Source organism: Lynx rufus, unplaced genomic scaffold (assembly GCF_022079265.1).
Source record: "Lynx rufus isolate CCGP_SWC_20201006 ecotype Redwood Valley unplaced genomic scaffold, mLynRuf1.p SCAF_16, whole genome shotgun sequence".
Classification (NCBI taxonomy): Eukaryota; Metazoa; Chordata; class Mammalia; order Carnivora; family Felidae; genus Lynx; species Lynx rufus.
Genome location: NW_025814830.1, coordinates 40,316,937 through 40,527,209, shown reverse-complemented (window position 1 = coordinate 40,527,209; position 210,273 = coordinate 40,316,937). Strand labels below are relative to the sequence as shown.

Below are 210,273 nucleotides of genomic sequence, written 5' to 3'. Positions count from 1 at the left end.
CTGCTCCCAGGAAGGCAGTCGAGGGTGGCTTCTACCTTAGCCACCCCCAGAAGGAAGAATAAGGCTTTAAATAAGCAATTTGTGAAAGCTGTCGAAGTATAGGAGCAGGAGGGCTGGGGAGTTTTATCAAACCTCATCTCTAGCTGCTGGGCAAACAATAAGTTCAGGTGTCTGAGGCTGGAGTTGCTGTACGAGGACACTACTTGGAGGGAATCAGGGCTGACATAGGTGGTCCATTTAAACAATCAGGTTGGGGCGCCTGGGTGGCTCGGTCGGTTAAGCATCCGACTTCAGCTCAGGTCATGATCTCACGGTCCGTGGGTTCGAGCCCCGCGTCGGGCTCTGTGCTGACAGCTCAGAGCCTGGAGCCTGTTTCAGATTCTGTGTCTCCCTCTCTCTGTGACCCTCCCCCGTTCATGTTCTGTCTCTCTCTGTCTCAAAAATAAATAAACGTTAAAAAAAATTTTTTTTAAACAAGCAGGGAATCACTTTCTTTATCCTCACTTACATTAAGAACACTTTAAAAAAAAAAAACATTTGAAAACATAGTACCTATTGGGTAACAGCAAAGCACAATGGTTACAAGTCCAGCTTTGGAGCCAGACTTCCCGGGGTCCAAATACTGGTTTAGCTACTTACCACTGGTATGTAATCTGGGGCAAGTAATTAGCCTCCTGTGTGCCTCACTTTTCCCATCCGTAGAAGAGGGATAATAATAATACCTACCTCACAGGCAAAGTGGGAGGATTTAGTGAATTAATATACCTCAAATGCACAGAAGAATGTAATAAGCTCTTTATAGTGTTAACTGATTATTATGTACAGTGCTGGAGAGCAGTCATTTATCTTGGATTTTACAAGATGAACTTGATACTTTGAGGGGCCATCAGACCCTACGTCCTGAGTCTGGTTTGGGAACCATGGTCATTATCCTGGGGACACTCCAAACCCCCTGAGAGGGCAAACCCTACATCTCAGGACAGAATCTCAGAACTGAGAGTCTGGTAAAAATTATATTTTATTTTTTTAGCAGGCTGTACACCCAACGTGGGGTTTGAACTCACAACCCCTAGTTCAAGAGTCACATGCTCACTGACTGAGCCAGTCAGATGTCCCCGGTTAAGAATCCTTTTTGGAAGCCCTGTAGGGCCTCAGGATTTCCCTCCAGGATGAGGACTTGTAAGCTGCTGAGTGTACCTGCCAAGTGTGTTATTGTGCTCCCATTGGTGGTTTGGTGTACAGAAAAATCTAGCCCCTGAAGATTTCCCAGTCCTTGAATTATTTAGAGAATGGTGTCAACACTTTGCCGTGGAGACTGAACCTGTATTTCACGGTGTTAAAATGTCAACTGAGCATAGGGGAATGCATCCAAAAAGCACATACTTTTTGGTGGACATTTTGGTACTAATATTTAAAAATGTTCAAAGCATTTTGGTCCAACATTCTGACCTCTTAGGACCCAGCTTATAGAAACACTTAAGTATGTAAACAATTATGTTGAGAATCACTGGAAATTAGCAACAACTCAATAGACCATCAAGAAACAAATGCATAGGGCTCCTGGGTGGCTCAGTTGGTTAAGTGTCCGGCTCTTGATCTCAGCTCAGGTCTTGATCTCAGGGTCACGGTCTAAGGGCCTTGAGTTCAAGCCCCATGTTGGGGTCTGTGCTGGATGTGAAGCCTTCTTAAAAAAAATGCTTAGGGGCGCCTGGGTGGCTCAGTAGGTTAAGCATCCAACTCTTGATTTTGGCTCAGGTCATGATCTCACAGTTCATGGTGAGTTCGAGACCTGTGTGGGGCTTTGCACTGATGGCATGGAGCCTGCTTAAGATTCTCATTCTCTCTCTCTGTCTCTCTCTCTTCCCCCACTTTGTGCCCCCCCTCACTCTCTCTCTCTCTCTCTCTCTCAAAAAAAAAAAAAAAAAAAAAAGCTTAAACCAGCTGTAGCTCACCTATACTACAGAACACATGCCCCATCTCAAAGGAGAGAGATCTATAAGCTCTGGCAGGAGAGTGTCTCCAAGATATATAACTAAGAAAAAAATACGTGGGACCCTATTTATGGTTCAATCCTCCTTTTGTTTTTGAAAGCAGTAATGCATGTCTGTATTCGTTTGGAAAAAGTATGAAAGGAAAGAAATATCTGAAGGGATATACATCAAGTTGTCGGTGGTAATCTTGGGGTAGGAGTGGAAGTGAAATTGTGGGAATTTTTCTTATTTTTGTTACATATATATATTAAATTTGTCAGTTTATGTAACATGTGTAATTAGAACACACACACACACACACACACACACACACAAGCAGCCAGGGTATCCATACCTGAGGGCTCTATCACTCCCTGTCGTCCTCAGAGGTGGCACGGGGCAGGCACGGGGGTCTTGGTAGGCACAAGGCAGCTTGTGTCAGCACAAATCAAACTATATCTTCGTGGGACACCTATGCTGAAACCCCTGAGCTTTCTTCCCAAACTGTGCTCTAGTTGAAAAGATTTTGCTCCTATACTTATTTTTGGGGGATGGGGGCAGATGGGGAGAGCCTCTATAGTATTTAACAGGTGTTCAAGAGTCTCACTGAGACCCAGAAACACGGGGCCAAATCCCGCCAAAGGTGGGTAACAACAGCTTGCCTCCCTGTTCCACGAGGTTGTTGTGAGAATCAGACACGGTTTTGGATGCACAACGACTTTCCAAACGAAAGGGAACACAGAGGAACTGATCCTCCTGTTCTAAGCCCCACGGGGACTGCAGAGGGCGGGGAGGGAGACAGTCCCTGAGCCCTCCGGGAAGCACACAGCTTGGGAGTCAGCGTAAAGAATGGTCGAGAGGGACACCAGGAAATGATCCTTCAAATAAGTGGGCACAGCCCCTTCCAGGGCGGATTGTGGGGGTCTGCATTTCCTCTTCACCTGCCGGCAGGCAGCCCCAAGCCCCGCAGGCAGGGCAGAGAAGAGAGCCACGGTGGCGGCGGGCTCCCTGGAAGACAACTTCCCAGCCCCCAGCAGCACCGGTCTCAGCCAAGCTGAGCGGTGCAAGCGAGTCAGAGGTACGCGCACTGCAGTGAGGCTGCTGCATGTGACTGCAGAATGTCTGTGGCTGCAGAACTTGCCAAAGGACACGACCAGGCTCTCACGGGTCAAGCCGGCTGCCGCCCAGGGGCTGGGGGATGGAGATGCCTCGTGGTCGGCGGGGGGTGGGGGGGAACAGTGGCGGCCTCTCACAGCCCACCCTGGAACTCAGCTCCCCTTTCTCATTCTCTCCCTTGCGGCTGACATTCCAGCTGAGTGAGATTCTGGATCTCTGTGCAAAAACACTCCAGAAGCCAGTCTGGTTTTGCACAGGTCAGAATCATCCAACTTCTTCCTCCCAAATGATCCACTTTCACATGTCTTAGCCATCTCTCCATCTCAGCAAAGCGCTGCTGAGGCGGGCAAGGCTCCATTCGGCAATCCTCCCACCCCCCAACAAGGGGTGGGGGCGGTGGGTGGGCGAGGGCAGCCTGACACATTTGCTTTCCAGGGAAGGAGATGGTGAAGCGATGGGGCTCACCACTTCATTCCAACTGAGAAAAAAAAGTGGCGGGGTATGAAACGCCTTTGGGCTACACGCATTTCCCGTTTTACGGCATTCACACACTCAGCCTCAAAGCACTGAAGCAGAAGTGGCTTCAGGGAGAGATAGGTCTGTGGCTGCCCCTGCCTGCTCAGAGTGCCCCATAAGGCTTGAGAGATCTGGCACGTCACACTGCCCCATCCTCTCCGCGTCCCTCTGGCTCACTCTGCCATAGCCGCACTGGCCTGCCGGCCCTCCCTCAAACCTGCCGGACACACTCTTGGCTCCAGCCCCTTGCCCTTGCCATTCCCTCTGTCTGTAATGCTCTTCTTCCAAATATCTTCACTGTCAGTTGTGATCCTTACTCAAATCTCAACTTCTCAGTGAGGCCTTCTCTAGACAACTGACCTCAACTTACAGCTCCCATCCCCGTACGCTCTACACACACCCTCCTGACTTAATTTTTCCCCATAGGATTTAACCTCACTTGACATTCTTCTATGTTATTATTTATTTATTGTCTGTCTCCTTCCGTTACAATGTAAGTTTCCCCTGAGGGTAAAGGTTCTGTCTGCTTTGTTCACTGCTGTGTCCTTAGTGCCTGGCACAGCATCTGGCACATAGTAGGTGCTCAATAAATGGCTGTCACTCTTGCTGTGATTTGCTCCCCTAATCTCCAGTCCCTGCCACCTCTGCCCTTATACGTAGATGGGTGAGCGGAGCCACAGGAAAGTAAAACAATGGAGAAGAGAGGTGAAGAAAGGAGAATATTAGGACATATGGACAAGTATGTGTGTGGAGGGATGGTAAGGAGCAAAGTGAAGGTTAGGAGACTTCCGATTAAAGAAGAGAGGACTTGTAGAAGGGCAAGTGCTGAGGAGGAAGAGACACATAACAGAGAGGGAAACTCTCCAGAGTTCTGGGAAGTCTAATCTGAGCAAGCAGTATATGCTAGAGCAGCAGGCCTGGGGTCTGGCTGCAGCCAGGGCTCTGGGCCCCTGCATGTCTCTTGTTACAGGGCCATCCTCTGTAAGCCGAGGTGCTGTGTGAACAGTAGGCCTGGAAAGAGTTGGAAGAAACCAGGAAGGAAAAGGAGGGGGAGAAGGCAGGACAGGGCCAAGTAAGAGACCCCATGAGTGATCCAGGCGATCACTGGGCAGACTGCTGGGTAGTGGAAGGGACCAAAGGTGAGAGGCTAAGAGAAGTTCAGTGGGATGGATAAGGAAGCTGACTGGAAGGGCAGCAGAGGGAAGACAGCCTGGGAGGAAGGGCAGAGGTGGGAGGCAAGCCTGAGGCAAGTTGCTATTACATATTCCATAGAACCAGACATACCTCCCAGGCCCTGTGCAGGGAGGCCCCAGGACTGCTGCTGCCATCTGCCCTGGAGTTCTGTTCTGTGCCTCTTTCTTTTCTCTTTCTTTCTTTCTTTCTTTCTTTCTTTCTTTCTTTCTTTCTTTCTTTCTTTCTTTCTCTCTTTCTTTTCTTTACTTTTCTTTCAGTTTTGTATTTTTATTATCCTAAAGCTCTTTTCTTTTTTTTTCTTTTAGTTTATTTATTTTTTCAGTAATCTATATACCCAATGTGGGGCTCAAACTTCTGGCCCTGAGATCAAGAATCTCATGCTTCTTTGACTGAGTCAGCCAGGTGTCTCTATGCTAAAGTTCTTAATTCTTGGGGCACACCGGGGTGGCTCGTTCAGTTAAGCATCTAATTTTGACTCAGGTCATGATGTCGCAGTTTGTGGGTTGAAGGCCTACGTTGGGCTCTGTGCTGACAGCTCAGAGCCTAAGCCTACTTCAGATTCTGTATCTCCCTCTCTCTCTGCCCCTCCCCTGCTCATGCTCAGTCTCCGTCTCTCTCTCTCAAAAAATAAATAAAACGCTTAAAAAAATTTAAAATAAATAAAGTTCTTAATTCTCATGTTCCTTCCCAAGGGCAGATGGAGATTATATATATAATATATTATGTAATATATAATTAATTATACATAATTGATCTATAATTATATTATATACTATATTGTTTATATATTTTAAATATTATATAATATATAATATAATATTATTTTATATAATATATGAAATAATATTATATAACATTATATAATATATATTATGGACATAAAATAATTATATATATACATTCGGAAATTTTTAATATTTGGTCATGTTTAGGAGGGTTATATTACAGTGTCTTTCCCTTGAATTTGGTAACAAGGTCAGAAAAAGTCACTCTCTGAAATGGAATCCATCAAAATCAATAAAGAACAGATGCTTTTAGCTACTTGCCAAATAATTCAAATTAAGAGGCAATTTATAAATGGAGATACAGGGACTGGAATGCTTGGTGAGACACTCCTTAGGAGTTCAGGTTTTGAGACTAGAGTTTCTCAGTCTAATCAAGGTGATCAGTTAGGATATATCTTCAGAACTGGAACGCATTTAATGCAAATGAAGTTGTAAGTGAATTCAATCATCTAACATATCCAATCTGATGATCTGAAGTAGGTTGTATGGAGTGTGGTTCAAGGAAGGCCAAGAAACAAGAATTTTTAGGATATATCCAGCTGGTTCAAAGGAGATTGTTCTCTGGTTTGAAACCCCAATCCTGATTCTCCAGACATCCTAATTTGGAGAATGGAGACAAATCCAGCTACACTAGCTGAATGGAAATATTGCCTAAAAGCATCTAATTGCCTTTGTTCTAATTCTTTGCTTACTAAGCTAACTCGTGATCCACATCTAACTATAAGACAGCCTCTGTAAAGGAATGTGTGCCACAAAGGTTCTAAGCTAAGAACCACATCTGTAATCCTGCTGGAGAGAAATGTCCTGTTAATTGGCAAATGGGCACGCTCATACACGGCGCCTTCAGTCACCTAAGAGTTTTGGGAAATTGTGTTTTGGTTGCCCTAGGCCTGATTACCCCAGAGAGTGGAGATAAAATCCTGTACCTAGCCCCGAAAGCTGAGGACTGGTCAAGGAGCTCTGGGTTAGCCTTGCTGAGGTGTTGACAACAGGGAGGGTTCATCCGAAGCACTCAGCCAATCTCTCCTTTTTCTCTTCTCTTTTAGCTGCAATCAAAATTCAGTGGCCGAAATACATAAATAAAGAGGAGCCCACAGTGCTACATCTGATAGGATTTCAATAAACCTTGCTTCAGGTCACCAATATGCTACACGCTTTCCAGCACACATTTAATTAACCCATTGTCTAAGCATTCCTTCCTGAAGGAGCAGAGCGACCAAATGCTATATATAAACTCTCTCATCTGAGATGTTTATGGCTCTCTTCTATAATCAGGGCCCTTTCGTGCAAATAGCAGCAGGGGGAGCTAAGAAAATGGCCCGGGAGGACAAACACAGGGCTACTCTTCATCTCTGGAAGATTCAACAAGCTTGACTCTCTTCTCTGGAGTGCAAATCCTCCTCAGTGCCACAGCTTTTCATCCCAATAGCCGAAGACCAGATTCAGACCTATTATTCTTTCCAGCCAAAATAATTTTATTCCATTTTGCATGTTTTGATAACAGTTTCCTTCCCCTCCCTACCTCCAACTGCATCTCTATACTCTGATAAGCCTCTTGAGTAGCCAAGGATGAGTAGCTGGCTGCTCCTCATTATCACAAGGAAGAACAATCTCTCTATGAAAGAATGTCAAGATATATGACACATGTGCCACTCAGGAGGGTGGTCAACCTCTTCTGTTCAAGTCACAATAAGAGAATGGTCAATTAATCAAATTCTACCAGTTGTGTTAAAAATGTACTTCCATCGAAATATATATATATATATATATTTCCATCAAGTAGACTTCCTTCTCTAAATGCTCCAGGCCAGTGAAAAATGTGCAGATAAATGAGATTTGTAATCTTTTGTCTTCTAATGACACATGCTTCAGGCTGGATGCAGGATGCTAAATAGATGCTTTAGGAAGGTCAGCCTGAAGGCACAAATGACCAGACACATAAAGCCATCCGGGGTCAGCCATATTGCCAGCACCAAAGAGGCAGTGGGGCCACCTGCTGGAAGGACTGGGCACTGCTCTTGGTCCTCTACCTCCTTGATGTCCTTAGAGCCAGGTCTAGGGCAGGACCACAATCTTTTTCTCCAGCTTCTGTGGTGGGAAGAGGAAGTTTCTCATGATCTCATCCAGCTCTTCAAGGGCCAGCTGGGCGTGGAGCTTGGCCACATCATCGGGCTCCAAATGCACCACGTGTTTCAGCAGGTGGTAGAGATCCTTAAGGACATCCCTCAGCACCTGTATGAGAGAGACAGTGTCATGACTATCTGTCTACTGTTCCAAAATTGCTCACAAAGAGCTATTTGCCTTCTCCTGTCTGAGAAGTTCTGTGAGAAAACTTGCAGGCTCCCTTAAGAAGATAATGCACGGCCTTCTCAGATGGAAGGAGGAGCAGCTGTACTGAGATAGGCTTCCTCTGGGGTTTCTCATGACCCCTGACACCTCACTACACTGGCCTTGGGGGCTGCTACTCCCCAATATCTCCAGGCCAAAGTATACATCCCAGACCCCTTCCTTCAGTCCCAAAGCATAGCAAAAACCTTAGAACCACAGACAGGGAATAGTGCCCAGACATGGTTACTCCTAGAGCACAATTACCAGCATCTTCCTCTCTAGCTCCCACAAAGCCCTCTGCTGACACCCATATGCAGACATCTATCATATGAAACCCAGAAGGCTCTCTCTTCAACAAGCATGCCTTTCCTTGCCACTACTTTAAAACTTTTCTACCACAGGGGCACCTGGGTGGCCCAGTTGGTTAGGCATCCGACTTCGGCTCAAGTCATGATCTCTCGTTTGTGGGTTTGAGCCCCGTGTCAGGCTCTGTGCTGACAGCTCAGGGCCTGGAGCCTGTTTTAGATTCTGTTGTCTCCCTCAATCCCTGCTCCTCCCCTGCTTGCATGCTCTCACCCACATTCTCTCTCTCTCTCTCTCTCACTCAAAAATAAATAAACATTAAAAAAATTTTTCCATCACACTTCCATCTCCATGCCCTTCCTAAGTCACTATAATTTGGTTTTCAATTGCAACCCTGTAACAGGAGACGAGAGGGCTGTGTAGACAGAGCCACACCCAGTCCTCACGTCCCATGTTCTCATCTTATGCTCTGACACGGAATTGGGAGGGTGCCAAAGCACCTACTCCCAGGAGCTCCTAATTTCCTTCAAAATCTTCCTGGCTTTGCAGTTAGAGCTTCTAGAAAGAAACAGGTTTCAGGGGTGCATGGGTGGCTCAATCAGTTCAGTGTCCCACTCTTGATTTCAGCTCAGTTCATGATCCTAGGGTTGTGGGATCAAGCCCATGTCCGGCCCATGCTGAGGGTGAAGCCTGCTTGAGATTCTCTCTCTCTTTCCCTCTGCCCCTAAGAGGCCTTAGGGATCAAGTGGTCAAACTAGGGGACTGAAGACACTAGGTCACAGGGGGTCACATGACTTGTCTGCGACTACTTGTGAAATTACTTCTGGTCTGGGCTCAGTGCCTCAAAAGCTACTATTTTTGGATCACGTACTGTACTAGGTATTTTTCATATGTTATCTAATTTTTATGCTGGTCATATAAAGGAAAGTTATTAGCCTCGTTTTACAGATGAGAACATAGAAGATTAGAGGGGTAAGTAACCTCCCAAGATTACTCAGCTAAAAAAAAATGGTGGAGCCAGATTCTAAACATCCAGAACCTGTGTTCTTATTTATTTTTACTGAAAAGGTAAGGGGCACCTGGGTGGCTCAATCAGTTAAGAGCCCGACTTCAGCTTAGGTCATGACCTCACAGTCCATGGGTTTGAGGCTGGCATCAGGCTCTGTGCTGATAGCTCAGAGCCTGGAGCCTGCTTTGGATTCAGTGTCCCCCTTTCTCTCTGCCCCTCCCCTATTCACACTCTGTTTCTCTCTCTCTCTCCCTCTCTCTCTCTCTCTCTCTCTCTCTCAAAAAAATAAATAAATAAACTTTAAGAAAAAAAAAGAAAAGGTAATACAATACAAAAAATTATGTATGAAAAATATTAGTCTCTCTTGTACTCCAGACTCTTAGTTTTCTTTCTCAGAGAATATCATACTTAATTCTGAGAAATGTGCTAGGTGTTTACAAGCATATATGTTCCCCCCCCTCCATTCATTCATTCATTCATTCATTTATTAATTATTTATTGAGAGACAGCAAGACAGAGCATGAGCGGGGGAGGAGCAGGGAGAAAGAGGAAGACAAAGAATCTGAAGCAGCCTCCAGGCTCTGAGCTGTCAGCACAGAGCCCAACTGGGGCTCAAACCCAGGGACCATGAGATCATGACCTGAGCTGAAGTTGGGCACTTAACTGACTGAGCCATCCAGGTCCTTCTCCCCATCCCTTTTTAAAAGCACAGAATTATATTCTACGCTGTTATGTGCCATGATACCTGGTGACTTAATATACTTTGAAGATCTTTTGTATAATTGGCTGTATAGGATGAATGTCACACAACTTATTTATACACACTCCCAATTAAACTCATTTAAAAAACTCTTTTGCTATTACAAATATTGATGCAATAAAGACTCTGCTACTTAAGTCTTTGCAGACATGAACAAGTATATTTATAGGACAAATATCTAGAAATGGAATCTCTGGGTCAAGAGTTCATGCACACATAAAATTTTGATAGATGTGGCCAGAGAGATTGCAACAACCTACATTTTTACCTAACACTGTGAAAATACCTGTTTCCCCATATTCTCCTCAGTGCTATGTACTGTAAACTCTTACCTTTGCTAATCCAGTAAGTGAAAAATAGTATCATGGTGTTTCAAAATTGCATCTTTTTTTTAAATTTTTAAAATGTTTATTCATTTTTGAGAAAGAGACAGAGTGTGAGCAGGGGAGCAGAGAGAGGGAGACACAGAATCTGAAGCAGGCTCCAGGCTCTGAGCTGTCAGCACAGAGCCCAATGCGGGGCTTGAACCCACAGACTGCGAGATCATCACCTGAGCCGAACTCGGGCGCTTAACTGACTGAGCCACCCAAGTATACTCATGCCTATTGTTCAGTTTGTAACTCGTATCACAACTATAGCTTAAATATTTATTGTGTAATTAAAAGTACGTTTTCCTCACTAGATCACATATACTACTGACACTGAGGCCATATCTTGCCTTGTTCATTCTGGTGAAGTCCCAATGCCTCATACAGTGACTGTCATGTGGCAGATACCTAAAAGATTTATGAATGAAAGAAGGCACGTATGCATGCTACTCCTGGCCAGTTTCTCACTTGGTAAAAACTAAAAATTTTAAGAATATCTATTGAGGGGCGCCTGGGTGGCGCAGTCGGTTAAGCGTCTGACTTCAGCCAGGTCACGATCTCGCGGTCCGTGAGTTCGAGCCCCGCGTCAGGCTCTGGGCTGATGGCTCGGAGCCTGGAGCCTGTTTCCGATTCTGTGTCTCCCTCTCTCTCTGCCCCTCCCCCGTTCATGCTCTGTCTCTCTCTGTCCCAAAAATAAATAAACGTTGAAAAAAAAAAAAAAAAAAAAAGAATATCTATTGAAATGATGCCAGACAACCAGGCTCGCTTCATGGCTGTGTGATCTGTGCAGTCACAGCAGGTCCCCCAATCAACAGGGCCACATGCTTGGTTCAATGATCTGCTTTTGTTGTCCTACAATTCTTTTTAATTTTAAGTTTATTTATTTATTTAGAGAGAGAAAGACGGAGAGCAAGTGGGCACTAGCAGGGGCAGGGGGTGGGAGAGAGGGAGAGAGGGAGAGAGGGAGAGAGGGAGAGAGGGAGAGAGGGAGAGAGGGAGAGAGAGAGAATCCCAAGCAGGCTCCATGCTGTCTGTGCAGCACCCAAAGCAGGGCTCAATTTCACGAACCGTGACATCCTGACCTGAGCTGAGATCAAGAGTCAGACACCTAACCAACTGAGCCACCCAGGTGCCCCTAAAATTCTTTCTTTCACCATTCTTTTACAATTTATTATTATTATTATTATTATTATTATTATTATTGAGAAAGAGAGAGCATGGGGGCGGGAGGATAGGGGCAGAGGGAAAGAGACAGAGTATCTTAAGCAGGCTCTGTGCTCAGTGTGGTGCCTGACGCAGGGCTCAATCCCACAACCACGGGATCATGACCTGAGCTGAAATCAAGAGTCGGACACTCAAACGAGTCACCCAGGTGCCCCTATTGTCTTAAAATTCTTAATTTTGTCTTTGACTTTGTGTTTTGAAAGCGAAGTACAATGGGACAAAGGAGCCTCAGTGTGAGCAGACGAGATATGTCCCACATGTGTGTCCACCATTCTTTGCCAGTGCGTTCTGTCCACAGCATCGGCCATGCCCCTTGAGCACAGAATTCCGATGGACCCACAATGTGTGGGGATTCAATAAGACTTGAAGCCAGTAAAAGGGCAGCATGCTTGTCATGATGGTGACTGAGCAAATGGAGGCACTAACAGCCCTGAGAGGCCACACTTCCCTGATGAATCAGAACTTGCTTCAAACACAGAAAGAAGGCAATGGCTTTCTAAGACACATGGATGAGTCAGATACCCTACTACATCCTTCGTGTTGCTTTTCTGTTTTAGCCAACCATTTGCTCTGAAAATGATGACAATACACAGTTCTTGTTCCTTTCAGTCCCCTCTTATTCATCAGTAGACTGAAGTTAAAGAGTGTTGGCAGCATGCGCATGAATCAAGAAGTGAGACAAAAGCAGTTGAGTTAGTTTTGTGCAAAGGTTCCACTGTTCTGCTAAGAAGGAAACACATATGCGTGCACAAGCCACAGAATACAATTCATGTAATTTTGGTGATTCTACATATGAGTTAAATAGTCTTATAGTTGCATTTAAAACTGGCATTGCACAATATAAGGAGCTACTGCAAACTTTGTGCTAGTAAGCTCACATTCAAAATTTCCTCTACTTCGAACAGCATTAGCAGCAAATCATACACACGTGACAAGTCGAAGGAGCAAAAGACTGTGAAAGAGAGGAAACAAACTTATATTTACATATCATTAATGGCATGTTTTCCTCATTTCTTTGAATCAGGGACACCACATTCTCATTTTCACTGGGCGCCACATATTACGCAGTGGGCCCTGCAGACAACTCTCGGAGCTCTTTGCCCTGGGTCACTACACCGAGCGCCCGAGTCCCGTGGGCCCACCTCACAGACACTCCGCCCCAGGCCTCGTGCAGCCGTTTCCTGGGTTTTCTCAAGGAGCTGCTGAGACATACAGGAGTGGGTCTTCCGCGCAGGCGTGTCTGGTGCTGACTGGGGTGCTCCCCCGCTGCCCTCTGGTAACCTCTCTTTCTTTCCTCGAGGCTGGCGGCACGAGAAGGAGGGATGATTCCCGAAAGAGGATGACTCCCCAGAGCTAGTGCCTCATGATTACTCACTCATTCAATAATCATTATTAAGGGCCTGCTTCGTGCCCAGGCAGCGTGCTGGTGACAGAAGGATGAATAATGCACGAACCCTACCCTCTGGCAGCCACAGCCCAGCGGGGAGGCAGACACACACACACCAGACGTACGACCTCCTCTCGCAGAGATAAGCTCCGCGCTTCTGTGGAAGCAAAGGAAGTGATTTCTGCCTGTGGAGGTGGGTGTAGGGAGAACATTTCCCCATCAGGCGACGGGGGCTTCACTCAGACTTTTATGTGTAGCCAAAGGGTGGCTCTGCCGAGTGGCTTGGGGAAGCCATTGATCAAGTCCCCTCAGCCTCAAGTACCCTCAGTTAAACGCAGATTCTAAGCGAGCCCAGCCTGCCTGTTATGTGAGGTTTATTTTATTTACTTTTGTAAAGGTTTATTTATTTATTTATCTTGAGAGAGAGAGAGAAAGAATGTGAGCACGATCAGGGAGGCGGAGAGAAAGAGAAAGAGAAAGAGAGAGAGGATTCCAAGTGACTCCAAGCTGTCAGTGTGGAGCCTGACTCGGGGCTTGAATTCATGAACCGTGAGATCATGACCTGAGCGGAAATCAAGAGTTGGATGCTTAACCGACCGAGCCACCCAGGTGGCCCGCAAATACAGTTTAAAGAAAGTCTCCTGACACCCTTTTACAATGGCATTAAGCCCAAAGTGTCTCTTACACAGAAATTCTAGAGTTCCCAGTGTTTATTACAAGGTCTTCTTTTCTCTTCTTCTTCTAGAGGAATCTTTCACCTACTCAGAAATATCTTCGAGAATTTTTGCTAGAGCCTCCTAACATTCAAAATAAGGTTAGCTTTTACTTGTTAAAAAGGGAGCTTCTAAGGCATTCTGTTCTGCTAAGGTACTCTGCTCTTTCCTGGTGTGGGTAGGAATTTTCCCCTTGGCACTGCTGTGTCCTTAAAATAACAATAATACTTGTGCCAACACCACTTCATACTTGAGGGGTGCTGAGTTCCTTGTTATCAATTACCGGATCTCCTTTTTTGGGTAACTGAGTGTTAGGCAAAGGCTCCTTCTTAATTAATGGGTCTATTTTAGCAATCCACCCTGGCAAGGCTTCTTCCCATTCCCTGTATCACTGGGGATCCCACACATCACAGGACTTCCTCTGGACTCCCCAAGGATCAAAGCTTCCTGCCAGCCAGGGATTGTCACCAAATCCCACGGATCAGGGGCTGAATACAAGGAGAGTTCAAAGGTAAAGTTACTCACAGGAGCCACTGTGGTGGGCAGGATATAGGCAATCCCATGGAGGAAGCCTTTCATTAAGAGTTCAACACACCTGCTCTTCCTCCCCCCTCAAGCATCAAGGCCCAAGGACTCCAGGGAAACGTAGAGGGGGTAAAGGTGTGAGTGGGGGTGGGTGCTCTCATACAGAGGAGATCTAGCTTAGCTTTTTGTAGCTGATGGTTGAAAGAAACATATTCACCATCTGAGAAGCTCCTGAGCCAGGGATATCTTAAACAAGTACCTAGGTTCTTAGTCTGAAAACTCTTTGGAAAGGGGTGGGGTTCATTCAGGTGTTTTATTAAAAGAATTTTGAGCTTGCATGCAACACACACACACACACACACACACGTGGGGGGGACGGACCTGATCAGAATGTGGGTGGTGGAAGAGTTCAACCAAGGGAGAACAAAGGAGAGAAAAGTTTATTGAACACACTGCAAAGGATCAGCGGGCAGGACAGCAAAGGAGACAGTCGGCCAGTTGGCAGTGATGGGGCTGTAGTTAAGGAGGGGAAAAGAGAAGATATGCGAGCATATGGAATTTTCCTCTTTTGGGTACCTGTGCCTGGTTGTAAGTAGTCCATTGGTCGACATATTTTGAGGTGGGTTGCCTAATGAACCTGTCTGCAATTCAGCCTGGGGTCACTGTGGGCCCTTTTACCTTTCTCAGGTTTCCATTGCTCAAGCCTGTTGCCTAAAAGCAGCGTCTACAACGCAAACACACACACACACACACACACACACACACACACACACACACACACACACACTTTCTCACCTCCCTTCCCCCTTCCTTTCAGCTCCTTGAAGCACACAAAGCTGATGCTTCAGGGACAAGGGCAGTCTTTAGGGTTAGACATGGCTTACAAAAGACCAGATGAGGGGCGCCTGGGTGGCGCAGTCGGTTAAGCGTCCGACTTCAGCCAGGTCACGATCTCGCGGTCCGTGAGTTCGAGCCCCGCATCGGGCTCTGGGCTGATGGCTCAGAGCCTGGAGCCTGTTTCCGGTTCTGTGTCTCCCTCTCTCTCTGCCCCTCCCCCGTTCATGCTCTGTCTCTCTCTGTCCCAGAAATAAATAAATGTTGAAAAAAAAAAATTAAAAAAAAAAAAAAAAAACAAAAGACCAGATGAGGCAGGGCATACTAATAAGGAAACGGTGTGAGCAAAAGACTGCCTTGGGCACACAGGTGCATTTTCAATGGCAAAGCAGGAAAGCAGTTTTGACTCTTTCAATGACCTTGACCCCAAACATCCTTGAAGTGGTTGCTATTTATATCTTTGAGTTAAGATCAAAAGAAGAAATAAATGGCAAGTATCTTTCTTCTTTTTAATTCCTAAATGTATTTATTTATTTGATTATGAAAGCAATATAACCACAACCTATAATATCTGGAACAGAGGAAGAAAACAAGCCTCTAGTCAAAAAACTACCTAATACAAGCTCCATTTGTAAAGACATTTTGTAATTAGATTCATTTACATTTTTCACAAATTATTTTAATATTAAATTTTTTTTAATGTTTATTTTTGGGAGAGAGAGAGGGAGACTGCAAGCTGGGGAGGGGCAGAGACAGAGAGGGAGACTGAGAATCCCAAGCAGGCTCCAAACCATCAGCGCGAGGCCCGATGTGGGGCTTGAACTCATGAACCGTGAGACCGTGACTTGAGCCGAAGTCAGGTGCTTAACCAACTGAGCCACCCAGGCACCCCAAATTATTTTAATATTTTAAGTCTTTTATACTTCAAGGTGATTTTACAAATGGAATTTAGGTGGATGAAATTGCTATTCTTCTGTTATTATGTGGGACAGGACACAACACAAATGGTCACAAGTAAGACATTTACAGAAATATAAACTCTAGAAAGATGTTATCTAACAGAGGATTTCCCATCTATAATTTCTTAATGTTTAAGGGAAAATGGGCCGCTAAATTTAAAAGGATAGGGGCGCCTGGGTGGCTCAGTCAGTTAAGCGTCCAACTTCAGCTCAGGTCATGATCTTGCGGTCCGTGAGTTCAAGCCTTGTGTTGGGCTCTGTGCTGACAGCTCAGAGCCCGGAGCCTGCTTCAGATTCTGTGTCTCCCTCTCTCTCTGCCCCTCCCTATGCTCTCTCTCTCTCTCTCAGAAATAAATAAATGTTAAAAAAAATTTAATTAATGTTTATTTATTTCTGAGAGAGAGAGAGAGAGAGTGTGAGTGGGAGAGGGGCAGACAGAGAGACACAGAATCTGAAGCAGGCTCCGGGCTCTGAGCTGTCAGCACAGAGCCCGACACGGGGCTTGAACTCACAAACTGCAAGATCATGAGCTAAGCTGAAGTTGGACGCTTAACTGACTGAGCCACCCAGGCGCGCGCCCCCAATTTTTAAATATAAAAGGATAAAAAAGTTAAATGCTAGCATACACTAATTGTACTTAGAAATCCAATCTTCCCATAGAACCAACAGATAAGGCAAAAAAAAGATGAGAAAGAAAGAAAACTAAATTCCATACAATCCTATCAACCTACCATTGTGGCTAAGAAAAAATATTGGGCACAAAGACAGAAACAGGGACATTTAGACATTGAAATAAAAGGTAGGGGCAGACAAGAGAATGGGGGGTTGGGGTGGTGAAAACCAGAGTTAGTGGGTAGAAACTGGCCTGGCAGGCAAAAAGATTCTCTACGTTGAGGCTCAGAAGAGGAGAAGACCCCAGAATCTGCCTAGTTCTGTTTACAAAATATCAGAATAAGCGTTTGGCATAGGATGAATCTGTCAGAAAGCCGCAGGCCAACTGCTAAGGGCCCTCATTTTGATGACTGTGTCTCCCTGTTAAGACCAGTGTATGACTTGGTGGCTGAGGGCAGTGAGAGTGGACAGATGGGGCTAAGTACAGAGAGTCAAGGATCATCAACAGAGCACAACTCAGCCACCTTTTCCCAAACCATGTGCAGGAGGCTCTGCTAAGCATTCTGGGTAAGAGGACCTGTGCCCGCCCTTCAGGAGCTCACCACTGGGTGGGGGAGACAGACATGCAGAGCTGAACCTAATGGCCCAGAGGCAGGTGGATCAGGTGGGGTGAATTTTGATGCTCCCAGTCACTAGCTAGGGAATCTTGAGCAAAAGACTTCAGTTCTAGGAACCCCAGTGATCTCATCTGCAAAATGGGGATAATACTGCCTCCTTGTAAGGTGGTAAGAATGAGAGTTAATGTCTGTAAAGATCCAAGCACAAAGACCTGTGTATGGTGAATGCTAAATAAGTGTGTGTGTGGGGGGGGTGCCAGTCTCCCCCACTAATACTGTAATCTGTGTCCTTCTTGTTACTCTTCTATTCTTGAGGCCTAGGACAGAGCCTGGCATGTAGCAGCTCTGGTGTTTGGTACATTTTTGTGTGTGTGTCTATTTACTTATTTTGAGAGGTTGGGGAGAGGGGCAGAGAGAGAGGGAGAGAAAGAATCCGAAGCAAGGCTCTGTGCTGTCAGCACAGAGACCTACTTGGGGCTCGAACTCTCGAACCATGAGATCATAACCTGAGCCAAACCCAAGAGTCAGATGCTTAACTGACTGAGCCACCCAGGCGCCCCTGGTGTGTAGAAAATTTTTGATGAATGAATGAATGAATGAATGATAACAACAGCCAATCCTTACATAATACCTGTTATGTGCCAGGTATGGTTCTAAGCATCTCATCTATAGTAACTCACTTAATCCTTACAACAACGCAATGAGAGAGGTACTATTATTATCTCCAATGTGCCCACGGCCACACAGCTAGTAACAAGCAAAGCCAGCATTCCGACCCTGGCAGCCTGACTTGAAGCCAGTGTTCTTTATTAATGACTACATTTTTCTGCCTCGTGAAGTGGCTATTATGTTCCCTCTGCCGAAGTGGGCAGCGTAAAAGCACACTGCCTACCTTACAGGTGGATTGTAGGATCAAAAGAGACGATGCATGTGAGAGTACTCTGCTATGATAAGCCAAGTGATACATAATTCAAAGTAGTGTTGCTATTATTACTCTGACATTGAAATAATTGGATTTGCCACCACGGGGCTAAGAAAATGAGGGGAAAGGCACAGCTCTGAAAATGAAAGAGAGAAGAGGCCAAAAAAAAAGAAAAAAAAATGTGTTAGGAAGACGAAGGGGAATTAGAAGAACAGGTGAAAGAAGGAGAAAAGGGATTTAATGCAGTCTGAGTGCAGGATCAGGGCCAGAACCGGTCCCTGACAATGGGTTCCTGACAACTGCCCGTGCTATTCCACAGGGCTGCAGACACCAGAAAGAACTCTGCTGGGCAATCAGGCAGGAGCCAGGCTCTGAGGTCTTGGAAGCATGTAGCCTCTCTAAGATAATGGGCAGGAAACAAATAAATTGGGGAAGGAGAAAGGGGATAGACAATTCGGACATCATTCAGGGAGCTCTGGCCTGACGAAAAATAAATGCTTTACTGACAAAACCCAAACCTTCACTTTGATGGGTGTATGAAAAAGAAATTAAGACTGATTCAAATAGAAAGACTGGGCTTTTGAGACACCTCACTGAAAAAACGATGGAAAGGTCGGCAAGGAAAGACAGGATTACTATTGTCTAAGAGATTTCTATCCATGCCTGACAGAGACCCTCAAACATGCTGAAGTTCACGGAAGCATTATTATTAACCGGAGGTTACTGAGCTTTTCAAAACCCTTTTATTTCCAAAGTATTTTTCTCTGCTAGACCTAGAGATAAATGGCATTTTTACCCTTTCTGGTTTGTGTCTGGCTGTTAAATGCGGAGGGTATCTCAAGTGCAAATTGGAGAAAAGGGTGGGGAGAGGATGAGGGGAGTATCATGTGTGATTTTCACTGAAGAATGAAGGGGGAGATTTTTAACTGGTCAAGTGCCGAAAATGCAGGGACGTAGACAGGTTGGCAGTTTAGGGACAAAGACCAAGACAGACACTATGGTTAACCCCTGGTAGGGGTGACAGTTCGGGAGTCCTAAACAAAAAGTGGGCGATCAGACTCACCGACACAACCCCTAACGGCGTGCCCTTAGGCTGGCTTAGGCGGAGGCACGCTATCCAGGGCTTCGAGGGGCCAGACCCGTGCCCACTGGGCTGTATCCCCCTCTCAGTGGCAGGGCCAGGAGCGGTCGCCGCAGCATCTTTCACAATGTCTTTAAATAGCAACCTGAGGAAGGCGGCAGCTTTCCTTCACCCCCACAGGCACGGAAATAGAACAAAGAAGGCAGGAAAAATGGCCGGAGTGTGTGCAAAGGCAGCAGGCTGCTGCTTGTGGGAGAGGAGATGGGGAGCTTTGTCCTTAAAAGGTGATTACAATCTCAGCTTTTAAACTGTGCTCCGTGACCTCGCGTGGGGAAAGGGCTCCACTTTGCTGGCCTGGGAGGCTCTCCCCAGCAAACACCCTGCTAAGGGACCCCAGTCCTGCTCCCCGCCTGAGCTTGATGCCTCCCACGGGATGAATGCCTGCAAAAGGCTCACTACTACCATTTACTTACTGAGTGTTTATATGACGTTTCAGTCACTGTGCTAAGCCCTTGGCACACAGTATCTCATTTAATCCTGTAAGACAGGTGCTGTTAGGTTCAGTTTAAAATTAGGGAAAAGAGGATTTAGAGCAGTTTCAGTGACTTGCTCCAGGACACGCCAGAGTTCAAACCTGCATCAGGGCTAACTCTATAAACCTTGCTTTTAAATATGTGCAGTTACTAGGAAATCCAATATGCAAAAGGAAGCGATGGAGAAAATCTGACCTTTTCCCTGCCCCATCAAAGTTCTTTATTTGGATGGAGCCAGGGCAGGGAGCAGGGGGAGCTGTAACTGGGCTACTGGCTGACCATAGGTTTGGGTTTCTTTTGGGGCATCCTGCATCACCCCAGGCAAACCCCGATCACACAGCTTCAGGTCTAGCTGGAATTGTCCACAGGGGAAGGACAGGACACTCTCTTGAGGGCATCTACTCAATGGAATTCTAGATTCTGTGCACGATGCCTCAGGAACCAAAGGCCAGAGAAAACCAGTCACTGACGCATCAGAGGTCCTGATGGAGTTTGCATTATGTACTAATACGTACATGGTGTGGACTAGACCAGAAAGAAGAACCCTGCTACCCACACCAAAGTATGGCTACAAAGCCCACATGTTGCCTCTGCACAACACCATCATTCTAGCGTAGTGATTTCCTACCCTTGCTACACATTACAATTCCCTGGAGAATGTTTAAAATGTCTGGGCCCCCACCTCACACCTAAGACTCTGATTCATAGGGGTTAGGACTAAGGGCTTTTTAAAAAATGTTTTAATTTATTTTTATGATTTTTATGCTCTCCAGGTGACTCTAATAAGGAGCCAGGATGCAGTAGTATGGGAGGTTAGGAAAAAACCCTGGGTGGGAGACTAGGAGTTACACCATGGTTTAGAAAGTAACAACACTGCCTGGGAAAAATCTAAGTGCCAGCTTAATAAGGGTGACGTGATTTGGACATAACCTATTACACTTCTTGGAATTTTCTTAACTATCAACAGTCAGTTTTTATTTTCCAAAGGGAATGGGGTCAAAATCATTTTAAGATCTTATTTTTAGGGGACCTGGGCGGCTCAGTCGATTAAGCATTCGACTCTTGATTTCAGCTCAGGTCATGATATCAGGGTCATGAGATTGAGCCCTGCATCAGGCTCTGTGCTGAGCATGGAGCCTGCTTAAGATTCTCTCTCCCTCTACCAGTTGTGCTCTCTCTCTAAAAAAAAAAAAAAAAAAAAAAAAAGATTTTATTTTTAAGTAATCTCTACACCCAACGTGAGGCTTGTACCCACAACCCTGAAAGCAAGGGTCACATGCTCCACCAATTGAGCCAGCCAGGTGCCCCTCAAAATCATTTCTGATCCACAAATTGGCACTGCATCGTTTTTCCAAAATATTTAAAAAATTTCTTCTTAAACAATGTGTACGTGAAGTGCGATTCTGAAGACATAGAAAGTTACAGGCTACCAACATGCGTTCTTTAAGAAGACGAAAGGACAAAACAAATGCAGCTGTCTCTGTTGCTACGTTAGCTGGAATTATGGCAGAAACCTTTGCCCAGATGGGAGGAATTAAGGGAAATACATGCGTTAGAACTTTGAACAGAAGTGTATATATATACATACCCATACACATATACTGCTATATATGTAGCACACACATAGTATATCTATGGTGTGTGTGTGTGTGTGTGTGTGTGTGTGTGTGTGTGTGTGTCAAGAAGCCAAGTTGTGAAATGCAGAAGGTTCTGACGGAACATCCATATGCATCCTGTCACTTTGCCTCAGTTCTTCTTCTCCCAGCTGATTTGGACAGCATGTCTACAACCCAACTGCAATGAAAACTTTAGGCGTTTCTAAGTAAAAGAGGGTAAAATTCCCTCCTAGTGAGAACTTGTTTCGACAACTTCTGCTCTTGGGAAACCTGAACACTGGAAGAGCTTGGAAATCCCAGAATTTCCAGTTGAAGATCTAGGAAATCTATTTATCATAAAGGCAGGTGCAAAGAAATTTAAGAGATGTGTTCCATGCTTCTTAGAGAAAAGATTTCGTGCACTCTCTCAACAAACATTCATTAAGTACTTACTTTGTGCAAAGCAGTGTGTGAGATGTGGGGAATATAAAACTGAATGGAAGGAGTAGTCAAATTCACACAGACAGAGGGAATGGGGATTGCCAGGCGCTGAGGGAGGGGAAAATGAGAGTTAGTATTTAATGGGTACAGAGACGAAAAGAGTTCCATGGAGGGGTGGCGGTACTGGTTGCCCAGTAGTATGAATATACTTAAAGCTACTGAACTGTACATTTAAAAATGGTTAAGATGAGGGGCACCTGATCGCAGAGTCGTGGGATCGAACCCCATGTTGGGCTCCACAAGAGGCGTGGAACCTGCTTAGGATTCTCTCTCTTTCCCCCTCTGCCCCTCTCCCCTGCTCATGCTCTCTTTCTAAAAATAAAAAAATAAAAGAAAAATATTTTAATGGTTAAGATGGTAAATTATGTGTTATGTTTCTATTACCACAATTAAAAAAAAAAGGTGGCTGGTGTGTTCAGGGGTTCGCAGTCACCTGTTGGCATCAGACATGAAGAAATCATCACACTATCTCCTCTAGTCCAGAGCTGATATGTAAAGTACTATGGAGCCTGGAGAAGCGAGGACTAATTTCACCTGAGAAACCAGGAAAGGCTTTTCACAAAGAGTATAAAATTTAAGTAGAGTCCTAAAGGATGAAAAAAAGCTAATCAGATGGACAGGTGAGGGGAAAAGAAGGCATTTGTGGCATAAGAAATAGTAGGGACTGGCACGCCTGGGTGGCTCAGTCGCTTAGGCATCTGACTCTTGATTTTGGCTCAGGTCAGGCTCCGTGCTGACAGCACAGAAGCCTGCTTGGGATTCTCTCTTTCCCTCTCTGCCCTTTCCCTGCTCATGCACTTTGTCTCTCAAAATAAATAAATGAACATTTAGTAGAGACCAAGATGTCGGCAAGAAACAGTCTGCAGATTATCTGGGGCTGGCATGAGGTTGTCAGGGCATTTGAGGAGAAGTACGGAGGAGACAGAGAAGTCGGGGGGAGATCCAGAATATAAAGGGCCTTGTGTGTCATGTGAAGAAGCCTGGTTTTTATCTCATGGATCAGGGTAAAAATGTTAGCTGGGGACTAGGCTTCAGCAGATTTGCATTTCAGAAAGATCTCTCTAGCTGCAGTTCCCCTACCATGCTGACTGAATGAATACCTGTCAACCCTGGAGAATTACAGAGTTGAAGCAAGTGGAGTGGTTAAGGAAATAGAAGTCGTAGGAATGCAAGTTTGTCCCAATATACCTGTAACAGTTTACCTCTTCCTCAAGTATCATCTCAGGCCAGTTCTAATTAGTTCCGTCACAACAGCCAAGCTGGCAATAAGGGAGCCTGAGTTTGTATTCAGTTCTACCTCTTACTGGCTGTGTGACCTGTGTATCTAAATGTAAGTATTCTGGACCTCAATTTTCTTATCTGTAAATAGAGTTAATAAGCATGTTTATCTCAGAGGGGTTGTTACGAGGATTCCACGAGATCATGAATGTGAAGAAGCTGGTGCTTTGCCTGCCATACATAAGCCCTTAATAAATGTTCTATTATTAAATACTAACCCTCAGAGAACATGCAATGTATTCAGAGCAGATTTGCTAAGAGCAAACAAACCATGGAGCAATGAGCAATGAGCTGGAACAGACTCCAGAGCATCAATCCTAACTGTCATTTCACTCCAAGGAGGGTAGGGTCAGAACTCCTTCCCTGCAGAGGATGAAGCAAAGAGACGTGGGTTTTCCAACCCAGAGGCCCATCTGATTATTACAGGAAGAAATGATTCCAATCAGGCTGCAGGGCAGAAGGAAAGTCCCAGGACTCTTACTCCCCAGCCTAGCAGCCTGAAGGTGTTTGGTCTGCTCCCTGCTTTTTTCGGTTCTGTATACACTGGGGGAAGTTGCTGGATGGCGTAGTCCATGGTTGGCCTGAACTTTTGGCAAGAGATAGTGGAACATGTGGTAGGGTAAAAGGAAGCCAGGGCTGTTTCCTGTCTCTACTCTGTGAAGAGTTCACTCTGGCAGGTCCTGGGAGGTCAGGGCACCTGGGTCCAAGGCCAGCCCCAAACACTGTCCTCTCACTGTTCCATCCTTCTCCAGGGCAGACAGTAAATAAGCTGTCAGGAGGCAGTCTGGCCTGTTTTCCTTTTGGGTATCAGGTTTCCAGGATCTGAAGCAGCCTTCTGTTGGCCGATTTGTGCAGAAAATGCCCAAGTGATTTGGTCGCTGAGTCCTTCAGATGACAGTCACTGAACATTCAGGCCTGTCTGTGCTGCCTGGGTTTATCTACTACTGCTCTGCCACTTACTAGTTGTTGGAGAAGTTACTTATCTTCTCTGTTAGTTTCCTCATGTATAAAATGGGGACATTAATCATACCTAAATGGACAATGAAGATTAAGTGAATTAATTAATATAAAGCACTTAGATATAAGTGCTATCATAGAGTAAATGCTCAAAGTATTTTTATGGAGTTTCAGAATTGCAACTACCATATAAACTAAGAGAAAATAATATTTTCATTTGTTTAGAATTTTATAGAGAGCAGTTTACTCTTTCGGAAAATCAAGCTCTACAATGTACCTCTGAGCTGCTCGTCTGATATCTGTATGATTTTGTATTTGTGGGTGTTACATTCATGACGACTCTACATACAAGAGCAACCAAATAATAGTTCATCATATCTTAGAGTTGCCTAGACATTTATATATTAAAATATATGTTATTTTGGGGGTACCTGGGTGGCTCAGTCAGTTAAGGGTCTGGCTTCAGCTCAGGTCATGATCTCACGGTCTGTGAGATTGAGCCTCGCGTTGGGCTCTGTGCTGACAGCTTTGAGCCTGGAGCCTGCTTCGGATTCTGTGTCTCCCTCTCTCTCTGCCCCTCCCTTGCTCATGCTCTGTCTCTCTCTCCCTCAAAAATAAATAAATATTAAGAAAATAAAAACAGAAACCATGTTATTTTATTATAAACTCTTAGCCTTTTATTCCTCCTTTATATATTATAGTTGGGGCATTATATTGATTTTTAAAATATACATGTAGGTTGGGGCACCTGCGTGGCTTAGTCGGTTAAGCAACCAACTTCAGCTCAGGTCATGATCTCACAGTCCATGGGTTAAAGACCCACATCGGGCTCTGTGCTAACAGCTCAGAGCCTGGAGCCTACTTCCAATTCTGTGTCTCCCTCTCTCCCTGTCCCTCCTCCGCTCACGCTCTGTCTCTCTTTCAAAATAATAAATAAACATTAAAAATAAAATAAAATATACATGTAGGTAAAGAAGTTACAAATTTCATTTCAGGAGAATAAAGGGGAAACACCAAAATATTTGGTATAATAATTTGTTATAATAAAAGTGTGTTGGGTCTGATCAAGAGAAAGGGAGCTGACAGCAGATACTCCCAGATCTGGTGCTTTAACTTGTGCTCCCTTTATGATGTCACCTAAGATACCCTGGAGAATAAGACGAACCTTGTTCCAAGAGAATGAGTGAATTAAGTAAAAGGAAGAGGGAGAGATGCTATCTTTTTATTAGCACTTGGCCAATGCAAGCGACCAGGAACAAATGGAAATGAGTGCTAGTTCTTCCTGGCATTAGCTTTGGAAATTTGTAACTACTGCCTCTTCATGAACTTTATTTCCTCATTCATAAAATAAGCAGTTGGATTATTTCCCAAAGTATGTTCCATGGAACATTATTACTTGGCATGCTTATAATGAAAAAAGGGTTCCTTGGTAAAGGAGTTGAGGAATTGTTAGTTTTCTTTGCTGCAGGCCTTCTCAGACTCTTTAATAGGCTAACATGTACCTAATCGACAAGAGAAAAACATATAGTCATATGCAGCATTTTCCAAACTTATTTGACCATGAAGACCTCATGTCAGGGGAACAACTCATAAGTTAATAAGCCAAGGAAAATTTTTGTGAAATAAAATTAAGGAGTCTCTAAGTCTTCTTCCACCTCTAACATTCTAAAGTTCTGAGTTTGGGGGTGCCTGGGTGGCTCAGGTGTTATGTATCTGACTCTTGGTTTCAGCTCAGGTCGTGATCTCGCAGGTTGTGAGTTCAAGCCCCATGTCAGGCTCTGTGCAGATGGTGTGGAACCTGCCTGGGATTCTCTCTCTGCCCCTCCCCTGCTCATGCTCTCTCTCTCTCTCAAAATAAACAAACTTTATATATATATATATATATATATATGTGTGTGTGTGTGTGTGTGTGTGTGTGTGTGTGTGTGTGTAAATTCTGAGTTTGACAATACTTTCTTCTTTCTTCTTGGCCTTTTTACATCAGGAAAGAAGGGTAAGGGGTGCCCGGCTGGCTCAGTCAGAGGAGCATGTGACTCTTGACTTTGGGGCTGTGAGTTTGAGCACCACACTGGATATAGAGATTATGTAAAAATAAAACTTAAAAAAAAGGATAAGAAGGGCAAAGAATAGGCTATCCTACAGGAAATAAAATAGTGTGTCTGATGCAGAAGAGGAAGACAAACCAAGTTCTAACATATGTAGATCTATGCAAATGCTGGTGCAGAAGAGGCAGAAAGGGTACAGTCTTAAATGTCAGGGCTTCCAAACTGTCATGTATGTTATCACTAGAAAAGGTTGAACGTTGATATTTTAACAGTCACAGTAAGGTACTGAGTTGTAATCTTTTTGGCTTTATTTCTCAAACCCATCACTACTGTCATAGGATTTGGCCAAGTTACTGTTGAGGCAATCTATGGGACTATCCCCTACTCCTAGGCACTGACCCCAGCTTTTCTCTCACAGATGGGTACAATGGAGGCTGAACGTGGTTTTACACAAACAGCATTTCCATATACCCTACCTGGCCCATCTATGTTGGTCGACAGGGGGATGGGCATCTGATCCTAGCTGGAATGTTAAGTTTCTTTCCTGGAATTTTTGCATTTGGGGCCAGGTAGGGAGGGAATCTCTGAGTGTTGGGTATAAGAGCAACCATGGGTCACTGTCAGTGGTCATATTGCTGCCACAGGAGGAAAGCTAGATGCCAGTGCAAAAGAACAAAGATGAAATACAGAAGAAGCAGAGACAAGATATGGGGCATTTTAATTCCTGATTCTAGGAGTCACTGATAGCCAGCTCCATCCATATTTTCCCACAACATGACTATTCAGCCCTTCTTTGGATCTCGCAGGCTAAAAAGTCCTCTGCTTAAGCTAGTTTCTGTTGCTTAAAGAAACAGACTAGGTTTCTGCTGCTTAAAACCAAAAGAGTTCTGACTATAGTCACATATGTCCTCCATACCTACTTTCTTCATCTATAAGAGGGAAGAACAGAAGCTGCCGTCTCAAAGCTGGTGGACTGAACACATGCACACACCAGTCCTCTTTCCTGGAACCCCACTAAAAGGACAGCAAAGGGAGAAAAAATGGCATTAAGCTATCAGAACAAAAAGCACTAACAAGGCAATAGCAATAAAAGTTTTGATGCTAGAAAGCAGATGGATGAATTCTAGGGTCATAATCCTGATTTGCCCAGGTTAATATGTTTTACATCTGTTGCACTTATATAATTAATAAGTGTCCTCTTTCTCTCTCAAAAGTGTCTTGGTTTGGATAAAAAATCGATTCACTAAACCCAGAAGCAAGCCTAATGTACCACAGAAACTCAAAAAAGTTCACCTCTTAAAATGGAGGTGAACAGAAGCCCTGGTTGGAAGTCTGTTTGAGTACTAAGTAGGTGGCCTGATGCCTTCCATTTTGGGTACCCAGGTAACTGCCCTTCCCCAACCACAGCAGGAGCTTGGAGTTTACCCTTTTAGAGGATCCAACCAAAGAGACTATGGATAGACATCAGGTACCGATAAGGATGAGCCTACCATGTTGAAAATAGAAGGATTAAGTGAAAACCTGCATACAAAATGACGAGACTGCCATCCTCCTTCTTCCACTCATCTTCCATAACCCTGGCAGCTGGGCTCACATCCTCTAGGTAGAAGAACAGACTATTCTCTGACCAGCCCCAAAGAAAACAACTTCAGAGAGTCTTGACGTCTACCAGTGAAAGTAAGTCTCCTAATGAAATGACTTGGCTATATCATCACCCTCCTATAAAGTTCACCAGTCCATAAGTATTGCCCATGCACACAAAGCATCGCTAACTTGTAAGTGCTGTGTTCTTAAATCTTGCAGTAGTCTTAGAAAGTAACTAGTCCACACAAGAGCAAGTGAATGAAAGATTATAGGAGATATGTCTCTCAGAAGGTGAAACTATTAGAGCACTTGATATGTTTGAATCTTTTAAGAGATTTATCAACATTTAGCATGGTGGACAAATTGGTAATAGGTTTACAGAAAAGTAACAAAAATAAACCTGAGTCATTTATTAACATCAGAAAAATCCAAAATTCATACAAGAAAGGAAATGTAACCATAGTAGATAATATGGCTCAGTTGTGGATAATATTTACAGTCATAGTAACATAAACACTAAATGTTGATATACCAAAAACTGTAATGTAATTGTATAGGGAAAATGGGGAAGGAGAGTGCATATATTTGGGGCATATTAATAATAACACTAATACATATTGAGCTTTTAGAACCTATACGTTCTAAATGCTTTATATACATAAGGTCACTTAATTAAAAAATCTTAAAAATTTTTTAAATGTTTATTTTTGAGAGACAGAGAGAGAAAGAGAACTCAAGCTGGGAAGGGGCAGAGAGAGAGAGAGAGAGGGAGACACAGAATCAGAAGCAGGCTTTAGGCTCTGAGCTGTCAGCACAGAGCCCGATGCAGGGCTTGAACTCATGAACAGTGAGATCATGACCTGAGCCAAAGTCAGATACTTAACCGACTGAGCTACCCAGGCACCCCCTGGTCATTTAATTTTAAAAAACAACCCTATGTACTATGATTATCCTCATTTTTACAGATGAGGAAATCGAGGCACAGAGAGGTTAACTAACTTGTGCAGGGTCTCACTGCCAGTAAGTTGTAAAGCTAGGATTCAATCCTAGACATTCTAGCTCTAGAATCTACATTCTAAGTCTAAGCCACTATGCTGCTTCATTGATTCTCACTGCAGGCCAGTCTTCTGGACCTTAGGAACATAATCACTGACGAAGTCCCACTTGTACATATTAGATCTAGCAGGAAGTCAAAAAGTGTGTTGAAAAATCAAGAAATAGCAATGTAAGCATGCTACTTAGAAATATGGAAGGAAGTAGGGGCACCTGGGTGGCTCAGTCAGTTGAGCATCTGACTTAAAAAAAAAATTTTTTTTAATGTTTACTTTTGTGAAAGAGTGAGAGAGACAGAGCGTGAGTGAGAGAGGGGCAGAGAAAGAGGCAGACACAGAATCCAAAGTAGGCTCCAGGCTCTGAGCTGTCAGCACAGAGCCCAACGTGGGGCTCGAACTCATGAGCAGTGAGATCATGACTTGAGTCAAAGTTGGATGCCTAACTGACTGAGCCACCCAGGTGCCCCTAGTTTTGAGTATCCGACTCTTGATTTCAGCTCAGGTCGTGGTATTGAGCCCCGCGTCAGGCTTTGCACTGCAAGTGGAGCCTGCTTAAACGTCTCTCTCTCTCTCTCTCTCTCTCTCTCTCTCTCTCTCGCTCTCGCTCTCTGTCCCTCTCCCCTGACTTGCAGACACTCTCTAGAAATAAAAAAATAAAAAAATAAAAATAAAGAAATATGGAAGTTAGGGTGCGTAGGTGGCTCAGTCAGTTAAGCATCCAACTTTGGCTCAGGTCATGATCTCATGGCTCATGAGTTCAAGCCCCACGTTGAGCTCTGTGCTGACAGCTTGGAGCCTGGAGCCTGCTTCAGATTCTGTGTCTCCATCTCTCTCTGTCCCTCCCCACTCATTCTCTCTCTCTCTCAAAAATAAATATTTAAAAAAAGAAATATGGAAGTAAACACTTAAACAGCTAATCAAGTTGAAAACAGTTGCTAATGGGAAGAGAGAATGGAGGGTAAAAGGGAGAATGGGACTATGGATCTTTGATTTAAGCTTTGTAAAAAACTATGAATGACATTTTTAGATATGAAAATCCCAATTAAAAAACAAACACACATATGGGGCGCCTGAGTGGCTCAGTCGGTTAAGCAGCTGACTTCGGCTCAGGTCATGATCTCACGGTCAGTGAGTTCAAGCCCTGCATTGGGCACTGTGCTGACAGCTCGGAGCCTGGAGCCTGTTTCAGATTCTGTGTCTCCCTCTCGCTGACCCTCCACTGTTCATGTTCTGTCTCTCTCTGTCTCAAAAATAAATAAAACGTTAAAAAAAGTAAAAAATAAAAAAAATAAAAACAAACACACTAACAATAAAAAGACAAGTAACCCAATTTTAAAAATGGGCAAAGATTCTGAATAGACATTTCTCCAAAGCAGATATCCAAATGGCTAATAAATTCATGAAACAATGCTCAACATCTTTAGCCACCAGGGAAATGCAAATTTAAACTATACCACCTCACACTCACTAGGGTGGCGATAATCCTAGCAAATGATAAGACAGTAACAAGTGTTAATCAGACTGTGGAGGATTTGGACCCTCAGACATTGCTGCTGAGAATGGGAGATGATGCAGCTGGAAAATAGTCTGGCAGCTCCTGAAAAAGCTAAATGCAGAGATACCATATGACCCAGCAATTCCACTCCTAGGCATATACTCATGAGAATGAAAGCATATGTTTGCATGAAAGTGTGCACACAAATGTTCACAGCAACATTATTTAAAATAGCCAAATAGTGGAAATAACCCAAATGTCCATCAACGGATGAATGGATAAACAAACATGGTATATTCATACAATGGGATATTATTCATCCATAAAAGGTTATGAAATCCCAATGTAGGCTACAATACAAGATGAACCTTGACTGCATTATGCTAAGTGAAAAGAGCCAGATACAAAAGGCCATATATTATGTGATTCCTTTGATATGAAATGTCTAGAAAAGGCAAATCCATAGACAATAGGTAGACTGGTGGTGGCCAGGAGCTGGGGACAAGCGGGGAAATGGCGGGTAATGACTGCTCTTGGCTACAAGGCTTCTTTTGGGGGGTAATGAAAATGCCCTGGAATTAGATGGTGGTGGTGTTGGAACAATTTTATAAAACACTAAAAACCTTGAAATGCACACTTTAAAAAGGTGAATTTTATAGATACGAGTTATACCTCCATTTAAGATTAAATGAGATTAAACAAAATACGAGGCAAGGGGGAATGGGGCTATTACGCTATCAATGAACACAGCACTCGTTTACCTCCCTTTAGATCAGCAGCCGTGGCCTGGTGGGAGTGTCTTCATCTGCCTGGACCTGGCCTTGCCTTTCTCCCATTCAACTTCCCTTAGGTTGGCTCTGACTCCAGCCTGGCACACTCCTCGCCTGGCACCTTCTAGCCCTCCTCTCTCAGACGCTGGCTCAGATCCTGGGACAAATACGCCCCTGAAAAATGCCCCGGATACTATCCAGGGTTTTCTAGCTATAAACCCTCTTTAACTCAGTGATGTAAGGGTATGATATCTGAATTACTATCCCATATACAAATCTTGTATTTGACAGATGGTAGAGATCCTTGGAAAAACAGGCATTCTTTAGTTAATGACTAAACATTTGATTGTTACTGTGTGGGAACGAACATTTGAGAAGTTGTGCTTCTGGTCTGACTGGGTCTTAGAAAGGAAAAGATAGAAAATTATATTGGGCTTTAACAGAATAAGACAAGCTTCTAAACATACATAACAGGTGTAAAAAATCACCATAGTTTTTCTGGCAACCCCTTGCCACACAGAAGTGATGAGAACTTTGCTATTTACAGAAAACGTAGATGGCTGAATAGGAAATGGAACTTGGTACAAGTCTTGATTAACTAAAATGTTACTTTAAATATTCTCACCATGGCAAAGAAACTGGTGATTGCTTAGTGGATACTTTCATCAACTACTGGTGTACTTATTTGCTTTAAAATAATCTTTATTTGCTTTTATTTTATTTTATTTTACTCTATTCTATTTATTTTTAAGTAAACTCTACACCCATTGTGGGGCTTGAACTCATGTCTGTGAGATCAAGAGTCGCATGCTCTCCTGACCAAGCCAGCCAGGCTCCCCTATTTACTCTTTCTTTAAAAAGTCAGTGGCCCAGAGGCACATGGGTGGCTCAGTTGGTTGAGAGTATGACTTCAGCTTAGATAATGATGTCACGGTTCGTGAGTTTGAGCCCCACGTTGGGCTCTTTGCTGTGAGCACAGAGCCAGCTTTGGATTCTCTGTCCCCCTCTCTCTCTGTACCTCTCCTGCTCATGCTGTCTCTCAAAAATAAAGTTAGGGAACAGAAAAGCCAGGTAGAGTACAGGTTAATCTCTGAGGGTCTTCCTTTAGTCATTTGTAAAATGGGGACACCTACCCCTCAGTGCTCCTGAGAGAATCAACTGAGATAGTCCAATAATGCACCTAGCTCAGTGTCTGCTTTATGAAAGCAGACAACATTATTATTATTTTGTGGTGCTATAACCACTGCCTCATAGTGATACAGAAGAAAGGGAGAGAATGACAGTGTTGGAGGTCAAATCATGTCTGGACATATATTAAGTCCTTTGTTCAGTAACTGCAGAGCATGTAGGCTCTCTCTCTCTCTCTCTTTGATGTTTATTTATTTTTGACGGAGAGACAAAGTGCAAGCAGGGAAGGAGCAGAGAGACACAGAATCCGAAGCAGGCTCCAGGCTCCAAGCTGTCAACACAGAGCCTGATGTAGGGCTCAAACTCATGAACCGTGAGATCATGACCTGAGCCCAGGTCAGACGCTCAACCGACTGAGCCACCCAGGCGCCCCCCCCCCCCCTTTTAAGTTTTATTTATTTATTTTGAGAGAGAGAGAGAGGATATGAGCAGGGGAGGGGCAGAGAAAGAGAATCACAAGCAGACTTCTCACTGTCAGCGCAGAGCCTGACGTGGGGCTTGGACTCACGAACTGTGAGATCGTGACCTGAGCTGAAATCCAGAATCAGATGCTTAACCAACTGAGCCACCCAAGTGCCCCCAAAGCATCTAGGTTCTTATACTTTTCCAGTCGAGTCGTTGTCTATGAGGAAGAACGAGGTGGCATATGCAATCATGAGATCCTTGCACAGAGTTAGAAGGCTGGATTCCACATAATAAAGTCTATCTTTCCCAAGTCTGAGATGACCGATGGTGTGAGCCTGGCGTGACAAAGTGTAAGGTTCTAAAAGTTCCAGCCAGGAAATAATTGCCTATTCATTCAGAACAAATATGAAATTACCTTTGGTAGATTTAAAAATATTGTTCAAAACCCCAGCAAATCTAAGGATGACATAGTAGTAGTGGCCGTGGTGGTGGCGGTGGGGGTAGTAATAGCAATGACAATACTGCCACCACCCGAGATGAGTCGTAGTCATCATCACTGTCATCTTTCATATTTGCAACGCTTCACAGTGTGAAGCATTTGCCAAGTTATCCCTTCTAATTCTTGCCACATCTGTGTCAGGGGGATGGGACGGATGTGCAAATGAGGCTCAGGGGGGTTAAAAGATTTGCACCAAGGCCAACAGTCCAAAAAATTATTCTATGCTCCTCCTTATTCTTTCTAGTCAAGTGTCAGAATTAAGTTCTTTCAAGGTAAGCATGTCACAAACACTGCTTCTCTGGTCTTCCTGAGGGTACAGTATGTGGTACAGGCCCTTAAAGCAGAAAAAAAAAAAAAAGTAAGAGTGTGACAAAGAAGAGATACCCTACACAGAACAGGCTTCTTTTAAAAAAAAAAAAAAATTATTTATTTATTTTGAGAGAGAGAGAGAGAGAACAAGTGGAGAAGGGGCAGAGAGAGGGAGAGAGAATCTCAAGCAGGGTCTGCACTGTCAGCTCAGAGCCCAACGTGGGGCTTGAACTTACAAACCATGAGATCATGACCCGAGCTGAGATCAAGAATCGGCTACTTAACGGACTGAGACACCCAGGCACCCCCCAGAACAGGCTTCTTAAGATGTGGCAGTAAGGAAGAGGTGGAGAAGCATAAGCACAAAAGAGAGAGCATTATGGAATTATGGGTTGAAACGTGTGTTCCCCCCAAAAAAGATACCATGAGGTCCTAACCCCCAGTACCTCAGAATGTGACCTTATTTGGAAATGGTTGTTCTGATGTGACTAGTTAAGGTCATAGTAGAGTAGGGGGGCCCTAATCCAGCACTGGTGTCCTGAGAAGAAGGAAGCCACGTGAAGACAGAGACACACAAGGAGAATACATGTGACAACAAAGGCAGAGACTGGAGCGATGTGTTTGCAAGCCAATAAATGCCAAAGCCTGCCTGCAAAGCACCGGAAGCGAGAAGGAAGGAAGAACTTTCCTACAGGTTTCAGAGGGCGCACGGCCCTGTCAACACTTTGATTTTGGACCTCTAGGTCTCCAAAACTACGAGACAGCAAAGTTCTGTTGTCAGTGGCACTTTGTTAGGCAGACCCAGGAAACCACTGTGGAGCCCGAGAGGATCCCGTCTTCTAAGAATGAAATGAGGGGCAGCAACTATATTGTCTGAGAGAAAAGAAGGAAGTGTTTGGGGGGAAGAGACCATTTATAAACCTATGACTTATTTGAAAGCCCCTCTAAGCCACCGTCTCTTTTGACATTGTAAACGTTGTCCAACAAATGCTGAATTCCTTAAATCTTCTTTAAGCTTATTTATTTATTTTGAGAGAGAGAGAGGGAGAGAGAGAATCCCAAGCAGGCTCCGCACTGTCAGCACCAAGCCCGATGTGGGACTCGAACTCATGAACCATGAGATCATGACCTGAGCCAAAACCAAGAGTTGGACGCTTAACCGACTGAGCCACCCAGGCGCCGCTAACAAATGCTGAGTTCTTATTAAATGTCTTTAATGAAGAATATCAATACTGTAAACACCAAGCCCTGGCCATTGGCAGATGATCAGCAGAACTGCTGCCTTGATCAACTGGCTATAGCCCTGTGCTCCCAGGAAGGGAAGAATCTCTTTAATTTCAGTCCTGGAAGGGCACTCTCTCCCAAGCACTTTTTCAAAGTTTACAGGGGAATAATTATTACCTGGATCACAGTCATGTTTACATAAATGTTCTTTTCATTTACTCTTCACACAGAGCCTTCGATCTGTTAAAAGGAGCAATGTGTGAAACTGGCTCTGGGAAGGAACTGGGCCCGTTTACTGTACACATAGCACCAAAACCACACCAAATGTTGCCAAAATAACTTTCAGGATAGAACAAAACCAATAAAAGGAAGGAAAGTTTCCATTCAGCTTGCCCATTTACTTATAACTTGCCATTTGTGCCGTGTCAGAGATTAAGTGTCCTACCCTCCTCGGGTCCCAGTTCTTGGTCTGGACAGACAGGAAACAAGGTGAACCCAGGATGCACGCACTCAGTCTTTTAGATGGACCATGGGTAACTGCTGTAACCAGAAAAGCATCACATCATACGTGAGCCATTTTTTTTTTTTTTTTAAGCCAGGGTTTGCTTTCTCTGGACAGTGAAGTAGGAGAGTAACCTCTGACTGCACAAATGTTCATGAAGCCACTGCTCATTATGTTATCAGGAAGAGGTTTCTGTCATCCGAGTCCAACTCTGGATTCAAAGAAGGAATTAAAAATCATTCCTGGGTGGAGACCTGGGTTTGGCTCAGAACCTGCCTCAGCCATCAGTTAATAATTAATCCCAAACTCTTCCTCCAGAAGATGTTTCCAGGGTTTGCTTATTTTTAAAGACAGGACCTGGTGTTAAGACTCGTTTATCATCTTGGGGCACCTGGGTGGTTCAGATGGAAGAGCATGTGACTCTTGATCTTGGGATTGTGAGTTTGAGCCCCATGTTGGATACAGAGATTACTTAAAAAGAAGAAGAAGAAGAAGAAATAGAAGAAGAAGAAGAAGAAGAAGAAGAAGAAGAAGAAGAAGAAGATTTGTTTATCATCTTGAAGGAATGAATTCTAAAAGCCTACTACTTATCTCCTACTAGACAGAATATAGATTAGGTTTTTGTCACCTAAAATTAGTGATTAGAAGGAAGAAAAGCTATGCTCCAGGAAATACCTTTTAATATTAAAAAGCAAGGGAGAATGGAGCACCTGTGTGGCTCAGTTAGTTGAGTGTCTGACTCTTGATTTCGGCTCAGGTCACGATCTTATGGATTGGGAGACAGAGCCCCGCGTCGGGCTCTGTGTTGATAATGCGGAGCCTGCCTGGGATTCTCTCTCTCTGCCTCTTTCCCTGCTCACACATGCTTTCTCTCTCTCTCTCAAAATAAATAAATAAATATTAAAAACAAAAAATGCAAGGGAGAAAGTTTCAATATAAAATGTTGCCAAATTTATAGTCACTGTAAACCCATATGCAAAATTCTCAAGTACCTGATAGTTCTTGGAAGTCTGCTTTCTGTGTAGAGGACTGTAGTAGTTCTCTCAATAAATCTAGAACTACAGTCAGTCCCAAAGTACTCATTCTTTTTTTCTAAGATCATCAATTTTTTTCCCTATTATATACAGCCAGTTCTCGTTATTCATGGTAGTTATGTTCTGCAAAGTTGCCATGAACAATGAATTAATGGAGACTGAAACATTGCTCCTAGAGGAAATATAAGTTTAGGTTTCTGAGAGCCTCTGGTCATTCCAGATCACTTATCTTTATTTTTATTTAATTGTTTTTAAATGTTTTGTTTATTTTTGAGGGAGACAGAGTGCAAGCAGAGGAGGGGCAGACAGAGAGAGGGAGACAGAACCCCAAGCAGGATCTGCACCATCAGCACAGAGCCCAACATGGGGCTCGATCTCACGAACCATGAGATCATGACCTGAGCCAAAATCAAGAGATGGATGTTTAACCGACTGAGCACCCAGGCACCTCCCCCTTATTTTTTAAAGCAAGCCTGTATCTTGCTTGGTCAAAGGTTCGGGAAGAGATTCAGGCAGACAGAATTTGGGAATCCTTTCTCAGGATCTATCCATCCCAGAATTTCCCCTCTCTGTCCTGAAACTGCGGTTCCCCAGATCAACGTCCTGGTTCTCCAGGCTAGAAAGACTGTGGTATCTCTACCAGTGCCCCTCCTGCATTGCATTTGCTCCCAGATAGACTTTTTCCTAAGTTAAAAGCCAAGAAAACGGAAACTTACTCCATACAATGCCTGTCCTGTGAGCATGGACTCCCCATAAGAATCTGCCTGCATGTGACTGCTCTCCAGTGTCTCAAGGTAGCTGCTTACTATATTAGTTGCTATCTGAAGGAGGGCCAGTCTTGTCGGCTATTACTCAGCCATTACTACCCCAATTATTCATTATTGTCTTTGGAATGAATTTATGAAAATGGATGTTCTAAACATTTACAATACTTAAACAAGTCACTGTGCAAAGATCTGGGAAGGCCTGGATAGTTAGGCACAATTTTTTCATTCTGTTCCTCAGCTTACCCTCCACACGTGGAGGAAGGCTGTTCTGAACCCTGAAGCCAACAGAAGGCACATATCTAAACTTACCTCCTCCTCTGAACATCCCTAGTGAATTTAACTTCTAGCAAGGGTAAGGTAGAATCGGTTAAATGGGAGTTCCTTCTGGCCTCTCCTAGGCTTCAGGCTACAATGGGAATAAATTAACAGTTAACACACATGGCCATAAGGCCAAAATAAGGCTAAGCAGAGAAAGTAAGTTTTTCAATAAGAAAATGTATGTAATATCTCCCTCCAATGTGGATATTATATTGACTGCACAAAATTCTGGCTACTTTTTTTTTTTTTTTAACGTTTATTCACTTTTGAGGAAGAGAGAGAGAGAGGAGAGAAACACAAGCGGGAAGGGGCAGAGAGAGAGGGAGACACAGGATCCAAAGCAGGCTCCAGGCTCTGAGCTGTCAGCACAGAGCCCGATGCCGGGCTCGAACTCATGAACTATGTAATCATGACCTGAGTCAAAGTCGGACGTTTAACCAACTGAGCCACCCAGGCCCCCATGTTCTGGCTACTTTTGAATGAGAAAGAGGTAAAAGCTACCTCTTGAGTGGGGGTAGTGAGGTCTTCCTCTCTGATCCCAATCTGTCTTCTGATCTTCTGAACATCCACCTCTTCCTGGATTTCCTGCCTCCTTTCTGAGCTGCCAGAACCACAGAGGTCCTTAGCAGGCACATCTAGCAGCAAGAGAAAATTCACTGAACCCTGGAATTATCTTTGGCATTCTATAACTTGAAAAATAGTGATTAGAAGGGAAACATGCGCGCGCGCGCGCGCGCGCACACACACACACACACACACACACACACACACACACACACAACACTTCATCAACAAAGTGGCACTTTCATTTCAGCTGTTCCTGGGGGCAAACAGCAGAAAAGATAAGTCCTAGATTGAAAGCTTTGTGGTTATCTCCGTTTCTCATTAAAGTGCCCCTGATTATAATCACACCCACGATTACAAGATTTAACACACCTGGTCTTAAGGATGCACCAGGAAGAGGAATCATACATTCATCTCATCCCATTTCCTTTCCTTTAGTCACTGGGTGAGCACAATTTATAAATTTCTGTGAGTGCAGAATAGAGAACAGGAGAGAGGTTTTCCATTCACATGGGTTTTTGAAGGTGACAATCATCTTCCACAGCCACAAATTATGTTAGCACCGGTGAGACCAGGAGTGTTGCTTTCATTGCCTACACACAGATCTGAGAAATCTGGGTAGGCTTTCTATTTCTTCTCTCACTTTACTAACCAGACACACACACACACACACACACACACACACACAGAGTCTCTCTCTCTCTCTCTCTCTCTCTCTCTTTCTCCCCTCACTCACTCAGGGTGTGTATGCACTTGTAGAGGTTTTCTTTTTTGCTACTTTTGTAAAAATCCGTTTTTATTAATAGAAAATAAACACTCAGTTTCAGTTGTTATACCTGTTGTTAATAAAAAAAAAGAATTTAAAATAATCACTTAATCCTGTTTTGACTAAAACAATTGAAACTGTGGCTTAAAAAAAAAAAATTCAGCACCATTTGCTCATAGGCCTTTCAGTATTTGTTCTTAATGTTTCTGGAACTTTCCTGTCTATAAAGTACAGGAATTACTAAGCTCCACGAGGAGGCCTCTCTGGGACAACCAATGAGAAGGCAAGCAATCGTCATAAAAGGAATCCATGTACATTCAGCAAGGTAACTCAGACAATACAACGATTCCCTCCCCTCCAGCTCAGGAGGGACATGCTTCTGAGCACTGAGGGATGAAGAATCAGGCTGTTATTTGCTGTTGGAATTGGCTAATAACAGTAAATCTCTGGCACAGATGCTACTGGTTCTTAATATCCTGTGATTTCAGGAAATTCTGCAAATAGTTTGGATTTAATTCAATTTATTCAGAAATTAAACCTATGTAATAAGGTTCACTACTCTGTCAGAGTATCTTCTGGTTTAGTATCTTATAAAATACATGTAATACATGCAGGCAAATCATAGTCTTAAAGTATACTTAGAATACTGCATTATTCAAACCAAAACCTATTTTAACAAAATGTCTATAATTAAAAGTAGCTGATGAAACGAAATCCAAAGTTATGACAAGGGAGACTCACTCTCACTAAGCTGTGTTGCTTAAAGAAGTTTAAAAAGCACGTGCCCTGGGGCGCCTGGGTGGCTCCTTTGCTTGAGCTGACTCTTGGTTTCGGCTCAGGTCATGATCCCAGGGTCTTGAGATCAAGACCTGCATCGAGCCCTGCACTGGGCTCCACACGGAGCATGGAGCCTGCTTAAGATTCTTTCTCTCTCCCTCTGCCCCTCTCCCCAACTTGCACTCTCTCAAATAAAAATAAAAATAAAAATATAAATATAAATAAAAAGCATGTGCCCCTACAGCCATTCAAGTACAGGTGAGGTGCACCCTCTCCTCATTTTTTACCAAAGGATTCCAATCAAGGATGGGCCAGAAATTAGCATTTCTAAATATTTCATAAAAGTCCATAGAAATATTAAAAAGACTTTTAAGAAATAACCCATACAGAGAAAGACAGATACCATATGTTTTCACTCTTATGTGGATCCTGAGAAACTTAACAGGTACCCATGGGGGAGGGGAAGGAAAAAAAAAAAAAAGAGAGGTTAGAGTGGGAGAGAGACAAAGCATAAGAGACTCTTAAAAACTGAGAACAAACTGAAGGCTGATGGGGGGTAGAAGGGAGAGGAGGGTGGGTGATGGGTATCGAAGAGGGCATCTTTTGGGATGAGCACTGGGTGTTGTATGGAAATCAATTTGACAATAAATTTCATATATTTAAAAATAAATAAATAAATAAATAAATTAATTAATTAATTAATTAAAACAAAGACTTTTAAGGGGCGCCTGGGTGGCTCAGTCAGTTAAGCGTCCGACTTCAGCTCAGGTTATGATCTCACACTCCGTGAGTTCGAGCCCCGCGTCGGGCTCTGTGCTGACAGCTCAGAGCCTGGGGCCCACTTCAGATTCTGTGTGTCTCCCCCTCTCTCTGCCCCTCCCCTGCTCATGCTCAGTCTCTCTCTGTCCCAAAAATAAATAAAAAAATTTTTAAAAAATTAAAAAAAAAGACTTTTAAGACTGTCTCTCTGTATCAGTGAGCAGTAGTGCCCACCAGAATTTCCTGAGAGCACAAAGACAATGGCAAGTCATATACTCGCTCAGATATTCGAAGGATGGGGGAGGGTGACTGTTGGGTCATCCTTAGCCGGAGCTTCTCTAGGCTTTTAACTACATGTTGATCACCAATGTGAGTCAGGTGGACTTCTGTGAGAGAATGGTGTTCGGTGGTCAGGATCTCTTTTGTACATTTTTTCCTAAATGGAATACACAACAGATAAGGGAGTAGAGGAGGTAACACAGGGAAGATACTCCTTCTAGCTCAGAAGGAGTGGAATTGATAAAGCCCATATATGCATTCAAGAAGTCCATGGAGTCCTCCAGCTGTGGAGAGTGGCTAGAATTGACACTGTGGACCATGGGAATGTTTTCCTGCACAGCTCCAAAAACTCTGCATAGAGGTTCGTGGGATCCTATGGCCCACCGATAAAATGAGTGGGAATAGTCACAGAAGCAAGAGCTCCCACCCAGCATGTTCTAAACTTCTTTCTCTGGATGATGTACCGCAAGAGACTATTGATAACTAAGTTCTCGTCATTGTTGCGTATCCCTGCCCACATGTCCCACAGCTCACTCCCAGAGCATTTGATGTACGGCCCATAGACTGGGGTGAGACCTCGAGAGAATACAAAGAAATCTGCGTCAATCGTGTGAGGATGGGTGACAGCATGCCTCCATTTAAAAACATTTTTTTAATGTTTATTTATTTTTGAGAGAGAGAGACAGAGACAGAGACAGAGATAGAGAGCGAGCATAGGAGAAGCAGAGAAAGGGAGACATAGAATCCGAGGCAGGCTCCAGGCTCTGAGCTGTCAGCACAGAGTCTGACGCAGAGCTCGAAGCCACAAACCACAAGATCGTGACCTGAGCCGAGGTCGGACGCTTAACCAACTGAGCCACCCAGGTGCCCCAGCATGCCTCCATTCTTGAGCTGCTTTTGGAAGAGAGGACGGTGAATCTCAGGAAATATACCTCCATTTGACAGATAGAGACTCCTCACGGTAAGCTGACGAGATCATTTCTGCTCGAACCTATAGAGCACCTTCTGAGCAACGATACCTCTGTAATCATGAGACAAAAGGTTGATCCTATGGTTCTGGAGCCCCAGATGCCACAAAAATGCCTCTATGATGCTGGCCTGCTCAAATATGGAACAGTGATGTGGTCTTGTTTGTCACTGCAACCAAAGACCAAGAAACCCAGCGCAATCACTCGTTAAAACCTCACGGTCAGGGGCGCCTGGGTGGCGCAGTCGGTTAAGCGTCCGACTTCAGCCAGGTCACGATCTCGCGGTCCGTGAGTTCGAGCCCCGCGTCAGGCTCTGGGCTGATGGCTCAGAGCCTGGAGCCTGTTTCCGATTCTGTGTCTCCCTCTCTCTCTGCCCCTCCCCCGTTCATGCTCTGTCTCTCTCTGTCCCAAAAATAAATAAACGTTGAAAAAAAAAAAATTAAAAAAAAAAAAAACAAAAAAAAAACCCTCACGGTCAGACCTTCCCAAATCTTGTACTAATCACAGCTGGAAGTTGGAAACCTAGGTAAAAGCACAACTATCTCAGGATTTCCAACCACACCCACAGAGTCCTGGTAGAAGATGTGCAGTCTCTCGTAGGTGAAAAATCTGCCTGACGACTTCCACGAGTGAAGAGCAGGAGACAGCTGGAGTGCCGGGAAACACAGATAGGCCACAAACAGGGGCACGGCTAGTCACCCCACCTGAACCCACCACTCCTTCATTGTGTGGAGGTGGTCTCGGTGCACCATGGCTGCGTCTTATCCCCTGCTGCCCGGCACAGCAGTTTGGAGCACCCGGTGCCACGGCGCCCGCGGCATGGCAGGGCCAGGCGGCAGCCAGGCACAGCACACAGCCTGCAAGGGCAGCGCCGGCCAAGACAAGCAGTGAGTAGTGGTAAGTACCCAGATGTGCTGGTTGCCACGGCCCACTCACACAGTTGTATGGACCTATTTCAATAGTGTTGTAATTCACATTTTATTTTTTTTTTATTTTTTAAAAAAAAAATTTTTTTTTTCAACGTTTATTTATTTTTGGGACAGAGAGACAGAGCACGAATGGGGGAGGGGCAGAGAGAGAGGGAGACACAGAACCGGAAACAGGCTCCAGGCTCTGAGCCATCAGCCCAGAGCCCGACGCGGGGCTCGAACTCACGGACCGCGAGATCGTGACCTGGCTGAAGTCGGACGCTTAACCGACTGCGCCACCCAGGCGCCCCATGTAATTCACATTTTAAACTACAATTTTATTTTGAAATAATTTTAGACTTACAGACAGCACAGAGAATTCCTGTATACTTCTCACCCAGTTTCCACTCTTGTTAACAACTTACATATCAATGGTGTATTTGTCAAGGGTTTTGTAGATCTTAAGGATGGGTGAAAAATACTTTCTTAACTCCTGCTTGTACAGCAGACTCTCATCAAGGGCAGTTTGTAGCCGATAGCAATTTATTTAATTAATCTGCATTATTGAGTTATGATCTTTGTGTTCCCCACCACCATCAAGACCCTAGATAATAACTAGGGGACAACTGATGAGTTCATGCTTGCATAAAAAAATGGTGTCAAGAACTTCATGTGGCAACATTCTATCATGAATAAAGCCTGTGGGTCTGACAAAACAACCACTCTTCTAATGGCTTCACTGACAGTTAAATACTGATGTGCCAGCCACCAGTGAGCATTGTGGACAGCAGGAAGTGAATTATTAATGTAAACTCTCTCCATAAACTCATCTGGGAATGGGTTTCCATTAAAATCAAGAGGCAAATTAATTTAGAGGTCACTCATTCTTAGCACACATATGGATATATATACTTTCTTCCCGTATTGGCCACACACTAGGGAGAAATCCAACCAAATCCACTTGGAGAAGGAAAAATGTTTAATTTATGTAGCAACTAAAATCTTGTGGATTGAATTCACAGCTAAAAAGGAAACATTTTTAAATGAGATCCTTTAGTAATTTGGTATGAACAGTGAAAGGAGTCAGGGAGACAAGTCACTAAAGATCAGGCTCCAGGGGCAGGCTTAGTGCGTTCCTGTTCGTTCACCTGGAGTCTGCCCCTCTGAGAAGAACACCAGGACTCAGAGTCTCGATCTACAGACTTATGCTCTGGTTCTCCTCCAGCAGTAGGGTGTGGTTTGCCTACTATTTCAGAAGAAATAGGGACTCCTATTAAAGATGCAAGCAATATAACTTTCCTACTACAGAATAAAATCTCGGCTGATTTTATTCTGGGGATAAGGTCTGAGGTCTCCCGTGGTGAGATTGATGAGCAGGAAAAAAACCAAAAAGGTACGGAAACTGCATATGGTGAGAAACTGACTTACCTCAGTAGCTTTCTGGCTGAGGCCCCGAAACAGCAGCACAATCACGTGGATGGCAGCTCTGCGCACTTGAACTTCATGGTCTGTTTTAGCCACAGCAATCAGGCAAGCTGTTACCTAGGAGGGCGAGGGGAAAAGTCAATAAAATTCAGGATTGCACAATTACCTAAAGCTTTTCAACTATGTTCCACTTTCTACACATCCACCACAAACAATCTGGCTTAGAGAGGGGTGGATAGTTACCTCATTCTCCATAAAGAGAGACAGATCTAGTGGTGGAGATCTTGATTTAGTCTGGCTTTTCCGGAAAAGGGCAAAATCCGGTTTGGAATTCAGGAAGAAGATTAGGGAGTCAGCAGGGATATGTGTATAAAACAAAGGTATGGTCAAATTCAAGTATTTCCTCAAAAGTAGGAAGAAATGTTACTTGTCCCCCTTTGGGAATGCTAAATCAAAGGAAGGAAAGATGGTCCAAACCATAGTGGCTTCTAGGGAGTGAGGACCATGGGGATTTAGCTAAGCAGGCTTTGGAGTTCAAGGCCCAGCATGAATATGAATGTGCCGTTGATGAAAGTTACAGCCCAGGGATAGAAAAATACATAAATATTCTAACTGATCTACTTCCACATGTCCAGGTGTCCTGGTCCTGCAATCTAGCATACCCCACCATGTGAGTCACCCGGGGCCAATTTCAGAGTCTCCCTGGGTTTCTTCATGTGTATAATAGGTCTTTCAGTGCTCATTTACTTTAAAAGACAGCTCTATAACAGAAAAGACTAGAAATTACTAGCACAGCATGTGCCAGATATATAGCTAATAATTATATGTCGTAAAATAAGAATGTTTCTAGACCCTGTTACCACCCTGCCCCCCATCCCACTCCTGGTTAAGAACAAAAATATTTAAAAAACCTCAGTAAAGAGATACTCCTAAAAACAATGGCAAAAAAATCTTCCTGAGGCATTCATGCAAGATTTAAAAATTGAAAACGAAAATTTTGAAAGTGTGACCAACGGAACAATAATCTGAAGGTAAGTCTCAATTATTCAATTGGCTTCTCACGTATTTTGTTATTTCATTTACTGTGTGAGTGTATTTCTTGGCCAACCATGGAAGGATTTCTAACCATGATAAAAAAAAATAGCCAGATTGTGTGTTTGGAAACATGTATAAATACATATTATGTTTAAAGAATGGTTTTTAAAAAGGTTTTAAAAAAAAGAATACAGGCACAAACGAGGAAATAGGCTTGTGCAGAAATTTTAACTATGCAGGTTGTATTTTTCACAGCTTTCAAACAGTTGGGCATAGTTCAAAGTGTCTAATTAATCAGCGATGGCAGAGAGATTAGAAGAAGTAGCTTGTTCTTAAATATAATTGCATCTGTGATGTACTGGCACTTAATCAAGTTGTACATCTATTAGACAAACTTGCATGTTGCGAGTGAAGGGAAATCCCAGGAAAGCTCAACAATTTGGGGGCTGTTTTTCAGTAAGATCCAGCAAGCTGTTTCTGCTTTTGACCTGGGACACCCTGACCCAAGGCCATCAGTGGCTTCCATGCCTGTGGCATTAACGGTAGAAGCAATTCAGTCTTAGGAGGAATTCCTTGGGTGACCTCCAAACAGGTAACAATATAATAGCTACCTCCACTTGCACCCTTAGTATTTACAAGGTAAGAGCTGAAATCAGAGAGACAAGTTAGAGCTAGGTCTGAGTCCTTCCTGACACAAGGAGGTTTAGCTTATTCAGTCTAGTAACTAAAGGACAAAAACCAGCCTGGGGCCGCATAATGTGCAGATGCTCCCGAGGCTTTTGCCTGCCTCTCTCTGGGTTTAGTTTGGGGCCCAGGTTTCCAGGTTTGGTGGATCAAGGCTTCTTGGCCTAGAGCCCTGCTGGTATCCAGCTTTGCCACCTCTGTCTCCCACACTATGCTGAGCATGCCGTGCCTCAGCTCTCAGTGAGTCCAGCTCTGGCTGTCGGGTGTTAATCCCACAATCAGGAGAGGCAGAAGATTCCTGCCTGGAAAAGGGCTTGCCCCGCAAGGCCAGTGCTGTAATCCTTGTGCCACTTTGAAGGCATGGCTGAGAGAATAGCTGGTTATTACAAGCTTTGGTGAGATCAGTTGGAATGGCCTCCTGCTTGCTACAGACTATTATTTATGCACCGAACAGGACCCAGTCCATCTGCAATCAGCCATCCAGGATGATCAGGAAGTGGCCCATGAAAGGAAGGATGTTCACAAACCTTCCTCAACACCTCTGTCACAAAGACTAAATCCTATGAAACATATGATGGTCAATTACGCAAAAAGGTTTTTTTTTTCAACGTTTATTTATTTTGGGGATAGAGAGAGACAGAGCATGAACGGGGGAGGGGCAGAGAGAGAGGGAGACACAGAATCGGAAACAGGCTCCAGGATCTGAGCTGTCAGCACAGAGCCTGATGCGAGGCTTGAACCCACAGACCACAAGGTCATGGCCTGAGCCGAAGTCGGATGCTTAACCAACTGAGCCACCCAGGTGCCCAATGCAAAATGTTTTTAAAGCATCAGAATTTTAATATGGTCTTGCAGATATCATCTGGAGACAAGAACAGCCTTCTGTTCAGGTCACGCTCCCATAACCAACTTGTAATGTTGCTCTCCTACAGGCCACTGACGCAGACCCCTAGTCAAACCCTAGAAGCAGGGAGGATGCATAGCCACTCTCTTCCATCTACCCATTCGGAACAAGTCACTCTCATACCTAGTCTCTCTCACCTTCAACCCCAAGGACACACTTACCATTGACTTTCACCTCTAAAAGGCTTGGCAAATAGATAGATGATGTAAGGTCTTTACTAATTTATGAATTGGTGTCATATTTCTATTCTGTTCTGTTCTGTTCCTAAGTCCTCCCAGAGGATGAAATCCATCCTATGTGATCTTCATGTTGCCTGCCTTCAGGGTCAGCATACCTAGTCTAGTAAACCACACTGTGGAAGGCTTTCTTGTCATCACTGCCTAAAATACGTACATCATTCTGCCATTCTGAGAACCACGCAAAGAGGAAGATGATGATTCCTCTGCATACACTATGTCAGTTTAAGCAATTTAACACTTGACGGGAACTAACAGGAATAAGGAAAAACATCACTTCCCAAATAGCTGGCACACACCAAGCATACTCAGAACTACATAAATAAAGACAATACAAATGGCAAGATTACCAAAAACCAACTTTGGAAAATTCCAGGAGAGAAGGTACCAGAGTTGAGGTATGTGTCAAGAAAGCAGGACTTCAATTTTCCAACTGCATTTTCATCCCTTTTCTTAACCATTTCTTTGTTAAAATTTCAGTTGGTCTGCTTACTTATGTGAAACTAGACCATCTGCCCTTCTATTTCATCAACTAAGAAACCTTAAGAACAAAGGCAGTACAGTCTCCAATTCATACGTGCTCAGCTTGCTCACATAACCTGCTCACGGAACCATGCTGGGTCTGTTAGCTTCTGGAGGGTCTCCCAGAACGTGCACTCCAGTCCTCATCTCAGGGGCCTATGCAGCTTCAACACGCACTTAGGGAACTGCGTCAGTCATGGTGAAACTGGTAATCAACCCGGATCATTCAGTGGGATCAGAGGTGATAGCTTTGCATCAGACCTCAAAGCTCAGGTTTATGGAATTCTGGGCACCACATTAAAAGTGGATTTCCCTATGGACTTCTCACCTAGGGCACATCTTACTTACTGTACTGAGGATAGGCCTCTCACTGTGGTTCCCTTCCATCATGTTTACTTTCCAGAGAGAGCGATGAAGATGAAAATGCCTATCAAGATTTGGTTTCAAGCACCACAGCTCTTGACAAGAACAAGGAGAATTAGGGAAAAATAACAATGCTTTCCAAACAAGTTAAATCTTGACATCAACAGAGAGGAAAAACCTGAATTTCCAGCACAGGAACTGCAGGCGTTGATCCTATCCTTTATATTCCTTTCCTACCAGCAAATGCCATCAAGAATAGACAGTGCCCAAATCTGGACCACCCAACAGGTAGGACAGCTTTCTGCAGATGCCCAACAGCTACAGCTACGACCCCCCAGGTCGGGTCATGTTAGAAGAGACCATGGTGGTTAGTTTGTTCAATTTCGTACCAAAACAGATTACACATACCCTCTTTCTCTGCCTGCCTGACCCTTGATCAATGCAATCTTCTTGCTGCCCTGATAAGTCTAACTGAGGGTCCCAGCTGTGGTTCCCTCAGCACCTTGTGCTTATTCTATCATATCACTCTAGTCCAGTGTCTATTTATTCTTCTGTGTTTCACATTCTACAGAGATTTCCTTGGGGGAAGAGACTGTGTGCTTCATCTGTGTGCTCCAGCATACCTGGAACATGGAAATGCTCACAGAGGAGAATTCCCTCAGTTTGCAGCAAAGGCCAGTTTCCCCAAAGTTCCTTCTCCACCAGAACATACTACAAAAGACTTAAGAGCTTTCATGGGACACTTAACAAACTGTCACAGAGAATGACACGGTAACTAAAAAAAATAATATCATTTCATTCTTGGGGCGCCTGGGTGGCTCAGTCGGTTAAGCGTCCGACTTCAGCTCAGGTCATGATCTCGCAGTCCGTGGGTTCGAGCCCTGCGTCAGGCTCTGTGCTGACCGCTCAGAGCCTGGAGCCTGTTTCGGATTCTGTGTCTCCCTCTCTCTCTGACCCTCCCCCATTCATGCTCTGTCTCTCTCTGTCTCAAAAATAAATAAATGTTAAAAAAAAATTTAAAAAAAAAAGATCATTTCATTCTTCTGCTTAGGTTTCCCAACTCACTCAAAGTAAAAGCCAAACTCCTTATGAGGCCCCATCAAGACTGCCATCACCTCTCTGACGCATTGGCCTTGCTGTTCAGTAGCGTGTCAAGCATGTACCTGCCTCAGGGCCTTTGTACTTGCTGCTCCCTGCACCTAGAATGCTTTCTCCCCAGGTATCTGTCTGGATCAGCCCCTTGCTTCCTTCAGGTCTTATCTCAAATGTTACTCATCAGTGAATCTTTTCCTGTTCATCCAAGTTCACACACAAGTTCCCTTTGTGCCCCTTCCCTTACTAGATTCATTTCCTTAGCACTTACTCCATCTGACACAGTATATATTTGTTTACTTCCTTACTTATTCATTACCCACCCCTCCTTTCTAGAACATCAGCCACATGAGGAAAGGAACTTTGTTGTGTTCACAGCTGAATCCCCACCATCTAGCACACAGCTTGGTTGCAATTCCTATAAATGGCACAGAGTAAGTGCTCAATGAACATCTGTGGAAGGTATCAACAAATAAATGAAGAACTACTTCAGACCCATGTCCACTATCCCACTTTTTCCATGAGAATGGACAAGAGCGGTCTAACTATAGGAGGGCTCAATGGCCAAAACACTAAGGCTGTCAGGTGTCCAGTCATGTTCAAACTTGTAGTCCACCCAAGGCAGCTGGTTTGGCACTGATGACATGGCAAGCGTGGGATGCTACATGAGAAGGATCATCTAAAAAGAAGAGACAAATTATGTGGGATGGAAACACCTGGTTTTTCAAATCAGAGGGAATATATTGCCTTCTGAAGTTTCATTGCCAAAAGCAAGTGCTATTAAGATGGAGCTACATGACCCTTCCTGTCAGTAGCTCTACTTGTATGGCAATTCTCTTCCTTTTTAAGCACAAATGCAATCTTTTTTTTTTTTTTTTGGCACAAAAGAAATCTTATAAGTGAACTGAAAACATTTATTGGGAGACAACATACAGTTTGGTTAAGAGCATGGATTCTGGAATTGCCCGCCTACATTCAAATCCCAGCCCTGCACTTCCTATCTGCATGACCTTGGCAACTTATTTCTCTGTGCCTCAGTTTCCTTTGTGAGTGCTGGATCAGTTGATACATGTAAGGTACTCAGAAAAGTATTAAGTGCTTGCTATTATTACTATTTTTAAGATTTAAAAAAAAATTATTTATTTTGGGGTACCTGGGTGGCTCAGTCAGTTGAGTGTCCAGCTCTTGATTTTGGCTCAGATCATGATACTCTCACGGTTTGTGGGATTGGGCCCTGCATCAGGCTTTGTGCTGACAGCGCAGAGCCTGCTTGGGATTCTCCCTCTCAGTTTCTCTCTGTCCCTCCTCCACTCTCATGCTCTTTCTCTCTCTCTCAAAATAAATAAATAAACATTAAAAAATTTTATTTACTTTGAGAGAGAAGGAGAGAGAAGGGGAGAGAGAGAGTCCCAAGTAGGCTCCAAGCCATCAGTGCAGAGCCCAATGCGGTTCAGATCCCATGAGCCATGAGATCATGACCTGAGCCGGAACTAAGTCGGATGCTTAACTGACTGAGCCACCTAGGCAACCTCTTTTTTTTTTTTAAGATTAAAAAACAAACAAAAACGATTCTTTATTTCAAGAGAAAGGAAGAGAGAGAAAATTATTACTATTCTTAAAGCATGTAGGAACCAGTCTTCCCAAATAAGCCTTACCTTCTTCTTCATTCAATATTTATCAAGAAACACTGCATGCCAAGCATTGTGATGGGTGCTAGGGGGTATGCAAAGGTAAATAAAGATGGGCTCCGCCCTTGTCACGCTCACAATTTGTTAGTGATCATAAACACACCTGGGATTGATGTTTCAGGAAGTCCAGATCTTGAGAAGTAGGGCAGGGTCACTGGACAAGGGGCTGGCCAGGCAGGTACCCCCACAGCAGCAGCTCCTCACATGGAATTTAAAAGCTCTCTTTTGTGTTAGCACTCATGGTAAGTGAACAGCCTACTACCTATTTACACTTCATTTCTGAAGGTTTAATAAGCAATCTGAGATTCTTGCTGTGAGCCAGGAAATTGTAAAGCTAAAAGACCCCTTATGATGTAGACCCTGCCTGCCTCTCTTGCCTCGGTTCTGCCACCAACTAACCTCCCACCCCCACTCCTTCACTCCAGCCTTTAGGATCTTCCTACAGTTTTCCAAATATTGCCAGACTGTCCCACACCACACTGCCTTTGCACAGCTATTCTTTCTGCCGAAGTGCCTTCTTGGGCTACCCAATTTCTACTTGTTCTAAAGATTCAGGTCCAAACATCTCTTCCTCTAGCACCTCTTTGTCAACACTCAAACCTGACTGAGGGGCTCCTAAAATATGCTCCTCCAGCACTTATCACGAAGGACTACAACTGTGGCCATTGATGTTTGTGTCTTCTACTAGGTTACCTATGCCTAGAAGCCAAGGTTGGTATCTTGTAGGGTTTTGCAACCTTGGCCCCTGACAAAGGGCCTGGCACACTGCAGGTGTTTGGTAAATGAACGAGTGGTAACATCGGAAGGAGGCTAGTTACCCCTGTTCTTCTCATTTCCTTGCTGCCATGATGATCACTGTCATCATCGGCCTCCTTCAAGTTACCAAAATCCTCCTTAAAGAAAAATCTCAGTACAAAAACAAAACAAAACAAAACAAAACAAAACAAAACAAAACAAAACACCAAATCGTTTCTCAAATGTCACCTTCTCAATGAGCTTCACCTTGAATACCCTATTTAACATTGCAACCTCCCCTCCACCCAACACTACAATGCTGGCCACCCTTATCCTCTGCTTTTTCTTATTTTCCACATATACATTATCTCTAGATCCTTGTAACAATCCTTCATTGCAGGCATTTTAATCCTGCCCCCTTTTTTTAGTAATCTCTATCCCCATCGTGGGGCTTGAACTCACGACCCCGAGATCAAGAGTTGCATGCTCGACTGACTGAGCCAGCCAGACGCCCCTTTGATCCCATTTTCTAAGTCAGACACTGAGTTCAGAGTCTAAGTCATGTGTGCTTGAATGAACGCAGGTAAGTAGGTGGAGGAGGTAGGCCCTCACTGATTCCCATCCCCAAGTGCACTTGGAAATTTCATTCTCTATCAACAGGCCAGGTGGGTCTCCAGAGAGATGATACTTCTTGAATGTTATAAAAACCTGCTTGAGCTCAATTTTTCTAATCAACCAAACCAAGAAATTTCTCTAACACTCTGATGGAAAATCATATGCTGCCAGCATGCTACAGTTTCCTTAAGAGAGAAAACGGGAAGAAGAGTCTAGGGACTCAAGAAGAAACATGGTCTCAGTTTTTTGGTTCAGAGAAGACCATGACGTTCAGGTGTTGTTTGGAGTCAATGGTTTCAGAAAGTATATGGGATCCTGTCAAACCTAAGCTGATCCACTTGGAGATCCAGGGTAAGTTTTCATTCCATTCACAGCTATGTTTTAAAAAATTTTGTGATGCTTGCACAATTCTGCAAATATATTAGAAGCAGTTGAATTGTACCCTTTAAATGGGTGATTTATATGGTATGTGACTTCCATCTCAATAAAGCTGTTATTAAAAATAATAATGTTTGGGTTTGGTTCATATCACAGCTTATGGCTTGGTTTGGGTTGAGTCATATGAAGGTACCAAATAAACAGGAAAAAAATGTGGGAACTGCTTCCATATTTGACCAAGAGAAGTTATAAAAGGCTGAAATCTTTAGACAATATAATTAAATAGACCCGCAAATGCCTTCTATTGTGTTACAAGTTCATATACTAAAGGACAAGAGATTCACTCCTTGGATGAGTGACATCCAAAACAACCAAAGATCAGATATCTAACGGTTCACATATGGTAGAGCACTCTAAGGTGTTAAGTTGGTAAGAAGCATTATTTCTAAGTTTTTTAAAAAAGACACATAAATGGGTAGTGGGGACTATTCAGGAGGGCACTTGTGATGAGCACCAGGTGTTGTATGTAAGTGTTGAATTGCTAAATTCTACACCTGAAACAAATATTACACTATATATTAACTAACTGGAATTCAAATAAAAACTTTTTAAAAAAAGAAAAAATATATAAAAAGATGGGCAGAGAGGTGTGTCTCTCATGGAAGAGTTAAAGGAGAGGAAGTGACTGATGCATAACTTTCTTAAAAATCCTAAGTTGGAAAAAAAAAATCCTAAGTTGGAATTTAAGGGCATGAGTAGCCTTTACTATCAATAAAACAAAGCCTATAAAGCTCAGGAATCAGGAAATGCCATAAATTCAAGGGTATGCGTACATCCATGAGTGTATTTTTATGCTTAGCGATAAGACACAATCACGACATCAAAGAAAATTCCTTCTCCCTAGGAACTTCTTAAGATTTGTTGTTCAACATGGTCTGAATAAAGAAGCCAGTATTACAGTTTTGTAAGTTTTTGGTCTAGTGAAGTTATGTGCTCTATGTGAGAGATATGGTCTCTCATAAATAAAAAGGTAATATAAACTTTTAAAAATTTATATATTTATAATTTACATGTCATTTTCTTCCAAATAAAGATTTAAGATAGTCAAGTGCATTGGTAATAAAACGACTCCTGGCTACTTATTAACTAATCTTTTTCCATCCAGCATCATCTTTAATAGCAGAGTGCCTAGCACACAGCAGGGAGTCAAGATATATATTAATATACCGATGACTAAATAAACGTGAGGGCAAAGATAAAATGTAAGGGGCTAGAGGAAGATGTTCGTAGAGAACAACAACAGGACGCACATTTCATTAACTCAGAAACTCTGAAACCAGGAAGAGCGTGCAGTGCCAACATCCTATATGGCTGCCCAGTCATCCTCGACCTACTATGTACCAGGTACTAGGTGTAACATGGTAAACAAAACATGGAACTTAATTAGTCTTTCTGGTAAATAACCTCGTCCCCCTGAATACAGGGCACCTCTGACCAAAGAGGACCAATTAGAATCTATGCCTGGGAATTTTCTGTGAACAGAGATGAGCTCACAGATGGCCCAGAGACCTAGGGTAGAGATGTTTATTTTTGAGAGAGACAGAGTGTTAGTGGGGGAGGGGCAGAGAGAGAAGAAGACACAGAATCCGAAGCAGGCTCCATCCAGGCTCTGAGCTGACAGCACAGAACCTGTGCTGGATTGAACCCACAAGCCATGAGACCATGACCTGAGCTGAAGTTGGACACTTAACCAACTGAGCCACCCAGATGCCTTTTTTCTTTTTTTAAGTAACATTTACTTCTTTTATTTTTAAGTTTATTTATTTTAAGAGAGAGAGAGAAAGTGTGCATGTGGGAGGGGCAGAGAGAGAGAGAGAGAGAGAGAGAGAGAGAGAGAGAGACTCCCAAGCAGTTAGTGAGGAGCCCGATGTGGGGTCCGAACCCACAAACTATGAGATCATGACCTGAGCAGAGACCAAGACTCGGATGCTTAACTGACTGACCCACCCAGGCGCCCCTCAATCCTCTTTTAATACATAAGGTAAGTTAAGGTGACTTGTTGCCACTTGCCATAAAAAATTCTTATGAATCTAACTTCCAATATACATATAAGACTAGTGAGGCTGAGGCAGGTTCAATGATTTATCTGATCTGGAAAAAAAACCCAGAGATCTGACTCTCAACCCCAAGCTATAACACAGGTCCAAGTAAAAACAAGCATTAGAAAAATAATCAACATGCAGTACCTCATGAACCACAGAGCCCAGCAGAAAGTCCAGCCTCTGGCACAGTTCTCCAAGGTTAGATAAGCTGCTGGCCCTGTGAGCACTATCTGGATCTCTTGCCCCCCTCAGGAATGTGTGGATCAAAGGTTCTCTGTACTTTGAGACCATGTCCCCTATAGGAAAAAAAAAAAAAAAAAAAAAAGAAATCAAAATCTTTAAAAACAAATTTTCAGGTTCTTAAAGAAGGAATAATGATACTATCATAGTATATTGTATGGTGTTTTATACTTTTCAAAGTACTTGCATAACCAACCATTAGAAATTATGCACTGGGAGCATATTTAATGTCACGTTGGAAGAAAACTAATAACTGACCATTAGATTGAGTAACAATGAGGACACTGTTGACTCTGACAAGAACGGTTTTGATGGACTGGTAGGGGTAAGAGCATGACAGAAGTGTTGTTGTTGTTTTTTAAGTTAATTTATTTAAATTCAAAGTCAGTTAACATACAGTGTAGTATTGGTTTCAGGAGAAGAAGCCAGCAATTCATCACTTACACACAACACCCAGTGCTCATCCCACAAAATGCTTTCCTTAACGCCCATCACCCATTTAGCCCATCCCCCCCACCCACCTTCCCTCCAGCAACCCGTATTTTGTTCTCTTTATTTAAGAGTCTCTTATGATTTGTCTCCTTCTCTGTTTTTATCTTATTTTTCCTTCCCTTCCCTTATGTTCAACTGTTGTTTGTTAAATTCCACATATGAGTGAAATCATGTATTTGTCTTTCTCTGATTCACATCACTTAGCATAATACACTCTACTTCTATCCACGTTATGGCAAATGGCAATATTTCATTCTTTTTTTAAAACCATTTATTCACTTTTGAGAGAGATACTATGAGCAGGGGAGGGGCAGAGAAAGATGCTCAACCAAACAAGCCATCCAGGAGCCCCAAGATTTCATTCTTTTGACTGCCAAGTAATATTCCATTGTACCACCTCTTTATCCATTCATCAGTCGATGGACATATGGCCATAATGTGGCTATTATTTATAGCACTGTTGTAAACATTGGGGTGCATGTGCCCCTTCAAATCAGCATTTTTGTATCCTTTGAATAAATACCTATAGGTCAATTGCTGGGTCATAGGGTAATTCTATTTTTAATTTTTTGAGGAACCTCCATACTGTTTTCCAGAGTGGCTACACCAGTTTGCATTCCCACCAACAGGGCAAATAGTATTCCCCTTTCTCTGCATCCTCGCCAACATCTGTTGTTTCCTGAGTTGTTAATGTTAGCCATTCTGACAGGTGTGAGGTGGTACCTCGTCATGGTTTTGATTTGTATTTCTCTGATGATGAGTGATGTTGAACATATTTTCATGTGTCTGTTAGCCATCTGGATGCTTTCTTTGGAAAAGTGTCTATTCATGTCTTCTGCCCATTTCTACACTGGATTATTTGTTTTTTGGGTGTTGAGTCTGAGAAGTTCTTTATCTGATATGTCATTTGCAAATATCTTCTCCCATTCTGTCAGTTGCCTTTTAGTTTTGTTGATTATTTCCTTTGCTGTACAGAAGTTTTTTTGTTTTTAAGTTTATCTATTTTGAGAGAGAGACAGAGACAGAGAGAGAGAGAGAGAGAGAGAAAGATTGGGAGAGAGAGAATCCAAGCAGGCTTCATACTGTCAACACAAGCCTGATGTGGGGCTCAAATTCACAAACCATGAGATCATGACCTGAGCCAAAACGAAGAGCCAGATACTTAATCAACTGGGCTACCCAGGCACCCCTGTGCAGAAGCTTTTTATCTTGATGAGGTCCCAATAGTTCATTTTTGCTTTTATTTCCCTTGCCTCTGGAGACATATCTAGCAAGAAGTTGCTATGGCTGAGGTCAAAGAAGTTGCTGCCTGTTTTCTTCTGTAGGATTTTGATGGTTTCCTGTCTCATATTTTAGGTCTTTCATCCATTTTGAATTTATTTTTGTGTATGGTGTAAGAAAGTGGCCCAATTTCATTCTTCTGCATGTTGCTATCCAGTTCTCCCAGGACCATTTACTGAACAGACTGTCTTTTTTTCCATTGGATATTCTTGCCTGCTTTGTTGAAGATATATGTTGGCCAAATATTTGTGGGTCCATTTCTGGGTTCTGTATGCTGTTCCTAGAAGTGGGTTTAAGACAGTATGGGAGAACTGGAGACAGAAAGATCACTTAAGAAGTTTTTCAGCAAAGCAGATCAAGGAAATGGGGTGGCTGCTGGTCAAGGTAGGGGGGTATGTCAAGAGAAGTTTTTATTTGAAAAGAAGAGAAATAGCATGCTAAGACATCAGAATTGACATTTTATATATGGAAACAACTTCTTCCTCCACAGGTATACCAAGAGCTAAAGCTTTTTTGGCTTGATCTAGGTTCTGAGGCTCTAGTTCTAGAACCCAAGTATAACACTCCACCTTTAGCCTTTTTGTAGTACTAAGGCTACATGACATCTATCTATGAGGTGACAAAATGGTTTCCAAAGCACTGCTTAAAGCCACCTATTCTTAATCACATAAATGATAAATTATAAAAAAATCACCAACTTGTCCTATCAGGCTCACCTCAAATGCTGTTTCCTTTGTGAAAACTTCTTCAGTCAGCCTTAATTAGTCCTCCTGGGAAGTTCCACAGTTCTTTGAACTTAAATCACCTGTGTCACTAATGCCTTGATTCCTAGAGGTTTTCAGCATCTATCTCTCCCATGAGTCTAAATTCCTTGAAGGTAGAACTTCGTTTCCATCAGTTCTCAGTAATCTTTGTATGTATGAAGTACTCAACAAATGCTAATGTTGAACTGAGTTCATTAATTTGTTCAACAAAACAAAATTATGTGCTAGGTATCATGATAATGTTCTAGGGATAAAAAAACATAAACATAATCTTTACCCTTTAGAAAGCCCAAAGTTTAGGAGGTGGGTACAAACAGATAAGTACCAACAATTACAGTACTGTGGTAACTGCCATCATAGAGCCAAGCAGAGGTTGCTTGGAGACCCTAAACTCACTAATTTCAAACACTTGAAAGGGGGGGAGGAGACTGTTTTGACTTCGTTTTCCCTCAAAACACAATGTATTTTCCACACAGTATGGGATAAAGATGAAGGAGAAATTTCTCTAAAAGGCTCCCAGTTCCTAATATACTACAGACAGTCAAAAGACTCATCCCCTGCCCAGTTAACATGACTATGAATTCCAGAAATTGAGTTAGCAGTAATTCAGCCATAGCTTGTTTTCAGAATAGAGGGGACTTTGTGCCTACTCTGAGACCCAGTATTTGCATTTCTGAATATCAATCCTGAAGAGGGAGTCACATATATGCACAAGGATATCTGCATAAAGACTTAACTACAAGAATTGTAACAGTGAAAAATGAGAATTAAATACTAATTAATATGGAAGTGGTTAAATAAACATATATATTATGGAGTACAATGCAGTTGTTAAAAAGAAAATGACAGAATTATATGCACTAATATAGAAAGGTCCCTGAAGACACTGTTAAAGCAAAAGGAATAGAACCAGTATCATTCCATTTGTGTATGTAAAAATGCACAGATGCAACTTCTCTCACTATTAACAAACCAAACTTACAGATTTAAATATGTATATGAAATACACAAATGTATAGAAAAATGATAGAAAGGATATACTAAAAGAGAAGATTTAAATAACTTGTCCGTAGAGCAAATACGCCCAAGATCAAAGTTACGTAGTTTGATACTTAACTCCTATAACACACTGATTGTATTTGAAATTTCCAACTAAGAGGAAAACATTTATTTCTACTTTTACTGTAGTACTTTTCCTTTCTGGTCTTAGGAAGGAACTTGCTCATTCTGTAGTGTGAGATATAGATCCAGAGTTAAGAGATGTGTGTTCTAGTTTTGGCCCTGCTACCAACTAGCATTTTGACTTTGGGCAATTTGCTTCACCTCTCTGGACCAACTAGAGATAAGTCAATTAGACAAGACGTCTCTCAGGTCCTTTCCAGTTATACGAATCTATGAGTTGATGAGTCACCTTTGGTTTAGTCATCAGGGGAATGAGGTTCAGGAGACTGGAAAAGGAAGAAGCATACATTCACCATCCCTAGAGGGAGGCTGTTGCCGTTAAAGGAATGAAGTTTCTTTGTTGGGAAGGAAGGCACAGGAAAATGAGAGAAGGAGGGGAAATTGCAGGCTGAAAAGGTAAGAGCAGATGACAAACAAGTGAATGTTTACTAATGTAGAGATTTAAAGTGAAAAATGCACAGTAAAGAAAAGGTAATATGTGCTAGGCACTATACTAGGCCTGGGGATCCAATCATAAACAAGAAAGACACAGTCCTTTCCCTCATGGCATTCAAAGCCTAAATGGGGAAGAGGGAAAAAAACGACCAAGCAACAATGGAGTGAGATGTGCCCAACATGGTGACAGAGAAAGATACTTTTATGAGTAATGTTTTGATCAGGTTACTATTTCTATTAATAACAGCCCCAGTATTCTTATTCATCCAGACTCAAAATCCTGATGTTCTTTTTGACTTCTCTCTTTTACCCTTCATTCAGTCTGTGCATTTATTATTATCCAACCTTTGTTTATTTCCATATAGAATTTGAAGAAACTTATAATAAATAACATTGAAATTATGTATCACTGAAATAAGTACTTTTAAAAGCTCTACAGTAAGTGAGGGAGTGCAGATATCCCAAGCTAAGGATCCCAGAACTTAGCTTATCAATTCCTGGTGGCTAAGACATAAAAGGAAACAGAAAAAACATAGTTCTTATTATCCAATAAAAAAAGGAACATCAATTTGGTAACAGAGAAAAATTTTAGGAAGAACATCAAGAGGTACCTTATTCATTCATCCAGCCAATCTTTTACTTTTAAAAAAAATTTTAGTAACGCTATCCCCGACGTGGGGCTTAAACTCACAGCCCCAACAACAGGAGTCACATGTTTTACCAACTGAGGCAGCCAGGCGCCCCTCGTCCAACAAATCTTAAATGACTACCTACAATACTCCAAGCACATTCTCAGTCTGGAGGTGACAAAACATGAAAAAAAAAAAAAGTAAAGGTCCCATCTTCATGAATCCTACTTCTAGTGAGGGAGCAAGACAATAAACAGTAAACACATCTTCCTGCAGCAGTAACGGCTGTGAGGACAAACTAAGGAAGGTGTGTATGTGTGTGGAGGACGCTGAGAGCCAGGGGTGAGGGCGCGGCCACCATAAAAGTCGTGACCATACCACTACATTAACAAAACCACAATTTAACGTTGCATTTACATAAATTCTGGCCCTGCTTGAGTTTCATTAGTACTTTCAAAATGAGCATCCATTTAACTGCATGCTCTACCAGTTCCATCCCCAAGCGCACCTAAGAACCAAGAGGAGCCTGTAGGAAGGTTAGCATCTCAAGAGCTCTGCGTTGTACCAGTCAGCAGGCCCTGGGCCCACATGCTACTTTCTTTTTCCACAGTTGAGGCTAGAAGAGCTGGAATACTGTATTCACCCTGCAGTTGTCAAAGTGCCCTGCCGTCATGTTCTCTGTAACCTGAACTCACATACACAGCCTAGATTTGTCACATCCTTGATCAATCCTGGTGTTCTTTGTGGATTTACATCTCTGCTACCATTTCCTGGGAAGCTACTGCTTGCCTCTGACTAATCTTCCCTTCTCTTAGTGCCTACCATGCCATGTGGCTAGTTTCTCAAGAATGGACCGGATCCTAGTATCTAGGCTGGGGGTCAGTCCTGACCAGGTTTCTGTGCAGAACAAAAAATGAATGCATGTAGTCAGAGAATATAGCTTCCAAGGCTACATTTTGACATGGGCAGACAATTTCAAGATCCTACATAAAAGGTACTTAATTTGAGCTTTAGGGATCCCAAAAGCCACATTTGTTATGCACATCGCATTGGCATTCTCCCATTCTTCCTTGCAAATAGCATTCTAATTTTGTTCAAGTACCCACCTTCCCCTGCCCTGTCCCAACCATCACCCATTTGATTCAGACTAAGGTCTTCATTGGTCTAAATGAATCATGGTGGACACATCCCTGTGCATTAATTGGTTTACATATGGGCATGTGACCTAGTCTGGACAATGAGGTGTAAAGGAAAATCTGCTGGAAGACATTTTGCCTCTGGCTATGATAACGATATGACACCTTAGAGTTACTGTAGCCAACTTGAAACCATGAGGGACTAGAGGACGAAGCCAAAAGCTGAAGTTGGCAGAGCAGAAAGATGAAAAGAATCTGGGTCTTGAATGATATCACGAAGCCAAAAAATCAACCACTCCTGGACTTTTTGTTATGTGCAAGCGATTCATTCCTTACTGTTTAAGCCAGTTGAGTTGGGAATTTCTGTCATCTGCAGCCAAAAGCATTCTAACATATAATATGAAAAATGGAATGTTCTTTAAAACTATAGAGCACTTTGGGGTGCCTGGCTTGCTCAGTTGGAAGAGCATGCAACTTGTGACATTGGGGTCGTGAGTTCAAGCCCCGTGCTGCATGCAGAGACTACTTAAACAAACAAACAAACAAAAAACCTTTAAAAACAAAACATAATAAATAAATAAAATTGTAGAGCAATTCTATGTCAGTTTGATGTCTATCAATATAAAGCCAGGAAAGTTAGATTTGCCAAAACAAAGGAACTTAACACAGTATATGTTTTTTAAAGAGCTCAAAATCATTTTATAACAAAAGAAAAAAATCAAACCCAATAATTTTCTTTCTTCCAACTGCAATTTTAATTGGGACAAAAGCCTAGTACACAGCATGACTCTTACAATATTAGCATATATATATGACTTTCCCAAAGAGCTAAGTCATCTTTATACATAAGCCAACCTATTAAAAAAAAAAACAAAACAGGTGAGTAACTATTTAAAGTAGTAGTTCATGTGAAAGGCTTAAATACTGAGTATATTTCCCAACCGCTGACTAACTCATTCCATTATAAACTAAAACCCTAGGCTCTGGGATACCTGCTACTATTCCTTAGTTTCTGATTAAGCAACAAAACCTCAATTATCCCATACGGGAGGGGTTAAATTTAGGGTGGGTTTTTTTGCTTTTGTTTTTGTTTTTTTGTATTTTTCTTTATTCAGATGAGATGTTCTTATTGCTTCAGTTGAAATTTATTTGAACCACAAAATTCCAAAATCCTAACGCACCTTTTGTCTTTAAGATAGTACATACTTGACCCCTGACAAGACCAAACATTCATTACCATCCTGTTGTTTCCTTAAAAACCGATGTATTATATGGCTTTTATAAAAAAAAAAAAAAAAAAAGGTACTGATTTCTGAATTTCCCACCTCCCCACCCATATTCAGAAAATACTTACCACGGACTACAATATTTAGACTAAGAGATACCCACGAGAACTGAAGTTAGAGAGACCATAATCTTTTCCTTGGGCATTTCTGAACAGCCTCAGGCAAATGAACATGGTAAATTCAAGCTCACTTTTACAAACTTACTCAAGTAGATGCTCGTCAGAGAGGTATATCTTAGTTCAGCTCTGATGACTTCTACTTTGTGCAATGATGATGACAACACCTGGCTATTTGCATCTCCATGTTCTTTTCAGGAAGTCAGCAATAATCAGTCTTACTGAGATGCACACAGCTGTGTGTTCAAGGAAACCAGAGAAGGATCTAGATTTGTTTGACCAAACTTAATGAAAGTGAGTTGCTTTGGAAGGTGAAAAATCAAATGCATAGTGAAAAGAGCTGAAAACCTTTTTAAACTGCCTATGACTTACTCGTACCAATTATCATCTATGTGAAAAGACTCTTAATAAATTAGGATTTGGAAGATTTTTTTCAAAAATTTTGTTTATTAATTTTGAGAGATGGGGGAGGGGCAGAGAGAGAGAGAGAGAGAGAGAGAGAGAGAGAGAGAGAATCCCAAGCAGGCACCTCTTGTCAGTGCAGAGCCTGACCTGGGGCTTGAACCCATGAACTGTGAGATCATGAGCTGAGCCGAAGTCAAGAGTCAGACACTTAACCAACTGAGCCACCCAGGATTTGCTAGATTTTTATCAAGTTTTTCTTTCTTTCTTTTCTTTTTTTGAATATAATTTACTGTCAAATTGGCTTACATACAACACCCAGTGCTCATCCCAACAAGTGCCCTCCTCCATGCCCATCACCCATTTTCCCCTCTCCCCCATCCCCCCCCCCATCCACCCTCAGTTTGTTCTCCGTATTTAAGAGTCTCTTATGGTTTGCCTCCCCTCCTCTCTGTTTTTAACTATTTTTTTCCTTCCCTTCCCCCATGATCTTGTTAAGTTTCTCAAGATCCACATATGAATGAAAACATGATATCTGTCCTTCTCTGACTGACTTATTTCACTCAGCATAATACCTTCCAGTTCCATCCATGTTGCTGCAAATGGCATGATTTCATTCCTTCTCATTGCCAAGTAGTATTCCAGTGTATATATAAACCACATCTTCTTTATCCAGTCATCAGTTGATGGACCTTTAAGCTCTTCCCATAATTTGGCTATTGTTTTATCAAGCTTTTCAATGGTACTTTAAGTCTAGACTGATAGATTCATTGATCAGATCCCATCTCCTTTCATGCAGAAGCTGAGATGACTGCAGCAAGAGACTCTTATATAGTGGAAAGGTGCTATCACATCCGAATTCACACAATCACTTTTGGAGCCAGGGGACCTGCTGATTTCAAGGGCTCAACCATTCCCCTAGTTAACTGAAACAGGTCCTAAAAGTGAGAGTGAGAAAAGGAAATGCCACCCTTGGCCAAATCCTTATGCCATCCTATCAAAACTCCATTTTTTATGTCTGGTTACTCCTTTATTCTTTTTCTTCTCTCCCTTCCCTCCTTTTCTTTTAATTAAAAAAAAATTTTTTTTGAAGACATAGAAATGAAGACAGATAAAACCACTAAGTACTCTATTCAATTTACCAACAAGAAGTAAGAAATATCCTAGCCTGCTGGCTAAGGTACTGCTGAGTAAAACCAGTTATATTTTTCAAAGATTGAATGAACACTTACAGCCAGCACTCCTCTGTCATCAGAAGTTTATATACATTCTGACGAATGCTTTAGTCCAATGTTTCCCAAACACAAACATGGGCACTGAAATTGTGCAGTGCGACTTGATTATAATGCAGATCCAGGTGATTCAGAATTATCATCAAAATGAAAATGCAACATTAAAAAAAATCTTTTAGATGGGGTACCTGGGTGGCTCAGTCGGTTAAGTGTCGGACTTCGGCTCAGGTCATGATCTTGCAGTCCATGAGTTCGAGCCCCGTGTAGGGTTCTGTGCTGGCAGCTCAGAGCCTGGAGCCTGCTTCAGATTCTGTGTCTGCCTCTCTCTCTGCCCCTCCCCTGCTCACGCTCTGTTTCTCTCTCTCTCTCTCCCTGTCTCTCAAAAATAAGTAAATATTAAAAAAAATTTTTTTTAATCTTTTAGAGAATTCACAGACCCCTGAAATACATCAGAATTTAATCTCCAGACTTCAGTTTGAAAAAGGTTCTTCCAACAGGCCAATTTAATGAAAACATTTAATAGGTACTGCTATGTGCTAGGGACTCCATGGGACACTAGAGACTGAGAAATGAAAGAGATTCTGTTCTTATTTCTAGGAAACTACAGTTACCAAGTGGCACAAAAGCAACAGGGTGGGTGAGATTTAGTCTCTTCAGGGAAGACTTCATAGAGGAGGTGGCGTCTAAATCGAATCTTGAAAGATGGTGAGGATTTCATAGATACAATAGGAAAAGCAGGTAGATGGAACTATGTCTGTAGCCATGGAGGCAAGGGGGTGGTGGGGGGAGAGCAAATAAAATGGATGGCATATTCATAAAATAGCAGCTACACTAGGTGACTGTAACAAAGGGTGCACTAAAAGGTGAATATGATCGGAAATACCCAATATCAAACCACAGAGGCATGAAGGTAAGGTATTCAACAATGGAAAACTGATAATGCTTTCTTCTTTTTAATAGATTTTATTTTTTAGAGCAGTTTTAGGTTCACAGCAAAATTAGGCAGAAAGTACAGAGTTCCCATATACCTCCTTCCCGTCTCTTTCCCTGACTCCCCTGCTAACAACATCCTGCACCGGGGCCATATGCTTGTTTCAACTGATGAACTTATATCAACAGATCATTATCAGCCAAAGCCCATAGTTTACATTAAGGGTCACTCTTGTGTTGTACATTGCATGGGTTGACAAATGTATAAGGGCATGTATCCAGCATTATAGTATCATACAGAACAGTTTCAGTGACCTAACAATCCTATGCTCTGCCTACTCATCTCTCCCTTTGGGCTAACCCCTGGTACCTACTGAACTTACTGTCTCCACAGTTTTCCTGAATGTCATACTGTTCCAAAAATATCATATGGTATGTAAGCTTTTCAGATTGGCTTCTTTCACTTAGTAATCGGCTTTAAAAAAAAAAAAAAACTATGTATTTATTTTGAGAAAGGACAAATGGGGGAGGGGCAGAGAGAGAATCCCGAGCAGGCTCCACGCCACCAGGGCAGAGCCCAGTGCAGGGCTTGAACCCACTAACCATGAGATTAAGACCTGAGCTGAAGTCAGGCGCTTAACCAACTGAGCCACCCAGACACCCCTTAGAAATAGGCTTCTAAGGTCTCTCCATGTCTTTTCATGGCTTGATAGTTCATTTCTTTTATGTGCTGAAAAATTTCCACTCTCTATACCACAATCTATTTATCCATTCACCTACTGAAGGACATCTTGGTTGCTTCCAAGTTTTGGCAATTATGAATTAAGCTGCTATAAACCTACATGTGCAAGGGAGCCTCAGTGGCTCAGTCTGGCATCTGACTCTTGATTTCCACTCAGGTCATGATCTCACGGTTTGTGAGTTTGAGCCCCACATTGGACTCCACGCTGACAGCGTGGAGCCTTCTTGGGATTCTCTCTCCCTCTCTCTCTCTCTGCCCCTCCCCCACTCTCTCTTTTTCTCTCTCTCAAAATAAATAAGTAAACTTAAAATTCTTTTAAAAAATTAAAAAAAATTTTAAATAAAAGAAACATATATATGCAGGTTTTTGTGCAGATGTAAGTTTTCAACTCATTTGGGTAAATACTAAGGAGCATGACTGCCGGGTTATATGGTAAAACTATGTTTAGTTTTATATGAAGCCACCAAACTGGCTTTCAAAGTGGCCAAAGCATTTTACATTATTCCTTCCCCATTGTTCAAGTCCTAACTTCATGCCCTCTATGATGTGACTCTGCCCATTCTTGGTCATATTCATCTTGCTGCATGCCCTTTGTTATAGTCCCCTGGTATAGCTGATTAAAAATATGGTATATTGATTCAGAGGAATATTACTTGTCAATAAAAAGAAATGAAATACTGACACATGCCGCACCATAAATGAACTTTGAAACCATCATGTTAAGTGAAAGAAGACATCACACACAAAAAACACATGTGTATGATTTAATTTATAGGAAATGTCAGCAATAAGTAAATCCTTAGAGACAGTACATTTGCGATTGCCTGACTGGTAATGGTATGTGAATGGTTTCTTTTGGAATAATAACATTCCGAAAATTTATTGTGGCAATGGTTGCACAACCTTGTGAACACACAAAATAATTTAAAATTGTACATTGCAAATGGATGAATTGTATGGTAAATGAATTATATCTCAAAGCTGCTTTTTTAAAAAAGCAAGTTTTGAAAGTAGGAGGGGTAGGAGAATTAGAGAATCTATTTTACAATAAAGCTGGAAAAAAATAAATAACTTCTATAAAAATCTTCACATACTAGAAGAGAAGAGGTATATATATATATAAGCAGAATCTGATGTGAAACACACTTCTGCCTTCTAAAAGCTCAGAGACCAAAGGCTTGGGGCGAATTCTACAGACAAATCACAATGGCTGTTCCCTTCAAACATGAGGCAGGAGATGCTTTGATGAGATGCCCACTACAGGAAACAGATCCTGCCCTTGACCACCAGTCAGGCAAAACCCAGAGCTTTCCCACTGCTCTATGAATGGCATTGCTTCTGCCAGCTCTTTGCTTCCTTATTTGTCAGTAAACGATGGTGCCAATACAATTTCAGTCTTTACTAACTTCAGAGCTGGCAGTTTAATGGGTGACATTTTTAAAAACCTTCTAAATTAACTTTCACTGCATCAGTTTTTTTTTTTTTTAATATTAGTGTAATTCAAACGTCTCTTAAAAGAGGCAAGAAAAATATTGAAGATTTAAACCTAGAGGTCCTTATATGTAGTTAGCCATTTGGTCCAATATCCTATCTTGAGGTATGGCTGTGCCAAACCGCATTTGACAAACATTAACCCAGAGATAGTTAAGACCTCCTGCAAATATTTAAAAACCTTTGTGCTCTAGGCTTTTTATTTTGTCCAAACCAAATCTCTTCTGCTCTTTATTTCCTTTCCCTATATGGACCAGACTCAAGTAGAGATAGGGAACTGGTCTTTCTCTGCATATCTTTGAATTTTAATCTTATCTTTGCGGGCTCCCAGATCTCAGTCTTTAAATGCCCCTCGGTAATCTGACCAGTTCAAGTCTGCTCTTCCTCTTTCCAAGATGGTACTCTCTGTACTTTAGGTTTTTATATTAGATGTTTTCGGGAGGAAAAAAAGTAAAGGTGCAAGACAGTTAAATGATACAATACACACTTAGTTTCACTAAATCAGTTACCAAAAAAGAGTCCAGAGGAACTACTCTTCCTCTCATCTTGAATTCCCAGTTATTCTAGAATGAAAATGAATAGATCTTTAGGGGTAACATCACGGACAGCCACATGCCCTCACAGATATACTGCTGCCCAATCAATAAGGAAACAGAAGACAAAATATAAATCTAATTCTGTCCATGTACCCTATTATGTCCTCCTTAACATCTATTCATTTTTCTTATATTTCAGAGCCTAGATCGCTACATAAGAATTACTGGTTTCTTGTAACACCTCATGAATACAAGTTATTGCCATGTGTGGACCAGAGTCAACAGAGATTATAATTTCTGTCAAGGTCAGAAGGAGATTTGATTGACAAGGCAGAGTCTGACAGGCAGGATTTCCTCTCCAAAAGCCATTTAGAGAATTAAATAATTTAAATGCAATTAATTTTTGATGAAATTCATCATTAAAAAATTCAGAGGTAAATTTTGATCTATTAACAACAATTACTTTTTAGCCTTGAATTTCCCCTGCAGCTCTGGCGAAATCATCTCTTTTCTGATTTCTGTTTCCCTTCCCCACATAGCCCTTTATGATCAGGAGAGAGATTTTAGTTAAGATAAATTATGCAGCTACAGATATAAAATGCTGTGGAATAAAATGCTGTGCACAGTATTGTGTGCATTTGTAAGCCTCTTTATCTACAAAGCCCTGTGTGCCTATTATCTTGTTTGAACCTCACAAGAATCTGAGGTAGGTGGAAAAAAAATACTATTAACCCTGTATTACAAACAAGGAAAGAAAAGTTTAAAACAGGCTGATCCGAGGTCACACAGCTACTGAAGGACAGACAAGTTTTCAAGATCAGGCTCTTGTCTCCAGGCAAAAGGTGTTTTCTACTGCCATCAGGACATTTACTTGGCTCTCCGTTAAGATCAGCAGGAACTTCCGTTCTGAAACAAAGGATATTAATGTGGCCAGCTGATTCTCCCACCACATCTCTGACATTTCAGTTCTTGCAATTTTCACCTTTCTTTGTTTAACCTCATAAAGAAAAGGCAAAAGAGAAGCCAGGGACTTAGTTCTTAAAACAGTGTATAAGCAATAGGGCATAATGGGAATAAGTTCCTCTGGTCCATGGGCAAACACCAGAACTGTCACTTAATTAATTGTCTTGTGTAAAGGCTGGAATCCTATTAATTCTAGCCTGAAGAGAAGAACAACAACAAAAAAAATTCCCCTCTTCTTTACCATTTTCAAAGTGGAAAAGAACTGAATACTTCAGATTTCCTAGCAGTAGGAGATGACTGACAAGTGGCTTTGTAAAAGTGGCTGAACCCCTAAACCTGATGCACATATTAGGGCACTGCAGAGTGCTAGAGCCAAAGCCACCGGTGTAATCTTGATAGGACTTGCAAGGGAGGCACGACACAGTAGTCACTAGGCAAGAATGCTGGGTAGTCCCTGGATAGATTTCCCCCTACTGGTGTCTACATGTTAGGACCCACATTTCTCCCTAAGGCTAATTGTTGATCTGCTGCTTTTGGTTTTTCATTCATACTGTTATCCTTTTTAAGGTAATGTAACCAAGACATGACCCTGAGCTATGAGTAGGTTAGCAAAGATTTCCGGGGTTCTTACTCTCCCTTTCATGGGCCTAGTTTCACTGTACCTCATCACAGAGAGGGGCACAGGGATGGTTTACATGCAAATTGTATGCAGACAGACTTTGATAGGCTTAGATGTAACCAGAGGAAGACTCCTGTGGAACAAGTTATTAAATAAAAACAAACCTGTTAGTGGGGCTATTATGGGTGCAAGTGACCTCCCAGGTATGTTTTAAAGAGACAGAGAGACCTTCTTGTCTCCTAATAGTTCTTTTCTTAGCAGATTATACTGCCTTGGAATCTATTTAATGATTACAAATTTATTTCTTTGGGCTACATAGCCTCATTACTTAAAATGCAAAATCATCCCAAGAAGAGCAGCACAATGGGAAGCTGCCATCCACCCCTTAGTAAATATTAATATACCTGCTACCTCCTTTTTACAAGCTGGGAAGGAACAAGAAAGATTTAATGGTGAGATAATTTCTGAAATTTGATTACTTTTAGTGATGGTCAAGCCTGTGTAGGTACCTATAGAGAGAAGTTTTAAATGGGAGAGGAGAGGGAAAAAAAGAGTTAAGTGAAGGTAATGGGAGAAGTAGAGACCCGACCTAACACTTCAACATGCACAAGGATGTTTTCTTTCCTTGTCTTCAAATGACAGAGTGATGTGCAAATAAGAACCACAGATAAATATCTTTTGGACAAAGTAAGACAATGTACAGGAAATGCTTTGTACCAATGGACTTTTGGCAACCCAATGAACTAAAGTAACACAGAAACAAAGAAAGGTTCAAACAGGGGATGCCAAGACTTCTATAGTTATGTATTAACTAGGTTACTCATTCCATTTCATCAGCTCATTGAACTTCAAGATTGGTTTAATCAGTGTATAAACTATCAGTTTACACAAAGTCACCCTACAAGGAAAATCTGCAATAATTGACTCCACCCTTATGTGTTACTGACAAGAAAAATAGAGTAGTTCTGGAAAATGTGCTTGAGACAGTAACAGATTTCAGAAACAGGGTGGAATTTTCTTTTTTCCTTTTTTCACTTTTTTTTTTTTTTTTTTAAGTAGACCTCAGGCCTAGCACAGAGCCCAATGTGGGGCTCAAACTCATGACTCTAAGGTTAAGACCTGACCTGAGACCAAGAGTCAGACTCTTTTTTTTAAATTTTTATTTTTTTATTTATTTATTTATTTTTCAACGTTTATTTATTTTTGGGACAGAGAGAGACAGAGCATGAACGGGGGAGGGGCAGAGAGAGAGGGAGACAGAATCGGAAACAGGCTCCAGGCTCTGAGCCATCAGCCCAGAGCCCGACGCGGGGCTCGAACTCACAGACCGCGAGATCGTGACCTGGCTGAAGTCGGAGGCTTAACCGACTGCGCCACCCAGGCGCCCCCCAAGAGTCAGACTCTTAACAGACTGAGCCACCCAGGTACTTCTGGACTTTTCTTGAAGGATGGAATTAACAAACTAAAGCCCAGAAATGTGATCACAAGGAAGGAAAAGTTCCAGGTTTGTGGCAAGTTATTTTAAAAGATGAAAGGTGAAAAAAAAAAAACTAGATATTTTAAATGAAGGAGATGCTCTTTACAATTCTGTAATTATTAAAGTATTAAAACCATGCCACTGACTTAATTAATTTAATTTGTTGCATAAATGTTCTAACTCGTTAAAGCATGCCCAAGTGTTAGTTAGCCTCATAATATTGACAAATACAAATCAGGAAGCCTGTGCCATGAAGAAAACTTCATGTTTGAATTATTAACAGAACATTCCTCAAGTGTTACAGAATCAATCTCTACTACATCAGGTCAAAAAAGAGGAAAATTAAGTTACAATTTCTTTCTGAAGGGAATATTATATTTTAATTAGATTGTTGGTGTACTCTCTTGTAAGTCCATAAGTCAAAGCGAATGAAAGAATCTATTTCAAGACTTGCAAAGACAGAATCAGGTGCTCCACTGTACTGTATCCTTTCACATACACAAGGAAGGATCCAAATTAATGCTTTGATTTGCTCTAAATTGGAATAGGGGAATGAGATGAGAAGACAAAAGTATGAAGACACTGAAAATAAAAATAGCAAAAGAAAACACTGAAGCATTCAAGTATAATTATATTATCATCTTTTAAGAAAGGGCCCTTGCCAATGGCATCCTATATGTATCCTGAGTTAATGATTCTTGCAGTTGGTGATTTTCAGAAAAGAAATGCATTATCTACTCAAATCTATTTAAAGAAAACTAATTATAAAAGGTAAGGTTTCTGCTGTTTAGAATACAAAGCTTGGTTTGGGGGAGGAAAAGGACTTAAGAATGATTTGGAGGGGTGCCTCGGTGGTTCAGTCAGTTGAGTGTCTGACTCTGGATTTTGGCTTAGGTCCTGATCCCAGGGTCGTGAGATCAAGCCCTGTGTGCGGGCTCTGTGCTGAGCGTGGAGCCTGCTTAAGATGCTCTCTCTCGTTCTCTCTCTCTCTCTCTCTCTCTCTCTCTCTCTCTCTGCCCCACTCCCCAGCTTGCATGCTCTGTCTCTCTCTCAAAAAAAGAAAAAAGAATGATTTGGAAAGATGAGTCACTTCCAAAGAGGTTCCATTGAAAAGCACACAGTGAAGGGCTGTCAAACAAACAGATTTATGTACCGGGATAATGGTTACCTTAGAATAGAGGTCAGGAGACTTTCTGTAAAGAGTCAAAGAGTAAATACTTTTGGCTCTGAGGGCCATACAATTTCTGTGTAACTACTCAACTTTGCTATTGTAGTGCAAAAGTAGCCACAGACAATATATAAGCAAATAAGCTTGACTACTTCAATAAAACCTTATTTAAGGACATGAAATTTACATTTCATATTCTTACCATCTCACAAAAGATTATTATTTTTTTGCTCCCCTCCTCAAGTATTTAGGCTTCATTATTATTTTTTAAAATAATCTCTACATTCAATGTGGGGCTCAAACTTACAACTCCAAGATCAAGTGTTGCATGCTCTACTGACTGAGCCAGCCAGGTGCCTCTCAACCATTTAAAAATGTGAAAACCAGGGGCGCCTGGGTGACTCAGTTGGTTAAGTGTCCAACTTCAGCTCAGGTCATGATCTCGCAGTTCATGAGTTCAGGCCCCGCATTGGGGTCTGTGCTGACAGCTCAGACCCTGGATCCTGCTTTGGATTCTCATCTCCCTCTCTCTTGAACCCTCCCCCACTGACTCTCTCTCTCTCTCTCTCTCTCTCTCTCTCTCTCTCCCTCTCAAAAACAAATCAAACATTAAAAAAAATTAAAATAAAGAAAAAAAATAAAAATTTGGAAACGATTCTTGCTTATAGGCTGTGCAAAAGTAGGCAACCAGCTGGATTTGACACTCAAATATTTGTAAAGGATACCACATATATTATTCCATTTGAGTCTTTCAACATTTCTATGAGAATAACAATTGCTGGATGGATTATAACTGCATCTCTACTAAATGTTAAAAAAAAAAAAAAAGGATGAGTCTCTCATTTCTTTCTCTGAATTGCCTATTAATCTACTTTTTCTCACCATTCTCACAGACATCCCTCTAATCAAACTGCTCATCTCTTTGTGCCAAGGAATACCACATCAGGCCTCCCAGAGATCTCTCTGGCTCTAGGCCCTCCTTTCTTCATCCATTTTCCATGTCCCTGCCAACCACACCTACACGCCTCTCATGTTGCTTCCTTTCTTAAGAATTTATCATGATTCCCAAATGCCCATCATATCAAATCCAAGCTCCCCTGTCCAGCCTTCAGGGCTCTGCCCCACCCTCTCCATCTAGACTTACTTCCACAAGGCACTTAACACAACTTGCTGTAGGAAGACATTTCTCAATTCGTACCACACGCCTTCCACTTTTGTTCTGTTCTCATGCGTTCTTTCCTATCTGGGGACATCTTTTCTCCTTCTTTCTCACATACCCTGGTTGGGTATCCACCATCATCTCTTGCCCAAATTGCCCAAACAACACTCAAAGCAGGTCTCCTTGCTTCTGGTCTTGTCCCACTCTCATCCTTCATAAGCATCCAAAGTGATTTTGCTAAACTGTAATTATGACCAATTCTTCCCTTCTTAAAACCTTTCAGTGGCCTCCATTTAAGGGGTCAACAGAAGTCCAAATCCCTTAACAAAGCACATGTGGTTGTTTATGATCTTGGCTTCTTGAACTAGGCCAGGCCATGGAACCTGGTCTGAGTTTGAAGATGAATGAGAATCATGATTTCTTCTCTTTTTTATTTAATTAAAAATGTTTTAAGTAAACTGTATGCTCAACATGGAGTAGAAACTTACAACCCCAAGATCAAGAGTCATATGCTCTACGAACTGAGCCAGCCAAGTACCCCTGATTTCTTCTCTCTTAGTTTTATTTACTCCTAAAGCAGCAAACATGCAGGACAAAGATATATGAGTTAGGTAAGGATTCAGGTGTGTGAATACAGTTTCCCACTGCCTCTCTTCAATCTCAGGGAAATGTGCTGAAATGTACAGATCAGACTCAAAGCAGCTTGCAGCTAAGGCTAAAAGTACTGAACTGAGATTTCAACTGCTGCACATCACAGGCATGACAAAGGCTGCAGTTTGAGTCTAAGTTAATTGCCTGTTAAAACAAAATTTAACAGTGTTTGGTGGACTACAAAAGTATCCACAGTGTCCCCAACATAATACCCATAATGTCCAGGGAATAATCCAAACTTAGTTGTTATACAAAAATATGACCTATTCTACAGGAGAAAGATGATCAACAGAAGCCAATACTGAAATGATAAAGATATTTTAACTACCAAAATGGATTTTAATTTTTTTTGACATCTATTTATTTTTGAGAGACAGAGTGAGACAGAGCACGAGTGGGGGAGGGGCAGAGAGAGAGAGGGAGACACAGACTCCGAAGCAGGCTCCAGGCTCTGAGCTGTTAGCACACAGCCCAACATGGAGCTTGAACCCACGAATCATGAGATCATGACCTGAGCCGAAGTCGGACACTTAACCAAATGAGCCACCCAGGTGCCCCTACCAAAATGGATTTTAAAGCAGCTACTATAACTATGTTCAAGGAAGTAAAGGAAAATACACTTCTAATAAATGAAAAGATAGGAAATCTAATAGAGATGCAGAAAAATATAAAAATAACCAAATGAGGAATAAAAGAACCCAAATATGAAATTCTAGAAATGAAAAATACCTAAAAAAATTCACTGGATGGGCTAAATTCACAGGATGTCAAAGAAAGGAATTTCTGAACCTGAAGATGGGTCAGTTGAAACTGTACAATCTGAAGGAAAGAGAAAAGTTTGGGCAGGAGGTGGGGTGGTGGAAAGAGCACAGTCTAAGAACAATAACAAAAAAATTCTAGCACATATATAACTGGAATCCTAGAATGAGGACTAAAATATTAAACAAAGAGATAGTACAGCTAATAAGCCAAGAGTGGAGATTAAGAGTGATAAAATATACTTGATCAATTCATAAGAAATAAGAAAAAGAGGGAAAAGGGAACAAAGAATAGATGACACAAAGAGTAGGATGGTAGATATAAATTCAAACATATCAAAAATTATTTTAAATATGAACAACCTAAACAATTTAAAAGACTGAAATTAAAAGAGATTATCAAACTGGGTAAAAAAAAAATCCAATAATATGTTGTCTACAAAAACCCGTCTCAAATACAAAGACAAATACAGATTAATAAAGAACAGAAGAAGTTATACCATAAAAACACTAATTTTAAAAAGTGGAAAGACCATATTAACATCACGAAAAGTCGAATTTGGAAGAAGGAATAAGAAACAAGGATAGAGGCATCAATTCAATAAGAAGATGTAACAATTCTAACTGTGCATACACACGGTAACAGACGTTCAAAATGCGTCAAGCAAAAACTGACAGAATTCAGAGTAGAAATAAGACACATCTGCAATTAGAGTTGGAGATTTCAACCTCCTTTTTCAGTAATTGATAGGATAAGTACACAGGAAATCAGTCAGGATACCAAAGATGTCCACAAATTATCAACTAACTTGATATAATTGATATTTATATATAGAACACACTTCCAAGTGCACACGGAACATTCACCCAAAGAGACCATATCCTGGGCCATAAAACAAGTCTCAACACACTCAAAATAACTGAAATAATATACAATATGTTCTCTGCCCACAAAGAACTCAGGAAGCAATAATGTAAAGTTACTTGGAAAATCAGTAAATATTTGAAGGTTAAACAACAAACACATTTTTTTTTAACGTTTATTTATTTTTGAGACAAAGAGAGACACAGCATGAACGGGGGAGGGGCAGAGAGAGAGGGAGACACAGAATCAGAAGCAGGCTCCAGGCTCTGAGCCATTAGCCCAGAGCCTGACGCGGGGCTCGAACTCGCGGACCGCGAGATCGTGACCTGAGCTGAAGTCGGACGCTTAACCGACTGAGCCACCCAGGCGCCCCAACAAACACATTTTTAAGTAAGCTGTGGTAGAAATAGAGATTGCAAGCAAGATTAGAAAATATTTTGAAATGAATAAAAATGAAAACACATCAAAATTTATGAAATGCAGCTAAGGTCGTTCTTAGGGGATAATTTGTAGTTTTAATGCTTACTTTAGAAAAAAAGAAAGGTCCAAAATCAGTGATCTAAGCTTTCACTTTAAGAAACTAGAAAAATAAGCAAATTAAACCAAAAGTTAATAGAAGGAAGTGTTGTAGGCAACCTCTGAAATGGCATCCTATGATTCCCATCTCCTAATATTCATGCCTTGTGTAACTCCCTCCTCTTGAATTGTGGCTAAAGCTAGTGACTCGCTTATAACAGACTGTGACAAAAGTGATGGGATGTCAATTCTGAGATTAGGTTACAAAATGACTACCACTTGATCTTGCTTGCGCTCTCTTGCTCTCCTGCTTGCTCAATCTGGTGAAAGCTAGCTGCCATGCCTATGGAGAAACCCATATGGCAAAGAACTGAGGGAGGCTGCAGGTCAACAATCAGCAAAGAACTGACACCTTCAGTCTAACAGCTCACAAACAGCTGAATCCTACCAACCATGTGAGTGAGTGTGAAAACGGTTCTGTTCTCAGTTTATTCTTCAGATGAGACCGCAGCCCAGGCAACACCTTAACTGCAGCTTTATGAGAGTCTTTGAGGCTGAGACACCCAGTTAAGCCATGCTCAGATTCCTGAATTATAGAAACTGAGATAAATGTTGTTTTCATCTGGTAAGTTTTGAGGTAATTTGTTTCATAGCAATAGATAACTAAGAGAGAAAATTAATTAAAGGCTGGTTCTTTGCAAAAATAATGTCAATATACTCAATAAACCTCTGCTAGACTGACCAGGTAATGAGTAGCACTGTGTGCATGAAAAGAGAAGAGGACTAAGGACACTGCCCTCGAGGATTCTGACCTTCGGAGATCTGGTAGTGGAGGAAGACTCAGCAAGGAAGACTAAGGAAGAATAGAGGGATAAGAGGAGAATCAGGCAACTCTACTGTCTGGGAGGCCTGAAGAGGAAAGTATTTCGAAAAGGAAGTGGTGGCCAAACACATCAAATGCTACAGGATGATTAGGTAAAGTGAGGATGAAGAAGGAATCAATGGCTTTTTCAATATTTTGGTGGATATGGGAATGTTGAGGATGAAAGTACCACTGGAGTGACTTGGGAAAAAAATGATAAGGGAGAAAGTACAGCAAACAAATCCAGACAACTTTTTCTAAGAGTTTTACTATGAAAGAGACCAGAGAAATAGGGCAATAACTAGAAGGGGAGATAGTTTTCTGAGAAGTCTTTTGTTTATTTGTTTAAAAATTTATTAAGTAATGTTTATATATAGATGGAAGTAATTTAGTAGAAAGAAGAAACTGATGATGCAGACGACCCAATTCAGAAGCAGTTTTACTTCAGGGGCCTTCATCCTTGGGAAATTACTAGAAATAAGCCCTAGTCACCAGTGAGCACGGTCTGGGGGTAGGTGTGTCTTTGCTGACCTTCCAAGAGAGAAGCTTGTTCCCAGTGGTAACTGTAGCTTTAGTTCTTATGCGTGAGTGGGGGTAGTACAAACCTGGTCCCTGGCTTTATGCTAGAAGCCTGGGTTGGGTTCAGTTCCTATTTTCCCGAGAAAGTTGAAATTCTACCCACTGCTGTCTGGTGTCCCAGTTGGCCTGAGGCTTTAGTCCCTGTAGAGTTAATACTTGGAGCTTCAGGTAATAATAAGCATCGAGTGCTTATTATATACCTGGCATTTTAATCTTATTAACTCCCTGTAAGCCTCACAACAGTTCTATGAAGTAGGTGTTATTATTATGATTATTTTACAGATGAGGAAACTGAGGCACAGAAGTGTTAAGTAGCTTGCTTATGGTCAGACATTCAAAATTCAGGGATTTGAGTGCAAGCAGCCCAACTTCAGAACCAAAGGTTTTGCAGTAATTTGCAGAGAAGGAATATATGGGAGTAAGGGTTTATCTTGCAGCACATAATAATTTGGGCATGCTGATCTAAAAGAATTCTCCACTGTAACATCAAAATATTCACACTGTGGACAGTGATTTAATTTTAGCAAAACATGATATATCACATTAAAATACTGTTATAAATTTGATATTTTTGCTGCTGTTGGCATTAAAATTTTAATTATGGGGGGGGCCTGGATGGCTCAGTTGGTTAAGCAATCAACTCTTGATTTTGGCCCAGGTCATGATCTCTCAGTATGTGGGATCAAGCCCCACATCAGGCTCCATACTGATAGTGTGGAGCCTGCTTGGGATTCTCTCTCTCCTCTCTCTCTGCCCTTTCCCCTGCTTGTGCACATGCACACACACTCTTTCTCTCTCAAAATAAATAAACTTAAAAAATAGTAAATGTGTTTGTTTTTAAAGCTGTAAATAAACTAAAAATTATAACCTAATTTTATGTTTTTGCATATTTACTTAATATTATAATAAATAAATATTATTTAACCAAAAAATTAATGTCTGCTTTTCAAAAGACACCATTAAGAAAAGACTGGGAGAAAATGTTCATGATACATATTCCCGACAAAGGACTTGTATCCTCTCCATGTAAAGCACCCTTACAACTCAATAAAAATAAATAATACAATTAAAAATGGAAAAAGATCTGAAAAGTTACTTCACAAAAGAGATACATGAATAGAAAGTAAGCACATAAAAAGACATGTGCTCAACATAATTAGTCATCAGGGAAATACAAATTAAAACCACAGTGAGATACCACTATAGGTCCACTAAAATGGCTAAAAACTAAAAAAAAAAAAAATATTGATAAAGGGATGGCAAGGATATGGAGCCACTGGAACTTTCATACATTGCTGGTCATAATGTACAATGGTACAACTACTTTGGAAAACAGTTTGGCAGTTTCTTATACATATACTGTATGACCCAGCAATTCCAGTGTCAGTACTTAACCAAGAGAAAAAATATACATACATTCACACAGAGACTTGTACTAGAATGTTCATAGCCGCCACACTCATAATAGCTCAAAACTGGAAATGATCTGAATGTCCATCAACAGGTAAATGTGTGAACAAACTGTAGTATATTCATATAAAGTAATATTACTTAGAAATAAAAGGTAGTGAACTAACGATAGACACAACAACATTGATGAATCTCAAAAACAGCATGCTAAGCAAAAGAAGTAAACCCAAAGGGGTACACATTGTATAACTCCATTTCCGTAAAACTCTAGAAAAGACAGATCTAACCCATGGTAACAGAATTCATCGGGGGTTCCCTGGGGTGGAGTGTGGAATGGGACATGGGAGATAATTTGAGCACAAAGGAACTTTTTGAGGTGATGAAAATGTTCTATACTTTGACTGTAGTGATGGTTACATGGATTTATATCCAACTTTGTTGAAATGTGCACTTAAAATAGGAGCATTTTATTGTATGTAAAGTATACCTTGGTAAAGTTGGCTCCAAAGAAAGGAAATTGCAGATTAATAGCATGTACTAATATTAAGAGTAATGGTAATAGTATTAAATTTGTTTTTGTAAAAGAGGGAAAAAGCCCATATATGTCTGCATGTATCTATGGGAGCACAGGGAAAGGTATGACAGAACGTATGCCAAACTATTATCATTGTTTTCCTTGGGAGGTAAGAACAGTAAATGTAATGAATACTTGGGAGAGACTGGACTTTCCTTTATCCGTACTGTTCGGCTTGTGGCAATAACCACCACTATTTTTGGTTAGTACACACAGGTGTGGCTGCCAACACACCATCCCTGAACACAGTGCTGTTTCTCTCAACAAAAATTAGAGGCTACTTCCCCTCCCCTTGAACCTGGGCTGGATGTGCAACCTACTTTGATAGTAGAATGTGGCAGAAGTCATACTAAGCCAGTTCTAGGTTGAGCTCTTAATAGGCATGGTAACTACCAAATGATGAGTGTCCACACACAGGGAAGAGAATAACCATGTGGAAGAGCACTAAGCTGCCCCAGTCAGCACCCCAGCCAAGTGCAGCCTCCTGGGTGAGCCCAGCCTACACTCCACGCAGCAGAAGAACCACCAGCTGAGCCCAGACACCTCCATGTGAAGCAGACACGGGCTGCGCTGCCAAGCTTGATACATATTACGGAATTCTGAACAAACGAATGGTTGTTGCTTTAAGCCATTAAATTCTGGGGTTGTTTACGACACAGAAGAGAGCCAAAACGTGTCATGAAAGAAAAGCCCACAAAGTAAAATTTTTTCATCACTAAAGTAAAAGTTAAAATATTTCTGGAAACTACCTAATTAGAATGCCCTTGAAGTGAATGATATGATACTGCACCTCTGAACAAATTTTGTTGAGTAAGATACTTCTAAAGCTGATTTGTCATTCCTTGACTAGTCTTGTAAATTGCTTAAGAGCAAGATGTATTAATAATGTATTTCTTAAAAACAAGACTTTTTCCCCCCATTGCAATCAAGACAAAGAAAATAACACAACAAAGAACTTGCTTAGTCTGTTCCGTTTGAAAAACACAATTTTCAAAAGATATTTTTCTCTGTCTGACAACACACATAGCAGGGGGTCCAAAGAGCTCTAGCTCACCCACAATTTTAGGAAGTAATCTGTTAGTATATAAACAATTTGAAATACAGACAGCTTTTGAGCCAGTGATTCCACTTTGGCAAATATCGATCTTACAGAAATAAAGGCCCAGTACTTAGCATGTACATATATACAGAAAATGCACATATACATATTAATATATATTTCTGTTTGCACACATATTTGAGAATTCATATTGCAGTCTGTATGCCATAGGAAACACAAAACAGAAAAAACTGAAGGTCCAAGCACAGAGGAATGGTTGAATAAATGGTAAAAACTGTGATACATCCATACTATAACAATATTATAGTCATTTAAAAGCTCCTCTCCTCTACGGGAAACAGGGGGAAAAAGAGGAGAGAGGGAAATAAACTACAAGAGTCTCTTAATGATCCAGAACAAACTGAGGGCTGCTGGAGGGAGGTGGGTGAGGGGTGGACTAGACGGGAGATGGGTATTAAGGAGAGCACTTGTGATAAGCACTGGGTGTTGAATGTAAGTGATGAATCACTGAATTCTACTCCTAAAACAAACTTTGCACTGTATGTTAACTAAAACTTAAATTAAAATTAAAAATAATAATAACAATAAAAGATCCTCCTCTCATCTTAACTCCCAGGCCAAACCAACTGGAAATCAGAGTAACCTACTAGATAAATCCAATTATCCCATTTTCCTTTATTTTCTACAACTGGCTAGAAGAAGGTGGTTGTCAGAGCAGAATCTGGGGCTGAATTCCCTCCTCTCTGGGAAGACGATAGGTTTTCTAAAGTCACATTATGGGCTTCACCTGAGCTAGATGGGATCCTAGGTTGCTCACGATTTGGATGAACTCTAAGGTAGCAGTGACTGCTGAACTAAAACTTAAAAAATGAAGCAGGTAATATGGAAAAGTTGACAGAGCACATTAAATAAGGGTGTTTTACAGGTTTTAAGAGTTAGAAATATACCCTCAAGCACAGGACCCACCCTTTTCTTGGAATATAGAGTAATTTGAGAAAAAGTGCCTTTTAACCTGGAAATATAAGCTGTTTTGCCCCACTATTCCCAGGTGACACTCTACTTCCCATAGCATACTCCAACAGAGACAAGAGATTTGGTTCTCTCCCCTCATTCCTCATTCCAAATATTCCTGATCTTTCCTACAGAGTTCACTGAAGGTAAATTCTTCAGATGGAGCAACATGACTATGGCTTTCTATTTTCACTCTCATTTTTAGAAGTTTCTGACCTACAGTAAACTGGAACTTGTCTGAGCTTGCTGATTAGAAGACTACGTTTTGCCTCTAAAAATAATTGCGTACTGTTCTTTGCATATCATGATGACACTACCAGATCTGAGGTGCGCTTCTGGAGCAGCAGTGGTTTCACACTGAGTCATGTATCCACCCTTCCATCCATCCATCAGTCCTTCCCTCCTTCTCCCCCTCCTTCCCTCCCTCCCTCGCTTCTTCCTCTTTTCATCTACCCACCCACGGACCAACATTCTCTGACAGGTTCCTCCATTCATTCTGCAAGCAAAGGTACACATTTTGGAGATGGCTGGTTAGGGTTAGAAGTTTGGTCTGAAGTCATGGAAAATTTTTTCTCTGTGAGAACTTAGCAGTCTCATTCACTGCTAAGAGTACACATCTCTGGAGGGCAACTTAGCTCTAAATATCAAGAGCCTTAAGCGCATGCATATACTTTTTGACCTAGTAATTTTCCTTGTAGGAACCAATCCTAAGGAAAGAATCAATGACTTACCAAAAGAATTTATGTACAAGAATAATCAATTGCACACCTCATAATCCTCATAAAGTTCCTCATAAAGTAAGGAACTGGAAATAACCTAATAAACAATAATCTCTTTCTAAAAGATAATTAAATAAAATTATGATAAATTCAAGCTATTGATTATAATACAACCAATAAATCTTATATTCTCAAAATTTTAATGACATGGAAAAGTGCTTATAAGTAATGTTAAATGAAAAAAAAGCAGTATACATACAGTATAATTACAATTATGAGAAAGAAAAGGAAACTAGAAGACATCAAAATGTAAACAAAGAGTGGTTACTTCTGAATGGTGGAACTATTAGTGATCACGTTTTTTAATACTTTTTCATATCTTCCAAATTGTCCAAGATGACCATGGATTACTGATACAATTATGAAAAAGGTCTATAAATAGATTTTAAAGTTACACCTCTCAAAAAAATTCGACATGAGTAAGAAAAAGAGAAGGAAGATGAGAAAAAAAAATAGTTATTCGGTCTGGGCCTCAGCCTTCAATTCCAGCCAGATTAGTATTTCCAGTTTATATTAATATAAATATTCGTTACATTGAACTATATTGATGCTAACCTAGGCAGACTTGGCAAGAAGCATTTCATTTGATCCTCTGAATTTTGCTGAAAAATTTCTCCTTTTGGAATATGAAAACTCTAATCCTTGACTGTTGTCTATTGCTGCTGAAATCTATAAATACTCAACTCCCAGACTATCCAATTATTCACATGTCCGACCTAACCTTTTATCTTAATTCAGACATATGCTGTGAGTTGAAAATCTCTGAAAACTATCAGACAAAAAGCTATTTTTCAAAAATTGGCCTGCGGTGTGGTGATAAGGACAAGGAATTGATGCAGCCCCATAGTACAGTGCCACATTCAACTGCAGGATCTCGAGAAAAAGGACAAAGACCACTTCCCCTGCGTTCCTACAGTGCCCTCCACAAGCAGACCACCTGACAGAGATGGTCTGTGTATGAGTCACTCTCTCCTATTAAACTGTAAGCTCCTTGCAGGAAGAGACTATGGCTTTTTCATGCTCTTACTTCCAGCCCCAGGTACAGAATCTGCCATTTAGTAGCTAATCAAAAAACATTTCTGAACTAAACTATATTGATACTCCTACCCCCAAGATTAAGAAAAAAATAAGTATACTCAAGACTAAAAACAAAAAACAAACCTTTGAGTATTAGGAACAGCTATCATATAACCCAAGAATTTATATTATTTAGAACTTGACAAAAGCAGGAAATTAAATTAGAATGCAGAAAATGTTTGGGTATTATTATGGGCAGAGGTGGAAACTGCTTTCCTGTCAAGGATTTCTGACCTAAGCTTTGGATTCACATGAGAGCCACGTACAAATAAAAAGCAATCTCATGTATTCTTCTCTCTCCTTTCTAAGAATATGAAATAGATACTGGAAAAGTATATAAATCTTCCCTAAATATAAGAGATAATTTAAAAATATAATTTAGTTCATCTTATGGTCCATTAAATGTAAAAGGAAGGCAAGCAAGGGTAGGAGGCATATATAATCACCTCAAAGGTAGACACAGGCTTTTTAATAAGGACAACTCCCGAATTCAGCAGGTATCAGAAAAGATACCACTGGAAATTACGGTCATAAGATTGGTATAAAATAGATAAACCAGGTGCACAAGCTCCCACATCCAAAAGGATGTGTAAATATATTACAGAAAGGAACAAATAATTTTTTCAAACTCTCTCCAGTGAGATGGCAATATAAAAAGTAACAGATGGGAGATAGGCTGGAAATTCGGTCAAGGCCACCAGGATGACTGAGTATTGTACAACTCCAGGGCATGCCATTCATACAATAACACCTCTTGGAACTTTTATGGCTGTGAACAACCTGCATAATTTTATGTTGTAGTCCTGCATTTATCACATGTGAGTAATGTTATAAAGCAGAAACAGAATGGTCCACATGAGCTCTACAACAGGGTATATCAACATGGGGCCCTACTGACATTCCGGGCCAGATCATTCTGCATTGTAGGGGGCTGTCCTGTACACTGTAGGCTGTTGAGGAGCATCCCTGACTTATACCCACTAAATGGCCAGTAATATTCTCCTGCCCCCAGTTGTAACAACTAAAAATGTCTCCAGATATCTCCTAGGGAGCAAAATTCTTTCCCCTGCCTCCCTATTTGAAAATCACTAATCTAGAGAACAAAGGACGGGGCAATGTTTGTTCAGCCCTGCTGAAGAGAAAGCAGATATCGCATCTGGCATATGTGAGAAAGCTGTGTAGTCTCCATCAGATCAGGAATAATGCTCCAGGCGGCCTCAGAAGGAAATACCGTCGCATATGTATTCAATCCTCTTCACTTTAATTCTACTTTTTAAGTAATGTCCCAATTGCCAATTCACTATCTTGGGCACAGTATTCTAATGATATATTTTTAAAAGAAGTTTTAAAAACTGCAATGACAGATAACAGTCCACAGGTTATTGTCAACATCGACACTGGGCCATATAAGAGGAAACATATGGAGAAACATTTGGAGTGATTGGTAATTTAGCAATGTGTTAAGATTAAATTTCTAAAAGTACAATAAAAAAACTAAACAGTTCCTTAAATAAAAGAAACGAAACCAAAATCTCTCCACAATATTTTCTACATTGAAGAGTAGAGATTAAAACATACAGATTAATATATAATCTTGGTTTGAGAAAGCCTTCCTATAGGAAGAAAAACCATAAAGGCATAGATAGATTTGCCTATATCAAAATAAAAAACTTCTGTGTTTCAAAATAAGGTGAAACAGAAAGTATGAACACAACTACAATGTAAACAACCCATAGAAAATAGTCACAACATAAATTTCAGTGGTTCACAATTTTTAAATAGGTAAAGGTTTTATAAATCAAATAACAAAATCAATACCCCCAACAGAAAGATGGAGAAAGAATAGGAAAAGCCAATTTACACACACACACACACACACACACACACACACACACACACACACCCTCCACATACACACAAAATTTAGTCAATAAATATATGAAAAATGTTTAACCTTATCAATGGAATTAATGGAAGTAAACACAAGGTAGCATTTCTTTATACATGTGCTTGATAAAAATGATAATACATGGCATATACAGTACTGACGAGGGTATAGACAAATATTCTCAAACACTGAAATATAAACTGGCACAATCCCAGGGGGACGAGCAAAATGGCTAAAGGAGAGTGGGAGGTACAGGCTTCCATGGAATGAGTAAGTCACAAGAACAAAAGGCACAGCATAAGGAATACAGTCAATGATACTGTAACAGCATTAGATGGTTGACAGATGGCGGATATACTTGTAGTGAGCACAGTATAACGTATAAACTTCTCAAATCGCTATGTTGTACACTTGAAACTACTTTAACATTGTGTGTCAACTATACTCAAATTAAAAATTTTAAATAAATAAACTGGCACAACCTCCCTGGAAGACAACTTAGCAATAAATATCTTTAAAAATATGCACATGCTTTTAACAAATTCTACTTTTAGAAAATTGTTTTCCTAGGAAATGATCATGAATCTGCACAAAGGATTTAGCTACAAGGATATTCATCTTAATGTAATTCATAACAGCAAAAAACTCGGACCAACCTGTAAGTTGGTCACTTGAAAAAATTATAGTATGTTCAAATGATATATTACCACGCAATCATTAAAAATTACAGAGGATGTGGAAAATGTCCATGTTAATGACAGGAAAAAGGTGCTTAATAACGTGGGAGAATGTTCAGGAAGCAACACTGTTTTGGGTAATAAGACTGGGTCTGGAGTCAAGCTGTCTGAGTTCAAATTCGGGATCTACCATTAATTAGCTGTGTGACATTAGGCAAGTTAGTAGCCCTCTCTGTAGCTGTTTCTTAATGTCTAAAAAAAAATATACAACCCTTATGAAATAATGGATCTAGGCTACAATTATCAATGGTTACTTAAAACCATGAGGAGGAAGGTTGATGGAGAAGTTTATAACAGATATACCTGACTAGAAACACCACTAATCGCCCTCAGCACCACTAAAATGAGACGACCAGACATTATGTGCCTCCTCTTGTGAGACAACAGGAAAGACCATACACAGCATGCCTATGAAGTATTTTTAGCCCCCAAATTTGACCCCAATTTACAAAAGTGTCTAGATCTGTCGGCATACTAGAAATATGGGGATTTGAGTCCATGAAAATGAAGTTTGAGAACAATCAAAATAAACGGACAGTGACAAAAAGTTTACAATAGTGCTTACCTCTGGGGCAGGTAGAGACTAGGAAGGGACAAAAGGAAACTTCATGGGCTACTACAAGCGTTCTACACTGACGTTAGTATACTTTCTATACTTCACTGTGTGTGTGTGATACCTCTGTTTTTAAAAATGGCAAGAAAAAACTCCTGATTTTCACCATCGTCTAGCAGCAGGAAGGAAAGCAGACGTGCTTGGGGAACTAGGCATGATGCCAAGAGGAAGCAGCAGTGTCCTGCACCCGGTTCCCACCTGTGGGCCTCGTTCTCCTGTGGAACTCCCCCTGCTGCAAAGAAGAGCTGGGGGTGGGGACAGAGCAAGTCCCAGGCCAATGAAAGCAGGGTACTTATTAAGGAAGCCTTACAGAGAGGCTGTCCACAGGGATTTCCATATCACTGGTAAACTAAGAATACTGGCTATGTTGTAAAAACGGGCTTTAACTCCAGTGAAAGGATTTCAGCAAGCCACCTCGTCTCCGCACTTGGACATGTTGGTAATGTGAATTAGAAACTGGCAGGTAAAGCTAAAGGCGGTATCTATGGCTGGATACCTAGAAGAGTAGGCTATGGAAACATTAGAACTTTGAGAATTGATGGAGTTTTCTTTGAAACAGCCCGCAAAAGACTGTTTTGGGAATTGGGCTAATTATAGGCACATGTAAGGTGGAGTAAGGCCTCTCTCCCAATCCACCCAGTTCTTCACCTCCACTCCCACCCCTGGTCACTAGAGACCGAGAAACATGCATTTCAGTGTTCATCATCCCGGCGGTAGAGGTCTACCAGAAGTTACAGAGAAAGTACATGTTACACTGATGTAGTCTATGTATGGCATACGTTCCCTCTTAGCTCCGATAATCCCAATGATAGACGCAAATAGAAGTCACAGGTTGCACTTGGACCTGAGATACTTGAAGCTTAACATTCACACCTCCTGTGAGAGAATGATTTCTTATAATGGTGCACTTGTCTGGTATGTTTCGGATCCATATTTAGGACTAAGGCAAATATAGAAAGTTGGTCTTTCTTTAAAGACTAGAAAACATTTTTTTTTCTAAATTTCACTTTCATGAGATTTTTCTTTCACTAATCAAAAGATTTAGGTAGAAAAAAATTATTTAAGTGGGTAGAGATCTAGGTCCTCTTTTTTAACCAGGAGGGATGCCCAGAAATTAGGAAAATTCAGGGCTATATCTGAAGAAATAATGCATGGTTATTCAGAAGCTTTGTAAATACTTTGAACGCTGGTAAAGAAGAAATCAGTGTGATTTCTCAAAGCAAGTGGCAAAAAGCTATTTTGTTTTCCAAAATCTTCACCTATTGGGTAGAGTAACATTTACGAGCTCACAGACAAATTAGTCAAACGAAGCTGAGATCACTTCTCTCTCTGCCTTAGGTCACAGGCTAGGGGATACATGATGGAATTACTAACGGGCCGAGAACAAATCTATCGGTGCTTGAGAAGATGCTGATCTAGATTAAAGAAGAAGTCTAGTTCGGTGTGGCATTGTTTTCAGGCCAAAATATTAACCACTGATGCTACTACATCTCTTAATGTAATGTGACACAGACATACAGAGTGAGAATATGGCCCCCAAACACACCTTAATTCTTCAAGTTCAACATGGCAGCTGGTTGGCTCAATGGATACTATATACCACTGGCCACACTTGAATGACTGGTTTGCCTTATTTTAAGGCTTCAAGCTATCTATATTCAGTGTAGCAGTCAATGGCTAAGTTTATGTAACGCAAGTTAAAGAACCCCCTCCCAATTCTATGTTATATAGCCCGATATAAAAATAACAACAGTATACTTTTTGACTTATGGAGAAATTTGTTAGTTTATCTTAATTTAACCCCCATCTTTAACGTGAACAATTGTTTTCTTTGTCCTGACTCCCCAGTGTCCCATCTCCCAGCCCCTTAAGGGTACTCAACAAGTAGTAAATAATAAAGTATTTCTTTTCTTTAAAAAAGCAATCTTTCTTGTTAGCAAAAATGAAAATTTATTGAGCCTGTACTGTGTGTCAAACACTATTCCAAGTATTACCTTATTTAATCCTTACAATAGCCCTATGAGTAAGTGCTATTAATATCCTCATATTATACACGATGACACTGAAGTACCAAGACGTTAAGAAATGTTTCCATGGTCACATAGCCAATAAGCAGCAGTTTGAGATTTGAACCCAGATATTGTGACCCAGGAGCTCATGCTCTTACTTACAACTCTCAGCTTATGTAGTCTGGAGCAACGTCCTTTGAGTTGGGGGGTTCAATTCTCAGCACCACTATTTATCAGCTGAAAGTGTCTTGGGACAAACTGCTGAAGGTCTCTGCACCATGATTTCCTCACCTATAAAACGGGTCTAACAACAGCCTCTCTGTAGCATTTGTTGGGAAAACTAGATGAGACTATATATGCAGACGACCTGGCACACAGTAGCCATTCAACAAGAGCTAGTGCTATTCCTTCCCTGTCTGACATTCCTCCTGCTGCTGCTCAGCCAGTGTGAAACTTCTCATTCCAGCTCCAACGAAAATCAGGCCCCAACATAGCTGAGGGGCGGAGAACAAGCAGTGGTAGGAAAACAGGCACTATTGCTGCCAATCCCTTAGTGGGCGTGTGGATTGTTGCTAAATCCTTGAGCAGGAAGTAGTTCATCTCAGCCCTGAAACTGTCCTCCCCTTGCTAGCATAAGAAACCTCCAAGGTACACAGACTTTGGTTCCGAAGCCATACTGCCCCCCACCATTTTCCAGGCCGTGGAAAACTCACCTAATGCCCTGACAACTCGCATCAGGACTTCCCCGACTTTCATTCTGGTCTCTGGCGTGTGCTTGTCTTTACCACCGTCATACTGAGCCAACAGGCCAAGCAAGATTTTCTCAGGGTACACATCTGAGAGCAAGGCAACCCCTGGGGTTAAAAATAAAAAGAAAGGATTCATTATGGTTTAAAATTGGAAAGCAAATAAACCCAGACAGCCTGTGACGGGATGAACACTGAGACACTTAAACCCACCTCTGTAATTCTACCAGGAAGGGCTGCCCTTTATTTGGAATGACAGCATAGTGAGTGCAGAGAACACGGGTCTGGGAGTTCAGACTCCTGGATTCTTCTAGTCTCAGTCCTATGTGTTCTCTAAGATCACTTCCAGCACTGGCATTCTATGATTTATGAATTCTAGACTCTTTTTTTTTTTTTTTTTTGAGAGAGAGAGACAGAGAGAGTGCAAGTGAGGGGGGGGGGGAGGAGGAGAGAGGAGGAGAGAGAGAAGGAGAGAAAGAGAGTCTTAAGTAGGCTCCATGCTCAGCACAGAGCCTGACTTGGGGCTCAATCCTACCACCCTGGGTTCATGACTGGAGCCAAAATCAAAAGTCAGACGCTCAACCTGATGCTCAAATGAGCCACCCAGGCGCCCTTGGATTCTAGTCTCTTAAAGCAGAGGGTAGATGATTATATATTGTGGCAGGGATTCACAAGCAGCAGAAGACTGGATTAAATACCCTCCAGAGAGCCCTCCAAGTCTGAGACTCTATGGTTCTATGACTAGTATTATTCCTGCCAAAGCACAGCAGTGCTTCCTGTCTTTGCTGCGGTTCTCTGTTCCAATATGAGTATTCTCTGTAAAACTGTCAACGATGAGAGTAATTTCCACAAGGAAATATCTTCAGAGCATTTTGGGCATGATCAGTAGGAGACCCATACTTATGGCTGAGTTCCCTGATCAGAAGTGGGGAAGGTCCTGCTCTTGAGTCTCTCTTCCAAGTATGGTAGTAGCCCCCCCTTATTCGCAGGGGATATGTTCCAAGACCCGCAGTGAATGTCTGAAACTGCAGGTAGTTCCAAACACTCTATATTCTATGTTTCTTCCTATACATACCTACCTATGAAAAAGTTTAATTAATTTATTTTTTGATTTAATGTTTATTTATCTTTGAGCAAGAGAGAGACAGAGTGCAAGCAGGGAAAGTGCAGAGAAAGAGGGAGACACAGAATCTGAAGTAGGCTCTAGGCTCTGAGCTGTCAGCACAGAGCCTGATGTGGGGCTTGAACCCACAAACCATGAGACCATGACCTGAGTGGAAGTCGGACATTCAACCTACTGAGCCACCCAGGTGCCCCTAATAAAGTTTAATTTATAAATCAGGCACAATAAGATATTAACAACAATAACTAATCAAATAGAACAATTGGAACAATTGCAATAACAATAACAACTGTCATAAGTGTTATGTGAATGTGGTCTTTCTCTCTCTCAAAATATCTTAATGTATTGTATTCGCCCACATTCTGCTTGTGATGACGTGAGATAATAAAATGGCTACATGAGCAGACGAAGTGAGGTCAGTGACGCAGGCATTGTGACAGTGTTTGGCTACTACTGACCTTCTGATGATTTAGTCAGAAGGAGGATTATCTGCTTCCAGACCACAGGTGACCGAGGCTAATTGAAACTGTGGAAAGGCAAACTGCAGATAAAGGGAGACTCCTTCACTTCCTGATTCCTTTTCCCATCATGCCAGTACCTCCTAGATGTGTAATCATTATCTGAGACCCGCCCCATATCGAGCAAACTTTACACGGACGGAGAGAGGAGGGGATATATGATCTATGACAGAGTTAGAAATAAAGCCCCTAGTCTCAAAATTATATAAATACAAATTGGGTTACTTGGGAAGAAAACGTTACACACTTTTAAAGAATAGTGGGGAAGAAGAAAAAAACAAAGGAAAGAAATACAGGTTTCAAAATATATCCAGGAAGAGACTGCTTCTTTTTACCACCTCTACTTCAACTACTCTGGTCCATCATTTCTGGCCTGTTGATTTCCTTTTTTTCCCTCCAATAATCTCCTAATTGGCCCATCTGCTTTTACCATTTACCTTCATCACAGCTGACCATCTGGCTAAACCAAATCAGGCCCCATCATTCTTCTGCCCAAAGCCCCCAATGGTTTCCCTCTCCCTTGTTTGTGAGCAAACCCCATCTCCACCTGCCTTTGCTCACTCACTGACCTCATCTTTTCCCACTACTCTCCCCTGCTCACTATCCTCCAGCACCTCTGGCCTCCTCACTGTTCTTAGAGTAGACCACGCTGCTTCAGGTCTACTGTCTTCCTCTGACATCCCGCTCTGCCCAGGCTTCTCCTCCTACAGGTAGCCTTAGGGCTTGCTCCCCAAGCCCCATCATGTCTCTGTTCAAATATCACACTTATCACATATAAAATGGCAGCCTCCTTCTCCTACCACTCCTTATGCTTGATTTTTCTTCTTAGCACTATACACGTTATATATGGCATTTGCTTATTTATCGACTACTCTCCTCCTTAGAAGGTAAAATTTACAAAGTGAAGGATTTTGTTTTGTTCCCTGCTGGTAGCCTCCATGCCTAGAAGAGTGCCAGCACACAGCAGGCGCTCAGTAACTATTTGTTGAATGAATGAATTAATAAAAGAGTTCAAAGATATAGTCTTGATATAAATTTCAGGAATTAAGAAAGATGGGGAAGGAGTAATAGAAATGCTTAAGAAATCTTTAATAATTTTTCATCTGAGTTTGCCAATCTCCCGTTTAAACTTGACATTCGTGCAGGCAAAGTCTACATACTATTTTCTATGTTGTAGGTTGTGATTCCATTCTCTTGTAAGTCAGATATACACAAAGGCAGTGCACTTGCTAAAGGCTGCCTGTACCTGCTTCTTTTCTGCCTTCCCCACCCCTACCTTTTCATTGCTTCCAAAAAGCCTGGGAAGTCCCTGCATGTGGTCCTAACCACCACTTCCTTTATGTGGCCTCCAATCTTATAAAAGCAAAAGCTCTGCTCTTAAGGAAGTTTCAGGCTGTGAAAGAACCTGAATCAGACAGTTCCCCTGTTGGCACAATGAGAAACTGCATTTGTAGTTAGCTCTATTATGCAAAACGATGGAAAAGTTCTTGGATGTCCAAGATGAAGTTAAAGCTGTCTTAGCAAAGGAAAAATGTCAGTGGCTAAGAAAAAGATAAATAGAGGCACCAGGGTGGCACCGTCAATTGAGCATCAGACTTGATTTCAGCTCAGAGCATATGATCCCAGTGTCGCGAGATCGAGCCCCATGTGAGTCTCCGCGCTGAGCGTGGAGGCTGCTTAGGATTCTCTTCCTCTCTCTCTCTCTCTCTCTCCCTCGGCCCCTTTCCTCTTCTCTTTCTCTCTCTCTCTCTCTTAAGAGAGAGAGAGAGAGAAAGGGAGGGAGATTGTTTACTAAGGGAGGGAAAGGAAACAGCTTCCAAATCTGAAGAAGCCCAAAGCAAAAGTGAATTGGTAGTTGGTAACCGCAGTTCTGGCAGAATTGTACCACTGCTACATCGCAAGCTCTGGTGGACACCACAGATCTACAGCGACCATAACTGCTTTTTCATCAGAAGTTCCCAAGTGAGAAATCTGGTGGATCTGTTCCCTTTTAGGAATACAGCTGTGACTTTATAATGGAAATCAGCGGGAAAATGGGGTCTGCTTAATAAAACTTTGATCTATTTCTAGCTTTTCTGAAAAACATTTATTACTGAAGTCCCTCCTACGTTGTTTATGCCTATTTCCTCTCATTAATCTTTAGCAGAGAACACGTATTTACCTCTAACAACATTATCTTGCTATCTACTTCAAAACCAGGTGAGCTCTTGATTTCCTCTCTGTAGCAGGCAGAGATCTGGCTGCACAGAGCATCTACTCTGTCTTCTGGTAGCAACACCTGGTGGGCCTTTGGGAACTATCCTTTTCCTACACTTAGTCTAAGTGGTTTAAGTGGAGCCAACTGCCCACTTTCTCCCCCCTTCGTGTGTGAACTCATCTGGCCAGTTAGGACATTCCACCCCAAGCCCACATAATGATGGGCTCAGTAATGGGCAATGGGACTCAATTCTGGATCCCACATTGCAACTACTGGGACAAATAGGGTTTTGGGGTGTGTGTGTGTGTGTGTGTGTGTGTGTGTTTTCCCTGTTGAGGTTATTAGCCTAGAGCTGCCTGTGGCCACTATGTGGAGAAAGCCCACTCAAAAATACAGCCAACACAGAAGAGGATCAAGCCAAGAGAGGGAAAGAGAAAAGGAAGAGACCTGATAATCACACTTTGAGCCTCTGGATTCAACTGTATTTCCACCCACTTAGACTCTACATAAATAAATCAATAAATATCCTTTTATGTGCATGCCGATATGATTTTTTTTCATCAAAGGAATCCTAACATATCCTTCTTCAGATTAAAAAAAAATGATTTATTTATGTATGTATTTATTTACTTACTTAAGTACTTTTCCTATAATGCCAAACTTTTAATTCCACTGGGGAGCTTTAAATCCTTCCACTCTTGCATTAAAAGGTTGCCAATAGCAAAGCCTGGTTTCCTTGTTTCCCACAGTCCCAGGTTAGCAACTGTTTATCTTCTTGCTGGCCTGCTCCCCAGACTGCTGCCAAATGGCCCTCTGACTGTTTGAGTTTTACCTTCTAGGATACAGCTGCCACCTAGGAGTTTATAAATCCTTAGAGGACAAGGGCACCTCCCTCCTCACTCTTACACCAAGCAGCAAAGAGAATTACATATGATGGTTAAGACTGCAGAACAATTAAAGAGATGAAATTTTGTGTGACCGTTTTTGTTTCTTATTTGAAAGCTCCCTGAATTTTGACAATGGAGGAAACACGGCCGTAACCTTCACATGACCCTTGGTCCCTTGCACTTGATAATTCCTTTGTAATTTGAAAGTGGGGTAACTTCTGGGTCAGCACGGGCTTCAAGGAAACATGACACATCAATCCTTTTGGCAAAATAAGAACCAAATGAGTCTGGGAGAGATACCTGCCACTGCTCTGACTGCAGGAAAATGCATACGCACTTCAAGGTATGGTATAACAGGTAAGTGATGTAGAAGGTAAAGGTGAATCTAAAACCGGCTAGGGCTCATGAAAGCGTTCTGATCTGTATTTTCTGGCAAAGCTCAGGATATAAGCAAATTAACTCAACTGAAAAAAAATATTATTTAAAGTACATCATGCAACAAAATAGAGACAGTCAACTTTGTAAAATAACTGTGTGTTTCCCCCAAAGACTTCCCTTGCAAAGCCAGAAATGTATTCTAATCCCAATAGCACTGACTTCAAGATGATTCCTCAGCAAGCTGTTCACTGATTCTGTAGATCTTCAGCAGTAAAAATAGTCTAGGTATAGTCTTATCTTACACAATGCTCTTGCATTGTAGGAAAGATAGTTTAGCTCTGAATGTCTTTGCTGACTGGCTCTTTCCCAAGAATCTTCTAAGACAATCTCCACTTTGAAACTAACCTGCCCCCTCCTCCTGGGCAGAGAACAACCTATCTCCCAAAATGCCCACATCAACCTGAAAAACCACCTACTCACTCAAACTTCTCAGGTACTTCTGAGACAAAACGGTAAGAAACATAAAACCCACATATTGTGTGATTCCATTTATATGAAATATCCAGAATAGGTGAATCTATAGGCAGAAAGTAGATTTAGTGGTTACCCAGGGCTGTAAGAGGTAGGGGGAAATAGGGAGTGAGTGCTAATGGATGTGGAGTTTCCTTCTGGAGCGATATAAACCTTCTAAAATGATTGTGATGATGGGTTCACACTCTGTGAATACACTAAAACCACTAAATTGTATATTTTAAATGAGTGAATCGTATGGTGTGTGAATTATCTCCCAAAAAGTTATTATTGAAAGTATGATAAAAGCTATTTCATATCTACCCTTTTAGGTTTTTAGAATAGAAGAAAAGGGGAGAAAATAATATATCACATCTTAAATATAAAAGGAAATCCACCTCCAAGAGCAAAGTATCCACTTACTTTTGTACTCAAACCTATTTTGGTTGCCCCTATATTGGGTGCGGGTGGACAGAAGGGGAAAAGGATTTGTCACTTGAATGGGAAAAAAAGTCAAATATTTCACATTTCACAGAATCTGTCTTACAAGTGTAAGAAAATATAATACATCTAAAATTCTAAGTCCTGTGTTAAGCCAGAAATTCTATTCTCGGAATTTGTCCTAGCAGATACACAAGCACAAGGAGAAAATTACTTATGTACAAAATCATCACTCTACCACTACTGGTAAAGAAAAGACTGGAAACAAATTAAGTATTCATCAATAGAGGACTGATTAAGTTGTGGTCACTCACACAGTGTGATACAGTGTATCCATAAAAAAATTAAAAAAAGCTTTTAGGGTACCTGGGTGGCTCAGTTGGTTAAGTGTCTGACTTCAGCTCAGGTCATGATCTCACGGTTTGTGAATTCAAGCCCCGTGTCAGGCTCTGTACTGACAGCTCAGAGCCTGGAGCCTGCTTCAGATTCTGTGTCTCCCTCTCTCTCTGCCCCTTCCCTTCTCATGCTCTCTCTCTCTCTTCTCTCTCTCTCTCTCAAAAATAAACATTAAAAACAATTTTTTAAATAAAAAATAAAAAAGCTTTTTAAGAACTGTTATAGAATAAATTCTAAAATCTACTGTTAGGTAAAAAGCAAAACAATGTGTATAGAATTCAACCATTTCTATACAAAAGGGAACTATACTATAAAATATTCCTGGAAGGATACACAATAAATTAATGATATTGGTTATTTCTGGGGAGGGAAATGGGGAAAGATAGGAGAGAAAGTTTTTATTCTGTATCTGTTTCTACCTTTTGAACTTTGAGCTATGTTATACACTATCTATCAAATATAAATTTTAAAAATATAAGTTAAAAAATCCTACTGAAGTGACAATTAAGGAATAAAAAGGTATAAACCCCAAAACAAGGACAAAGAGAATGGGATAGGTGTCAAAGGCTGAAGTCTGGGTAAAGAGAACAAAGATGGAATGACATAATGATACGTATTCGATACAGCTGTTAAATAATTAGGAAGAACTTAGCAACAATTACACAGAAAACTAAACAAATGTATAAGAAAGGAAGACTGAACTAGGCTCAGCAACGAATAATATCCAAGTAATCAACAGTAAATACAGCCCAATGATGTAGCCAAAAATCATGATGGGGAAAGGGCAGGAGGGAAGGGGTATGTACAGGTGTGCATGTGTGTGCAGGCATTAAATCCTCATCCAACATATGGAAAATGAGTAGATAATGTCCAAAGTTTGTTAAATCACAAGAAATATGTGTGAGCAATTTATTTATAAATAAGGAGGTAATCACTAGAAGAAACTACTTAAAAAGGGGTGGGAGGGGGGAATGGTTATCTTTGGGGACTGGAACTTCAAAGGGGAAAGAAGCAGGACAGGGGATAAGCTTTGTGACTCTTTACAAACTATGTTCAAATTAATAAAAGTAAGTTTATATTAGAAACTACAAAGAAGACACAATACTATTAACCTGTAGAGGAAGCTCACTGTAAGAATAATAATGGGTAAGCAAAGAGGCCAGGCACAGGAGAATTTTCCTTCTGATTCCCAAAGATCATCACTAATCTGTGACTATCCTCTCTTGCAGCTCTACAGCACAAAGATACAAAAGGCTAAAACCTGAAGGGAAGGAAAATACCCTTCCTTTTAGCAAGGTACTTCAGTTGTTACATTAGAGCCCTCTCATTATGATGAAAGCCAACAGTAATTTCAGCTCCAAGAATCCAGGAAGTTACACAAACTGGGGAAGTTGGTTATTAAATCAAGGAAGTGTGGAGAATTCCACTGGATGGCTGGTCTGTCTTTATAATTAGAGTAAAAGACAACGTCTAGCATGCCAATTCGATGTTAAGTTTCTCAACAGCTCCAAACCTCTGCTAAGTGTGGACAAGCCCCAACAAATTTATAAAGATACAATATGAGTTGGTGTTACCCAGGCCTGAAGAAAAAACAGGGTTAGACTAATAAACTGTCACAGTTAACAGCTAAAGGTTTGTTAAGAACTGTACCTAGAGTCTATCTCTTTAAATCAGGATCTAAATAATACATTCGAGGGGCGCCTGAGGGCTCAGTTGGCTCATTTAATGCTCCCAACAATCTTTTGAAGTAGGTATTATTATTACTCCTAATCCAACTCTTGATTTCAGCTCAGGTCATGATCCCAGGATTGTGGGATTGAGTCCCACATTGGGCTCCACGCCCAGCGCAAATTAAGATTCTCTCTCTTTCTCTCTCTCTCTCTCCCTCTATCCTTCTCCCTCGCTCATTCACTCTCTCTCAAAATAAAAATTAAGTAAAAAAAAAGAATTTAAATAATACATTCGAACACTAAAATAATGTCAACGTGTTTGCTTAAATTATTTTCTATTTCCCTGAGTGCCTGGGTGACTCAGTTGACTGGGTGGCTGACTTCAACTCAGGTCATGATCTCGTGGTTTGTGAGTTCAAGCCCCATGTCGGGCTCTGTGCTGACAGCTTGGAGCCTAGAGCCTACTTCAGATCTTGTGTCTCCCTTTCTCTTTCTCTGCGCCTCTCCCACTTGTGCTCTGTCTCTCTCTGTTTCTCAAAAATGAATAAATGTTAAAAAAATTTTTTTTTAATTCTTTTCTACTTCCCATTTTGGAGGGGGAATGTTAAAAGGAGTGAATAATCTATATTTACTGACAGTTAACTATACTTAATGAGAGCCATTTGGATCAAAAAGTATCACTGCAATAAATAAAAATCTAATAGCAAACAGAGTAACATTCCTAACATTTACTGAGTGTTTTCAACATGCCAGTCCATTCTAATGACTCCTATATGCACTCATCCATTTAATGCTCCCAACAATCTTTTGAAGTAGGTATTATTATTATTATTCCTAATTTTACAAAGGAAGAAACTGAGGAACAGATAGATGGGTGAAAAATATGACCCAAGATCTTTGGCACATGGCAGAACAGACGGGCAAACCTGCACTCTACTACGCCACAGCCCCCCCCAGAGGTCATGGAGAAAATAACTGCTGGAATAATGATAGCTTTGCAAATCCTAAGCCCAAAGACAGCAACCTTACATTATTGTTTTATTTTTTAAGTTTATTTATTTATTTTGAGAAAGAGAGAGTGGGGGAGGGTCAGAGAGAGAAGGAGAAAGAATCCCTACCAGGATCACTGCTGCCAGGACGAAGTCCAACACAGGGCTCGAATCCATGAACTGTAAGATGATGACCTTAGCTGAAGTTGAACACTTAACGGACTGAGCCATCCAGGTGCCCCAAACCTTACATTTTCAAGTATATGCTCTTAGCGTCACTCCATAAAATTTACTTTCTATTCAACTTCAAGGTCAGAGGAAGGAGAGGCACTCTGCACACTGCATCCCAGAAGAGACAGGCCAGATTTCTCTACTGAGTCTAGTTGGGTTTCCTAGGGACTGCTTCATTCCTAGCTGGTATCTTTATTTAGCATGTCAAAAAGGGAGGTAAGTGATGTTAATGAAATTCACAAATGATTCTGACTTGAGATGCTGCTGACATTAGTGGTAACAGAGGAGCCATACAAAAGGAAATTGAGAACTTGGATTTTCGTGGGTTCCAGTTTTTAACCAGTGATTCTCTTTTTTTTTTCTTCAATATATGAAGTTTACTGTCAAATTGGTTTCCATGCAACACCCACCCAATGCTCATCCCAAAAGGTGCCCTCCTCAATACCCATCACCCACCCTCCCCTCCCTCCCACCCCCCATTAACCCTCAGTTTGTTCTCAGTTTTTAGGAGTCTCTTATGCTTTGGCTCTCTTCCACTCTAACCTCCTTTTTTTTTTTCCCCTTCCCCTCCCCCATGGGTTTCTGTTAAGTGTCTCAGGATCCACATAAGAGTGAAAACATATGGTATCTGTCTTTCTCTGTATGGCTTATTTCACTTAGCGTAACACTCTCCAGCTCCATCCATGTTGCTACAAAGGGCCATATTTCGTTCTTTCTCATTGCCACGTAGTACTCCATTGTGTATATAAACCACAATTTCTTTATCCATTCATCAGTTGATGGACATTTAGGCTCTTTCCATAATTTGGCTATTGTTGAGAGTGATGCTACAAACATTGGAGTACAAGTGCCCCTATGCATCAGCACTCCTGTATCCCTTGGGTAAATTCCTAGCAGTGCTATTGCTGGGTCATAGGGTAGGTCTATTTTTAATTTTTTGAGGAACCTCCACACTGTTTTCCAGAGTGGCTGCACCAATTTGCATTCCCACCAACAGTGCAAGAGGGTTCCCGTTTCTCCACATCCTCGCCAGCATCTATAGTCTCCTGATTTGTTCATTTTGGCCACTCTGACTGGCATGAGGTGATATCTGAGTGTGGTTTTGATTTGTATTTCCCCAATGAGGAGGGACGTTGAGCATCTTTTCATGTGCCTGTTGGCCATCTGGATGTCTTCTTTAGGGAAGTGTCTATTCATGTTTTCTGCCCATTTCTTCACTTAACCAGTGATTCTCAAACACCTCCACTCTACCTGTTACTGCAAGTCCCCTAAATCTCTTATTCTACTATGCTCCCCAAATAAATAAAATCCAAAACAGCACCAAAAAGCTTAGAGTCCACCTTGTCAGACAGGGCTGCCTCTATCGAACACCTGTGGGTGACAGAGAGGAAGGGGTAAGGAAGAGAGCTGAGAAAAACTGAGCCTCAACACCACCACAATGATCAAGCATTCTGTTGTATGTGCAGAAATATGCACAAAGCTGCCCTAATACTGGCTGAAGGCGTAAGTGAGGAAGGAAGGAAAAGAAAATAGCAATTACCGCTGCTTTGAGGGTAATCACTGCCCTACACATCCGAAAAACTCACATTTCAGCTGTTCCAGGGTGAGAAATAAAAAAGCAGGATGCCATTTGTTTAATTCTCTTTATGTAGCTTTCCCAGAGTTAAAAAAAAATACATTAACATTCTCTTTATGATATCAAAACATTTCCTGATAAAAAGAAAAGAGGGGCTTCTAGTTTCCCATAAAACAGTGAATGGTTCTCTTTTAGCTGAATCTTGGCAAAAAAATAAAAGTCTCTACATCTCCTCCAGATCCCAAGATGGGTGGTCCTGCAGGAGGAGTATCTACCTAAACCGCGGACTCATTTTCTCCTGTTTTCTACTGGCATTTCACCTCAAGCGAACGTGAGGAGAAGCTGCAGAATCAGCAGAGCTGATGGATGCGTCAGGTTCTCATTCCTTCCGAGGGAACCAACGCCTCCCGGGGGAGTTGTTGCCTGGCCTGAAGCTCTAACAAGACAGGGCTGATCTTTCATGTTCTCCAGTGTCTCGGAGCTAGGGGACTTGCTCTGTGCTTTGGGCACCAAGCAGTGATACAGGCAAGATATAAACTCTAATGAAATGCTCCTTTTTTCCTTAGTTAAGCCTAGCAGAAGTCCTGATGAGATGATTAGGCAAGTCTGTGATAGGCACTCCAGGCTAGGACTTGCTTGGAAAGTGTTTGTTGTCAAATCAGTAACCATGACGTGTAGGACTTAAATTGTAGTTTCACATGGAAACCAGGCAGAGCTATTATAAACTTTACCCAAAGAGCCCCTTCTCCTCTGATAAAGGCACATACACACATAGACCCTGCCTGTAATTTCTGGGGGTGACCAGACCTAGTCACAGACCCTCTAGGAGTCCACACAGCCCTCAGGTTAAAATCTCTGTGCTAAGCAGGACACCCATAAATAGAGGGGAAAGGAGAAACCTTTAAAAATTTGCTTGCGCAATCAAAATAACTTGACTGTTTTGTTTTGTTTTTTAACCCTGGTGGCACAAATAATACATGGTCACAGTAAAAGATTCAAATACTAGAGAAAAGCAAAAGAAGAAAGTAAAATAAAAATCACCTTTGGGAGGTATGGGAGGGAGCATTGAGGAGTGAAAGTTAAGGGAAGTGAGTCTCTGTTAAGATAATGAAGATGGTGTAAAATTGACTGTGGTGATAGATGCACAACTGTGTGAATATACTAATAGCTATCCTAGTTGACATTTAGAAGGGCATATTGTATGGTATATAAATTATAATCTAGTATTTTTTTTAATTACCTGAAATCAACACAAACATTTTAGTGCCTGCTCATTCATACACCATTCCTTGAATCTCCCTCTCTCTCTCTCTCTCTCTCTCTCTCTCTCACACACACACACACACACACACTCACATACAGTTTTCATTATAGACAATTTCATTTTATTTTAACAGCTTTCTTTTTTAAGGGAGGATGGGGGGAGATGGCATCCTCTCCAGATGTCATGGCTTTCACACTAGATAATTTGAAGTGGTCCAATGATAACCCTGAACACTTTAATAGTAATATTATTACATAGGACGGTAGAAACAGAAAGGATTTCTTTAAAATTTGACTTCAGTTAAAAAAAGGGAGAAATGAGGCACTTGGATGGCTCAGTTGGTTAACTGGTCAACTTCAGCTCAGGTCATGATCTCGTGGGTGGTGAGTTCAAGCCCCTCATGGGGCTCTGTGCTGACAGCTCAGATTCTCTGTCTCCCTCTCTCTCTCTGCCCCTCCCCCATTCACGCTCTCCCGCCCCCCCCCAAAAAACAAACAAATAAACACTAAAAACAAAAAGAGGGAGAAGCGGAGCACTTGTCTGGCTCATTTGGTGGGACATGTGCCTCTTGATCTCAGAGTTGTGAGTTTGAGCCCCACAATGGGTATAGAGATTACTTAAACAAACAAACAAACAAATAAAATCTTAAAAAAAAAAGAGGGGGGACGCAGGAAAAAAAACAAATCAGTTATATAAGAGCATATAGAAGTACTCTGCAGCTATGGCATGAATCATAATGTTTGGAAAACATCTTTAAATAAAGGCAATGGAAAGAATTTCCATTTCATGCATTCACCTATTAATAGTGTATTATGTGCCAGATACTGTTATTAAGTGATACAAATGTAATATGACAGTGTCCCGCTAGAGAAGGACAAATCAGCCAATGACAACTAAGAGCCTGTGCTGACAGCTCAGAGCCTGGCCCCTGCTTCAGATTCTGTCTCCCTCTCTCTCTGTCCCTTCCTGCTCATGCTCTGTCTCTCTCTCTCACAGATAAATAAACATTAAAAACAACAACAACAACACAAGACAGTGTGGTTAATATGGCAGGTTTGGGGAAAATGACAGCACAGAGAAGGAGGAGTCAAAAAAGGGTGTGGGATGGGGGTGGGGCTTCCTGGAGAAGGGACAAGTGAGCTGTGCTGCAAAAGGTACTAGATTCTTCAAGTGAGAGCTATGACTGGGCCCAAGAGGTAACTGCACTCAGTGTGGGAAAAACTTAATAGATCTTTTAGACAGAACTACGATAGGCATCAACCTCCTATTTACACTCTTAGGGTAGATTCCCTAAAGAGAAATAACGGACTCCAAGGGCATAAACATTTTCAAAACTGAATTCCAAATATGTTCCCATTAGTTTCCCTACCAAGAGTGCTCAAGAGTGCATTGGGCAGTACTGGATATTCTCTTTAAAATATGTGTGTGTGTGTGTGTGTGTGTGTGTGTGTGTGTGTTTTGTAAATGGCATAAAAAGTTACATTTAATTATTATTTTAACCTACCTTCTTTATTAGAAAAGTCAAATATTTTACCAAAATCTTATTATTTTTTTCTCTACCATGAATTGCCTATTTATTTTTTTATCCATTTATCTACGAGATATTTTTATTATATTGATCTCTATGAGCTCTTTATGTAGTTAAGGCATTGACTGTTGGCTTGTCATTTTTGTAAAAAAAACCCACAGATTTACTGAAATATAATTCACATGCCATAAAATTCACAATTTAATGTGTATAATTCAGTAGTCTTTACTGTATTCACATGGCTGTGCAACCAATATCACTATTTAATTTCAGGACATTTTCATCACTCCAAAAAGAAATCTACCCTTTAGCAATCAGTTTCTTTTTCTCCCCAGACTCCCCAGCTCTAGGCAACCTCCAATCTACTTTCTGTCTCTATAGAATGATGCTTGTCCTTTTTGCCACCAATCTTTCCTTTTTGACTCCTCCATTGGAAACTATTGTCTCTCTGTGCTTCATTCTGCATAATTTTTTTCCTTTCTACTTTGTGGTTCATTAATTCTCTCTTCAGCTGCATCTGTTGTAAAACCCATCCATTATGTTTTTAATTTTACTTATTCTTTTTTTTTTAATTTTTTACTATGTTTATTTATTTTGAGAGAGAGAAACAGAGTGTGAGCAGGGGAGGGGCAGAGAGAGAGAGGGAGACACAGAATCTGAAGCAGGCTCCAGGCTCTGAGCGTCAGTACAGAGCCAGACGCGGGGCTTGAACCCACAAACTGAGATCATGACTTGAGCAAAGTCAGAAACCCAACCGACTGAGCAACCCAGGCACCCCTACTTATTCTTTTTATTTTTAGACATTCTATTTGTCTTTTTCAAAATCTATATCAGTTTGATTGTTTCCAGTCTGTGAAGTTATTTTCAAGCTTATCTTGCATTTATTTTAATATACTAAGCGTGGTCAATTCATAATTTACCTGTGACAATTCTAATATCTAAAATCTTCTTGGGACCTTGTTTCCTTGTGCTTGGGTATTTTGTGACTACATACTACTTATTATTCATAATGAAATGTAAAATAATTATTAATTAAATAATTATTATGGGTGAAGGGAATGGAGAGTTATTACTTAATGGCTACAGGATTTGGGGTGATGAAAATCTTTTAGAAACAGATAGCTATGACACAACATTGTGAATAAATATGGTTAAAATAGCAAATTTTATGTTATATATATTACCATAAAAACAATTTTATTAAAAAATTAAAAATAGGGGCGCCTGGGTGGCTCAGTCGGTTAAGTGTCAGACTTCGGCTCAGGTCATGATCTCGCGGTTCGTGAGTTCAAGCCCCGCGTTGGGCTCTGTGCTGACCGCTCAGAGCCTGGAGCCTGTTTCAGATTCTGTGTCTCCCTCTCTCTCTGACCCTCCCCCGTTCATGCTCTGTCTCTCTCTGTCTCAAAAATAAATAAACGTTAGGGGCGCCTGGGTGGCGCAGTCGGTTAAGCGTCCGACTTCAGCCAGGTCACGATCTCGCGGTCCACGAGTTCGAGCCCCGCGTCGGGCTCTGGGCTGATGGCTCAGAGCCTGGAGCCTGTTTCCGATTCTGTGTCTCCCTCTCTCTCTGCCCCTCCCCCGTTCATGCTCTGTCTCTCTCTGTCCCAAAAATAAATAAACGTTGAAAAAAAAAAATTAAAAAAAAAAATAAATAAACGTTAAAAAAAAATAAAAAATAAATTAAAAATAAAAAGTAAAAAGTAAAACTTATTGGGAGGGTTCTTTGGGGTCTAGGATAAAGGTGCCTTCCTCCACAGGAGATACAGTTTTGCTTCTGAAAGATATCCAAAGACATTACCAATGTAGACATTTTAAGCTCTGATTCCCTGCTTGAAATTTGTGGAATCCCATAATGCAAATCTGCAGAAGAGGTAGCCCATTCAGTGATTACAACCTCACAGGGACAGGTTTTCTTTCCTTACTGCTCTGCTTAGTGCCAAGACGATGCCTTCCCAGGCCCTTCTCATCCACCTGAAGGTGTATTTATTTGGAGTCTAAGCATAAAGTTGGAGGTCTTCTATTCGACTCCCCACTTCAGGTTGGATTTGGGCTTTCATGTCTGCAACTTGCCCTTCAAAGCTTTGAAACTCACAGCTTAATTTCATCAAATGCCCGCAGGTCAAATGCAGGTTCTTACAGTCGTCAGTTTACCTTTCAGGATTTTGACTTTAGATGTTGGTTTGGGAAGTCTCTGTTTTCTTGTTAGCCCTCTAATGCTTTTCAGCTTTTTAAGTGTTTTAAATATGTTATCCTGCATAATAGTTGTTTTCAGCTGAGCTGTCTCATCATCATCAGAAATGGAACACAGAAATGTATTTGCTCCTAGATTTTGCCTGGACTAAATTTAAGATTTAATGTTTTAATTCACCTGACAAATGGGGTACATGCTGAGGTTTCTTTGTTATTAGTAATGGTTAGCATATCAGATATTCCAGTTATAAATTCTGGTATCCTAAAAAAAAAAAAAAAAAAAAATCTTCACTACTGAGCCCCTCCTTTAAGGGGCTGTCTCAGAGCTTAATTTGGAGTTATCTTCACATTTTACAATCTTTGACCCACTGACCTAACTGATCCTCTCAGCAACCTAATAAGTGTTCCATGTCACAGCTCCTGATACATACGGCTGAAAGATCAAACATGCTGTGCCACCAAAGAATCACAGTTAAGAGCAGAGCAGGGTGCTTTATGAGCTGTCATTTTCCTTGTATGTCCTTGTCACAAACAGCATCTGGACAGACACATCCGGGTGGAATTTTGCTGCTGACTTAACTATTTGGTTGCTGAATTACAAGACAAGAGATAATGAACATACTCAATTTTATCTGATTAGTATTCTCTGACTTAATAATTTTCCAAACTGAACCACTTTATAAACTAAATATAGGAAAGTTACTATTACGGTCTGGTTTCTAAGCAACCATTTCATTAACAAAAGCCCCACTTGGGAAAAAACATCTGTTTGTCAGTAAGGTTTCTGCTGTCATCATACAATTTCATGGTGAAAAAGCCATGGTCACCCTGTGCCTTAGTAATTCCTAGTTGTGAAAAGGTCAACAGGGGGTACTACAACAGAGGGAGCCATCTGTCTCGATTTGTGCTAGTCCCTGAACCTTGCTATCATGAAACGACTGTTTTCCTAAACAGCCACATAATTTAAAAATATTATCTTCTGATTATAAAAGCAATAAATGTTCATACTAATAAAGTGTGAAAAAATAAGAAAAAAAAAGGCATGAAGAAGAAAATAAAGATCACTCGACTTTGACACCATATTAGATCTCATTTGGAAAATGGATCCCACTGCTAAAAAAAAAATTATTTGAAAACCACTGGCCACAAATAACTCTTTATGGCTTTATCTTTTTCATCTGCAATTAGGATGTTTTTCATAATGGATAAAGGCTAAATGTTGAAACTGAATTCAGAGACTTGTAGAAATAGAGATTTGCTGTTGTTTTAAAAGCAGAACCTGGTTTTCACACGAAATCTTTAGAGGAGACTCAATGAAAGAGAAAAAAGCAGAGTCTTCTAGTTAGAGTGGGGCTGACTGGTGCTACCTCCTTCACTGACCCTAGGGTCCTGTAGAACACAGGCGTCCATGCGGTCCTCACTGTCTACAGGCTCCTCCCTGCCACAGTACCGTGGCTTTGCTGTTCCTTCAGTCTGGAACACTCTTTCCTCCCTCCTTTACTAGATTCATTCATAATCGTCCCCCATATTTCAGCTTATGGGTCATTTTTCCCTCCCCCTCTCTGTCAGTAAAATGTCCCTAATGCAGGCTCTCATATCACCATGTAATTTTTCTCCATAGCACCTGTCAAAGCCACATTTCACATTTGTTCATGTGATTACTGGATTACTACTTGCCCCCCACCATCTCCTCCCTGCATCAAATGTAAATTCATTGAAGGGAGGGAATGATTTTTTTTAACAATGTAGCGAGCACAGTGCCTTTGCACATGGTAGATACTCGATAAATCTTTATGAATGAACGAATAAACGTTTTAAACCATTAAGAAAAAAATCAATGGCCAAAGATATTTTACAATTATTTCTGCCCTTATGTAAAGTCAGGCTAATACAGAGAAAGACAGATACCATATGGTTTCACTCTTATGTGGATCTTGAGAAACTTAACAGAAACCCATGGGGGAGGGGAAGGGAAAAAAAAAAAAAAAAAGAGGTTAGAGTGGGAGAGAGCCAAAGCATGAGAGACTGTTAAAAACTGAGAACAAACTGAGGGTTGATGGGGAGTGGGAGGGAGGGGAGGGTGGGTGATGGGTATTGAGGAGGGCACCTTTTGGGATAAGCACTGGGTGTTGTATGGAAACCAATTTGACAATAAATTTCATATATTGAAAAAAAAATACAAAAATAAAGTCAGGCAACCAATAATGGAAAATAGAAGTTGGACTTCAGGGTGCCTGCGGGCTCAGTCAGTTGAGTGTCCAACTTCGGCTCAGGTCATGATCTCGCAGTTTGTGAGTTCAGCCCCACTTCAGGCTCTGTGCTGACAGCTCAGAGCCTGGAGCTGCTTTCAGTTCTGTGTCTCCCTCTCTCTCTGTCCCTCCCCTGCTCATGCTGTTTCTCTCTCAAAAATAAATAAACATAAAAAAAATAAAAAAAGAAGTTGGACATCAAGTGCAAACCTGCTTCTAAAACAGACTTCTCCTAAGAAAGCAAACTTTAGCAATCATGCCTTGGCAGGTGGACAGGAGGGATGACCTAATTAGGTCTCTGTAGCTCAGTGCCTGTGATCCATTCCTGAGGTTCAATTCATTCCCAACCTTCCAGCTTCTTCAAGCTGGCCTTATGGCCAGCAGACAGGCCATAAGGCCAGGAAAACTGAGTACAAAGGTCCAATGTAAGAATCTAATGATGAGTTGCCAAAACTCTACAGATACCATTTAAGTGCACTTTTTCCACCACCGCCCAAGATCTTGACATGACCAAAGAAGGATAAACTGATGCTTCAATCAGTTAAAAATGTTAAACTTATGACTCAGCAACAAAAGGAACTATGTCAGGGTTAATAAAAAAATATAATTGGGCTTATTAAGTGTGTGAACAGTTTCAAGGATCATTTTAATCACATCTGGTGAGATTAGGAATTTTAATTTGTATTTGAAATAAAGGGTAACATAGGCTGTCTGCTATTTAGTTTGGGAGAGAAAAGCAAGGGCAGGGTACCTCTCTAGCCACTACCTCAAAGCAGTTCTAGTAAAACAGATGGATTCCTTAGAGAGTCAAGTAATATCATACTTAAACAGAAACCTAAAGAGGAACTCGCTATTTTACTTGTGAGTTCTATCACTGTTCTATCTTCTTTAACTCACCTTCAAATTCCAACTTTACTAAAGGCAGGGTGGCTCTAGGGCAAAATTGAAACAGCTGTTCTGCAGAGAAGGTACTATCACCTTCTTAATAGCTTGTAAAGTAGACATCGAAACAACTGAGTCTTTATCCCAAGGTGTCTCACTACTGCCTTCTTGGTAGTTAATTCTACCTTTGTGACCACTGGCTTACATGAATAGGAGGTAAAACATTTGAAATGAACCCTGAAAACCAAGAAATTAAGAAGTATTTACTTGCTCAGCTGAAAATGTCAAGATCCACTGGTTCCATGGCTTAATTCACTGTCTGCAAGAGCAGAGGCCATTATGATTTAAGAAAGGTCAGAAAATGGAATGGAAACTATAAAGAACTTATCAAACTCAACACCCAAAAAACAAACAATCCAGTGAAGAAATGGGCAAAAGACATGAATAGACACTTCTCCAAGGAAGACATCCAGATGGCCAACCGACACAAGAAAAAATGCTCAACATCACTCATAATCAGGGAAATACAAATCAAAACCAAAATGAGATACCACCTTACACCTGTCAGAATGGCTAACATTAACAATTCGGGCAATCACAGATGTTGGCGAGGATGCGGAGAAAGAGGATCTCTTTTGCATTGTTGGTGGCAATGCAAGCTGGTGCAGCTACTCTGGAAAATAGTATGGAGGTTCCTCAAAAAACTAAAAATAGAACTACCCTATGTCCCAGCAATTGCACTACTAGGCATTTATCCACAGGATACAGGTGTGCTGTTTTGAAGGGACATATGCACCCCCATGTTTATAGCAGCACTATCAACAATAGCCAAAGTATGGAAACAGCCCAAATATCCATCAATGGATGAATGGATAAAGAAGATGTGGTATATAGATATACAATGGAGTATGACTCGGCAATCAAAAGAATGAGATCTTGCCACTTGCAACTACGTGGATGGAACTGGAGGGTATTATGCTAAGTGAAATTAGTCAGAGAAAGACAAAAATCATATGACTTCACTCATTTGAGGACTTTAAGAGACAAAACAGATGAACACAAGGGAAGGGAAACAAAAATAATATAAAAACAGGGAGGGGGACAAAACGTAAGAGACTCAAATATGGAGAACAAACTGAGGGTTACTGAAGGGGTTGTGGAAGAGCGGATGGGCTAAATGGGTAAGGGGCACTAAGGAATCTACTCCTGAAATCATTGTTGCACTATATACTAATTTGGATGTAAATTTTAAAAAATAAAAAAGAAAATTAAAAAAAAAAAAAAAAGAAAGGGAATGGAGAGAGAAGGGGAGTAGAGACAGGTAGAATTTGGCTCTGGAGTTGATTCCAGTCTCCATCACTCACTGGTTGGCCTGGTAACAGCTTTCTCTGCACCCTCACCAACATCTGTGGTTGCCCGAGTTGTTAATGTTACCCATTCTGACAGGTGTGAGGTGGTATCTCATTGTGGTTTTAATTTGTATTTCCCTGATGATGAGTGATGTTGAGCATTTTTTTATGTGTCAGGTGGCCATCTGGATGTCTTCTTTGGAGAAGTGTCTATTCATGTCTTTTGCCCATTTCTTCACTGGATTATTTGTTTTTGGGTGTTGGGTTTGATAAGTTCTTTATAGATTTTGGACACTAGCCCTTTATCTGACATGTCATTTGCAAATATCTTCTCCCATTCTGTTGGTTGCCTTTTAGTTTTGCTGACTGTTTCCTTCACTGTGCAGAAGCTTTTTGTTTTGATGAGGTCCCAATAGTTCATTTTTGCTTTTGTTTCCCTTGCCTCCAGAGACATGTTAAGTAAGAAGTCGCTGAGGCTGAGGTCAAAGAGGTTGTTGCCTGCTTTCTCCTCTAGGATTTTAATGGCTTCCTGTCTTATGTTTAGGTCTTTCATCCATTTTGAGTTTATTTTTGTGTATGGTGTAAGAAAGTGGTCCAGGTTCATTTTTCTGCATGTCACTGTCCAGTTTTCCCAGCAACATTTACTGAAGAGTCTGTCTTTATTCCATTGGATATTCTATACTCACCCCCCTCTTGACACCCTCCTGCCTCTACTTTTCCTTCAGGCTTGACTCCCTCACTCTACTCCCACACATCTCAACCTTGTCCATCCACCCTTCAGAGTCCAAGAAGCTCCATGAAAACTGTTCTGAATTTTTTTTATTAAAATTTTAAAAAAATATTTATTTTTGACAGGGAGAGAGAGAGCAAGAGTCAGAGCGCGAGCAAGGGAGGGGCAGAGAGAGAGGGAGCCATAGAATCTAAAGCAGGCTCCAGGCTCCGAGCTGTCAGCACAGAGCGCAACACGGGGCTCGAACTCATGAGCTGTGAGATCATGACCTGAGCTGAAGTCGGATGCTTTAACCAACTGAGCCACCCAGGTGCCCCATACTATTCTGAATTTTTTAAGTTTATTATTTTATTTTTAAAAGTGCAGAATTCAGTGATTTTTAGTATATTTAAAAGGTTGTGCAATGATCACCAATATCTAATTCCAAAACATTTTCATCACTCGTATCCATTATCAGTCACTCCCCTTACCCCCCTCTTCCCCACCCTCTGGCAACCACTAATCTAGGTTTTCTATCTCTGTGGATTTGTCCATTCTGGATGTTTCATATAAATGGAATCATACAATGTGTGGCCTTATGTGTTGAGCTTCTTTCACTTAGCAGGTTTTCAAAGTTCATCCATTTGTAGTGTGAATCAGTACCTTATTCCTTTTTATTGCCAAATAATACTTCATTATGTAAGATATACCACATTTTATTTATCCATTCAGCAGGTGATGAATATTTAGGCTGTTTCTACTTTTTGGCTAGTATGAATAATGCTGCGATGAGCATTCATATATAAGCTTTTATACAGACATATGTTTTCATTTCTCTTGGGTATGTATCTAGAAGTGGAATTGGTGGGTCATATGGTAACTATGCTTGACTTTTTGAGAGCTGCCAGACTGCTTTCCAGAGCAGCTGTACTATTTTACAGTTTCCACCAGCCGTGTATGAGGGTTCCGATTTCTCCACAGCCTCATAATGTATATCATTTTAAAGGAAGTTATTTTTAAATGTCACTCATTGGAGTCAGAAAAGCAACAAATGTCCAAAGTTCTGTACAGAAAGCTACATGTTTACCTGACCCACAATCTCTGATGATACAGCGATGAAACAGTCATGACCATCAGCAGGAAGAAAGGTAGGCAGTGTGAGGTCACACACTCAGATTCCACTAATGGAAGATGAATTTCAAAGATACACATAAAGAATGCTTAACAATAATACTGTACCCATTGCCAAATGGGCAAAGCCACACACACACACACACACATACACGCACGCACGCGCGCGCGCGAACATGAGTTCAGCACATTGTTATAGGAAGGGTTGATTTATAGTGAAACCATTTCCTATAAGCAGGCCCACTTCTATACCTAGGACCACCTGGGAACTCAGCCCTTGTACCTGGGCATGAGAACAGTGTGCTTCCTTGGATTAATCATTTTTCCCTGTGGCAACAGCATAGTTCTCAGAGCCAGACTCAAATTCTGATGTTGACACTTAGTATCTGTGTTACTTCGGGCCAGTTTCTTAATCTTTTTGAGTCTCAGTTCACTCATTTGTAAAATAGGGGTAATATGTAACTTGCAAGGTTGCTGTGACTGGCACATAATAGACACTAGTAAGTGGTAACTTCTATAATATTTACTTCCATTTCTCTTATATGGCAATTATCCAAGGCAATCTTAGGGAGTGAAAATAACCCTTGAAGTAGCCAGTACACCTTTTACTTACAGGTAAAAGTGCTAAACTGCTAAATATTCTGATGCAAATCTGAATGTTTCAATCCTCAATTGATAGAGGAAACCACAGGACAGATATTTGAAAAATGAGACTAATGTAAAACTCAAGTGTTCTGGGCTTTGAAATGCAACATGTAAATGGAGGAAGGGAGAGAGAGAAGGCATTATAAATTATATCACTGGGGCTGCAGTAAGATAAGTTACGGTAGACTGGGAATTCCTGGGAAATGGGTCTCCACCACCCTCCCGACTTTCGTGACTACAGGAAAGTCAATTATTCATTTATAAGAGGATGACCATATCTGCTTTTATTATATTTTGGGATTGTTGACAGAATCAAAGGTTTCTAGATGATTAAACATTATTCAATTTTTTAAAGTTTATTTATTTTTGAGAGAGACAAAGACAGCGTGAGTGGGGGAGGGGCAGAGAGAGTGGGAGAGAGAGAATCCCAAGCAGGCTCCGTGCCATCAGCACAGAGCCTGATGCAGGGCTCAAACTCACGAAACCATGAGATCATGACCTGAGCCAGGTGCCCCAAGCATTATTCAATTATAATAAATACTATCGATAATCATAATATCTGTTTTTTTTTTAAGTTTATTTACTTTTAAAAGGGAGAGTGCACACAGGAGAGGGGCACAGAGAGAAAGAGAGAGAGAGAGAGAGAGACACCAAGGATCCAAAGCAGGCTCTGCACTAATAGCAGAGAGCCTGATACAGGGCTCAAACCCACCAACTGTGGATCATAACCTGAGCTGAACGAAGTCAGATGCTTAACTGACTGAACCATCCAGGTGCCCCTGTTTTTAATCTTAAAAAGCACAACAATAGAGCCAATTTCTACTATTATTTAAAAAGTTCTAAAGAAGTAACCAAGTGTACTGAAGGGAAAAAAAAAACATTTTTTGGAAGGTTTTGAGAAGATTTGGAAGCCATGAACAAGGTTCAAATTGCTTGCTAAGTAATCTTAGAAAAAAGACTTAAGCTATCTAAGTCTCAGAGTGTTTAGCTATAAAATGGGATTATCTCTCTTCATACCACAAAAGTAACTCAAGATGGATGATAGACCTAAATGTAATTGTGAAAACTATAAAACTCATGAAGAAAACACAGAAGTAGATCTTCATTATCTTGGGTTAGGCAGTGATTTCTTAGAAATGACACCAAAAATGCAAGCAATAAAGAGAAAAACTGGTAAGTTGGACTTTATCAAGAATAAACAGTTTTGTGCTTCAAATGACACCATTAGTAAGAGAAAAGACAACCCACAGAAGGGCAGAAAATATCTGCAATTCATACATTTAATAAAGAACATGTTTCCAGAATATATAAAGAACTATTATAACTCAATAATAAAAAGACAAACTATATCAGTTAAAAATGGGCAAAGAATCTATTCAGACATTTCTCCAAAGAAGATAAAGAATGTACAACAAGGGACACCTGAGTGGCTCAGTCGGTTAAGTGTCCTACTTTGGCTTAGGTCATGATCTCACAGTTTGTGGGTTCGAGCCCCGCATTGGGCTTTGTGCTGACAGCTGAAGCCTGCTTCAGATTCTATGTCTCCCTCTCTCTCTGCTCTTCCCCCACTCATGCTCTCTCTCTCTCAAAATTAAATAAACATTAAAAAATTAAAAAAAAAAGAAATGAATAACAAGCTCATAAAAAGATGCTCAACTTCATCAGCCATTAGGGAAATGCAAATCAAAACCACAATAAGATACCACTTCACACATAACTAAGATGGCTGTAATTAAAAACACAGACAATAACAAATATTGGTGAATATGTAGAAAAATTGGAACCCTCCTAAATCTCTGATGGGAAAGTAAAATGGTGCAGACACTTTGGAAAACAGTGTAGCAATTCCTCAAAATGTTAAACGTTGAGTTACTATATGACCCAGCAATTCTAAGTATAAACCTAGGAGAAATGAAATCATTTGTCCACACAAAAACTTGTACATAAATGTTCATAACAGTGTTTGTTATTCATAAAAGCTGGAAAGTAAAAGCAACCCAAATATGACATCAACTTATGAATGGACAAACAAAATGTGGTTAATCTGTATGGTGGAACATTATTCAGCCATAAAAAGGAATATGTACAAATCCACGCCACAACATGGATGAACCTCAAAAACATTATTCTAAGTGAAAGGAGCCAGACACAACACCATACAATGTGTGACTCCATTTACATGTAACATCTCCAACAGGCAAATCCACAGAGATGAAAAGTAGTTGAGTGGTTCTCAGGGGCTAGGGGAAGTAGGAATGGAAATTCACTAATAATGGATATGGAGTCTCTTCTTGAGATGATGAAAAAGTTGTAGAACTGTATCTAATTCTAGTAGTGATAGTTGTGCAACTCTCTAAATATAATAAAAACATTGAACATTTTAAATTGGTGAATTTAGGTGTATAAATTACATCTCCAATAAAAAGTTTGAAAAGTAGGGATAATCTACTACCTAGAACTACTTCAAGAATTTACCCAGACAGCATATAAGACAGACTATTTGTTAAAGGCTCATTTGTTAACTAGGTGGACAGGACAGGACATAAAAGCAATCTTCCCATTTCGAGGACATAAATGGAGATGATAAACTTCACAGGAACTGCATTCCAAATTTCAATGCCAGATCCAATTAGATGGTCCTTCAATGGATAGAATTATGCTCTGCTAATGGATTCCCAACTTACTTCACTTGACGTAGAAATCTGAGAATGAGATAGGGAGTTCGGCCTCTGACAAGTTAAGACTTGTAATCCCGCTCAGTTCGAAACTCAGTAAAAACAATTTCTATCCACCTCTCCCCCCAGCCACCCACCCAGCTTCCCGGCCTTTTGGTCTCCCTCCCCTTGTCTCTTTTTGCCAGAAATGAAAATTGTTCTCTGAGAGAAAGAGGGTAGAAGAGTTAGTGAGATCTGTTTGGGCATGTCAGGATATCCAGGTTGTCTCACTACACACACGGGTACACCTTCACCTCCCATGCTTGGCTCAGAGCCTAGGGTTTTTGTGTGTCTTTTTTTTTTTTTTTTCCTTTTTCTTTTTCAGTGAGTCTGGTAGTTTTACCCAAAGATCTTTCTGACACCGACAGGGATCAGTTGGATCTCTGAAATGCATCTGTCGCTGGTTGCTTTCAAAATGTCCTTTAAATGGGGCGCCTGGGTGGCGCAGTCGGTTAAGCGTCCGACTTCAGCCAGGTCACGATCTCGCGGTCCGGGAGTTCGAGCCCCGCGTCAGGCTCTGGACTGATGGCTCAGAGCCTGGAGCCTGTTTCCGATTCTGTGTGTCTCCCTCTCTCTCTGCCCCTCCCCCGTTCATGCTCTGTCTCTCTCTGTCCCAAAAATAAATAAACGTTGAAAAAAAAAATTAAAAAAAAAAAGTCCTTTAAATAATTCAAAGCGACTGAGAGAATACGTGAGCAGATCCACAGTGTGATAAATAACTTGTCTATAATATCTTCCTTGAAGAATATCACTTATTTATCATATTCATTATTGAACATCTATTGAACATTATTGAACTGAAGTGTGAAAAATACTCCAAAGATTATGGGACCCTCAAGGACATATTTTAACTCCTATTTTGGAAAAAAGGACTTCCACTTTTTGCCTTATATATTTCCTGGTCAATTAAATGTTTTAAAACAATGAGAATGCATTAATTTGTGCAATTAATAATGATACACCAAAGAATTAAAAATATATATATATACATATATATATATATACATATATATATATATATATATATATATATATATATATATATATACACACACACAAGGAATCCAAAAAGGAGAGACACTTAATGGCCACAGTCTAAGATTAGGTCTTCTACTTACTAAGGCTGGACTGCAACTCCAACGCAGCAATTTGGTATCTAATTCTCTGCCTGAACAACTCGCTACTAAGTACCACCTGGGAGCAGCTGCTGTGAGAATCATCAACCAACACTTTCTCAGTAGCACCACAAGGAGAGGCAGACCATCTTTCATAAAATTAAACTTTAACTCATAGGGAATTTAGTTCTCAGACTGTTGTGATGGACAGATAATACACACACCAATAGTTCTTACATCAGGTATCAATAAGGATCTGTTGAATGAAGAAGTTTAATTCCCCTCTGCTCTGTGCTCAGACTGCACAGTTGGTGAAAAATTACAAAAGAAATACAACTTACCAACAAATTAAGCAAAAGAAAGATTGTAATTTTCACATGGAGACATTTAGGCAGGTTAGAAAAGGAAAACTTAAAGACATGGATGTGGACGTGAGCAAGTGCGTGTACACGCGCACACACACACACACACACACACACACACACACTCCCCACAACGAAACGCTACTCAAACCACAGCCACACACCCCTTGTACTGCATGTTTACAAGGGGGCTGGTCTTGTCTGACTGGGAATCCAGAATGGCTTGGTTCCTGGAGTGCTTTGTATGTAGGCAAAAGGCATTGGCAATGCAGGTGGGAAAATTCAGCTCTTTCTTTTCTTAATGGGAAATTCACCTAAGGCCTTGGCCGTTAAATGCATGTTACAAACACCAAAACATCAATTAATTCAAACTTGTCCATTGTGCGGAGCTGAGAACAGAAATTACACCTCTACCTCCCATGTTCTTCATCACCAAATTAGCTACTAACTGATTAGCACACCAATTAAAATTACTAAAAACAAACATAACACCAACAGTTGTGATTTTTATAGCAGACCCTAGAGGCTAATGAGCTCAATGGGTTAATCAGCCAAGAAGCTTACTCCAAACAGCAATGTTGCCACATAAGAATGACATACCTCCTCTTCCCCCCAAAACCCTGTCCTAAAGAAAAAAAAAAAAAATCAAGAAACAAGAGTATTACAGCTCCTTGAGAAAAGTACTGAATGACTTATTTTCTGAGACTTATTAATTATAGGTATTTGAGGTTCCTGCTTCATTGATTTACTATTTCCATAATTACCATTCATCGTCATGTGACTTCCTGAGCCCCAGGCTTATCTCAATTCTGAGCTTTCTTGCCCATTGACCTATAGATAGTTACCTTCTCTCTTGACACCCTCTACTCTTTTGGCTTCTGCTCTCACCTGTTTGACCTCTTTGGGTGATTGTTTTGTCTCCTTGGAAGAATTTTCTTTTTGCTTTTTAACCTAGTCATGACAACTCACTGTTATAGTGTTTCGTATATAGCAGGCGCACAATAAATGTTTGCTGGATAAAGAATGAATTCCAAGGCTCTGAAAACTTCATTACTGGCTTCAATTCTCCACCTTTCCCTGCATTCATGCTCTTTGCTCTGTGACCTGGCAGCTTATCCCACTGAAGGGAACCAGTGTATTTCTCTCCCTCTTGACTTTTGGGTTGGGCCATGTTGACTTAGTGTAGCCAACAAATTGAGGGAGAAGTGATAGGATGCAGGTTCCAACCTTAGACCTAACAAGGCCTCTCAAGTTTGTTCTTGTTCTCTTACACTTCTGCCATGGGCCAGGGGTGTGGAGGCCACTGGGAGGCCACTGGGCCAGGGGTGACCAAGAAGGGGCACAGCAAAGCTGCCACAGCCTGCCCCTAGAACCATCTAGCCAAGCCTGTCCTAGACCAGCTGAACCCTATCGGTCTACAGATGTGTGAGTGATAATAAATGATTGATGTTTTAAAGTACCGAGTGTAGAGGCAGTTTGTTACATAGCAATAACTACCTGATAGAGTCTGCCTACTCAGACTTTAGATCTGAAAAGTTACATACATTACCACATTATTATCTAGCAATCTAACAGTAGAAGCAGCAGTAATAAGATGATGATGATAACACTAAAAGCATAACAGCTAAACCTATTTGGACACTTACTATGTGCTAGGCACTTTTAAGGTATTAACTCATTTAATCCTAATATTAATCTCCCTTCATAGACTTTTTATGATAAAATAGTTTTAGATTTATAGAATCATGGAGAAGATAGCCCAGAGAATTCTCATATTCCACACCCACTTGCCCCTATTATTAATTTTTGCATTAGCATGGTACATTTGTCACAATTAATAAACTAAGAATGACATTTTATTATCAACCAAAGTCCGTAATTTCCTCAGATTCTCTCTGTTTCTTCTGAATGCCCTTTTTCTGTTCCAGGATCCTATCTACCACATTATATTTAAATCATCATACCTTCTTACTCTCTGACAGTTTTATTCCTTTTCTCCCCTTAAGAAGTTTTAATTATTTTTGGTAACAGCTTGAGATATAATTCACATATCATAAAATCTGCCAATTTAAAGTATACAATTCAATGGTTCCTACAATATAGTAGGAACACAGTTGTGCAACAATCACCACAATCAATTTTAGAATGTTTTCATCACCCCAAAAAGAAATCCTTACCCTTCAACTATTACCTCCCAACACTTTCCCCTTTCCTGCCAGCCCTAGGCAACTACTTATCTAGTGATCTATACATTTTCCTATTCTGCACATCTCATATAAGGGAACCATACACTATGCACCCTTTGGGACTAACTTCTTCCACTTCTAATGTTTTCAAGGTTCATCCCTGCTGTAACATATTTCACTACTTCCTTTTTTTAATGACTGGCTAATATTGCATTGTACGGATAAAGTATATTTTATCTACCTGTCAGTTGATGGATATTTGTATTGTGTTCATGTTTTGGCTTTTATGAACACTGCTGCTACGAACATTCATGTACAAGTTTTTGTGCGGACATAAGTTTTCATTCCTCTTGAGTATATACCTAGAAGAAATGCTGCGTCAAGTGGTGACTCTATGTTTATCTTTTTGACAAACTGCAAGACTGTTTTCCAAATTAGCTATGCCATTTTACATTTCTATTTAGCCCTCTTTCTACAAATATGAAATTGAAACCCAAAAGGATCAAGTAATTTGCCCAAGTCCATATAGCTGAGCAGCACAGGAATGGAGGTGCACCCAGGTGGTCTGTCCCAGAGTCCTAGCTCTTGAGGATTATACTCCACTGGTGGAGCCAAGAGAAGCAAAAAGATAACCGATCTTCTCACCATTTCTGATTCTCACTCTTCTAGGAAGGATGCCTATTCTCTACATCCTGTTGAAGAAGCCTCTCTCTAGACTTGGAATCCACAAATTAATGGAGGTGGGGAGAACAACAAAGAATCACAAAGGAGAAATAAAATTATGGCAAAAAAATATTTCAATGAGGGGCGCCTGGGTGGCTCAGTCAGTTAAGTGTCTGACTTCGGCTCAGGCATGATCTCACAGTTTGTGGGTTCAAGCCCCACGTTGGGCTCTGTGCTGACAGCTTGGGTTCTGTGTCTCCCTCTCTCTCTGCCCCTCCCCTGCTCATGCTCTCTCTCTCTCTCTCTCTCAAAAATAAAATAAACATTTAAAAAAGTGTTTAAGGGGCACCTGGGTGGCACAGTCGGTTAAGCGTCCGACTTCAGCCAGGTCACGATCTCACGGTCCGTGGGTTCGAGCCCCGCGTTGGGCTCTGGGCTGATGGCCCAGAGCCTGGAGCCTGTTTCCGATTCTGTGTCTCCCTCTCTCTCTGCCCCTCCCCCGTTCATGCTCTGTCTCGCTCTGTCCCAAAAATAAATAAAAAACGTTAAAAAAAAAATAAAATAAAAAATAAAAAATAAAAAAGTGTTTAAAAAACATTTCAATGAAAAATTGGTATATATTCTGAAATTCTTTTAAATTAAAGGGAAAGCAATGGTGCATACTAGCAGTAGTCAGGTACAAAAAGGTTAAGGTAATGAGAGTTCATGCGTGAGCCATTCTTTACTTCCTTGAATGAGAAGAAATGGGTTTTAATCTACAGAATGACAAAGACTTCCTCATCACTATCAGACACTGAAGCTCTATTGGAACCCTTAGGAAACCATCCAGGAACATTATTTTTTTTTTTTTTCAACGTTTATTTATTTTTGGGACAGAGAGAGACAGAGCATGAACGGGGGTGGGGCAGAGAGAGAGGGAGACACAGAATCGGAAACAGGCTCCAGGCTCTGAGCAGTCAGCACAGAGCCCGACGCGGGGCTCGAACTCACGGACCGCGAGATCGTGACCTGGCTGAAGTCGGACGCTTAACCGACTGCGCCACCCAGGCGCCCCGTCCAGGAACATTATTATTATGACTTAAATTGAGTCCTAGCTAGGAGACAGGGAGATGAACAAAAGGACCAGCAGTCTTGTGGTTCCATGACTTTAGAGATTTTGTGCAAACATATATGCCACAATCTTTGGTCCACAGACTCAGAGTCCTTTAAACCAGGACTAACTTACCCTGAATAGCAGACAGATATACAAAGGTGTCTTCATGCTCCAAGTTCTCCAAGAATATCTGCAACCACAAAATAAAGGAGTGATATGATTTGCAAAGAAAAAACAAGATATAAGTGACCCTTATGGCAGCCTCAAAAGAATAAATGCTTTTCTTCTTGTTTGTCTTAGCCAGACATTGGTCTGACTTGAGAATCTTGTAGGGAAGACGGTGTATATGTTTGAAGACCCATTTTTACAATAGTTATAAAAGAGTACCAGTTAGAGGAAGATACTTCTTGAAGTGGCCAAGTATATACCAGAAGTAAGCATGGAAACCAAGATCTGGAAGAAGAATCTTCAACGTTTGCTCCACTACAGGCCATGGTGGGCAATATTCTCACATGTGACACGACAGACTACCAGTCATGAAACACAAGATGCCAAGTGTGGGGTTATGTCCAATTGATGGCATATTTGCTCTAATTTCATCCTTTTCCCTTGCATTCAGAAAGTATATGGAAATGCAAGTGACAGAGAGATGTTACTGAGATAACCCTGAATCTGTTCTAATTTATTTCTTTAAATCTTTTGCACATTTCGGCACTTCAGTTGACGTTAGTTACAAATTGTCTTCAACAGATTGTCTCACAATTGAGGAACGCACTGGGGTGTCAACTGCAGAGAGTACTTAAGCTTATGAAGAAGATAAGACAGTGACATGTCAAGTTTAGGCCCTAATATGAGGGCCAGAGAAAGATAGCAGCCATATGCCCATTTTTTTCCTGCTTGGGAGTCTAGGGGAAGGACGGGGGTATCTGTTCCACATTTAGTGATGCATCGTTCGCGGGCACAGTGAGTCTTGATACCAACTTGATGCTGCTGGTCCCCACATCTGCAGCATGTTAGGGAGAGCCGAAAATTAGTTTAATTGGAAAGAGGGCCAGGTTGGAAGGGGTGGGATCATGTAAGGAGTAAAGGAAGCTTAATCCAGGGTAGTGGCCATGGGAATAAAGAAGAAGAGAGAGAGAGGTATTTGACAGACTTCTTGGAAAAAGAATTGACAGGACCTGACCAATCATGCACAGAAGATGAAGGTTAAACAAGTTCAAGAAAATCCCAAAGACGTTCATAACATTCACCATCTATTTGGTGTATGAAGGGATATCTTTGGTGATTGATTACTCAAAGGAGATACATTATTTGAGGCTTACAGTAATATTTTAATGGCAGCAAATCCTTGGCACATTAACAGGCCTTGGTTTTCTCATCTTAAAATGGGGATAATACCAATATTGCAGGTGTTGTGAGGACTAGAGACAATGTCTGAGAGGTATAGGACCAGGCTCAATAAACAGTGGTTATTATTATTATACTATTGATTCTAACACTTCAGTGACTAGAGATAAATGTTTTCAATCAGAATTATAACTCTTAATCTAATGGCTAAAGAATATGAAAGAGATGATAATTATGATGGGGAACCTTTTTTAGATGCTCATTGTGTGCTTATCTCTATAATTAGTGCTTTACGCAGACTTTTTTTTTCAAGGTGTCAGCAGGCTCATTCATTCCAACATACATATATATATATATATATATATATATATATATATATGTGTGTGTGTGTGTGTATATATATGTATATATATATATGTGTGTATATATATATATGTATATATATGTGTGTGTGTGTATATATATGTATATATATATATATATATGTGTATATATGTATATATGTAAATGTATTCATTCATTCATTCATTCATTTTTTAAGTAAGCTCTACGCCCAACATGGAGCTTGAATTCACAACCCTGAGATCAAAGGTTGCCCGCTCTACCAACTGAGCCAGCTAGGTATCCATACACGACTATTTTATTTTAAATTTTAAATATTTTTCCTTCTTTTCTTTTGTTTCTTTTTTCAGATTTTATTTTTATTTTGGGGGTGCCTGGGTGGCTTGCTCGGTTAAGCGTCTAACTCTTGATTTTGGCTCAGGTCATGATCTCATGGTTTGGGGGTTCAAACCCTGTGTCAGGCTTCACACTGACAGCTTGGGATTCTTTCTCTCTCTCTCTCTCTCTGTTTCTGCCCCTCGCCCATTCAGTCATGCTCTCTCTCTCTCTCTCAGATAATAAACTTAAAAAAAGAATTTCTTTTTAAGTAATCTTTATACCCAATATAGGGCTCAAACTCACAACTCCAAGCTCAAGAGTTAAATGCTCAACAGACTGAGCCAGTCCAGGTGCCCCTAAATCTTTCAACACAAAGCAGGTCCTACTGTTATTACCCTCACTTTACAGATGTAGAAATTGAGGGGGGGTGCATGGGTGGCTCATTCGGTTAAGCCTCTGACTCTTGATTTCGCCTCAGGTCACAATCTCATGTTCGCAGGATCCAGCCCTGTGTCTGGCTGTGCACTGACAGCACAGAACCTGCTTGGGATTCTCATTCTCCCTCTCTCTCTGCCCTTCCCCCTTGAAAAATAAATAAACAGATGTAGAAATTGAGGTTCAGATATTTTAAATGACTTGTCCAAGAAAATGATCTGGGATTGGATCAGTAGTCTCTAGACTCTTTGCTCTTAATCTCTAACCCATACTGAGGTCAGGAAAATTACCACAAAAGGGAAAAGATCCCCAACCAAGTATACATTGTCTCCCACATGCATCTCTCGTGTACAGAACAGACTCTTCACTGTGATGGAGGGAGAAGGCAGGAGTGAGGGGAGCCAGTTCTGCACAATTCCCCTACAAAGGGGGCCCAGAAAAAACAGGTGGCTTCTCTGGGAATTTGCTCATGCTGTGCCTTCCCCTTTTCTTTCCTGTTCAAGCTCAACTGAGTGGTCTCAGGTGGTTATCTAAGTCTTTCCTGTGTCTACATCTTGCCTCCTCAGAACAATTACAATTTCCCTAAAGGTGGTCCAGGGCAGGGGCGTCTGGGTGGCTCAGGTGGTTAAGAGTCCAACTCTCAGTTTCAGCTCAGGTCATGATCTCGCGGTTTCGTGAGTTCGAGCACCACATTGGGCTCTGTGCTGACAGTGCAGGGCCTGGTTGGGATTCTCTCTCTCTCCTCCTCTCTCTCTGCCCCTATCCTGCTCACACTGTCTGTCTCTCTCAAAATAAATGAATAAACTTAAAGAAAATTAAAACAAAAAAACCCAGGTTGTCCAGGGCAGTGCTTGGTACATAGTCAAGGCTCCCAGAAAGCTGCCCCACTCTGCGTGCATGTGTTTTCCCAGTATGTTCTACTTACCTTGAGAAGCTTCTCTTGCATCTCAAGGGCTTTTGCTTCTCTCTGCTCTATCCAGCAGGAAAGAGTTCGCAGGGCAGCAGCCCGCGTTGGAATCTGAGGATCATAAGCCGATAAAATAACCTCCTGGAGCTGGTCTGTGGTGATGCTTCCAGACTTGTGGTTTGTAGTAGTTCTGGACGCACTGACCTCCTGAGCAATGGGTGGAGTGTGAGATTTCAGGCCCATTTGCCTGGATTTCTCCCGGCTTTGCTGTTGTTCGAGGTCAGACCCATTACTGTTCTTTTCATGACTGGTTTGTTGCTGTTCTTCTATTTTCCCTTCTGGATCCTTTCTGTTCAGGGTACTTTGGGCAGCCACACTGACAGCATTGGTGGAAAACGCCCCATGGGTTGAGATGGTGATGCGGAGATCAGCAGCGAGCTCTTGGATGACAGGGTCAGGGTACATATTGGAGACCTTCTCCAACAAAGGCAGCAATTGCTTCAGGACAGCGAAATCACCTGACTTCAACTACAAAATGAAAGAACAAATGCCAAACCCAAATTAATATAGCAGATGTTAATAATGCCTAAGCACAAGGGAACATATTCTGAGTAAGATCTTATTCATGGTGTAATCAGCATAGTCTAGCGCTCAGTAACTATTGTTGAATAATTATAGCTAACACTTATTAAATACCGTGTGCAGGTATTCTTCTGAGTTAAAAATAAACTAGTGATGTACATGATTACACTTAATTTTCAGTGGGAATTTAGTGGGAACCTGGTGGGAAAAACATGATTATCCTATGGTTTTAATTTGCATTAGCCAGACTACCAGTGCTATTAAGCATCCTTTCATGTTGTTTGGCTGTCTGCATTGCTTTTTTCTGTGAACACCCTGTTTACATCCTTTGGACCCACTTACCTGTTAGACTGTTTGTCTCTACAGCTATTCTCACCATCTCAGGTTTTAGTACCCAGACATATGGTAAAATTATTTTCCAGATTATTATATTTTGACTTTTATTATCTTTTTTACTGCATTATTGTACTTTTAACTTCTATGTACCTTTTGCTATAAAAGATGAGTTAATATTAGCAAAGTACTTAGTGCCTGACACATAGTAAGTGCTATGTAAATGCTTTAAAAAGAAATACAATAAAAAATATGCACATATTCATATCCCTATAATCTAGTTATGATTATTATCTACATTATAAATGGGGGAAATGAGGCACAGAACAGTTAAATAATATGTACAAGGTCACACAACCGGAAGATGGTGAGATATGAATTCAGTAGGTCTGGCGCCAGAGTCCACACTCTTACCCAATACCCTACAGAGTCTCACTTGAACAAATAAAGCAGTTTTTTTTTTAATTTTTTTTTTTAATGTTTATTTATTTTTGAGAAAGAGAGAAACACAGCATGAACAGGGGAGGGGCAGAGAGAGAGGGAGACACAGAATCTGAAACAGGCTCCAGGCTCTGAGTGGTCAGCACAGAGCCCGACGCGGGGCTCGAACACACGGACCATGAGATCATGACCTGAGCCGAAGTCGGACACTTAACCGACCGAGCCACCCAGACGCCCCTAAAGCAGTTTTTTTTTTAATGTTTATTTGTTTTTGAGAGAGAGAGAGCATGCATGAGAGTGTGGGGAGGGGCAAGAGAGAGGGAGACAGAGGATCCAAAGCAGGCTCCACACTGACAGCAGAGAGCCCCACACGGGGCTCAAACCCACAAACTGTGAGATCATGCCCTGACCTGAAGTCAGACACTTACCTGACTGAGCCACCCAGGCACCCACAACTAAAGGAGTTCTTAACTACATTTTCTAAAGTGGCTGGTCAGCATACAAAGGCATCATAGGTCTGGAAGGTATCGAGACAATAATTGGCAAGAGGGAATTTTTCCTGGAAAGTGAGAGTGAAAATTACATAAGATTTTATTCTCTCCTGCAGCTTTGTTCTATAATGCCATATGCCTTACTAGGAAAAGTGTATGTGCAGGCAGTAGAGAAATGAGAATCAGTGAGAATCTTTTTCTCTTTGAAAACACTAGAAATATTATCATATGAGGCTTCATGAGCCCTTGATATTTGAAAACCTTGTAAGTCTTAAAATCCTTTTTAGAACAAGGCAGGGTATTTATTACTAACTCATTCACTCGTTTCATTATCCAACCAACCAATCAACCAACTGCCTGTGTAAGATCTATATAATATTTTCATTTAAACTCTAAGTCCGCAGAACTGTTACTGTTTGTTTTCCCCATCACTTTCCTTCCAAGTAAATAAAAACTTGAGGTTTATGTCAGGTTTGTACCTATAGAATTTCACCACACACACCCCTCAGATTCCTTTGTTTAAACATTAGGAACTCTACAAAATTGACAGAAGGTAAAATTTCTAGCTTTGCAGAGTATGTTAACCTATCTGCACGTGTACGACAACTGACTACTGCATTGTTACTATATCTTAAAGGGAGAAGGGGCGCCTGGGTGGCGCAGTCGGTTAAGCGTCCGACTTCAGCCAGGTCACGATCTCGCGGTCCGTGAGTTCGAGCCCCGCGTCGGGCTCTGGGCTGATGGCTCGGAGCCTGGAGCCTGTTTCCGATTCTGTGTCTCCCTCTCTCTCTGCCCCTCCCCCGTTCATGCTCTGTCTCTCTCTGTCCCAAAAATAAATAAACGTTGAAAAAAAAAATTTAAAAAAAAAAAAAAAAAAAAAAAAAAAAAAAGGGAGAAGAGAATATGTATGTCCAGAATAAAAATTATGTTATCTGAGTAAAAGGCCAATTTTATCAGGAATCTGTAGAACTGGGAGAGATATTTTAGTAATAGAGAGTGATAGATATTTAGATAATTTTGTGAGTATTACCATTATGCTAGACTTCAGCTCGTGCCTCTGTAGTATTATGGGCATTTGTTTTTACTTAAGTGTCTGAAATGGGAAAATCTATTTATAGCAGGAGTTTATGGCCTCTTTTTCATTTCTATTGTACACAACAATTACTTCTTAACAAAAAAAAAAAAAGAGGGGCGCCTGGGTGGCTCAGTCGGTTAAACGGCCGACTTCGGCTCAGTTCATGATCTCGCAGTCTGTGAGTTCGAGCCCTGCGTCGGGCTCTGTGCTGACCGCTCAGAGCCTGGAGCCTGTTTCCGATTCTGTGTCTTCCTCTCTCTGACCCTCCCCCGTTCATGCTCTGTCTCTCTCTGTCTCAAAAATAAATAAACATTAAAAAAAAAAAAAAAAAAAAAAGATAACTAGACCAATGGAACAAAATAGAGAAACCAGAAAGAGACCTATATAAATATAGTCAACTGATTTCTTTTAAGTTTATTTTTTTAATTTAAGCACAGTCGCCACACAATGTTACATTAGTTTCAGGTGTGCAACACAGTGGTTCCAATATAATCAACTGATCTCTGCCAAAGAAGGAAAGTCAACACAATGGAGAAAAGACAGATTTTCAACAAATGGTGCTGGAACAACTAGACATTCATGCAAAAAAAAATGAATTTAGACACTGACCTTACACTATCACAAAAATTAGAGAGAGAGAGACAGAGCACCAGTAGGGGAGGGGTAGAGACAGAGAGAGGGAGACACAAAATCTGAAGTAGGCTCCAGGCTCCGAGCTGTCAGCACAGAGCCCAATCCGGGGCTCGAACTCACAAACCACGAGATGATGACCTGAGCCGAAACCGTGAGTCAGTGACTTAACCGACTGAACCACCCAGGTGCTCCTAAATGGATCATAGATTTAAATGTAAAACGCAAACTATTAAATTCCTGCAAGAGAAGAGAAAATCTAGATGACCTTGGGTATGGCGCTGACTTTTCTGATAAAATACTAAAGAAAAAACTCCATTAGAGAAATAAGTGATAAGCTAGATTTCACCAAAATTTAAAATTTTTTCGACTTTTACTCTGCAAAAGACAATGTCAAGATAAAGAGCAGACAAGCCACAGACTAAGGGGAAATATCTGCAGAAAGACACAGCTGATAAAGGACAGTGATCCAAAATACACTAAGAACTCTTAAAACTCAACAATAAGAAAACACGCAAGCAACCCAATTTACAAATGGGCAAAAGAGCTGAACAGACCCTTCGCCAAAGAAGATACATACACATACAGCATATGAAGAGATGCTCAGCATCATATGTCATCAGAGGATTGCAAATTAAAATGAGATACCATTATATACCTATTAAAATGACTAAAATCCAAAACACTGACAACAGCACAGCTGGTGAGGATGTGGGGCAAGAGGAACTCTCATTCATTGTTGGTGGGAATGCAAAATGGTACAGTCACTTTTGCAAGACAGTTTGGCAGTTTCTTACAAAACTAAACATACTCTTACCATATGTTCCAGCAACTGATCTCCTTGGTATTTACCCAAATGACATGAAAACTTCTGCCCATACAAAAACCTACACATAGATGTTTATAGCAGCTTTATTCATAATTGCCAAAACTTGGAGGGAACCAAATGTCCTCCAGTAGGTGAATGGATAAATAGATTGTGGTACATCCAGACCATGGAATATTATTCAGCACTAAAAAGAAATGAGCTATCAAACCCGACATACATGGAAGAACCTTAAATGCCTATTACTGAGTGAGAGAAGCCAGTATGGAAAGGCTACACAGTATATGATTCCAAGTAAGTTACATTCTGGAAAAGGCAAAACTGTGGAAACAGTAAAAAGATCAGTGGTTGTCAGGGGCTGAGGGGAGAGAAGGGTGAAGAGGCAGAGCGCAAAGAATTTTAAAGGCAGTGAAACTATTGTGTAAACAATATCATAATAATAGATGCGTGTCATTACACATTTGTCAAAACCCATAGAAGTGTTCAGCACCAAGAGTAAACCGTAATGTAAACTGTAGGCCATGAGTGATAATGTGTCAATGCAGAATCAAAGACGTAATAAATGGATCACGCCAGGGCAGAATGCTGATAGTGGGGGATGCCGTGCTCTCTGGGGCAGAAGGTCTATGGGAAATCTGTGTAACTCCTGCTCAATTTTGCTGTGCACCTAAAACTGCTCTAAAAAAGAGTCTATTAATAAAATACCCAACCATCTTTTCTTCCAGTTTTCAAGCTTCTTAGTCATTGTTGGATTCATCTTATTTGAGCGAGTAACTTCCCTAATCACCATAGGTGTAGGTGGATTCTGAATCAAATAGTTTACAAGGCAATTAAAGTTATGCATTCCTTCAGTTTCATAAGCCTACAGATTTCCCACTATGAGAATAATTAGGGAAATCTAAGACTACAGGTGCCAACTATTTTGTTCACAGATGTTCAAAAAAATGTTGAGGTATAAAGGAATATTCACTTAATTGATAGATGAGAAAACGGAACCACTAAGTAATTATGAATTATTTTTCAAGGGTCACCGGAGGCCATATCAAAGTTGAGAATTAAACATAAAGCCCTCATTTCTACTCCTGTCACTGCTTCTCATCACAGATCTCATATCCAGACTTCAAAATTCTGTGTAGAAGGCCTGAGGCCTGAAGGAGCAGCCCGCAGGTGAGTGACAGATTCCTTTATCTGGCTGCCTCTCTTCCAGGATCTCTGGAGGGCTTCAGGAGTGGAATGGGCAGAGCTCTGTCAGCCCACCTCTATGATTTATTTCAGGGCGTCAAGAGTGAACCAGTTAGATGGTGAGTTGGTCTGAATTTCTGCAAGCTTTCAAATTTAACAACTGGGGAATGGACTGGTAGGGGTGGGATTGGGGGTATGGAGTGGTGGGAGGGAGCACACCTGCTAAGGGAAGCATATGAGGACCAAAGTGACAGCCAGAGGACAGCATGCATACACTGAAAAAGCCCCACAGGAGACTCTACAAAGCTAGCCTAAGGGGCATACGTCTCCTCATCCGGCCTTACTCTGCTCCAGAGTACTTTGGGAGAATCTGAGGGTTCTTCTCTGTACTTACTCTGTACTTACTCTGCTCCACTACTTTGGGAGAATCTGAGGGTTTCTTCCAGCAATAAAATGCTGACCTAATTCCATAAAATATTTATGTGTATTCTTTGTGTACTCATTTCTATATATCACCTATGTTTCTCCAGATACTTTGCTGAATAGTTAACATGTCCAGTTCTCATCTGTGTCACTGAATTTATTTACAAGTGGTATTTTAATTTTGGTTCTAAGTCAGCATGCAGTATGCCCTGTTTTATAATAAGCCGCACATAAAGATACTAATATGAATCTTTTTTCAAAAACTTAAGAATTCATCAGATTTACCACAGCCACTAGAAGGTAACCTCCATGAGGGCAAAGAGGCACATGATAAATACTTCTTTTTTTAAAGTTTATTTATCTTTGACAGACAGAGAGAGCAAGGGAGGGGCAGAAAGAGAGGGAGACAGAGAATCCCAAGCAGGCTCCATACTGTCAGGGTGGAGCCCAATATGGGGCTCGAACCCACCAACCATGAGATCATGGCCTGAGCCGAAGTCGGATGCTTAACCGACTGAGCCACCCAGGTGCCCCAATAAATATTTCTTGAGCGAGTTCACTCTATGATACTCTCAGAAAATATGGTATGAGACCTCAGTATTCGGGTTTGAGTCCCAGCCCCACCACCCTGACCCTCCAAGCTCAGATCAGCTCCATGCAGTGGTGCTATAGGGGACACGGGCCCTGAAACATCATCAAGAAACTTTACCAACATCACACTTTTACTGACGACCAACCTTGAAATTTAGAAAATGAGTTTGGAATTACACTTGTCTTGTTAGCAGTCTTAGATCTACACTTTCTCTAAATTGACTCCTCTTCCTAGATACCGTGCTCTAATAATCATCTTAATTACATAAATTAGAAAGGAAAGAAAGAAAAGTTTAAATGCTGTTAGATTCTGTTTCATCAGCTAAAACAATGAACTCTAATCAGAGATTGATTTAGTATAATCTAGACCCTGAAGCAAAAGTCCTAGCCTGACAATGACCATCTGAAAACATAATTAAGAATCATGATTTTTTGGGGCGCCTGGGTGGCTCGGTCGGTTAAGCGTCCGACTTCGGCTCAGGTCATGATCTTACGGTCCATGAGTTCAAGCCCCGCGTCGGGCTCTGTGCTGACAGCTCAGAGCCTGGAGCCTGTTTCAGATTCTGTGTCTCCCTCTCTCTCTGCCCCTCCCCTGTTCATGCTCTGTCTCTCTCTGTCTCAAAGATAAATAAACATTAAAAAAAAAAAAATTAAAAAAAAAAAAGAATCATGATTTTTTTTTTCTATTACAAAGACAGAAAACCTAGAATTACTATAGAAGCCCCTTATGAATCCATGAGTCAAACAGAAAAAAAAATTAAGAGATCTAGGGCAAAAGTACAGGGTGACATGTTTATGTTCACTTAACCAAATGCAAAGTCAGAGGAATGCAGAATGTCATCAGTGAGTCAGGATTGCTCATGGAAGGGCAGAGACAGGTAAAGGATGTACATTTGCATCAGCTAGGTGACTCGTCCTTAAAACATGACTAATTTACATAGCCAGTCCCCAAACAACGGGCTTCTAGAAAGGGAAATGGAAATATCTGTGTTCTATTTTCCATTTGGGACGTGGTACAAAATTATAGGTGTTAAGTAAGAGAAAAGAAAAACATAAAGACCATACTCTCAACTTATGGAGACAAAGACTATTCTTAATATTCAGCCAGAAAAACAAAAACCAATCAGGCCAACCAAATCCAATAATACAACTTAATAAAAACTAGTCCACTGATGAACCCCTCCTTGACAATTTAATGGCAGGGATATATTAGGACTTCAGAAAATGAACCAAAAATGTTTTCTTCAAAGTACATGGAAAATATAAAATTTGGAGTGCTAAGTACATCTACCAAGAAACGGGCTTCACATTAACAACACACCAAATAAAATTCCTCTTCCCCTTAAGGACAAGCTTTGAAAGGACACAAATTCTAATACATCACAAATCAATATCAGATTTGAATCTTCATATTAAAAAATCCATTCCCAGAGGGTTCTCTGCTCATTGCTACGAGTCATGACCTGTCTGATTTTGGGTCAGATTTCATTACATTTGCATCAAGCTTATTCTGCCTTCTTACAGTCTCCTAACATACACACATGCCCACCTCCCTTCTTGTCCGGCACTCCTCTGACTCTCGGTCTCTGTAACTCAGCTACACACTGGCTTCTGTTAGTGTTTAAATATACCAGGCTCTTTTCTGCTTCCCAGACTTTGTATGTGATGTTGTCTTTTAATGACTTTCCTCCATCTGCACCCCGCACACTCCCAAGCTTCTATTCACTGTTCAAATCTTAGCTCAAACTTCTACTTCTCAGTAGAAACTTCCCCAGCCTAGGCTAGATGTTATGTTCTCTTGATACCCTCCTCTTTTCTTTTCAGGCACTTCATTCAATTCTAAGTATATCTTCTTTTTTTTTTTTTTTAATTTTTTTTTTAACATTTATTTATTTTTGAGACAGAGAGAGACAGAGCATGAACGGGGGAGGGTCAGAGAGAGAGGGAGACACAGAATCGGAAACAGGCTCCAGGCTCTGAGCCGTCAGCAGAGAGCCCGACACGGGGCTCGAATTCACGGACCGTGAGATCATGACCTGAGCCGAAGTCGGACGCTTAACCGACTGAGCCACCCAGGCGCCCCTCTAAGTATATCTTCTGAAGAGTTATTTAGTGTCTGACTCCCTCACTGGCTGTAAGCTTCATGAGGGTAGGGACCACGTTTGCTTTGTCCACGGCAGTATTCCCAGACCCTTAGCTCAGTGTCTGGCACAAAGCGGTAAGCAATAAATATTTTTCAAGTGAATGAATTTAAAAATTACAAACTAAGTATATAAAAGATACATGCACGGGACACAAAAACTTTAACAGGCCACATGATGTGGGTTGAACAATGGATCCTGTGCTAAAACAGAACTATTCCAAACAGATGGAGTCCTAAGCAATCAGGAGCTTATCCAAGTTTTCCCCCAACTACAGCAGTGGGGACAAGGGCTGAGTTTTGGAGAGCCCTCGGAGTAAGGGGCAGAAAACCTAGCATTCGCCACAGATGCAAAACACTGTGCCAGGTATTTCCAAATCGAGCTTGTGCCAGGTCGGAAAGGGCCCTGCTCTTCTGACAGTGAAGTCTGAGCAGGGGACGGGGTGGAAGTGGTACGATCTTCTCGTCCTCTGCTTTGGGGAGCATTCTCATTAGCAACCTGACCTGTTTATCCTAGTCCTCCTGAGCGCAGCCTCATTCTGTTTTCTCACAAGGGTGAGAAGGGAAGCAAGAGGTTTCTCTCTTTCCTCTTCTCTCCTCCCTCTGTCCAGGTGGGGCTCATGTGTGCCACTCACCTGAACAGCTCCTCCCAGCATGACAGCCACCAGCCCCATGGACATGCTCAGCGTCTGCGATTCCACGGTGCTCTCTGCCTGGTGGGCCAAGCTTGCACACGCTCGCTGCAGGGTTGCTGCAACAAAGTCCACAACCTACACAGAAATAGAGTTTAGAATCAGTGAGGAATAAGAAAAACAATCTCAAAATCCTCTTTACATCCTATGTCCACATCCTCACCTTCTTCCTCATCAACACATGAAGGCAAGAACCTGCAAGAACAGGCATGGTGCTCAGTGTCTTACACGCACAGTTTCACCTACATCTCACGTCAGCTCTAGGAGGTCAGTGTTTCTGTCCTCATTTTTTTTTCCTAAGGTAAACTCTACCCTCAGTGTGGGTCTTGAACTCACAGCCCCACAATCAAGAGACACATGCTCTACCGACTGAGCCAGCCCAGATGCCCCAGTCCTCATTTTCTGATGAAGAATCTGTGAGCTGCTCAAGCCCATACAGTCAATAAATGAGAAAGCCCATTTATACTTTCCCAAATGTTTTAATATACTAATCCAACTTCCTTGACTTTTCATGAATTTTGCCAGGAAATTAAAATGAAAAATAATTTGAGACTTTCTGACCATCTTAAAGGGTCCTAAATCTGCTTCTCCTAATGAGGCTTCCTCAAGGACTCCCCTGCCCCAACCCAGTTATGAAGGTCTGATTCCAATAAGCAGAGAATGGGGGAAAAGGCATTCAGTATTATCTAGAATAGAGTCCTCAAACAATCAATACAAATGATCCAGCGTCATTTTTTTAAGTATCAAATATTTTTGAAGGATTCAGATCATTCATATATAAGATTTTATACAGCATTTGGCTAACAATTAAGCTTTAAATGGAATTAATTTCGTCAACTTCATTTTAGCAGCACTTGTATTAATCACCTTAAGTAGAAATACCTTTGAATAAAAGTGATCATACACACATCCGTGCTTGCGCACATACACATGTGCATGCACGCACACACACACGCATATTTAGGATTAATGGCTCAAAAGGGAAAAATCATTTTGAAAGTGGTACAGCTGACATAGGTCATAATAAGCCTCTAAATACCATGCAAGCTTGCATATTTAATTCTCCGGGCAAATCACATGCTAGGCTAGAGTCTTTATTGCAAGCTTAAAGTAAGGAGAATGGCTTGTTAACACTTGTCTTTGGAGCAAGGCAGGAAACTAGAAAGGTTATTAAAAGTTCCACTTACTGAAATGAACAAATGCTGGTTGTGGCAATTTTCACCACTCTCTCAAGCCTGAGACTTTACTGATATTAGAAGTTACAGACACTGGCCTTTCTAGAGAAAATGCTACATTTCTAGAGAAAATACTTGGGTCACCTATTTTGTCTCTGAAGAGTTTCCTAAAGCACCCCTTGATTATGGGAAGCTTCTGCTTCAGCACAAATGTTAACTTGCTGGAATAGAACTATCTAGACTTTCCACTTTTTGTAAGTCCCTCTTTGCTATACATTTTTTCTTTCTTCTTCTTTTTTTTTAGACGCCACAAAACAAGTAGTATGATCCTATTTTTGTCAAGAAAGAAACTATGGGGACACCTGGGTGGCTGAGTCAGTTAAACGTCTGACTCTTGATTTTGGCTCAAGTCACGATCTCACAGCTCGTGGGTTCAAGCCCTGCATCAGGCTCTGCGCTGACAGCATGAAGCCTGCTTGGGATTCTTGCTCTTTCCCTGTCTCTACTCCTCCCCCACTCATTACCTCTCTCTCTCTCTCTCTCTCTCTCTCTCTCTCTCTTTCTCATAATGGACAAATAGGGGTGCCTTGGTGGCGCAGTTGGTTAAGCATTCAACTCTTCACTTCAGCTCAAGTCATGATCTCACAAGTTCGTGAGTCAAAACCCCACATCGGGCTCTGTGTTGACAGCGCAGAAACTGCTTGGGATTTCTCTCTCCCTCTCTCTCTGCCCCTCCTCAGCTTGCTCTCTCTCCCCATCTCTCTCTCAAAAAATAAATAAATAAACATAAAAAAATTATTTAATATGTTTAATAAATAAACATAGGAAGAAAAAAAAAAGAAACGATGTTTGTATACATGTAAAAAAAAAACCCACAAAAAACAAAAAACAAAATACCTGGGAGCTGTTAATTGCAATTTGATAGCCAGCTGTTATTGTCACCCCTGAAGTGCCCTTCAAGCTTTTTTCTTGTAACAGCAAAACCGCCATACCCATTCCCCATTTAGACAACAGCTCCTCCCTGCTTCTACTCATTTCCTGTGACCGGTGGGGCTACCAGCCACAAAGATAGGTAAGAAACGGAAGTGTGTTCTAGAATTCATATACGTTGTGGAGAGGAGGAGAGGTTTTTACTTTCTACTTAAGCATTTTTGTGAAGTTACATCATCTAAAAAGCCGAATATTCCTGCAAGTTTATAATGGAAAATAGCAGTGCCCTACCGCATTTCTCCCTGTCTATGGCTCTACAGAGGCAGCCACTTTTAATAGTTTAGGTGTTTAACAAGAACATAAAGCATTTATTGTGTACCAGGTACTGTTCTGAACACATTACAGATATTAACTCTCTTAACCTCCCGATCACCCCCTGGAGCTGTATAAACCTGCTGCCGGCATTCTGGCAGCCGAGTGGAAGCGGGCTGAGGCCTCGCTGTTGAGTCTGCAGACAACAACCTAATCCTCTGCTTTTTCAGTTTCCTGCCGCCACCCAAGTTCAGCATCGCCCAAGAATATTCCTCCAGTCTTCTGCTGAGGAGGGGAGGTGTCTGCACAAAGTTGAGGAAGGAATCCAGGAGTCTACCGAAGCTTGCAGAGCCTTTCAACCTGTTTTAAGCTCTAAATTCAGCTCTATCTTCACAGCTTAATCTAGCACCTCCAGTCTTTCTACTGTTCTGCAAGCAGAAGTAGCTTTTTATTTCCCTAAATAAAATATTAACAGCTTTATTGAGGTATAGTGCTTTCCTTCTTGACTTCTCCCCTGCAGGCACTTAAGTTTTCTGAGTTGCTAAATCAGCTATTATTTTCCAGTTTCCAAATGGTGTTATTCTCTTTTATCTGCTATCTCTCCTCTCCTGCTCTGTTGGCCCCTGTGGTTTCCAGAAGGAGCACATAAACACATGCATTCAATATACTATCTTTAATCAGAAGTCCATACTTAAATTTTGCGCTTCCTTGTGGTTTAAATGCTTTTACAATGAGCATGCGTTAACTTATGTTAGAAGTGTTTTTAACATATGAGAAAGAACGATCATATAAACCACTTCTACTGTGCCAAGTACAGCGATCCAAATACAGAAAGGTGTAAAGGGTGGTGATTTTCTGAAAGGGCAGAAAAAAGGAAATCTTGCTCATTCCATTCTATTTACACTAGCCTTCTTGCTAAGCCGTCCATACTTAGCTGGAACACTCTTCCCTGCAGTATCTCCCTGGCTCCCTCCTTCCCCGCTTTCTGATCTTGGCTCAAGTCATTTTCTCAGTGAGGCTCTCCACAAGCACTCTACTTACCACATGGCCTCTACATCCCCTTTCTTTGATTTTTCTCCCTGGAATTATCACCATCTAACACTCTGTGTGCTTCTGCTTGTTTGTTGTCTCTCTCCCCCAAGTGCATGTGATCCCATGAGGATAGATATGTGTGTTGTTCACTGCTGTGTCCCTCGTACCTAGAAGTGTAGGTGGCACATAGTAGGCCTTCAGTAAATATTTGTGGAATGAAGGAATTTGGGAGTTGGTGCAGGGCACTGTATCTGTACAAAGACCACTGAATGCCTCAGTTCTCTATCTTCTTGTACATCATCTGCCAACACATTTTATTGAATTTTTAATCTTTTAGCCATAAATACTTTAATACACATTTCTAACAAGGAGGTGTTTTGTTTGGTTTTGTTTTGTTAACATAACCACCACATCAGGGGTGCCTGGTTGGCTTAGTCGGTAGAGCATGTGACTCTTGGTCTCAGGGTGGTTAAGTTAGAGCCTCAAGTTGGGTGTAGAGATTCTTAAAAAATAAAATCTTAGGGGCGCCTGGGTGGCGCAGTCGGTTGGGCGTCCGACTTCAGCCAGGTCACGATCTCGCGCTCTGTGAGTTCGAGCCCCGCGTCAGGCTCTGGGCTGATGGCTCAGAGCCTGGAGCCTGTTTCCGATTCTGTGTCTCCCTCTCTCTCTGCCCCTCCCCCGTTCATGCTCTGTCTCTCTCTGTCCCAAAAATAAATAAATGTTGAAAAAAAAATTTTTTTTAAATAAAAATAAAAATAAAATAAAATCTTAAACACACACACACACATGCGCGCGCGCACACACACACACACACACACACACACACAACTACCATACCATGATTACACTCAATAAAAATTCCTTAATACCTTCTATTACTTGGCCTATGACTGTTGCAAAAATGTCCTCATAGCAACCGGTATGTTTGAATGAGAATCCACACACTGCATTTGGTTGAGGTGTCTCTTAAGCCCCTTCTAAGCTAGAGAAGCCCTGCATCTTTTCTATGCCATTTATTTGGTGAAGAAACTGGATCATTTGTAGTGTACAATGTCTCACACATTCTGGAACTGGCTGATTTTCCTTTCTTATGGCACTAACTTGCTCCTGTACCCCGAGTTTCCTTGGTTAGATTCAGGTTCACATTTTATGGACTTTGGTTTTTTAGTTTTTGTTTGCTTGATTGTGGGGTTTTGTTTGTTTGCTTTTTGGGGGAAGAACCCCTCTCAGGTGGTGCCACATACTTCCTATTTCATTACATTAGGAGAACACATCATGTCTGCTTACCTACTTCTGGTGATGTTAAGATGAATCACTCCATGCTGAAATATTTAGGGGAACATAAACCACTATCTACATTAACCCTGAAATCCACCAAAAATTAGAAGGAGGATAGAGAGGTGGAAATGTAGATAAATATGTGCTAAACCAAATATAATAAAATGCTAGGTGATGGGTTTACAGGTATACATTATAAAATTCTTTCAGATTTGAAGGTTTTCACAATAAAATGCTGGGGAAAAAACCATCAGTTGTTTTGGATGTATTTGACCTAATTACATTCATTATACCACACCCCTAATAGTTTCAGACATTGATTACCACCTAGATCCATTATTTCATTACAGGATTGCAAAATATAAATTTGTAGGTCTCTTTTGGAATATTTTAGCTGTGATTCTTACAGAAAGAAAATTTTTCGTTCATCGACTATTTGGTTACATTGAAATACAGTGCTGACAGAAAAGGCAAGATACATGCTTTATGATCTTTCCTTTTATTTATCAATTTACAAAATAATGAGTTGATGTCCTAGCGACTTCCAAAGATACTCAAAAGGGATTTTTCAGGGGTGGGGGGGACTCAGGTTTTTATAACTTTGATGTGTTTCAATCCATTGCAGTCATTATTCTTTGTAATGCTCAAAATGCCCTAACCATGGCCAGTAGGAGATCTTTCACGTTGGCTCCTGAGTGCTACTCACATGACTTCATTAATCTCAGATATCTTCCTTTTATTCAGGTACAACAAGATGCCCTGAGGCTTACAGTGTACAATACCTGCCCTAGACCTTGAATGAACCTTTAATCCAATGAGCTTTCTGTTCTTTCCGCAGGACATGATATTTAGAAACCATAATCTGGCACTAAGGATGTTTATTGCTGCTAGGTTGTCTACTTCTTGACATGGACAGTGGAATGAGCAAGGAAATATCTATTTTTTAAAAAGAAAAACCTGTGTGCTCGCTTCGGCAGCACATATACTAAAAAAGAAAAACCTGTGAGTTCATACTAATACTTCCAACTGAAATTCAATATTATAGTGATCTTTCCTTTGATTTTATATTCATAACTTTTTTTCTCATAGTGAAAATCTTGGTTTCTAATGATATTAACAAAATTACTTATAACAAGTATTATTTATAACTTATCCATATGTGTGTATATTTCAAAATAAATACTAAAATTACCACTAGCAGTAAAACTACTAAGTGTAATTTTTTTGTGTGTGGTTCTTTTCGTCTTGATACATTTTAACCTTAGCTGAAGGATAATTTAATGGGACAAATCACTTTTGTATCAGCCTAAAACCACTGTTCCTTAATTAGAAGCAAAGGGAGCTAAGTGCAAAAGCTCAAGTAATAGAGTATTCAGGCCATTTTCCCTTCCAACTAGCATCTTGAGACAAAAAACGTAGGATCTGGGTGAAAAAGTCTTTAGGGAGCTGATACAAACACAGGAGAAACAAATCACCCTAATGGGTAACACAGGATCAGTGAACTGAAGGAAGAGGAAGCCAAGAAAGAAATCATGAACATAATTCTCATTAAACAGGCATGATAAGTTGGAGCTGACAGACAGCTGCAAATTTTCTCAGCAGGAGCTATAGTGAAATGCTGCTTAGCAACACCCGAAGGCGGATGACAATGAGGACGGTACAAAGAGCTGAAGAATCAGATTTAAGCGTGACAATCATACCATCTTACAACTGACTATTCACCAGCAGAGGAACAACTAATTCTGTAATAATGGTAAAATATGGTGACTGCACTGCCTACACTTTATTACTTTTATTTCTTTAAAAAAAAATTTTTTTTTTCTGTTTAAGTAGCTCCATGCCCAGTGTGGGGCCCGAACTCATCACCTTGAGATCAAGAGTCACATGCTCTACTGACTGGGTCAGCCAGGCACTCCTTTTATTTCCTATTTTTAAAAAAGCTGGTAAACATAATCTCTGAGCCAATACAATTCAGGCACTGATTCACATAGTTACACTACCCTTGAAACATTTAAAAAAAACATCTTAAAACTTTATAGGCTGTTGTGGAGATACGCTGTTAGGTAGACCTATAAAATTTAAAGTGATCTTATCATTAGCAATTTTTTTTTTCAAATTTAAGTTTTATAGGGGTGCCTAGGTGGCTCAGTCGGTTAAACATCTGACTTTGGCTCAGTTCATGAATTCGTGGTTCATGGGCTCGAGCCCCACATTGGGCTCTGTGCTGACAGCTCAGAGCCTGGAGCCTGTTTCAGATTCTGTGTCTCCCTCTCTCTCTCTGCACCTCCCCCACTCTCTCTCTCTCTCAAAAATAAACATTAAAATTTTTTTTATTTTAAGTTTTGGAATCATGCTCAATATTTGATACATATTAGAATCATCTATGAAGCATAAAAAAATACAGATGCCCAGGCATTAATGCAGACATGCTGAATCAGAATCTCTACAAGTGGGCCAGGCATTCGTATTGTGAAAAAGACTCAGAGAATCGTATTCGCCCCCAAACTTGAAAACCCTGTGATACAACACATAAAGGTTTACAACAATTCTCAGAGCTTTCTGTGCATGAGAATCACCTCAGGAGCTTGTTGGACATGCCAGCTCCCAGAATCTCTCAAAGTGTTGATCCTGTCAGTCTGCTGTGGGCTCAGTAATCTGCATGTTTAAGCAGCATTCCAGGTAACACTGAGGCAGGTGTTATCAAACCATACTCTGGGCAACATTTTTTTTTAACATTTTTGGGAAAGCATGTAAAGAAACCAAAAGAAATAAATACTACCAGCCTGGGATCTGGAATGTGGCAGCCACTGACCTGAGTGATATTTGTGAATATCTGCTCAGACATCCTCTCGCACAGAACGGCCAACAGCTGTAGAACCAGCAGCTTCTGGCCCTGGCCTTCCACAAGAGTTTGGTGCTGCTCTAACTCCAAGACGCTTTTGCTGGAGAAGCGTTTTGTTTTTAACTCTGTCTCATTTTCCATGGCCACATGAGTCAATTCCTATAGCGTGGAAGAGAAGAAAGAGTGAAGAAAAAGTCTGTAGAAACAAGGGCTTCACAAACAGTGGGAAAACTGTTTCAAGTGTATGTTTAAAGATCTAGTCTATGTTCATTGCAGCATTATTTATAATAGTGAAAATCTGGAAACAAATAAATGTCTAGGAATAAAAGAATGGATAAATAAACTGTATCTACTATACTGTAGCAGTTGAAATAAATAAACCAGGTATATATGGAAATCAAAAGAGAGAGGCCTCAAAAACAGTGTTGAATGAAAAATGGAAGTTGTACAATAATATGTGTATTATGATATCATGTATATAAAGATTTAAAACTTCATAATAAGGGGTGCCTGGGTGGCTCAGGTCATGATCTCGTGGTTTACGACTTTGAGTCCCATATTGGGCTTGCTGCTGTCAGAGCGGAGTCCACTTCGGATCTTCTGTTTCCCTCTCTCTGTCCCTCCCTCACTCACGCTCTCTCTCTCAAAGATAAATAAAACATTAAAAAAAAAATTTAAGGGGCACCTGGGTGGCTCAGTCGGTTGCGTGTCCGACTGTGGCTCAGGTCATGATCTCGCGGTTCGTGACTTCAGGCCGTGCATTGGGCTCTGTGCTGACAGTTCGGAGCCTGGAGCTTGCTTTGGATTCTGTGTCTTCCTCTCTCTCTTTCCCCCACCCCCACTAGTGCTCTCTCTGTCTCTCTCTCTCAAAAATGAATAAACATTTTGTAAAAAAAAAAAAAAAAGACCCCTTTGTTTAAAAGAAAAAATTTTAAACTTCATAATAAAAAAACATACATATACAAAGAGAACTAGTTTGACAGACTTACTTTATCAGTATTTTTTATGACGTCTACCACTAGCCCTATTGAACCGAGACCTCAAGCCAAATAACATTTCCAAACCCTTTCTAGGGATTATTAAATGCTTTTAGTAACTTCTCCCCTAAGATATTTAGAACTAAATCTCTACTAATAGACAATTCACTGCTGTGGGTTTTATAGGCTCTTCCCCTATACTTTACATCATCAATTTCCTTGGGAAGGGGAAACCTTAAGTTCCTTAACAATTAATGCTTTACCAAAGTAACTGACAGTTTAGAGCAATGGGTTCCTAACTGCCTGGGAAATTCTGCTCCCCAGGGGGCATTTAGCAATGTGTGAGGACATTTTTGGATGTCGTAATTGGGGAGTGATACATCTAGTGGATAGAGGTCAGGGATGCCACTAAACATCCTGCAAGGAAGCATAGGAAGTCCCCGCCTCCCAACAAAAAATTATCCAGTCCCAAATGCCAATAGTATCAAGGTGTAGAAACCCTGGTTTATAGCAAAGCCCTTTGATTTTTGTTTTTAAACAATTTTTTTTAATTCTCCGATTAAGAGCACATCTTCTTGGAATGTTATTTACAATGAGTGGCTAAGGAACACCTGGGTGGCTTAGTCGGTTGAACGTCCAACTCTTGATTTTGGATCAGGTCATGATCTCATGGTCGTGGGATTGAGCCCTGTGTCAGGCTCAGTGCAGAGAGTGGAGCCTCCTTGGGATTCTCTCTCCCTCTCTCTCTCTCAAAATAAATAAACTTAAAACACACACACACACACACACACACACACACACACACAGAGTGGCTAGGTAAGGGGAAAGAATGTGAATATAGGAGTTGAGAAAAGCACCAAAAAAGTGGCCCCTACTTCAAGTTCTAGGAGTGTGTTAGTCCTGATTCTCTCCTTGCATTCCCCCATAACCACACCAACCTTAAACTCCAGAGACATTCTCTTAGAATAGACACTTTACTTAGGGAAAATAATGGAGAAGGCAACACGGGAGGACAGAGAATCAGAGATCACTCTGTTTACAGTCTCAAACAGTGCAAGTAAGGAGTACAATATGCGGTACAAGTTGCTGTCAGAGATTAGAGCAAGAGGAAGCACAACCATCAGCACTACAAACAGACCTGGAGAAGGTTTCAGGTGGTTACAAAACGAAACGAGAAAGGCAGGACTGCTAAATCTCCTTCCCAAATATCTGACAAAACAACAGTCAGAAAGGATAAGGGATTACTCCATAACTGTAAAACCTGCTATTAACTTCAAAAGAGTTCTTACTGTCAACACAGAGCAAAGATTAACCCTTTCATAGATCAATAGCTATGCTTTGGTCATCTCTAAAAGCTCAGGGCAGATTACCTCGGAAAATAGTTAGATCATATGTGTACTGCTGAAGATAAGTTTTTTTCTCTTTTTACCAACCCAAAGGCTACTAAACAATAAACTGCTCTTACATCCTCTTATTATTTCTGTTAGATTAGGACCTGAATTTAAGGGGCTAAAATTACGATGGCCCTGAAAATCTGAAGGGGATCCTGGTATTGCCCTGAAATCAAGCTGACCATGTCCTTACCATGCGTAGTTCTTACCTGCAAGCAGAAGATGAAGAAGTCACCTGCCAAACCACACTCCTGGCAGTGGGATAACAAGTCCCCAAGGTGCTCAACCCGGCACTGCTCTGAGGACACCTTCTGGTACAAGGCTTCATCCTCATCTTCGTCACTGCAACATGGGGAAAGATTGATCTTGGCAGTGTCACCCAGAGATATTTTTTTTTTTTTGAAACTCAACAAAAATCTTCTGAAGTAACATGGTATCGGGGCGCCTGGGTGGCTCACTTAGTTAAGCCTCCAGCTTTGGCTCAGGTCATGACCTCATGGTTCATGGGTTTGAGCCCCACGTTGGGCTATGTGCTGACAGCTCAGGGCCCGAGGCCACTTTGGATTCTGTGTCTTCCTCTCGCTCTGCTCCTCCCCCACTAGTGCTCTGTCTCTCTTTCTGTCTCTCTCTCAAAACTAAATAAACATTAAAAAAAATTTTAAATTTAAAGTAACATGGCATCTTCGTATGGTAAATCACTAGAAAGATATCAAAACTTTGTTAAATTATTTTCCTCTTTCCCCATGCTGAAAAGGTATTTATTCTCAGAAGGGAGGATGCCGTGTCCTACATAACATACGCTAAGTGGGGAAAAGATTCATGAAGGAAGTGGCTTTTAGAATAGATGTTCAGGGGGCGCCTGGGTGGTAAGTCAGTTAAGCGTCCAATTTAGGCTCAGGTCATGATCTCGTGGTTTGTGAGTTCGAGCCCCACATCAGACTCTGTGCTGACAGCTCAGAGCCTAGAGCCTGCTTCAGAATCTGTGTCTCCCTCTGCCCCTCCCCCACTCACACACACACACTCTCTCTCTCTCTTTCTCTCTCACAAATAAACATTAAAAAAATGTTTTTAAAAGATGGATGTTGAGGAATTCTATTATTTCAATAAACTGAAAGAGCAAAAAGGAATAAAGTATAGGTTGTATGCAGATATTCTGGTTCTGGAGGAAGAACAGAAAGAAAGACGTCTGCAAAGCAAGGTCAGATCACAGAGGGCCCTGGATGCCATTCAAAGAAACTCAGACATTTTTTTGATGAGCCACTGAAGGTTTATGGGCAGTAAGGAAAAGACACTATCCTTACAGAGGGAGATCCAGTCAGTCTCAACTAATAAGAACCAATGAGTTGAAATATGAACAGGCATAAAGGCTCAGAAAACTGAGTAGGCCAAATTTCCAAGTAATAAAATATGGCTAAGTTATGAAAAGCAGTGTTACGCTTTCTGCAAAAAGTGTCAAGAAATTTCTCATGAGGTACTAAGGCTTTTAGTTTTAATTCATATGGTAAGCGAAAAAGCCAAGATACAATATTATCGTACTATATCATGGAAACAAACAAAGAGGCACAAGATGTACTAGAAGACAAAAAACTAAAAAAATGTGAACAGTGAACAGGATAGTGGTTACTTTGTTTTCCTCTTTATGCTTTTTTGTATTATACAAAGAAGGTATGTTACTCTTACGATTAAAGAAGGAATAACATTTTTTTCAGACCAAACTGAGAAAAGAATGATAGATGTTGCTTCTTCTCATTGAAAACTACAATTATTAAAGTTTATTTGGCTCCATCCCATTGGGCAGTAAGTCCCAATTTGCCAGTTCACTAATAACATGGCCTTTATATTCCTCTAGTAGAATGAATAACCTATAAACTAAGCTTAAGATTACTTCCTACATTATCCCAGAATCTTCCAGCATCCTTCAGATCAGTCATGTCATCTCCACCACATTTTACGTTAGAAAAAAAAAGCTGAAATGGATAAGTGTCACTTCTAAGCTTCTGTGAACCATCCTGTCAAAATGAAGTACTATATTCAAATACTTTTTTTAAAAAGACATGACAACAATTAACTTAAGAAGCTCTATTCTTAAAATTTCAATGGTAAAGAGTCCTTTCTGAATACTGTAGCTATATTTAGTTCCATAAAAATAAAAATAAAAATAAAAAAGATCATGAAATCTAAGCTGCTCTTTTAGTGTTTCTTTAAACAAAGCTTTTAAACTGGGGCTTCTGAGCAGAATGATAGGGAAAAGGTAAGTGGTGATACTGACCTGCCCTGAAGGGACTAGCACCACAAGCAAGATCTTTAGAACAAAAGATAAAATCACACACACACACACACACACACACACACACACACACACACACCTCTGATACAGTGAATGCTAACTTTTTGGAGATATGGAGTGTCTTTAAGTATTAAATGAGAGCTATGGACCCTATTTTCAGAAAAAAATTCAGGTTCGCACATAAAATATTTCTTGCGTATAATTTCAGAGGGACTATGGACCGCTACAAGTCCATGGAGAAACCCCAAGTTAAGGATCCATTGCTTCTGGAAGTAAAGACTCATTCACTACTGCCTATTCAATTTTTGCCTACCATGAAGAGAAAAACTGTTAATTTTGACATATGTGCACTAAGATATACACTAGAGACTTGTTAAGATAGCAATTAACTTTAACTACTGATAAGTCAAATACTATAAAATTCTCTACATAGTCACTAAATTGGTCCCAGATTAAACTCTTCCAAAGTGTTTTTAAAATAAACATGTTGAGAAATTTTAAACTCAGTTCAGGGGCATAGTTACAACTCTAAAACCTACTAGAGCTCAACAGCTCTTGGGAAATAAGTAGCTTGTGTTTGTACTGATGATTCTGTTTGCAGTCAATGTATGTTTTTCATTTTCCTCAAGTCCATCGTACTGAAAGAGCGTTTTATAACTTCACTAGGTTAACCCTGAATAAAAAATTAAATTTGCACTATAACAAACAGCCACACTTTGAATGCATGTAAAATCTGAGTAGCTGCCAGCAGTTAAGAACTATATGGATTCTGGTCAATAGGAACTTACATTAAGAGGTAATAATACCTACACGTATCACCTAGAAAGTGGAAATAATTTAAAATATACTTGTGTGCCATTCCACTAACGTTTATTAAGCACTTTCTAAACGATCTCTAGAAGAAAGAAACCCCCATCCTATAATTAACATAAAATATAGTTATCAGACAATTTCCTTTAAGAGTAAGTCTGACTCTGAACATACATATACCATTTAGAGAGTCAGAAAGAGAACTGGATCGTTATGGCGCGGAGAGTAAATGTGTGTCTGCCCTTTACTCTGATTCACTGGCAAAGCCTTTGTGAAGTAAGTGGGCTTATGAGGCAGAGCTGTGAGGCTCCAGCAAATTGCACCTACTATTAGCTGGCATCCGGGGGAAAAAAACCTGCAGGATTATTTAAGGCACTCACATTTCACTTAGCGATTATAAATAGCAGCACCTCAGCTGCCTCAAGTGCTCGTTCCCGTTCTACCAGCGCCCCTTAGTGGACAAGTCAGGGAAGGGCCTTTTGGGTGCAATTCCATCAGAAGAGAGAGGGTAAAAGGATGGGTGGACTCACCAAACGGTCTCTTTGATGGTAATCATGATGCCACCTTGAGTGGCCGCTCTAAACTGACACAGAGAAGGAAGAGAGGACACAGATTTGTCCAATCCTGCAAATCCTTTCAGGCTGGCGATTGCCTTCTTCCTCTCTAGCTTCCCCAGAATCCATAATAAGATCTCTTGGCAAAGTGACCTGGCAGAAAAAGCAGTTATAAATGAGCTTGTCAACTTACTCTACACATCTAACAAGATAACATAAAAAAAGAAAGGAAGACTGTCAGGTTCCACTGCATTCTAAATGCTGGCACAACCACCTAGTGCTACTGAAGTGCAGGACTGGAAAGTTATGCTTCCCGTGAATTTGGGAATATATCTAATAACCTGAAATTCAATGAGTGACTGGCTAATCTGGGCCCCAGAAGCAACACTGGTAAGACACAGGAGCTCCACATAATTAAAAAAAAAAAAAATCCAAGCGTACCATTGCCTTTGGGTCAGGCCCTGTGAACAGAAGTTTACACTGACAAAAACCGTCTACGAGTGGATCAAGAGCAGGTGACCAACAAACTCTTGCTGATGCCTCAGCCCCTTCCATCTGTGCCAATCAGCTAGGATAAGGAGGGAATAAACGTTCACTTATTCCTTCTCGGGCTCTGATGAGGACATGACAGTGCTGTGAGGATTTGGGTTTCAAAACTAAGACAAAGGTTATTTTACGGACAGTGATTTGAAGCCAAATGCACACACTCATAGTCTCCATATTCCACTGTGTTTTCTCTTGTAGCTGTTGGACTACAGTGATGTGCTGACCAAAAGTTAGAGTCTAAGGCAGTATGCGAACTTTGAAAAATATGTAAGAATGAGTACTTTCCTTCACCACTTAACAACGATGATGACAACAATCATCTCTCAGCTATTTTCCAGGGACAGCGCTAAACACTTCAATGCACAGTCTTCATAAAATAACCCTATGAAGAAGGTAATATTCGTAGGGGTTCTCCAAACACTAAAAGTCAGAATTCTCTAGGACTTTGAAAAGGATATAAACCCTTAAAAGGAGGAAAAAACAACATAAATATCTGTGAAAAAAGAGACCTGATACAAAATGAAGCCTACTTAAAACTCCAATACAAAAGATTATTTTCTGGGTGATTAAGAAATCCCTTCATTCCAAACAACACTGTGCAGCACTCATACTAAATCCAAGTCTAAATTACAGAGTGCCATGTTCAGATCCAGATTTCCCCAACTTGATTTCTCATTCCCCACAAGGTAGTTATGATCCCTTCTCTACTTCCTCCTTCCTAGACATGTAATTCCAGTATTTCTCATGGATCAAACACGGGCATGTTTACACATGTAAACAGGGGTTTCGTCTCTGATGTCTAGGACAGAGGCTGAGGAGAGCCATTCTAAAAATTACATCCAATCCCCAGCAATCTGAAAAGTGCTCTTTCTTTCCCCAGATGAGCAGAATAAGAGGATCCTCAAATGCTTTCCTGATTTTGAAACAAACAACAAAAAAAAACAATTACAAAGTGGCACTAAGTTTTATATTCAAAAAAAGAATAAGAATGACATACAAGAAAGATTTCACCATTTATAAACAAATAAGTTTCTCTAGATTGTTTACCTTATATGAGACACGCTTTGCTTGGTGAAACAGTATAGAGAAAAGAGCACACCCAAGACTGGAAGCAGGGAGTCCACTAAAACCGTCAAAGGTTCGTTCCCGACCACGTACACCTAGGGAAAAGAAAACGGCGAGAGGCACGGTGAGCACAAGGCCAGAGGAACAGGAATCAAACACCACACACCTACTAGCAGGGCTCAGAGTCTTATCTTAAGCAACGCTGTTGTCCTAAACTGAATAATTTTAGCTCTAAGACTAAGAAAACCATTTGAGATTGACAGACAGGCTGAAGCACAGGGAGCCTGAACTGCAGCGGTGCCCTTTCGTGGGTGGCCTGAAGAACTGTCAGGCAAAATGGGTAAATGAACCCATTTTCTGACCCCTTCCTTTCCTGCTTTTGACTACCTTTATGTCTCCCGCTAGTCTGCCTATTACTCATCTATGCAATAACCGTCTAATTACCAAAGGGCCTGCTCTTAGGAACTAACAAGCAATGCCAAACAGAAAAACTTAAAACTAGATTTGAAAATCAAAACCAAAACCAAAAACACGGCCTGCTCTAGAGTTGTCACTCTAATGTGTGTCTGCCTGGGTGGCTCAGTCGGTTGCGTATCCAACTTTTGACTGTGGCTCAGGTCATGATCTCAAGGTTGTGGGATTGAGCCCCACGTCAGGCTCCTTAATGAATGTGGAGTCTGCTTGAGATTTTCTCTCTCTCTCTCTCTCTCTCTCTCTCTCTCTCTCTCTCTCCTCCCCTCTCGACTCATGCACACATCCACTCTCTCTCTGTCTCTCTCAAAATTGAAAAAAAAAAAAAATCTGTCATTCTTAACATGTAACTGCCATATGGGTATGTCCTATTCTCTCCAGTTCAATAAATGTTAAAAGAAATTACAACGCACTCCTAGCTCTCCATTGACTTTATAGGGTTAAGTGTGTGAGGATGCTGATTTTTGTTAACAGTAATTATGTCACCCGTTTTAGTTGTCACTTCAAAAAGGATAGCACAAATGCATTCAACAAACTTTATTTGAACACCCACTGGAATCAAAGCACGGTCTTAGGCACTGTAGTGAATATAAAAATGAGTAAGAGTTGTTCTCTCTCAATTGCTTGTGATCTAACAGGAAGAATAAAACAAGGAGACCGGGGCGCCTGGGTGGCGCAGTCGGTTAAGCGTCCGACTTCAGCCAGGTCACGATCTCACGGTCTGTGAGTTCGAGCCCCGCGTCAGGCTCTTGGCTGATGGCTCAGAGCCTGGAGCCTGTTTCCGATTCTGTGTCTCCCTCTCTCTCTGCCCCTCTCCCGTTCATGCTCTGTCTCTCTCTGTCCCAAAAATAAATAAACGTTGAAAAAAAAATTTTAAAAAAAAACAAAAAAAAAAAAAAAACAAGGAGACCAATTACAAAAATAATAATTCAAAACAGGTAAGTTAAAGAATTAAGAAGAGCAAAACACTATTTTTTTCCAACATTCTTTCTGTAAATCAGGGCCTCTGTAAGCTTCCATTTCCTCATCCTTAAAAATAAGACTGACCTTGGGAGACTGTTATAATTTTTTTTTCCATAGGAGACTGTTATAATTTTAATAAGCTAACTGTTTAAAGAATCTAACACAGTAGCTGGAAGATAAAAATGCTGGCATAGTTCCGGGAATACATATTAAGAGTGCCAGTTCCTCAGCTTTCTCCTTTTATCATCATTATCTGTGTCCGCACTATCAGGTTTCAATTAATTTATTAATTAAGTCGTGTTGAAGTGAAGGAGGAATCATTGCTGTTTTGTGGGATCCTACAGGTCATGGAGGCACAAGCTGGAAGACGCTCTGTGCTTTTCCAGAGAATCCTGTCCCTTTAAATCAACCCTAATTTTTCACACTGCTTAAGCCTCCCAGCATCTCTGTGGAGCTTGATAACCAAGGAGTCAGCTTCCTGTGCATGATCTAATCTCCATAAACCCAGCTCAGTGGGGTGCATGGTACGGCAGTGTTCACAGTAATATGCAGGCCTAATTATGATACCATCAATTACAAGTGGTAGAGAGAGAGAGAGAGAGAGAGAGAGAGAGAGAGAGAGAGAGATTTCCCCAGATCACGTAAGGGCCTATTGTTTGGCTCTGTGGTCCGTGTTCCCAGAAGTAATCCCTGTGGAGCCATCCTTCCTTATCAGCATCTTGTATACAAAAAAACAAAACCCAAATGGAGTTAACCCTCCTTTATTTACTGGCTTGACTGAGACACAGCACCTAAAATTTTAACATGAATTCAATCGAGCCCACTTCTCAGGGGTATATGTTGTTATTGATAAATTCCTCCAAGTTTTAAGTTCTCTTGTCATACTTTTCTGAAGAAACAAGTACTGCTTTTGTATTTAGAAAAAAATCGATCAAAGGGTTTTCTCTGTGGTATCTCAAACAACTCAAATGGCCTCTTTTTGCCACTTATAGATTGTCATCTCCCTTCCAGTATTAAGAGGAAACTTCTCCTTATACTGAGCCCAAAGCTACCTTCCTCTAACTTCCTTGATGGAAGTACTTTGTTGTTGTTGGTGGTGTTGTTGTCGTTGTTTGAAAAGTTTTAGATGGGCCATTCAAACATTCTACCTTTTCCACAGGCCTGCTATGTATTTGTTCAACTATTCATCCATTCATTCACTAATTCAAACATTTAGTAAGCATCTAACCACCATTAATGACTTTCCTCCTATAAATTCCAATAGCACTTAGAGCTTGTAACACAGAGAATGTATAGTTCTCTCTCACCTCTTCAACTAGCCTAGAAGGCAAAAGTGAAGCTCTCTGTTTCAGCACCTATCACAATAGATGATTAAGTTGTGTTACCTGAATTTCTGGTGAATAAGCAGTTGTTACAGAAGTATACAATTTAAAGGAACCACATTGTTACTGTTCTTATGAAGCAAACAATAACTACCATTTACTGCAATGTCTACTCAAGAATAAACCAGGTTATTCAGCTAAACATTTAACATACAATCAATCCTCACCAGAGTCCTGCAGGTTAAGCATTTTTATTCCCATTCTAAAAATGTGGAAAACTAGGGCCCAGAGAAGCAAAGTTAGTGGAGCCAAGGAATTCTGTTAGTAAATGGCAGAATCAAGGTGAACAAAGGTCTGCCTGACGTAAAATCCATGCACAATCCAGAGACAGAGAGCAGTAAAGGTTGTAAGGGGGTGGGAGTAGGGGAAAATGGGGACTGAATGCTTCATTGGTACAGTGTTTCCATTTGGGGTGATGAAAAAGTTCTGGAACTAGACAGCGATGATGACTGTGCGACGCTGTGAATGCACTTAATGCCAGCGAATTGTATACTTTAAGATGGTTAAAATGGTAAATGTTCTATTATTTTCTAAAAGAACGAAACACGTACTCGTGGCCTCCCCAAACTCACCTCCTCCTGTGCCTGTTTGCATTGCTTCAGTCCCTAACCCACACCACCTTTATCCCGACCATCTCCCCTCAGAACCAGTAGGCCCCAGCCTGCCAGGCTATTAATAACTCCAGTCCTGCAAGAAGAGTTCCTGAGTGGCACCAGGAGCTTCTGCACCACCTCCCCTTCCTCCCGCTGAGACTCTTCTCTATTATACAGCCGTCTTCTACCGAGTCTTCCAGGGGGGCTCCAGGGCCACAGCATGGCCTTTCCAAGGACAGCGCCCTCCTTCCAGTCTGTTGCCTGGCACTCAACTCATATGCAAGTTAACGGTTTGGTCTGGACCTCACATCCAACCTTACCCTCTCAGTATACTCCTGAAGTAGAATCTGGTCATTTCCCACTTCATGTGGACTCCCCAGGTCACTGAATTATATCTGAGTTTAGTGACCCATAAAGGGACACAGGAGGCTGCACCGATTCAGCGATGTCTTGCTGACAGCACAGACAATGAGCAACTGCTCCAGGGAAAAAAAAAACAAAACAACAGTCCTCCCAACAAAGTCATACTATATATGGAAGCAACTGTTAGGGCCAGTTCCTTCCAGTGTCCTTCATACTAGGCTGGTGACAGTAAGGACTGAGGAAGCAGTGAGGGCACAACAGTAGGCTGTTCCTGCCCCACAGAGGACAGGGCCCTACTACCCTGCATCTCTGCTCTAACATCAGGTGTTGTGGAATTTCCTTGGACTGTGCTCATACGTAGTCTCCTGCTATCTGGGATTCTTGAACTCTTGGGAGTTCAAGTTCTGAAACACAATCCCATATTGCATGTATTATTTCTACCTGTGGAAATTCCCTTTCCTCAGCGGTATACCTACTGGGTATATTTCACATAGGGTTGTTTGTAATACTTCCACTGACCAGCTGCAAGACTTATCACAAATCAATTGACTTATCTGAGTCTCAGTTTCCTTACCTAGGGGAATAAGGAGGTTGGCAAATCTATCACCCTCTGACTTGACTGCAAATTTGCTCACTCCCTTCAGTATCCTTCTGGTACTTTAGCCATTAAGAGGTTTAAAAAGAAAACCAACTAGCTGGAAAACATGAAACAATCCTGCACCACCCGAAAATTTTTCCAACACTCAAACTGACCAAGATGTAAAAATTTCTACTCCTCCCCACATGCTTTCCCTTCTATAAGTTCTGAAATTAGAAATTTAAAGCTGAAATCCTGATTAGGTGAAAGATGTTCTGGTTACTTGAGATATCTGTACGACCAGAGATCACCAAACAAAATACCAAGAGGTGGGAAACCTGAAGCAGGGAAAGGAGAGACAGACTCTCAAGGTATCTTCAATTCTCTGGTGTGAAAAGCCTCTCTGAGAGTAAGTGAAATGGTGCTTCGAAGAAAAGTTCAACTTCCATGTCTATCTTTGGCTCTTCCAGTAGGACAGGACTGAGGGGCAAAATGAGAGACCAGTATGAATCTATGAAAATCATAATGGCTCAGAATAGATCAGTGGAGGAAACGGGTACCAATGACCCACTGGCAGCTTGGGGATTTCCTCATTCCTTTATAGGGATTTCCACATTCCTTTCTGAATGCATCTTGGCTTTCTATCACAGATCCAGCCATGAGAAGAGGTGTGGTTAAGCCTTACAACCCTTCATCTAAGCTCAGAGATCACTCTTACCTAGTAACAAAGACATGTTTCTGGATACTGTTAACAATCCATCACATTCTACTTGTAACTCTTTGTTTGCCTGACTGGGGGCTCCTTGAAGGCAGCAATTGGCTCTTAATCATTTCTGTTACTTGTAAACCTAGCAGAGTAGCTGGCATTCTGTATGCACTTGGTAAAAAAATGTTTTTTTTTCTGACTGATTAACTGAATCAAAGAAAGAATAAATAAAGCACATTGAATGCTTTTTATTTTCTCAAAAGCTCTATTTTTGTGGGGGAATTACAATGCCCCCTGTATTTTCTTTTTTGTTGTCTAAGCTGCAGCTAGAAGCTATTCAATCAATGTTAATTAACTGAAGAATCCTAGAACTTCAGCCATGGAAGGGAGAGCAGACTGAACAAAAGGAGGTTTGATGTTACTGTTGGGGCTTAGTCAGTACCTATCTTCAATATCTAAAGGACTGAATTTCTCTGGAAGGACTGACTAGAAATTTAAATTAAAAAGGAACAGAAAAACCCAGAGGAGTCAAAATGGTCAAAAGTGTTACGAGCAAACATGTGTTTCTGATTCAAAGCAAAACAAAACTGAAAGCAGTCCTCACATGCTCCATGTCTCATCTACTAGACTTCCATTACATTGTTAGGCATATGCCTTAGAGATCACTGTAGAGCTGAAAGAACACCAGGAAGTCAGGAGTCAGAAATGGGTATGAATATTGTTCCTGACACCTATATGATTGCCCCAAATCACATATTAAGTGAGTGAACACGGATAAGACATTTAAACCTCCCTAGGATTCAGTTTCCTCATTTATAATGCAAGCGTTAAGCTTTTGGCATAAGTACCAGGTAAGATAATTCATTTAAAATACTTCGTAGGGGTGCCTGGGTGGCGCAGTTGGTTAAGCGTCCGACTTCAGCCAGGTCACGATCTCACGGTCCGTGAGTTCGAGCCCCGCGTCGGGCTCTGGGCTGATGGCTCGGAGCCTGGAGCCTGTTTCCGATTCTGTGTCTCCCTCTCTCTCTGCCCCTCCCCCATTCATGCTCTGTCTCTCTCTGTCCCAAAAATAAATAAACGTTGAAAAAAAAAATTAAAAAAAAAAATACTTTGTAAAATACACAGCCCTGTGCAAATGTTACGTTTATTCCTAAATACTTGCCGATGCTGCTGTAAATGGAACTGTCTTCTTAATTTACGGCCTTATCTTTTATAGGGATGTATATGTGTGGAAATAGAAACATAAATCAAGCTGACTGAATCCTACCATTGAAATTCAGTACAGGCTGGGACTTGATTTTACCCCTGTTAAAGATTAAACTCGTCAAATGCTGCCTTCTAAAATATCACAGGGATCCTTCTGATAGTAATGTTCCAGAACTCCTAATGCACTTACTGAGTTTAATTAAGACTTGTGAGAAGCAAAGGACAAGCCAAGTTACCTAATATAGGATTTTGCACTAAGCATGCTTTCAGAGCGTACTGCATAAAATAATCTTTTTAAAAAGAGTTTCCTTAAACCAAAAGAGAACTGACAGTTTTCTGAGCACAAATCATTTGCTAAAGAATACAATGAACCTACCAAAAGTTACCGGGTTTTATCCCTGAAACTCAAGTGTTAAATAAGTCACCTAATAGTCAACTCTAGAGCCAGACTAGGTCTGTTGGACTCTAAAGGCCAGGTGGTTTTCACCACACTGTCCCACAGAATCTGAATGTACTGTCTAACAGTTGCATTTCCCACAGCTTTGAAGAATACCTCCTTTGGTCTTCTGCATGTTATTCAAGGTCAGAGTTCAATTACAGTTGGAAATATCCGAAAGAACGACCGCCTTTAAGGAAGAGCCATAGGTGGGAGAAGACTAACTTTTTACCACAAAGCCTTTTGCACTTTTTAAATGTGTACCATGTGCAAATATTAGCTTTTCTAAACACAGAGTGAGAGAAAGAGAGGAAATGAAAGGACTGCTTCCTGGACCAGATCTGGCACTCACTAGTATGATTCAGGACAAGTCACTTCGCAATCTTTTGTGTTTTTTGGGTTTTTTTTAGTAATGTCGACACCCAACATGGGGCTTGAACTCACAACCCTGAGACCAAGAGTTGCATGCTCTACCGACTGAGCCAGCCAGGCACCCCAACTTCACAATCTTTTGGGGTTTGTTTCCTTTACTATAAAATAAGGGATTAACTTGGCAAACCCAAAGATTGTACCACACCAACAGTGAACCCTAATGTAAACTATGGACTTTGGTGATAGTGTCGTGCTAATGCAGGCTTATCAACTGTAACAAATGTCCCACTCTTAATGTAAAATGTTAACAGTAGGAGAGGCTGTGCACATGTGGGGGCAGGAGATATATGGGAACACTCTGTACTTTCTACTTGATTTTTCTGTGAATGAAAAACTGCTCTAAAAAACAGTCTTTTCAAAAACAAACAAAAAAAGAAATTAAATATTTCTAAATTTCCTTCCAGCTCTAAGATTCTGTTATAACAATTTACTCTACAAAAACAATTAACTATTCAGAAAGAGGAGTCAATTGGCCAATCTGAGAGAGTAACTTTAATTAGAAATTTGTTAAGATTAAATGGGGAAAAAAGACTTGGATAATTAAAGTCAGGGATTCCCTGAATCTGGAAACAGAGAGATAAAATGGAAATGAGAATGAAGAATACAAACTAATTAGGTACTTCTCGACTTTCCTGCCCGAAAATTTCTTCTGCCTTAGGGAGTCTCAGCAAGTATGGTGAGGAATACTAAAAGGAAACATTCCCCATTCCCACCCCTGGCCCCACCTAGTATCAGATTCTGGCTGGTTCTCTTAAGAGCAAGAAAATGTCCAAATCGTGAGGAAGTATAATTCTCTCATCCTACCCTACCCAGAACCAATCTCTATGCAGCCCAGGCCTCTCTTTACCCTTCTAGGCTAAAGAAAAACATTTATCCCTCTCATACTAGGGAGGACAAAAAAATTAAGTATTCTAGGGTTAGGACCCCCGACATTCAGAGTCAGAAGAAAACAGAATAGGGGTGCCTGGGTGGCTCAGTCGGTTAAGCATCTGACTTAATTTTGGCTCAGGTCATGATCTCATGGTTGCTGGGATCGAGCCCCATGTCAGGCTCCACATTGACAGTGCAGAGCCTGCTTGGGATCCTCTCTCTCCTTCTCTCTCTGCCCCTACACGCCTCTCAAAACAAATAAATAAACATTAAAAAAAATATGGAGACAGACTAGGAAGCCATTGGACTAAAAGTTATTTGAGCTGCAGGGTGCCTGGGTGGCTCAGCTGGTTAAGCATTTGACTTCAGCTCAGGTCATGATCTCACAGTTTCTGGGTTCAAGCCCCACATCCGGCTCTGTGCTAGCAGCTCAGGGCTGGGAGCCTGCTTTGGATTGTGTGTGTGTCTCTCTCTCTGCCCCTCCCCTGCTTGCGTTCTGTCTCTCAAAAATAAATAAACATTACAAAAATAAATTAAAAAAAAAGTTATTTGAGCTGCAAATCTCTTTTTTGGCTTAAATTATTTTACCAGATATAAGGTACACACATAGAAATGACGAGAATTATTTATGCAGAAGTACAAGTGGCTATGCCAAATTTTCAGTTCAGTGAGCATCTCTGTGTACACCTGTTTTGTTGAGACCTTTCCACCTGGCCCACCAGAGCCACACTGCTCCACTCCATGCTGTATGTAAAGGATGCAAGCAAAGAAAGGCCTTCTCTTATAATTGCCCCTGCCACATTTTCATTCAGCAAGCTGAGGGCTTATTTCTTTAAATACCAAAATGTATTTATATTTTACCTCTTTCAGAAGAAAGTATTTTTCAAATGGAGGAGATGCAATCCTTGCCTCCTTAAACGAAGTATACTAAACATTGCAGTCCCAACATACTTTGTTTTTCAAACTATTATGCCCTTTTGGAGTACTTTTTCTGTCTCCTTTCTTGATCCTCTCCGCCGGCACTCTCTTGTCAGCATGCCTTAGTCTAACTAACTTCTAATTTTTTACTTCTAATTCCACTATGGTCCTAATCAGAAAACCAATCGGATCTGGATTGTGTATAAAGTAAAGAGGAAATTGGCTCTGAGGAACTAAGGGGCTCTGCAGCTAGGTATCAAGATGGCAGCTAGATGGGCACCTATTATGATACAGGTGACACAGGACATTCAGTTGGAAACATCAGCTGAGGCACTAAGATAAAATAGACTTAAAACTCCAACAGAAGATACCAGACTAAAACGAGAGCAGGACTATAAAAACTTTCCATTCAGAAAGAGAGTAGAGAAGGAACAAATGTGCGGAGACCAAGAGGAGACTGCTGAGGAAGATTTCTTTGGGGAGAGCCATTGGTAGGTAGAGCATGTGACCCTTGATCTCAGGGTGAGTTTCAGCACCATGTTGGGTATAGAGATTACTTAAAAATAAAATCTTTAAAAAATATAAATAAAAATAAAAATGGGCAAAGAGCAAACCCACAGTAAGATACTCCCACCAGCAAGGCTATAATAATGGAGGAAAAGGGGAGGGCAGGGAGAGGAGGAGGAGGAGGAGGAGGAGAAAGAGAAATGGTAGTGGTAGTGTTGGCCAGAGAGGATGAACTGGAATTCTCACACTCTGCTGATGGGAATGTAAATGGTGCTGCCACTTTGGAGAACAGTCTGACAGTACCCCTAAAAGTTGAACACAATGTCATCATAAGGTCCAGCGATTTCACTCCTAGCTATATACCCAAGAGAAATGAAAACACATGTCCACACAAAAACTTGTACATGAATGTCTGTAGCAGCATTGTTCACAACAGCCAAAATGTGGAAACAACAAAAATTCCCATCAACTGACAAAATGCAATATATCCCTAGAATAGAATACCGTTAGGCAGAATGAAATACTGCTCTATGCAACAACATGGACGAATCCTAAAAACATCCTGCTGGTGAAAAGTCAGCTACAAAAGACCACATATTACATAAGTCCATTTATATGAAATATCCATAATAGGAAAGTCTACAGAGACAGCAAGTCCATTTTAGTGGTTGCCTAAGGTTTGGGGACAAAATTAGAAGAAGGGAGGGTGCCTGGGTGGCTCAATCAGCTAAATGTCTCACTCTTGACTTGGGCTCAGGTTGTGATCTCACAGTTCATGGGTTCAAGCCCCACATCAGGCTCTGCGCCATCAGCTTGGGATTCTCTCTCTCTCCCTCATTCTCTGCCCCTCCCCCACTCACACGTGCTCTCTCTCAAAATAAATAAAACTTTTTTTTTTTTTTAATTGGGAGAAGGGAGGGGCACCTGCGTGGCTCAGTCAGTAAAGCATCCAACTTTGGCTTAGGTCATCATCTCGTGGTTTGTGGGTTCAAGCCCTGAGTCAGACTCTGCGCTGACAGCTCAAAGCCTGGAGCCTACCTCAGATTCTGTCTCCCTCTCTCTCTGTCCCTCCTCCACTCACGCTCTGTCTCTGTCTCTCTCTCTCAAAAATAAAGAAACATTAAAATTTTTTTAAATAAATAAATAAAATAAAATTGGGAAAAGGGGAATGAATGGGGATGAGGATGGGTAATGGGTATGGGGTCCTTTTAGGGGGACAATAATTTTCTAAAGTCAGATTTGTGGTGATGGTTGCACAACCCTGTGACTACACTAAAAGCACTGAGTTGAACACTTTAAATGTGTGAATTGTGGCGTATGTGAATTATATCCCAGTAAATCTGTTAAAAAGAAAAGAAAAAAAGAGAGAAAACCAGAGCTGGACATGTTCCCAAATGCCTCTCTAAAATTAAACACCCTCTTGTACCCTCTTGCTACCCAGTGAGCTGCTGGATCATTCAACTATCCCAGATGTTTTCCTTGTTTCCTGCCTTTGAGCTGTGCTCTGTAATTTAGTATTAGCAGAAAGTTAATAAAGACAACACAGCCTTTGTTGCTAAACTTTACACAGTGTTTACCATTTCCCCCCAACATACACATTTCCTCTGTTTTCCCAGTGCAGCTGAGCTGCCAAAACCTCGTAGGGAGAATAATTACCCTTCCGCACCCCTTCCTGCTTTCATAACCGCCCCAATCTTTTGTGCATAATCAAGTGTTTACAGCCAACTAATGTTTTGCTTGCCTCTCCAGGAGGTTTTAAATTCACCAAACTGTTCACCAAATTAGGAGGGTTTTTTTCCCTCCCCGTTTTTTGGGGAGCAAGAATAGGAACAATGGCAGGATTCACTGTTTCTGGATCTCTCCATTTTTTAGACGCTAATTCACTTGCCAGAAAGAAGCTGATTTGCTTTCTTTTTCCTCTAAAAGCAATTTTTTTTTTTTTACTTCCCAGAAATACTATGAGGGGTTTGTACCAGAGTGTAGTCACAATTAAGTTCTACCCCTGACACCACTTTCAAGTCTTTCTGACATTCCACACCCACCATTTAACAGTTTTCATCATGATATTCCTCAGATGGTGTGTGACTGAAGACAACCTTTCTGAGAGTTAGCTGGGCCTTGTTCTCTAATTCAGAACATTTGCTTTCTACACTGCTCTATATAATTTCTTATTTTTCTACAATCAAAAATGTCCTTACCTATGAATATGTAGAACAGGATATAAAAACTTTCTTTTCATAAGTCTCTAAATGAGGCATTAAAAAAAAAACAGCATTATAGTCACTAAGTTAGGTTTTATCTATAAACAATCTGATGCTATATTTGTATGCCAGGTCCCTTTTATTTAATAGTGAAATTAAATGAAACAGCTTACTTTAGTAAAAAGTTGAGTGTTGAACAGAACGAGTTTTGAATTTTTAAGCGTGAATTTTATACCTACAAATCATGCATATCATACATTAAGTTTAAAACAAAAGAAAACAGGGACACCCGGCTGGCTCAGTTGGAAGACTGTGACTCTCATTCTTGGGGTCTTGAGTTTGAGCCTCACGTTGGGTATAGAGATTACTTAAATCAATAACACTTTGCTGAGGCAAAAACAAAACAAAAACAACCACCCCCCCCAATCATCTGCCTTCTTATCTGAAAGAATACGACTTAAGGTTTACTCTACACCGTCACATACTGCTAGTAGGAATGTAAACTGGTGCAGCCACTTTGGCAGTTCTTCAAACGGTTAAACACAGAGTTACCATAAGATCTAGCAATTCTACTCTTTTTTTTTTTTTAATGTTTATTTATTTTTGAGAGAGACAGACACAGAATGTGAGTGGGTTAGGGGCAGAGAGAAAGCGAGGCACAGAATTGGAAGCAGGCTCCAGGCTCCGAGCTGTCAGCACAGAGCCTGACGCGGGGCTCGAACTCACGAGCCGTGAGATCATGACCTGAGCTGAAGTCGGACGCTCAACCGACTGAGTCACCCAGGCGCCCCTCTAGCAATTCTACTCTTAGGTATATACCCAGGAAAATGAAAACATATGTATGCACAAAGACTTGTACACAAATGTCCATAGCAGCATTAATCATAATAGCTAAAATGTAAAAACAACCCAAATATATATCAAAGGATGAATGGATTACAAAATAGAGTCTATATCTACAATAGGATATTATTCAGCAATAAAAAGAAATCAAGTCTTGGGGCGTCTGACTGGCTCAGTCAGTAGAGTATGCAACTTTTGATCTTGGGGTTGTGAGTTTGAGCCCCATGTTGGGTATAGAGATTACTAAAAAATAAAAGAAATCTTAAAAAAAAGAATGAGGTCCTGCTTTGTGCTTAATATAAACCTTAAAAACATCATGCTAAGTAAAAGAAGCCAATCACAAAAGACCATATAGTGTATAATTCCATTTATATGCAATGTCCAGAATAGGCAAATCTATAGAAAGAGAAAGTAGATTAGTGGTTGACTCGGGTTGGAGGTTGGAGGGGTGAGGAGTAGGGAGAATGGAAAAAAGGGTGGTAAAGGGTTTTGGTATAGTGTGGGATTTCTTTTTGGGTCATGAAGTATTAGAATATACTTCTAATATGCAAGCCTTAGATTATGCTAAAAAGCCATTGATATGCATACTTTTTTTTTTTAAGGTAAGCTCCACAATCAGTGTGGCACTTGAACTTGAACTCCCAAGATCAAGAGGTGCATGCTCTACTGACTGCGCCAGACAGGTGCCCTGATTTGCACACTTTATTTTATTTTATTTTTTTTAAATTTTTTTAACGTTTATTTATTTTTGAGACAGAGAGAGACAGAGCATGAACAGGGGAGGAGCAGAGAGAGAGGGAGACACAGAATCTGAAACAGGCTCCAGGCTCTGAGCTGTCAGCACAGAGCCCGACGCGGGGCTCGAACTCATGGACTGTGAGATCATGACCTGAGCCGAAGTCAGATGCTTAACCGACCAAGCCACCCAGGCGCCCCTAATTTGCACACTTTAAATGGGTAAACTGTACAGTATGTGAATTACAACTCACAAAGCTGTTTGAAGAAAGAAAGATCTACTTTACATCCAAATGGCCATCAACTGATGAACAAATAAACCAAATGTGGTATATTCATACCATGGAATATTACTTAACAATTAAAAGGGACAAAATATTGGTATATGCAACAACCTGGATAAACCTCCGAAACATTATGCTAAGAGAGGGTGCCTGGCTGGCCCAGTCAGTACATTTGATCAACAGTCCGTGACTCTTGATCTCAGGGTTATGAGTTCGAGCCCCATGTTGGGCAAAGTGATTACTTTGAAAAAAAAACAAAACATGGAAACACCCCCCCACACACACACACACAAAACATCATACTAAGAGAGAGAAGTCCGCCACAGAAGATCACAAGTTGCATGGTTCCTTCCCATGAAACAGCCATAAAGGCAAATCCATAGAGGTAGACAGATTAGTGGTTGCCTGGGGCTAAGGGTGGGAACAAGGAGTGACTATAAATAGGCACAGGGACCTTTTTAGGGTAATGGAAATGTTCTAAAATTGTAATGTATTAGTTTCACAACTCTGTAAACTTACTAAAAATCATTGACTTGCATACTTAAAACATTATTTTATGGTCTGTAAAGTATACCTCAATAAAGTTGTTTTATAAAAAAAGATTTATTCTAGAGGCGCCCTGGTGGCTCAGTCAGTTAAGCATCCAACTCTTGGTTTCGGCTCAGATCATGATCTCGTGGATTTGTGGTTTGAGCCCTGAGTGGGGCTCTGCGCTGGCAGTGTGGAGCTAACTTGTAATTCTCTCTCCCTCTCTCTTTGCCTCTCTCTGACTCATGCTGCCTCTGTCTCTCTCAAAATAAATAAACTTAAAAAAAAAGATTTATTCTAAAAAAATTTTGAAGAGGCAATTTTTAAAACGGACAAAACGTGAATAGGCAATTTACAGAAGAAAAAATATGAATAAACCTAAAACACAAAAAGATGTTCAACTCACTAGTAATAAGAGAACTAACTGTTAACTAAAACCACAATGTACCTTTAGATGGGAAGCCATGGAAATGTGACCAGGGATAGGTAGATAGAAGATTTCAACTGAACTGGTAATGTTTAATTTCTTAAGCTGAGTGATGGGTACATGAGTGTTTTACTCTGCATTTTTTATCTGTTTGAATTATTTCATTAAAAACTAAACACTTTCTCTAAAATGCTTAATTTATTGCCATAGAAAAGAAATGAGAAGAGTGGAGTATAATTTTTAAAATTATTGATAAGTAATTTACATGCCATAAAATTCATTCTTAAGGGGTGTCTGGGTGGCTCAGTCGGTTAAGCATCCAACTTCAGCTCAGGTCATGATCTCATGGTTCGTGAGTTCAAGCCCCACATCAGGCTCTGTGCTCACAGCTCAGAGCTTAGAACCTGCTTCTGATTCTGTGTCTCCCTCTCTCTCTGCCCCTCCCCTGCTCATACTCTCTCTCTCAAAAATAAATAAACATTAAAAAAAATTCACTCTTAAAATGTACAAGTGGCTTTTAGTATATTCACAAGACTGTATAACTATCACCACTGTCTAATTCCAAAACATTTTCCTTACCTCACAAAGAAATCCCATACCCATTAGCAGACACTCCTAACTCCCCAGCTCCAGCCCCTAGCAACCGCTAATCTACTTTCTGTCTCTATGAATTTGCCCAGTCTTAATATTCTACATAAATGGAATCATACAACGTGTGGTCTTTTTTTTTTCTGGTTTCTATTAAAGTTTTAAATTTGTTACTTTTAAATGTTTGCGTTGTGGCATGTGTCCATACTTCATTCATTTTTATGGCTAAAAAATACTCCATTATATGCATATATCACATTTGTGTATCTATTTATCAGTTGATAAACATTTGGGTGACTTCCAGGTTTGGGCTATTATGAATAATGCCGTGATGAACATTTGTGCACAGATTTTTGTCTGAACATGTTCTCATTTCTCTTAGGTATATACCTAAGAATGGAATTACTGTGTCAAATAGTAATTCCATGTTTAATGTTTTGAGGAACTGCCAAATTATTTTCCAAAGCAGCTGGACCTTTTTACATGGAAAATAATTTTGAAAGCTATTTACTAGCGTGGATATTTTTCATAGTAAAATACTATTATAAATTTATTGAAATAAACCTTAAGAAAGAATATTTATCCCAGCTCCATCTGGCCCTAACGCAATGGATTTCATTTTTTGTCTAAAAATATATGTTTCATATATATTTATAAGACTGTAATCATAGAGAACATACATTTTTTTTTCACTTTCAGTAATATATTTAGGTAGTCATTTGCAAGATTCACTTATTCAGACTTACTTGTATACGACGGTGATTACTTTAGAAAGATATAAAGTAGACTCAATATTCTCATACACTTTTGGAAGCCTATAGCACTGCAAATGCCACTGTCAATTTCTTCAAAAGACATGCTTTCATCAGTGGTATGTGCCAGTTAGAGAATCTAAACTGTTTAACATTCAGAGTAAATGATGAAATTGACAGTTTCAAAACGTATCAGCTTTTTTACTAACAGCTTATATTTTCCAGTTTTCAAAGTGAAAAAATCATGATAGTTTGGAATTAACATTTTTTTAATGTTTATTTATTATTTTTGAGAGACACAGAGAGACAGAGTGTGAGCAGCGGAGGGGTAGGGAGAGAGGGAGACACAGAATCTGAAGCAGGCTCCAGGATCTGAGCTGTCAGCACAGAGCCTGACGCGGGGCTCAAACCCACAAACTGCCAGATCATGACCTGGGCCGAAGTTGGAGGCTTAACCAACTGAGACACCCAGGCACCCCAGAAAGGCAAAACTATTTTAAAAGACTATGTGTAAATGTTATCTAGAAACATTAGTGACTCAAATTACCAACCTTAAATACATCCTCAATACATCTACTAAGTTCCTCTTCTGTTACCAAAATGGTCCCTGGAGCCATGCCACTCTCTGGAATCTCTAGAGAACAAAAAACAAAATTACCCATATTCAGTGCCTCATTGAATAGAGCTCAGGACTTAAGGAAGAAAGTGTTGCTAGATAGTTCTGTAAGTAACACCTACAATTAGAGATTCAATATGATTACCAATGTACAATACAACACCAAATACAGTATTTCATGAAATCTATGATGCCAATGATTATAAACATTCGTTGTTATTTTATATATCACAAGAAAGAAGAAAGCAAGTAACTTATGAAACATTATGACTTGAAATTTTACTTGTAAATTTAATGAATGAAAAATTAGGGATTAAATTAAATGAAAATGACAGTCAATGGTTACGTGGAGGTGAAAACAGGGTGCCTGGCTGGCTCAGTTGGTGGAGCATAGGACTCTTGATCGTTGGGTTGTGAGTTCGGCAAGCCCTGTGTTGTGTGTAGAGGTTACTCAAAAATAAAATGTTAAAAAAAAGTTTTAAAATAGATTTTATAAAAAGGATTAAAAGAGGGGAGGTCAGTGGGGAATGTGTGAAATATGTGATGGTGACTAAATAGTACACTTATTGTGATCAGCACTGAATAATGTATAGAATTGTTCAATCAGTATTTGTACACCCAAAACTAATACAATACTGCATGTTAGCTATATGGAATTAAGACTTAAAAACTTAATAAAAAAAGTATTGAGAGCTCTTTTAGATTTATTTAGACATACAATTTTATTAAATATCATTCCTTATATAAGCTATATAATTGGGATAAACAGAATAAGAAATTCTGAACACTTCACATTTAAAAAGTCCAACTCTTCTGAAACATTTCGACACCATTACTGATATCCACATATTGCCATAATATACTGAACTCTGTGCCACCAAGAGTGTAGGTGATGTGAAATTTCTTTTTTTTTTTAAACTGAATTTATTTTTGAAAGAATGAGTTGGGGAGGGGCAGAGAGAGGGGAGAAAGAGAGAATCCTAAGCAGGTTCTGTGCTGACAGCATGGATCCCAAAGTGGGGCTTGAACTCACCAACCGTGAGATCATGATCTGAGCTGAAACCAAGAGTTGGACGCTTAACCAAGTGAGCCACCCAAGTGTCCCTGATGTGAAATTTCTTAAAAGTTCACCACTCTAGGGGAACCTGGGTGGCTCAGTCAGTTAGGTGTCTGACTTCAGCTCAGGTCATGATCTCATGGTTCCTGGGTTCAAGCCTCACATCAGGCTGTGTGCTGACAGCTTCAGATTCTGTGTCTCCTTCTCTCTCTGCCTCTCCCCCGCTCATGTTCTGTCTCTCTCTTTCTCTCAAAAATAAATACAAACATTTTCTTAAAAAAAAAAAGGTCACCACTCTACTGTTGTCTTCACAGTTTTTTCCTAAGTCACTGACATCCATTCTATGAGTTTTAATGCTCATTTGTAGGCACAGATAATGCCATGATTGCTACCTGGCCAACAATAATTGTGAGATACATCTCGATATCAGAATTGTTAAAATGTGAAAAATATTTCCAAAATTCAAGTTTTTTGTTTTGGGGTTTTTTTTTGTTTGTTTTTTAAGTAGGCTCCATGCCCAATGTGGGGCTTGAACTCACAGCCCTGGGATCAAGAGTTGGATGCTCTACTGACTGAACCAGCCAGAAGACCCCCCAAAATTAAAGCTTTTTTTATGTTAAAAACATGTGCACCTTAGAATTGATAAAATATGGTAATTTATCGGGGCGCCTGGGTGGCGCAGTCGGTTAAGCGTCCGACTTCAGCCAGGTCACGATCTCGCGGTCCGTGAGTTCGAGCCCCGCGTCGGGCTCTGGGCTGATGGCTCAGAGCCTGGAGCCTGTTTCCGATTCTGTGTCTCCCTCTCTCTCTGCCCCTCGCCCGTTCATGCTCTGTCTCTCTCTGTCCCAAAAATAAATAAACGTTGAAAAAAAAAAAATTTAAAAAAAAAAAAATATGGTAATTTATCATAATTGTCACATAGTCTTAAAAATGTGATACAATATGAAAAACAAAATAAGAAAGCCTGTATTTTAGGGTTTTTTTCCCCCAGTGGCAATGATGGGGCTGTCTATATAAAACCAGTCAGACTATCATACACCCTTTTTGTTATCCAGACACTGTCAATGCAAAACATGTAGCTGGTGTTACGAATATAACCTCACATATGAAGAAATGTCTGGCAAATAGATGTCCAATAGGAATGAACAATGTCCAGGACAATAATAATTGATCCACAAATGGAATGGATCTAGTTATCCTAAGAACAGTGCTCTTAGACCAGTGTTCAAACTTGAACACACACCTGAATTACCCAGAAGGGCCTGTTAAAACACAGATTGTTGGGACCCACACCAGCATTTCTGATTCAGTAGGTCTGAGGAGAGCCCAAGAAGTTGCATTTCCAATAAATTACCAGGTGATGCTGATGTTGCTGGTCCTGGGGCCACACTATGAGGACCACTGCCTCAGACTACAATACCTAATTCATAGATTAGGTATTAGACAAGAGAATAGATTAGTAATGAGGTATATTCATAATACATGAAGTTAGAGAGAAAGCACGCAAGTAGGGGAGAGGGACAAAGGGAGACAGAGAGAGAATCGCAAGCAGGCCTCACACTTAGTGCAGAGCGCAAGGCAGGACTCAATCCCACAACCCTGGGATCGTGACCTGAGCCGAAATCAAGGGTTGGACACTCCACTGACTGAGGCACCCCTTGAGCGATTTGTTGAAGCATATACTGGATCTAGACTAGGTTTCTATCAAATATGTAAAGAAATTTAAACTATTTACTCAAATACCATGTTTAGTTCAGGCCAATCCATGGACACCAAAAAAAAAAAAAAAAAATATATATATATATATATATATATATATATATATATATATATAACGTTTATCACATCTGAATAATCAAAAATTTCACTTCACCAGGTTCAATTTGGTGAAGTTTTACTATGCACAAAAATTAGACTTTCTTTATCCCTGCCCACCTCACCCCCACTACACACACCCAGGAAATGTTTACTACAGATGACTTCTTAAAAAAGTCTACATAGAACTAAATTTGGTTTAACCATAACATCAAACTTTTTCTTCATTTAAAACCTTAGGAACTACTATCTAGAAAGGTTTTTTGTTTTGTTTGTCTTTTTTTTAACAAAGAATGTTGAAATAATATTCTGCATCCAAGCATTAAATTCAGTAAACTGTGGGGGAAAAATTCAGTAAAGTATAAAAACATACTAAGGCAGGTGATGAGTTGGTGCAATGTCAATCTTCTAAGACATTAAAACAGAACTAAACCCACCAGCCAAATATGGGAAAATCTGAGCATCAAAATGAGTGATAAGAGGGGAGGCTGGGTGGCTCAGTCGATTAAGTGGCCGACTCTGGACCTTGGCCCAGGTCATGATCTCGCTGGTTTGCAGTGACAGCACAGAGCCTGCTTGGGATTCTCTCTCTCCCTCTCTCTCTACCCCACCCCTGCTCTTGTGCATGCACTGTCTCTCAAAATAAATAAATAAATATTTTTTAAAAAATGAATGACAAGAATGTTGGGTAACTCATTGAATAAAATCTTAAAAAAAAAAACTTATAAAAAGGGATGAGGCAAGGAGAAAGAAAAGCTCTTCTTTATAGAAGAATAGCAACCTAACAAATTAAAATAACAAAGAAAGTAACCATTTTACTGGCAAGAATCATCAATGGATACCAAACCACAGCAAGAAAGACTTAACAGGAAACAGGGCACACAGTCTCAGACTATCATCCCACAGATTACTTATTAATTACAGAGAAAGATATGTTAACAATGGAGAAATCAGGCTACTAATGAAATGATCAAATTTAATATCACCAGAATGGGATAAACTGATTACGTGTGCCCCCTAATCTAATGGAGACTGAGAAAAAATAGCCATCCTATGGAATATTGCTGCTGAAATGTTTACCCTGGATCTAATCATGAGGAAACAATTAGACAAATACAAATTGCAGAACGTTTTGTAACCGAGGCTCTTCAAAAATGCCATGGTAAGGATGGATGCCTTCCCTCCTCGGCGTGGTCTGAGCGCCCAGCCTGACCCCAGCCCTGGGGTGCCGCTACAGCAGCGAGAACAAGGACTGGGACCAGGACGGAGAGGAGCGGAGGCTGCTGCTAGACCCTAGCAGCCCCCCTGCCCAAGCCCTCGACGGAGCTGAACCCAGTTCCCACAGCCTGCCTTCCGCTCACACTGACGAGCAGGCCCCGCTCTCGTTCGTCCCGGCTAACACAGCCGGCAACGTCACCGAGCCTGCTGAGGGCTCCCAGGGCCTCCCAGGGCGAACAGCAGCACCGGCACATGGAGCTGGCAGGCAGTTCAGCGCCCACCTGGCTGTGCTGAGCAGCAGCCTGACCCGCGGGAAAACGCAGCTGCCGCTGTCCTCTCACGCCAGCCAGCCCCACCAAGTACCGGCCGGCGAGCCCATCCCTTCTCCGACTTACAGCTGCTGGTGCCTACAGTGCACTTTCTCAGATCTGAGTGGTTGCAAAAGAGGAGCTGGGGGGCGCCTGGGGGCGCTCAGTCAGTTGAGCATCTGACCTCAGCTCAGGTCATGATCTCAGGTTCGTGAGTTTGAGCCCCAAGTCGGCCTGTGCACTAACGGAGCCTGCTTGGGATTCTCTCTCTCCCTCTCTCTGCCCCTCCCCTGCTCACGCTCTCTCTCTCTCTCTCTCTCAAAATAAATAAACATTAAAGAAACATTTTTTTTTTAAAAAGAGGAGCTAGATGTACACTTTGGGATCCCATGAAGAGAGGGATCCTTGGACAGACCTTTTTCTCCTCTCTTCACCTCGTCTCCACCCTGTCTCCCTTGGCCCCCAGCCTTACTGTGACTCAAACAATACCCTAACTTACTACTATTCACAGAGAAAAGTATACAGGAGGAGAAGAGTGAGGTTGAAAGCCTGAGCAAGTGAGGATGGAGCAAGGGAGGGTAGAATCATTTGGGACTGGCCTTAAACACCCTGGCCAGGGGTTGGGGTGGTCAAAAGGTTAGGGCCTGGTAGGTCTTCACTATCTCTGGGAAGGTGGAGGTACCACTTTGAGGGTGATCCCTAGGGAACCTATGGGGGCCCCCTTCACACCCTTTCTCTTGGCCTCACTCCTGTCCTCTCCCTAACTTGGTGTTCACATGCACCTCACTAAGGTTTGTGACCAGGGTCCAGATGAGCTTGAATTTGAATGAACTGAGTTTGTCCTTCTAACACCTTGGGTTTTTACATGTTTGGGGTTTTACGGTTTTGTTTCAGTTTGTCACTCTTGATAAAGGAAGTGTATTCATCTGGGGAAAAAAACATCATGGTGAAAAACAAACAAAAGGCTAGGGAACTATTCTACATTAATGGAAACTAAAAAGATATAAGTAAATGCAATGCAGGAGTCTTCACTAGAATCTAGACTTGAACGAAAAAATAACTACAAAGGAAATTCTTGAGACAATTAGAGAAATTTGAATCAAGTCTGTATATCAAATGACGTCTGCAACTAACAAGCGCTGATGTACATGTTATAAAAAGAGACAAAGATAAAAGCGAATGTGGCCAGAATATGAGCAGCTGGGCAATCCAGGTAAAGCGTACAGGGGTGCTTCAAGGTACTTTTCTTGGAATTCACGTGAGGTGGATCTTTCAAAATAAAAAGTTGGGGAGAAAAGAAAGCAAAACTGGAGACAAAGAAGTATGACAGACTTCAGTCACTGAAATCTGAAATGCTGAGGAAGATCCCTGAGAGGAACACAGCCACCGGACTTCCCCCTTTACCTGCGGTGTTTAAACATCGGTGGAGGGGGGCTAGCACCGGTTCAAGCAAATACTTCGAAGCCAATTGTGGGCGTTCTCTCGACATGGTTATAAAGGTAGTGGTGGCAACTCTCTGAAACTGTCGCGCTGTCAATTTATCTTGAAAGTGAAATAAATCTAGAATCTACGAGAAAAAGCACATAAAGGTAAATATAAGACTCTTTGCAAGGACTATTACATTTAAATAAAGAGAAAGCGGTATTTCTTTAAGCCAAAAACAAACTTACTGCAATAATACTGATTCAACAGAATTTTTTTTTTTAATTTAACAACCCAGTATCAGCGGTATGAGAACCGAAGAGGCCATGCTTCTACTAAATAATGTTATCAAATTTATAAAATAGATGTTCATTATAGAAAATTTACAAAATAAAGTTTTAGGAAGAAAAATCATCCTAAATCACTAAAACATTTATGCCAGGATATTTTTGCCGGGATATTTCTGTATAATTTTTTTCTTTTTAATTATTAAGACCTCACTTAATATTCAGTTTTACATATTGTTGAAATCTTCTCATATTGTAAATTCCTCAAAAATATTATATTGAAGCTGTATGTAAGAATTTATTAAATTATTCCCTAATATCCAGACATTGAGTTTTCTCTCAAAATTTTGCTATCATAGTACACCTAAAACTACTATAACACTGTATGTTAACTATACTGGAATTAAAATAAAAAACTTAAAAAAAATTTTTTTTGCTATTCTAAGTAGCATGACCAAATGAAATTTCTGGATCGAGGCATATAAATATATTTAGGATCTGAAGAGCCTGTCATGCCTGAACTATCCCAGAAAGGAGTCTATTTTATTCTCAAAGATAAACATAGATCTCCTGTGCCTATAAGTGGTTCACCCTAGTATAAACAGCCAATAAAACGTGCATTTCTCTTCCTGACTTAAAAGTGAGTCTTGCACTTTTTTGCAGACAGGAGTATCTTCTGTCCAAAAATTGCATGTGACCTTTGACAGTTCCAGAGAGAGACTCAGCACGCGTGAAACCTGTGACTTGTTTCATCATTTTGTTATGAACCAAAACTGTAACTACTAGATTCAGAAAATACTTACTCATCACTGCAAATGCTAACTTTTTTCTGTAGGAAGATTTATATTTAGTATTTTTCAATATAAGATCTTTGCATTGTGATATTTTGTTCTCATGCATGCCTACCCATGAGAACCCTTAAGATAAGTGTAACAACTGAATGACCTTCACTCCAAAAGGTGTGGGGAATACTGATTAAGCAAACTCCTTCCACATTTTCCATATATAAGATTAGCAAAAAAAAAGGAAATTCTTGTAACACATTGGGTAAGCAAAGGTGTGGGAAAACAGATACATAAACAATATCAGTCAAAAATTTAAATGCACATACCCTTTGAACCAATCATTTCAATTCTAGGGATTTTTCCTATGGCAATATTTGCATGTGTAAAAAAATCTATAGATATTAACTGTAGCATGGTTGGTAGTAGCAAAAGAATGGAAACAACTCAACGTCCATTAATAGGAGGCTGGTTAAATAAATTATGGTACATTAATATGGTGAAATACTATGTACCCATGAACAGAATGAGGCAACTCAGTAGGAAATTATCTCCTAAGTACATTGGGGGTGTTTTGTTTTTAATTTTGTTTAATGTCTATTCATTTTTGAGAGAGAGAGAGAGTGCTAGCGCTTGCAAGAGCAGGGGAGGGACAGAGAGAGAGGGAGACAAAGGATCTGAAGCAGACTCTGTGCTGACAACAGAGACCCCAATGTGGGGCTCAAACCCATGAACTGACAGATCATGACCTGAGCTGAAGTCAGATGCCTAACTGACTGAGCCACCTAGGCGCCCCTCTCCAAGGTACAATGTTAAGAAGCAAAACCAAGGGGTGCCTGGGTGGCTCAGTAGATTAAGCATCTAATTTCAGCTTAAATCTTGATCTCGCAGTTTGTGGGTTCGAGCCCCTGATCGGATCTGTGCTGACAGCCCAGAGCCTGGAGGCTGCTTCAGATTCTGTGTCTCCCTCTCTCTCTCTGCCCCTTACCTGCTTGCGCTCTGTCTCTCTCTCTCTCTCTCTCAAAAAAAATGAATAAAAAACGTTAAAAAATTTTTTTTTAAAAAGAAGCAAAATGAAAAACTACGTGTAGCATGTTATCATTTGGATAAAAATTAGAATATATATACGTACATAGACACATAATTGTATATACATTAATACACAGAATATCACTGAAAAATAAACAAGAAATTGGTAAGAGTGACTACCTCTGAGGGACTAGAAAACAGAGATGAGAGGAAGATTTGTTTTTCTGTTTACTCTTATGTGCTTTTTAAGCTGTATACCATGTTAATTTACCGTGTTTACTTAATACCAGTTTTTTTTTTTAAACTAAAACCACACAGAAAAGATAATGAACACAATGAAATTTTAGTTTCATATTCCAGCTCTGAGAGCAAGCTAAACTACTCATTTAACAATGGTGAGGCGTTCTTAAACCTAACAATTAGGCGGGTCTCTTTCACAGGTGTTTATTCACTTAATTCACGAGGCCCCTCACTGAACAATAAACTTAAATATTATATTTCTTTCACCTCCACATTAGATGGGGCGCCTGGGTGGCTCAGTCCCTTGAGTGTCCGACTCTTGATTTCGGCTCAGGTCATGATCCCAGGTTATAATCGAGCCCCATGTCGGGCTCTGTGCTGAGCATGGAGCCCTGCTTAAGATTCTCTCCCTCTGCCCCTCTCCCCCCACTCATTCTCTTTCTCTCTCAAAATAAATAAATCAACATTAAAAAAAAAAAAAAAAGCAAGCCCCTCACTGAACAATAAACTTAAATATTACATTGCTTTCACCTCCACGTTAGAGAAACATTAAATGTCATTTCCATAAATAAGCAGATAATCCTCAAACAGTGAAAAGAAACAAAACTGTTTACCTGGGGGCAGATATCTCGATAGTAATCCTCTGGTGAAAGAGACTGCTGGGGACAAGAGGCCAGGATCTTTGCAATCAAGTCACACTTCTTCCAGTCAGCAGCCATTGCCTCTGCATCACTCCCGCCAGCCACCCCAGCTGTCAGAGATGGACAGAGATGTCAAAAAGTCATTACTAGTTCCCCATATGTAGTCCGTAAAATTCTGGCATAAAAGTGTTTTTTCTCTACTGAAAACTGTTTATTTCTTTCATAAGATAATCTACCCCTCTGCATTTTCCTTTCGATGTTGGTTTCTGCAAAGTTAAGAGGATAAAGTAGCAGCTTAATCACGGTAATGTTATTGTCCACATAATTTGAATACTAGCTTCCTCTCAGTGCTCATTACTTTTATTATTATTATTTGATGATGATGATATGGTGTCTCTTTATATGCATCATGTCAATAAAACTGCCTTAAACCAAAGCTATGCAGTAACAGGTACCAGATTTACCTTACCACCTTAAATTATTGGAAAACTGGACAAAATATATAAACAACGGTTTTCAGACACTGGACAACAGGCGACCCAGGACACTGACGCCTGAGAGAAAAAAACAAACAAGGTGAGCCCCATGAATACCTTAGCCTACTATCTAGAGAAAATTTTAAGGCCTCAGTACAGGAAGGCAGAGCCGAAACAAAGTCTGGCATCTTGAGTTAAAGAAACCTAGTTTAGAGTCCCTAGTTTAGGAAGGCCAAGGCAGGTAGAATTTTCAGGATAAAATACCAGAAGGGAGGTATGTAAAGAGAGAGCTCCAAAGATGTGCACAGGAGTCCTCTTTCAAACCTTTGGCAGACTATAACCTATGCATATGTGCAAAAAACAAAACAAAACAAAACAAGGCTGGGGCAAGAACCACCAATAAGAAGTAGGGGGAAAATCCCTTGAGTTCACACAGGGCTGATGCTCTATTTTGGGTTTTTTTTTGTTTGTTTGTTTGTTTGTTTCAGTTCTCTTTTCTTTCTGTGTAATATCGTTCCCACTAGTGAGCATGGAAAGGCCTCCAAATATGCAGAGCATCAAGTAAAATCTCAGAATGGTTATGCCTCAGGAGTGTGGCCAAATTACTTCAGATTAAAGGCTACTCTAGACCCACAGTAACAAAGCTTAAAAGCCAGGATCAAAAGGATCAAACTGATTCTAAGAAAATCAACTGCATCCCAGCATAAAGCCTAACAAAGAAATACAACAATATCTAGCAACCAACAACATAAAATAAATTTCCAATATCCATTCAAGAATTTCCAGGCATATGCATACAATGGAATATTATTCAGCCATAAAAAGGAATAAAAGACTGTTCATGCTACAATATGGATAAACCTCAAAAATGTTATGCTAACTGAAAGAAGTCCAACAAAAAAGAGCACATATTGCATGATTCCATTTGGATGAAATATCCAAAATAGGCAGATCCACTGAGACAGAAACTAGATCAGTGCTTACAAGGGGCTGGAGGAGGAAAGAATGGGGAGTGATTACTAATGAGCATAAGGTTTTGCGGGGAGGAAGATGGTGCAAATGTTTTGGAATTATATTTTCATAATGATTGTACAACTTTGTGAATATACTAAAAAACACTGACGTGTACTCTTTAAAAAAGTGTACTTATGGTATGTGAATATCATCTCAATAATAAAAAATTAGCAGGCCTGCAAAGAAGCAAGAAAGTATGAACCATAATCGGAGGACCTATCATAGAAACAGACCCATTAAAACAGAGATGACAACATTAGGAAACAAAAACACTAAAACAGCTAGTATAAATGCATTCCCTATTTTCAAAAAGGTAAAGAATGATCATGATGATGAAATAAATGGAAGATATTTAAAAAGACTAATATTGAACCTCTATTAATGAAAAAGAAAATACGGGGTGCCTGGGTGGCTCATTCGGTTAAGCCTCCAACTCTTGATTTTGGCTCAGGTCATGATCTCACGGTTCGTGGATTTAAGCCCCATGCTGGGCTCTGTGCTAATAGCACAGTGCAGAGCCTGATTGGGATTCTCTCTCTCCTTTCTCTCTGCTCTTACCTGTACTCTCTCTCTCTCTCAGAATGAATAAACTTAAAAAAGAAAGAAAGAAAGAAAGAAAGAAAGAAAGAAAGAAAGAAAATATCTGTAATGAAAAACTCACTGGATGGGATTAACAGCAGATTAGACCCTACAAAAGAAAATATCAGTAAAGCTGAACACAAAGCAATAGAAATTAACCAAAATTACACAGAAAGAAAACTGAAAAACAAAAACAAACAAACAAAAAAAACAAAAAAGAAAAAATAGAGCATCAGTAACTTGTAGGACACATTATATATATATATATATATATTATATATACTAGTTATACCTAGTATAATATTAGGTATAACTCAAATTCCAAAAAGAGGGCCACCTGGCTGGCTCAGTTAGTACAGCATGTGACTCTTAATCTCTGGGGTCATGAGTTTAAGCTCCATGTTAGGGGTTAGAGTTTACTTTTAAAAAAAGTTAAAAAGAAAAAGAGAGAAGAGAGGATAGAAAAATATATTGGAAGAAAATGTCTGAGAAACTTCCAAATATGACGAAAACTATAAATTCTCACCTCTAATAAGCCCAAGAAACATGAAGCAGAAGAAACATGATAAAAATCACCCACACCAAGGAATATCGTAATCAAATATCTAAAAACCAGTGACAAGGAGAAAAAGCTTAAAAGCAACCAGAGGAAAAAAGATATATCAAGAACAGAGACAATGATGACACCAAAAACATTTTCAAAAAGGAAGGTGAAATAAAGACTTTTTCAGGAATTCACTGTCAGCAGATCTGCACTACAAAAAATGCTAAAGTTCTTCAGGCAGAAGGAAATTTGAATTAAAATTCGGATCTACACAAAGAAATGAAGAACATCAGAAATGGCAAATGTGTGAGTAAATATAAACTGCTTCAAATCGGTTTTGAGAAGAAACAAGATTTAAATAGATAACAAAAAATATATACAAGCATAAGCAGAGGGGAAAAAAGCTCATAGCAAAAATAGGGTTCTAAGTGTCTTAGAGCAGCTCTCCAATTTGCATGGCCTTGGGTGAACTCGAACTTTTCTTTGGAAAAAAGGATGCAAGGACCTATTTGCATGTGGCAACTTCTCGGAGGTAACTGATAATTTTTCACTTCATTCCCCCTAGAAGCCAATGCCAGCAGAACTGGAGAGGCAACATTACAGGCACTCTAGACCAAATCTATCAATGTCTGTCAACCACTCTGACCTCACCTTTGTCTGACAGGACCAACGTACATTTACCATACTAGAAATGCACTGTCGAGACTGATTCTTCTGTCTCTCTTCTTCCCTCCTCACACATCCAGTCCTTCATTAAGTTCTGGCAATGCTACTTCATAAATACCTCTTACAGTCATTCATTTCTCTCCATTTCTACTGCCATTGCATTGATCCAAGCCACCGCGATCTCTCAGATGACGCTTCTTACCTGATCTCCCTGGTTCTGCTCTTACCCATCCCATTCTTCACAATACATCTAAAATGTAGATTTGATCATGCCTCTCTCCTTTGTAAAACCTTCCAATGGTTTCTCGTTGCACTCAGAATAAAGATCAATGCTCTACCCACACTGAAGCCTCCTCAAAAACACTATGCTTTTTCTTACATCAGTTTCTTCATATGTGCTATTCTCTCCGCCTGTTACTCTTCTCTCACTTTTTTTTTATTTATTTTTTTTAACGTTTATTTATTTTTGAGACAGAGAGAGACAGAGCATGAACAGGGGAGGAGCAGAGAGAGAGGGAGACACAGAATCTGAAACAGGCTCCAGGCTCTGAGCTGTCAGCACAGAGCCCGACGTGGGGCTCGAACTCACGGACCGTGAGATCATGACCTGAGCCGAAGTCGGACACTTAACCGACCAAGCCACCCAGGCGCCCCATCTCACTCTTTAATAAAGTCATACTCAGTCTTCAGGGTTCAGCTTAAATGTCATTTCCATCAAAAAGGCACTAAGTGTGTGGTAAATTGTCACATCAGCGATAGGAAACAAATGTGCATGGGATACGCGAGATAAGGGACTAAGCACAAAAGAAAGGCAAAGGAATCACCAGGATAAAGGTGGAGGGAGATCCTAGCATGTGTGCTATGTGAAAGATAACTAGTCCAGATTAGAGAAGACTCAGAGAGAGATGTCTCCAAGAAGATCAAACCAATAGAATATCAGGTGTATTTGAACATCTTGAAAGGAGACTTACACAACTGGAAGGGAATTTGAAAACAGATTAGTGAGTGAGACATACATGAAACACTAAGCAGACAAACAAAAATGGTATTTAACTGCAAGAAGTACAAAAGTTGTGTAAAAAAGAAAAGTAGTGGGGTGCCTGGGTGGCTCAGTTGGTTAAGTGTCCTACTCTTTATTTTGGCTCAGGTCATGATCTCATGGTGGTGAGATCGAGCCCCTCGTAGGGCTCCATGCTAGGCGTGGAGCCTGCTTAAGAATCTCTCCCTCCCTTAAGAATCTCTGTCCCTCTCGGGGCGCCTGGGTGGCGCAGTCGGTTGAGCATCCGACTTCAGCCGGGTCACGATCTCGCGGTCCGTGAGTTCGAGCCCCGCGTCGGGCTCTGGGCTGATGGCTCGGAGCCTGGAGCCTGTTTCCGATTCTGTGTCTCCCTCTCTCTCTGCCCCTCGCCCGTTCATGCTCTGTCTCTCTCTGTCCCAAAAATAAATAAACGTTGAAAAAAAAAATTAAAAAAAAAAAAAGAATCTCTGTCCCTCTCCATGTGCATGTGTGTGCACTCTCTCTCAAAAAAACTAAAATTAAACAATTTTAAAAATTTAAAAAGAGGGGCGCCTGGGTGGCGCAGTCGGTTAAGCGTCCGACTTCAGCCAGGTCACGATCTCGCGGTCCGTGAGTTCGAGCCCCGCGTCAGGCTCTGGGCTGATGGCTCGGAGCCTGGAGCCTATTTCCGATTCTGTGTCTCCCTCTCTCTCTGCCCCTCCCCCGTTCATGCTCTGTCTCTCTCTGTCCCAAAAATAAATAAACGTTGAAAAAAAAAAATTTTTTTTTTTAAAAATTTAAAAAGAAAAGTAGTCATGGCATACCACCGAGCTCCGCTGTAAACAGTAATGACATAGAAGAATACAAACCCCAACTATTGATCTCACCAAAATTAAGACATGAATATTTAGGAGATGGGAGTATGCCTGGGGGTGGTGGTGGTAGGGTTTTGAAAGAAAACAAAATCCTCTTCCACACATGGTGAGAAGTTGATAGATGAAGCCTAAAACTCAAACATTAAAAAGGTTCTGCAAACACCTTAACGGTAAAGACCAGAACAAACTCACTAAAAGAAGTCAAAATGCATGCTTCTGAGGCAGGGAAATGGACAGGAATGTTCCCAAGGACTGACTGCTGTTTTTCTCCATTAGCCTTGTAGACCAATTTGACTCTTTAAACTATGTATTTAAAAATATAGGGTGCCTGGGGCGCCTGGGTGGCTCAGTCGGTTGAGTGTACAACTTCAGCTCAGGTCATGATCTCGCGGTCTGTGAGTTTGAGCCCCACGTCGGGCTCTGTGCTGACAGCTCAGAGCCTGAAGCCTGCTTTGGATTCTGTGTCTCCCTCTCTCTGACCCTCCCCCGTTCATGCTCTGTCTCTGTCTCAAAAATAAATAAACATTTAAAAAATAAAATAAAATAAATATAGGATGTCTAGGTGGCTCAGTCAGTTAAGCACCCGACTCTTGATTTCGGCTCAGGTCTTGATCTCACAATTCGTGAGATCGAACCCCAAGTTGGGTTCTGCACTGGCAGTACGGAGCCTGCTTAGGATTCTCTCTCTCCTCTCTCTCTGCCCCTCCTCTGCTCGTGCATGCTCTCTCTCTCTCAAAATAAATAAACTTAAACATTTTTTTTCAATATATAAATTAAAAACTACTACCATGCTTAGCATGATAATCAACATTTTTCTATTCATGAGGACTTAGAGAATATAAATGGGGAAATAATCTACAACTTCATCCCACAGTAAACTTCCATAAGGTCTTTCCAGCTACAGAGAACTGTCTTGGATTTTAAGTCCTGAAGTGAAGTACTCATAGCACCCTGGCACAAAGCCCTTTCCCATGGAGAATTTCACATTTGCTTTTGGGTTTTACTTTAACGTTCTGCACAATATTTTCCCCTGATATTATAAGTTATTTGAAACAGCCAACAATATTATTCAAGAATGTGAACAGTCTATTTTAGAGAAATAGTCTGTTTTAGAAAAATGGCAAGAAAATGAGTTTCTGTGATAAAGAAGCTCATTAAGGTTTAATCTCCAAATCTAACCTCTTTAGTCTCTACAAAGGCATCTCAGTCTGAATCAGGTTTTATAGTCCAATGCTAAAGACCAATAACTCACCCTGACTCAAAGGAAACTGGATACCAAAGTAACAGAAGCATTTTATTTCTTACCACCTGCTCCTTCCAGAATGCCCCGGACTACTGCCTGAACACCACTGGGTTTCATCAACCTTTCGGAGAGCAGCTGCCCACATAGACGCCGAAGCCAAGCTGGGGCCCGACACCTAACTTGTGTCTTTTCATCTGCGCAGGACTGAAAATGGGAAAGTATGAATTGAATGTCAGTGAAATAGACAGGACATGTAGAAATTATTAAAATATATAAATATATACTGAGTCATACTGACAATAAACAATGTGATAAAGAGACTTCTGAAGAGCAACATTTTTTTCCAAAAAGACTCTCTTCTACAAAATCTTCTTCAGCATCACCTTCTAGGAAAGTAGAAATGCCATGAAACTTCCCATGAAATAACAAATGAAATTGCAAACTCCGAAATACACAAACACACAAATGAATAAAATACAGATTTTAGAGGGCTACCTGGGTGGCTCAGTTGGTTAAGCATCTGACTCTTAATTTCGGCTCAGGTCATGATCTCACAGTTTATGAGATCGAGGCTCACATCAGGCTCTGCACTAACAGCAAGGAGCCTGCTTGGGATTCTCCCTCCCCTGTCTCTCTACCCTTCCCCCACCTCAAAATAAATAAACTTTAAAATATGTATATAATATAAACATATACACTTATTTCTTTTAGAATTAACATAACCAGTCTCTGAATGCAGTCCTTCCAATCAAATTTGGCCTCCATATAAGAGTCCTATGAACATTACTCACCACCAGGAGTACAGTTCATGACAGTATGAGGACATGCTAGTCCTTGCCTCCACGGTCTCAGCTACTCCGACTCTGTGGCACGGCAGTTTCAAAAAAGAGTTGAATTTCTTCAAGCACTCCTTTTGGAGAGCTCTGCGGAGCCACCATGAACACAATGGACTTGGGGGTCTTGTTTTGGGTCTAGAATGTCAACTATGTTGCTGTCAACCATGGCATTGAACTATGTGATCATAAAAATTAGTGACAGACACATTTAACCCTAACTAGCCTGTCCTCTTTTATTTAAGGAGGACTAATAATTACCACTTATTGAGAGGGTTATGATTTGCCAGGTGCTATGTTAAATACCTGCTACATAATCTCAAAAGAGACTTGCAAGGAGTTACTATCCAATCGGTAAGGAAACCGAGGGATGGAAACATTCACTAATTCACACAACTGCATGCTGGGGTTGAATCCCAGTAGGCTGACCACCAGAGCCTTGGCTTTTTGCCACGCTCTTATAATGCATTTGGTTTTATCTGGCAAACTGTGGAGTCATGCAGAGAAGCAGAGCGTGAGGCCAGAGGGGCCCAACAGGAGGCGGCAGTAACATTCTAGGGATGAGATGAAAATGACTTCATCAAAGAGGTATCTTTGTACCCAGCTTCAGCTAGTTCCTGACCTACCACTAATTCCCTTGGTTCCTCACTCTTTACTCACCTACATCCAAAACTAAACGTATTGCTAAATGGTTACTCCATCTACATTATCAGATTAAAACATTTCAGAAAATAATTATTTTTAAGGAAAAAAAGGAACTATCTTATGCCTAGCAGGATATATACTATTATGTTTTTCAAACAAAGGAGGTAAAATTAGTCCCAATAATAGCCCTAATTTTAATTTCTTGACTACAGATATTCCATTCAAAGAATAAGATATCAGGGGCGCCTGGGTGGCTCAGTTGGTTAAGCGTCTGACTCTTGGCTTCAGCTCAGGTCATGATCTCGCAATTCGTGAGTTTGAGCCCCACATCGGGCTTCATACTGACGGTAAGGAGCCTGCCTGGGATCTTCTCTCTCCTTCTCTCTCTGCCCCTCCTCTGCTCCTACTCTCTCTATCTCTCTCTCAAAAGAAACTGTAAAAAAAATTAAAAATAAATAAAAAATAAACAAAGAATAAGATGTCAAAATACTTCTACCAGAAGAACGTACTGTCAAACAGCCCAAAAAAAAAAAAAAAAAAAAAAAAAAAAAGAGTTCTAGGGTTCCTGGGTGGCTCAGTCAGTTAAACATCCAACTCTTGATCTTGGCTCAGGTCTTGGTTTTGGGGTCATGGGTTCGAACCCCACATTAGGCTCTGCTCTGGGCATGCTCTGCACTGGGCATGAAGCCTACTTAAAAAAACAAAAAAAAAATTTTGGGGGGAAAAAAAAAAGAGTTCCAGTTTCAGAATGAATAAAATGTATGTTAAATAAAATTGACATATTCCAGTCAAAAACAATTTTTCATAAATAAATAAATAAATAAATAAATAAATAAAATGACCACATTCCTGGGAAGAGTGGCCATCATTCCATTAACAGAAAAATGCTTACAAATTATCCCAAGGGGCAGAGTACCTGGCTGGCTCAGTTACAGCATGTGACTCTTGATCTTGGGGTTATAGGTTCAAGCCCCATGTTGGGTATAAAGATTACACGAAAGTGGAATCTTAAAAAAAAATTGGGGCACAGTCAGTTAAGCTTCTGGCTCTTGATGTCAGCTCACGTCATGTTCTCAGGGTCCCACGATGGGCTCTGTGCTGGGCGTGGAGCCTGCTTAAGATTCTCTCTCTCTCCCTCCCTCTTTCTCTACTCCACCCTCCACCACTCATGTGCTCATGTGTACCACTCATGCACACGCACACTCACTCTCTCAAAAAAAAATTACCCTAAGGGTTAGGGTAACTTAGTTTTACAAAAATCACTTAATGCTCTAGAAAATGAAATAAGACTCAACTAGATTAGTGCACTGCCCAAGAGAAGACAACATTCTGCACATTATCATTAACGATTCACCCACAAGAGTCCCCAAGTCTGAATACCTGGGGTGGTCCTCCCTGGAGGATAAGTAATTCTCGGACTGCTAAGGGTTGATACACTTGATCCAAGATGTCTCTCAAGGCCTCCCTAGAAAAGGTTCTTTCCTCTTCCGTTAAAACCTAAAGGAAACACGAACTGAGCTTTAGCAGGCAATAGAAAGTAATGCTTTACAATACTGTACAAAAACACCGAGGAGAGGAGAGGAGGGTAGGCTTCTTTCCCCTCTTGACTCCCTTCCACATGGAGGAAGTTACAATACTGAAACTCTCCTGGCCCTCTCTCCATCCCCTCACTCACCTCTGGGCAGGAGATCTTGGGCACCTAACTTATTGGTGAGTTTGGAAAAACTTACTTATTGGTGAGTGTTGGCATGTACCACTTAGCTTGTTCCTCTTCTGTGTCTTGGGAGTAAGTACACGTTCTGCCCCACTCCTCCTTGCTGGACATTTTACAGAGGCATAGCCTTGCCATAGGGCAGAAGGTGCTGCCGTCCTCCAGCAGTCCTTACAATTGGGTGAGGAAGAAGTGTGTCTAACTTTGGAATGCACTGTTAGAAAGCCCAACTGTCTCCAACACTAGGCCATATCCCTGGGGCACCTGGGTGGCTCAGTCGGTTGAGAGTCTGACTCTTAATTTCAGCTCAGATCACGATCTCAGGGTCGTGAGCTTGAACCCCACGTCAGGCTCCGCACTGAGTGTGGGAGCTTGCTTAAGATTCTCTCTCTCTCCCTCTGCCTCTCTTCCTGGCTTGTGTGCTTGCTCTCTCTCTCCCTCTAAAATCAAAAAAAAAAAAGGGGAGCCTGGGTGGCTCAGTTGGTTGAGGGTCCGACTTCGGCTCAGGTCATGATCTCACAGTCTATGAGTTCGAGCCCTGCGTCAGGCTCTGTGCTGACAGCTCAGAGCCTGGAGCCTGCTTCGGATTCTGGGTCTCCCTCTCTCTCTGCCCCTCCCCTTCTGATGCTCTGTGTTCTCTGTCTCAAAAATAAACGAACATTAAAAAAAATTTTTTTTAAAGAAATAAAATTTAAAAAAATTATTTAAAAAAAGGCTATATCCCCACCTTTGCACTTGGGAGCAATAGCGGTGACAATTTGAGTTTTCATTTCACTGACTCCATTAACGGTCTTTTCATTTGTTCAGAAGTTGGTCAGCAAAGAGGGGTTCTATTTGTTGGGTCCCCTTGAACCCAGCTGTCCCCTTTGGGTAACTCAGTGAAGCAGTCAGGGTCGTGCCCATTGCCAGGGAGCAATCTGAAGCACGGGCACTGCTTAGAGCAGCTCCTAGTGCTGGGACTTGCCCAGCTTCATAACACACCACTGTGTTTCCCCTTCTGTCAACCTCTTTCACCTTCCTACTTGGTCCTTTCCGGGTGCTTTCCTTTTCTCCCTCCTGCTCGACACTCCGGGGCACTGCTTAGCCCCAGTAATGGTAACAAGGCCTCGCAGCCCAGAGCCCCCTCAGAGAAGTAGAGGCAGCAGGCACGGATGGCAACGTCTATCACTCATACCCTGTACTAAGAGCACAGCACACTGCTCTCCATAACAGGAAGCCACCAGGGAAGCTCATAATTTCAGGTCACTGCTCAGATGATATAGCTTTTAGACAAATGTTTATGAACGTATGCAGGAGAGAGAACAGAGAAGGGAACAAACAGAAAAGAAACAAGTTTGGGGGCATCTGGGTGGCTCAGTCGGTTAAGCATCCAATTCTTGGTTTCAGCTCAGGTCATGATCTCACAGCTCAGAAGTTCAAGCCCTGCATCAGGCTCTGCACTGTCAGTGCAGATTCTCTCTCTCTCTCTGCCCCTCCCCTGCTCACACAAGCTCTTTCTCTCAAAATAAATAAATAAACTTAAAAAAAAAAATAGGGGTACCTGGGTGGCCGAGTCTTTTGAGCTTCCAATTTCGGCTCAGGTCACGTTCTCACGGCTCGTGAGTTCAGGCCCCCGCATCAGGCCCTGTGCTGACAGCTCGGAGCCTGGAGCCTGCTTCAGATTCTCTGTCTCCCTCTCTCTCTGCCCCTCCCCTGCTCCTGCTCTGCTTCTGTCTCTCAAAAATAAATACATGATAAAAAAATTTTTTAAAAAGAAAAGAAATAAGTTTGAAGGGTGACACAGAGAGAGATGAGGTGGGCAGGCATTGTGAATCTGGCGGCAGCGCTAACAAATTACCGCAAACGTGAGCCACGCTGACTTTTAATACATTTGTATCTCAACAGCTTCTTCTGGCAAGGCTCCTATGTTGATGGTCCTCTCATGGGAGAGTAGTGATCCCTGCTATGTCGCACTTAGGAGTCCTGTCTCCTCCGTTAATGTCTTATGCTTCCGTAACCTCCACGGCACCTTTACAGTCCAGGTACTCAAATCCTTACTATGTCAGCAAAAAACAACCACGTCCCCCTAACAGCTAATAATAACAACAAACAGCGTTTGAATTATACAGCATACCCTGTGCTTTACATATTTCATTTCATTTAATCTTCCCAAGAACTTAATGAAGGAGAGATGAATAGTTTAATACCGATATTAGTAGTAATTACTTTTTGATGAGCACTACTGGGGATTGGGTTCGGTACTTTATACACATTATCCTTAATCCTCACAACCACCTTCCAAGGCAGGTATTATCATACACACTTTATTAAAAAGGAAACAGAAGAGGGGTGCCCGGGTGGCTCAGTCGGTTAAGCATCTGAATTCGGTTCAGGTCATGATCTCACAGTCCGTGGGTTTGAGCCTCGCCCTGGGCTCTGTGCTGACAGCCAGAGCCTGGAGCCTGTTTCAAATTCTGTGTCTCCTTCTCTCTCTGCCCCTCCCCCCGCTCTCAAAAATAAATAAACATTGACAAAATTTTTAATTAAAAGGAAACAGAAGCTCAAAGAAATAGCCTGCAGTAGTTGTTGCAAAATGACAAGAAGAAAGAGGCTATATGGACTGTCTAGGCATGCTAAGGACTGGCATCTAATAAATGAAGCCCCAGACCTGTAAAAGATTCATTTACCAACAGATATGCTTTGGCATTCAAGAGGAATTCTAGACCTTCCCAACAGCCCTTTTCCAAAGAACTAAGAGTTGTCTTTTATAACCACACACACAAATATTCACACAGACACGAAGACATGCACTCAATCTGTGTTTACCTCTTCCTCAGGTTTGAGCGGTTTTCTCTTGGTGGGGCAGAATCCCAGCTGACACAGACCTGCTGCAATATCCCCAAAATGGCGGCAGAAAATCAAGCTCCCCAGGGAAGTGTGATGCGCAATGTTCAGAAGAATCCTGCAGCTGGTGTAGAGTCTCCGGGTCGCATCGGGAGGAGCGCTCAGACACACCACATCCTGAACAACGGCACCAAACGCGGTCCTGCATCTCAAAGGGACTCCCACACCAGGCACGAGATACGGGCAGACACCGAAGGTGACTACAAACTGCAACACGGACTGGACAGTCTTCTGCTGTGAGATGCTAAGTGTATCTGGGCTCAGGGCAGGAGCGGCTTCCGGAGTCCTCAGGCTGGGTTTACCCGGACTGAAGTCAGCTGCAAGGTGGATCATGGTTTCCTTCAAGCACAACAGCAACAACAAAGTTTGAGAGGTAAAACTCCAGGTGACATCCACAGAGTTTTGTGGCCATTCTGCCTTATTAGCAATTTCATCCCTTAGGAGTTTCAGTTTCTTCCAGTGAGGATCCTTCAGCAATTTGTCCTCCAAAGCAGACAGGTTGGAGCTTAAAGTAGCCAACAGGACATCATGTTTTGTGATCTGTAGTGAACCTGAATCTGATGCTTTTGAAGAAAAAAAAAAAAAAAGATTATCTACCTGGGAAACAAACTGTACTCTATGTGGAATGCCTTGCCCTCTCCCAGCTCATCCCCTGGGGCCTGGCTCAGATATCATTGTCCCTGGAAAGCCTCCCCAAGTTGTGCTGCCCAAGCCTAGACAGAATTCAAGACTACATTTTCTGCCTACCCACAGCACTTTGGGATGTAGTTAGAACAGGGTACCTAACATGGTTCGTCTAGTTGGCTTCTATTCCCCGTGTGTTCTGAGGGCAGAGGCCATGTCTATTGTCTTAGTGGGCTTAAGTTGTAGGAAGAACAGAAAAATAAAAGGCTGAATAGTTACCACAGTAGAGTCATTCTAACTGTTCTAAGTGCCAGAGATAAACCACTGAATAAAACAAAGTCCCTTCCCTCAATGATACTTACACTCTAGGGAGGTACACCACAAAATACAGGCCCAAGGTGCAGAGGGATTCATTCAATCACCTCTACACCCAAAATATCTATTCTCAATGCTTCCCGACCCTTCTTAAAATGGTCTTTTCTGCCCTCTACTGATGAAGGAGTGCTCACATGCTCACAGCAGTAGCTGACATAGTTAACAACTCCCTCCCTGAAACGCTCTTCTCTCTTTTTTAAAAATATTTATCTATTTTTGAGAGAGAGAGAGAGAGAGAACGTGGGGGAGGGGCAAAAAGAGAGGAGGACAGAGGATCCGAAGCAGGTTCTGTGCTGACAGCAGAGAGCCCAAAGTGGCGCTCGAACTCAGGAACTGCGAGATCATGACCTGAGCTGAAGCCTGACACTTTACTGACTGAGCCACCCAGGTGCACGGAAACACTCTCCTCTCTCAGCTTCTGGGACACCTCAGTGGCCATCCTTCCAGTGCCTCCTCTGCCAGCTCCTCCTCTACCAGGTCTTTACATTCCCTGGGGCTTATCCTGAATTCTGTGCTCTCTTCAAGGATCTTCCCCAGGCCCATGTCTTTAAAAACCATCTATAAGCTAACCACTCCGAAATTTGTATCCCCAGCCCATGTGTACCCTCTAAGAGCCAGGATAAGTAAAAAGAAAATCACGTATATGCATAGTATAGTCAACTGTTAAAACTAGAGAGAAAGAGAAAGTCTTGGAAGCAGCCAGAAAAATATGACGCATTATATATAAGGGATGATGCTGTGAATGACCGTGAACTTACCACAAACAGTGACTGCTAAAAAGATGGTAGAAAAACATCTTTAAAGTATGACAGAAGAAATAAAATGTCAACTCGGAATTCTATATCTAGTAAAAATAATCTTCAAAAATGAAAGTAAATATATTTAGATCAATGAAAATCAAGAGAACTGACTTCCAGCAGACAAATGATAAAGGGAATTCTTCAAGCTGAAGGAAAATAATACTAGATGGAAACTGGGAACTTCAGAAAGGAATGAAGAGCATCAGAAATGGTAAATATGGGGGCGCCTGGGTGGCGCAGCCGGTTAAGCGTCCGACTTCAGCCAGGTCACGATCTCGCGGTCCGTGAGTTCGAGCCCCGCGTCGGGCTCTGGGCTGATGGCTCAGAGCCTGGAGCCTGTTTCCGATTCTGTGTCTCCCTCTCTCTCTGCCCCTCCCCCATTCATGCTCTGTCTCTCTCTGTCCCAAAATAAATAAACGTTGAAAAAAAAATTAAAAAAAAAAAAAAAAAAAAAAGAAATGGTAAATATGTGGATAAATATAAAAGACTAATTTTTTCCTCAATTTCCTTAGATACATATATATGTGTCTAAAGCAAAATTTATTTTAAGATTTTTTTTTTTAAGCAATCTCTACACCCAATGTGGGGCTTAAACTTACAACCCTGAGATCAAGAGTTGCACATTCTACTGACTGAGCCAGCCAGGTGCCACTCTAAAGCAAAATTTATAAAGTTTTATTATGGATTTATAACTTATGCAGATGTAATAAACATGAACACTATAGCGTAAATCCCAAGTGGGGGAGGGGGAGCTATAAAATGACCCTGATAGTTGCAAGGTCCTTAAGTGTTATGTGAAGCAGTACAATATTAATTATAAGCAGATTGTGAAAAAATAAGAACATACATTGCAATTTTCCCAGGACAACTATTAAAAACACAATGCAGAGGCACCTGGGTGGCTCAATCGGCTAAATGTCCAACTCTTGATTTTGGCTCAGGTTATGATCTCATGGCTCATGAGTTCAAGCCCCGAATCGGGCTCCAGGCTGATAATGTGGAGCCTGTTTGGGATTCTCTCTCTGCCCTTCTCTCCCTCTCTTTCTCTCAAAAATAAATAAATACTTAAAAACAACAACAACAACAACACAATGCAGGGCTCAGTCTCTCCTTTCCTGCTCCTCCCCTGCTCGCACACGCACTCTCTCTCTCAAAATAAATAAGTAAACATTAAACAAAATTTTAGGGGCACCTGGGGGGCTCAGTTGGTTGAGCATCTGATTTCAGCTCAGGTCATGATCTCATGGTTCGTGGGTTCAAGCCCCACATCAAGCTCACTACTGTCAGCGCAGAGCCTGGTTTGGATCTTCTGTCTCCCTCTCTCTCTGCACTACCCCCAACTTGCACTCTCTCTCTCTCAAAAGTAAATAAAGCATTAAAAAAAATTTTTTTTACCACAATGCAAAAATGAAGGTTACAGTTATAAAACCATAATAAAATGTTGAAAATGTAAATGAAAACAAGCAGTAAGACTTCAGAATGAAAGTTAATATACCTTCTAAGAGGCAAATTAGAAATGGGGCACCTGGGTGGCCCAGGCAGTTAAGTGACCAACTCTTGATTTCCGCTCAGGTCATGATCTCACAGTTCGTGAGTTCAAGCTCCCTGTTGGGATTTGCACTGACAGCACAGAGCCTGCTTGGTATTCTCTCTCTCCCTCTCTCTCTGCCCATATCCCACTTGGGATCTCTCTCTTAAAAATAAATAAATAAACCATTAAAAAAAATTTTTTTAAAGAAGCAAATTAGAAAGGATTAAAATGGAATAACTAAAAGAGTGCTCAACAGTGCATTACTTATAATGCGTAAAATGAGAAATACATATCCAATAACAGATTGGATGAATAAATTGCAGTCTACCTATATCTAACATACTATATGTATGTATAATATTTATTTTATTGTTTATTGTCTCTCTATAAACTAGAAAAAAAGCTGCTTAAGGACAGAGATGTTGCTCGTTTTGTTCACTGCTATATTCTCCTTGCCAGAACAAGGCCTGTCTGATATGTAGTAGCTGTTCATAATAAGTAGTTGTTGAATGAATGAATAATGGAATATTTGCAGCCATCAAGTAATGTTGAGGGACGCCTGCCTGGCTCAGTCAGTAGAGCATCTGACTCTTGATCTTGGGGTTGTGAGTCTGAGCCCACATTGGGTGTGGAGATTACATTAAAAAAAAAAGTTACACGGAACATTATTTAATGACATACTCATTAAATATATTCTGAAGTGAACAGAGCATGAAACACTGTATGAGCAATAGATATGAATAGTTTATAGAAAAAGAAATGCAAATGACTTCTAAAATATGAAAATATGATCAACCTTGCTCATAACAGAAAAGTAAATTAAAACTGTACTGAAATAGCACTTCCCATTTATCAACTGGCTAAAATCCAAAAGTTTTATAACACATTATGTGGCAAGGTTTTGGGAAATCACACACTATCATACATTGCTCTTAGAAACTAAAATGGTACATTCCTGAAGAGAGCAATTTGGCAATATCTAGCAAAATTACGTACATATTTAACGTTTGGCCCAGCAATCCTGCTTTTTAGGAATCTATACTACAGATAAATACATAGGCAAAAATGCAAAATGACATATACACAAGTTTATTCATTGTAGTGCTTCTTGTATTAACCTGAGACAACCCAAATGTCCATTAATAGAGAACTGATGAAGTAAACAGTGGTATATCCATATAATGGCATGCTTGTAAAAGAGGAAGACTTCCATGAACCACTATGTAGTGACCTCCAAGACATAGTAAATTTAAAAGTAAGGTATGAAAGAATGTCTATCATATGCTACCTTTTGTGTAAGAAAGGGAGGGAATATAAAATACATTATTTGTTTTTATTTTCAAAAAGGCAGTGAAAGAACAAGGTAAAAAGTAAAATGAGTTGTCTACAAAGAGAAGAAAACAGTGGGGAGGAGCTAGGGATAAATTGATCTAGTTCTAGAGTTTTCATTTGGGGACCCTGTCTATGTTTTTCAAGTTAAAAAAACAATTAAATGAAAATTTTTTCAAAATAATTCCTAAAAATAAAACACAAACAAACCTAATAATTCTTTACTTTATGTCCAAAGTTGTCAAACTACTATCTGCAGGTCAAATGTGGCCCATCACCTATTTCCATAAATAAAGTTTTATTGGAGCACAGTCATGTCCGTTTACTTACATGTTATCTTGCTTTCAAGCTACAGCAGCAGAGTTGAGTAGTTGTAACAGAGACAAAGCCCAAACTATTTACTGTCTGCTCCTTTACAGAAAAAGTATGCAAAGTCCTGCTCTATACTAAGTTAGAGGCATAAACGGAGAGAATTATTTCAAGTGACTTGAAATATAGAACTTTAGGAGCACCTGGCTGGCTCAGTCAGTGGAGCATGTGACTCTTGATCTCAGGGTTATGAGTTTGGGCCCCACGTTGCATGCACTGTATTCAGAATAAAATCTTAAAAAAAGAACTTCATACATCCTGAGGACAACCAATAAAAATAGTCTAGGACCAGTAGGTTTGTTCATGGTGGTAATGCAGGATTTGTTATTTTAAAATATTATATGCATGTGTGGGTGTGAATGGGTGAGCATATATTTATATATGTAAGTATATACAGGAAATAAATAATTACATTAATTTCACTGGAATCAATATTTTCAGATAAAAGAAATACAAATATTAAAATATAAAATATAGAAGAATGGCTAGGTGGACAAATATGTGATCAAGAAAGAATCTAGGTCATGGTATATGGGTTTTCACTGTAAAATTCCTTCTGCTTTTCTATAAGCTTGAAAATTTTCAGGGCACCTGAGTGGCTCAGTTGGCTAAGTGTCCGACCCTTGATTTCAGCTGAGGTCATGATCTCACGGTTGTGATATCAAGCCCCATGTCCGACTCCGTGCTGAGCATGGAGCCTGCTTTAGATTCATTCTCTCTCTCTCTCTCTCTCTCCCTCTCTGTCCTTCTCTCCTGCTCAGTCTCTCTTTCTCTAAAAAGAAAGAAAGAAAGAAAGAAAGAAAGAAAGAAAGAAAGAAAGAAAGAAAGAAAGAAAGAAAATTTGCGTAACAAAATGTTAAAAAAAAATTTAAATTCCATCATATTTCATTGTAATTAGAATATCAGTAAGAACTGGGGCACCTAGGTGGCTCAGTCAGCTAAGCACCCAACTTTAGCTCAGGTCATGATCTCCTGGTCCATGAGTTCGAACCCCACGTCAGGCTCTGAGCTGACCATACAGAGCCTGGAGCCTGCCATGGATTCTATGTCTCCCTCTCTCTCTGACCCTCCCCTGCTCGCACTCTGTCTCTCTCTCTCTGTCTCTCAAAAATAGATAAGCATTAAAGAAAAAAAAAGAATATCAGTAAGAACCACAGATTTATGTTTTGGTTTCTGAAAACCCACAAAGTTCCTAGCTCTAATAATTGAAAAAGTCTGGAAGCAATGACATCAGGGGTAATGAATATGCCTATTACCCATATTGTGGTCTCTACCATTTCTCCTTAAAGAGAGCTGTTTTCAAGAACAGGGCAAGAGGGGCGCCTGGGTGGCTCAGTCGGTTAAGCGGCCAACTTCGGCTCAGGTCATGATCTCGCGGTCCGTGAGTTTGAGCCCCACGTCGGGCTCTGTGCTAACAGCTCAGAGCCTGGAGCCTGTTTCAGATTCTGTGTCTCTCTCTCTCTCTGACCCTCCCCCATTCATGCTCTGTCTCTCCCAGTCTCAAAAATAAATAAACGTTAAAAAAAAAAATTTAAAAAAAAAAAAAAAGAACAGGGCAAGAAATGTATGAGTCTGAGACATCTTGTCATGCCTGTAAGGAAGGAGACTATCAAAGACTACAGGTCATTGCAAAGAGCCCAAGAGCCAATTTGGAGTGGTTTCCACAAACCACAATTTGAGTATCAAGAATAATGAGTACAGGAGCACCTGCTGGCTCAGTCAGAAAACATGCGACACTTCATCTCTGAGCTGTGGGTTTGAGCCCCACTTGAGGTGTAGAGATTACTTAAGTTTTTAAAAAAGAGAAAGAATAATGAATACATATTGCATGTACAAAAAAATCTATCAGTTCATAATAAAACAAAGAAATCACTTCACTGGTTACCTTTGGAAATTAAGACACTATCATTCTGAAAATTGATCAATAACAGGAACGCTATGAATCTGTTATTAAAATACACGTACGTACAGGGGCACCTCGGTGACTCAGTTGGTTAAGCAGACGACTCTGGCTCAGGTCATGATCCCCCAGTCCATGGGTTCGAGACCAACGTCAGGCTCTGTGCTGACAGCTCAAATGCTGGAGCCTGCTTCAGAGTCTGGGTCTCCCTCTCTGCCCCTCCCCACTCATGCTCTCTTTCTCTCTCTCTCAAAAATAAAAACATTTAAAATTTTTTTTTGAAATATACATGTTTCTTTGGAAATTAAGACACTATCATTTTGAAAATTGATCAATAACAGGAACACTATGAACCTGTTATTAAAATATGCATAGGTAGGGGCGCCTGGGTGGCTCAGTCGGTTAAGGGTCTGACTCTTGGTTTTGGCTCAAGTCATGATCTCACAGTGAGATCAAGCCCTGCTCTGGGCTCTGTGCCCCTCCCTGACTCACGCACGCTCTCTCTCTGTCTCTCAAAAATAAATAAATAAACATTATGAAATAAATAAGATAAAATAAAATATACACATGTATATATACATATACATATAGACACACACATAGAAAAGTGTCTTAAAGGTTGTATGTCAAGTGATGCCCGGGTGGCTCAGTCGGATAAGCGTCCGACTTCAGCTCCGGTCATGATCTCCCGGTTTGTGGGTTCAAGCCCCGCATCAGGCTCTGTGCTGACAGCCTGGAGCCTGCTTCAAATTCTATGTCTCCCTCTCTCTCTCTCTACCCCTACCCCATTCATGCTCTGTCTCTCTCTCTCTCAAAATAAATGAATAAACCTTTAAAAAGAAAAAAGGTTGTATGTCAAAGTATTAAGTGATCATCTCTGGGAGGAAGGGTTATGGGTGATTTTTCTTTTTTGCTTAATCATACTTAAAATGTTTTTCGAGAGAGAATATGTATAGTTTATGTATTTAAAAAAGTTATTTAAAATTTTTTTTAATGTTTATTTATTCTTGAGAGAAAGAGAGAGCATGAGTGGGGGGTGGGCAGAGGGAGAGAGGGAGACACAGAACCTGAAGCAGGCTCCAGGCTCCAAGCTGTGAGCACAGAGCCCAAAGCAAGGCTCGAACCCATGAACCATGAGATCATGACCTGAGCTGAAGTCAGACGCTTAACCAACTAAGCCCCAGGTGTCCCTAAAAAAGTTATTTTAAAGTTATAAAACAGGGGTGTCTGGGTGGCTCAGTCAGTTAAGCATCTGACTTCAGCTCAGGTCATGATCTCATGGTTTGTGGGTTTGATCCCCATGTCAGGCTTCGTGCTGACAGCTCGGAATCTGGAGACTGCTTCAGGTTCTGTGTCTCCCTCTCTCTCTGCTTCTCCCAGCTCATGCTCTGTCTCGCTATGTCTCTCAAAAATAAGTAAACATTTAAAAAATTTTTAATAAAAATAATAAAGTTATAAAACAGTATGTAGTCTATGAGACTTTTTTTTTTAAATATGAAATTTATTGTCGAGGTGGTTTCCATACAACGCCCAGTGCTCATCCCAACAGGTGCCCTCCTCATACCCTTCACCCACCCTCCCCTCCCTCCTACCCCCCATCAACCCTCAGTTTGTTCTGTTTTTAAGAGTCTCTTATGTTTTGGCTCCCTCCCTCTCTAACCTTTCTTTCTTTTCTTCTTTTTCCTTTTTTTTTCTTTTTTCCTTTTTTTCTTCCTTCTCCTCCCCCATGGAGACCACTTTTGTTAAAAAGAAAATAGTATTTCCCAAAATGCAATTTCCATATACTGGAGATTAGGGTCATCTTAATGTTCTTCTTTTAGTTACCCTATTTTTTTTTCTTCAAAAAAATTTTTTTTAATGTTTATTTATTCTTGAGAGAGAGAAACAGAGCATGAGCAGGCAAGGGGCAGAGAGAGAGGGAGACAGAGTATCCGAAGCAGGTTCCAAACTCTGAGCTGTCAGCATAGAGCCCGATGCAAGGCTCAAACTCATAAGCCATGAGATCACGACCTGAGCCAAAGTCAGACACTTAACTGACTGAGCCACCCAGCTGCCCTAGTTTCCCTATATTTTAAAAAACTTTACTATAAGGAATATCAACTACTTATATAAAAAGAAAAAGGAACATAAACTACTCATTAAGAATAATGAGAATCAGAAAAGTAAGAATTTTTCAGTACTTCTCTAAGATTGTCCAGGGCAAGCGTTCTGACCCACTAACATGAATATCTGGTTCCTTTAGCGAATATATACCTAAATAGGAAATAAGTGCTTTCCTAGTTTATCACCACCAACCATTATTATCCCTAAACAACCTCTCAGGGACTTCCTGCAACTTTATAAGATCTTTGAACCCAAACTTGGGAAGCAAAGTGATTTCAAACAAAAGCTTTGTTTTTCAAGAGCCACTTAATAAAGTAGTCTCCTCTGCCCTCTACTGGTGAAAAACAAAATCTACTTGAAAATAAAGGCATCCCCTAAAGCAGCAGTTTTCAAAGCAGGGTACAGGGACTCAAGTTTTCAGGGGTTTCAGATTTTCAGGGACTCTGCAGGTTCCAAACTATTTTCATATTAATACTAGGCCATTATTTGCCTCCTACAGTCTCATTCTCTCATGAGTGTACCAAGTGTGAAAAGTTCATTCAGTTTAGGGGCACCTGGGTGGCTCAGTTAAGCATCTGGTGCAGTTAAGTGTCTGACTCTTGACTTCGGCTCAGGTCATGATCTCACGGTTCATGGAAACAAGCCCTGTGTAGAGCTCCGTGCTGATAGCGTGGAGCCTGCTTGGGATTCTCTCCCGCTGCCCCTCCCCAGCACGCATGTGCATGCTTTCTCTCTCTCTCAAAATTAATAACCATTAAAAAAACAGATTCCATATCGTAACTAACCTTTAAGAAATTACCTCTTGTTCAGTTTTAGTACAGTATGAAAAAATACAACTCTCTGAAAAGGCTATTGAGTTCTTCCTTTTCCAACTACATATCTATGTGAGTCTAGATTTTCTTCATCTGTTCCAATCAAAACAACCTATCATGACAGATTGAACAGAAAAGCAAGTACAAAAATCCAGCCGTCTTCTAGTAAGCCAGACATCAAAGAGACTTGCAAAAATGCAAAACAATGCCACTCTTCCTGATAAGTTAACTCTTGATCACTACACTACACTATGCAGCCTCGAAATGTTACTGTACGTACCACGTAAAACTACATCACTATCACACTTCAGGAAATGTTGCCCTTATGGACAGCATTATGGATTCTTCCCAATCACCAATTTGAATGCCTATGCTTTGTGACATTTAAAAGCAGACTTCACAGTTTGTGTGGAACTTTTTATTATGCTCAAAGTGCAAAGCAATATGGCATGCAAGATTAAGTATGGTACATCTTCATTATACACAGATTATCAGATTTTCCAGCTCCTTCCCCACAACATATTCAAATTCAATGATAGAATTTGGTCTGTATTTAACATAGAAAGCTATTTTTTAGGAAAACTATTGCTGAGATGGCCTCCATTTCTTACACACAAAACTTCACTAAAATCGACAAATCCCTTTCAAATTCTGCTTAGCACATTTCTTAACAACCCAGGTGGTAAAACTATTATTTGCCCCATGATTGACAATAGAAATGGAAGGCAGAGGAGAACACACTTAATGCAGCAGAACATCTGATGCCTCACAAGTGAAAGAGTATTGGCATCTCCCTTCCTTTCTATATAATTCCCACCGAGACCGAATTCCTCTTCCTCTTGTAGCCTTCCACAGCTCCACTCAGGGGTGACTCCTCTATCCAACTGCCATCTGCACTAGCCTCTCACCATTAGTGTGATCCTACTGTGTGAACTATCTCTTCATCTACATGCACACTACCATCTCCCCAAAAGACAAGATACTTGAGAGCACACATTTTTATGTAATTTTGTTTCTCCAAGAGCAGTGAGGACAGACTATTATATACAGATGACTCCCAGTGCATATTAGCTCAAAGGAAGTCAATTTAAAAAACTGTTTTAACGCTTATTCGTTTTTGAGAGTGAGAGAGACAGAGCATGAGCAGGGGAGGGGCAGAGAGAGATAGAGACACAGAATCCAAAGCAGGCTCCAGGCTCTGAGCTGTCAGCACAGGGCCCGATGCGGGGCTCGAACTCGGACTGAGAGATCATGACCTGAGCTGAAGTCAGACGCTTAACCGACTGAACTTAACCGACTGAGCCACCCAGGCACCCTTCATGGGGAGTCAATTTAAAGACAGATCAGGGGCACCTTGGTGGCTCAGTTGGTTAAGCGTCTGACTCCTGATTTTTGCTCAGGTCATGATCTCATGATTTGTGGTTTGTGCCCCCTACAGGGCTCTGTGCTGACAGCGTGAAGTCTGCTTGGGATTCTCTCTCTTCCTCTCTCTCTGCCCTTTGCCACTCACACTCTGTCTTCCTTTCTCTCTCAAAATAAATCAAATACTTTTTTTAATGTTTATCTATTTTTTGAGAGACAGAAAGAGACAGAGCATGAGCAGGGGAAGAGGAGAGAGAGAGGGAGACACAGAATCTGAAGCAGGCTCCAGGCTCTGAGCCGTCAGCACAGAGCCCAACGCAGGGCTCAAGCCCACAAACCATGAGATTATGACCTGAACCAAAGTCAGACGCTCAACCGACTGAGCCACCAAGGAGCTCCAAATCAAATAAACATTAAGAAAAAAAAAAAAAAAAAGACAGATCAAAAAAAGTTTAATCTAGCTGCATGTAATTTTAACCAGTACTTTCACCCTAACTCCTCAATACATCAGGGACATCTGAATACTCATGATGCACAGGTATTTTTTAATTCCCTCAGCAAGTGATATGATAAAACAGCAGGCAGATGCACACAATATATAATAGACTATATGTGCAAAATCATACCATTTTACCACAGTACTTATCCTTTTTCTTTTTTTTTTAATTTTTTTTAACGTTTTTATTTATTTTTGAGACAGAGAGAGACAGCATGAATGGGGGAGGGGCAGAGAGAGAAGGAGACACAGAATCGGAAGCAGGCTCCAGGCTCTGAGCCATCAGCCCAGAGCCCGACACAGGGCTCGAACTTACGGACTGTGAGATCGTGACCTGAGCCGAAGTCGGACGCTTAACCGACTGAGCCACCCAGGCGCCCCACTTATCCTTTTTCAAATAGGAATGCCTGTTCCTGTATGTTAAGTGAGCACATGTATGTGACTCCACAACACTCTTGGAGATTTAGAGAGGTCTTCTATAAACGTGTTTTGTGTACGTGTGCTTTATGATAGATGATTACTTCCAGATTTTTTGCTTATTTAACCTTGTTCTCAGTCATCTGTAGATAGTTGCAGTTACTAGACAAGTGACCTCTTTAACTTGCTTAATTAGCAAGTTAAAACTGTCTTTTGCAGTTTTCTTCTTCACTGGGGCAAAGTAGTACAGTTATCATACTATAGTGGAAGGTACCTGAACTTAAATCCTGGCTCTAGCCAACCCCCCGCCTCCCACAAAAAAAAGTATCCAAAACATATAAAGAACTTATACAATTCAACACCCAAAAAACAAATAACCCAATTTAAAGATGGGCAGAAGGGGTGCCTGGGTGGATCAGTCGATTAAGTGTCTGACTTCAGCTCAGGTGGTGATCTCACAGCTCATGAGCCTGCTTTGGATCTTCTGTCCCCCACTCTGTCTCTGCCCCTCCTCCTCTTGTTCTCTCTCTCAAAATAAATAAACTTTAAATAAATAAATAAATAAATAAATAAATAAATAAATAAATAAATAAATAAAAAATGGGTAGAAGACGTGAACAGACACGTCTCCAAAAAAGAACTGGGGGCGGCTGGCTAGCTCAGTTGTTAGAGTGTGCAACTCTTGCTCTCAAGGTGGTGAGTTTGAGCCCCATGTTGGGTATAGACAGTACTAAAAAAAATAAATAAATAAACTTAAAAACAAGAAAAGACATCCACATGGCCAACAGACACATGAAAAGATGCTCAACATTGCTCATCATCAAGAAAATGCAAATCAAAACTACACTGAGGGGCACCTGGGTGGCTTAGTCGGTTAAGCATCCAACTCTTGGTTTTGAGACAAGAAGAAACAACAGGTGTTGTCGAGGATGTGGAAAGGCATCCTCGTGCATTGTTGGTGAGAATGCAAACTGTGCAGCCACTGTAGAAAACAGTATGAAGGTTTCTCAAAATATTAAAAATAGAACTACCCTGGGGGTGCCTGGGTGGCTCAGCTGATTAAGCATCTGACTCTTGGTTTTGTTTGGCTCAGGTCACGATCTCACAGTTCACGGGATCGAGCCCCACATTGGGCTCTGTGCTGACAGTGTGGAGCCTACTTGTGATTCTCTCTCCCTCTGTGTCTGCCCCTCCACCGCTCACAAGCTCGCTCTCTCTCTCTCTCTCTCTCTCAAAAATAAATAAATAAACATAAAAAAAAATAGAACTACCCCATAATCCAGTTATCACACTACTGGGTATTTACCCAAAGAAAACAAAAACACTAATTCAAAAGGATATGTGCACCCTACTTTCATTGCAGCATTATTTACAGTAGCCAAATTATGGAAGCAGCCCAAGTGTCCATCAATAGATGAAAGGATAAAGATGGATAAATATGGCTGAATATTATTCAGCCGTAAAAAAGAATGAAATCTTGCCATTTGCAACAACATAAATGGAGCCAGAGAGTATCATGCTAAACAAAACCAGTCAGAGAAAGACAAATACTGTATGATTTCACTCACGTGGAATTTAAGAAGCAAACAAAAAAACCCACAAGCAAAGGGGAAAAAGAGAGAGAGAGAGACAAACCAAGAAACAGCTGTAGCTAACAGTTCTCTTAGCTACAGAGAACAAACTGATGGCTACCAGAGAGGCCAGATGGGTAAAATAGGCGATGGAGATTAAGAAGTGCACTTATAATGATCACCAGGTGTTGTATGGATCTGTTGAATCACTATATTGTACACCCAAAAGTAGTGTAACACTGTATGTTAACTACACTGGAATTTTAAATGAAAAAAAAAAAAAATAGGGGCACCTGGGTGGCTCAGTCATTTGAGCTACCGACTCTTGATTTTGGCTCAGGTCATGATCCCCAGGGTCGTGGGATTAAGTCCTGTGCTGGGCTTCTCGTTTAAGAAGATCTGGCTTAAGATTCTCCCTCCCTCTTCCCCTCTGCCCTTCTTCCTCCCTCACACTCCTTCTCTAAAATTAAAAAAATATGTATTTTTTAATATTTGTTTAGAGAGCGAATGTGTGTGCTTTGTGTGCACATGCAAGAGGGAGAGGGGTGGAGAGAAAGGGAGAGAGGGAATCCCAAGCAGGCTCTGTACGGTCAGCACAGAGCTGAATGCAGGGCTAGATCTCACTAACCCAGAGATCAGGACCTGATGGTCCTGGGATGACTTGGATGACTGGGGAGCCTGGGTGGCTCAGTCAGTGGAGCAACCGACCTGGGCTCAGGTCATGATCTCACAGTTCATGAGTTTGAGACCCGTATCAAGCTCGTTGCTGTCAGCGCAAAGCCCGCTTCAGATCCTCTGTCACCCTCTCTCTACCTGTCCTGTCCTCTGCTCACACTCTCTCAAAAAGAAAAAAAAAAAAAAAAAAGAACATTAAAAAAAAAAAAACAGTTGGATGCTTAACTGACTGAGCCGCCCAGGCAACAGCTGCCTCCAAAAACCTTTTAAATAAAATAAATAAACTGTTTTAAATCCTGGCTAGGATGCATCTGACTAGCTAAGTGAGTAGAGCATGCCACTCTTGATCTTGCAGATGTGAGTTTGAGCCCCACGTTGGCAGAGAGCCTACATAAATAAATTAAAAAAAAAAATCCAGCTCTACCACTTTATTAGACTGACATCGGGCAACTTCCCCATACCTGAGCCTTAGTTCCTTCATCTGTAAAATGGAATACAAAAAATATCTATGCTATGGAATTGTAAGGATTAAATAATACATGTAGGGGCACCTGGGTGGTTCAGTCGGTTAAGCTTCCAACTTTGGCTCAGGTCATGATCTCACTGTTCATGAGTTTGAGCCCCCCATCGGGCTCTGTGCTGACAGCTCAGAGCCTGGAGCCTGCTTCGGATTCTGGGTCTCCCTCTCTCTCTGCCTCTCCCCGGCTCGCACTCTGTCTCTCTCTCAAAAGTAATAAATAAATATTAAAAAAATTTAAAAAAATATATATGTAAACAGCATATTATTGGGCCTGATACTTGGTAGGCACTGAATTACTATTACTTTTTTTTTTTTGAGAGGGAGAGAGTGAGAGGGCCCAAGGGAGTAAGGGGCAGAGAGAGACAGAGAGAGAGAGGGAGAGGGAGAATATCCCATGAAAGTCAGAGAAAGAGGGGAGAAGAGAGAGAGAGAGAAAGAGAGAGAGAGAGAGAGAGAAAGAGAGAGAGAGAGAGAGAAGCAGGGCTGACCCGAAGCAGGGCTCGAGCTCACTAACGGTGAGATCATGACCTGGGCGGAAGACAGATGCTTAACTCACTGAGCCACCCAGGTGCCCCTCAATGACTATTATTAATGACTTCTTTTCACTTCTCCCAGGTATGGTATAATGTTTGTGGAAGTTTCTGCATTTTGGGGAGTATCTTAAAATTTGAGACTTGAAACATCACCTCATGGCCCTTCATGTACGTTACTTTGCTCACGAACAAACCCCTTCTTGCACATATACGGTCCCTATCTTTCGTGTCCTTTCTCCAAACTCCAGATAACATCAGAGGCTCCACACATAATAATCTGCCTTGATTTGAGAAGGGAGTTCGGTAGACCTCGGCCCTAGGTCCGCGTTGTGCCCCTAATTTGCCCACATAATCTGTGCCAGGTCACTTCATCTCTTCAGCGAGCCTTAAGTGTCCCCAGGTGTAAAAGGAGAGCGCCAGGCTAAACCACCGCCATGGTCCCTGCAGATTCTAAATTGGGAAGATCTTGCCAATTCACCAGGAAAGATTACAAGTGACTGTAAATCCCTCCCACAGGCTGTGTAAATCCCTAAACGCTGTCCCCAAACCCAGCTCAAACGCCACTGCTTCCATCTTCTGCACGCCTCGCCATTCTGTACAAATCTCCAGCGTCCACATTAGACCCTGAACCCTCAGGAGGTGGGACCTCACTTCACGCGTCAGGAGCGCTACCCTCTCGGAAGCTCTTGCCGCAGTCCCTACCTCAGAGGGTGACAGTAAGGACTGAATGGAACCAAGTACCCAGGGCGCTTAACAGTGAGTGCCTGGCACAAGGTTGGCGCTCAAGAGACGTCGGTTACCATCAGTGTTCAGCAAATCCCATCCCCTCCTTGAGCTTCGGTTTCCTCAAGTAAAATGAGGCTGGACGGACAATGCCCAAAGCCCCCAGGAGCCTCAGAGCTGGGGGTCCCGGGGAGGGCCTGAGAGGCGCACGCTGCGGAAGGCAGGGCAGCCCGGGAAGACTGGTGGCCCTGAGAGTCCCGAGTGCAGCCCGGCGCCGAGATCCGTCCTCTCACCTCCCGGGCTCAGCAGAAGCTTCAGCGCCTCCAGAATGCTCTCCAGACCGCACGTTGCCAGAGCCCCGGGGCCCGCGACCGGTCGGCGGGCCGCCATGACTGGAGTGGAACGCGCCACTGGCGACCTGCTCAATCGCCTCTGCGGACTGGCGTCGCCGCCATACTGAATGTGGCGGAAGGCGCTAGGGGTGGGGCCCGCCGCAAGGGGCGGGGCCGACGTGGTCGGAGCGCCCTTTTACAAAAGTTTTCAGTCCCCGTTTAGTCCCTTGGGCAGAAAAAACATTTAACACAACCAACCTACATGCACAATTTCAGAAACTCAATATGATTAACCACTAAGTAACGAAGAAGAGAGAAGTATAGTAGTTTATCATAAAATGATACCTATTTCACTGTGAAAATAATTGGGTACCGGAGCACCAAAAGACATAGTGAAGTAAACAGATGCTGTGCCTACTTATGAAATTTGGATACATAAAACATCACTCAACTGAATATTTTTTTATTTCTTTATGAATGATATTTAAAAACAAGTGCTGGGGGTGACTAGCTGGCTCAGTCAGTAGAGCATGCGACGCCTAACCTCAGGGTCATGAGTTCAAGCCCCAGATTGGATGAGGAGCCTACTTTCAAAAGAAATTAAAAATAAGTGCTAAACACAGACACATGCATTTGAATAACCACAAATATTGTTATTGGTGATACGATTTTTGAAACGTAATAATTACCGGTCCCAATAAAATGTTGATCTTTGCTGTGTTTATATTCTTGGAAAATTTTGGGTACATTAAAATTGTGCCCTCCCCACACCCCATTGTTTTTTAATTTTTTTTAATGTTTGTTTATTTTTGAGACAGAGAGAGACAGAGCATGAACGGGGGAGGATCACAGAGAGGGAGGCACAGAATCCGAGGCAGGCTGCAGGCTCCGGGGAGTCAGCACAGAGCCCGCCTGGGGCTCGAACTCACAAACTGCGAGATCATGACCCCAGCGGAAGGCGGAGGCTTAACCGACTGAGCCACCCAGGGGCCCCCACCCCATTGTGTTAATAGGTAAAACAGAATTCATTTGAGAGTCACCCCAACAGGGACAGGCTTTCACCTACACGAATGCTGGTGGGACATTCTAAAGTCATGTTGTCTGAAAGTCATGCTACAAATCTAGGAGAGTACTTCTGAGGGCAAGACCTTTAGCTTCCCTTCAGTAAAAGTCAATAATCATTGTCACGGCCACCCCCACCACCCATTTTCTGAAAGCTCTCCCAGACAGGCTGTCTTGTTTCTCCTTGAGATTCCCTGAACTAGCCTGAGTTCATCAGGTCTGATGACTGCCCTTCAGCATTTAGCTGTTGGAAGTCTTAGGAAGTAGGATGTGCTCCACTGCGAGCCCCTGCCACTGGAGAAAGCAGCTGGTCACTTAACTCCTTTCTCAGACCCCTCCTGGTCACTCTCAGGACTTTAGGCTCCAGCCCAAACCCATCAACCATTTCCTACTCTCTAAAGTGAATAGGTAACAGAACCATTTGCACGAAGTTATCTTAGGGAGTTAAAGCGATACTGTTCTTAAGCATCTAGCAATGTCTCCCACAGAGGGGATAATTAAAAAATTGTACGTGTGTCTTACTCTCCATCTCTTCCTCAAATAAAATCCTGCCAAAATATCTTTAAATTGGAAAAACATTTTTGAAGGGGAAATAAATGACCTGCGAAATTACTACAACGCTCTCTTTATTGTGTTATACATCCCACGCCAGGCTTTGTCAGTAGACAATTTTTCTCCAGTTATGTGTGTATCCAAGTTCATTTTGAGGAATAAAAAATTTAAGGTCTCCCTGTACAGGCCCCCCCCCAAAAAAAGCCTAAAACAAAACAAAAAACTTAAGGTCATTTCAAAATATTAAACATTTAGTGAGTTTGGCATAAAAATTTGTGTGGGAACGGCCCAGCCCTAAGATTTGTGGGCACTAGGGTAGAAATACAAGTGGAGGCCTTCATATCATATGCTTAAGTTTCAAAGTATAAATCAAACGAATAGCCTGTTAAATAAAATATCTTTTGTTCTCCTACTTTGAAAAATATACCAGGTTTCAATTGAGAATTCTCAAATTTGGCCTCAGAAATCCATATTGGATGTGGCAGTATGGCAGAAGTCAGCCTCCCACCTCTGGCCTGACCCCTTTCCTTCTCATTAGTGTCTCCATCCTGCATTCACACATGTGGATATCCCAGCCTGGATGTGCACACACCTCTAAGAAACTGCCCCTTGGCACCCCCTTAGTGTTAGGAATACACGAACAGGGTTCAGCTTCCAGAGGGAAGACCAAGTGAAGAGGCCCACGTAGCACTGGAAGCAGGCTCAGGGATGATTGGACAGGGAAGTCCAGAGTCCCAGAACTTGGAGTGAGGTCTGGAGGGAGGATTTGGGGTGGGCAATTCCCCTAGGACTGGCGTATTTCTTGTCCGTGAAGATGCGAATCATGGAAGAGGCCAGGTGGGGCCTGTAAGGATGGGACCCAGAATGGAGGCCCTACTAGACAAGCCTGAGGGCGATACTGGTGTGGGAGTTACAAAAGATGGTAAGAGGGGTCCCCAGAGCTAATCATCCTTTATCCCCAAACCAGATATTGGCAAAGGATTTTATTATTTGGACTCTAAAAGGCTCATACACCACAAAATGGCATGTTCAGTTTTTTTTAATTTTTGTTTTGTTTTGACAGAGTGTGAGCAGGGGAGGTGCAGAGAGAGGGAGGGACAGAGGATGCAGAGCAGGCTCTGCCCTGACAGCCAAGAGCCTCATAAGGGGCTTGGACTCAGGAGCATTGAGATCACAACCTGAGCTGGAGTCGGACGCTCAACCGACTGAACCACCCAGGTGCCCCTCATGCGTATAATTTCAAAAGCAGTGTCAAAAAGATCCTATAAAAATTTTCCAGCAAAAAAATATATCCCAAGTAGAATATTCGGTGCATCTTAATACGTATGATAGGATGTCAGAGGAGTGCCTAGGGCCTATAAGTTGATAAATAGGCTCTGCATCTGAAAAAAAGGAAGTGTTCTCAAGCTTCTCCTGCCCCCACAAAATCATTCAAATTGGCTTTTATTTTTTTATTTTTATTAAAAAAAATTTTTTTAACGTTTTATTTATTTTTGAGACAGAGCATGAACAGGGGAGGGGCAGAGAGAGAGGGAGACCCAGAATCGGAAGCAGGCTCCAGGCTCTGAGCCATCAGCCCAGAGCCCGATGCGGGGCTCGAACTCACGGACCGCGAGATCGTGACCTGAGCTGAAGTCAGACACTTAACCGACTGAGCCACCCAGGTGCCCCTCAAATTGGCTTCTAACTATCCTACTACTTCCTTAGAATCCGGTATTTACACTTAGAGGATTTTAGTTTATAGAAACTGAATTTTGGCAGTCCCCTCCTCGCTTTGCTCTGGGCAAACACATAAGAAGAGCTGGGAGACTCTCGGGCAATCATGCTGTGAGATACCCATCACGACAAATATTCCAGAAGAGCTACATCGGAGAGGCTGCGGCTTCCCCACAATGAGCCACCCGGGGATGTTCAACACACACACAGTCTGTATTCATGAAAAACGTATTCCATTGATTTCAAGTCAACCAACAAGGAGCCCATTATCAGGGACTTGGGGGACAGCAGCTCAACAAGATACCCCAACCTGCTGGGGCTGCTTGCCTCAACCCAGAGAACTAATGAGGCTAATGGCACCCTGTAGTTATCGATTGTCTTACAGTAACAATTCCCAGTAAAGACGCCAGCAAATTAAGTGTTCTTATGGGTACTTATCTTCTAAAGCCACATGTGATGACTGGAGTGGCTGCATGCCATTTTCCATAAATGACCCTTAAATTCTTACCCTACTCTTGTCAAAACTTTACTCACTGTGATAATCCTCACCACTCCCTCCACAGAGAAGGGGCCCCTGAAACTCACCTAATTTTCAATTTTTTAAAGTGATTTTATTTTTAGGGATTTTGTTTTTTAAAGATTTTAAAGTAATCTCTACACCCAACATGGGGCTCAAATTTACAGCACTGACATCAAGTCTCATGCTCCATTGACTGAGCGAGCCAGGCACCCCAATTTTCATGTAATTTTTTAAAGCTTATTTGAGAGAGGGAGAGAGGGGGAGAGGGGAGGGAGGGAGACAGAGACAGACAGACAGACAGACAGAAGGAGGAAGGGAGGGAGGGGGGAGCATAGAGAATCTCAAGCAGGCTCTGCCCTGTCAGCACAGAGCTCCATGCGGGGCTCAAACACACTGTCAGGTCATGGCCCAAGCCTGGATCTAGATCTGAACTGACTGAGACACCTGGATGACCCTTCATTTACTTAAAAAAATTTCTTTAGTGTTTACTTATTTTTGAGAGACCACAGGCGCACGGGGCGGGGGAGGGGGGGTGGCGGAAGGAGGGAGGGAGGGAGAGAGAAAATCAGAAGCAGATTCCAGGCTCTGAGCTGTCGTCAGCAGAGAGCCCGACGTCCCTTTATTTTCTTTTCTTAATGTTTATTTTTGACAGAGAGAGAACGAGCATGGGAGGGGCAGAGAGAGGGAGACACTGAATTAAAAAAAATTTTTAATGTTTATTTACTTTTGAGAGAAAGAAACAGAGGTGTGAGCGGGGAAAGTGCAGAAAAAGGGAGACACAGAATCCGAAGCAGGCTCCAGGCTCTGAGCTGTCAGCACAGAGCCCAATGTGCGGCTTGAACTCACAGACCGCGAGATGATGACCTGAGCTGAAGTCAGACACTTAACTGAGTCACCCAGTCGCCCCCCTTCATTTATTTTAAAGGAAGGGGTTTCTCTCTGTAGTACCACTCTTTGGCATCAATCAGATATTTATCATAGAGGAAGAACTTTTCTCTATCCTCTTAGGTTCTGAATAGAAAGGTGTGTGAATTAAACAGAAAAAAGATTAGCAGAAGACAGATTTTTATTCACATCCAAGGGAGTTCATAGGAAAATGTGACTCAAGAAGTGATTACAATTTGGGGCTTATATTCCATCTTAATAGGGGAAGGGGAGAAACAGCTTACATCCCGTCTTACTAGAAAAAGGGCACTTACGGGAAAACACGTGACTTTGAGAGAAGATCAATGAGATGGGAAATATGATTTCTGTCACACTATCTGTTTAGGTGATTTCTTATCCTGAGGTGCCAATTTCTAGTCTCTGGTGGTAGGAGTCAATCCTCCCTACTTATGAAACTCCTTGGGAGATGCTTTAGACTGCCAAATCCGTCGAAGAGGCTCTGCTTTTAGGTAGATAAAGGGGAGTCTTTGGGAAAAAGCCTCTTCACAGTGCTGTATTCTGGATCCTTCATTTCTGTTTCAACGGACAGAGGCTCTTTACTGTCTTGGGTACCCTCCCCAGGACAGCTCATCACCCCTGCAAACAGATGCCATCTTCACACAACACCGCTTTCCATCGCATACTTCTCCTGCTCACAACACTTGAGTTGTGCTCTCTGACCCACTAAATCCAGTCCAAAACGCAACGGTTGGCCTTTTCTCTCCAAACACGCTGCGTCCACTTAAGTGATTCTCTCTACCCGAACTCCCTTGTTGTGCCCCTTATTCAATAATAAAAGCACGAGCTCACATTTAACAGACCACTACCATGTGCCAGGCATTCCTCTAAATGCTTTATACACATCAACGCTTCCTTTGGAGATAAGGAAATCGAGGCATCGAAAGGTGAAGCAACTTGCCTAAGCTCACAGGTGGAAAGGACAGGATCAGGATTGGAATCCAGGTTGCACGGCTCCAGGGTCTCATGTCCTCTCCACGTAACTGCCTTGTCGGTACCCGCGGAACCAGCAAGAGGGAAACCGAGGCGCTGTTTTCCAGGCTCGATGTAAACCCCTTCTCTGTAGCCTTTCTCAGAAGTCACATTACCTGACTGGTTATAGCCCTTTGCACGTGGTGGTACTTTGTAAACAGTTTAATTCTGTATAGAACCATTTTATCATTATTTGTCCTCATTGTAGTTTTTTCCCCTGACCTTTTTTTATTGTGGCCAAATAGAAACAACGTAATGCCAAATCTGGCGTCATGATGTTTTTCTCTCATTTTCTTCTGAGGGTTTTGTAGCTGTAGCCCTTATGTTTTAAAAAGTCTTTCATTTTGAATTTATTTTTTGTATATGGTATAACAGTAGGACTAATTTCATTCTTTTGCATATGGACACCCAATTTTCCCAGCACCATTTGTTGAAAACACTGTCCTTTTTGGCAGAGCATAAGGAAAATAGTCAATGATATTGTAATAGTGATGCAACAGGACAGATGGCAACTACACTTGGAGTGAACATAGCATAATGCATAAACTTGTCAAATCACTAAGTTGTAACACCTAAAACGAATGTAACACTGTGTCAACTATAATAAAAACATATAAAGTTTATTTTTGAGAGAGCGTGAACACAGGCGAGTGGGGGAGGAGCAGAGAGACCGGGAGAGAGAATCCCAAGCAGCCCCTCCCACCCCCCAATGAGAGGGAGACACAGAGTCCGAAGCAGACTCCAGGCTCTGAGCTGTCAGCAGAGCCCTACGTGGGGCTCAAACCCACAAATCGGAGGATCATGACACAAGCTGAAACCAAGAGTCTGACAAACAAATGAGCCACCCAAGTTCCTCAATACTGCGCTTGCGCGCGCGCACGCGCACACACACATAATTTTTGTGTTATCTGCCCCCCCCCCAAAACTGTCCTTTTCCCAACGGTCTTAGCACTCCTGTAGAGTATCAGTTGACCATATATATGAGGGTTTATTTCCAGCTTCCTAATTTCTCCCCAACTTTTAATTGTGAAATACTTCAAACTTGAAGAAAAACCAAAATAGTACGTCAACACTTACATGCCCTTCACCTAGATTTAGTCATTATGAACATTTTGTCACATTTGCCTTCGTGCTACCACTCTTCACACTTTTTTGTTGAATCATTCTTAATTTCCAGATGTAACACTTCATCCCTAAATTCATCATCATTTATCTCCTAATAAGGTTCTCTTAGCGAACTATGCCCCCAAGAAAACTAATGTTTAGGGGCATATGTGTGGCTCAGTCGGTTAAGTATCTGAATCTTGATTTTTGGCTCAGATCACGATCTTATGGTTCATGAGTTCAAGACCCTCCTTACGCTCCGGGCTGACAATGCAGAACCTGCTTAGGAGTCTCTCTCTCTGCCCCTCCCCCACTCATGCTTTCTCTCTCAAAATAAACTTAAAATTAAAAAAAAAAAAAGTTTATGGGGTGCCTGGGTGGCTTGGTGGGTTAAGCGTCTGACTTCAACTCCGGTCATGATCTCACAATCTGTGAGTTCGAGCCCCCAGTCAGGTTCTGTGCTGACAGCTCAGAGCCTGGATCCTGCTTCAGATTCTGTGTCTCCCTCTCTCTCTGCTCCTTCCCCCACTTACACTCTCACGCTGTCATAAACAAACATTAAAATAAAAGTTTATTCAGGAATATAATCTACTCCAAGATCCTTATTACAATTTGCCCAATTTCAAAAAAAAAAAAAAAAAAGTCTTTTATGGATCTTAAATTTTCACTCCAGGACCCAACCAACCAAGGTTTCAATATCGGAGTCTCTCAAACCACACACAGAATTACCGTATGACCCAGCAATGCTCCTCTCAGGTTAATAGCCAGAATTGAAAACAGTTTTTGTAAGCAAGCGTTCACTGCAGCATCATTCACAATAGCCACAAGGTGGAAACAACCCAAGATAAATGGATATATAACAACATGTGGTATAAATGCACATGATGGAGTATTGCTCAGCCGTAGAAGGAATGAAGTGCTGATACAAGCTGCAGTGTGGACAACCCCCGAACACATTAGGCTACATGACATCACCAAGTTTAAAAGGACATAAATTACATGACACCACTTACATGAAATACCTAGAATAAATTCATAAAACAAGGTAGAATGGAGGTAACTGGGGCTGAGAAAGGGGAGAACGGGGAGTTACTTATTGCCTGTGGTTATAGAACTTGTTTGGGATGACGAAAAGGTTCTGGAAATAGAGATGAGGGTTATACATGCACTTAGTATCACTGAATTGCACACTCAAAATCCACACACATTCAGTAGAAACCATACTTCCAATTTTGATCTTTTCCTGGGCTAGTGATACGTGGCCGGACTTTCTCGTGATGCTGGGCAGTGAGTGGCAGCCACGGCTTGTCAGTTCTGTGATCAGGAAGGTAAGCAACAGACACACTTAACCATTCCATTTCTCGCTGTCCATATTCAATAAATGACACGAGCTCTTCAGCACTTTATTATTATAAAATAGGTTTTGTGGGGGTACCTGGGTGGCTCAGTCAGTTAAGCATCTGACTTCGGCTCAGGTCCTGATCTCACGGTTCATGAGTTCGAGCCCCACGTCAGGCTCTGTGCTGACAGCTCAGAGCCTGGAACCTGCTTCGGATTCTTTGTCTCCCTCTCTCCCTGCCCTTCCCTGCTCACGCTCTCTCTCTCTCTCAAAAATAAACAAACATTAGGGGCGCCTGGGTGGCGCAGTCGGTTAAGCGTCCGACTTCAGCCAGGTCACGATCTCACGGTCCGTGAGTTCGAGCCCCGCGTCGGGCTCTGGGCTGATGGCTCAGAGCCTGGAGCCTGTTTCTGATTCTGTGTCTCCCTCTCTCTCTGCCCCTCCCCCGTTCATGCTCTGTCTCTCTCTGTCCCAAAAATAAATAAAC

At 41.2% G+C, this 210,273-nt stretch overlaps 2 protein-coding genes and 1 pseudogene across 2 annotated transcripts; 1 reads left to right on the top strand and 2 right to left on the bottom strand.

Moving 5' to 3' along the window:
• Positions 1-6,765: 6,765 nt before the first annotated feature.
• TANGO6 (transport and golgi organization 6 homolog) lies at positions 6,766-201,637 on the bottom strand. The gene is made up of 18 exons (XM_047078653.1): positions 201,541-201,637; positions 185,030-185,670; positions 181,894-182,010; positions 179,098-179,239; positions 172,615-172,751; positions 169,645-169,807; positions 163,778-163,860; positions 147,427-147,539; positions 145,810-145,986; positions 142,392-142,524; positions 139,785-139,973; positions 132,189-132,323; positions 122,858-123,367; positions 119,623-119,680; positions 88,462-88,602; positions 54,224-54,375; positions 43,729-43,842; positions 6,766-7,813 (listed from the first exon to the last, which is right to left on the bottom strand). Exons 1-18 carry the CDS (start codon positions 201,635-201,637, stop codon positions 7,637-7,639), a joined length of 3,279 nt encoding a protein of 1,092 aa, XP_046934609.1. The 3' UTR covers positions 6,766-7,636.
• On the bottom strand, positions 12,634-42,144 carry LOC124511646 (mesoderm-specific transcript homolog protein-like; annotated as a pseudogene).
• Positions 167,869-169,089, top strand: LOC124511644 (ragulator complex protein LAMTOR1-like). Its single transcript, XM_047079043.1, has 3 exons — positions 167,869-167,876; positions 167,922-168,335; positions 169,032-169,089. Exons 1-3 carry the CDS (start codon positions 167,869-167,871, stop codon positions 169,087-169,089), a joined length of 480 nt encoding a protein of 159 aa, XP_046934999.1.
• Positions 201,638-210,273: the final 8,636 nt, after the last annotated feature.

What these genes read in the sequence shown, in the direction of transcription:
- LOC124511644 (XM_047079043.1), top strand. An exon ending in TCTCCGACTTACAGCTGCTG is followed by an intron (nt 168,336 to 169,031) that starts GTGCCTACAGTG and finishes CACCTCACTAAG; the next exon opens with GTTTGTGACCAGGGTCCAGA.
- TANGO6 (XM_047078653.1), bottom strand. Translation starts at nt 201,637, where the DNA reads ATGGCGGCCCGCCGACCGGTCGCGGGCCCCGGGGCTCTGGCAACGTGC. An exon ending in CGCTCAAACCTGAGGAAGAG is followed by an intron (nt 182,011 to 185,029) that starts GTAAACACAGAT and finishes TGTTTCCTTTAG; the next exon opens with GTTTTAACGGAAGAGGAAAG. An exon ending in CATTCTGGAAGGAGCAGGTG is followed by an intron (nt 172,752 to 179,097) that starts GTAAGAAATAAA and finishes CATCTCTGACAG; the next exon opens with CTGGGGTGGCTGGCGGGAGT.